We start from the raw sequence: 271,000 nt of genomic DNA, 5'->3' as shown, positions 1-271,000 counted from the left end.
GTTTTGTGGTAGATGAGTGTGTGGGTGTTCAGTTGCTCCGTCATGTCTGATTCTTTGTGACCCCATGGAATGTAGTCTGCCAGGCTCCTCTGTCTGTGGGATTTTCCAGGCAAGAATACTGGAGTGGGTTGCCATTTCCTTCTCAAAAGGTAATTTCATTTGGCATTTTAGAAAACGCTGATTATATAACCCATTCATGAAATGCATCATTAACTCTTGTGTAACAGGTGTTGAGTAAAACTTTTTCTGTGGCCACAGAATTAGAATTGGAGCCCTCAGCTAAAACTGTTAAGTTTTAAGTACTCCACATTCTAAAGAGAGGAACCCAGGAATTCCCTGGTGGTCCAATGGTTAAGACCCGGCGCTTCCAATGCAGGGTGCTCTGGCTGGGGAACTAAGGTCCTGAATGCTGCACAGTGAAGCCAAAAATAATAATAATAAAATAAAGATAGAAACCAACAAATGACTCAGTTACTCTCATCTGCATCCCCATCCCAAGGACTTTCTGAGAGTTTGTAGAATTGGCCCAGCCATAATCTATACTCCCATTTCCTCCTCCCCATGCTGCTGGGAAGCTGAACACAGGGAAGGAGGGAAAGAACCGGAGCTGGTGGGAGCATCTGGGCTGAGGGCTGCCCTTTTGCCAACAAATGCCAAGTGGCAACTTTCTGGAAGAACCATTTTTGGAGACTGGAGATGTCTTCGAGGGTGAGAGAATCTCCTTGTTGGCTGAAGGGAGCCGGGCTGCAGAACACAGAATCAGAGCAGGGGCTGTGACGGAGGCAGTGGCGGGCCCCGCCCAGTCCCCTCGTGGCCTGAGACAGTGAGAAAGAAGTCAGTTCCCACAAATCCTCATGGAGGAGGACAGTGGTCAGAGGGCGACTGAAGCTGGGGACCGCCACAGGACACACAAGAGGCAATGGTAGCCAGAGAAGGGCGTGGGGGTGCCGACCACTGCTGGGCTAAAGAAAGACCTGGCTGCTGCCTTCTGAGGGGTCTTCAATGCTGAAGAACACTAGGGAAGCAGGTCCCCAAGCCCCAAAGGACTGTACCTAGGATGGATCCAAATGTCACAGGGACCTTTAGCCTGTCCAGCTTTTTTTGTTTTCATTTGGGTGGTTTTTTTGGGGGGGAGTCATGCTTCATGACTTGCTGGATCTTGGTTCCCCGACCAAGGGTTGAACCCAGGCCCTCAGCACCACAGAGTCCAAACCACTGGACTGCTGGGGAATTCCCAAGTTTATCCAACTTTGAAAGTCCTCTTTAAGAAGAAGAATACAAAATTGGGTAGTGGGGCTTGGAAGGGACTTGTGAGATTGTGAGGTTTCAATTTGATTAGCTTTATAGTGAAATCACTTCTGCACAGGTAGACAGGATGGCACCCCCAGAGAGAGTCAGCTGCAGCCGAGCCAAAGCGAGACTGGGGCAATTTTCCTGGTCAGTCGGCAACCAGTTAAGTTTCTGTTGTATTCCTTCCTTGAAAAATGAGAGGGTGGGTGTGAGTGGGGGATCCCAGGATCAAATTATGTCCCTATGTCCCCACTATGGGCTTCCCAGGCGGCGCTAGTGGTAAAGAACCCACCTGTCAACGCAGAATATGTAACAGACTTGGGTTTGATCTCTGGGTTGGGAAAATCCCCTAGAGGAGGGCATAACAAACCCACTGCAGTACTCTTGCCTGGAGAATCCCATGGACAGAGGAGCCTGGCTGGCTACAGTCCATAGGATTGCACAAAGTCGGACACCACTGAAGTGACCTATCACACACACACTGCATGTCCCTCCTATCCTGATCAAGGATCCAGCATTGGGAGTGAGGGAAGAAGCAGGCATGCGCTCCTCCACCCCCCTCTCCTCCCCCTGTGCCGCCTCCCACCCCCAACCAGGACCCTAACAAGTGCGGTGAGGAACAGACCTTCAGAGCAGATAGGAGATGGGAGTTTTCAACTGGACTGGACTTTTGGAGGTACTGGTTGGAGAAATGTAAAATGTGTTCATGTTCCTATCCCAGTCCCACCAAATCAGAAGTCTGTAACAATCTGATTACACAGACATTGACTAGGAGTTTAGGACACGCTCTTGCAGAAAAGAATCAAGGGGTCATGAAGCAGGACCTGTGACAGAAAAACTCCAGGGCATCGGGAGAGGCACCCAGGGGCCCCGAGCCTGAACTCCTGAGTGTGCTTCCTAATCCCAGGACTTGCTGGACCTGCGATGATTAACAAGGTTTTTCTCTCCACTGGGAGCCTCAGTTTCTGTCTGTGTAAGATGAGCCGTGTGAGGATTAGAGGCTGAATATGGAGATGCTTTTTACTTATTTGTTAATTTTATTTATTTATTTTTGGCTACACTGGGTCTTGGTGGCAGTGCATGGGCTTTCTCGAGTTGTGTTGAGCAGGGGCTACTCTCTAGTTGTGGTGCTCAGGTTTCTCATTGCAGTGGTTTCTCTTGTTGCAGAACACGGGCTCTAGGAGCATGAGGGTTTCAGTAGCTGTGGCACATGGGCTTAGTTGCCCCTTGGCATGTGGGATCTTCCTGGATCACAAATCAAACCCAGGCCCCCTGCATTGGCAGGTGGGTTCTCAACCACTACCACCAGGGAAGTCCTGGTGACATGATTTTTAGACAATGAGATCTATGTTCCCTGTGACACATGGGTAAATGCCTGGATGGCATGCCCTTCTCTGGATCCAGAGACCCAGACTCAGGGGTAGGTGATAAAGTGCAATGTCCCCGGTGGAGGTGACAAAATGGCTTTAGTTTGAATGGCAAGTCTCTAGACTGTGACAAACAAGCTCCTCTCTGTGGGAACCTTGCAGCTGTTCTTCTCCCCATTTCTCTCTGTACTCCCTTCCCCCTCCAGAAGCAAGGGGAACCATCTGTCCCACTCTAACCTCCTTGTCAAGGTCTAGTCACTAACTCACAAGGATACTGACAGGCAAGACACGCTGAGCTTAGAGACTTCACCTCACTCTCCTTTGCATTGTCTCCTCTGGGAGGGCAGGACCTGAAAGAATCCCCCTCATTCTCAATGTTGAGTCAGCATGAGAGTTCTGACAAGGTTACCAGACTACATACTCTCTCACCCCATGTCCCAACCTCTCCCAGGTTAGGTTCCCATAAGTGGATTTTCAGGAATAGTCCTGCCACAGGGAAGGGACCGGGCTGACTCCCTACGGAGTCAGGGCTTGAAGAGAAATATCGTATCTGTCATCCGTCCCTCACTCCTTCCTCCTTCCTAAGCCAGTGCTTTTCCCCTTTGTGAAGGTGTTAGTTGCTCTTTTGGATAGAGGCTCCTCTGTCTGTGAAATTCTCCAGGCAAAAATACTGGAATGGATAGCCATTCCCTTCTCCAGGGGATCTTCCTGACCCAGGCTGAGTCTTCTGTATTGCAGGCAGATTCTTTACCATCTGAGCTGCCAAGAATGCCCCTTTTCCTTCTTGTTAAACCAGTCTAACCCCTACTGCTTTCCATAATCCTTTTGAGAAGTGTCCATCATCAGAAAACCCAATTCAATTTAGCTTAAGCAAGTAAAACAACTTGCTAGCTTATCATCCTCGAATAGCGGGATCTGGTTAGGCCCAGTGAGGAGTTTAAATAAGTGGCAGCGAGAAGGTCTGCCAGGTCCGATCCTATCGTTGTGGTGGCAAGACCACTCAGTGTCACATCCTCTTGCGACGCTGCCCTCAGCTTCTAGCAATGTCTCAATGCGAAGCCTTGTTTGCCCGGCCTGGATCACCCACTTGTTCTTGAAGCAATCCTGGTGGCCAGAGGAATGGAATGGTGTGGCAGGACTGGATGGGGAGGTCTGAGTCAGTTCCACAAGGACCGAGAATGGGGCAATGATGGATGCCCAGCACACAGATGCTAGGAAGGCAGAACACCTGATGGCCATTACGAGTCATCATGTCAGAAAAACAGCCTGGGGGCAGCAGGGATGTTGGGCTCAAAGAGAATGGATGACCAATGGACTGGTTGCACATGGGTGGCTTTGGGATGGTCTATCCTATTCTAATGCCCCAGACTCTGGGAGGATTGGAGGTAGTGTGTGGGTTGCTGGTGAGACCTTGTCCAGAGACCAGTGGACCTCAACTTTCCCATGTGGGGGCCCTGATCCTTTAGTTTTGGATTCTGGCTTCCATGGATCTCAGGTCTTGGCCATGGACAAGCTCTGTCCTTCTCTTCCTTCCTCTCTCCTGCCTCTGACCAAAGGATGAAGCCAGCTACCCATTTCCAAAGCCTCAGAGATCCTGGTCTTTTCTAGAAGCCTGAAAGTCCTGCGACTTCCCTGCTTTGTCCCCTCAGAGCAGACCCCCTGAGCAGAGGGGCTCCTGTGGGGTTAAAGTCCTGAGATCACCTTCCCCTGCCTGGGCCATCTCTAGGGTTCACCCCATATCTGAAATCCTCCCTGGCAATGCCAGGTTCAAACATTCCAGGGATGGGGGTGTTCAGACCACCTGGGCCAAAAGGACCACATACCAAGAAATGGAAGAAAGCACACCTTTATTCCAGCCCCCACCCTCCCAGGACCCAACACCATGGCATGTGGCCTGTGTCCACAGCACACAGTCCAGAAAATCCTGGTGAACATGGCCACACAACACAGTTCCAGAGCCCCCAGAGGGGGTCCCCGGGGTCCACTGCAGGTGGGGGTGGGGAGCAGAGCCCAGTCCCTGAGGAGCAGCACAGACAAAAGGTGCCAGGTGAGCCCCAGGACGTGATGTGTTGTCCCAGCTACAGGGTGGGGACAGCAGCAGCAGCAGCTGCGGGAGATCCCGGCTTCGGCCATCTTTGGTCCTGGCTACAGCGCCATCCTGAAGGCAAGGCCAGTGGCAGAGGTAGTGTAAACATGGCTAAAGGTGATGGGAGCCTATTGGCCAAGCCGGGTACTCTCTGAGCTGGGGTCCCAGGAACAACAAGGGTGACCAGGTGGACAGGACTTGGGTCAGAGGGCAGTAGCGCTCTCAGAGACTGCCTGGGCCCAGAAAAAAGGTTCCACGGAAATGGAGGAGAAAGACAGGGAGAAACTGCCAGGCAGAGAGAGGAGACTAGGAGCAGAGAGGAGACCATGGCTTGATCTTTTCCCTCCTCCACTCCCACCAGCCCTCTGAGCTCTAGGGTGGGTGGTCCCTGAGTTCTCCAGACTGGGGAGGACAGGCCTCTCCACTACCAGGCTCTCCCCCAGTCACTTGCACGGTCTCCTTTCAGACTGAGTTCCCAGGTGACTCAGTGGTAAAGAATCCGCCTGCCGATGCAGGAGACATGGGTTTGATCATTATGTCCAGGGATCCTCCACGTGTTTGATCCTCCATGGGAAGATCCCCTGGAGGAGGAAATGGCAACCTACTCCAGTATTCTTGCCTGGAAAATTCCATGGAGAGAGGAGGCTGGCGGGCTATAGTCCACGGGGTTGCAAAGAGTCAGACATGACTGAGCGACTAAGCATGCACCTGAGAACAAGGCTGAGTTGACAATGGGAAGGAACTGGCTCAGCCCTGTTTGCCCCACCTCTGCCCCAAACAAGGTTTGGCCCCAGCTCATCCTCCTTCCCCTCTGGGGGTGCTCCGCCTCAGCCTATTTGCATCAATCCTCCTCCGCTAACCCAAGGTCAACGTTTTCCTGAAGCTCCCCTGAATCACAGGCTAGTAACTATCCTAGGCCCCACACAGGCTGGGAGGAAAAAAGTGGGGTGGGGTGGGAAGGAGGGAAGAGGCAGGGGAGAGAAAGCTATGTCCACACGTCAGGTCCAGCACCAGCAATGCAGAGCTGGCCTTCAATCCCTGGAACCTAAGTACAGAGAAAATCTAAAGAAAGATGTTTCAGAATGTAAGTAATTTAAAAAATACTGTGTATGTGCGTGCATCAGGGTTTAAAAAAAAAGAAATCCTTAATTCATCGTCTCCAAACTTGGTTTAAAATGCTTTTTAAATTATACCATATTACTCACTATAGCAGCACCACCTTAAGTAACCAGAACCTGTAGCTGCTGAGTCTTAGGTTTCTTCTCCCTTCTTTCTCTGCCTTTACGAAGGAGGAAAAGACTGCTAAGTCTGTGGGTTTCACGGGTCAGGCAAAGCAACCCTTCAACCCCCAGGCTTGATCATAGTCCTAACATCAGCTACTCCAGGGTCCTGGGGTCTGATGTCTACAGGCACCTGACAGGTACATAAGAGGAGTTCAGAGAATCCTGGTGTCCTGGAGTCCATGGGGAGTGGTGGGCACTGTGAGAATGGAAGAGTGAAACCCTGGAGAGAGTGGTGGGGTGGGGAAATGGTTGCTCTTTAGCTCCAGCAGGAAGTTGCAGTTGCCCCTGTGTGGGGCTTTTGATTTCAGAAAAGAAGGAAATTGGGTAGACATTTTTACAAGGGGCCTGTGTTGATTTCTAAATGTTAGCTCAAGACAGAAATAAAATAATTCCAGTGGCCAGACAAGTCTGGCCTGGTTCTTATGAAATCTTAGAAATTCTGGCTTCCCAGGTGGTGCAAATGGTAAACTATCCTTCTGACAGTGCAGGAGATGCAAGAGAATTGGGTTCGACCTCGGGCCAGGAAGATCCCCTGGAGAAGGAAATGGCAACCCATGCCAGTATTTCTCAGCCATCCACTCTCAGCAATTCTGAGATTTTAGAGCTCCTAAGATCATTTAGTTCAATGATTCAGAAACTTTAAAGTATGTATACATACTCTCAAGGAACTCTGTTCAACTCTGTTAAAATGTAGATTCTGTTTCCATACAACGGGGCCTGAGATGCTGCATTGTTAAGAAGCTCCCAGTGATGTCACTGCTGCTGGCCCACCAACCACACTGTGTGGTGAGGACTGAGTCCAACCTTCCGCCTAGAGAGTCCATCTGATGGTACTATCCCTGCTCACAGCTATCTCCAGTTCTGCTCACATACCGCCAGGGACTGGAGGCTCACTACCTAGAGAGACAGCCTGAGTGGCTGCAGCTGCTGCTAACTTCTGCCAGGGTCTGAAGCCACTGTGAAGGCCACCCAGAGTCCAACATGCCAAAGCCCAGGCTCTGGGATATCAAAGTACCACAAAAGAAACTTCAGCTAGAGACCCACCAGGATGGGATGGCTTGATGCTTGTGGCAAAGATCTAACCAGGAAGGATTTTCCATCCAACTGCCTGCTCAGCAGCGCCCAGTTAAACAGAGAATACTACTATTCCTGGGTGTTCTGGTTAGTAAAGGTTTGGTGCAGTTTGTTTACATTCTTTTCCCCAAAGCCAGGAACCAAGCTTTTTTTCTCTGCACTTGGGCAAGGTGTGTGGTGATGCCACCAAAGGAGCCAGTTTCCAACTGGTGGAGGATGGAGAAGGGAAGGATCCTTGAGGCTAAATAGAAGCCCTGGAATCCTCAGGCCACGTGACAACCCCTGAGCTGGTGGAATAGGCGGGCTCCACCTCCTCTGGGCTTGGGACATCCAATCCCAGATCCTCCTTCCTGGGGCCTTCCTGATGGGCCCAGGATCACTGGGGCTGCAGGCCACGTGCCCCGTGCCCCATATCCCAAGGCCAACCACTCAGAAGCCCAGCTGTTGGAGCTGGGGTGTGCAGAAACCACCTAGGCCACTCTTCATTTCACCACCAAAAGGGAACCCAGGCCCAGAGAGTGCATGAGTTCTTCTCAAAGTCACACAACTGGTTTGCAACCAGCTCTTGTAAAGGCTCAGAATCCTTTGAGGCAGAGCTGGATAGAAGTCACTGGTATAAGCCAGATTTTTGGTCACCTACAGCAGCAATGTTCAGGAAAAGGACCTTCCGGAATAATCCTGAGGGAAAGAGGAGGGTCTCAGAGGGAAATCGTGGACAGGAGTTGTGAGGATTCTCCTCCGTAGGGGAGAATCATGGATCAGTTTCCTGGAGGGCAGAGGGCCGGGTATCTGCTGGAACAGAGCTCTGGAGGCAACAGTCAACTGGTCCTCTGGTGAATCCTAGGATCACTGAGTTCCAGAGGCCCACAGGAAGGGCTTGTTAATGCAGTAGGGGGAGAAGGGGTCAGAGTGAAAGTTCCAGAAGGTCATGTTTAAAGGTATTCCCAAGTCTGGATTCCTGGAGCACTCCAGAGCTCCAAAACCAGAATCCCTGTGGCTGGTGCTTCCCTCCCAGGGGAAATGTCTGGGTTTAGCAAGCAGCCTGGGCCCACCAAGTCAGAGGACTGCTGGCTTGAGTGGGAAGTTCTGCAGGCAGGCAGGGCTAGGTCTTCAGGAAGGGGAAGGGTTGTCTGTCCTCCTGGAAGCAGCATGTGTAGTCCCCGGGGTCTGAGGGGCCTAGGAGCCGGGGAAGGGGGGCGCAGTACCTTGTTCCAGACCCAGCCTCACTTCCCAGAAAACTGGCCTGGCCTCGCCTTCTCCAGCTTCTGGCGCCGATCAGGGGGGATCTCGTGCAGGCTGATGCCGTGGTTGCTGGCCCTGTGGGGAAGGAAGAATAGGCGGTAGGAGGGCAAAACCCACGCCACCCTGCTTTGCCGGTGCGGTGCTGAGCAGGAGTGGGGAGAGGGGACCGAGGGGGTAACTCGGTCTTCACCCACGGATGCTGGATCCTCACCCGGGTTGCAGGTCCGGTGGTTTGGGGATGGGTTTGTTGAAGCCGCGTCTGCCCACCAGCCAGTAAGTTTCCTCTGCGCCCTTGCCCTGGGGAGACACGGGGGAGGGGAGGGCTCAGGCCGGCTGGGGTGAGGGCCGGTGGCGGTCCGGGTCAAAGTGGAAGCGTGTCTTCCAGCCCGGCCTCACCTTCAGCTCCGTGCGGCCCCGCACCTCAGTCAGGAAGCCCTCGTTGAGGGCGGAGAGGATCTGCACGGTGCTCTTGTTCACGTGGATGCGGTAAGCTGGGAGAGCGGGGGACACCGTGAGCGCGGGGGACACCCCTCCCGCGCCCCCGCCCCACCCCGCCCCTTCCGCTCCTTCACACTCACGCAGCCCGGTGGACTCCATGCGCGAGGCGGTGTTGACCGTGTCCCCAAACAGGCAGTACCGGGGCATGGTGAGGCCCACCACACCCGCCACGCACGGGCCTGCGGAGAGGCGCACGGTTGGCGGGCCTGCGGGCCCCGGGCGGCACCTAGTAGGGCTAGGTGGTCTTTCGCACTCCCAGAATCTCCACTGGCTCCCCAAAGACACCTTCTCAAGCATGCCCTCCCAATTACCATGGAGCCCCTGGTGTGAAAAGGTGGCTTCAAAACAAGTTTCCCCCCTCCCCGCACCTCCTCCACGAGTTTGCCTCTTAGCTAGGAAAGCGGATCCCTGCCCGCACTAGGGAGAGGGGATGGAGTGCCCGGGGGCAGGGGGCCCCGGGTGCGGGGACAGAGTTACCCGAGTGCAGGCCAATGCGGATGCGCACGGGCACTTCCGGCATGTGGCGCATGCGGAAGGTGCCCACGGCGCTGAGGATGTCCAGAGCCATGTTGGCGATCTCTGCCGCGTGCCGGTGCCCGTTCCTCTGGGGCAGCCCGGAGGCCACCATGTAGGCGTCCCCAATTGTCTCCACCTGAGGCCAGAATTCAGTACTGAGCCTCCCCTGCCAATGCCACTGTCCCTGGTGAGGAGGCCTAAACTGGGGTGAGTGCAGAGATCCTGGGGGCCTTCCAGGTGGGGGACTGGAAGCAGAGAAAAGGAACAGGAGGGCTGGGAAAGAGGACTGTGCTGGTGGACTTGGATAGTGGGTCTAGGGCCTGAGCAGGAAGGGCTGGGGGCTGGGGAAACTGAAGGAGGGCTTGTCCCCTCCACACCCCACCTTGTAGACATCATGGGAACCGATGATGGCATCGAAGAGCGTGTAGAGGTCGTTGAGTAGGTCTACCACTTCGATGGGCTCACTCATGGCTGAGATGGTGGTGAAACCCACAATGTCACTGAAGTACAGTGTCACCTCTTCGAAATACTCGGGCTCCACAGGTGTCCCCATCTTCAGTGCCTCCGCCACAGACCTGGGGATGGCAGGTGGTGAGGTTGCCTGGAGGCCACCCCAGGCTGGCTGGACTCCAGCTGTCCTCCCCACTCATCTCTCCCCATCGACACCCACGGAGGCAGCATCTGTGTGAGCAGCCGGTCTGTCTTCTGCTTTTCCAGCTCCAGCTCCTCTGTGCGCTCCCGGATCAGGTCCTCCAGGTTACTGGAGTACTGTTCCAGCATCCGCAGCATCGAGTCAATGATGTTCATCTTCCGGCCCTTATTGATGCTCTTGAACTAGTAGTAGGAGGAAGCTGGTGGGGCCGCTGGGGACCTGGGCTGCCATGCCCCTCTTATGCAGCCATATTATGCCTGATCCTCTGGCCATACCCCCTTTCATCTCATCCTCATCAAGCCCACACCTCACCCCATGCTGGGCACTGTGTTTTCACACATTATTTGGAGGTCAGCTTTTCTGTTAGTAATTGACAAGGTGCTGAAACCAGCCCTGTCTTTGGACTCCCAAGCCAAGGGTCTTTTTCCCACACCAGGCCAAATACATACTCAATAAATGTTATTTTAATTGAATTAAATTTTTCTCCCATCCAGAGCTCCGTCTCCCACTCCAAAGGTCTCCACAGCCCCTATTCTAACTCTGTCCCCACCAAACCCTTAGTCTTCAGGCAATGCCCTAGAAAGTAGCCTGGAAGGTCAGAGATCCTGCCAGCCTGCCTTTCAGCAGCCCTCAGCCCCACCCCAGGTTTCTGGCAAGTGCCCAGCCCAGCCTTTGCCCAGCCCAGCCCCTGACCAGTTCAAAGGTGCGGTCCATGGAGGGCCGAAGTTCTGGCTGCTCTGCCCAGCACTGTTTCATCAGCTGGATGCACTCCATGGGCGCCTGGTCTATGGACACGGAGGGCCGACACAGTGGAGGGGGCCTCTGTACCCTCTTCACCACTTCTGGAAGCATGAAGGGACCAAGAGAGGAGATGGACCAGAAGAGAAGCCACCTCTGACTCTGGCCTGATTGTTGAAGCTTGAAACGAGGGGACTGGAAATGGTCAGGGGTTCCTTTAAATCAGAGCTTCAGTAGATGAGGATATGTAGCATGGGAGGTGACTCTGGGAGCTATAAGAGGGCTCTGAACCTTGGGTGGGAGGGGCAGGGGGCTGTAAGAGGTGTCAGGCAAAGAGGCTGCCTTATTTATTGCACATAAGAAAAGCAGAGGTTAGACTGATCAAGTAGTTCTGTTTCCTGTCGGGTGGGCTCCAGTCCATGGGGTCGCAAAGAATCAGACACGATTTAGTGATTAAACCACCAGCACCACCATAGATGATAATATGGACTTGAACTAGATCCAACTGCTCTCTTTCTCCACTTCCCCTATCCAGCTCTCTCCTTGGGGCCCCTAAGAACCAGACAGGAATGTGTTACTAGCCTTGGGGGAGCAGGAGGGGTCCAGGATTAGAACAGAGGAAATCATGGGGCGCTGAAAGGTCGCCCCTCCCATCCTGATGCTTGGCTCTCCACTGCCCTGATCCTTCAGGCGCACATAAGTAAGTGCCAGTACCCAGCGAGGCTGGGTCTCTAGTCGCAACGCCAGGCGAAGGGCGGCCGTACCCTCGGGAGTGAGCTCCAGCATGGCGTAGGGGGCGCTGCGGCACACGACCTCCTGCATGATGATGCCCAGACTGAAGACGTCGCCGGCCAGGGTTCCCCGGCGCTCCAGGACTGGGTCTCGAAGTAGCTCCGGGGCTGTCCATAGCTGGTCTGAGGTCGGGGAAGGGGGCGTGGGCACGCGGAGAGCCGCGGAGGCTCTGGGAACAGACCCCCCACCCTCACCAGAAAGCCCAAACTCGCCCCCTCGCTCAACCTCTCAGCCTGTGTCTGACCTTACTGCCCGCAGTTATCCCCAAGAGAAACTACCAGAAACCCAGAATAGGTTTCGGAAACAGCCCTGCCCTTTAGACAAATCGGTGCCCAGAGAAGATTTGATTCCTTGGAAACAAGCCCCACCATTTGAAAGCATGACCCGTTTGAAGCATGACCCCAAGCAGAGGCAGGAGCTCCGCCCTCGGGCACAAGTCCCACCCCCTTAATAAGTCCCCGCCTCCCTAACAAGTCCCGCCCCCAACAAGCCCCGCCTCCCCAGCCACAGCGTTCCCTCTCTTCGTCTCAGAGGTCTAGACCCTTTCGGTCTCAGGAGTCGCGTCCAGTGGATGTGAGATGGAGAGAGTTCGAGGGAAGGAGGAAAGAAGAGGCGCTTGAAATAATGGGGACGCGGGGGATGCTCGTCCGCGCAGGAGGCAGCCGGGGACGCCTACCCTCCGCGCTCGGTGACTCCGGCAACACCCTCTGCGCCTCCAGCAGTCGCCCATGACCGTGGTCGGTGACTTTAAGCACGAACCTCCCGTCCACCACGCAGTTCCGTGACTTCAGCCGCCCGTGCGCCACCCCTCGATGGTGCAGATACCTTATTCCCTGAAAAGGGTGGCATAAACGGCAGACTCAGCCCACGTGGGTCCCCTTCTGGCTCCTCCCCGCTGCATCCCACCCACTCTCCCCCACACGCACACCTTGATGAGGTCCAGGAGGAGGGAGGACTTGAACATCCAGTCCAGCTTTATGTCTCTCTGGGCGAGGAGGTCTTGTAGGGAGCCACGGGCACAGTGTTCCGAGACCACGGCCAGCACGCCTTCCCCGGGGGCCGCGGGGCCTCCAGCTCCTCCCGCCAGGAAGAGCCCCAGGTAGAGGGCCACATTTTCATGCCGGAGTTCCCGGATCTGTAGGGTTGGGGGTTGGGGGTTGGAGAGGGAGCAGTTTACAGGCATTTTCTGTCCCGGGAGCCAGGTGGGTGGAGCGGAAGATGTTATTCAGGTCTGGCTTTGATCGGAAGAGAAGATAGAATGGTGAGTGAAAAGGTCTAGAGGGCATCTAAGGGGCTTCCTTCTACAGTAACGTCTCTCTCCGGAAAAGACAACATAGTCAAAGGCCACCGTTCAGACACTGAACGTGATTTTGGTTTTGTTTTTTTGGCCCAACCGCGAGGCCTGCGGGGATCTTAGTTCTTCCGGGCCTTACCAGCGCCCCCTGCAGTGGGAGCGCGGAGTCTTAACCACTGGACCTCTAGGAAGTCCCTGAACATGGTTTAACTTAAAAATTATGAATGAAAAGACAACTTTGCTGTGGTAATCAGGACCCAGGCAGATTCTGATTTATTAACCATAAAACTCTGAACTTTCTGGGTCTCAAAGGAAAACACCTGATGAAAGAGAAGCTCCTGGTACCACCCCCACTTCTGATACAACAGCCCCTTGGGGGAGAATCAGGCAGACACTGTACCACTTTCAGAAGTCACCAAAATAGCTTGTCCTAGGGACTCAGCCCAGGGCCGCTCTGCTTGGTAACATGATTGCACTAGATATTTCTGAGACCTCCATCATGTTGTTCCCCAAGTTAGGGAAGGACTAAGCAGTCCAGCTGTGTCCAAGAGGAGCCATCAACAAGGTCACACCCACCCAGGAGGACAGAGGCCCTCACCATCTGGCTGAAAAAATGCAGGCTAGTGGGTGACCGGTGCCCTTGCTAGCTTTCCTTTGGCCTCACAAGGGGCTTCTTTTCATCTTAAATGCATGTTATTAAATGGTGACCTACTCTGTTGACTACTGGTAGTTCACTTAAGTCATTCTGCAGCTGTGACCCAGAGCTTCTGGGAGGCATCTGTGAAGGAGGCCAGGCCAGGGCTGTACAGTGTTAGGAGTAAGGGGGGCATTAAGGTTGGAAGTACCAGAATAAGTCAGTATATACCCTCCTTGCCAGTTTTCCACTTCCCTCAGTATGCATCAACTGGGCCATGCTGCACAAGCAGTCTGACAGAACTGGAGGGCCATTTATTTTCTGTCATTCACTCAACAAACATTCGCTGGGTGTCTCTATTGTTCCAGACTCTGTGCTGGGTGCTGGAAACACAACGGAGGGGATAGAGGAAAAGCTCTCACTCAGCTTACAGTTCAGGGAGGGAGAAAGATAAGAAATAAGCAAGCCCACACAGGTGAACAGATGATGACAAATTATGATAAAAACATCTCAAAGGAAAGAGCTAGTGTTGTAAGAGCATGATGGGAAACCTGCTTTAGAGAGTAGGGGACACTTCATTGAGAGCTCTTGGTCTTCCCCACAGTGGGGCCTACTTGGACTCAGCTGCAAAGAGAAGGCAAGGAGGGAAGAAATGATGGCCACCCCACACCCCATCATAGACCCACTCCCACCTTGGAGAAGGCCATCTTGGTTGCTGGGCGGATAGCTATGTGCCGATCTCCTGGGAATTTCTTCAGCCAAACCCAGTCTCCCTGGAGCAGAGATAGGAGTAATTTAGAATTTGGTTTCTTAAAACCCTATGGGGGCTTTCCTGGTGGCTCAGTGGTAAAGAATCTGCCTGCCAATGCAGGAGGCATGGGTTTGATCCCTGATCTTGGAAATCCCACATGCCATGGATCAGCTAAGCCCACGTGCCACAACTGCTGAGCCTGGGCTCTAGAGTCTGGGAACTGCAACTACTGAAGCCCAAGTGTCCTACAGCCCATACTCCACAACAAGAGAAGCCACAGCAATGAGAAGCCCGAGTACCACAACTAAAGGAGCATCAGGAGCAAGGAGCTTGATGTTTGCTCTAAATCTCCCTCCCTCTTGATTAGCCAAGTTCTCTTGGCTCTCCCTGAATCTGATCTCATTATCTCCCACCCATCCCACCACATTCAGATTTGCAGACGTCATAGTTAAGGTCCTAATGCCCTTTTGTGACTTTCTTTTTTCCCCTGTAAGTCTTGCTGTTCCAGAGACTGATCTGAATGGGATAGAAATGCTAGGTGGTGTCAAGATGTGGGTCTGGCTTGAGTCAGAGACAGCCTTTTTTTCTTAAGTCTTTATTGAATTTGTTACAATCTTGCTTCTTTTTTTTGGGGGGGGTGTTTTTGGAGGTTTTGTTGTTGTTTGTTTTTTGGGCTCTTAGCATTGGAAGGTGAATTCTTAACCACTGGACTGCCAGGGAAGTCCCAGGCCTCCAGTCTTTAGGCCACTGTGATAGGCCTTTGAAAAGCCGTCACTTGGATGATGGCTAAGGGGAAATCCCCCAGCAGGAAGGCTTCCCAGATGCTCCCCTTTGAGGAGGAATCCCCAAACCCTCTCAGGGTTCCCATCCTGGGCTCCTATCCCCACTTCCTCGGCTTGTCTCCAGGACTAGAGCTCAGCCTGCCTGGGGATCATGCTCACCTCATAGAGGCCAATGTTGGTGTAATCCGGGAGCTGGCTGTGGATGCTGCGAACATCTGATGTGCTGCGGGCAGCCAGACTGGTTCGACTCCCCTGGGCCACCTGGAGGATAGAGATCAAAGGACAGAATCAAAATACACTGTGGGGTCAGAGTCCTGGGTTGAGGTCAGGCTGAGTTCTGGGGATTATAGAAGGGAAGGAAAGAAACCTTAATTAGAGAAGGTGATAATGACATTACTTCCCATGTACAGAATGCTTCACAGCTTACAAAACAAGCATATTCATTTTCTTGTTGGAGCGTCACGCTGTTTCAGGAAAGTGGTCAGGACAGGGGCTGATACCCTCATTGCACACGTGAGGGGTCTTATCCCAGCGCTCAGACCTGGGACAGAGCGAGGGCAGAAAGCAGGCCTTCCCAGGTTGGGGCTGGGGTGGGGGCTGACCCAGGCAGGGGAGGACAGCTGGCTCCTGGCTTCCCACCTCCCCCACCTTTCGAGAGTTGCCCCCATGCGGGTGGAGGAAGGTGATGTCGTCCAGAGTCAGGATGATCTTATTGGGGCCGGAGACCATTTGGATATGAAGCAGCCGGTGCCTGGTAGAGAAAGGAAGTCATCTTCACCAAGGGGACCAAGGTCCGTGAGAGGAGGCCAATTGGGGGGTAATGCTGTCTCAGGGGAGGGCAGTCACCCCCAGATCACGCATCCCCTGGGACTCCGCCAGCCCTCCAGTCCTCCTTCCTTCTCCCCTTCTCCCTTCATCTACTCTTGAGTGGGCCCAGTCTGCTGCACAGTTGCCCATTTCTGGCAGGTGGAAAGCCAAACACATCTACTCAGCTCACTCCCCTACTCACCTACAATAATGGGCCAGGAAGGCCCCAGCCAGCCCCATCCCAACCACCAGGAGGAAGCCGATAAAGACGATGCTGGGCTCCACTCCTGGAGGGGCAGTGAGAGGAGAGAGGCTGGGGACCGTGGCAGGGGGCAGAGGGGAGCACCCTCTCTAGGGAGGTATGCGGTCCTGTCAAACCCTGCAGGCTCCAAGAAAGGGGGATGGGTGCTCATAACAGGATCCAGGGAAAAGTCATGCGTCTTGCAAAAGGTGGGAGGGTGGTTCTTGGGAATATTAAAAAGCTTCCAAAAGGGCTCCAGGGGCTCTACAATAGAGGAATCCTGCACAAGCTAGGGGTCTCTGAGGAGGACCTGGAAGGGCCTCCAACAGGAGTTACGGGATGAGAGTTCACTCTCACCATTTTCTGGAGGGTTCATGGCCACTGTCCCAGTGGGGGCTGGGATGCTCGCCCTCACCTCCGTTGCAGATGGTGTCTGGGTCGAACCAACATGAGGGGTCGGGCCCAGGCCCCCGTCCACCTTTAGGAAAATGCAGTGGGGTTCCAGCGGAGTGGAAGAAGCCCTGGGTAGGGTCCAGAACGTATGTGGCAAACAGCTGGTCCCCAGTGGCATCTGTGTCCAGTAGCACAAACGAGGGCTCTTCGGCTCCTCCCAGGGCCCCACAGAAACCAGGGACCCGGGCATCCTGGATATGGCGGGCCACCGCCGCTCCGGACACCCAGCCACCACCTGCGGCTGCCCGTGCTCGCACAACGCCCCCAGCCAACAAGAAGACTGAGTCATAGATGGTGCCGAAGAGAGGGGATACCTGGGGAAGAAGGGTAGAGGCCTCAGGTTTCAAGGTCAAGGCCCATAAAAAGACAGGGACTTACTGTCCCCGCTTATTCTTCTACTGGGCCCTTCAAGCCCTCTGTGAATTGACTGCACCTCCCAGTTAGTGGTTCCATATCCTTCCCATTGGTTCTCTTCCTCTCTCTCCATTGGTTCTCTCTTCCTCTCCCTAATTGGCTATCCCATCTCTTTTTGCCACTGCCTTTCCCTCTTTTCAGGATTTTTAAGGTCTTCTTATCATTCGTTACTTCCGATTCCATCACCTACATCTCCTCTCTTTCCTCTCCTTTTGGTTGCCCTGCATATATTTTTAAAATCATTACCTATTATTCACCAAAAGCTTTCTTTGCTGTCTTTTGATTGGCTTCTATTTTTCCTTCTTTTCTTTTCCCCGAGGCAATCACCTGATCTCATCGAGCTTCTCTATTATTCCCAGTTCCCATCTCGCACTAGGGATATACCAGGATCTAAGACAGAGTCCGTATCTCGAAGAATCTAGTCCCTATCTCAAGGAATCTTTCATCTGGAGGGATGTTAAGGAGTGAGGGTAGGGGTACCTGAGAGAGCTGAGGAGATAGGAAGGAGGGCCCCAGGCCAGGCTGGGGGAGGAGGAAGGGGTTTCCAAAAGTGAACGTCCCTCAGAGGATGAATCAGAAATACGTGGGGGAGTGTAGGGACAGGAGAGAGGGAACAGCACAGCCAGTAACACAGAAGCAAAAGAGAAGACCACATCTGGAGAACCCAAAGGAGATCAGTCTAACTGAAGTTCAAGAAAGAAGAAAGAGAGAGGAAGACAGACCTGATAAACCAAGTAGAGACCTGTATCTCTCCAGGGCAAGAGAAGCCACTGGGAGACTTTGAACTGGGGTGACACAGTCAGATCTGTGTCTGAAATTTGATTGGATTGTTGGGTGGAGAAAGGCCTGGGGTAGGTAAGTGTTGAAGTAGAGACCACTGGGAGATTTCATTTGGGAATTTGGACCAGAGGTGCTGTGGCCTGAACCAGGGGACTGACAGCGAGGATGGAGAAAGTAGATGGATTCAAATGGCTTTTGGGAAGCACAGGACTGGAGTGAAGTGACAGGACTGGATGTCTGGGCGTCCAAGGAAGCGTTAGAGGAATCAAGTGACTCCTAGGGGGTCTCATTTGGGCAGCTAAGTGGCTGTGCTACTTACTGAGAACCGAATAGGGTGTTCCCCACACTTTCCCTCGCCTCTCTTTCTTCATCTGCCCTCCATCCCATCTCATCACTATTCTCAGGGAATCCTGAGCATTAGCTGCTTGTTGGGAATAAGCTGTGAATCTAAATGTTCATAAAAGCCCTTGACTCCATCCAGGGACCTTTCTGCTTCTCACAGGATGTAAGCTCTCAAAAAGTTAAGACCTGAGATGAAGCCCCAGGGGAAACACCTCTGAACTGGGCATGGAGGCTGGATCTCTATTCCCCCTCCTTCCGGCTCTCTCTCTCTCTCTCTCTCTCTCTCTCTTTTTCCGGCTCTCTTTTAAGAACACCAGCTCTTTGTTAGAAGCTGTAGGTGATAGCCTGTTGGAAGTAGGTTTACTTTAAAGTAGGCTGCAAAAGATGTTGCACTATAGAGTTGGTTAAGAGTTTGCTCCTTGGGGCTGACCATGAGAGGTCTCAATACCTACTCTCTGGAAGCAATTCCAATACACTAAGACTCTCCAAGCAAGGTCAGAGCCTCTACATTATCCAAAACAGGGAGAGTTGCTGGTTCTTCTCTCCCTATACCTCCTCCCTCCCGTTGACTGCATGCTCCTCTCATTCCCATCCGGTCTGTCCACTTCTCTTCCCACTGCCTCCAGCCTCCATCTCCCCTTTTGGCTATTCTCTGCTCTCTTCCCCTCTTCCCACCTCCCTGGTCCCTCTACCTGCTGCAGATTGAGGTCCAGGGGCAGCTCCCGGTGCTCTTGGGCCCTGCGCAGGCTGTCCCGCACGCTGCCTCCCAGGGGACAGTGACGGGTGAGGGTGAGTACCGCATCGTGGGCCTTTCGAAGCTGTGAGCTGTTGGCGAGCACCGCCAGGGCGTCAGGGCCTGGAGACAAGGCGTAGTGGAGCGTGTCGAAGGGCAGGAAGACCAGGGAACCGTCGGCCAGGCCCAGTTCCTCTGCAGCCTCCAGCAGGCAGCGCTGCTCCTCGCCGCCCAGCAAGACCGAGTGCATTACCATGATCACTGCTGCGAACACAGAGACCCGGCTAGGGACTCTGTCCTCTGCTCCCTGGACGACCGATCCCCGCCCTCGCATCCTGCAGGGGAGCCTACCTCTGACTCTAGGCCCATCTTGGACCCTCCTCAAGGCCTCCCGGGCTCCAGACAGGTCGGAGGGCTCCATGGAGGTCACCAGGGCCACAGGCAGGCCCCTGGCCCTGAGCGCCGTGGAAAGTGCTTGTCCCGCCTCCACCCACAGGTCCTGGGGGGCGGTGACCAAGGCCACGTGCGCCCAGCGGAAAGCGCGCAGGAGGGCGTAGAGGGCATCGGCCGCGGGCGTCACCACTGGAGCCGTGGTGCCCGCCGCCCGCGTCCCGGGGCAGCCCCAGGGCACCAGAGCGACCCCCGCCTCCTGGGCTAGTAATTCCGCCGGCCGGCAAGCTGCAGGGTTCACCGGCCCCACGAGACCCGAGACGCGGGTGAGCGCCGAGGACACGGCCCCCAGCGAGCCCGGCGTCCGGCACGGCTCGGGCAGCAGCGCGACCTCGAAGCGGGGGCCGCCCTCCAGGGCAGCCGCGTGGTTCAGGCGGGAGGCGGCCAAGCGGGCGGCCAGGTCCGGGCGGGCACGCGCGAAGATGGGGTCGCAGGCCCAGGGGCCCAGCACCCCCACTGTGAACACGGCGGAGAGGACGGAGCGCGGCAGGAGCAGCAGCAGCAGCAGCAGCAGTGGCCTCACCCGAGGCCAGGGCCGGGGCGAGATCGGGGGAAGGCTGGGCGGAGACGGAGCCCACCGCGTGGGGGCGCAGAGTCCGGGGTCCCGAAGCCCACCCGCGAGGAGGGTGCAGGCGGTCATTGCCGGCTTCTGCGAGCACCAACCGAGCAGCATGAAGGAATGCGACCCCCAGAGCTCTCCTAGGGCTCTCCGCAACGCACCCCCCACCCGCCCCCCGCCACCACACTTTCTCAAAGCGCAATTAACCTGCGGGTTGTCTCTGCTTCCATACCTCGCCTCCCGCCCCTGCGTGGACTTCTATACAGGGTCAGGGGTATAGTCTAGAGGTACCCCCGACCCCCCACTACCCCTGCTTTCGCCCCCCCCTTGTCTGCCCCTCCCCCCTCATAGAGCCGTGGTGGGGTGGGGGGGGTCAGCAGGGACACTCTTATACCCTTCCATGGTCTCTCTCGGGCAGAAGGGCCCTGGAGTCCGCGTGGAGGGGGATTTGCCACTCACCGGAAAGTCCGGGGCTCGGGCCCAGGGCCAGGGTGAGGGGTCACAGGGCCGATCCTTCTGACGCCCTCCACAGGTCTCCTTTGCCAGGGCCCAGCGCGGGCGGGGGGTGTGGGAACAGCAGGCCAGAGCCCTTAATCTCCCCAAGCTGATTAGGGTCTCTTAATCAGGCAGGAAGGGGCTGGTGGAGGATGGGGCCTCCTGGGGTGGGCTCTGTCCTAGCTTCCAGCCAGCCAGCTTCTTCCCCCTCTTTGCCTCCCAAGCCCCTCACCATAACCCCCAACATAAAAGCAGCCGCAGGTCCCCCTCTCAGGCTGCTGCCACACTACCCTGCTCGGCCTGGGGAGCCACAGAATATGTCCACGAACACTGTGGGTGATCAGTCCTAGGGTCCTATTCCCTCCACTCTTGTTTCCAGTTCTGCCAGCCAAGTCCAAGCCCATCCCTTGGCTGGCAAAGTCTACACCCAGAGACCAAACCCAGACCAGCCTGATATCTGGCTTCTCTCACCTGCCCACACTGATTCTCTGGCCTCCATATCTCCATGCCTAGATAACCATCCTTTTGGCCTTGAGAAGGTAGAACTCCAGGAAGTAATGGAAAGAACTTGGACCTTGGACTACTGACTTGGGCTCGGAGTCATCCTTATCGGCTTTGTGAATTTGGGAAAGTTTCTTAAGCTCTCTGAAGGTTGTTGTGGAAATTACCTGTGATGATGACTATAATTGCCAGGATGACAAAAACAGATAAAGCAATTTTAAAGAAGGCTGTAATGGGATACTTGCCTTACTATATATCAAAATTTATTATAAAACCATAATAATTAAAACACTGTAGGGACTTCCCTGGTGGTCCAGTGACTAAGGCTACATGCTCCCATTGCAGAGGGCCTGGGTTTGATCCCTGGTCAGGGAACTAGATCCCACATGCCACAACTAAGAGTTTAATGGTGCAATTAAAGATCCTTCTGTGTGCTACAGCTAAGATCCGGTACAGGCAAATAAACAAATAAACATTTTTTTAAGTAATAAAAAAAGACTGTAGTATCGGTGCAGGGGTAAACAAATAAACCAACTGGACAGAATAGAGAGCACTGAAACAAACTTAGCAAAAATGGAAATTTGACGAATGAACAAGTAGACTAAGAAGGAGCTTTTCCACAAATGGAGCTGATTAGCTAGCCATAGGAGAGGGGGAGGGAGGAGACAGAATTTGATCCCTATCTCACACTACACAAAATCAATTCCAGGTTAAGACATACATTAAAAACAAAATTTTAAACTTGAAATAAATCATTTTTCAACCATCACGACAAAAACTGGCTCAGGCGAGAATCATCAGTAGATGCTAAAGCTAGGCAGAAATTTTGGTGAGGAGCAGGATATTTGCATGCCTTAAGGCATCTCCCCACAGATTGCTTATGAGTTTGGAAGGGAACAAAAAAATAAATAAAAAGCTATAACTAGACAGTAGAGAAATGGGACAACACTTTGACCAGTGTTGGTCAACCAGTAAGGGGCAGATAGACATTGTGTACCTTTAGACATGGTAACCTGAGAAGGACACAGTAATACTGCACAGATCCAATACTGCACGATATTCATCTATGCAGTGTTCCAGCCGAGAGTGTGTGCATTTGTGTTCAGTCAGGGTCCAACTCTGTGACCCTATGGAATTGTAACCCATCAGGGGACTGTAGCCTGCCAGGCTCCTCTGTCCATGGAATTTTCCAGGCCAGAATACTGAAGTGGGTTGTCATTTCCTTCTCCAGGGAATCTTCCTCAGCCAGGGACGGAACCTGAATTTCCTGCATTGACAGGTGGACCACTGGGATTCCCCAGTACCTTTCATTAATCTAATCCCAAGGAAATAGCAGATAAACACAAAATGAGGAACATTCTTCTCAAAAAAGGGATGGGCCTGTATTCTTCAAAAATGTCAACATCATAAAAGACAAATAAAGGTTGAGGAAATATTTCGGATTAAAGGAAGCTAAAACAACATGACAGTTAAATACAGTGCCTGCCTCTAGTTTGGAGCCTGTACAAAGGATTTTTTTCTTTCTTTCTTTTTTTATTTGGCTGCACTGGGTCTTAGTTGCACCATGCACGATCTTTAGTTACGGTACGTGAATTCTTAATTGTTGAACTTAGTTGCAGCATGTGGGATCTAGTTCCCTGACCAGGGATTGAACCCAGGCCCGCTGAATTGAGAGCATGGAATCTTAGCCAGTGGACTACCAGGAAAGTCCCCAAAGGGTTTTTAAAGCTGCATATGGGTATAGGGTTCATAGGGATATAAGGATGCTATAAAGTGTATTAACATCTGTCAATTGATGACACTGGTATATGATTGGGAAATGTGATCAAAGTATTTTATCAATGTAAATTTTGAACTGTACTATCCCTATTTGTAGGATATACACACTGAAATATTTAGCTGTAAAGCACCATAATGTATGTAACTTACCCTCAAACAGTTCAGAAAATATATGTGCATATATTTTGTCTTATATATTACATACTATGTGTTATATATATTTATCAAATGATAAACAAATATGATTAAATGTTAACACTGTGAGTAAAGGGTATATGAACGTTCTTCATATTATTTTTATTTTTGCAGCATTTTGTAAATTTGAAGTTATTTCCCAATAAGAGTTAATAAAAAACTGTTAAATAAAAAGAGAATGGAGACTTCCCCGATGGCCCAGTGGCTAAGACTCTGCACTCCCAATGCATGGGGCCCAGGTTTGATCCCTGGTCAGGGAACTAACCTTTTTTTAGCTGCAACTAAAAAAAGATCCTGCATGACATAACTAAGACCGAGCACAGCCAAATAAATAAAAGTAATTGTTTTTTAAAAAAGAATGTCTTTATCAATCAGAATAGAAAAGAATTTCTTAAACATGACAAAGTACAAACCATAATGGAAAATAGTCATAAATTTGAAAATATTAAACTTAAAATTTCTGGTCAAAAATATCATATCACAGAGAGAAAACATGAGCCACCAACAAGAAGAAGAAATTTTCAAAACATTAACAAAGAGTTAGTATCCAAAATATATATGGGTTATGATAAAAGATAACCCAGTAGAGTGTTCGCTCTGGCAGCATATATACTAAAACCCAGTAGTAAAATGGGCATAGGAAATGAATAGGCAAGTTATAAGAAAAGCCTAAGGAAAAATGCCCAGCTTCACTAATAAAGGAAATGCAAGATAAAACAATGAAATACCACTGACATCCATCAGACTGGCAAAAATAAGAAAGTGTGACAATATCAAATGTTGGTATGAATTTGAGTTGGTATTACATATGTGTAATACATATGTATTATGTATTACATGTGTAGTACCAGTACAAATTGGTATTACATATGTGTGATAAGAGTGTAAATTGGTGGGCTGTTTGGCAATTAGCACAGTTGAAGCAATTCCATTTGTAACAATTACCCTAGAGAAACGAACATTTATTTGTATATGAAGAGACATATAAGGAGACATTCAAAAACTTTTACTGAATTTCTGCTATGTCCTAGGCACTATTCTAGCCTCTGAGGATAGAGCAGTGAATGTACAGTTAAGATCACATGGTAATGGACTTAATCACTGTATTTAGGGATTTTCTGTATGTTTGAAATATCTGGTAATTAAAAAAAAAATTTTATTATTTGAAAAAAAAATGTTTGGACTTCCCTGACAATCCAGTGGTTAAGACTCCAAGCTTCCATTGCTGGGGGCATGGGGTATGATCCCTGGTAGGAGAAATAAGATCCCACATGCAGCATGGCATGGCAAAAAAAAAAAAGTAGTAATCTCGAAATCTAGTAGGTATCAATATTCATTTATATAGCCTTGGGCTCCGAATTTTCTTTACAGAAGTAAGGGTCATTTCCCCCAATCTCTCTTCTTCTGACGCAACATCTCTAGGAACCATGGATTCTCCATCCCACTCCTTCATTTCACAGATGATAAGACTAAGGCCCAGAGACTGATTTGGCTTATTCCAAAATCTCCTGATTTTCTCCTAGGGTCCATGAAGTGACAACAAATGTAGGTAGTGATGAGGAGCAGAATTTTTTTTCTTTACTTTTAAAAATTGTGGTAAATAGGGCTTCCCTTGTGGCTCAGCTGGAAAAGAATCTGCCTGCAATGTGGAAAACCTGGATTTGATCCCTAGGTTGTGGAGATTCCCTGGAGAAGGGAAAGGCCATCCCCTCCAGTATTCTGGCCTAGAGAATTCCATGGACCGTATAGTCCATGGGGTCACAAAGAGTCAGACATGACTGAGCAACTTAAAAAAAAAAATTGTGGTAAATATGCATGACATAAAATTTACCACTTGAGTCATTTTTAAGCATATCATTCAATAGCATTAGATATATTCACATTGCTGGACCACCATCACCACTATCCATCTCTGAAACTTTTTCAAACTGAAACTCCCTATCCAGTAAGCAATAATTCCCATTTCCCCTCCCTCTAACCCCCTGGTAACCACCCTTCTACTTTCTGACTCTATAAATTTGACGAGTCTAGGTGCCTCATATAAGTGGAAGCATATAGTATATGTCTTTTTGTTACTGGCTTCTTTCACTTAGCATAATGTACTCAAATTTTATGCATATTGTTGCATGTATCAAAATTCCCTTCATTAGTAAGGCTGAATAATCCATTATATGTAGAGACTGGGCTTCCCCAGTGGCTCAGCGGTAAAGAATCTGCCTGCAATGCGGGAGACACCGGTCCATCTATGGTCAGGAAGATCCCCAGGAGAAGGGCAGGGCAACACACTCCAGTATTTTTGCCTGGAGAATCCCATGGACAGAGAAGCTGGCGAGCTACATACAGTCCATGGAGCTACATACAGTCCATGGAGCTACATACAATCGCAAAGAGTCGGAGGCGAATGAGCACGCATATAGAGGCCACATTTTGTTTATCGATTCAACCCTCCCTGGACATTTGACTACTGTGAATAATACTGATGAACACGGGTATACAAATACCTGTTCTGGTCCTTGCCTTCAATTCTTTGGGGGATATATCTAGAACTGGAATTGCTAGATCAGATGATAATTTTTCTGTTGTTTGTTTGTTTGTTTTATGAATTGCCATACTGTTTTCCACAGAGGCTGCACCAATTTATATTGGGGGAAAAGGAGAGGCAGCAAAATATTTTAAATCCATCCTGGTCCTCATTCTCAGATTACACAGCCAGACTTCACCCTCCCTGCCAGAGACCCATACCAGAGCTTGTTTATGTTTCTCCTCCATTGCCCGCGAAATTTGTATTCAATCTGTAAAGTACCGAAGCAAAACTGCCCTCTTACACAAAGGGGCGGGGCCATCTTTTAAAGGAGCAGTTCTGATCTAGTTACCAGAGGGCAGAAAGACATTTAAATCCAACTCTATAAATAACTGCAGCTATACGTTGAGCGCCCCCCTCTGGCAGGTGCTGGTTCTTCTCTTTCATCGGCAAGCGTGCTCAGTCGAGTCCGACTGTGTGGCCCGGTGGACTGTAGCCTCCCAGGCTCCTCCTCTCTCCATGGGATTTTCCAGGCAAGAATACTGGAGTGGATTGCCATTTCCTCCTCCAGGGAATTCCCTACCCAGAGATGGAGCCCAAGTCTCCTGCATTGCAGGCAAATTCTTTACCATCTGAGTTACCAGGGGGCAAGGGAAAATGTCTTCTGGGATCTTTAGTCCCTCCCCGGCTCCCCACCCCACCTCCGCCGTCTCCCATAAAGCTATTAAATTTGGAGCTGATAGAAGGAATTAGAAGTTTGTGGAGTTATTGCAATAGTCACTGTAATAGTAGGCAAAACAAAAGAAACAAACAAAAGCTTCCTTAAATTTATATGAGGCAAAGGACTTTTGAAACCAATCTGGCCTGAATCTCAGGGCAGCAGTCAACTGGAGGAACTGACGTCTTAAAAAATAATTCTATTTGAGTTAGAAAAGAACATTGAGTCTAAAAAAATAGAAGGTGAAAACCAGGATTCCATTCATTTGCAGTTGTAACAGAGTGAGGAAGGAACATACAAATACATCATTTTCCCCTATTCAATTAGAAAATAAATTTAAGATCACCATTTTGCTCTTTATGATTACAGAAATAAACGTTTCTTGTAAAAATAAAAGTTTACAAAAATGTGTAAGTAAAAAATGAAAGTCTTGCTGTTAATAGCTTTTAAAATGTATATATGAGAAAATAAATCATTTTATGTACTGCTTTACAATCTGCTTCCCTCCTTTAAAATATTTTGTTTTATATTTTTAATAAATGATAATACATTTACATGTTTAAAAAATAAAATAAGGAATTCCCTAGCGGTCCAGTGGCGAGGACTCCATGCTTTCACTGCTGAGGGACGGGGTTCCATCCCTAGTCGGGGAAATAGGATGCTGCCAGCCACGCAGATCAAAAACATAATAATTAAACAGATTAATCAATTCAAATTAAAGAGAATATAATGAAAGTCTCCCTTTCACCCTTTTCTCCTGTCATCTCACTTCCCCCAAAAAGGCAGCCACTGTTAGACTCGTGTATCCTCTGGAGGTCTTTCTACATACACAAGCAAATAAAAGTATATTTCCCGCCTGAGGGTTTTTGTTTTGTCTAGGCTGCTCTGTGTGGCATGAGTGATCTTAGTTCGCAAGTCAGGGATTGAACCTGTGCCTCCTTCATTGAGGGTGCAGAGTCTTAACCACTGAACCACCAGGGAAGTCCCTAAATATATTTTCTCATAGTTGCCTTATTTACGAAAAAGGTGACACTGTTCTACACTCTGCTATTTTATTTTAACAGTGGATCATGGAGGACTTCCCATTTCTTGTTTCATATAGAGCTGATTAAAACTGCATAATATTCTATTGATCGAAGATGTGGTAACTTGGCTAACTAGTTATCTTGCTATTACTAGCATTGCTCCAATAAATAACCATGTCCAAACCTATGTGCAAGCACACTTATAGGGCAAATTGCAAAACCAAAGTCTATGCACTGTAAATTGGATAGATGTTGCCAAAATGTCCCCTACAGGGAGTATACCAATTTACCAGCAATAACTAGAACGTCTTTTTGCCCACAGCCTGGTTTTAAAATTTTTCAATCTGATATTTGATAAAAAGGCATAAAAATATCTCAGTGTAGTTTAAATTTGCATTTCCCTTATGAGTGAGACTGAATATATTTTCATGTTTGGAAGCCATTTGGATATCATTTTCTGTGAACTGATAGTTTATATCCTTTGCTCATTTTTCTTTTGGGTTATTGGTCTTTTTCTCATAAGTTTTTAGAGCTCTTTAAATGCTAGGACAATTACAGATCTATGATACAATTTGCAAAAAAATATTTTTCCTAGTTTATATGTCTAGTGGTTGCTTATAATGCAGGTATGTTTTTGCCAAACACAATTTTAAATGTATGTGTGTGTCTGTTTGGATATTAAGTCATTGTCTTAAAAGCCTTTGCTTTGCCAAGGTTATAAATGAATTATACAATGTTTTCTTCAAGGACTTACAGTTTCACCTTTGATGACCCATTTGGAAGTTATCCTGAGGTGAGGCATCAGAAATGGATCCAACTTTATTTTCTCCTGATTGGCTGTCATTGTCTTACTGTTATTCATTGAATTAATTCAGTTTTCCCCCATACTAATCATAAAGAACACTCCTGAATATATATGCATCTATTTCTGGGCTTTCTCTTCTCCCATTGGTCAGTCTGCCTAAAATGAACCAGCACCACACTGTTCTCATTATTAAAATATTATAAGATTTTTAAATAATGAAGAAAACTACTTCCACTCCTTGTCTCATTGCCCTTCTTCTCCAGAATTTTCCTGGCTATTCTTATGCACAGAGTTTTTTTATATAGCCTTTATAATAACTTTGTCTAAATTTTTTCCCAAAGAATTAGTACTTTCATTGTTATGATGTCAAATTTATAAGTTAATTTATGGAATATTCATATGCTATGATGCTGAAACTCTCGATGCAAGAATATGACATACATGTTGATTTCTTCAAGTGTACTGTTATATCCTGGAGTGTTTTAGATTTTTCTTTAATGTAGGTATGATATATTTTTTTAAGTTTATTAGAAAGTATTTTGTCTTTTTTTTTAAAGAAAATATTCATTTGGCTCTATTGGGTCTTAGTTGCAGCTCATGGGATCTTCGATCTAGTTCCCTAACCAGGGATCGAACCCAGGACCCCTGCACTAGGAGCGTGGAGTTTTGGTCCCTGGACTACCAGGGAAGCCCTGGCATTTTTATATTTTAATTACTCTTATAGGATCGCCTTTTTATATCTTCTAATTTGTTGCTGCTTGTTGATTTCTATTTTTACTTTATAACATACCTTGGGCATTTTCTCATGTTCTTAGATATAGATTTACCTCATTTCCCCGTGTTTTTGCATATAGACCTACCTCATTTCCTTAAATTGTGTTCTTCTGCTTGAATGTATATAAAAGTAAGGATCTAGTGATGGGGAGATTATTCTGGATTATCTGAGTGGGCCGGAAATGCCATCACAAATGTCCTCATAAGAGGAAGGCAGAGGACTTCTCCGGTGGTCAAGTGGATAAGAATCTCCTTGCCAGGTCCATTTCTCCATCAGCCTGGAAGGACATCGCGGGTGAGCCGTTGAGAAGAAAAACTACTGTGTCCACTGCTTTGGCAAAACCTCAGATGTGTGGTCTGCTGGCCAAACGTCTGCAATTTCATAGTGTTGAAGCATTCATGGGGTTTGCAACTTTCTATAAGTTTGCTGTGGCTGAACGAAAAAGAAGACATATGCAGATTTCTACAGAAATTATGATTCCATGAAAGATTTTGAGGAGATGAGGAAGGCTGGTATCTTTCAGAGTGCAAAGTGATTTGGAGTATAAAGAATTTCTTTGGGTTGAGTTCCATGGAAGTTTGTCACTTTCCTGTGTTCCTGAACTATGAAAGTATGACTATCTGGGGTGAGAAATAATCTCTCAATAAACAAACAATTAGCAACAACAAAACAAAAACAAAAACAAACAAACAAAAAACCTCCTTGCCAGTGCAGGGGACACGGGTTTGATCCCTGGTCCAGGAAGATTCCACAAGTTGTGGAGCAACTAAGCCTATGTGCCGCAACTACTGAGCCTGGGCTCCAGAGCTTGTGCTCTGCAACAAGAGAAGCCACGGAAATGAGAAGCCTGTGCACCACAACGGAGTAGACCTGGCTGACCACAACTCGAGAAAGCACAGCAAATAAGACCTCAGTTCAGTTTAGTTCAGTCGGTCAGTCGTATCTGATTCTTTGTGACCCCATGAACCACAGCACGCCAGGCCTCCCTGTCCATCATCAACTCCCAGAGTTTATTCAAACTCATGTCCATTGAGTCGGTGATGCCGTCCAACCATCTCATCCTCTGTCGTCCCCTTCTCCTCCTGCCCTCAATCTTTCCCAGCATCAGGGTCTTTTCAAATGAGTCAGCTCTTCACATCAGGTGGCCAAAGTATTGGAGTTTCAGCTTCAACATCAGTCCTGCCAATGAACACCCAGGACTGATCTTTAGGATGGACTTGTTGGATCTCCTTGCAGTTCAAGGGACTCTCAAGAGTCTTCTCCAACACCACACTTCAAAAGCATCAGTTCTTCACTGCTTAGCTTTCTTTATAGTCCAACTCTCACATCCATACATGACTACTGGAAAAACCATAACCTTGACTAGATGGACCTTTGTTGACAAAGTAATGTCTCTGTTTTTTAATATGCTGTCTAGGTTGGTTATAACTTTCCTTCCAAGGAGTAAGCATCTTTTAATTTCATGGCTGCAATCACCATCTGCAGTGATTTTAGAGCCCCCCAAAATAAAGTCAGCCACTGTTTCCACTGTTTCCCCATCTATTTGCCATGAAGTGATGGGACCAGATGCCATGATCTTAGTTTTCTGAATGTTGAGCTTTAAGCCAACTTTTTCACTTTCCTCTTTCACTTTCACCAAGAGGCTTTTTAGTTCTTCTTCACTTTCTGACATAAGGGTGGTGTCATATGCATATCTGAGGTTATTGATACTTCTCTCGGCAATCTTGATTCCAGCTTGTGCTTCTTCCAGCCAAGTGTTTCTCATGATATACTCTGCATATAAGTTAAATAAGCAGGATGACAATATACAGACTTGATGTACTCCTTTTCCTATTTGGAACCAGTCTGTTGTTCCATGTCCAGTTCTAACCGTTGCTTCCTGATTCTGCCTACAGGTTTCCCAAGAGGCAGATCAGGTGGTCTGGTATTCCCATCTCTTGAAGAATTTTCCACAGTTTATTGTGATCCACAGAGTCAAAGGCTTTGGTATAGTCAATAAAGCAGAAATAGATGTTTTTCTGGAACTCTCTTGCTTTTTTGATGATCCAGCGAATGTTGGCAGTTTGATCTCTGGTTCCTCTGCCTTTTCTAAAACCAGCTTGAATATCTGGAAGTTCACGGTTCACGTATTGCTGAAGCCTGGCTTGGAGAATTTTAAGCATCACTTTACTAGCGTGTGAGATGAGTGCAATTGTGCGGTAGTTTGAGCATTATTTGGTATTGCCTTTCTTAGGGATTGGAATGAAAACTGACCTTTTCCAGTCCTGTGGCCATTGCTGAGTTTTCCAAATTTGCTGGCATATTGAGTGCAGCACTTTTACAGCATCATCTTTTAGGATTTGAAATAGCTCAACTGTAATTTCATCACCTCCACTAGCTTTATTCATAGTGATGCTTCCTAAGGCCCACTTGACTTCATATTCCAGGATGTCTGGCTTTAGGTGAGTGATCACACCATCATGATTATCTGGGTCATGAAGATCTTTTTTGTACAATTCTTCTGTGTATTCTTGCCACCTCTTCTTAATTTCTGCTTCTGTTAGGTCCATACCATCTCTGTCCTTTATTGAGCCCATCTTTGCATGAAATGTTCCCTTGGTATCTCTAATTTTCCTGGAGAGATCTCTAGTCTTTCCCATTCCCTGTCTCCTGTACAGTGTCACAAACTTCTGTCCATAGTTCATCACAACCACAGAAAACTAGCCCATCTGATCACACGGACGACAGCCTTGTCTAACTCAATGAAACTAAGCCACACCGTGTGGGACCACCCAAGATGGATGGGTTGTGGTGGAGAGGTCTGACAGAATGTGGTCCACTGGAGAACGGAATGGCAAGCCACTTCAGTATTCTTGCCTTGAGAACCCCATGAACAGTATGAAAAGGCAAAAAGATAGGACACTGAAAGACGAACTCCCCAGGTCAATAGGTGCCCAATATGCTCCTAGAGATCAGTGGAGAGATAACTCCAGAAAGAATGAAGGGATGTAGCCAAGCAAAAACAACACCCAGTTGTGGATGTGACTGGTGATGGAAGCAAGGTCCAATGCTGTAAATAAGACCTAGCGCAGTCAAAAATAAATACATATAAAAAAAATTAAAAAGAGAGAGGCAGGTGGGATTTCCCTGGTGGTCCAGTAGCTAAGACCCTGCATTTCAAATGCTTGGGGGTGGGTGTATAGGTTGGATCTCTGATCAGGGAACTAAGATCCCACATGCTGCAAGGGATACCCCCCCAAAAATAGGGATGCAGAGGGAAATTGAGACAGAAGAAGAGAGTGGTGGACTGAAGCAAGACACTGTTGACTTTGAAGATGGATGAAGAGGCCATAAGCCAAGGAACACAGGGGAACAGTTCTAGAAGCTGGAAAAAGCCAGAGGAGAGGTATAATTTGCAAACAATAAATGCACCCATATTGAATATATAGTTTGATGGGGTTATGACAAACATGGATGTTCCTGTAACCACCACCCCAATCAAGATACAGAACATTTCATCACCTCAAAAGGTTCTTTTGTGGGGATGCGAGAGGGATGTGGTTGGGAGGCTGGGATTAGCAGATGCAAACTGGGATAAACAAAAAGTTCTGACTGTATAGCACAGGGAGCTATATTTAATATCCTCTGATAAACCATAGTGAAAAAGAATATATATGTGTATAACTGAGTCACTTTGCTGTACATCAGAAACTAACACAAAATTGTTAATCTATTGTACTTTAATTTTTTTTAAAAAGACTTTTAAAAAAGGTTCTCTTGTGGCCATTTCCAGTCAGTTCTCTCCCACCCCCAACCCTGTGCAGCCCCTTGTTCCTCTCACCATAGACTGGTTTGGCATTTGTTTCTTTTTTTTTAAAGATATAAATGACACATAAATTGTCTTAGTTTTAGGTGTACAATGTAATGATTTGCTATATGTACATATTAAAAAGTGATTACCACAGTGCTCGCTTCAGCAGCACATATACTAAAATTGGAATGATACAGAGAAGATTAGCATGGCCCCTGCACAAGGATGACACGCAAATTTGTGAAGCGTTCCATATTTTTCTGAGAGGATAGTATTAAACTGTGCTGAACAGGCCTGACTTGAGTTTATGAAACAAGACTCTTTTCAAAATGACAGTTACTGATTTCATAAACCTTCTTTCATATCTGAACAAAGTATCAAGTGCCATGACTTACCACTATTTATGTAGCAAATAAAAAGGTCATTTTGTTAAGAGTTAAAAAAAAAAGTGATTAGCACAATAAGTTTAGTTAACGTCCATTTCCACATGAAGTGTTTCTCTTGTGATGAGAATTTTTAGGATCTACTCTCTTAGAAACTTACAAATATACAATACAGCATTGTTAACTTTAGTCACTAGGTTGTACATTATACCCTCCAGGACTTATTCACCTTATAACTGGAAGTTTGTACCTTTGACCACCTTTACCTAATTGGTCCAACTCGTTGGAAAAGACTCTGATTCTGGGAAAGATTGAAGGCAAATGGAGAAGGGGGTGGCAGAGGATGAGATGGCTAGATAGCATCACTGACTCAACGGACATGAATTTGAGCAAACTCCAGCAGGTAGGAAAGGACAGGGAAGCATGCTGCAGTCCGTGGGGTTGCAAAGAGTCGGACATGCTTAGCAACTGAACACACACACATACCCATTTTGCCCATTCTCCACCTTCCCCTCTAGCAACCACCAATCTGTTCTCTGTATCTATAAATTCAGGTTTGTTTGTCTACCCCACCTCCTGCCCTAGTTAAGGTTTTTCTTTAAATTCCACATATGAGATCATACAAGTATTTGTCTTTCCTTATCTGATTTATTTCACTTATCATAATGCCCTAAAGATTCATCTATGTTGTTGCAAATGGCAGGATTTCTTTCTTTTTTATGTCTGAATAATATTCCATTGTATGGGCTTCCCAGATGGCGCTAGAGGTAAAGGACCTGCCTGCCAATGTAGGAGATGTAAGAGATGTGGTTTCGATCACTGGGTCAGGAAGATCCCCTGGAGGAAGACATGGCAACCCACCCCAGTATTCTTGCGTGGAGAATACCATGGACAGAGGAGTCTAGAGGCCTACAGTCCATACAGTCACAAAGAATCAGAACACTATTGAAACAACTTAGCACACACACACAATATTCCACTGTATGCATACACCACATCTTCTTTGTCCATTTATCTGTTGATGGACACTTAAGTTGCTTCCTTGTCTTGGTTATTGTGAATAACGCTGCTTTGAAGGTAGGGGTGCAGATATCCATTTGAGATAGTGATTTCATTCCTTTCAGCTAGATACCTGTAAATGAATTATTGTACCTTATGGTAATTCTATTTTTCTTTTTTTGAAGACCCTCCTTACTGTTTTCCGTGGTAGGTGCACCAATTTATATTCCAACCAATAGGGCACAAGGCTTCCCTTACCTCCACATCCTTACCAACACTTGTTGTTCTTTGTCTCTTCTTATAAAAGCCATCCTAACAGAGATGAGGTGATATTTTATTTTGGTTTTTCATTTGACTTGCTTTTGAAACTTCTCTTCTTCCTCTTCATTTGCCATCATCCCTTCCCCCTACCCCAAATCCAAGTTGAAAAGAATCTAGATGCTAGAATTTTAGTTTCAGATTTTAAAAAATACTGTCTTTTTTTAAAAAATGTCTTTTCTGTTTTTATGACTCTTTCTAATCAGTTGCTTTGAGTTTCTCAAAAAGTTGGAGCAGCAGTTAAGACTTAACCACATGTTTGCTCATTTCCTCTCTCACCATTGTTCTTTATTCATCGTGTTTTACCATTTACTGTGTTCTCATCCCTGATTCATGTTTGTGTAGCAGGGTTGTAAATTTGCACACACACTCAGATACACACACAATGCCAGCGTTTTGTGTCTGTGACTGCTCTTCCTTCCTTTCTCATGCCGGCAGCAGTTGAAAAGACGGGAACCTGAGAGCGGAATCTGTCTCCTCCAGATTAGATGCTGTCTTTGAAGTAAAGATCCAGTCATTTCCGAGTTCATCTTCTCAGCAGGGTTGTCCTTCCTCTTCTCTGCTTTTCCCAAGGTGGCATCCGGGCATGGTGGCAGATGGGGGCTACCCTTGTGCTGTCCCCAACTGGTTTCTCATCCAGGCTGAGCTGGGCCAGCCTCCGGGTGGTGTGTGCTGGGGACAACAGGTCCCATCTGGCCTCGGGCCTGTCACAGCAGCCACAGCTTTTGACCTTCTACGCCCATGGCCATCAGTGACTCCTCTCTTCCACCCAAGGCCTCAGCTGGCTCAGAAGCCTCTCAGCAGATTGGCATCCCCTCACTGTGTCGAGCTGGGAGTCCTGGACATCACACCGCATCTCAAGGCTCTTCTCTCTCTCCTCCTTGCACTGCATCTTCTGAACTTTTTCCTAAATACCTTTTGGGTGCAGCTACCTAAGAGGCTTCTCCTGCTTTGAGGTGTCTCCCAGTATATTCCATGAGCCCTGCCTGCCCCCCATCCACCTGGATGGTTCCACCGAGCCAGGCCTCCCCTTTTCCAAACCAAGAAGGAGAAACAAGAACATGTGGGACTTCCCTGACTGTCCAGTGGTTATGACCCTGCGCTCCCGATGCAGGGGGTGGGTACAGGTTCCATCCCTAGTCAGGGAAGATTTATGGTGCAGCCAAAAAAAAAAAAAAGCATGTGGGCCTGACTTTTTCTTCTTTCTTTTCCTCTTTCATATCCTCCAGGGCCTGTTGACTTTCTTAAGAGAAAAAGTTAAACACTCTCTCTTAGCTGGGGTGGGTCCTACACCCCTCCTTTCTCTTCCAAGGGGCCCTAAGTCTTGCCACTCAGTCTTGCCATGATGTACAAGGGCCGTTTTCTTTGCACTGTGGAGTGAACACTATGCTTTTGCATTGACAGGCCCGATTTTTCACATTGGAGCCACAGACTTGTTTGGAACCAGGACTTATTAAGGATGGAAATAATTATAAAGCCAGAGTCCTCAAAAATATTCTAAGAGAGTTCCTCAACTGGCCTTCTAAAATGACCAGGTTTTTAAAATCAGTGCCTGTTCCATTATTTTCTGCTTCTATTGAGTTTTTTTATTTTTGCCTTTAGATTCTACATTTCTAAGAACACTTTTTCTCTAATTGCTCCTTCTTCTGTAACAGGTTGGTTTGGGGAGGGTATTTTTTTATTGTAGTAAAATATACACAACCTAAAACTTACTTTGTAACCATTTTTAAGTGCATAGTTCAGTGGCATTAAGTACACTCACAATTTTGTATAACTCACCACTATATCAAAATTTTTTCATGATCGCCAACAAAAATTCTGTACCATTAAACAATAATCTTCCCTCTTCTTTCCCTCTATCCCCTGGTAACCACCATTCTACTTTCTGTGCCTGCATACTTGTCTAGTCTAGTACCTAATATGTGTAGAATCGTATGATATTTTTCCTTCTGTATCTGACTTATTTCACTTAGCATAATACTTTCAGCGTCCACCCATGATATAGCATATATCAAAATCTCATTCCTTATTATGGCTAATAATATCATTGCATGTATTTACCACATTTTGTGTACCAGGTTTTTTTTTATAAATACAATATTCTGTCATACATAATTTTGAGGACATTGATTTGAACATTTTAAGTACTTTTGTATTTCCTTCATTCCACTGGGGACAGTTTGCTTTGCTTTTTTTTTTTTTTTTTTTTTATCACGCTGGGGCATGTGGGATCTTAGTTCCCCAACCAGGGATTGAACCCACCACTCTTGCCTTGTACGCACCGCTGGACCTGACCCTTCTTGTCCAGATTGCCCTTCCTGATCTACCATTATCAGGATGCTGAGGGTTCTCACTCAGAGTGATTCTCCGTTGGCTGTTCACACTTGGACTCGGGTGGAAGTGGACGGAAGAGAGGCTCCCCGCGTGTTTGCACATAGCATCTTGTGCTTCCTCCTTGGGACCCTCTCCCCTCTGAGGACCACCTTACTTAGCACAGTCGCGGGCTGTCGGCTGGATGCTGTGTGAGCAGAGGGGAGGCATAGGGCACATCTCCCTGCGGGGCCAGGACCAGACACCCCGGCCCAAGAATAAGGGGCGGGGCTGCAAGGGCCGGAGCAGCGGACCCCCGGCCCTCGGGGGCTACTCTGCCCACCGCCCGGTGGAGCCAAGGCGGAGCACCGCCTCCCTCTCCCCAGCCTCTCCTGCTCTAGCCTCAGCAGTGGACCCCAAATCTCTCAAATATTCAGTTCGGTTCATGGCATTCTCTCCAGTTTTTTTGCTTGTTGGGACAGTTTTTTGTTTTGTTTTGTTGTATTTCTCTCTGGTCATTTTCATGGGAGGTGGAGGAAAAAAGAGGTGTGGGCAGTGTGAGACAGTTCTTGAAACCAAAAGCCAAGAAAATTATCTTTATCTGGATATTAAAATTCTATGAAACTATATTTTTTGGTCTTTCTTATTTTTCTCTTTTTTGATAGCTATAAAATATGATTTGTAATGGTCTATCAGGAGCTGGAGACGGGAGCTCAATCCTTGGGTTGCGAAGATCCTCTGGGATAAGAATTGGCAATCCACTTCAGTATTCTTGCCTGGAAAATTCCATAGACAGAGAAATCTGGTGAGCTACAGTCCATGGGGCCACAAAGAGTTGGATACGACTGAGGCACTAAACCCAGTGGTCTAGCACATTCTAAATTCACTTCACTGCATGATTTTGGGACGTGTTTCATTCAGGATTATAGTTCTGGACTAGAAAATATTATTGTACAGAGCTGTGATCAGGATTATAAATAGCAGAAATTACATATTTTGGACTAGGAAAGATGTTCTAAATTAATCTTGATATACCCAGACGTTTGGGAAACCTGGTGGCATGTTATCCAGAGGCTGAAAAGCAATGTTTTCCACTAGGGGGAGCTGTAGGCCATGTCTGAAGTTCCTTTTTTGTTTGTTTCTGTTTTTTGTTTTTTTAAGAGAAATGTTTCTTTGTGTCTGTCGTGTGTCCTCTTAAAATATGATTCTCCTTGATTCTGTGAGGGCCCCAGAGGACAAACAGGGTAAGGCAGACAGATTTAACGGGTTCTTGTAACTGAAAACTTGAAGAATAGGGTTTACTTCAGGCATAGCTGGATTCAGGTGTAAACATTCCAGCCTCAGACTTTGCTCTCCCGCCTCTATGACTGGCTGTATTGTCCAAAAAAGCCGTCCTCTTTTAGGGGCAAATTGGTTGGAGCAGTTCTCCTATCCCCCCAGGCTTATTCCAGCAAACAAAGAGCTCATTTACCTAACGTCTTCAACAAAAGTCTGAGAATTGAGTCCCTATTCAGGTTGGCTTGATCTGGTTAAGTGTCCAGTTAGTTCTGAGCCCATCTCAGTCATCTGGCCACAGGGGGGATTGGTGAGGCCTGGGTCACAAGGGGCTAAGGGGAGAGACAGCCTAACCCAGATGACATGGACAGAGGTTGAAAGTGGACATCACCCAAGATATTATAAGTATTTAAGGTTCAAGATTATTTTGTATCCTTTAGTCATAGGCATAGTTTCCACTAAGGTCCAATAGCAAGCTAGTAAATGGAAATTTTCTGATCCAAAATCCCAGTGGTCATTGTTGGGTGGTAATTTGCCATAGCCCAAGTTTGCACTGTACACGAGGGTATTGTACAGATGACCTGTCCACATCAGGACTATAGCTTCTAACAGAGCTTTAAAGTAGTCATCTCCTTCTGTCCACCAGGTAGTCCACACTGTTTAAATTAATAGCCTCTGTGGACTCAGGCAAAGTTGCATGCATGCTAGGTTGCTCCAGTCATGTCTGACTCTGTGCAACCAGGCTCCTCTGGTCCATGGGACTTTCCTGGCAAGAATACTGGAGAGGGTTGCCATGCCCTCCTCCAGGGAATCTTCTTGACCCAGGGATCAAACTAATGTCTCCTGCACTGGTGGGCAGGTTCTTTACTACTAGCGCTACCTGGGAAGCCCCAGGCAGTTATTGGTTTTCGTTTAGCATGGCCAATCATAATGGCAGAAGGGCAGGATTCAATGCCTTCTGTTTCAGGATACTAAGTAAGGGAAACCTTATCCCATCAGACACAACATCTATCCCCAAGTACATTTGCCCCAGGTAAAGGGGGCAAAGCCACCTCACATAAAACCTGTTCAAACCTTACAACTTTTATCTAAACCTTCACTTTAATTTCATCAGCTATTACATTCCCATATCCTCCCAATCTAACGATAGATCCTAAGGACTCATCAACAGGCTTTGGAGCCACAGTGTATGGGGCCTTCATGTCAGGGAGTCCCAGAAAAGTCTCCTGTTTATCTCCTGACCATTTTATCTACTCATGACTGTGAGTCCCCAGCCAGAGGTGGGGCCAAAGGACTCAAGCCTTTTCTTATTTTTTTCCCCTCCCTCTCCCAAGCCTTTTCAAATTTTTTTTTTCCTTTAAGGCTGTGCTTCATTACTTCTTATATATTTTTTTTAATATTTATTTTTATTTATTTATTTGGCTGCAGTGGGTCTTAGTTGCAGCACTCGAGATCTTTTTAGCTGTGGCACATGAACTTCCAGTTTCAGCATGCAGGATCTAGTTCCCTGACCAGAGAAGGAAACCAAGCCCCCTGCACTGGGAGTGTAGATTCTTAGCCAATGGACTACCAGGGAAGTCCTTTATTTTACATTTTTTTATTTTGAGGTAAGGATTGATGCACTTAGTTAAAATATAGTAGAGATTCAGCAGTAAAAAAAATAATACAGAGCCATCTTGTGTACCCTTTATCCAGCTTCCTTCAACGGTATTATCTTGCAAAACTTAGTGCAAAATATTTTTTTTTTTGTCACACAAAAAAGTCAAGTATTTTTGAGGTTTTGTTTTTTAAGGTGGTGGAACATATCAGTCTTTATAGCTTCTGGATTTTGACTCAACCCGAAGCGCCTCTTGCAATATGTGTATCACCACTAGAGGGAGGAGTTGTTTAGTCTCTAGGTATTGTTCAACTCTCCATGGACCATAGCCCACCAGGCTCCTCAGTCCATGGGATTTCTCAGGTGAGAATCCTGGGGTGGGTGGCCATTTCCTCCTCCAGCGGATCTTCCCGACCCAAGGATCAAACCTGCAGCTCCTGCATTGGCAGGTGGATTCCTTACCGCTGAGCAAAGATTTATGAATCTTTTACACCTCATTTTGCAGGGAAAGGGGATTTCTAGAGAGATGCTCTTTTCTCCAGAGTTGTTTCCTGTCCCACATCCCACCTTTTGCTCTCCCCACAGAGCCCAGTTCTTGCAGCCCCAGCCTCTAACGCTGACTTGGGTAGTACAGTTTCTGGCTGCCTGCAGCCGCAGTCAGCTGAAAGCGCTGTTGCTGGAGGCTCCCAACATGGTCTGATGACCCCCACCCCCCTGCCCAGCACCCACCTCACCACCACCACCGCCCCCACCCCGCCCCCTGCCACCATGAGTCTCTTGCCCTGAGAGTCTCCACAGTCAGGTCAACTCCTGGGTGGACAGGCATGCCTTGGCAGTGCCACATCCACTGTCTTGGCACCTCATCCACCAAACCTCTCAGTGGTTGCTTCGATTTGGAGAGCCTCTTCCCCTCTCCAACTCTCCTTCCTTTTCTTCCCACCAGAGATTCAGGGGCTTTGAAGTCAAATTCATCCCCAGGCTGCTATCGATCACCTGTCATTTCTGCTGCTTAAGCCACAATTACTGGGCTTCCTGCACTTGACCTGTAATTGAATTTCCTTGGGAACTCAATGACAAGATTGATTCAGCCTAATTGAGTCAAAGATCAACTCACCCTGCCATTCATCTAGTCCCCTTCTCTGCCTGGCGCTCTCTGAGATGAGGCTCTGAGACTTCCACAGTTCTTGTTTTAAAAGTTAAGAACCAACTGACACCTTTTAAGTACCATTTCTTCAAACTATCCTATGGAACCCTGCTTGTCTTTGCCTTTCCCACTTTGCTTCTCCAGCTGAGAACAGAGGAAACTTCTGTTTTTAAACTTGCTTGCGTTCTCATCACATGAATGCTAAAATGCAATTCTGAGGAAAAACGTCTGGTCTGGTTCAAAAGCAGGTTTGGAAATGAGTGAGAAGTCAGTTTCTGGGTGATTCAGGAAATTAGCAATTTGTTCTTTTTAAATTTTCATGATATGACTCAATAATAAAAAGACAAATAACAACCCAATTTCAAAATGAGTAAAAGATCTGAATAGATATTTCTCTAAAGAAGATGCACAAAAGACCCATAGCACGTGAAAAGATGTTCAACATTGTTGGCCACCAGAGAAATGCAAGTCAAAAATCACAATGAGATATCATATTACACCCACTAGGATTGCTATTATCAGAAAGGTAGGTAACAAATGTGGAGGGGGTTGTTGAGAAGTTGGAACTCTCATATTGCTGGTGGGAATGTAGAATGGTGCATCTGCTTTGAGAACACTGTGGCAATTCCTCAAAAGTTTAAACACCAACTTGCTATATGACCCAGCAGTTTCTATCTTAGGTATATACCCAAGAGAAATGAAAACATATCCACACAAAAACTTACACACAAATATTCATAGCACTACTGTTCATAAGAGTTCCAAAGTGGAAACAGCCCACGTGCTCATTGCTGATGAGCTGATAAAAAAATGTGGTAAAGTTGGCCCTATGTTCCTGCTGGTATCACATCTGTGGAGTCAACCAACAGCAGATGGAAAATATTTAGGGAAAAATTTCCAGAAAAGGACTTTCCTGGTGACCCAGTGGTTAAGACTCTGTGCTCCCGATGCAGGGGGCCCCAGTTCAATCCCTGGTCAGGGAACTATATTCCACATGCCACTAAAAAATAAAATCCTGCATGCTGCAACTAAGCCTGGGCACAGCCAAAAAAAAGATCCAGAAAGTTCCAAAATGCAAAACTTTACTGTAACTATTTACATAACATTTACATTGTATTTACAACTATTTACATGACATTTAAATATATTAGGTATCATAAATAATCTAGAGTTGATTTAAAATATATGAGAGATATACTTTATGCATATGTTACATATATAACCTTTATTATATGCAAATACTACACCATTTTATGTCAGGAACTTGAGTATCTGTGAATTTTAGTATTTGAAGGGAGTCCTGGAACCAATTCTCTGTGGATATCAAGGGGTGACAATGGAAGATTTTTCATCCATAAAAAGAAATGAAGTACCAATACATGCTACAACACGGATGAACCCTGAAAGCATTACGTTAAGTGAAAAAGTCAGTCAGTTCAGTCACTCAGTCGTGTCCGACTCTGCGACCCCATGGACTGCAGCACACCAGGCTTCCCTGTCCATTACCAACTCCCGGAACTTACTCAAACTCATGTCCATCGAGTTGGTGATGCCATCCAGCCATCTCATCCTCTGTCGTCCCCTTCTACCGCCTTCAATCTTTCCCAGCATCAGGGTCTTTTCCAATGAGTCAGTTCTTCTCATCAGGTGGCCAAAGTATTGGAGTTTCAGCTTCAACATCAGTCCTGCCAATGAACATTCAGGACTGACTTCCCTTGGAGTTGACTGGTTGCATCTCCTTGTGGTCCAAGGGACTCTCAAGAGTCTTCTCCAAAACCACAATTCAAAAGCATCAGCTCTTCGGTGCTCAACTTTCTTTATAGTCCAACTCTCACATCCATACATGACCACAGGAAAAACTATATCTTTGACTAGATGGACCTTTGTTGACAAAGTAATGTCTCTTCTTTTTACTATGCTGTCTAGGTTGATCATAGCTTTTCTTCCAAGGAGCAAGCGTCTTTTAATTTCGTGGCTATAGTCACCACCTGCTGTGATTTTGGAACCCAAGAAAATAGTTTTGCACTGTTTTCACTGTTTTCCCATCTATTTGCCATGAAATGATGGGACCAGATGCCATGATCTTAGTTTTCTGAATATTTTTAAGCCAACTTTTTCACTCTTCTCTTTCACTTTCATCAAGAGGCTCTTTAGTTCTTCCCTTTCTGCCATAAGGGTGGTGTCATCTGCATATCTGAGGTTATTGATATTTCTCCCAGCAATCTTCATTCCAGCTTGTTCTTCATCCAGCCTGGCATTTCACATGATGTACTCTGCATATAAGTTAAATAAGCAGGGTGACAATATGCAGCCTTGACGTACTCCTTTCCCGATTTGGAACCAGTCTGTTGTTCCATGTTCAGTTCTAACTGTAAGCTTCTTGACCTGCATACAGATTTCTCAGGAGGCAGGTCAAGTGGTCTGGTATTCCCATCTCTTGAAGAATTTTCCACAATTTGTCATCATCCACACAATCAAAGGCTTTAGCATAGTCAATAAAGCAGAAGTAGATGTTTTTCTGGAACTCTCTTGTTTTTTTGATGATGCAACAGATGTTGGCAATTTGATCTTTGGTTCCTCTGCCTTTTCTAAATCCTGCTTGAACATCTGGAAGTTCACGGTTCACATACTGTTGAAGCCTGACTTGGAGAATTTTGAGCATTACTTTACTAGTGTATGAGATGAGTGCATGTTACAACTAAAAAAATTCCACATTTCGCCACTAAAGATCCTGAAATGCCTCAAAAAGGATCGAAGATCATGAGTGCCACAACTAAGACCCGACCCAGCCAAATAAATAAATGTAAAGACTCCATCTGCCAATGCAGGAGGTGCAGGAAACTTGAGTTCAATCCTGGTTTGGGAAGATCCTCTGGAGGAAATGGCAAATACTCCAGTATTCTTGCCTGGAGAATCCCATGGACAGAGGAGTCTGGCAGGCTACAGTCCATGGGGTCTCAAAGAGTCAGACAAGACTAAACACAATGCAACAACAAAATCAGAAAAGCAGATCAAAGTTACAGTTTGTTGCATAACAATATATGACCAGAACACCATAGTACCCTTAGACTAGTTGGCTGACAACTGTGTGAAATCAGAGGTCACAGTCGGTAAAAATTCTGTTAGCAAATAATAATTTAAAGCTCCTTAAGGTGACTTCCAGGCATTTACCTGGTTCAAGATATCACTGAAGAAAATGAAGAGAGGATAAAAACAGTACAAAAAATGGGAGCATCGTAACAACATGAAAGCCAGCAAAAATAAACTGCAATACCTTCTTAAACAAGACTTTATCCCTAGATTCAGTGACACACCTGTATCATTAATGATTGGGAATGATGCTTGTAAATGATAGAAAAATAGAAGTGGGGACTTCCCTGATGGCTAGGGAAGTGGCTAGGACTCCTGGCTCCCAGTGAGATGGGGGATGGTTTGGTCCCTGGTCAAGGAATTAGATCTTACACGCCACAACTAAAAAAAAAAAGATTCTGCATGCCACTACTAAAACCTGGTGAAGTCAAATAAATAACTAAATATTAAAAAGAAAAAATATATGTGAAAGACAATTCCAGATAAATTCAAATATCATGCTATCATAGCACATATAATAAATGCCTTATTTTAAATATTTAAGAATAAGGAAGTAAATGCAATGACAAAAAGTTTCCATTCACAGTAGCAATAAAAGCTTTTAAATCCCTATGAAAATTTTAGTAAGAAATATGCTGGACCTGTAGGAATAAAATTATAAAGTTTTACTAAAGAATAAGCAAAGAAATGATAAATTTAAAGAAATGACAAACATTGAGAGATGCACTGTTGTAAAGATGAAAATTCTCCTAAATTAACTTGTGTTTTATCTAGTTTCTTTGATGCCTTCATTTATTATCACTAGTAATTTTGAGATGGTTTTCATCTCATTTAAGAAACATGATCGTTTTATTTCTTCTCTTTCCTTATGTATATCTTTCTTTCTTGTCTCAAAAAGCTTAGTCAGGATTTTTGGAGCTAAGTTAAATAGTGCTGATAATGTAGCCTTGTTGTGCACATTCCTGTTTCAAAGAGGAATAATTCCTGTTTCTCCATTAAGTGTAATTTTGATTTTTGGTTTTCAATAGAGCCTTTTTGTCATGTTAAAGAGGCGATCCTTTATTACTTTTAGGAAGAGTTCTAAAAAAGAATTCCCTTTTTGCATTTATGGAAATAATTATATGAATTTTTACAATTTTTCCAGTAATGATATTGGCTACGCTGACTTGAGCTTTAGTGGGAGAAAAATAGAAATGGTTAAAGTATATGTTCCTTTTAAAGTTATATTCTGCTTGCTAAAATGTTATCTAGAATTTTTGCACATCTATTAATTCATGAGATTACCCTGTCAACTTCTTTTTTGATGATACTCTTGTTAGATGTGATGATCAAAAATCTGTTTCATAAAAAGAAATGAAGCAATTTACACAAAAAGTAAAAGTAATAGCAAAAAAAAAAAAAACAACCCTCCACCCTCACTAGGAAAAAAGAAATGCTAAATAAAACCATAAATGAGACACCAAAATAACAAATTGACAGTTTAACAGTAATCCCAGTTCAGAAAATAAGAGAGTAATTTTCATTCATTGCCGGCGGGAATGTAAATCAGTACAACCTTAAAATTGTATTGTACACACTCCAAATCCAATAAAGCTGGTGGGGCAGGGGGTGGGGGAGAAGAGGATGATAAGATAGAAATGATTTTTAGTTACTTCTTTCTTGTACTTATGAAATTATATATATATATATATATATATATATATTACTTTACTAATAGAAATGTGCATATTCAGATTAAAACCACAATGAGATAGCACCACACAGCCACCAGAATGGCTACAATGAAAAAGACTGACAATACCAAATGTTGGTAAGGATAGCGAGTGGGAAACCATTGACTGTTGTCTAAACAAATCCATCAGCATTCCAAATTACAAATAAGTGTATTGTCCACCGAAGAAGTCCCAGAATGTTCGTTGTCCAGTCCCTAAGTCATATGATGTTCACTATAGCTTTATTTGTAACATATGCACTATAAAACTTAGAGTGGAGGAAAAGAGTTTCTCTAGTTGTGACAGTGAGCGGGAGCTACACTTCATTGTGGTGTGTGGCCTTCTTATTGAAGTGGCTTCTTCTCTTCTTTTGGAGCACAGGTTCTAGGCACACAGGCTTCACCAGTTGTGGTACATGGGATTTACTGCCCCCAGGCATGGGGGATCTTCCCAGACCAGGGATGAAACCTGGGTCCCCTGCATTGACAGGCAGATTCTTAACCACTGGACCACCAGGGGAGTCTGATTTTAGCATCTTCTTGTAAAGATTTAGGTAGGATTTAGGGACTCCAGCTCCTACAGAAGGATTCTAGCCTTAGGTAACCTACTGCAGTAGTATTATAATGGGGGCCAAGAAATTAAACTAACAAAAAATGTATTAGAAAAGACAAAGCTTATTCACATATGTAGGCAGGAGCTCACAAAGAAATAACTTGGCTTAGTAAATAGAGATAGGAGTTTGAGAAGGGGAGAACATGATGAGATGGTTCGATGGCATCACCAGACTCAATGGACATGAGTTTGAGCAAGCTCTGGGAGTTGGTGATGGACAGGGAAGACTGGCTTGCTGCAGTCCATGGGGTCGCAAAGAGTCAGACACGACTGAGCAACTGAAGTGAACTGAAAAAGCGAGAGGGAGTAGGGAGAAAAAGTTTTATGGGAAGAAAAAAAAGGGTTTCTTTAACAAAGACAAATGGGCTTTTATGGGAGATAAGATCATTTGTGATAATGTTTATTTATGTAAGTGATGTGGTTTTCTTCAAGGCCATGAAACTCCCCAGAGAGGGGATACATAGTAGTTTCAATCCCCGAAGTTTCTGTTTTTAGGCAGAAAAGGGAGGGTTCAGACAAAGTCTCTTTCTGCATATGTTGATTCTCAAATGTCTTCAACTCAAAATCACTTTTACGCCATTATGGTATAATTTGGATCCTTTCACTTACACAGAAATAATTTAGATTATAATTAATATAGATAAAATACATATAAAATAATTGCATAGAAATGATAATTTGAAAAACATATACACCTTTTCCCCATTTTTCCTAGTAAACCTTTCCTCATTCACTGCCTCAGGGAAAGGGTGGCGCTATTTGAACACACACAAAAAAAGTCTTTTGCTGAGGTTTTTTAAAATTATTATTATTTATTTGGGTGCACCAGGTCTTAGTTGTGGCGTGTGGGATCTAGTTCTCTGATTAGGGATCAAACCTGGGCCCCCTGCATTGAGACCATGGAGTCTTAGCTGCTGGACCACCAGGGAAGTCCCCTTTTGTTGGCTTTCAAACTTCCACAGTTTAGGGAGGCCCTGTGGGCAATGAGGGGCTTCCCAGGCGGCACTAGTGGTAAAGAACCCTCCTGCCAATGCAGGAGACATGAGTCGCAGGTTTGAACCCTTGGTGGCGAAGATCCCCTGGAGGAGGGCATGGCAAACCACTCCAGTATTCTTGCCTGGAGAATCCCCATGGACAGAAGAGTCTGGTGGGCTCCATAGGGTTGCAATGAGTTGGACACAACTGGAGCAACTTAGCACGAGCTCAGATGCAATGGGAAGGGTGGTGGCAAATGGAATGGAGCTGGACTCTTCACTCCTGAGACTAAGACTGAGGGGAGAAACGGATGGAGTTAAGTGTGGGCTAAAATGTACTCTCCACCTCCCACCCCCAACTCCAGGCTGAACCATGAGGGGCAGGGACAGGATCTGAAATCCCAGGTAAATTGAGGATGCTTGGGTGGATGCCAAGGTAGAGAAAGACCTCTGAGCAGAAATGGTGGGGTGGGTGCCCAGCTTTGGGCGTCCCAGGAGCAGCTGACTAGATTCCAGAGTCCCAGAGGACATGGAGGTTCTGTGGAGAACCAGTGACTTCCAAAGTGACATCTGGGACATGCTTTGAAAAGTGGATGAAAATGTGATTCTCTGGGTGATAGAATTTCAGGTGATTTCAATTTTCTTACTCAAAATTGTGTTTGTGTTTTAAACCTGCTGCCATGAGCAAGCTTTAGAAGAGAAAATCAAGTTTTAAAAACTCCAGTCAACAAACATCAATTGAGCAAATTTTCTATGCCAGGCCATGGGCTTGAATCCTGGACTTCAAAACAGCACAACGCAGGCCCTATTCCAAGCTGATTGAGATCTAGTGGAAACAACAGACATGAAAACAAGTAGTTGAATCCTGAGCATAAGTGATAAACACACAGGTTTTAGCTTAAGCCCGATGAAGCCCATTAAAGCTGAAAGGTTGGTTCCTTTGAATCCACCTAGTGTTTTTCATATATCTCAATTGTTTACTTGATAAAATTGGTCAGTGTTTTTTCTGTTACTTACTCTTTTAAAAAATAAATTTCATAGTTTGATACATTATTCAAATGTTCAGTTCAATTCAGTTCAGTCGTTCAGTCGTGTCCGACTCTTTGCTATCCCATGAATCGCAGCACGCCAGGCCTCCCTGTCCATCACCAACTCCCAGAGTTTACTCAAACTCATGTCCATCGAGTCGGTGATGCCATCCAGCTGTATACAATTTTATACCACTATGTGACTTGCTATCACATATCTTGATATGCTGGCCCATTTGCTGATGTACAAAGACCCAAATCCAGCCAAAAATGGCAGTTTGGGGGTATCAGTATATAAATTATCTATATAAAAGATATATTAAAAAGTTGAGGATTGAATCTGTCATGCTGCCACCCGCTGTGCTGATGGCTTATGGGAGATTCTCTATGGTCACCTGATCAAGAATGAAAAGCATCTTTTAGTCCAGAATTTATATGATGGTTAATTTTATGGACACAAACCCAGCTATTTGCTCAAACATTCTAGATGTTGCTGTGAAGGTGTTTTTAAGATGAGATTAACACTAAACTGATTTCTTTCCATAATGTGGTAAGCTCATCCAATAAGTTGAAGGCCTGAATAGAAATGCTGACCTCCCCAGGCAAGAAGGAATTCTACCAGTGGTTACTCTGCCGAATCTCCAGCCTGCAGGCCTACCCTACATACTTTGGACTAGCCCAGCCTCTGCAGTGAGCCAAGTCCCTAAAAAGAAGCCTCTCTCAGGTCTTCCCTGATAGTCCAGTGGCTAAGACTCCGTGCTCCCAACAAGGAGGCCTGGGCTCAATCCCTGGTCATGGAACTAGATCCCACATAGAGCTAAGAGCCACAAGGAAGATCAAATATGCAAAAACTAAGACCTGGCTCAGCCTCATAAATAAATATTTTTTTAAAAAAAGAAGAAGCCTCCTTCTCTTCTCTCTGTAAAAACACACACACACATCCTGTCCTCTTTCTCTGGAAAATTCTGATACAGCCTATAAATATTCATGTTCCATATTTACCCTCACCAACCCCACCCCCCTCACCCCCTCCCAGTGCCCTAGTATTATGCTGCCCACAAACACTCAGTTCATGGCCGTTGGTCATTCTTCCTCTGTCATCCCAAAACACAGGGGTGATGAATGGTTATCAGCATCGGTAGCACCACTTCCTGCTCTGATGTGGCACAACTACAAACACCAGTGCTGAAGCCAAACCATGCGGTTTGAAATCCTAGCCTTAGAGCCCAGAGCCAGCCCTCAGTCAATTCAGCACAGATACAAGACATTTGTTCACCAATTCTTGACCCTTAGATAAATTTGCTACCTTATCTTTTTCAAAGAAAAACCTATGTATGCGGGAAAAAGACTTTTCAGACAGTAGTGAGTGGTACCAATTAGATCTAGTGAGAGTTGCTCAGAAGACAGACTGGGGTGGTGCTGGGGCCACTTCTTTTTTTTTTTTTTGAGGCTCCAGATATTATAATGAAAAAAGAAATGCCAAAGAAAATTATGAAAATTGTGGCTCATTTCAAGTGTTTACATTTCATTGATTTATTCTTAAACATTTACATTTTAAATGTAATGTTGTCTCTGTGTGGACTGTGTTAGCTGTTCAGTCATGTCCGACTCGTTGCGACCCCACAGACTGTAGCCCGCCAGGCTTCTCTGTCCGTGGAATTCTCCAGGCAAGAATACTGGAGTGGCTTGCCATTCCCTCCTCCAGAGGAACTTCCCAACCCAGGGATTGAACCCTGGTCTCCTGCTTCGCAGGCAGATTATTTACCATTTGAGCTCCAGGGAAGTCTCCTGTTGTCTCTGTACCCAAATAAAAGAAGCATACACTTTAAGACATAACTAGTGAGAAAAAAAACAGAGACATTACTTTGTCAACAAAGGTCCATCTAGTCAAAGCTATGGTTTTCCCAGTAGTCATGTATGGATATGAGATTTAGACTATAAAGAAAGCTGAATACTGAAGAATTGATGCTTTTGAGTTGTGGGGTTGGAGAAGACTCTTGAGAGTCCCTTGGACTGCAAGGAGATCCAACCAGTCCACCCTAAAGGAGATCAGTCCTGGGTGTTCATTGGCAGGAGGACTAATGTTGAAGCTGAAACTCCAATACTTTGGCCACCTGATGCAGAGAACTGACTCATTAGAAAAGACCCTGATGCTGGGAATGATTAAAGGAGGGAGGAGAAGGGGACAACAGAGGCTGAGATGGTTGGATGGCATCACTGATTTGATGGACATGAGTTTGAGTAGGCTCTGGGAGTTTGGGATGGACAGGGAAGTCTGGCATGCTGCAGTCCATAGGGTTGCAAAGAATTGGACACGATTGAGTGACTGAACTGAACTGAGTGAGATCATGTGAGGTTTTATAGAGAATAAGAATTATTCTCTATAAAATTACACATGCTTTTCAACTGTCTTAATCTTTCTTCTTTTTAAAATATTTATCTTTTGGCTGCACTGGGTCTTAGTTGCAGCATTCGGGATCTTTAGTTATGGCATGTGTCATCTAGCTCCCTGACCAGGGATTGAACACAGGGCCCCAACATTGGAAGTGCAGGGTCTTAGCCCGTAGACCACCGGGGAAGTCCCTGTCTTAATCTTTCTTCATTCTGAAGCCTGCCCTCTCTTTCTTGAATGGTGAAGTTTCCCAGCCCCGGTCATCAGTGTATTTATAGTCCACAGCAGCAACTTTACACCAAGCTGGCATACTTTTTTCTTCCCATTTTCCCTTGTCAGCAACTTAATATTTTTATTTGACATGTGCTCAACATAAATTTGTAAGGCATTTTGCTTTTGTTAGTGGGTATTTTTCTAGTCCTTTCTCTCTATATTTTATAAACATAGATGTACACACATAGTTTTACTTATAGTTCTATACATATATGGTTTATTTTTCTACTATAAATGCAATAACATCATGTATTTTTTCCTATGAAATATTTTATATACAAGAAAAATACAACCACTGTGTGTGCATTAATTATAAAGCACAATAACAAACATCTTTATTTGAAAAAGTGGAATATCACTTACACCCTGATGCTGCTGTGTGGGTCCTCCCTGTGACATCACTTTCTCCCACACCCCCAGGGTTACCACCATCCTGAATTTGGTGTATACTGTTTCTTTGGGTTTTTTTTAGCCTTACCATATAATGTAGGTATTCCTAAATAGTACAAAGTTTATTTCTGCCTTGGTTAGTTTTTCCTTTATAGAAGTTTTTATTATCCTGCTAAATTTCTAAGTATATGATGCTACATAAATGGTATTTTTTAAATTGGTTGGGTTTTAAAAAAAATAATTTCAAACTTTACAGAAAAGTTTCAAGTACTATACAAATAAATTTTTCTCCTCAGTCATTTGAGAGCAAGTGGCCAACAGGAAGCCTCATCACTGTAAGTACTTTGGAGTCTTGATTCTGGCAAACAAGGAGATTCTCCTACAAAACCAAAAGACAAACATCAAAATCAGGAAACTGATATTGACCCATCATTACCATCTAATCCTCAGATTTTTCTTTTCAAGGTCCACCAGTTGTCCTAAAGAAGTTCTGGATAAAGAAATGGTCTAGTACAGAATCACGTGCCGTGTTCGGCTTTCATGTCTGTGGTGGTTGCTTTTCTTGACTTACATGACTTTGACAATTTTGAAAATGACAGGACGATGATTTTGAAGGGTGTCTCTTAGTGCTCATCTGCCATGTCTTCGTAATTAAATTCAGGCTGTGACCTTCGGCAGAAGTCTGGCCAGATGCTCTTTTCTCCTGGCATCTTCTCAGGCTGCACACGATTTAGATTTGACCCATACTGGTGAAGTTCACTTTGATCACTTGATGAAGGTGGCTCAGCCAGAGAAGTTACCCTTTGTAATTAGTACTTTGAGGGATGTACTTTGTGTGTGTGCATGTTCAGTTGTGTCTGAATCTGTGACCCCATGGACTGTAACCCGCCAGGTTCCCCTCTCCATGGGATTTTCCAGGCAAGAAATACTGGAGTGTGTTGCCATTTCCTCCTCCGGGGGTTCTTCCCGACCCAGGGATAGAACCTGCATCTCCTGCATTGGTAGACAGATTATTTACCACTACGTCACCTGGGAAGCCCCAGGATGTACTTTGCAACTGTGTAATCACCCTGTACCTTGTCAAACTTAAAAAAATTTTTAAATTTGGCTGTGTTGGCTCTTAGTCGTGGCACGCAGGACCATTGTTGTGGCATACAGCCTTCTCTGGTTTCAGGGCTTGGCTTAGTTGCCCTGTGGCATGTGGTTGAACCCAAGTTCCCTACATTGGAAGGTGGATTCCTAACCACTGTATCACCAGGGAGTCCCCAAACTTGTATTAGTTTACTTGTATCTGTGTGGACCCATGATTTCTTATTTTATTGAATGAATTATAATCCTTTACTATCAATATTTACTTGAGGCTTAAACTCTAGAAACAGAAGTCTCTCAAGCCAGCTTCTTAACCCAAATCTCTTGTTCTCTTCCTTATTTTTTTCTCTCAAAAAGAATCCTGGTTAGAATTTAAGTTCTCTTTTTCCTTCCTTGATTCTGTTTTGTAGGGGCTATTTAGACCAATTGTGCATCTTGGACTAATTTACATATGTCCAACGTGCTTTTTCATTATCTGCACAGTCAGTCAATACTGATGACCCTGGGCTGTCCCAGCAATTACTATCTCTGAGGTCCCACTCCCTAGGGCCATCTGCAAGTACCAAAATCCATTCTCTCCTTTTCCTTAGTGCTTACATGGTAATGGAGTAATCCATGTATACATGGTGGCCATCTAGGCTAATCTTTCCAAGTCTTGCTTGCAGTCAGACATAGCCATGTGACCAAGGTCTTATCAACGAAATATGAGCAAAATTGATGTGTGGCATTTCCAAGTATGGGGGGTTCTTAAGACATTGCCTGTGGCTCTTTCTCCTTCTTGCCAGCTGAGAGTCCTACATGGCAACAGGACACTTCACCATTTCTTGCTTCAACAGTACACACAATGACAGTGATCTGGGGACAGATGAGTGACAAGATGGAAAACATCTGAGACCCAGGTGGTCACATGGAGCAGGACCATCCCACTGCTATGGACCATTCAGTTCAGTTGCTCAGTCGTGTCCAACTCTGCGACCCCATGAATCGCAGCACGCCAGGCCTCCCTCTCCATCACCAACTCCCGGAGTTTACTCAAACTCCATCGAGTCGGTGATGCCATCCAGCCATCTCATCCTCTGTCATCCCCTTCTCCTCCTGCCCCCAATCCCTCCCAGCATCAGGGTCTTTTCCAATGAGTCAACTTTTCACATCAGATGGCCAAAGTACTGAAGTTTCAGCTTCAGCATCAGTCCTTCCAATGAACACCCAGGACTGATCTCCTTTAGGATAGACTGGTTGGATCTCCTTGCAGTCCAAGGGACTCTCAAGAGTCTTCTCCAACACCACAGTTCAAAAGCGTCAATTTTTCGGCTCTCAGCTTTCTTCTCAGTCCAACTCTCACATCCATACATGACCACTGGAAAAACCATAGCCTTGACCAGATGGACCTTTGTTGGTAAAGTAATGTCTCTGCTTTTTAATAAGCTATCTAGATTGGTCATAACTTTCCTTCCAAGGAGGAGCATTACCCAGGAAATAAACCTTGCCCAAAGCCACTGGACTTGTTTACAGCAGCTTAGCCTTCAGCCTTCACTCACATACTCCACCACCGGAACCACCCCTAGCCCCACCCCCAGCAGCTGCGGGAGTTCTCAGGAGACAAAATCCCACACCACACGCTGTCTGCACCAAGGGTGGCCAGAGTTTAAAGACTGTCCCCAACTTCTCTGTATGTGTGCTTTTATGGAGCTCCCCAAATCTTTCCTTTTGGTTTCTTTGCCTCTCAGAACATTCTCAAGATGATTACGGAGGAAGAAAGTGATTGGCTGGGTTCCTCCTCAGTCTCCTTGCTGTGTTTTGGTGAAGAAACAGACTTTTAAAGGGGGCACAATATATTTTTAAAAAATCAAAATTGCCTTACTATAATTAGCTCACAAAATAGTTAAGTCAGCACTGTACCCTTTTCTGATTTAGTTCTGGAGAGCTGGGAAATATTCTCCACACCGTCCTTCATGTCAAGAAAAATGTAGGGCATGTTGACTGAGGGTGGCAGGTTGGAATTCAAAAGATAATGAGATAAGACTGGGTGTTCATTTTGCCAGTTTTTAAAAATAGTATAAATCTATTTCTTCCCAATGCTGGTACTATGCCATCAATCACAGAGTTTGGTCAAATAATTCTAGGCACTTGTGAAAAAGAAAAGCACACATTTCCAAAGGTGAGTTGAGACTGGCCTTGAAAAGCTGGTGCAACTCTTGTTTCTTTGCCAGGATACTGGGCAGGACCAGAGACAAGCTGTCCCCTTGAGCCAGAGCAAGACAACCAGCACACCTGCTGCTCATGGGTTTCTCATCTTCTCCTCTTTCCTCCCCTGGGAACTAGAAAGTTACTTTAAGGTGGAAAAAAATACAGTGGTCCCTTGATATCCAAAGTAGGGCATAGGTTGCAAGACACCCTGCAGATACCAACATCCACAGATGCTCAAGTCCTACATAAAAAACAAAAAAAGGTTTGCATTATCATCTGTGCACATCCTCCTGGACACTTTATTATTTTTGAAAAGTGTTTATTTGGCTGTACCAGGTCTCAGTTGCAGCATGCAGGATCTTCAGTCTTCATTTCAGCATGTGGAATGCTTAATTGCAGAATGTGGTATCTAGCTCCCTGACTAGGGATTGAACTGGGGCCCCCAGCATTGGGAGTCTTAGCCACTGGACCACCAGGGAAGTCCCCACCCTCCCCATACACTTTAAATCATCTCTAGATTACTTATCTCATACTATATAAATAGCTATAAATAAAATGTAAATGCTATGTAAAAGTTAGTTGTTAGTGTCCAGCATATGCAAGTTTTGCATTTTGAAATTTCCGTAATTTTTTTCCCCAATATTTTTGATCCGAAGTTTGTTGAACCTGCAGATAGAGAACCCAAGGGTATGGAGGGCTGACTATTGTTACTATAAAACCGTGTGTGAGTCTATATTCTGTCAAGTCTATCCCGGAGCTAACCAAATAATTTAGGGGCACATAGAAGGACCCCACCCTCCTCACAGAACCTAGTAAGCTCTGTCCCTCAAACGCCCACCTAGGACTGGGCCATTTGGAATCATATTTACCACCATCCCCACTTGGCACTGCACCTGGAGCTAGAGGGTCCCAGGGTACCATCCTTCAGTTTCATCTAAACTGTTCTACAGGTTTTTCAGGGTTTGTACTATGAAGCTGGGGCCTTTCATAGTTTCACACTAATCTAATTTTCTTCTTTAATATTGTTTCTCTTTGTTCATTTTGGTATGAGGATGAACGTTTTCACAATCATGGCTTTTTTTTCTTTGCCAGCACTCTAGTCTTTTATACATGTTTCAAAGCCAGAAGAGTGAAGCCATAATATGTGGGCTGGTTGGAGCAGAATCTAACAGTCAGGATCCTACTAACATGATTGAAAGAATTATCTGCTCCTGAAAGAGAAAACTGTCTTCCCAATATCACATTTTTACTCAAACTCTTTATATAATAACTTTTTTTTATTAAAAGTGTTTTTCTGATTATTAAGTAACACATATGTGTTTCAGAACAGTTGGAAAATACAGAGATATATAAAAGAAAATAAGAGTCTCATAATTCCACAACCGACCAGAGCTAGTCACTCTGTAGGTTTTACTCTGGAAACACTGAGCCTTTGCTCACCTACACTTCAGAAATCTAGCCACAGACTGTTTTCTTTCAAAGCAGTCATGTCTTTTCCCACAGATTATGAAATAGAAACATAAAAAACATACTCAAAGAGAAGAATGAGGTTTCTTCACAAAGTGGTTTCCTAGAAATCCTCCCTTTTCTGAGTGCCTATGAGTCAGAGACTCTAATACAGACTACCAGATTTATTAAAATAATAATAAAAATAAGAAGAGACCAAGGAAAAAAAAGGTGAAGGGCTTATCTCCAGATTCCCCCCCGACTTCTCACACCACCAGGGGCGGGGTGCCCACTTTTCTTCCGAGCGGGAGGTTTGTCAGTCTTAGGGGCTACAGCAAGGCGACGAGGGAGAGCCTGGGAGGGAACCTAAGAGTTGAAGGGAGAGAGAAGAAAAACTCAGTGTCATGTCCTCCCAGTACCCAGCTCCTGAGGAAAGATGTTGTGTGTGGAGAAGGCTGGAGTTAAGACAACAAAGGGGAAGGGCCACACTACAAAAAATGGGATCCCGGTCAGCGGGGTCAGGGCGATCATGTGGAGGGCGAGGGACAAGTCAGTGAGAGCCCCCCACCCCTTCACCCAGCCCTACTTTCCTCACCTCTTTCCGGGGGATCTCACCCAAGCGGGAGTCTGTGTTCCTTCTGGGGGCATTTTCCCCTCGGCTGTCAGTCCTGCCGTACAGATCAGGGGATGAGGAGGGGCAGCTGCTCCCCTCTCTCCCCAACACTCGGGGAGAACTATTTCCCGGTGCTGTCTCTTAAGAATAAGAACAAACAAGATAGACCCGGGGATCCAACAAGAGGAAACATGAGTGGAGTCACATACTGAGTTATACTAGGTCATCACAGTCCTAGGACTCTCAGTTCTGAGCTGCAGGGTAAAGAGGAAAAAATTAAAGTAGAAAAAAATGCAGAAGAGATTTTTTAAGAAGTGAAAAACCAAAAAGAATAGAAGAGACAAAAGGAAGGTGGGGAAGAGTGAGAGATGGAGGAAGAGGAGGAGACTCCAATCTACCCTCACTTCTTCCCCAGAGAAGGACAGAAGACACTACTCAATAGACGACACACTCCACATTCTTCCCATTCACAGTCCAGATTCCTTCCATCTAGTCCCTCCTCCCTTCCCTCCCAGGGTGGTACCCGCCGCCGCTGTGTTCCAGCCTCTTCAGGTAAAGTAGCAGATCCTCGGCAGGCAGCGCCTCCCAGCCCCGAGCTTGGTAAAGTCTTAACAGCTGAGACACTTCCATCAGCTGCCTTGAGGATGAGGGCCCATCTCCACCTGAGAGACACATCATGAATGATCATCATCCTGGGCTGGCCCCAGCCCTTATCCCAGCTCCCAGAGTCCAGAAGGGCCTTCAGTTCCAGGTACCGGCTCCACACCTGAGACCTACCTGTAAACCAGGACCTGCTTACCTCTCTCTGGGGAGCCACCGCTGGGACCGCCACTCTGTGAAGGGGCCGAGGGAAGCTCATGGACCCGGAAAAGACTGGACGCCATGGTTAAAGGAACTTTAGTTTTATGGACGGGGGGCGGGAGGCGTGGCACCTGAGGGGTTTCCTCCCAAGATGGGGCAGTCAGAGGACCTAGCCAAAGGAATGAGATTCAGGATGAGTAAATGGGGCAAAAGCCAAGGAATCCCAACAGGCTTAGCCTTCATGGGGCTTTGTAACCTTTGCAGCTCCTGAAGACCCAGCCCTGGTAAGTGGATCTCCTGCCTCTTTTAGGCCCAGCCCCAAACTTCTTCAGAGTTGGCGCTCACCAGGCTTAGGGGGAAGCTGGTCGACGGATGGGTTCTCATGGCTCTGGGGTGCAGTCTCCAGCAGCTGGGGGGACAAGACAGTAGGGCTCCCTGAGGACCACTGAAGAAAGAGACCTCAGGGTCTGCAGGAAGCAGTGGGGAGGAGGTAGGAGCTGGTTTCCTAAGTTCCAGAAGGAACTGCTGCAGCAGAAAGAAGGGGGACTGGGAGAGGCAGAAACTAGGATGAAGTCTTAGTCCTAAAGAGTCCTCGCCTCTCAGAGTAGAAAGAGAAAATGAGGAAGGGAAGGAGAAAGCAAGAGGGACAGATGGGCCCTCTTACCTGGTGCAAAAAATGCTTGAGGCCCTGCAGCTGGGAAGGGGGTGGCAGGCCTTCCTTCAGGAAGCCATCCCCCTCAGACCCAGGGTCTTCCTCAGGGAATGGTCGCTCTGCCCGGTGATCCGGATGGAAGGTCCCAACTGCAGAGAAGGCCTCCACTGTACAGTGAAACAGGGGGCGTGTGCTGTAGGGGGAGGGGCTCCTCCACCAGGCAGCTCACTCAAGGCCTGGAAGGAGGGGGCCTGTCACACATAAGTGGGGCTTTGCGGCTAGAAGATGATCACAGTTGAAAACAGCTGGAGGGGGAAGGATTGAAGGCAACTGGGAGCTGGGCATGGCTGAATTCTAAGACAGAAAAGTAGACAGAAGGGGAAGGCTGTAGTCCCTGGATGCTGAATGAATAAATCCTGCCACAGCACAGAATGCTTTAAGATAAACAGACATGTTCTGGTTCTTTCACCAGAACATGCCCTCATGCTTACTTCAACCTGGGTTGTCTCATTTTCACCACACAGAGCACCCCATGCACCCAAGTCACAACTGACTGAATCAGATGTGGCCACAGCTCAAGATTGGCTGATCTGAGGGATGGTTACCAACCCACCAGACCGCCTCTCTTTAAACTTGGACCCAAGAAACAAAAGCAGGTTGTCTAGAGTTTTGCTAGAGTCGGTGTCACAGCTGCTCAAAAGCCATGTGCAAACCAAAGCAGCAAAAGCAAGAACCCAACGGGGAGAGAGAGCTGGTTGTTCAAGAGGAAGAAGCAGAGTCCAGAGCCCAGGTAGGCCCAGGGCAAGGAGGAACAGCTGCGCTGTTCCCGGCAGCCCCTGGTGCCAACTTTGGTTCTCAGTAAGCACAGATATGTCCAATTTCCTAGAGTCTAACTCCCTGTATTTGAACCGACTAGAGTGGATTTCTGCTACTGGTAAGGGACAGTCACTAAGACATCTGGGAAACAGAATGCTCACGCCCCCGGCAGGCAGGAAGTTAGGTTAAGAGACAGCCAGTCAGCGCGGGGAAGGGGAACCGGGTGACTTCTGTCCCCAGGCACCTGAAGATGACGTGAGGTCCGGCTTCGGCTCCAGCGGCTGGAAGGAATGCTGGCTCTGGAAAGTGGGGCCCAGCAGGAGGCTAAGATCTGGGGAGGGGCTGCAGAGAACAGGCGGTGGCACCCCAGGCAGCTCCTCCCGCGTTTCCAGGCTCTGCTGCAACACGGGCTTCAGGGCCACAGCCACGGGGGGCACCATCCAGATCCTCCTCTCCCCCTTCTCTGGTTCCTGTGGCCCAGGGCTGGAGGGGCTGGCGGGCGGAACCTGGGCACAAGAGAGGGTGCACTTAAAGAGATGAGACGTGCTACAGACACTTTAATAAGATTACAGATTAGTAGAACGTCCTTAGAAAGGGATTTGGGAACATCTATCAAATTTCTGACAAATTTTAAAATGCATATTTTTGACCCTACAATTCCATTTCTAGAAACTGTATAGAGATACTGAACCAAGACATATTAATGACAATTTCTGCAGCACTATTTGTAGAAGCAAAACATAGGAAACAACTTAATATCCACTAACAAGCACTTGGTTAAATAAGTCATACAACTGTGTATAAAACGCAACTTTTCTGTGAGGGGTCGGGGGTGGAGCTGGGGGTGGGATACACTCAAGACACCAGTAACAGCTGCTGCTTCTTGGGGGAGGAACCAGGAGACTGAAGTGCAGGCATAGTATGGAGATTACTTTTCACCGTATACCTTTTTGAACAGTTTGGTTGCTTTTTTATTTTATTTCATTATGTTTTAAAATTTTTGGCTGCACGCCATAGCATATGGAAACCTTAGCTCTCCAACCAGGGATTGAACATGTGCCCCTGCATTGGAAGGCTGAGCCTTAACCCCTGGACCACTGAGGATGTCCCTTTTGTTTTGTAAAATTACTATGTGCACATTATTATCTATCACCAAAAATATTTTAGCTAATATTAAAAAGTTAAGTGTTAAAAGAAGGAAGTAGGAGATGCCAACAGAGGAAGGGCGAGGGTTGAGACTCCTCTAGGGCAGGACTGAGCAACAATTTCTGACTCTTCCCATCACAATTACTTCAGCTGCCCTTTGGCAAAACTAGCATCATGTGTTACCCTCTCTTAGGCTGGGAGAAGAAGCTGATACCCAGTGCTGTGGGGCCAGTCTGGGCAAGTGGCGGCCACGGCAAAAAGACAGCTTTTGATGAGACAGTTACTCTTTGGGAAAGCTCACAGAATTTTCCTAAAGCTGAACTCCGGACTCTCCTTGGGAGGGAGCTAGATGCCTCAAGAAAGACATTTAGACATTCTGTCTAAACAGAACCCTGATGGCCTACCGGGGGGTGGGGCGGCAGGGTGGTGGTGCTGAGCAGCCGGGTGGCCTCCTCCCAGTGGGCCTGCAGCATGGCCTGCAGCCGCTCCACCAGCTCCACCCGCTGTTCCTCCAGCTGCTGGTTCCCACTCTGCAGTTCCCGCACTCGTGCCTGCTCCCGGGCCAGTCTGAGAGGAAAGATGCAAGAGATGATGTCAGGCCTTGGAGAAAGCAGAAACTCAGAGAACAGGAAGGGCCACAAGGAAAGGTGGAAATTGTGAGAGGAGCTGGGCCAGTGCAGAAGAGACCAAGGCTGCAGGGGAAGGGACCAAGGCCTGATGTGGAGACTCCAGGGTCCAGTACCTGAGCTCATAGTCCTGAGCCACCTGCTGCTGCCGCTCCTCCCGCTCTGCTATTTCCACCTTGAACTGAGCTAACTGAGTGGACAATTCCTGCTGGTGCTGTCCATTCAGCTCCTGCAGCTGCTTCCTGAGAGGACACAGGTGAGAAGGACTGAGGATGGAGAAGGAAGTCATCCAGTAAGAGAAAGCCAGCATGTGTGCACAGGACAGTGAGCCAGCAAGCCAGCCAGCTAGCCCTGCCCTGGCAGGGTCGGGGGGGTGGGGGGGGGCATTGTTCAGGAAGGAAGCAAGGATGGCTGAATGGGTTCCCTAGAAGCAGACACTTAAATGAGGACTTATCTGAAGGTGGTTCATTTAAGAAGCATTTCCAGAAAAAAAAAAGCTGGTAGGGGAGTAGGGGAAGGAAGGGAGAAGGCATGTCTGGATGTGCTGCAGGTCTCAGCTCAGCACTGTACACACCAGGGGCTAGAGAGCTAGAAATTGGTATTCCTGCAGCCATCAGCTATTGGCTAAGTGCTCCTTCCTATGGGGGGAAAGTGGAAAATCCCCAAGCAGGTCTGGCTCTCCTGTGAACCCGAGGCAGGTCTCCCACTGAGAGACAGACAGGGGCCGGTGTGTTGGAAGCTGGTAAAGGGATCTGAGAGGGTCTGGGTGCCCGCCCCCACCCCCACCTGCTGCTGCTGTGGAGAGGCAGCAGCCGGCGAGCTCCAAGCACCTGTGATGGTCCCTCAGGGAGGCTGCCTGCCGAAGGCTGCTCTCCTGCGCCTGGGCCAGCCGCTCGGTCACCCGCTGCTCCAGCTGCACCGCCAGCTCCGACTCCATCTGGATCCGCTGGCTTTCATACCGGGCCTGGGAGTAAAGCAAGTGGGTGGGTGGGGGAGGTCATCATCAGCTCCATTCTGTTTGGGCTTAGAAGCGGATGGAGGATGTAAGGTAGATTAAAGAAAAGATCCATGCACCAACATTCCCTCCTACATCTGACGGACAAAAGAAAGAGAATTTTGTCCCAAGGAGTGAAAGCGGTTTCCTTTCCTTACAAAACCATGACCTTGGACGATACAAATGGTTTTTTTGTGCTTTAAAAAAAAATATTTATTTAACTCCTTGCAATTACCTAAATTCTTTTTAATTTTTAAAAATTATGGTAGGAAACGCATATACAAAGCTTACCTTCTTAGGTAATAAAAAACTTACCATTTTTAAGTGCAGCATTAACTACATTCACATTGTTGTACAGATCTCTAGAAATTGTTTATCTTGTAACTGAAACTCTATACCCACTGAACAACAACTCCCCATTTTCCCTCCCCGGCTCCTAACAATCACCACCCTACTTTCTGTTTCCATGAATGATTTTATCTGCTCTAGGTATCTCATTACCTAATTTTTTTTTCTTAAGTTTCAGGTGTACAAAATAGTGACTTAGTGATTACACATTATAAAACAATCCCCACCCAAAATTTTTTAATGAAAAATCTTAATGATATATACTCTCCCTCTGAGCTGGCAATTTCACTTTAAGGAATCTATCCTACAAAAGGAATGCCAGAGTCATGGACAATGATGTTCACTGCAGCATTATTTATTTTTGGCCATGCTACAGCTTACAGAATCTTAGTTCCCCGACCAGTGACTGAATTTGTGCCCTCTGCAGTGGAAGTGTGGAGCCCTAACCTTTGGATGGCCAGGGAATTCCATGCAGCACTTTTGTTTTTTTTTAAGCTGTGCTGGGTCTCCATTGCAGTGTGCAGGCTTCTCTAGTTGCAGCTCATGGGCTTAGCTGCCCCATGGCATGTGGGATCTTAGTTCCCAGACCAGGGATTCAACCCTCATCCCCTGCATTGGAAGGCAGATTTTTAACCATTGGAGCACCAAGGAAGTCCCCAGTGTTATTTTTAATAGTGAAAAAAAATTTGGCATCAGGGTAAATTTCTCATCAAAAGGAAAATGCTTAAGTAAACTATGATTCATACATTTATTGCAATATAATTCTTTAAAAAAAAGATGTACATCTCTATGTGTTGACATGGAAAGATGTCTGATATATTACAAGGTAAAAACAAGTTGCAGTGAGTGTGTGTGTGTGTGTGTGTGTGTGTGTGTGTGTATTTAAAGCACCAGCCCATAAACGCATATGAAAAAGTTCTGAAAGGATACACACTGTGTACTTCTGTACACTTGAACTTGTATTACAGATCACTTTTATTCACATCTTAAAAATATTTTTTAGAGTTCTCTGGGAAGACTACCTTGACCCATCCATATAGAATTGATGGCTCCTTTCTGTCTTGGATATTTACCTCTGATAAATTAACTTTGAGATTTAAACAGAAATTGAGTTTAAGACTTTAAAATAAGCTGACCGAAAAAAAAAGTGAAATGAGAATAATGACTCTAAAAGATGACAAGAAAGGAAAGAAAAATAAACACCCAATAGGCAAGACAAAATAAGATATAAAGGGGACTTCCTTGGTGGTACAGTGGCTAAGACTCTGTGCTCCCACTGCAGGAGGACTGGGTTTGATCCCTGGTCACACAACTAGATCCCACATGCCACACCTAAGACACTGTATGGCCAAATATTTTTAAAAATAGTTATTCTTACTCTAAATTATTAGGGCTTCCCTGGTGACTCAGTGGTAAAGAATCTGCCTGCAATGCAGGAAGCCTGGGTTCAATCTCTGGGTAGGGAAGATTCCCCAAAGAAGGGAATGGCAACCCACTTCAGTATTCTTGCCTGGAGAATCCCATGGAGGGAGAAGCCTGGTGGGCTACAGTCCATAGGGTTGTAAAGAGTCGGACACGACTGAGAGATCAACACTTTTCTAAATTATTAATCATACTCCTTCAAAAATGTGTGTGCCAGACAAGCTCCCCATGTAACTGGTGAGCTCCCTATTGCTGGGACTGTGCTAGAATTATCCCAGCCCAGAGCTTACACACAGGAGTTGTTCAGTAGGTTTACTGAATGCACACATACATGCATGCAGCTGGCACCAGTTCAGGGGCTTATAAATTACTACTGAATTGTTTACTAATGTCTTTACCCTTGGCCCTCCATGATAAATTAGTTCCCATGTGGTCAGCCCTCCAATTCAATGGGCCAAGTGAAAAGTGTGTTCTCTCAAAACTGGCCTCTCTAACCTAGAAATCTGGTGTCTCCTTAAGTCAACTATTAATAAGGAAAGAAGTCTCTCAGAAACTCATTAATTTGCTCTTAACAATACATTTTACACATAAAGGCCAAAATTCTAGTTAGAAATGGGAGTGTCTGCCCTGACTCCTGAAGCCACTTTGCCTCAGACCTCCGTCTCCCCGGCAGGGACACTCCCCTAGAACCTCAGCCTCCTGACCTGCACCAGGCTCATCTCCAGCTGCAGGGCGTCTCTCTCTCTCCGAGCTGTATCCAGTTCTCCTTCCAACCGCCGCACCTCAGACTGCACCAAGGCCAGCTGCTGCTGGGCCTCCCGGGCGGCCTGGGCCTCCCTCTGGGTGTTCCCCTAGGAAAGGGCAATCAGACTTCAGTTTGTATCTCATTTCCTGACTCCTGGTTACCTCTATTCCCTGATTCACCCTCCCATATCCTAAGACCCAAGCTCCCTTCCTCTTCACCTGTGACCTCTTTCCTCATCTCTGTTGAATCTCACACTTCAGTTTTCTGTATATTTGATGCCCCCAGCCCTTCCTGCAAGCCCTACCCTCTCAGTCGTCTCTCCTTCACTCTCCATCCTGCTCCACTACACTGTGTGTTCTGACATCCGTCTCATTCAATTATTTTGTCCTTCATCTGTTCCTCAACTGCCCCTTCTACCTTCTCCCTTTCCAGCTGAGCCTGGCTCTCCTCCTGCAGCGCCTGGTAGCGCTCCTTCAGCTGGTGCTCCTGCTGGGCCCAGCTCCGCCTTTCTTCTTCCAGGGCCACCTGCAGTGTCTCCAACTGTCGACGCTCACTGAGTTGCCCCGCCCGGGCCTCATCCAGTTCTTCCTGCAGGACTTGGCAGCGCTGCTGTTCTAGCTCCAAGCTCAGGGTTAGAGCCTGCCTCTCCTCCTCCTACAGCCCCAGGATAAAACCAAGATCTTAGCATGCCCTCAGGAGACCAGCAATCTGACCACTCACCCCCATACAACGTGCCCGCTGAGAATTATATCCATGAAAATGCAATAGTTAACAAGCCCACAGGATGTCAATATGGTAAATAAGAGTTTCTGTACCAGAATTAGGGAGACCCGGGCTCAGATCTCAGTCTGAATCCCAGCTCTGCATTTACTTTGGGTTCTGAGGCACCACCCTTACTTGTAAAGTGGGCATATTACAGTCCACCTTGTGTGGATTAAAGTTAAAGCACAATGTCTGGCCTGTAGTAAGTACTCAATATATGATAGCTGTCACCACTGTCATCAAAAGAAATTCCACAAAGACTAGAAAATTCAGCCTTACAAACATGTACTAGCCAACCAGCAGCCGCCACCAGCACTCCTGGACTGTTAGGAATGTCAGTACCAGCATGCATGTAGCAAGCATGTGTCATGCAAGCAAGAAATTCTAAACCTGGCTACTAATTCATGTGGGTAATCATCTTATCATTTCAGCAATGAGAAACCTAAGTCTCACCCCCATACCTTTCTGAAAATATTTAGGTTCCCCAACCCCTCATATATCAAAACCTCAGGGAAAGGACCCAAGAAATCTATATTTAAAAATAATTCCCAAATGATTCTAATGAGGATACAATTTGCAGAGTCTCTCAAACTGGCTTGATGACAGAGCTCACTTTCTGTAGAGTACCTAGCAGAACTAGTGTTTTGAAGAACACACTTTGCTCTGGTGCAACTCAAATTATGAACTCCCACAATCCACCAAAAGCCCATATCCCCAGACTTCCCTGGCAGTCCAGTGGTTAAGGCTCCTTGCTCTCAACCTGGGGGGGCCTGGGTTCAATCCCTGGTCGAGGAACTAAGATCTTGCATGCCAAGGGTGCAAACAAAACAAAAACAATCCACATCCCTCTAGAAGTAATGACCAGCCTTTATTCGAATTAACCCAGGCGAGCATTCTCACCAGTGTCTCTTTCTCTCGTTGCTGCAGTCGGGCGCCTTCCTGCTCACGACTCAGGGCCTCCATAGCCTCAGAAAGGCTTTGTTCCAGGCGGGTTACTGTCTTTCAGGGAGAGAACACAGCATGGAGGAACTGAGGAGAATCCCTACATGCTACCCTTCGAAAATCATTACCAACATAAACTTTAAAAGCAAGGGTTAACTAAATGACTTGGAGGCCAGAGGGATGAGGAGAACTGAGCAGACATCAACCACGCAAGTCTGACAGCAGAAACACTGAAGGGAGAGGACACAGGAGAAGAATTATCAGGCTAGCTATGGCAAGCTGGAGGTCAACCTGTGAGGTACCCTGGTTCCTCCCCTGTCCAGCCATCGGTGACCCAGGTTCTAATGCCTCGTGATCCTGGTTGCCCACCTCCTGCTGCTTGCTTCTAGTGAGTTCAGCTGCCTGCCGTTCCTCCTGGAGTCCCCGAAGCACCTCTGTCCGCTCAGCTTCATGCCGGTTCCAGCCCTCCACCACACGGGCCAGGGTCTCAGGAAAGGAAGGAGGTCACATAGAATTTCAAATAATTTTTCTTCCCTCTTTGTGTCCATAGGAGCAGGGCCAACAGCCACCTTCTTCCAGTGGTCAGCAGACCCAGCACTTACCCGCCCCCAACTCCTAATGTGAACAAATAAATGTTGGTTGGCCTCCCCCTGTATTCTTTGGTGCCCCCCATGGAGAGACCACCCGCATTCCACGCCCCTGGCACCTTGTCCAGTTGTTCAATCATGATATCTTTCTTTCGGTCAGCAGTCACGGCCACGGCTAACTGTTGCTGAAGCTCAAGGACACGGGTCTGCAGGTTCTGAATATGGCGCTCACAATGCTGGGAAGAAGGGTGAGGAGGTCTGGGTGTTGCCACCCTTAGTTTGACCAAAGCTCCAAACTTTCCAGTTTCTCTATGGGGGAAGACAGGGAGCTTGGGTCCCAAGACCAGAACATGTTTGAAGAAGGAGAATCAGGAATTCCGGAGCCTGAGCTCTCCAATGCCTTCCTCTACCACCTCAGGAAGCAGGGGTTTGGTCTCCAGCCTCTTCCCTTTCCTAGATCTCCTGAGAAAAGTTTCCATGAACCTTTTGGCAGGGGTGCAGTAGTCCATGCTGCAAAGAGTGAGAAGTTACTCCTGCCTTAAGAAGCATACTGGACACAACGACTCAGCGTGGCAAGGGGAAAGGTGAAAGCCTTTCATTCACGCCCAGGCAGTTTAAAATAGAGGAAGAGAAGGTTCCAAAAATGACAACACAACCAATAATTCCGACTTTTCCTCTGCCTCATCCTGCTCTCTGCCCGCTTCAGATAGGCTGAGGCTCCAGAAACAAAGCTCATTATGTCATCAGTAGCTTTGCACAAGCCAACAATTTGTTGTTCATTCACCAAACATTTACAGAGTATTTGTTTGTGTTGGGTATGTTCTGGACTTTAGGAAGACACTACTGAAAAAGATAAGGTATGACCCATGTGGAGCTTAGGTTTTAAAGAGGGGAAACAAACAAGACATACCAGACTTTGATAAACTATATGAAGGAAATAACAGAATGATCTGAAGGAATACCTGGAGGGGAGGTGTGCCATCCTAACAGGATGGTCAAAGAAGGCCTTCCTCATAGGAGAGCCATTTGAGTAAAATCCTAGCTTGCAAGACCTTAATCTTTTAGCACTTGGCCCTATTTCTAATCTTTGCTTCTGTCAAAAGGAAGCCTTTGTATCTCACCTTGCGACGAGTATGCTCTGAATCCAGTGCATCTCTCAGTCCCTGAAAATCTGGGGGGTTGAGCGGGGGCCCTGGCCGAAGACTGGTGTAGCGAGGGAACAACTCCTCAAAGGCCTGGGCTGAGCTGGATGGAGACAAGTCTTGCAGCGGTCGGGTGCTGAGAAGATTAGGTAGAGAACAGTAGGGATGGGAAAGCTTTAGAGACCCAGAGTCCCATTTCCAGACATTTTACAAATAAGGAAACTACAACTCAGGGCAAGAGCCATGCCCAAAGTCACAAAGTTACGTAGATAAATGACAGAGCCCTAGAGAGCACACAGGCTTTGTGAGTCAGTCTATAGTACTCCTTCCTCTACTCCACACTCCCTGCAGCAGGAGTCACAGCAGAAAAGAGCTAATTCTTTCGGAGGAGGAAGGACCTAGAAAGCCAGGTACTAAGCAGTGGATGCCTAAGTTCCCAAAGGAGTAAGCAGGACAGAAGAAAGGCAAGGAAGGGTAAAAAGCATCTTAGGTCCTTAAGAGGTACAAAAGCAGCAAAGGGAGAACTAAGCAACAGAACACTTGACTTTCCAAGAAAGAGAGGAAGGCAGCTAGGAGAACCCCAGGGAGAACTCACTTAAGCAAGGTGGCTGTGCTGTCACTGTCAAAGGAGTCCTCTTCCCGTCTCTCAGAGTCGGCACCTGGAGTCGGGGGATCCCCTGCAGGCAGCCAGAGGGACCCACAGCCAGGGTCAGGTAAGGATGGGGACAGGGATCACTTGAAGGAGAAGAGAGGAGTGGTCCTTCCTTTCTACTTCACCCACTCCTCCTGCCTCTCTCCGTAAGAATGGGAGCCTTTTCTCCTGAAATTTCTTATCTCTGAGTCTAGGTCTCCAGCCCACACATATCCTGCTAGCTTTCTCCACTTTTTCCTACCCCTTAAATCTAGGTTCTCCTTTATAGAAAATCACTCACGATAAGCCGCATCACGTGAGGTCTGGAGCATGCTCTGGAGTTGACCCCGAACACTCTCCATCTCAAAGATATGCTTGGAACCATCCTAGAAAAAAAGCAATGCAGAAATCAGATGCAATAATCCATACTGCATCCAGGGTAGATGGCATCGAGTGGCCCCTAAGGCCCAAGAATTTTTACTCTCACACCTTGGAAAGCAAGAAAAATAGAACTGATTCAATGAGAAACTCAATTGTCTATGGAAGCCAGAGAGGTAATGCAAATGAATTAACTGGGCATCTTAAGGTAAGAGTGGTGAGGATTCCTTCCAACTAGAAAGCAAATATCCTGTATAAAGACTCTGCTGTCCACGGCTATCAGTTTTTCAAACTCTGGGAGGCCTAGACAGTCTGCAGATGGGTTATGATATGTGTTTTATCTGACACTATCTTCTTGGTAACATGTATAATTGATTAAACTGTTTTAATGATTTACATACCAAATTTTGAACTATACAATCAAAACAGTTTCAAGATGAAAGGATCTTAGAATATTTTCCTTAAATCCCTAGTTTCCTCTTGGGATGAAGAACCCTTATCCTCATTTCCAGCACCCACATCCCAGTTAAAGTACAGCAACCTACCCCATGGGTGTCTCTGAGGGGAAAAAAAAAGTAAGTCTCACAGTTTTCCAACTTATTATGAATGGCTCAGGACTCTCATCAACATTTGCTCACAGGAACAAGCATGGTAGTTAAACTGTGTAGTTAAAAGAAATTATGGAATCCAACAACAGGGGCTCAAATCTCAGTAAAGCTCTTTTTTTTTTTTTTACCACCCCCAATCCCAAGACCCTAGAGGTGTCCAAGGCAGACCTCCCTCACCTTCTTCTTCAAGTTGTTCTCCAATCCCACTGACAAGCTGTGACTTAGTCCTCGGGCCAAGCCATCCAACACCTCACGGGGAGGTGGGGAGGCGGCAGGTAAATACAGCTGGGCTCGTGCTGTGCTCTCTGCCTGACGACTGAGGTGCAAAGAAGTATACAGCTGGGAGGTCACCTCAGAGGACACTTGGTTCAGCCCAGGGGCTTCTGATGACTCACTCAGGAGGTCCTTGGCCCGTAGGGGTGAACTGGGGCTGGCATCTGATGTTGCCATGAGTACAGGGAAGAGACAACTGGAGACAGCAGAGGTGGGAACTCCTGGTTCTGCTTTAGGAGAGCCCAGGGGAGTAAGTACCGGGAGAAGGAAGATTTGGGAGAAAAGAGGAAGACTCCGAGCGAGGGATTCTTGTTGAGTGAGGGTATGGAGCCTTTCTGGTTAAAGGAAAGGTTTCCAACAGTTCCAGAGGCCATGGGAGAGGAGAAAAAGGATTTCTTTCCACAGCTCCTGGGAACAGTGGAAAAGGCGGGTGCAGCCAGGAGCGGGTGGGGATGGAAGACCTACTGCGAGGCAGGCGCACCACTGCAGTTCCGCAGTTCCTCTGGAGCGCTGAAAGCTGCAGTTCAACTTCTGGGCCAGGCTCTCATAGTCCACTGAGCTCTTAAGTTCTCACACCCAGCCAGAATGCACAAACTGAAACGGACCCAAATCCAATAGGGGCCTAATTTCTGTCCAGCTGTCTTATGGCCCCTCAACTGGCTCCGGTCTCAGCGAGGCAGGAAACTCACGCTCCCCACCTCTCCTCTTCACCCATGCACCCGTTCCATCCAGGATCAACTCTCTGGTATATCCCCTTCGATCCCTCCGGGCAAGAAAGCCGTAGCATGGCTCCCTAGAATCCCTCCCTCTCTGCTACCCCAAAAGCAAGTTTGTGAACACTCAAGTCACGCCCTCTAATGGCCCTAAAAAATACGCTCAGGCGCTCCAGCCTAGCCTGAGATCCCCTACCTCGATAACCCCGTTCCGATTACTCCCCACACCTCCAGTCCTCAGCCCCGCAGTTTGCCAAGGTGGGAACTAGGGAATGCCTCCTCCCCCTGAGACCTGGTAGGCGAAGATCCAAACAACCCCTCTTCTCGCGCCCTTCCCAACACTCAAAACCGTTGGCAGGCTCCCGCCCACCTTCCTCAGCTCCGCCTCGCTCGCTTCGATGACGTCACCAGCCCAGGATACAGTGCTTTCCGCCGCTTCCAGCTTATGGAGCGGAGAGCCTTAGACGCGCATGCCCAGACCCGGCGCCACGGATTGGCTGAAGCAGGTATGGGGCGGAGTTATTGCTGCGACGCCTTGCCCCGATGGGGCGGGGCTCCGCGAAAACCGGAAGTGTCGAGTGACGGGCACTCGGAGAAGTTCCGGTGAGTCCGGGGCAGGGGGGGGGGGGTGGGGTCCCTCCATCTGGTTGGAGGGATCCGGGACTGAGAACTGGAGCCGACGGGGTGTGGGCGGTCCCGGAGAGAGGCTCACATTCTCTGCCTTGCAGATGACTGTCCACAACCTGTACCTGTTTGACCGAAATGGAGTGTGTCTGCATTACAGCGAGTGGCACCGCAAGAAGCAAGCGGGGATCCCTAAGGAGGAGGTGACGAGAGGGCCCCGCGCCACTCGGGTGACCTCGCGTCTCCAAATGCATAGTCCCAGTCCAGCCCCTTTTCTCCAAACCCTGGCTCATTCCCACCCCTACCCCGTCTCCTTTACAACAGAGAGTTAATTCTGCCCCTCTCCCTCCAGGAGTACAAGCTGATGTACGGGATGCTCTTCTCTATCCGCTCGTTTGTCAGCAAGATGTCCCCGCTAGACATGTACGCGGAGTCGGAGGGGTTGCTGAGGGAAGGAGGGAACGGACGGGGAGGGGGTACTTTCTGGAGTGGAAGAGGCTTTGGTCCCCAGAGAGGGTAAGGACACAGAGAGAAAGACTGAGTCAGGAGCGAGAATGCAGGAGCTGGCAGAAGCGGCGGTGGGGAAGAGAAGGTTAGAGAGGTTGGGCACGGGGGCTACAGTGAAAGGTGAAGCTGCGAGGTATCTAAGAGGGAGTCTGTCTGGAGGGGATCAGAAGGATCTCTTTGGGAGAGATTCCACTCCCATTCCTTAACATTCCTCCCCATCCCTGCAGGAAGGACGGCTTCCTGGCCTTCCAAACTAGCCGTTACAAACTCCATTACTACGAGACGCCCACTGGGATCAAGGTTGTCATGAATACAGACTTGGGCGTGGGGCCCATCCGAGATGTGCTGCACCACATCTACAGTGCGGTCAGTGCCAGTACCTTGGGCCCTGCTCCCGAAGCCTCAACAGCCATGGTCACTTAGAGCCCCAAGACTCCATCCCTGCCCTAATCCTACTGTACTGTATACAGTACAGTAGAGACCCTGGGTTTTCTCAGGACCTTTATGTCTTTATACACTCCCACCACCACTTTCCCCTCAAAGGGTTTGCCTCCCAGCCCTTGATCCCTGTGCATTCACACACTTTTGACGTTATACTAGGTGTGAGGTTGAAAAGAAATGTTCAAAGCCTGGCTCTAACACCCTCCCTCTTCACAGCTGTATGTGGAGCTGGTGGTGAAGAATCCCCTGTGCCCGCTTGGCCAGACTGTGCAAAGTGAGCTCTTCCGCTCCCGACTGGACTCCTACGTCCGCTCTCTGCCCTTCTTCTCCGCCCGGGCTGGCTGAAGGAAGCACTCTACCTCACCCCTCAGAAGAATTGCTGTCTGCCTGGGGCCCAACCTAACCTTTATCACCCAAGGGCTCCTGCTGCAAGCCCTACCACCCCAGTCCCCCAGCCTCCTCAAGCCCCTCGGTAGCCATCCTAGGGGAACAACCTAAAGCCCTTCACAGGAAGGCAGCCTACTGGAGTCCCTACACCTCCAAACCAGCTCCTCTGTCCAGTTTGATCCCCTACCTGACTCTGTGAGAAGTACAGAATAAACTTTTTATCACCCTCTGGGACCTGAGCGTGTAAGTTTGAGTGGTTGATCGGGGCCTGCCCCTCTCATGGAGCCGTAAACCAGGGTGTCTGCATCCTCTAAGCCAAAAAAGAGGCTTTGTCCATGGGTTTGTTAACAGCAACACGACTGATATTTGGGGCTGGGTAATACCTTGATTGGGGGGAGGGTGGGAGGGCTGCCAGGTACTCTGTTGTGCCTGTGAAAGTGTTAGTCGCTCAGTCTTGTCTCTTCTCGACCCCGTGGACTGTAGCCCACCAAGCTCCTCTGTCCATGGGGTTTCCCAGGCAAGAATACCAGAGTGGATTGCCATTTCCTTTGCTGCCACTCACTAAATGCTGGTAGCACATCACACACACACACACACACACGTGCGTGCACGCCCGCGTCCCAGTCGTGACAGTCAGAAAATATCTCCAGACCTTGCCAAATGTCCCCTCAGGTAGTGACAGTAAAAAAATGTCTCCAGGGATTTCCCTGGTGGTCCAGTGGTTAAGACTATATGCTTACGTTGCAGGGGGTATGGGTTCAATCCCTGGTCAGGGAACTAAGATCCCACATGCATCAAGGCAAAAACCAAACCAAAAAAAATGTCTCCGGACCTTGCCAAATGTCCCCCAGAGGACAAAATATCTCCCGGATTGAAAACCACTGGGGTGGTGGAAGACCGATCGGCCTCGGGGTCCAGAGAGTAGAACCACCCTCCGGGTGCTGCTCCCAGGTTGCTAAGAGCCCATGAAACACTCAATCTGCAGCGCTCCGGAAGGTGAGGCTTATGCAGATAAGCGGCAGGTTCGGGCTGGGAGGCGGGCGGTTTTATGCAGATGAGGGGGCGGTGCATGCATGTTGATTAGCTGGGCTGGCTGCCGACGCGGCTGGGAGCCTAGCGGGTCCCGCTGCGCTTTGGGCAGAGGTGGCATCTTTCTTCCGCCCCCTCCTTGTCCCTAAGTTCCTACCCTCCGAGAATCGCCCACGACCTTCACCCTCGTCCATTTCTCCCTCTCCTCTCCGCGCCAGTGCCCCCGAATCCTAATCGCTCCACTCGTGGCGCCCCCCGCGTTTCTCCTCTTCGCCGCAAACCCCGCGACCTCCAGCAGCCCGCCCGCACGGGCCCGATCCTGCCTGGCAGCTCCCGCCGCAACCTCCTCAGCCTTCCCGCTCTCCCGGAGCTCGCGCCACTACACCCTCGGGGGTCTCCCCTCGAGCTTCCCGGTTCCCTCTTCTTCCCACCCCCTCGGAGCCCCCTCCCCGGCCTTGGCCGGCCGGCATGCAGGTGTCTATCGCATGTACTGAGCAGAACCTTCGCAGCCGGAGCAGTGAGGACCGTCTGTGTGGACCCCGGCCGGGCCCCGGGGGCGGTAACGGCGGGCCGGTCGGCGCGGGGCATGGGAACCCTCCAGGGGGAGGAGGGTCGGGCCCTAAGGCCCGGGCCGCCGTGGTCCCCCGACCCCCAGCGCCTGCTGGGGCCCTCCGAGAGAGCACCGGCCGAGGCACTGGCATGAAATACAGGTATGGGGGTGGCCTGGTCGCCCGCCACATCTGCTCCCTTTCCTGACCCCAGAGGCTTCCTAGGATGCTGCCAGGACCCCCCTCAAACTTCACTAAGAAGGTCTCGGCTCATTCCATCTCTACTTCCCATCGCTGACACTCCCTTACACGGTCCTTTTCTTTTCTTTTTTTTTGCTCTCTGTCCATTCCCCTGCCTAGTAGAAAATCAAGTTTACTGAGGTTGACCAGGCCTGTCAGACCCAAGGGATGCTCCTCCTTACTCACAGGAAGGCCAGGGAAACGCAGATCTCCAGGCTGCACATCACCCCACCCTGCTGGGATGGTGTCCTTGGGTCGTGTCCTGGGAAGAGGGGGGAAGGAAACAGCTTCTCACTCTGGCCTGCTCAGGGTGCCTGACCCAGATACCGCCCCCACATACCCCAAGGTTTCCTGCACTCTTTCTTGGTGGGAAGGGAAGTGGGGCCCTCCAAAGGATGCACTACATCTCTCAAGCCCATGCCGAGGTGGGGAAGGTGGAATGAAATGTAACCGACTTGATCTCCGAGAACCGAGAACCGCTTAGCTCTCAGGACTACCAGTAGGGGACAGGGGAGGGGCTCCTGCTCAGGAGTCAGCAGAGGTCCCTGATCTGAACTGGTTTTGTCACTTGAGGAATTTGATCCCTTCCATATGGCAGCCCTGATTGGGAAGCTGAGTGGAGTACCTGGATGGGGGTGGGGGCGGGGAGGAGGGGGCTCTCTGGTTTGAAGACAGACTTCACAAACCAACAGGAGCAGAGTGAGTAGAAAAAAGGGGGAGAACTGGTCTTTCCTCTCAAACTCCCCACCCAGGTGTCCTACTTGCCTTTGTTGGAGGCCCGTCTGCCTAGCCTATTCAAGGACCCTTGCCTGCCTGAACGCTGAACTTGACTTGGTTTACCCCCTTCCACCCCAGTGTCTGCCCTTTAGCATAGCACTCTGTTGAGGATCTATTTTCACAAACTCATCATAATTAGTCAGTCCCATTCCTCCCAGCCACCCTCTACCCCAACTCCACACATCCCAGAGATGACTCAAATGAACCCAGGACACACCAGAAGCAGCGTTAGGCAGGCAGCACATCTTCAGTGTGATAAGAGGGAACAGAGGCACTGGACCATGGCTCCAGAGGAACACTTACTATTTGTTCACTTATTCTATGGCCCTGGCACTGACCAACTTAGTGGGCCCACTGAGTCTAGTTTCTTTGGCCTGAGACACCCTGAGGGCATCTCAGTCTGCAATGAGAGAAGCTGGAGGCTGATAATCTATGTCCCTAATGGAGGCTCCACCCCTTCCTGCTGCTTCTGTGTCCTGCAGGAACCTAGGAAAGTCTGGTCTTCGGGTATCCTGCCTTGGCCTAGGTGAGTTAGAAAGAAGAGGAATTAAGGGAAGGGCAGGCATTCTTTCATGGCTGCCTCCCCTCCCCCCACTCTGGTCTCATTTGCCTGGCTTCTCTCTTGCAGGTACCTGGGTCACATTTGGTTCTCAGATCTCAGATGAGGTATTGATATAAGTGATGGGACCTAGAAGCAGGGGGAGGGGGTAATGAAGGAACCCAAACGGGAGGGAAATGGACTTGGCTAGGGGTTTGGACAACAAGCATGGAGAATGGTGGCTTGAGGCTGGAGGATGGGGAAAGGGAAGTGAATGTGGCAACCAAGGTGGAGGTGTGATGGGTTAGAGTGCAGTGAGGAAGGTAACTGAGAGGCTGGTGGTTGATCTTCAACTCTTTCTCTCACCATCCTAGACAGCAGAGGATGTGCTGACAGTAGCCTATGAGCACGGTGTAAACCTGTTTGATACCGCCGAAGTGTATGCAGCAGGAAAGTAAGGACTGGGGTGAAAGAGCTAAGTTATACTTGGAAGGCTGAGAGAACATCAGGGCTTTTTGGTTTCCCCCCGAAGAACTCTGGGAATTAAAGCATCACTAAGTTCCAGCCTTTCAGCCAATGGGCCCCCAAAGCATGTTGGGAACTATAGTCCCAACATCTGTCTCTCTCTAGCTTTGAGGGCAACAGGGCATACTGTGCATTCAAAATAAAACCAGATATTTCTTGGACACCAGTTATGTGCAACTATGTGAGGATGAGAAAGCTAAATTTTCAAACATACCATAACCACAGCACATATGGCTTCACACTGGGAATAATAAAAACTTTGGATGACCTACCCCTGTCTCTTCTTCTGGCAAGCTCTTCTGCTTATCATTAAGACTTGTCCCAGATGTCAGCTCTCCCAAGAAACCTTTGCCCAACTCCCCAAAGTTGGTCACTACCCCCCTCAGCTCCCAAAGCACTTTACCTTGCCCTCTGACACACAGTTCCATCAATTACTGGTTTACAAGGCCATATTTGCTGCTCAACGGGGAGGGTCCTCCCTGCATAGAACTTGTCTTCTTCTTTCCCATGTCACTTAAGTACCTACACGGGCTTCCCTGGTAGCTCAGCTGGTAAAGAATCTGGCTGCAATGCAAGAGATCCCCATTTGATTCCTGGGTTGGGAAGATCCCCTGGAGAAGGGATGGGCTACCCATTCCAGTATTCTTGGGCTTCCCTGGTGGCTCAGCTGGTGAAGGATCCGCCTGCAATGCAGGAGAAGACCTGAGTGGGACTTTTCGGAGACTAAAAGAAGGGGGAAGGCAACACAGATGGTTGGAAACAGATGAGACATCCTCCTCAGCATCACTGTAGTTGGTCCCTTGTCTCTCATCCTATTCTAGCCCTTCAGCATCCAGAACAGAGCTTGGTTCACTGTTGCACAACTGACATTTGTTGAATGAATGAATGAAAACGTACAACTATAACCCTACTTACAGGAGCCCTTTTTATTTAGTTTAGAATGGGACTGATGGCCCAATGGGCTTCTCATTCATGGTCCATTTTACAAGGGAGAAATTAGTTGAAGGGAAAGGTGGGAGGAGGGAAAGAAACTGATTCCATCTTGGAGGAGTCAGTGCTTCTGCCTTGTTTTCCTTCCAGGGCTGAAATAACCCTAGGAAACATCCTCAAGAGCAAAGGTTGGAGGTAAGACATGTTTGGGGGTGTGGGGAGTTGCTGGGGACATGATCATCCCCACATCCTTTTCTGGCTGGGTCTCCCATTTCTTTTTCTCCAGGAGATCAAGCTATGTCATCACTACCAAGATTTTTTGGGGAGGACAGTAAGTGGCTGCCTCACTATAGTTGGGGAGAAATCTGCAGACTGTGTGAAGGTGCATGGGATGGGGTGGGGAAAGCAGACCATGCACCTGCTCCCCCAGGTCTGCCTCCTGCCTGTGAGGACCCCTACCACCTTGGTTCCTCATGGCTCCAGGCCAGCCCTGGTCCCTTATCTTTGATGCACCTCATCTTTGACTTGTCTTTTCCTACAGGGGAGAAACCGAGCGAGGCTTGAGCCGCAAACACATCATTGAAGGTGAGAGGGGCTGGGAACCTGAGCTGGCTGAGGACGGAAGCTAGAGAAGTTGGGAATATTCTCTGAAGCTCCAAGTCTGAGGCTCTGAATAGGGAAGCTGGGATTTAGGTGGCCATGGCAGAGGGGTAAGGTCTGAATTTTTAGGCAGCTAAAGCTGGAGAGCTTACCTTCCTCTCCCTGTGCTTACCCCAGGCTTGCGAGGATCCCTGGAGCGCCTCCAGCTGGGATATGTGGACATCGTCTTTGCCAATCGTTTGGACCCCAACAGTCCCATGGAGGGTAAAGAAGCACCCCAACCCTGACAGCCCTTCAAAACTGAGCACTTCTTAAACCTTCAGCCGAAGCCAGGCCCTGCTCAGGAGGTCTCCCAAGTTCCACAGTGGAGGCTCAGACCCCAGGACTTGGACAGGGAGGGAAGCGAAGAGCAGATGCCAACCTCTCACAAGGATGAGTGGGGTTTTGGTGGGGCAGGTGGAGGTCTACAGATCTGGAACCCAGGATGCCAGGGATCTGAGAGTGAAGCTTTCCTTCTCCTATGTGCCTAGAGATTGTGCGAGCCATGACCTACGTCATCAACCAGGGCCTGGCCCTATACTGGGGGACATCCCGATGGGGGGCTGCAGAAATCATGGTGAGTGTGCCACCTACTGCCCCCATCTCACAACTCGTTACCACCTTTCACATGGCCACTCCCAATCCCACTCTGCTGGAGGAGGGCGAGTGGAAGACAATGGAAGGACTGCTCTGACCCCTGTCTCTTCTCCGCCCCAACCCAGGAGGCCTACTCCATGGCCAGACAGTTCAATCTGATCCCTCCAGTGTGTGAACAAGCTGAGCACCATCTGTTTCAGAGAGAGAAGGTGGAGATGCAGCTGCCAGAGCTCTACCACAAGATTGGTTCGCAGTCCCCTCATCCCTGCCTTTCCCTCGGCCTCACCATCACTGAGATCCCCTTCCCACATCTGGTCCTCTCCGTCTTAGGTGTTGGCTCAGTCACCTGGTCCCCTCTGGCCTGTGGCCTCATCACTAGCAAGTATGATGGGCGAGTCCCAGATACCTGCAGGGTCACCATCAAGGTGAGATCTGGGGGCTCGGGATGGCAGGAGTGGACTGAGTGAGAAGTAGTCTTTTGATGAATCTCCTTGGCCTCCAGGGCTACCAGTGGCACAAAGACAAAGTGCAAAGTGAGGATGGCAAGAAACAACAAGCCAAAGTCATGGACCTTCTCCCCATCGCTCACCAGCTGGGCTGCACTGTGGCGCAGCTTGCTATTGGTGAGACACTGCCAGCCCTGGACCTACAGGGTCCCTGTCTCCACCTAAGAGCTACCAAACCACAGACTGGTTTGTTTCTGGATCGGTCCTTCTTCCTCAGAGACCCCTCTGAAGTCTGGGTGTTCACTGTTTCCCACCAGTTCTCTCTCTTTTTCCTTCTCGGCCCCAGCGTGGTGTCTCCGCAGTGAGGGGGTCAGCTCGGTCTTGCTGGGGGTGTCCAGTGTGGAGCAGCTGGTGGAGCACCTGGGCGCCCTGCAGGTGAGCGAGAGACTCAGAGCCAGAGCTCATCTCTGTCCCCTTCCCCAGCAGTCAAGACCTTGATGTCCAACCCAGAATGGGCCTGAGGTGAGTCACCCACTACAAGGTCTCAATTTGCAAATGAGTGGTCCCAGGGCGAGAAGGTAAAGCAGAAGCACAGCTGTGACTAGGCCTTGCTGTGAGGCTCCCCGGGTCCTCGAACCTCCTGCCCTCTTTCAAGGACCCTGCATGTACCCCCATTCACCCCATTCAATTCCAGGTGCTGAGTCAGCTGACCCCGCAGACGGTGATGGAGATAGACGGACTCCTAGGCAACAAGCCACATCCCAAGAAGTAGTCCACCAGGGACGCAGGAACCCAATCCCTGAGCCGCTGCATCCCCCAGAAACGCGTCCCCGCCTCTGCCTCCCTCCCGCTCCGGATCCCTCCACGCAGCGGCCGAGACAGGGCGGCCCCGCCCACTAGCGAGTTCCAGCTTCGAGTAGCGATAGCATGAACAAAGCCATATCCTCCCGCAGTGGGGCTTGAGAGGGAAAGTAGTCCGCCGCCCCCTGCTACGTCCACCTAGGCCTTTCTGCTAATCCTGGGCATGAGCTACTGGGCCGTCACCTCTCTGCGACTTGGTCTCGCTCCTTCTCTCTTCCCCTAATCGCCGAGGTCCAGGGAAAAACAAAAAGGCATATACAAGACCCATTGCAGAGTACCTCGAAAGCGGCCCTTGAAATGTCATCAAGGAGTTGTGAGTTCTAATAAGAAGCGAGTTGTGGTGTCACCTGGAAAAAAGGAAATGGGACTCTTAAATTCTTTACAAAGGAAGCCAGGCTGGTCCTGGCAGGAAGTAAATGATGACTTTTGGGAAACCGGGACCCTGCCTCAGCCAGGAGGTGGAGAAGGGCGTAAAACTAGAATTCGTATTGATGCTTTGTTCTTGGGGAGAAGGGTAGAGTGGGGAGTGCAGTAGCAAAGCACCGGTGAGGGAAATTTGATGGCCAGTGTATACAGTATCCTGGCGGAAGTGGCCAGGGAAGACCTTGGAAAGCACACTGGGCCTCACTTCGCAGAAAACAGTGACAGCCTTTAGGTCACGTCAGGGAAATGGGGCCAACATAAAAGGTCTGGGGATAAACCTTTGAGCCTTGAGCAGGACTTCCTACCTGGCAGGGGAAGACTGTGTCTTCCTCCTGGCAATAATCTTAAAGCAATAATGATGGCCCCTCTTGTGCAAGACTTCCCAGGGAACTGTAAATAAAATCTCAGCTTGATCATCACTTACTGTGTCTGAAGTTGCTGGGGGCTGAGTGTTAGGCTCGCAGCCTCACCTGTTTGACTCCCTAGCCCCTCCAGGACTCTTCCTCTCCACTGCTCATGGACCTTAGTGACCCGGGCACCTTGCTCCTAGCCACTGCTGTCATCAAAGACCGGTTTTCTTCTTTCAGTCACCACATGCCTTGGAACCTAGAGGTCTGCTTTCATAGCTGTGTTGCTCCTCCCTCTGACACTCTTATTCTTGTTTTGTTTTGAAAAGTTATATTAGCCAAGGGTCTTATTTCCCTCTTTCCTGATACCCAGTGCATGCCAAGTTGCTTCAGCCATGGCTGACTCTTTGGAACCCTAGGGACCATAGCCTGCCAGGCTCTTCTGTCCATGGGGTTCTCCAGGCAAAATAATGAAGTGGATTGCCATTTTCTCCTCCAGGGATTCTTCCTGACCCAGAGATCAAACCTGTGTTTCTTAGGCAAAATACTGAAGTGGATTGCCATTTCCTCCTCCAGGGGTTCTTCCTGACCCAGGGATTGAACCTGTGTTTCTTACATCTCCTACATTGGCAGGCAGGTTCTTTACCACTGGTGCCACCTGAGAAGCCTAATACCCACACTATCCAAAAAACTGTGGGTGGTTTTCTTGTGACTGCGTGGGAGGCACTGTTCTGAGATGGAGGATTTGGGGAAGGAGAGGTAAAATGAAAACTGGTCTATGGTTGAAATGATGCAGAGAGAGAGAGAAGAGAGCTGTTATAAAAAGAAAACAAGTGAAAGATCAGGTGTGAGAGTGGCAGTAAAGCAGGATCAAATGGGATTATGTCAGATACTTACCCTTACTCTTCCCTAAAGAACTCTGATTTCCCTGGGACAGAAAGTGGGTGGAAAGTTACAACCCTTTAATGATCACAAGGCAGGGGAGGATGAGCTCTTCCTTCCTTAAAATATAACCTTACCATCTCCCTTCTTCCCATCCTCACCCTTCCTTGATCCTGAAGCTGGGAGAGCAAAGTAAAACCAATTTCCAAAAGAGAGAAGTCAGCAGCATGCCATTTACTGGATTAGCAACCAACCGGATCAACTAATGAACACTTACATCCACTCCTATCATCTCCCACTCATTTGGGAAGACTGTGGAGGAAACAAAAAGGTAAAATGTATGACTAAACTAAGCTTAGTTATTCTGTAACAAACATAGGACAATTTATAAATTCAAAATGGTGCTCTCCTTAAATAGTTACCTTGGAGGGTCATGAACCTCCTTCATTTAATGCCTCCTTCATTGCTCAACACATTTTTTAAAAGTCCTCTTAAAATTACTTTCAGAGGCCGTTAGAAACCCCTTGTAAGAAACCTTCCTTTATTGTCACACCTTGTTAACTAAATATATATATATATATGCCATGCTGCTCCTCTTGTGGGATTTTAGTTCCCTGACCCAAGGCTTCCCTGGGCAGTGAAAGCACCAAGTCCTAACCACTGGACCACTAGCTAATTCCCTCACATACCATATTTATCATTCACCTCATTCATTAGTAGAACTTATCTATTGGGTCCTACTATGGTACAGCACCGGGACACAGTGGTGAACAAAACCTGGCTCAGCAACCTTTGTGGAGTTTACAGATGGGGAAGGCAAAGTAACCCCAAACACACACTCAAACTTAGGTTGTCCGAAGTCCAGAGGAAAGCACTGGTGTTACCAGAGTGAACAGTGAGTATCTGACATGGTGAGGCTGCAAAGAGAGCTGAAGGATGAGTAGGTGTTGCTACGGTGAAAGCAAGAAGGTTAGGGGAAGCACACGGGAAAACCTTGTGGGGGAAACAAACAGACAAGTCAGAGGTCTCCAAAGGCTGAATGTCTAAAGAAGAAAGGCAAGCAGAATGTGAGACTTGGTGGTTTCAGAGCATGTTTGGCCTTGTAGGGCACTTCAGCATATTATATTTATCCTAAGGACAGTAGGAAACCCTCAAAATCAGTTATCTTGATACACAACAGATCACCCCCAAATTTAGTGGCTTAAAGGAATATTTAAAAATTATTTTTACTCCACGATTCTGTGGATTGGCTGGGAGCGTCTTCTGGTGTTTTCACCTGGGCTCGTTCACGTGGCTGCATGCCCACAGAGCAGCTAAACAGGAAAATCCAATGACCTTACTGGTACACCTGGCCATTAGTGCTGGCTGTTGACTGGGGCTCCTCCCTTCTCCAAGTGGCTTCATTCGCCAGCAAACTTCCTTACATGGTGGTCTCAGGGCAGTGTTCCAAAGGGACAAAGGCAGAAGCCATAAGGTCTCTGAAGGAATGATGCTCCAGAACTCACACATCATCATTCTTGCCACATTTTATTAGTCAACGCAAGTCATGAGGTGAGCCCAGGTTCAAGGGAGAAGGAACAGATCCCAATTCTTGATGGGAGAAGCAGCAAAGTCATATATCTTAGGAATTTGGGGGTATTAAACCACGACTGCATTAAAAGTTTGTTGTTTAAAAAATGTTTATATATTTATTTGGCTGCGCCAGGTCTTAGTTGAGGCATGCATGAGCTTTAGTTGCACAAAGATCTTTCTTTAGTTATGGCATGTGGGATCTAATTCCCTGACCAGGGATCGAACCCAGGCCCTCTGCACTGGGAGCTCAGAGTCTTAGCCACTGGACCACCTGCTGTAGAAGTTTTTGTTTTTAACAGGAATGGAAGGGATATGTGGTGGTGGTGGTTTAGTCGCTAAGTCATGTCTGACTCTTACGACCCCATGAACTGTAGCCTGCCAGGCTCTTTTGTCCATGGGATTCTCCCATGGGAGGCAAGAATACTGGAGGGGGGTTGCCATTTCCTTCTCCAGGGATCTTCCCAACCCAGGAATCAAACCTGGGTCTTCTGCATTGCAGGCAGATTTTAACAGGAATGGAAGGGATATATGGTAGGACATAATTAGGCTTGAGTTTTGGAAAGATTACTGTAAGCAGTGTGAAGAGAAGTCTGCAGAAGGCCAGAACAACTGTGGACAAACTGGTGAAGAGGCTTCTGATGGCAGAAGAGATGATGGCAGCTTGAACCAGGGTGGTATACTGGAAGTAGAGAAAAGCAGATGAATTAATTTTAGGAAGCAAAATGTACCAGGCCTAGTGATAAGGGAGGTAAAGGAACATGAATTCAAGGAAGGGATCTAGGTTTGACACCTAGGTTTCTGGTGTTGGGTAAAAAGATAAGAAACTTGGAAGGGATGTTGTTTTAGATGGGGAGATCATCATTTTGGATTCTTGATAAACAAGAAAGGAAGCTGAGCAGGTGACTGGATATTCCAGGCCTAGAGCTAGAAGGGCTTTGGCTGTCTACCACTTTAGGAGCATTTATACAGTCAAATTTACCTTAAAAGACTTAATCACCAACTGAAGATATTAAAAGATGTGAGATCTCTAAGCACCATTATAAAAAGAAGTTCCCCCAAATTTGAGTTATGACAGCATCACTGGAATGAATAGCTTCCTCCAAGTAACCACAAGACAATAAAACTTAGTTCTGAAAAGATATAAAATAATTAAAAATAATGATATATCTTCTCACAAAAGATTGCCCTCTAAGGTTTTAAAGAATCTAGTTTTTAAAAACCAGCTTTACATTGCCTGTTACAGCCAGTAAATGCCATGAGTGTGGAGAATCCCATCTTGTGTTTACCAAAAGAAATAGGGGTTGAGAATGTTGTGCCTGGACCATCAGTGGTTAAGCCCTGCACTTCCACTGAATGGGGTGAGGATTCGATCCCTGGTTGGGGACCGTAAGATCCTGAATGCCCCGCGGTTGTGGCAGGAAAAAAAAAAAAAAGGAAAAGAAAAGAATATGTTGGGTGCCAAGAAGTTAAAGTGAACACAATATAGGAGAGGGCATAAAATAATAATAGCAGCTAATATGTGTTTACTGTGTGCCAGGCATCATTCTAAGCACCTTACATATGTAAGCTGATTCAATCCTACTATCATCCATATTTTATAGATGAGAAAGCCAAGGCCCAGCGGAGTTAGGTAACTTGCTCAAAGCATCACAACTGGTAAACTGGGTCTAGGCTCTGTCCTATGAACCTCCACAACAGTGCCTAGACTGTGGGTCCAGGCGGGTGAGGAAGGAGCTGGGGGTGGGTGCCGCACCAAGAGGGAACGTGGGCTGTGAATACTATGTTATGTCCTGTTTACCCGTGGCGGAAGTCAGACCCGAGTCAGAGTTTAGGCGGCGCTGCTTTGCTGGAGCCATCATGGTGCGTGGGCGTCCAGGCCTGGCTACTCAGGAAGGAGAAGATTCCCAGCATTCCTGGGCCTGGATCTTGGTATCTAGGGCCCTTCTTAGGTTGAGACGTCGGCTGGGAGTTCAACAGTTTGAGGAGAATAAAATTTGGGAAGCCAGCCTTACAAGAACACAGGGAGGTTGAATATGGTAAGGGCAATGGAGCTCAGCGTCTGCTCAAACGCCCGGGGCCTTCTAAAAATTGGGCAGAAAGGGCAGTGTCACTGGCTTAGGAAGTATGTTGTGAAAGAGCCTGAGAAACCCGTGCCAGTGATTGAGGGCTCAGGCTCAGTAGCTGGGGCTTTGCACAGAGTACAATTAAGGAGAGCTGGCGCTGCGTGGGGGCATTAAGGAAGGCGTGCCTGGAGCTGGAGGTGCCGCACCTCCCCGTCCCCAGTCCAGGCACCACCTGGGCCACCTCCCCGCCCCCAGCTTCGCCGAGGCTGGCATTCCGGACCTCGCACCTCCACCACCCACGCGCGTGCCACCGCGGGGAGGGGCCTGACTGCGACGTGACGTCGCGAAGGGGCGGGGTCTCACTATTTAAAAGGAGCGAGCGGCCGCGGGGCGGGCCCCAGGACGGGCCCGCTAGATCTATCACGGAGCTGGTTTCGTGAGTGACGCTCTCAGGTCCGCGGCGGGCAAGATGCAGCTCTTGGTGAGGGTGCCGTCTCTTCCAGAGCGCGGCGAGCTGGACTGCAATATCTGCTACCGGCCTTTCAACCTCGGGGACCGCGCGCCCCGCCGCCTGCCCGGGACGGCGCGCGCCCGCTGCGGCCACACGCTCTGCACCGCATGCCTGCGCGAGCTGGCGGCGCGCGGCGACGGTGGCGGGGTGGCGGCGCGCGTGGTGCGCCTGCGCCGCCTCGTCACGTGCCCCTTTTGTCGCGCGCCCACCCCACTCCCGCGCGGCGGGGTCGCGGAGATATCTGTCGACCCGGACTTATGGTCGCGCTTGGAGGCAAAACTCAGGCGCGAATCTGATGAGGCGGGTGGCGACGCGAACCGAGAGGCCGATGACGAGGAAAAGGAGAGCGAGAAAGGGGCGGGGCCTAGGAGCGCAGGGTGGCGCGTGCTTCGGCGGCTCTGGGCCCAGGTGCTGGTGCCCGCGCTCGGGTGGCGGCGCCCACTGCCTAGCAACGGTGAGGGGCCACCGGAGAGGCCGTGGAGGGGGAGCACCAGGGAACGCCGGGTTCAGCTGCGTCTTTCCACTGACCTTAACCGTCCTCCTTTCCCCCAGTGCTGTACTGTCCGGAGGTCAAGGACTTGGCCCACATGACCCGCTGCACGCCGTAACCGGGGAACTCTAAAGCAACGGCAGAAGAAAGGTGGGAGCTGCGTTCTCGTGGCGCGCTGTAGTACAGGGGTCTGATGCCAAGACTACCTACCCCCCGTCACATCCTGGATTGGCATGGATGAGGGAGGTGAGCCAAGGGCAGGAAGGAACGCCCTGGGAGGTGTTAATACTGCGCTGCAGAGGCTCCTAGGCGAATCGCCCCCGTCTGACTGTCTGTGCCAGCCTTGCGTATTCAGGATGGAGTGGCTTAGGGATGATGGAAACAGTCTCCGTTCTCGTGGGAAGTAGACAGACTGTTTCCCTAGCTGTGACTTTGGCTTTTGTCCAGGGCAGCTCTGGTGTGTGGGAGCAACAGGTCCCATTTTAGCAATTCTGTGTCAATGATTTTAAAGATGGAACGGGAGAGAAGAGGCCGATTTTCAAGTCGTGTTAATCTCACTTCTCTAGCACCTAAGAGAAGTGAGAAAAATACATTGTACCCTCCCTACCCTCCTCCATTGGTATGCCTACTGTTTCCTCATCCCCAGTACTGTTTCTAAAATTATCAAGATGCATCCCTACCTATGAGGTTAAGAGCCTTGCTTCATTTCAGAATCTCCCTTTAACCAGTTAGGGCAGGCATGAGAAGGTCCAAAGGGCATTTATCTGAGTCAGTTCATTAGTGCTTATCAAGGAGAGGAGCTAGTGCCATTTGGCAAAGGCATTGAATTGTAAGCCTTTGATACTATGTGTTATCTTTACAGTCCCAAAGAAACAGTCACTACTGAAAAAAGATGCTCATAATACAGTTTTAAACTTGTGTCCCATAATTGGACTTAACCAAATTTTAGGGTGTGAGTTTTAGTTAAAAATCCTGTTAATCTCTCATGATAGTACAGTTACGAGTCAAGGACCAACAGCATCAGCATCATTGGGAGCTTGTTGGAAGTACAGAATCTCAGGAATTCAGTTTAGACTGACTGATTCAGACTCTGCATTTTACAAGGAATCCCAGGTGATCCGTTTAAATAAAAATGTAAGCAGCACTAGTCCAGGTTCTAGACTATCTAGGATATCACCATCTGTGGTTGGAATATTTAAAACACAACTGATATAAATGATATAGTTTTATTCAAGGTTCCTAAAGTGGCACTATTAACTGAAGAAATGTAAACTTCGTGTGCGTAGTTTACTGTGTTGAATTTTCCTCTGAGTTTTAAAAATGTGAACTTACTAATAAACCTCAATTTTTCTAATACCGTTTTTGCCTTTTTCCTGTCCTTAAGTCTGATGTCTCAGTTTACATTTTCCCTCTTTGGGGAGCCCTTTCTCAGCCTTCAACCTGCTGTTTTCTGATTGCTTGTTAGAATTACAGTTTTTAATAGCCTCAAAAATTTAAGTGTCTGGTCTCAGCCTCTAAGAAGCTCTGGTAGTGAACAATACATGTCAAGGTGCAGTGTCTAGCAATTCAAATCTTTGGCCGCCCCTCCCCCCCAATTCCTTTAAAATAAAATAAATAGAAGTGTGCTTCTGCAAACTGGGAACTGAACCTGTGAAGCTGTAGTGACCTCTACTGACTCTTGGCAGAACTAAACAACCTGAAGGTGGAAAGGCTGCTCAAAAGGATGACTGAAGGCAGTTGTGAACCTTGTCAGGCACCCCTCCCATTCCACTTCTGTCGAGTGAACCCTGCCTCGCTGGTCCCACCCTGAGGCCTGTGAGGTATCCTGCTGTCACCCTCCACACTGAGCTCATCACCTCCGGGTTAGGGCTGGAAAAGGGTCCTTGGAATTTTAGTTGATGATCCAAGAAATAAAAACAAGAAAAGGGAAAGTCAACAAGATTTTTTAAAGAGAGAAATGAACAGAAAATGGCAGAAATCAACACCCTTTCTTTTCCTATCCCTCCCCCTCCCCGCAACCAAAAAACTCCCCCACTCAAAAATAACAGAGCACACAGAAAGGAAAGTATAATTTATATGTACAACCAATAAACCTGATACAGAAGAGGGGACTGGGACAGGCCCGGAGTGGGTGTGAAGAGACTGGGAGAGGGGCAGCCAGACAGTGAAGGGGAGCAAAGAGGAAGTGGGGGGTTCGCCATGCAAACTGCCACTCTCCCCAGCCCCTCCTGGGGAGGAGGGTGTGCCCGTGTCTCCCCAGCCTGCCCTCCGCTATTCTGCTCTGGTCTTGAAGGCAAGGTGGTCCCCTGACTAGGCCCCCTGCCTGACCCACTCTAGTCCACATCGAGGTCTTCAGGAGGGAAGGTAGAAATCCTCCAAGAACCTGAGCCCCAAAACTGGGGGCTCCCCCCATGTCTGGCCCATTGTGTTCTCTGCCACCCTTTCTAGGTTACTTGGGTCCCTAGAACAGATTGGGGAGCTCCTCTTTGGCTTAAGGGAGTATCACCCAAATGTTACTCTTTGCAGGGGTGGTCATTGGTCCCTAGGGAGGGGGGAAGCTTGCCAACACAAGATGCCGGTACGCAGGAGGTAACTGAGCCAGTGAACGGCGCCTTTATTCTGAGGCTGAACAGCAATGGACCCCCTCCCTGGTAATTGCTCCACCCTCCATCTGGGGGGAGGGAGGGGAAGGAAACATGCAGCTGCCCCTCTTCTCTTCCACCTTCCCAGGGCTCATTGTCACCCCTCTCTAAAGTCACCTGCCTCTCTTCAAAGCTCTTCCCCACCAAGTTCCTAGAGGCCAGGCAAAGCTAACCCCCGACTTCTGCAAGAGATGGAGTTGATGTTGCAGGAGTAAAACCTGGGGAGGCTCCACCTCTCTCCTCCCCACAATCATTTATTGGGAAGCTGTGTGTGTTTGGCAGTGGGGGATAAAGGTACTCAGAAGACCCTGCTCACCACCTTCCACCCAGACCCCTTCTCACCAGCACAGTCTTCAAAGCGCGGTGGGAAAGGTGCATGGGGTGGAGAATAACAAGGGCCCTTCTTGAAGAGAACTGTAGAGAGGGGCAGAGGGGCTCCTAGCCCAGTGGTGGCCCAAGGGGTGGGGAAGGTGGAGGATTGGCAGCAGGCCCCGGAGCCTGAGCTGGGGGTCGACCTCGGGGCCGGGACCTGGGTGAAGGGCAGGCCTGGGATCCGGTCAGTCGTCTATACAGATCACCTCCCCGGTTCGGGGCTCCTTCCGATCCAGCCCGTCTGCCACCAGTGCCCCCACCATTTCCTTCTCCTTCTTCACCAGCACTGGAGGGCCGTTGGTGGCGGCTGTTTGGGAAGGGGGTAAGGAAGGGTCAATCCCTACTTCTCTACCCGTCGTCCACTGCTTCCTGACCAGAGTTATGTTCTTACTTCTAGGTCACCTCACGCCAGGTCCAATTTTCTAGGGTGTGCAGGGAAGAGCAGGGCGGATCCCTATCCTGAGACGCCCCACCGTGTGTGTGATGGGACTCGCGCTCCAGTTTTCACTATAACCCCCTTCTGATTTCACACTCTCTCTGAAGTAACCCAGGAGGTGGCGGCTCAGGTACTAGTCCACAGAACCAGTAAAGCCCTGATGAGGTTTCTGATGACAAGGATGGAAGAGAAGCTAGGGATGGGAAAAATAAAGTCTAGAAGCACTCCATTCCATGAAACCCTGGGCACATCCAAGGAAGTGAGATGGGCTGGACAAGTAAAGGGCAGCTGAGCAGGGGTGAAAGCTTGGGAAAGGAAGAGGGCAACAAGGAGGAGGGGGGAAGTTAGCAGCTGACCTGTGATGAAGGACCCTGCTGGCATCTGGCTGTAATTGGCGCCTGCGGCGGCCAGGGCCCCGACGGGTGCGGCGCTGAAGGCCGCCCCGTACCCCGGAGGTGTAGCGTATGGACCCGGGGGGAAGGCCTGGAAGAAAGAGTGAGCCCAAGTTAGAGGGGCCACAGCCTGAGAGGGAGAAGCTGTAGGGGAGAAATCCAGAGCTGCTGAGGGGTATGGTAGAGGCAGGGGGACTCCACACTGAGGAGTGTGCGGGCGTTTTCCACACTGTATAGGATTCTGAAGGAAGCGTCTATGTGCAGGAGTATCAACAGGGAAAGTGGAGTCGGGGGAAGGGTTACCGGTGTGGGGTGAGGCTCCGTGCCCTTGCTGGCCAGCCGGCTGAGGATGCTGCGCTCTGACATCTGAAGGCGGGCTGCGATGGGGGGTATTCGGGACAGCGTGGCTGGCAGGCGGGTCACGTCCGCCTTCATGTCGCTCAGCAACTCCTCCAGCTGGTTCAGAACTGGGGCCCGGGCCACGGAGAAAGAAGGGCGAGAGAAAGACAGGGAAAGAGAGAGATGGAGCCAGGAAAGGAGATGTGGAGTCAGGCGGACAGATACAGCCAGAGAGAGAGAGAGGACACAGATGCCGAAGAATCAGAGACCAAGAAAATGACAAAAGTAGACAGAAAAAGAGAGCAGCTCGGGGAAAAAAAGTGTCAGGTAAAGAGGCAGAGAGACCAGATCACCACAAAGGACAGATGGAGAGAGAGAAGGAAGGAAAAGGGAATATGGAGAAAAGGGAGACAGGGAGGACATTGGAAAACACGGGGCGGGGAGTTGTCAGAACATCCCATACTGGAAGAGGGAGGTTTGGGGGTTGGGGATGATGGGGAGGAAATAGTCAGGAGGCGTGGGAGGTGGTAAATGGTGTCAAAGACTTAAGGAATCAAAGTTTTACTATGTTGGGGGGAGGGGGAAGGTTAGAGGGTCAGCATTACAGGTTCAAGGAATTAGAACAGGAGTCTTAAGGGGCCAGGAGTCAGTCACTACATCAGACAGGGTTAGATGGTTAGAGGGCTTCAGAACTTAATCTATTATCAAGGCATGAGGATTTGGGAGGAAGGGTTGAAGATCAAAGGGAAATTTCATGGGGTAGGGTCAGAGGGTGGGATGGTAGTGGTTTCTGCCTCATGGGGTGAACGAGATGTGAGCAATGTGATTTGTGGGACCCAGGATAAGAACTTTTATGGACTATATACAGGCCAAGGCCCCAGACAGGGTGCTATGAGAAGTATGGCAGGTGTGTGGGTCAGTGAAGAAGTTCCGTCCCATGGAGGGTCCATGGCACAGTCTCATGGAGATGGGAGAGGTCAAGGGGTTGGGGGATCCCACTCTTGGGCACTGACGTGAGTGCTATTAGGCATGGAAAAGGGCTGGCCGCACAATTTCTAGAGGCTAAAAACTGAGGGGGTACCAGGCGGGTCAGGGTGGGGTTAGAGGTCAGAGGGGGGTGGTTCAGAGGGTAAAGGGGTCAGAGGGGTGGGGAGATTTTGAGGGGTGCGGGGTGAAGACTTACGCAGCGTTGTGGGCCCTCCCCCGCGCGGGGCCGCCGCGGCCCTTACCCTTGTGCAGGACGGCGTTGGCCGGCTTGTTCCCCGCCAGCGACTCCTTGGAGAGGTGCTGGTGGCTCTCGGCCAGGCACTCGGCCTCGGCGAAGCGGGCGTGGAGGGCCATGGCGGGGTGCGCCGGCTCCTGTGACAGGTTCAGGTAGGCCGCCCGCCGCAGCTGCTCCTCAATCACCAGCGCCTGCTCCAGGAGCTGAGGCCCGGGTAGGGGCTGAGTCCTGGGGGAGTAGACCCACAACCCCCCCCACACACACACACACACCATGTCCCCCGGCCTTGGCTCTCAAGGTGTCAACCTTGCCTACATTCCAACCAGATCTGGTCCTACCTCTGATTCAAACCCCTCTTCAACACTATTCCTTTCCGCCCTCATCCTCACCTTGAATCTCCGGGCCAGGAACTTATTTTTCATCTCCAGAAAGTTCCCCTTATTGGCTTCAGTTTTAAATGGCTCATTGATAATGGCAAACTGAGCATCATTCTGGATGTCCTGCCACCGTGCGTAGCCATGGCTGCCGATGAAGGAAGGGGACCATCAAGGAACTTAACAAGGCTAGTGGGGGCTATGCACACACCTTCCTTTTGGCCTGACTGCCCCAAAGTGTGGCATGAGGCCTCCCTCCCTAGAGATGGACTCCTCTTCTCTGTGGTTCTCCTCGCTCCAGGTGGAGAAAACATCTCTTTCCTCGTATTTGTATCAAAGGATACAGGACAATCCCAGCCAGGAGCCAATAGTCGTGTCTTCGGTGCCATATCTCGTTGAGTTTCCCCGAGGAAATAGCCGCCCGCTCCTCATTCTGCCACAGCGTGTGAAGCTCTGCAGAGAGGAGAGAGGATAGACATGGCATCAGGGGTTTGAGAAACATGCCCAGCCCCACAGATAGGTACAGAGGAGGGAAGTGAATAGGGGACAGGACCACAGGCTCTTCAAGAGGAAGGTTAAGAGAGGGGTCAGGAACAAAACTAATTACGAACAAGGTTCAAGTTAGGATTGGGAGTCAATGAGAGCCCCCCACCTGTGAAGCCACCATCTGCAATGTTGAACATGAACCGCGGTTTCTCTGCCTTCTCCTCACGTCGCCCATTGGACCGTGGCTCATCTCGAGGAGGCCCAGGCCGAAGCTCCCGGTCCCCTTTCACATCTTCTGCTGTGGCAGACAGGGCAGAGCTCACGTCTCGGGGGACAGTCTCCACCCGGGTCCCAGGACTCTCTGTACTGTACAGGCCCTTGAAGAGCTACCCACCCAGGACCCAGGCGTTTGGTTCCCCAGATTCCACCTCCCCTGATCCCTCAAGGACCCAGGGGTCCCATTCTTCCACCCATTACCTCTCTTGCCCAAATCCCCTGTTTCCCCCTCCGGCCTCTCCCTGTGTTCCTGTCCATCCATCGGCTTCTCCTCCCCCCTCTCTCCTGGCGTCGACTCTGTGGCTGTGGGAGGGGGCAGGGGACAGGAAGGGAGGATGTCACCCTCATCCCCTTACCCCAGAAGAGGGAGCCCCCACATTCTAAGCCCCATCACACTCAAGGCCATGCACCCACCTGACTTCTCTCTGTCCCCCCGGTACCCAGGTTCAGGCTCCATCTCTCCAGTTACCCCTGGCACCTCATCCTCTAGAGGCATCTTCCTTGGCTCCAGCCGCTCTCCCAGTGATGGGGCTGGGCTGGGGGTATCAGCCTGGAAGAGGACAGCAGAGTCAGGATGACCTGGAGGGCTCTAGGCTCCCGCCTCCAAGACCCTGCCACTGCCTCCAAGGAAGCCAGGCAGCCACACACCTCTGTCTCCATCTTCTCCCCAATCCTGCTATTCTTTTCTGGCTTCTCCTCCTGGTTTTCTGCTTCATCCTTCTCCAGAGGTGTCCTTATGCCATCTCCTTTCTCACTGGGAGCTGGAGTAGCTGCAGGGGTAAGGCAGAGTGAAGAAGGCAGAAACTCCCCACCCCAGTTCCACACCCTCTGCATCTGATGGACACTGGCCCTGTCGGTCTCTCCTGCCATCCTGAGCTGATTACCAGGTTTCGAGGTGCAAGGACTGTTTGCAGCCGAGGCTTCCGGAGTGGTGGGAGACGTTTTGGTAGGAGAGGAGGCTCTGGAGGAGCGCTTGGAGTCAGCACTGGGGTCAGGCATCAGCTCCGGCATAGACCAGCGCCCATTGATGTGCTCGAACTCCTGTACCTGCAGGGTATGGGGTGGTTGCGGGACAGGGATCAGTTCCAGTCTGGCTCCTGGAGCCAGGGATAGAAGGCTGAGGATGCATGGAGCCTAGGCAGCCGACCTGACTCTTTGGGTGAGGGGAAGACCAATACCTTTTTCTTGACAAGAGACATGACTCCAATGCGGGTCAACACTTGCTGGCGACTCAGCCCCTCCCGAGGGACTCCGTCAGCAAAGGTTTCAGAGCCGTCTGCCCCCGGCTCACAGAGATGGCGCATGAACAAAGACACATAAGCCCTAAGAAGCATGTGGGGGAGGTGGGTTAGGAGAACCTTAGGAGGGGAAAGGGCAGTGAAGGGGGTACAGGGATGACTGAACCCTGAACCTGAGCTCCCGAGTACCTCCAGGGCTCCTCCCTGGGTCTTTCAATCTCACCATCATGAGCTCCCCCAAATCCTAGCTCCCCCGTCTGCCCCCCACCACATTCCCATGGCCCCCCTGGCCTTGGTACTTCACTGTCAGGCCCCATCAGTCTGATCTTCATCCTTCCCACCAGCTCCCCTGCCAGGTTATTGTAGCCAAAGAATGTGAGGCAAGGACAGCCCAGGCGAGGCTCCTGTCTTACCTGCCTCTCCCACAGTAGGGAGAGCCTGGCCTCTCTGCTCTAGGCTCAGCTGAGGGGAGGTGGCAGAGGCTGAGCCCACCCCCTAGGAAACCGAGCCAGGAAATGTCTGGCAGGGAGCATGGTGATCAGTTGAGTAAGGTCACATCATATGGTGGCCAAAAGGAAGAAAATAACACCCAAAGCTCCTGCCCTTCCCCCCAGCTCAGCCCCAGGTCACCCACACTTACTTGAACTCTTTCTCAGTTTTGCCCCTGAGGTCCCGCACCAGCCACTGGGTGGTGAAGGCGTCCTGCGGGGGCATGCCCCAGCGCATCACCGCATTGAGGAAGGCCTTACGCTGACGGGTGTTGAATCCCAGCACCTGAGGATGGGGGCAAGGAGGGAATGGACGATGAATGGCCAGGGCCTCATTTCTTGGTCTGTTCTGCCCTCAGTAACAGCCTCAACTCCCCTCATTCTCTCTGCAGGGGCCTAGGCCGGCTCTCACCTCAATGTTGCCCCCAACTCGAGCCAGCAGTGGAGGCAGTGGCTTATCCTTTTCATTCCGAAGCTGCCTCTTTGACTGTCGACGCCCTGGTGGGGAGATGGTGACCCTCGTTAGTAGACCACCATGTCCTCCACCCCTCAGTCTTTCCTAGCTTTCCATGTCCACAAGACACACAGGGAACGCCTGTTATGTCTGAGGCGCTTCTAATTTTCTTCCCAGAACTACCAACCCAGGAGATCCAAAAGAATCAAGTCATTCTAAACAAACAGTAGCAACTATTTGATGCAAGCAAGATTACTGCTGGGAGTGTAAAATGATGTAACCTTTCCTGATCTCTCATCTAGGTGTCAAAGCCTACAAGGTAATATATTCCAAATTTTAGCAGTAACGAAATTGTAGACATTTTCTCCTCTCTGCTTATTTGAAATCTTTACTTTTCCTACAAGTGAGCACTCTGTATAAAAATAGTGGGCTTAAAAGACAATGGGAGGTGAAATGGGAAGAGGTGTGGGAGAAAGACAGGAAAACAGATGCCACCTTCAGGACGCTCATCAAAGTCTTCATCCTCCTCCTCTGATCCCACTGAGTATTCTGACTGGTTATCTGTGAGGAGAAGGGCTCAGTGGTCAGTGATGGCTTCCTGGATAAGCCCACGTGGGGCCCTTTCTGCCTGGACACCTCCCCTCAGAGACTTTTGCACCTTCACTCTGGCCTTGGCCCTCCTGGAGATGCTGGAGGGCTGCCCACAATCTGGGCCACACAGCAGGTCCACTCACCCCGACTGCCTGACTCCTGCATAACCCACTCTAAACAAAGGCCCCTGGGTGTCCATCGGTGCCCTGCGAGAGAACTCAGGTCACCTGCAAATCCACCTGGCCTCTGGGGAGCCCCTGGTGACCCTTCTTAGGGTCCTAATCCCTTTCCCCTGAGAAGGGAAGGCCCTGACTGCTCAGCCACTCGTTTCCTCTCAATGCCCCCAGCCTCCAAGACCCTTCTCAGCATGCTCCCCTCCTCCCCTGTTGAGCACAGTCCTCACCTTGGTCCTCCTGAGCAGCGTCATTGTAGTTGACCTGCTTGCGGACCCTCTTGCCCTTGCCGAGGTTCCGTGCCAGGTCTTCCTGCTGTTGCTCATAGTGGTGCCGCAGCAGCTTCTCCCAGTAGTCGGGGTCGACGTTCTCTTCCTGCTTGATGATCTCTCGTTCAATTTCCTCAATCTGAAGGGCAGCAGGACCCACACTGAAGACCTTGCCCCTTTACCCAGCCCTGCCACCACCACAAACCCCTGCTCTCCTGCTGCAGCCCAGCCCCAGACCTCGTCACTCTAGACACACAAATCCTCCAGACGTGGCACGCTGTGCTCACCTCTTACCTGCAACTTGCTTATCCTCCCCATTACTTCTCTTTTCTAAGCCTCTCCTCCAGTTCCCTATGCCTCCCTCCTACTCTACTCAGAAGGCAGCCTTCCAAATTGATCACTACATTCTGTGCCTATGTTTTCTCCAGTGTCCAGTCTCATCCTTCAGACCAAGTTGTCTGAGGTCCCACAACTGACCACTCTTTGCTGGACACTGGGGTGAGAGATCAGATAAAAAAACAAGAGCGAAGGGGGATCCTCCTACTTGGACACTGGCCACCACCCTTCAGAGATGGCCCTGGGTGGCCAGTGTCTGGCCCCAAGCCACTCACCTTGTCTTCTTCCCGCACCACATACTGGGCCACCTTGAAGGAGCTGAGATACTCATTCATGTTCTGTACATCAGTGTCCTCAGTTGCATCCTGGTTCCGGTCCAAGAGCCGAGCAATGGCCTCATTGTCGTAGTGAATCACACTGCTGTCCTCCTCCTTGTTCTCACCTGGTGGAGTTAGGGAACGAGAGTGGACTCTGAGCTCCAACCAGAACCTCAGGCGGAACTTTACAAAGCTGAGGGAAAGCCATTCCCTCTGCCTCCTTTCCATGGAGCTCTGGAGGAGGTCCCTTCCCTGGGCGTCTACAGAGATGTGTGTTATGTCAACCTTGCAGGTAAGGAAAGGAGCCAGCCGTCCTCCAAGGATGCAGAGGAGAGGTTTTGTTTCGGAGGTTTCAGCCGTGCTCACAGACAGCAGAGACCTGCTTTCAGGGAGCTGCAGAAAAGGCTCTCACCCTCATTTTCATCCTTAAATAGCTCCTCGGTACCAAATTTGAGGATGTCGTCCAGCTCCTGCTTGGACATGGAGCCCGCCTTGGAGCCCAGCCCGGGCCGCACCACCAGATGTGTCAGCATCATCTTTCTCTTGGCCACCTGTGTGATTCGCTCTTCCACGGAGGCACGAGTCACAAACCGGTAAATCATCACTTTGTTGGCCTGGCCGATCCGATGAGCGCGGCTGAAGGCCTACAGGGGCCGGAAAGTAGGGATGGGCCAGGGGAGGGGTGGGGGAGAGCCCCCCAAATGCTGTGGAAAAGAGGCTGACAAGGAAGGGCCTTCTCCCCCGGAAGAGGTTTATTTCTGACCCCAGCACAGACACCCATGTCTCCTTGCTCCAAGGGGCCCCAGGAGGGGAGTTCTCACCTGGATATCATTATGGGGGTTCCAGTCTGAATCGAAGATGATGACAGTGTCAGCAGTGGCCAGATTAATGCCCAGGCCCCCAGCCCGGGTGGACAGGAGGAAACAGAATTGTTGGGCCCCAGGAGCTGGGAGGCAAGAATTAGGAGATCAGGCCTTTCTTGTATCCTGCAGTTCCGGCTACCTGTTCCCAGATGTTCCTTGACTACAAACAACAGTGCCTTCAACTCACAAGCCCAGGTGAGGGCTTCCCTGGTGGCTCAGTGGTTGAAAAATTTGCCTGCCAATGCTGGAGACACAGGTTTAACCCCTGGTCTGGGAAGATCCCATAACTACTGAGCCTATGCTCTAGAGCCCTGGAGTCGCAACTACTGAGCCCCCATGCCGCAGCTACCGAAGCCTGAGTGCCCAGAGCCTGCGCTCCGCAACAAAAGAAGCCACTGCAATGTGAAGCCGGAGCACTGCAACCAGAGAGTAGCCCACGCGCATCACAGCTAGGGAAAAAGCCAGCAGAGCAATGAAGACTCAAAACAGCCATAAATAGATATTTTTAAAAAAGAAAAAGCCCAGGTAACTGACATCCTCCCAGGCCCACACCCTTCCAGGGACCCAGGCACAGGTCTCTCAGGCTGTGCACACCCAGCAGGACCAAGGCCCCCTCACCATTGAAGCGGTCAATGGCCTCCTGCCTCAGGGCACCAGTGATGCCGCCATCGATGCGCTCATACTTGTAGCCTTCGTAGTCTAAGAAGTCCTCCAGTAAGTCTAACATTTTGGTCATCTAGAGAAAGAGAAAAGGCAGGCATCTAGAACCACGAGGCAGTGGGGTGCACTCTGTCTGTCCTGTCTCTTTACTCTCCCTCAACCCCAGTCCTTACACCTGTACCCCTACCCTGTCATATGTACCCCCAGCTCCTCCTGGGATATCCTGTCATTTTCTCTCGATTTAAGACCATTTCTCCTATGGCAGAGGTTCTCCTCTGACACCCATGACAAGGTTGCAGGGAAATCGAACCCCCTGAAAATCTGTACAAGATTGTCTCATCGTGTGTGCAGTTTTCTGGAGAGCAGACCCACACCTTTCATCAGATTTCCAAAACGTCTGCACTCTGTTCCTTCCCTAGGAAGATTAAGAAACAGTCCCAGCCCCAGAGAGTCCTTTAGGAGGCAGAAGGCTCACCCTCTCCCTTCTCCCCTTTTGGCTTTAAAGAAACTGGACTACAGCTTCCAATGGCTTGAATTAAGAACAGGGATCAAAGGCCAAGATGAACAGAGCTGTTCTAGAAACCCTTAAGGGTGTGACTGCCTAACCTCTCATCCCGGGGCAACCACAGGAACAGGGAAGGGATTATCTGATGGTGAGGAAGAACTACCGGCATGGGTCACCTGCGAGAAGATGAGCACTCTGTGTCCTTGCTCCTTCAGCTTTCGCAGCATCTTCTGCAGCAGCATGAGCTTCCCAGATGCCTTAATAAGTGCCCCACCCTCATAAGCCCCACTGGGAAGTTTGGGGGACTCCTGAAAAAAAGGCAGGGAAAAAGGAGGAGGAGAGGATCAGTAAACACACCCCCATATTCTGATGACGCCTAGAAAGCTGGAAGCCCGAATCCAGGCTCCACACCTTTTCAATTACTACTCTTCTCAGAAACCTAGTCCCTGGCCTCCCAGCTTAGCTCCAGCCCTGCACTCTTGGCTGCTCCTGTTTCCAGACAGCCAGGCATTTCACCGTCCCAGCTCCCATATCTACCATAGCAGCCACAGGAAAGAGGTACGGATGGTTGCAGCACTTCTTAAGATCCATCATGATGTTCAGCAGCGACACCTGGTTCCCACCACCTCGTGAATTCAAGGCCTCAAAATTTCGGGTCAGGATATACTTGTAGTATTTCCTAGAGCCCAGGGTAGGTGCACAGAGAGACACAATAATGGAAGCAATTGTGAGGTTACATTTCACCGACCCTTGGAAAGTTGTTACCACATCCTCAACCCTGGTCCAGGGAACCCGTTCAGCATCTCACTTCTGCATGGGGCTCAGCTCCACTCGAACGATGAGCTCTGTCTTGGCTGGCATGTTCTTAAAGACATCTGCCTTGAGCCTCCGCAGCATGTGTGGCCCCAGCAAGTCATGAAGTTTCTTAATCTGGTCTTCTTTGGATATGTCAGCAAACTCCTCCAGGAAGCCCTCCAGGTTGCTAGTAGCCAGAAGGAAATTAAAACATGAATGGGCATTAGGTTCTTTGCCCCTGACCTCAGGCTCTAGTCTTCACTTTAGATGACTCCTCTGCCCTCTCATCTTCTCAGCCCCTCCACCTCTCCTCTCTGCAGATGACCCTCCTGAGCCACCACTTACTTAAACCTCTCTGGGGTAAGGAAGTTCAGCAGATGGAAGAGCTCCTCCAGATTATTCTGCAATGGAGTCCCTGTCAGCAGCAACTTATGATCTATCTTGTAGCCATTGAGGACCCTGAAAAACTAGAAAATGGGGCAAGGAAAGGCAGGAGAAAGGGCCCATCAGTGCCAAGCATTTGGCCCTCGGCTCTCCCTGCCTCCAGCTCCTATTTCCTTTAGGATCAGAGGCCCTCAGACCCCTAGTCCTGCCCCATTTCCAAGCTGGACTGCTTCCTGCACTGCCTCCTGGGCTGCTGAAAGTCCCCCCAAGCTTTGTATTTTAGGACGGGGGCAAGTAGGAGTCCAGAGCCTCAAGTTTCTGAGGCCTGAGTACCTCACTCACCTTGGACTGGTTGTTCTTGAGCCGATGGGCCTCGTCCACCACGAGACAGGCCCAGCGGATGGAGCCGAGAGCTGCCTGATCAATGGTGATCAACTCATATGATGTCAGGAGAACATGGAACTTCACCTGTGCCTCCCTCTGTTGACACAACCATGGTTCATGTGGCTGCCAGCCTGCACCTGAGCATCTAGACCCCCACCCACATTCTCTACCCAGATATCCTGTCCTGAGACTCCCAAAGGGAGCTAGTAGTCCAGGCCTCCAACCTTGACTCCACGAAGGGACTACAGGATGTGGCCCCCAAGTTCCCCCCACCTGTCCAGTTCGAAGAGATCCATGAATGCCCCCAGGAATAACCTGCTACATCTCCAGGACTGGAGAGCAGAAGCATGAGGGAAGGTGGGGGAAGGATGGAGAAAGCTGAATGGGGAATATAAGAATCAAAGTTCTAGTTGGGGCAATGAAATGACAGATCTGAGGACTTTAAAAGACATGAGGTGGGGAGGCTGACCTTCATCTTAAAAGCTTTCTTGCCACCTTTGATGGCGTTGTCCTCAAAGGAAAACTCATTCTCACGAATGATGGCTCGACTGTCCTTGTCACCCGTGTATGTCACCACATAGAACTTGGGTGCCCACATCTGGAACTCCCGCTCCCAGTTGATGATGGTGGAGAGCGGGGCACTCACCAGGAAGGGACCCTTTGTGTGGCCCTAGGAGTGGAAGGTGGGGAGAGGGAGGCCCATTAGTTGAGGCATGCAGGTGTATACCCCACTCCACTGCCTGCCACGCCTCTCCCCTAGTCCTCTGCCTCCCCCTCCACTCCCACCTTCCCCAGTCCAGGCTAGGGCCCTCGGAGCCAGCACCTCCTTATAGAGTGAGTAGAGGAAGACGATGGTCTGTATGGTCTTGCCCAGCCCCATTTCGTCAGCCAGAATGGTATCAGTGCCCTGGGCCCACGAGAAGCGGAGCCAGTTCAGTCCTTCCAGCTGATACATGTGTAGTGTGCCTCCTGTGGCTGTGATGAAGCGTGGCTGAGTCTCATATTTCACTGTAGGCTGTAGAATCAAGTCAGAAAGCTCAGGGGAACCAGCAGCCACTCATCTGGTCCTGGTCTCCTCCTCCCCGTCCCTGGCATTGCTATCAGGTGGGATTGCGAGTCCCTCTCCTCTGGCCTGAGCTTATGAAAGTTCTAGTCTGCAGTGCCTCCCCCCCATTCCTTGAAACAAGACCTGGAAGTACTGCAGGGAAGGAAACGGCAAAAGAGGTCTGTGTACGGCTGTCTCTGGAGACTCTCATTCCTGTGCACAAATCCCCAGTAAACCTAGGGCAAAGCTGACTGAAGGAAGAGCTCAAAGAAGCTGTGGAACCTCTGGGATGTTCTGTCAGAAGCCCCCAGGAAATCTTCGATCCCTGAGGCTCCAGAAATGAGAGACAGGCCAAGTGGAGGACTTACATCGTTAGTAGGAGAACTGGGAGGCCCATCACCCTGCAGCTCCTTCTTCTTCTTCTTATACTTGCGGGGCTGGGCAGGGTCCTCCCCCATAATTAGTTCTCTGGGAAAAGAGTGGGTCTGAGTGAGACTGGGGCCTTGGGACCCCTGTCTTCTGAACAAATTCCAGACCTACTTCCCACTTTCCATAATCTGGATTTTCATACATTTCCTTTCTGCCAGGTTCTTTAGACTCACCCCCTGGATTTCAGCTCTAGAGACCACCCTCCCCACTCCTCAGCATCCTCTTCCCCATAAATCAGGCTAGATCTTATCTCTGTTCTTCACACTGCCTCTTTATGGACTCCACTGCAAACAACCGAGCCCCAGCTCCCATTACCCTAAATTCTAGACTGAGTCTGTCCCTACTGTACCTCATTTAATGCCCCCACCCTCAGACGCCCTCTAACCCACGATCTAGTTCACTCACCGGTGTCTCCAGTAGCTCTGCTTGTGGTCTTCATATTCAGGGATGTTCATTTCATCTTCCTCCCATGTGGACTGGTCATAGGGCAAGTCCCTCCATTTCACTAGATAGTGGTAATTTCCCTTTTTATCCACACTGTGAAGAGGGAAGCCAGAAGAAGAGGCAGGAGGAGAAAAATAATGTGTGTCACAAGTAGAAAAGAGTCATAATAAACACGATTATCAGTTAACACACAGAATTTGTCACCTAATCTTCAATGGTGGGCCTCTGAAAGGGAGTTTAGAAAGGCTGAAGGACTACCCTAACTTTTTCCAGATGACTTCCTAAAAATCAACTATCACGAAACATCCCCAGCTTCAACGTCATTTGTTCATCCAATCAGTATTTACTAAGCATCTACGACATGCCAGGCACTGTTCCAGGCACAGGTGATTCAGCAGAACCAAGCACACACATGACTGAGTTCCATGGAGCTCACGTGCTACTGGAGAAGGCAGTGATGAAACAGAAAAACGAAAAGACAGTAAAACGCTGGTAGTGATAAGTACTATGAAGACAGAAGTACTAGAAACACTGGTCTGTATAAATCATGTTTTGCTTTTATCACACCCAAATCCCCAGACTCTTGTGTCATTCCTTAAGCTGTTTGAGATTAGAGGAAGCAAGGACAAAGTGTCAGTGCTGGGCTGGACTTTTCTCCTGGCTTCTCCCACCTCCATAGAGGAAACAAAGCCAGAGAGGCTGGGGCTGCGGTGGGAATCACCCAGTTAGATCAATTATCTAACATGGGGCCAAAATGCAATAAGAACAGTGCAAAACCCACGTCGGCCTTCCCATGGACCAAGGACTCACCTGTGGTTGATGATCCGGTGGACGGTCATCCACTCTGGCTTGATGCCAAAACGATAGTACTTCTCCTCCATCTCGGCATAGTGCGGGTCCTTCACCTTGCGCTTGTCACTCTTGCCATCGTCCTCACCAGAGCCATAGTCCAGGGGTGGGGGCTCATCCATGTCATTCTTCCGTTGGTAGTTTCGGTACATCACCAAGTGGAAGATTTCCAGCTGGTGGGGCACAGAGGAGGGAAGAGATAGTCCCGACATCCTAAGGGGACACAAGGAGCCAGGGCAGCGGCCGGCAGTGAGGATGGTATGGGAAAATGAGCCATGGGAGAGGTGGGATGAGGGACACAGGAAGTTAAAGTCAAAGCAAGAGAATGAGTAACACGCAAGAGAATGGAGTCCGAGACAGGACCTGAGCGGGGAGGTAATAAGTAAAATGAGGAAGGAACAGGTTATTAAGACTGGAGATGTCGGTGAAACGTGGTTAAGATAAGGGGAAGAGATGGGAATTAAGGCAGGCTAAGGGAGGATCCATTATACCTCAGAGGAGGAATCTAATAGAGACTGAGGGAGACAATTGGAGACCAAGAGACCCGAGTATGGAAACTAAGAGAGCCGGTAGGGTCTGGGGGCCAGAGACCTAATATGAGGGAAAGCAAAGGGGACAGAAGATGGGAGAAGAGGTGGGTGAGAGAGGGACAGCAGCAGTGAACGGGGCCACAGGAGATGGGGGCAGAGACACCCTTGTACCTGCAGCTCCTTGGCCCAGGAGCAGTGCCAGTAGGACAGGCCCACCCACTTGACAAAGAACTCTCGCTCGGATCTGCCTTGAAGAGGTCGTGGTGGTGGGGCATCCGGATTCCCATCTGCCTGCTGGGGGGCTGGCACGGCCACGGGTGGCTCCCCCCACCGCCAGTGCAGGATCTTCTGCACACGGCCTTTCAGCACAGGACACTTCGGGGTGGATACAAACAGGAAAGAAAGAGGCAGAAAGAGCCCCACGTTAGAGTAGGAGGGTGGGGGAGTTCCACAAGGGAATCAAAGGTCTGGTGTCAGGGAGAGGAGAAAGAAAGAGCTGGACGTTTGGGCCCCAGAGATGGAGAAGGAGTTGGGGCTGAGAAGAAACCCTGAGAGACAGGTCCACTCACAGTGCATCGGGGACAGAGCCATTCGCCATTGGGGATGTCGGGCAGCGGGGGGTTCAAACAGTGGATGTGGTAGGAGGAGATGCAGGCGTCACAGCACAGCAGCTCCCCGCCGTCCTTGCACACGCGGCAATACTCCATGTGGTCGTCCTCTTCCTCCTTCTCCCCTTCCTCCTCCCCCTCCTCTTCATAGTCTTCCTCCTCCTCCTTGGCCTCCCACTGGACTCCCTCCTTCTCCTGGGAAGCCAAGGACAGACATGGACACAAGAAAGAAGATAAGGAGTGAGAATGGAAGACAGAGACCAACCAGGAAGCCTAGATCCTAGAAGTGCAGAGAAGACTGGTGGGAACGAACAGACAGGACACCTCAGTTTCCAAAAACGCGGATCTGGCAGGGCCAAGGGGATGAGGGAGAGGAACACACGAGGATCCCGGGCCCTTAAACGTCTGTTGCTGAGAGGCCCAGGCAGCTGGGGGTAGGAAGACAACAAGTGATATCACAGAGTCAAGAGATGGAGGAGGTGGTCGCTGAGGGACGAAGAGGAGGCTCCAGTACTCACACAGTGAGGGCAGCTCCACTTGCCCTCAGGAGCCCGGTCAAGCTCAGGATCAAGGCAGACGAGGTGGTAGGCACGAGGGCAGGTGTCACACAGAATGATCTCCCCACCCTGCTGGCACACCTCACAGTAATCCTGGTGATCTGTCTCGTAGCCGTCAATCTCCTCCTCCCCAGCCACGGCGGGACAGCCCAGAACTGTCATACACCCGAGTGGAGGCCAAGGGAGCCAAGAGAAATGAATGGGGGAGGGGAGAGAAAGAGAAAAGGGTTGAATAAAGAAGACACAACTGAAAATAAGAAGGACAGCAAAGAAATGAGAGGAAGGCTGACTGTCAGGGCCACACACAGCTGATGCCCCTCACCCTTCTTCTTCTTCCTTCCGGGCCGGCCTCGTTTTAGTTTCTTGGTGCGGATGGGGCCATCGGGGCGGCCGGAGGCACTGTGGACACTACCGCTGTCCAGGTCTGACTCCTCGGCCTCCGGTTCTGGGCCCTCGTCACTCTGCAAAACATACTGCCCATAGCCCCGTGGCTGTCAGGGGCGCCGGCTGAATTCCACTCCCCTCCCCAGGCCTTGGGGTCCCACTCTAGCTGTCCTCACGGACCCGTGTGTCTGGACCCTGGGTCCCTGACCACCCCCAGGAGTTTAACAGATGGGGGGGGCCGCTCACCGAGCCGCCCTTCTTTCTCTTGCCACCCAACAGCCCTAGCTTGATTTTGAGTGGTGCCATCTTCTTTCCCCGAAGCTTCTTGCGTCCATCAGGCACTCGGGGGCTCTTACTCCGCCGCTTGTGGCCTGGACCTGTGTGAGGAACACAGGTGAGGGAGAAAAGCTGGAGGTCAGGATATCCTGGAATAAGGCAGGCCACAAAGGTCTCTGGGCCTCTTAGTGGACTATGGTCTTACTGAGATCCTTCCTGGGAAGCACTTTGCCAACCATCAGGGCCAAGGAGATAAGCATTCTGGACAACAATTTGAAAACATGCAGTCTGGAGGGTGGGGTGACAGCTGTCCAGCCTAGAAGGTTTCTTACCTTTGCCCTCTTTGGTTTTGGCTCTTCGGATGGGTGGGGGCTGGATATCAGCAGCAGGGGGTGATGGAAGGGCGGGGGGTCCGGAAGTTGCTATGGGGGTGGCTGAGGAGACAGCGGCTGACACCTGCTCAGCTACAGCTGCCGCTGCTGCTGCTGCTGCTGCCGCCACAGCAGCTGCCGACCCCTTGAAGGGGTTGTTGGCGCTGAACTCTCTCCACTTGGCCCCGAGAATGGTCATCATCTTAGACATTGGGATCTTAGGATTCTTCTTAGCAATCAGGGGCCTGTAAATACAGAGGCAGGAGACTAGGACCCTTCACAGATGGTTAGGGACTACTGCCATTTCCCTCAGTAATTAAGTAAATGTACAAGCTAGGGTTCCTGGGTAGTGTAAACATGTTCTCTCATGAGTAACATCAATTTTAAAGTAAACAAATAAGTTTTTAAAAGTTTAACAAAACAAGAAAAACATATGAAAGAACAAAAAAGGAATAGGCAAAATAAAATTTAAATGCAGATTAAATAGGATAAAACCAAAAGATATGAGATTACCAAAAATGCTCTACTTCTAACAACTACTTTACAGTTCCTAAAACACTTACACACAATATCTTATTCCATCCTCACAACACTACTAGGAGCTGTTATGGTTCTCTGTGTTTTTCTCATGAGTTCCATAGGCCCTGGTAGAACGTTATGAAGGGTCCCATTAGGTGGAATCTGATGGGCTACACTGGTTCTGCTCTGAGGTGGGTATTAAGCTCTTGTGAGGACACAGGTGACCCTGGTGCTGACAGAAGCACTGTCTTTAGCAGAGAAGCAGTGAGACACCAGGACTAATAACCACTACCAGGGACTGAACTCTGCTTGGCCCCAGAATATGGAATGGGCTGAGCTTTCCATCCACCACCCCATCAAAACCCAACCAAAGTACATACTTAGTCACTTCAGTCATGTCTGACTCTTTGTGACCCCTTGGACTATAGCCCCGCAGGCTCCTCTGTCCATGGGATTCTCCAGGCAAGAATACTGGAGTGGGTTGCCAGTCCCTCTTCAAGGTACATACTATTTGCCTATTTTACAGATGCAGAAACTAAAGATCAAAGAAGTGAGTTGCCCAAGAAGCCACCAGGACCTGAATTTTAGCATGCTGTCTCCAGAGCGCTGAAAGGCTCTGCTAAAGTGCCTGCTTCCTCAAAGGCATCTCTACTGTTCTCTCCTCTACTTTAGAAGCTATTGACTTGCAGGTCCCACTCTCAGCCTGCATCCTCCATTACTACTGCTGTCTAAGGGAAGGGCAGAAGACTTGATAACTGAGCAAAGGAAACTGGAAAACACTGATGCCACCTCTCCAATCCAGTCTGAAGAAAAGTCAGGCAGGGTAAACTGGAACTGTTAAGAGCAGGGATAGCCATCGGTCACCAGAGTTTTCTACCCTAGCAGTGGAACTCTAATCCCCAGTGAAGAGTTCCTGACTAGAGTGCTTGGATCCTGGGAGTCCAGGAATTCTCTGAAATTACATGTGGAATTTTGTGTGTCTGTGCTGTGAATTTCTCTGGAGAGCCATTTCTTAGCTTTCATTAGATCCCAGAGGGGTCCAGGGCCTCTCCTAAGTTAAAAGTGTCGGCTCGTGAGGGCTCCCCAGCCCTACTGTGCCTCATGAAATGCCCTACTGTACCTCATGAATTGGCTGAAGGCTTTGTAGTTGGTGAGTGTGTGGTAATCTTCCTCGGAGAACACATGTTCCACATCCTCCAGGCCCCAGGTCAGAAGCAGGGTTGCTGATGACTTCTGTTCCACTTGCTAGGATACCAGGCTTCTGTTAGGCAGGTGATCTCCCAGCTCCAGTCCTGGGCTCCCCCACCCCCTGACATGCCTCTCTGCCCACCCACCAGCTTCCCTGGGCTTCCTGCTTTCTGCTCCATTCCCAGCCCAATCCCACTCCTCATAAACCACAGCCTCTCCATTTGTCACCCTGCTCGCCCAGGGCTCTCCCTCCCCTACCAGTCAGGCTTATCACTGATACAGATTTTTCCCCTCACTCCCCATATCTACTCACCTTTTGCCCCCCCTCTCCCTCCCCTTTTTTCCTCCGCTTTGTCTTCTTCTCCTTTTTTTCTCGGTGCTTCCGTCTCCGTTTCCGACCTGGTCCGGTTCCATATTCACTGCCTCCACTCTCTGACTTCTCCCGGTACTCATCTCGCTCAGAGCCAAATTCCTCCTCGCTGTCCTAAGGGAGAGAAATAAAAACACTATTTCTTGAGCCCTAGCATGTGCCAGGAACTCCTCTTAGCACAAAATATCATCGTCTCTTTTAAACTTCACAACAATCCTATGAGACAGCAACTAATCTACTTTTATCCACTTTTTTTTTGTAGAGGAAACTGAGGCACGGAGAGCTAAATAAGCTGCCCAAGAAGACAGAGGACTGCTGGGCTGTGAATTCATGCAGTCTACCTCCAATGCTTCCAACAGCTTCTCTGTGCTGCAGGACAAGTAAAGTCGATAACTGGGCTCTTCACTAGGATGTAGTGAGTAAGGTTAGGGTCCCAGACCTGGGAGATACAGCCTAGCAGGGGTAGGGGTGGGGGCAGGTAGAGGGAGTCAGGTCTCCCTGACTTCAGGGTCCCCATGGCAATCAGGCCCAGAGAAACCATAGGTCTCTGGGATGGGTCTCCAAGCCTCACTGTAGAGACAGGCGTGCGTAACACTTACGAGCTTCTTGCGTTTCCGGGGCTTTCCTGGCTTGTTCTCCTTCTGTTTCTTGGGTCCTCGCTTTCTCTTCTTCACACCCAATGCTGAAGGCAGCAGTCGAATGTCATCCTTATCTTTGGAGCAGACAGCACCAGAAAACCTAAGCCTCTAGGCTCCCAGTCTCTGCAGCCCTTTCCCTCCCTCACCTCCTTGGTTCCTGCTCTCTAGGAAATCCGGCATTAACTCTTCCAAACCTTGCCTCCCTTTGCTGGACGCAAACAGAGAGTGTTTCGAGTACTCTGGGATGCCTGGGTTCTGAATGGGAGGTCAGGGGTCAGAAGGGGAGAGCAGCCAAACCACTCCTGTCTCTCCCCTCCTACTAACAAGGGACCAGGCTCTAGGCCATGGGCTCTGACTGTGGCAGGTCCTTTTAGTCGCCGCCAGGGCTCCTCCTGCCTTCCCCCTCACTTAGCCAGCTGGCATCCTGCCCAGGAACTGGGGAAGCCATGCCCAGCTGCTGGCCTGGCCTGACCCCAGCACTTGGAGTGGGGAGACACAAGCTGGCAGCTCCCTAAGCCAGATGCTGAGAAGGCAGAGCCAAAGGTGGACACCTGGGCTCTCACACTAACACCCTGGGGCCCTGACATCCTTTCTGTGAGGAGTGAAGCCTCTATTTACACTTTCTCAGATAATCACCCAGACTCCTGTCACCCCAGCACAGCCCTGGAGGAAAAGAAATCCTCAGTCAGCCATGTTCACTTCTGGCCCACAGGATCTTGGTGTCTGGCTCCTTCGTCACCCCCTAGCCCCACAGGAGAAGGTCTCCACAATTACCTAAACATTCCTCCTCCTCCCAAGCATCCTCGATTGTGCCTTCAAATCTACATCCACATCCCTGTTCCCTTTCAGAACTCAGACGCCCTATCCGTTGTCCCCGAGTCTCACCCCTTGCCTCCAAATGTAGTCTCAAGCATTCTAACCCATTCATATCTAAGCAGTATGGGAGACCCACACAAAGACACTGGACAGGCATAGACCCACCCCTCAAATGCATTCTCAAATGCACAAGCATCACATACTCATGAGCATAAACCCAGAGGACAGTCTATACGTGCTTTTAGCAGGGCTAGGTCCCTGGTTCTCTCCAGATGTCCCTGTCAGAGAGGCTGGGGCTGGTTCTTCTCAGATGTCCCCTCTCCCCATTCTCCATGACCCCTGCCACACTGTGGAGGCTGAGGGTTCAGAGAGTAACTACTTCATGAGGAAGACACAGCGGATGCCACACAGAAGTGAGGCCCTGGTGTGAGGCCTCCCTCCCCCAGCAAGCACTAGACTAACCAGCCAGACCTGTCCTGCTCAGGCAGAGGCAGCAGCGCTGGAGGGGAAAGCCTGGGCCGGGCCCAGCCCCTTGCTCTAGGACACACAATCCTTCTCCCCATAACAGCCAAGGGAAAATTAGCCGCAATTTACACCGGAGGCCTCGGTTTCCAGCGCCTCAGAATCGCAGCGCCTCCTTCCTTCAATGCTACTTCTCCTCACAGCTCCGGCATCCTGTGCCCTCTCGCGCGGGACGGCACTCTAAAACTGGGGGGCTGTGGCGGGGGGGTGGTGCCTGCAGGCAGCCCGGGGGTGTGAAAACAGAGTGGGGACCGTAATAGGAAGTCAGTAAGACGCCGTGCCCCGCAGCCAGCGCTCCCTCACCCCAGGGACTCCCGCTAATATGAACATGGAAACGGAGGCTGCCGGGGCAGTGGCAAGGGCAGGCCAACTGGCTGAGGATCAGGGAAATGGCCTCGGTCTCCGCCAGCTGGGGGGGGGGGGGGGGGGGTGCGGGGAGGGGGGACACCAGCCCCGGGACCTCGCAGCCAGTTAACTCCACTCCCCACCCAGCAGGAGGTTCCCCAACTTGGGAAGACGGCGGTGGTGCGGGGACGCGAAGGAGACGGCGAGGAAAGGAGAGGGAGGGCAGGAAAGCAAATCTAAGTCCCAACCTCTGCCTCACCAGCCACTCAATGCTGGCCGGGTGCCCAGACTCTCCCACATCCCGGCTCAGATCTCGGAAGACGGCGAGGGAGGAGCGCGGCGAGGGGGCCGGGCGGGGCCTGGCGAGCCGGAGAGAAGGAGGAGCCTCGCCGAGAGCCTCGCCTCCCGCCCCTCTCTCTTCTAATCTCACCATCAATCTCTCACACATATATTTATTTTTTCTCAAATTCCCCTCCCTCCCCCACAACGAACCACCATAATAGGTCTGCTGCACATGCGTATTGCATGCAGGGGGTGGGTTTGTATTTTCAGACCTTTTGCAAAGAAACTACCAGAATTTTCCGCACCACCCACAATCATTCCCCACCCCCACCCCCAAGGAATCACATCTATATATTATGTTATATTATTTCTCTAGACTTGCCAGAAGAGGGAGGGCGAAGAAATGAGTTTTGGGCTTCCTGCTCCCTTCCCCCATCAGCACGAGTGCTATTATTTTAAACCTTTAACAATATAAGGAGACTGGAGAGGAGGGAAGGGAAAAAATTGGTCTTGGGTAAGAATGTAAAACAAAATGGTGAGAATCAAAGACGTCAGAATGAAAAACAATAGGAACCTCTAAAGCCTATCAGTTATCTTACAGCGAAAGACGGGGTAGGGGGGGCAGCCCAAACAAATTGCCTCAGAGGAGGATTATTTTGCCCACACTTACGTAGACAGAAATAATGGGCAGACTAAAAATATTTCGCCAAAGTTTTACCTCAGAAAGTCATCTGAGGGGGTGTATCTGGGTCACTCGTTTGACTTGGAGGGCTAAAAGGGAGATAAAACTGCCCTGCCAGAGAGAGGAGATGGGTTTTCATTTCAGATATACAATTTTTAAAACATTTGACGGTGCTTAGAAAGCAGAGGGAAAAGGGGAGGGAGTACTGACACAAAGACCCATCTCGACCTCAGATTCTTTCATGCACTCCCCTTTACAGACCCAAATCCGGGATCAAAAGCCCCCAAATACCACATTCTAAGTTCGGAATACACACAAGGGAGAACTGCTCATGCCCTAACTTAACCTGACATCCTTGTTTTCTCTTTAGCACCTCTGCTGTCTTCCAGGTAACCCCCTCCCCACAGTTCTTTATTCCTTTTCCCTTCTGCAAAATCAGTGGGCTCTCTCGGGATAACTTTAAAAAAACTTTTCCCGTTTTCGGACAAGCCCGGGAGGGGGAAAGTGGACTTTATTCTGTTTCCAATAGATACCACCCCCCCCCCCCCTCCCGCTTCACTCCCTCAAAGGCTGTCTCCACTAGACAGGAACATTTCCCACAGATCAATATGACAGTTTTACAAAGAGTATGATGTTAGACGTTTTGAAGTTTGGTGCATTTGTGTTGCAAGGCATCCAGAGGCCTGGGGGTGTGACCACCCGAAAGATGCTCTATCCTGAAAAACACTAGCAGAATACTCTAGAGGGTGGCCAGAGGGGGGCCACTATTGGGCCCCCGACCCGAGGCAGCGGTTAGGCTCCTCCACCGCGGGGCATAACTGCCTAGACAGTGCGGATGACTTGTCATCCCCGGGGAGGGGTGCTGAGTGACGGTCAAGCTGCAGAGCAGCTGGGTGGGCAGTTCACGCCCCCCAACTTGGTCAGGGTGTGGGTGGTTTCAGCGGGAGAGTGAGTGACAGTGAATGGCAGCCACGTGAGAGTCGCAGCTGGGCAGCTCGGCCACCCCAGACTGACGGGGTCATGGGGGGGGGGGGGGAACGCACTTGACACAAAAGAGCCGAGAGCAGAGGAGAGATAAAGGGGGTGGGGTTGGGGGCATCTGGTGTCCCAGACACTCTCCTCTCGCTCCCCAATCTCTAGGGGCCGCGATCCCTAGAACGAGCAACGGAGAGGGGGCCCGGGCCAGTCTCATTCCAGGAAGTGGTCTGCATGGAGTGTGGCCACCACCTGCCCCTAGTCGTCAGCCGCCCGCAAACATTCACACGACCCCTCCCCCACGTGCCACCGCACGCTCCAGAGTTGGCGGGCACCGAAGTCCCCGCAGGTGGGGGGGTCCGATGGACACCCGCCACCCCCCTAGCCTTCCCAACTCCTGATGGGGGGTGGTGAGGGCCGCGGTCCGTTCTTCGCAGGCAAACCCCACTTCCCCACGGTCCAACCCCACCGGGGCCGGAGCCCCAGGGGCGCCCGCGCGGCCGCCCCTCCCCCACGCGCCCCTCCCCCACGCCGCCGTCCGGCCGCCAGGGTCTCCGCGGTCCCTCGCGCGGCCAGGGAGGGGGCCCTGGCTTCGCCTCGGCCGTTTCCTGCCTACCCCCTCCCCGCCGAGGGTAAAAAAAAAAAAATCTCCTCCTCCTCCTCCCCCGAAAGCCGCGACCGAGTGGCCCGGTCCGCGCGCGCAGCTCGCGCCCAGCGCTCTTCAGCCCGGGCGGCGGCAGCAGCGGCGGCAGCGGCGGCGGCGGCGGGGGAGGGGTGCGGCGGGGGAGGGGAGGAGGCCTGGCCGGGCGGCCGCCGCCGCCCGCCCGGACCGCTCGGACCGCCCGGACCGCCGCGGGGCGAAGGGCCCGAGACGGCGCCCCGCGCCCCGGATTCGCCTCGGCTCGGCCGCGCGGTGGGTGCCTCGCCCCCGCCCGGGCCTCGCGCGCCCGCGGCTCCGGCTTGGGCTGGGGGAGGGAGTCGGCGGCCGCTTACCTGGCGGCGGGGGCGGCGGCGGCGGGGGCAGTGGCGGCGGCGGCGGCGGCGGCGGGAAGAGGTGGCAGCCGGGGGGGCTGTGGCGGTCGCGGCCCCGGTCGTGGCCCGGCCCGCGCCCGAGTACTCCCTCGTCGTCGTCCTCCTCGTAGTCCTCGTCGGCCGCCTCCACCTCCTCCTCCTCCTCGTCGCCCTCTTCTTCCTCCTCGTCTTCCTCCTCCGACACCACCATCTCCTCCTCCTCCTCCTCCTCGTCCCTCAGAGGGGAAGCCATCCTGTGGCTCTGGCCCCCCCACCACCCCCCCACCCACCGCCCGCCCGCCTCCCCCACCGCTACCACCTCCTCCTCCTCCTCCTCCTCCTCCTCCTCCTCGGCGGCGGCGTCCTCGTCCTCCTCCTCACCGCCTCCCCCAGCCCCCCAAACCCCCGGGCCACCCCCCTCCGAAACCCCCCCTCGGGGCCGCCGTCTGACGAGGGGGGCCAAACCACCCTAAAAATTTTTCTTGGAAAAAAATTGAGGACTTTTTTTTTCCTTCTCTCCTTCCTCCCGAGAGAACAAGAGAGCGGGATTAAAAAAAATATATATATATAAAAGTTTTCGACTTCTCTCTACCCCCCTCTTCGTGGCTTTAAATATATTTAAATTCTGAGGGGGGCGCTCAGAAATATTTCTCAGAGCTGAGGCACTAAGATGGCCGCCTGGAAATTATTTTTAAAACAACCCCCCCTCCAGCACCGCCACCCCCTCCATGAAGAAAGGGAGAGGGGGGAAAAATCCCCTTTTAAAACAAAATGGCTGGCTTAATATTTCATTTTTCACCCCCCCCCATTCTCCTCCCTGTTATACCCCCATCTCCAAGCCTCTACCCAGAAACCCACAAATTTCTCTCTTTTTTCATAACTGATTAGTGCACAGATTAATAGAGATATTTTCCTTGTGTACTGAGTGTGTGTGTGTGTGAGTGAGTGAGTGTGTGTGCGTGTTGGGGGGGGCATGAAGGATTTCTGCATAAAACAAAAATGGCTGCTGTGACTAACTCCCCCCTTATAAAAAAATATTTGAGGGGGGGGCATTAATCAGTACTCATGCTCAGTCTGACATCAGCATAAATTGTTAAAGGTTAACTAGTTAGATACTAGTCCAACTAGATTTAATTTTTTTCTTTTCTTTACTAGTCTCTTCCTCCCCACCTCCCTTCTCTTAAAGAAAAGCTTTTTTTTTTTTCTGAATACTTCAGAAGGGAGTGGTTTGATGTGAAGGTTTTTTTTTCCCCTTCAGGCATTGAAAAGGAAAAAGATGAAATATATGTTTATATATAACTCTGTTTCTACATACCTCATTAAAGTCAAAACGCATTTAATTGTGTAGGTATCTTTTAAGTGAGAAGCGGTACTGGATTTTTTTTTTTTTCTTTAAAAAAGTGATAGAAATCCTAGTGACTTTTGGGGGAGAGATATGAATAGATACGATGATTGAGTTTTTTTCAAAGGAGTCCATATTTGATTCTCCCCTTTGCCCAGCCTTTTCAGTGATTTATAATTGTAAATTTTATCCTCACTCTTTTCTCCTTTACCTCGTCCTACCCTCCCCCAATTACCTGAATATAAAATTCATCGGACTTGGGAAATTAATTTAGGAGTAAATAGAACATTTTTGTTCTATTGTGAAATTATTTTCTCTTTTCTCCCATTTCAGTATATTTCCCTTCCTCCATGATCTCCAACACTGATAAAGTGGAAGAAACTGAGGTACCAAGAAACAGAAAAGTAACTGGGACTGAAAAAAAGAAAGAGGTAGGGGATTACATTCACATTTTTCATTTGACTTTCTGACCTACGGTTTTCCACTATACACCAATGTTATCTTTAAAGTGATACCAGGAATCAAATGGAAGGTTGAAAAGGAGTCCAAAAGTAGCTTTCTCATCCAGAGATTTGGTCATAGTAGTCATGAAATAAACGTTGCCAGTTGAGCGGTGCTTGCAAAGGGAGGAGGGCAGATAGCTCAGTTCAATGCTGTTTCGTTCTTGTCATCCTTTTTTAATACTCCAGTTTCCTCCCATATTTTTGATCTCACTTTGACCTTTCCCTTGCTTCCCAACACATGCCTGTGGAATCATTTCTCTCCTGGGTTGTTTCTCTATCTCTTGAGTATAGCTGCCAGCCACTCAGCAGCCCCTGCAGGGTTTGGGAACACCTTTTAAGAGGAAGGGGTGGGTAGGCAGCAACCAGAAAATAATAGTGACAGGCATATTTTTACTTACAAGGCTTAAGTATTCTTTATTGATGTGCCACTCTTCAGCCCCAGCTAATGCACTTTATTGAGCATTGATTTCCATCTTCTTTTTAACCTGAACTTTGGAGTTCTCTTGCCTCAACTCCCATATCCTTCCTGTACTGAGTGTAACTCTATTTCTCTTCCATTTGATTTCGTAAAGTCTCCTTTCTCAGACCCTCTGTACTAGTCCATCTGGGTATCCCCTCCTTTCTGTATATAGGCATCTGTGTATGTGTGTCTTTTTCACCGAGACTTTCTCATCCCTTGACGCTCAGGCCCTGTCACCTCTAAGTGACTTTCCATCTCTGTCTTCTTTGTGTTTACGTCTGTCTTCCTGGCTCTTGACTGCGTATGCCTCTTCCTCATGTGTGCCTGACTCCCCCTCTTTCTGGCCCCTCCGCATGTGTCTGGGAAGAGTGTCCCCACGTGCATGTGGGCAGCCCTGCACATCATGGTGCGCCGCAGTCTCTCCGCCTGGGCGGCCTCTCCCCCTGTGCTGAGCGCCTCTGCCTGCCTGCCACGCGAACCATGAGCTGCAGGTGTGGGTGGCTAAAGGTGGCCATGTGCATCCCTGTACACACATTCATCATTCTCTCGAGTGTGCTTTGCATATGGATCTGTTCATTTGCCTGATTCTTCCTCTTGTCCAACTCCTCCTCTGCCTGCCTGCATCTCCTGTTCTCTTTTCTCTCCCTACCGACCTCTTGATTTTTCTTCTTCTCTCCTTGTTTCCCCCTGCCTCCCTACCTGCTTGCTCCTATTATGGTGTCTGCCTGCCTGCCTGTCTGCTCCTCCCTGACTGGCTGGCAGCCTCTTTCTCTCTCTGGTTGTCTGTCTGCTTCTCTGGCTGTTTGCCCACCACTCTCTCTCTGGCCATCTGTCTCCCCGCCTGCCTGTCTCTATCACTTTTTTAGTCTCCGTCTCTTGGTTTGTCTACCTTCCAGGCCCTACCATGGTTCCTTGTCTTGATTTGCCTCTTATCTTGCCCTTCTACTTGTTCTTCTCCTTTATGCCTGTTTAGTTCACGCCATCTCCTTGCCTCCCTTCATGTCTGTCTTCTTGCTTGTCTACCCCACTTGTTTGCTGCTCTCCCACCATTTAATGCTTTTATCTTTTCAGTGTGTATGTTTATCAGCTTTTTCTCCCTAGGCTTCCCCTATCCCAACATCCCATCAGTGTTTATGGTCTCACTGCCACAGACCTGTCAGTGACCCCCTTGCCCCAAAACCTGCCTTCTTGCCATATCCCTTACCTGCCTTCTTTCACTGCTTGCCTCTGTTTCAGTTCTTTCTTTTTCCTTTTATATCTCTGGTTCCTCACATAGTCTGCCTGCCTCAATCTTTTTGCCATTTTCCCAGTCTCTCCTTGTCTTTTTGTTTTTCTGTTTTCTAGCTACTTAGCTGGCTCTCGCTGTCCACATCTCTGCTTGCTTTTTTTCCTTCTTTTTTTTCTATCAACTTTTAAATAGATAGTGCATACAATAGGGCGTCCCAAGTGAAGCAGTGGTAAAGAATCCCGCAGTGGTAAAGAATCAGCCTGCCAATGCAGGAGGCACAGGAGACACATACACACACAGTACAAATTTCTTATAGAACTATAAGTATTGTGTAAGAGTAAGCATAAGCCTCCCTCCTATCCCTTCTTCCTCTCCTCAGAGATAGTGTGCATTCCTTGGATCTTGAGAGAGGCATCTATATATATATATGTCTTCGTGCTTTTTTGCTGTACTCCTTCCTTACTCTCTCCCAGTTTTGCTGGTTGCTTCTTCCTGTCAGTGTGTCAGTACTCCCTCCTACCTCACTGGGCTTGTCATTCCTTGCTTCTTGTCTTTTTGATTCTGTTTTATGGCACCTGTCTTTTTGATTGACTGCTTGCTAGTTACATGCTTTTACTACCAGAACCTGAGGTGTGCTTAGGAAAGGCCTGTTGTCTCCTAATATCCTATTCTGCTCTGCGTTGTGAGTTATCCCAGTGACTGCACAGCGTTGCTGGTGAAACCATTAGTGTACTAAAAAATATCTTAAATATAGGAACAGTTAATAAATACAGATGGTTTGTAAGCTGAGCTCACATACACATGGAGCAGACAGGGTCCCATTCTCCTTTGCCCAAGTCTATATGAATTCTTTAAAGGAATATGAATCTAGATCCTTTTAGGCTCAGCAGCACCCTTAGGCTGTTGATCTAGACCTGTTCAAGAAGTTTGCCTTCCTCCTAGTCTAAAAGATTTTGCTTCTTGTTAAAACTTTCTCCCTTTTTCATCCTTCCTTCTGATTCCTCTCACGTGTCACCTTAGAGATGTTATAACTCCTTGGGGTAAGCAGAGACAACAACTTGTATCCAGGTCTCTTCAGAAAAATGATGCTAAATGATGCTAAAACACAGTGCACTGTTCTTTCATTTCTGCTTTTTCACTGCCTGTATTCCTGAATTTAACTGTTTCAACCTCTGTTTCTCTCTTTTTCCCTCTTTCTCTCTTATTTCTCTTTTCTTGGTTCTCTTTAGTCTTAACTGTCTTGGGCTCCATTCTAGCCTCTTTCTGATTGGCCACCTCCCTCTCTTCTGTCTGATTGGCTTGTATCCCTCCATCACCCCATCTGTCTGCTGGATTCTCCCTGTCTGCTTGCAGTAATGTATGTCATAGCACTTTATAAATTATAAAGCAATGTGTGATATAAAACGCTATTATCACTTTATCTCTTTTTTATATTTACTGTTTTTCTTTCTCAGACTGCTTTCCTTCTTTCTCCCCCTTTCTGTTTGTCTGCCTGCATCCCTCTTGGTGATTTTGCCTACCTGTGTCAGTAATCCTTTCTCTCCTTGCCAGCCTATCTGTTTTTTTTGCCATCCTTCTTCTCTGTTTGGCTGTTGTATCTCTTCTGTGTTTCCAGGTTCCTCTTTATTGTCTTTTAGCTGTCCATTCTGTCTGTCCTTAGCCCTTTTGTTTGTGCCTGTGTGTCTTGCTTTCTCTAGCTGCTTGTCTCCCTGCCTGTCAGTTCCAGAGTGGGCACCACTTTCTGCCTTTTTCTATCTTTCTTAAAAAAATAAAAAGAAAATAAAAAATAAAAATACCATATGACTAATTGGTAGGAGAGTTTTTTGTTTTTTGTTTTTTTTAATGAAAAGACCGTTACAGTGAGAACAAGGAACTCAGGAGTGCAGTTGTCAAATATAAACCAGAAATTACATGCCCACCACTGGTGCAAAAAAAAAAAAACAAGAAAAAAATTGTAAGGGGCTCTGAAGCCAGTAATAAGATTAAAGCAAAAGCTAGAAACATCAAGAGCTATAGTTGCTAACCTTTTTTGTATCATAGAAAGTTATAAACCCTTTCCCCAGAAAAACAGTATCTACACAATACCACATATATGATCCTGAAACCTATGGAGCCCAGGTTACAACTCTGATGTAGGAAACCAATGAGAATGATTGATAGAGCAGAGGCATGAACTCACTCAGCAAGCAGATCAAAGGACTGAAAAAGCACTTTGCAGCCTTATGATTTTTCTACCAAATGAGATGTTAAAGTGATTCCTAGTTGTCTTTTGAAATTTAAAGGTTAGTGGTAATAATGAAAGGCATGTAAATGCTGAGGATTTTCTAGGCTTAACCATAGAATTTTAAAGATAGAAGGTCATCCAAACCAGTGTTTCCCAAATGGCTAAGTAAGATTGCCACTGGTCCTTTCCTGGGAAGCCCTGTCCTTTGTTCTGCGATTATATATTTATTATATTTATATAAAATAGGTAATATGCTATATTTATATGTAACAAATCTGTAATATATGTGTATATATCTATACATGCTAGTATTTTTAACAGTATATTTATTTAAAATGTCTTTTCTAAAAATGAGGTAGAAAAAAAATTTTTTTTAATTTAAAAATAAAAATGAGGTAGATCTGTGTGGAAGGATGTCCATGATAGATTTTACAGAGAGAGAAGAAGAGAAAGGAAATGAATTTTTATACTTCTGTACAACTTGAAAAATTTTCAACATACAGGTACTGCTTTTATAGTTACAAAATGTTTTAATATCTTTCTATGAGATAATGGTGATGGATATATATGGATGGATAATGGTTTGGGTTTTGTTGCTCTTAATGTCATTATTTAGCATAATAAAAAACAATTCCATGTTGATCACTAACTTTTTTTTTTAAAGTTTTACTGGTCACTGTCATCTAAAAGTCTAGGATCTACTGCTTTAACCTAACTTCTTGATTTTGTGAAGAAAGAAATCTCAGTCCTTCATACATCATAGTCATGACTTGCCATGTTTACATGCTACCTATATGCATACTGTATTTCTTTAAGTCAATTCACTTTTCTTTAACTTAAATGGTCTTTAAAAAGTAAATTTTATATTAATAAATAATCCCATAAATCCTTCATTTGATGGCTTATTACAATTTTCTCAATTTATTTTAAAATACAAATAATCATTAAAAAGTCCATAAAAATAAAAGCAACCTGCATGCTACCAGTGGTATAAGTACTGTGTTTTAGGAAACATCACTTGAATTTTGTAGGTACAGAAATGGGCCCAGATGGTGAAAGGATTGCCCAAGATCAAATTACTTGTTAGGGACAGAAGCAGAACTTGAACCTGTATCTTAAAATTTCTAGTCTGCTGTTCTTTTTTCTGTCTACTAAATGACTTGTAAGTCAATGGATATTTTAGGGTTTTTTTAAAGGAAGTAATATGTAGAATTAATGGTCACAATTACTACCTTATTATCTGTTTAACAGCTCTGCTACAGAACTGGCAATGGTCAGTTTAATTGTAAGTATATTACTAAGCTTACATGTTTTCTGATAGAGTTCCACCTCTTATCTACCCTAGAGAAACAACCATTATTACACTTGTGCATGAGGTGAAATGTACAAAGATGTTCATTACAACACTGTTTGTAATAGCAAACAATTAGAAAGACTCTAAATCTCCAACATTAATGAATAACTATACAGCAATCAAGAAAAATGAGTTACATCTACATAGTAAGATTCCTTACTGTATTGTTGAATGGAAAAAAGCATGCTGTAAAATAATATAAACATTATGATATCATTTATGTTCAAAGAAACTAAAACCAATACTATATGTTTCAACAGATACATTTACATGTATATAAATTCCTTTAAAAAATTCTGGACATGTATATACCAAATTGGTCTCAGTGGTTACTTCCCCCCACCCCCCCAGTGGTTACTTTTAGGAAATAATAGTCAAGATACTTAGCTTTATTGATAATTTTGAATTTTTACAATGAGAATGTATCATTTGTTACTTGTGTAAACAAATTTATAAAGCCTAATGGCAACACAATGGATAGAGGAGCTTGGCAGGCTACAGTCCATGGGATTGCAGAATCCTACAGGACTAAGAGACTAACACTTTCACTTTCAATGATTACATTAACAAATGAAGCCAAATGGGACAGAAAGTAGTGTGATTTCTCTAAAGAAATCATTTCCCCTCATCTCTTTAAAGAGAAAAGTATGGAAACAAACTATAATCAGTGTGTATAACGTAGTTAGACTTTTGAGAACAACAGTGAGGTTCTAGTTTAAAAACTAACTAAAATATTAAGGGTAGAAAAGAAAGTTATAGAAGGGCATATATAATATGGTACCACTGATGAAAGGGAAAAAAATGTGGATTTTCATAGAATATTCCTAGAGGAATACACAAGAAACTGTAGTCATTACCCCTGGGAAGGGAAACATTTGTTTCATTGTGCATCTTTTAAAGCAACTTGAAAAATTTTAGTGACCAAGGGATTAGTTAGGAGGATGGAAGAGAAACGTTTGAGGTCAGACATAAACACAAAAAAGTTAATTAAGGATATGTGGTAGTAAAAATAAAGTTCAGAGAAAAGAGCTCTTAGGGAGGGAAGGATTTTCAGATGTGGTTGTACTTGAAGTAGGCCCCAAAAGATAACCAAGATTTATACGGCAGAGAGAAGGAAGAGCAGGTTTAAGTGGAGTAGGAAAGTATTTAGCAAGTAGTATGTGGACCTCATCTACCTAGAGTAGTAAGTTCATGATAGGAGGTTTTTAATTTTTAAAATATATGTATAATTGAGAACTATTTCACAGGTTCAAAAGAGTATGTATCATATATATCAGCCACAGAGAACGGTAAAATGAACACATGTATCCAGTGTTAGTTTAATAAATATAGCATTAGTAATGTCTTTATTTTTAAAATATTTGAAAAATATTTGTGTATTTATTTATTTGGCTATGTCAGGTCTTAGTTGCAGCATGTGGGATCTTTCACTGGGGAACGTGCTCAGTAGTTGAGGCTCATAGGCTTAGTTGCCCCACAGCATGTGGGGATCTAAGTTCCCTGACCAAACCCAGGTCTCCTGCATTGGAAGATGGATTTTTAACAACCAAACCACCAGGGAAGTCCACGTTAGTAATATCTTCAAAGCCTCACAGTGGTCTTCCTTTCCCTACCCTACCCTACCTGGATCCTGAATTTTGTGTTATCATTCACTTGCTTTTTCTCTATGATTAGTTCTATTCCCACCTGTAACTTTTTGCTTTTTAATTTAAGTATAGTTGATTTATAGTATTTCAGGTATACAATAAGAACTTTGCTGGTAGTCCAGTAGTTAAGACTCCAAGTTTCCAATGTTGGGGGCACCAGTTTGATCCTTGGATGGGGAACTAAGATCCCACAAAATATATAAACAAAAAGTCTACACTCAGGTGTACGGCAAAGTGATTCAGTTATAAATATATTTATATATCTTTTTCAGATTATTTTCCATTATAGGTTATTATTATAAGATACTGAATATAGTTCCCTGTGCTATATACAGTAGGTCCTTGTTGTAATCTGTTTTATATGTAGTACTGTGTATCTGTTAATCCCAAATTCCTAATTTATGCCTCCTCCCATCTGTAACTTTTTAATTTTGAAAACTTCAAACCAACAGAAAAGTTGGAGTACAATGAATACCCATTTACTTTTAGATTTACTAATTTTTGACCTTTTGCCACAATGACAGGATTACATGAGCAAATGCTTATGATCTAATAATGTTAATTGCATAAAACAATATAAAGTCATGTATGTAGTATAGTCATGACTATGTAGGAAAATATTAGAAGGAAGTGGTTAAGATGTTAATACTCGTTTCTGCTGAGTGATAGAAATAAGTGATTTTTGTTTTATATCTTTATGTTCTTCTACCTGGAATTTTCTGTAAACAACACATATTATATATGTGTTATAGAAAAAAATTTTTAATTTGTTTTAAAAATTAATTTTAAAAATATATGGAAAGAGAATAGGAGATAGTATCAAACGTTCATTCATGAAGTTTGGTAGTCCCAAAAAGTTAGTTTAAAACACAGTAATATGGAAAATAAACCTGGGTTCAGACATTGTACATCACTGACTCAATGGACATGAGTTTGAGCAAACTCTAGGAGATAGTGAAGGACAGGGAAGCCTGGCGTGCTGCAATCCATGGGGTCACAGAGAGTTGGACGTGACTTAGTGACTGAACAGCAACAGAGACCTTTTATCTGAAGGAATCTAATTCTTTTTCTCCAAGGTGGTTTCCAGATTCACCCATCTTCTGTGAAAAGCTCCTATTTCTTTAAGGCTCCAGTAGTCTGACTGTTAGACCCCTCCACTTCTCTCCCTGGCTGTCATCTGCTTTCCTCCTTTATTGAAGACTGACCTCTGGCTCCATCCTGCCCTTGATATCCTATCTAGAGATCTTTCTCGCCATTCCACTCTTCTCTCCCACCTCTAGGAACTAGTATATTCTTACCTCTTCTGAAAAAAAATAGTACTTCTTCTGAAATATTAACTTCAAGCCTCTTACTTTGGCTGCAGCTTTCTATCCTTCCAGCTCTCTTATTCACTATTCTTGGACCCATGAGACCCTGTAATACCTTAATTCTTCCATTTTGTCCTAATCAGCTCCACCATGTCCTCATATACTTCTGGGAGACAGATCATCAGATGAGAACTCCCTTGAAATACACTAAAACTACATATTTAACTGTATTCATATTCATCCTTTCCTCCGTCCTGTTCTGTCCAAAGCTAATACCTACACTTGGGCTCCCAGCCTTGCCACCTTCCCAGCTGTAATGATTAACAGTGATCCCCTAACTCTCCTTTGTCTCCCATTCTACTTGCTCCTTGCCAACCATATTTATTTTCTTTCTCTTAACAATATAGGCTTTTAAAATATTTCTTTATTTATTTGGCTGCGCCAGGTCTCAGTTGTGGCGTGTGCCATCTAGTTATCTGACCAGAGATTAAACCCAGCCTCCGGCATTGGGCATACGGGCCACCACAGAAGTTCCCCCCAACCACGTTTAAATGTATTCAAATCTCAACTAACTTTAAAAGAGACACTCTGGACCTTTTAGCTGCCACCCTACCTCACTGCTGTGTCCACTCATAGCCACACTTCCTGAAAGAATTCTCTACACTCAAACGGTCTACCTTACTTGCCCGCTCATTTTCCAACCCTCTGCCCAGCCTCTCGTTGAAAACTGCTTTCATAAGATAACCAACAACCTAAAAAAAAAAAAAGATAACCAACAACCTGGTTACTAAATTAAGAGAAAATTTCTGAGTTCTTAACTTGAACACCCGCTTCTTGAAAGAGCTTTTGTGATCTGTGTCAGTCTGGGATCCCACATCTGCTCATCCTTCTATTGCTGCCTTTTACCTAAATCCTTTTCTTTGCTCTTCATTGAGCAAAAGGGATACCTTGAAAGAAAAGGAAGGGACTTTCCTGGCAGTCCAGTGGTTGGGACTCTGCACTCCCGGCAGGAAAAAAAAAAAGGAAGATTTATCTCCAAACTTTTGTCTTCTTTTCCCAGTTTCTGACCTTGCTGTACCACTTGCAGGATCTTAGTCCCTCATCAAGGGATCAAACCTGCTCCCTCCGCAGTGAAGAGTGCAGAGTTCCAACCACTGGACTGCCAGGGAATTCCCTTCCATTTTCTTTAAGACCTGCTTTGATTGATCACTATGATGGAACCTGAATATAACAATTCTATACAAAATAGCAAAAACTGAACATCTTTTCCCCTTTCACAATGCCTTTTTAACAATTTCTTAATAGTTTCTTCTTGACTGGCCAGCCAGGATGCCTCACTTTCCATCCGTTGTTAAGCCCTGGCTGTTTGAGCAGAACTGCCGTGGCACCTTTCCTGCAGAGCCCCAAGCTGTCCTCCTGCTCCTTTGCCTGCTCATGGGCCCTTTCACCACCTAGCTCTCTGGATAGGAAGAGTAATTTTAATTTCAGAGTAAACTGGATGTGATTAATAAATTAAAATTTTTTTTAAAATGCCATGTTCCAAAACTGTATAACTCCTAATAGATGTTCCATAGCCAAGTAAGGAAGAGTTTGAGCTCTGGGTTCAGGTAGCATCTGAAATTAAGTTCTGCCACTTACTAACAGTGACCCTGGGGAAGCAGCTTATCCCACGAGTCTCAGCTCCCTTATCTGTCAAGCAGGGATATAAGTGCTTGCTTCACTGGGCTGCAGTGAAGATCAGTGAGCTAACTTACATAAGGCACTGGCTGTAAGGCACTTGGTAGTAAGTAGCTAGTGTTCTAAACAATCACGTGTACTATTAGCCATTTTTCACTTCAGAGAGATCCACTTAAGATGCTTGCAAGGTGTGAGGCTTTATGACCTCGGTTATGAGCAGCACCTTAAACTGAAGGAGCAAAGGGCTGACTTTAATTATTCCTGTTCCCAACAGTTGGCTCCATTTCCTCACTTTCCTCTGCTTTATTTTAAATCGGCTCAGTTCTGGTGTCATGTGAAACAAACCACATTTTACTATGCTCAGTTCTCCTAATGGAGGCACAAACACTGTTGTTAGGTTGGAAACCAGTTAGTCACAGACACGGTCTACTAATTTTCCAATCATGACACACGTTACCTGGATGCTAAATAATGTCGAATCTCAGGAAATCCCAAGGAGAGCATTCATTAGTAAATAAGGAATGGATCGCGTAAGGAAAGGGAAAGAAAGCGAAAGATCTTGAGTCTCTGTCCCAAGGACCTTTTATACTGCTAGGCATTTCCCCATATCTTATCATATTTAATCTTCTCAACAACAGTATAAGGTAACTTCTTTTTAAGTGACTATGACCTGGTATATGACTGTTGTCCTTAGTGCATCTCTACTACTTTTGTTCATGTTTTGTGATTGAAGAAATGGAACCTAAATGAAGGATATTCTGTGGGTAGTTACGAAGCCAGAAAGCGCCTTCCTCTGTAGCTGGAATTCTGTGAAGACCTCATTCATGCCTCATCCATCCACCGTCTTCTCTAAGGCACCACTATTTTGCTGTTGCTAAATCTGTGGACACTCAAGTCCTCACCTTACTCGACTGTGTGACGTTTCACACTGTTGACTATTCTCTCCTCGCAAATACTCTCTCTTTGGCTTCACCAGCACCATTTTCCAGGGTCTCTCTCACCACTTTGGCTCATCCTTCTGAGTTTCCTTCTCCTCCTCTCTCTTAGATACTGTTCCTCCCAGGCCTTCCATGTAGATCACACTTTATTCTTGAAGTGATCTCATCTTTGATTTTGGTAATAGTTATTGCTGATAATTTAACTCTATTCAGGATCTCATACCACATACTTGGTAAGATCTGGACATCTGTTATTTCCATGCTCCAGAGTTACTTCAGAGATCTAACTAAAAACACATCATCTTCCTTCCCCATGAAACTCTCCTTCTAATCATTTCCCTCCTCTGTCAGTGGATGCATCATCCTCTTGGTCACCCAGACCCAAAACTTAGGTGTCATCCTTGACTCCTCGCCCTGCCTCAGACCCTTCCCAATAGAATACCGGGTTGTGCAGTTCTCTCTTGAGTTCATCTTCTCTGACCTCCACTGCCACGAACTTCATGCCAGCCACCTTTCCACTCTTCCCTGAATTGCTGTAATGGCACCGTCTCCCTGTCTCCACTTTGTTCTTTTTCTCCCCTTGCATCCATTCTCTCTTGACATTGTAGTCAAGTCACCTTTTCAAAAATGCAATTCTGGAGAAGGAAATGGCAACCCACTCCAGTGTTCTTGCCTGGAGAATCCCAGGGACGGCGGAGCCTGGTGGGCTGCCGTCTGTGGGGTCGCACAGAGTCAGACACAACTGAAGCGACTTAGCAGCAGCAGCAGCAGCGACTATATAACATCCAGTTGAAGACTAGCAGGGGGGTACTCTTTCTGCCCCCTTCTGATGCCTATGTCAGAAGCTTTCTCTATCTCTTTTATGCTTTAATAAAACTTTATTCCGCACACACACACAAAAACAAAAATGCAATTCTGATCTCTCCTTATAAAACCCTTAACTCCAACTTGTATGCTTGAAAGGGTGAATTTTATAGTATGTGAACCATATCTCAATTAAAAACAAAAACAAAAAACCTGGTTTACAAAGTCTCACAGGACCTGTTCTGGCCTCAATGCCTCTTATTGCCCACCCTCTTCAGGCCTCCCATCTCTTGTTGGTCTCCTCTTGGTTTACCATTCTGCACTTCCTTCTGCCTCTGAGCTCTCCACACAACCTCACCTCTAAACTATGCACTCTGTGCTGTCTATTCTTCCTCCCACCCTCTCACCTCTTCATTTGGCTACCTCCTCCTTGTCCTTCCAGTCTCAGCTGGAGACAATACTTCTCCAAAAAGCCTTCCAAGTGATCTCCCCAGACTGGGATTAGATACTTCTAAAGCATTTCATACTCAGCCCTTTTGTAGTATTTGTAACATTATATGTGTTCACTTTATGAATGTTGAGTAACTGATCTGGGTTGAGCATGGGGCTGGGTGCTGGATATTGATCATGTTCCCCCCAGAGCTTATACTCTAAAGAGGAATATGGACATTAAAGAACAAATTACACTAGATATTTTTATTGTAATTATGATGTTTCATGGCAACCTGAGAGGGTGTGATGAAAGAGTTGACATAATTGAAGGGACCAGGGAAGACTTCTCTGAAAAAGTGACATTTAAGCAAACACTTTTAAGGGCAGCTGTTGGCCAAGTGATGAGTGGAGGGTGGTGTTCATGCAGAGAAACAGCATGTTAGAAGGCCCTGGCAGAAAGGAGCTTGGGAGGAGGGTCAGAAACTGATAAAGAGGAGCCTAGGGGAGGTGGCGTAGGGGAGGGATGGATTGGGTGTTTCAAATTAGCAGATGCAAACTATTACATACGGGATGGACAAAGAACAAGGTCCTACTGTATAGTGCAGGGACCTATGTTCAGTATCCTGTAATAAACCATAATGGAAAAAATGAAAAAGAATATATACACACACATATATGTATATGGGGCTTCCCAAGTGGCACTAGTGGTAAAGAACCTGCTTGCCAATGCAGGAGACATAATAAGAGACGTGGGTTCAATCCCTCAGGAAAATCTCCTGGAGGAGAGTACGGCAACCCACTCCAGTATTCTTGCCTGGAGAATCTCATGGACAGAGGAACCTGGTGGGCTATAGTCCATAGGATCTCTCTGTATACAACTGAATCACTTGCTGTGTAGTACAAATTAACACAATGTTGTAAATCAACTGTACTTCAGTAAGATAGATGTAAAATTGAAAAAAGAAGAGTCTGGAAGAGCCAGATCATGCAGGGCCTTGAGGACAGTAGTAAGGGTGTCTGTCCTATGTTTAAAGCCTTTGAAGACTTAGGGGAACTTTAAAAGCTTCCTCCTAAGGACCTACTGTGTAGCACAAGGAATTCTACTCAATATTCTGTAATGACCTATATGGGAAAAGAATGTAAAGAGTGGATATATGTACATGTGTAACTGATGCACTTGGCTGTACACCTGAAACTGACACACATTTTATTCAGTTCAGTTCAGTCGCTCAGTCGTGTCCGATTCTTTGTGACCCCATAGACTGCAGCACGCAAGGCCTCCCTGTCCATCACCAACTCCCGGAGTTTATTCAAACTCATGCCCATCCAACCATCTCATCCTCTGTCCCCTTCTCCTCCCGCCTTCAATCTTTCCCAGCATCAGGGTCTTTTCAAATGAGTCAGCTCTTCGTGTGAGATGGCCAAAGTATTGGCATTTCAGCTTCAACATCAGTCCTTCCAATGAATATTTAGGACTGATTTCCTTTAGGATGGACTGGTTGGATCTCCTTGCAGTCCAAGGGATTCTCAAGAGTCTTCTCCAACTCCACAGTTCAAAAGCATCAATTATATGCCAGTAAAAAACAAACACAAAATACTTCCGTTGGCTTTGTACAAGTGGAAGCAAGATGACTGGTTAGGAGCTTCACAAACTTGTATGAATCTCCCACTATCCTGTAAGCTCTTTGAGGGCAGAAGTTGTGTCTTACTATTTAGTGTATAGTCACAGAGTCCAGTATTGTGCCTGATACATTAGTAGATGCTCAGTATTGGGTTAATGAATTGAAGAAGTGGATGTTGGGGCCAGGATTCCAACTTTGGTTTTCAGAAAGACTCAAAACCCCACTGCTACCTAAGACTGACTGAATGTCCCTCCTTTTGCCTCCAGGGCATCTGTGGTCAATTGTATTTTCCAAAAATGGCCACAATAATAACTCACATCCAACATGTTTTTATTACAGTGTGACTTTGACACTTCCCACTGAGAAGTGAGGCCTAGTTCCTTCCCCTTGAATTTGAGATGAGGTTATAATAAGTGCTTGAGCTTCCTCCTGGTTCTCTTGGGAGACTTGCTCTTGGAACTGAGCTACCATGCCTTGAGGAAGCCCACCCAAGCTGAGAAGGGACTCTCATGGAGAAGAGCCCATAGATGGCATCAACTTTCCAGCTGTTTGCAAGTGAGCCATTTTGAAAGTGAATTCTCCAGCTTCCAGTAATCTACCCAGTTGATACCTTATGGAGTGAAAATGAGCTGTCCCCAGTGAACCCTGCCCAAGTTACAGACTCAGCAAAATAAGTGATGGTGGTGGTTTGAAGCCACTTAAGTTTGGGGATGGTTTTAAGCAACACTAGGTGACTGGAACAGCAGCCTATGTTTGTCATGCAGGGAGGTGATGCCACTCAGTGTGGCCTATTACTATCTTGTTTCACAGATAATCAGGTTGAAGTAGACCGTTGAGGCAGGTGACAGGAATCCTGGGACCACACTGTATTGTCACCTTTGATACTTTACTTTTGGGGTCTTTATGATTGTGCTTATGTGTGTACTATTTTAGGGTCAGGGGCTGGGCCATTTTGAGACTAAGATGGAAATTACAGCACTTTTCTCCAAAATCATACACATCTCCATCTCTGCAGATGCAGACAAAAACACATACACATAATATTTAGAAATCATTTCTGCAGGCCCAGGCTAATTGTGATTTGCCATAATTTTGTCCTTTACCATTCATTTACCTTTTCATGTATGCATGTTGTAGCCCATTGAGTGAGCAAGCTTCCTGCAAAGGATATGTGCATCTAGTGACTGAGGCTTGTGGGAAATATTCACCAGGTGAATTCTTTGAAGCTGCAGTGATCTACTTAGGATAGGAAACTGTTCTTTCAATATACCCCCACCCCACCTCCCTCCAAAATGAGAGACCACCACAGAAGGACCTGAAGCCTACACTCATGTTCTATTTAGAATCTAGGTTTTAGGAACAGGCATTATTCACATACTCTTCATGCAAATATCCAGTCTTGGATATCTAGAGAATCAAGGTAGTGCCCAGTAGAAAGCTTTATACAAGCAAAACAAGCCCACTAAGAATAAATGAACATACTCTATTATCTGAAAAATTTTTGATTTTTATCCCTTCCATAGTTCTGTGCCTCACCCTGTACACACCCACTCCTGTAATCAGACCCCCTTCATGGCCTATCCCATGAGTTTTATTTGTCAAACTACACTCCTTTTCTGGCATGTGCTTATGAAAAAAAACCAGGAATAAACCTAATGCTAACAGAATAGTGGCCATGTTGTTTTCTCTTTTTTTCTAATCCTTTCCTCCCACCTATGTATTTCCATGGGCTACCTTTAATCCTAACCTGTTTAGAAGTTGAAAGTGTTTTTCCTTGTCTAGGCCCCTCTCCCTTCACTCTATAGGTGACTACAGCCACCTGGTGGCCATATAGAGAAAAGACAGGTCAATTGCCCCAAAAAATCGGGGAAGACCTTCTGTGGAGTCACTTTTGGTCTTGGATCTATGGCAAGCAAGGAAAGAAACCCGTGGACAGAGATTACAGTTTGGGACCCAGACATCCTATTTCTTGGTCCCATCTTGCCCCCCAGGACACAGCATCCATCCACTAGTTATTACAGGCAGAGGAATTCACTTAACATTTGAGTTCATCAAAATTTATTGCGCAGCAACTGTGTGCCCAACACTGGGAATAGAGCAGTGAACAAGATGGACATGCTATCTGCCCTTGTGAGTTTACAATCTAGCAGCCAGCCAGCCAATTACATCCATAATGTTAACATTACTATTGTAATAAGCGCTCTGAAATAGGCCTGGTGCTAAGAGAAGATTTAACAGAAAGTCTTGACCTACATCAAGAAATCAGACAAGGTCTCCGTGAGGAAGAAACACTTTTATCGAGGTGGGAAATGAGAGAGTGCTGCAAGCAGGGAGGACAGCCTGTGTGTCAGCTCTGAGGCAGAAAGGCATTTAGTGAACAGAAACCCAGCCAGTGTGACTGGGAGGTAGGGAATGAAGATGGGATGATGCCAGGTAGAGGCTGATTTATGCAAGGTCTTTGGATTTAGGATTTTATTCCAGAAGCAACTGGAAGCCCCTGGGATATCTGCAGGAGGAAAGTTAGATGTTTAGGTTTGTTTTTCAGAGCTCACTCTGCTCTGTGTGGAGGCTGTTGTTTAGTCACTAAGTCGTGTCCGACTCTTTGCGACCACATGGAGTGCAGCCTGTCCGGCTCCTCTGTCCATGGGATTCTCCAGGCAAGAATACTGGAGTGGGATGCTATTTTCTTCTTCAGAGGATCTTCCCAATCCAGGAATCGATGTGCATCTCCTGCATTGGCAGGTGGATCCTTTACCAGTGAGCCACCAGGGAGGACAGAAGTGGATATGGGAGGACTGGTTAGGAAGCACTCCAGACCAGAAGTAGTGACAGCTTTGAGAAAAGCAGATGGATCCCAGGGATATTTAGGTGATAGAATCTGCTTGGAGAGTGACTGTGTGTGAGGACAGGGATGTATGTCTGGCAAGAGGTACTGAAGTAGGAAATGTGGAAAGAGGGGCAAGTTTGGGCAGATCCCATAGGCACAGGCACTAAGGCCAAGGCTAGAGCAACAGCATAGTTTTGGTTCTCAAATAGTTCCCGGGTTTAACTGAGCAAACAAGATACACATGAAACAGCTGCAGAGTTGATGAAAGGTCAAAATGATTGAGATAATTCATGGATTCTGTCATTACATGGGACTGAATGGAAGCTGTCTCACAGTGAATTCAGACACTGCTGAAGCCAAAGGGGGACACAGACGTCCCTACCTCTGTCCATGCCATTCCTAATCAGCCCCTCAGCACTCCTGTGCAGCCCACCCACTGTCTCCTAGGGGGCCACCTTCCAGGAAGATACACTAACAATCTCCCTGCTTATTTTTTTTGCCTGAAACTGTCAAGAAATTCACCTGTTATGCTCATTTCCCCTTCCCTGCTTAGGTCATAGGGGACTAAATCTGGCTACTGCCCTCCATGGTTGTTCTCTTTTGAGAACTTAGTTAGCTTAGTTGACTTAGTTAGCTTCTCCCTTTGCATCACCCCTGTCAAGTCCCTTCTTGCAGAGTCACCATCTGGCAAGGCCAACTCCATCTTCTTCACCTTCCCATCAGAGGCACAGGCCCATCATGAATATACATGCCAATGCTTCCTTTTTGTACCCCATGTGAATACACTTTTGTACCCAAAGTGGCCTACCCAGTGGCCCTTACCCACTCTCGTTTTCCTGGAGTCAGTATATACCCACCTCTGTGCCTCAGAAGAGTCAGAGGAAAGGTTTGCTGTGGGTTTAACCATGAAGTAGCCTCAACAGCTGTTATTTAGCTGACACTTAGCCTTCCCTGTGTCCTCTCTGCCACAGGAGAACTCTGCTAACTCCCTTCCAGAGACAATAACTCCAACAAACAAAAAAACCACACCATGGCTGACTACACAATAGGCCTATAGGTTCCCATTATGCAGTAAGCTGGGACACTGACATATTCTCTTCATATTGAAAAGAACACAGACTTTGGAATTGGAAAGACCTGCATTTACATTCTGGTTGCGAACTAGTGTACTTCTGTGCAATTAAGCTTCTTGCTAAGCTTGAGAAGATTTATCTGTAGAACAGTGGAAATGGTATCTGTCTTATGGGTAGTTATATTAAATTAGCATATATAGCATAATATTTGGCCTGAATTACCTGGTGACCATTCACTCCCCCTCTTCCTCTTCGGTTTCAGCTGCCAAATACTATTCAGAAGAAAGACTAACCAGTTTTGTGTGGCCAGTGGCAGATATCTCCTCTTCCTGTCTTTGTAAATCCCATCTTCCTGCAGCTATGCTATTTCCATCATTGCCAGAAAAGTTCTTCCATCCCTCATCCCTGTGTAGAACTTCTCTTTCTCTTACTATGGATAAGTTCTGCCTGAGCTCTATTTGACTATCCTCTTCTACATCTCCCTGATCTAAGATACCTTATTTTTCTTGTATCATTCCTAAAAATGAATCCATTTCTAGCATTCTTCCTAGCTTTCTCAGAGTAAATGCTAATGAACCTGAGGAATAGGATCTTTACACTTCAGTAGGGCATGGGAACCTCATGCCAGCTCCCAGAGTGGAAAGGTCTAGGTCCAGGCATCGCCCCTCCCCATCCCCACCTCTTTTCCTCCAGGGCACAGAAACAGCTAAACTCCAAATCTGTCTTGAGTCTACAGGAGCATACGCCTCCCGTCCTATAGTTCTGTGAGGTCATCATTGAAGTACAGCAGTACTGCAGGTGTGTAAAGTGTACTGTCCATATTGAGGTAATCAAATTCTTCCTGCTGATCCTGGATCCCATTCTCCTCCAGAGTATAATCCATGTTCAGGTTCTTGCCGTCATATTTCCACGTGTAGCTGGCAGCATGTGCATTATAGGGGAGATAGCGGTGTAGGATTTCCCACATCGATTCCAGGGCCCCCACCTGGAGAACATGAAAGCACCCCACCCCAGAATTCTGGGTGGAACACACACACACACAGCAAAGGCCAGAAGCCCAGAAGGAGACAGAGCTGGGGTTAGGGTGCTTCCCTTGGCAGATAACAGCAGATTAAGGCACTCCACGGTCCCATAAATAAAGTTGAAGCTCCAGCATGCAATGAATGGCCCCCGAGTCCTACCTGCCTTTGTGGCAGCCACTTCTAATAAACAGATGGCCCAAACGTCACTGCCCTGACCTCATCCCCACAATAAAGTAGACTAGTAAGAGTACACTTGGAACTGATGTACAAAAACAGCACGAAAGAGCTACTGAGGACCACCATCACTAAGATGTACAAACTGTCGCCCTGGGCTCGAATTCCCAACCCCCAGAACCCAGGTAACCTTTCCTCCGTTACCCCTAAAAGGGAAGAAAACACAGCTTCCATTGGCTGTGGAGAGCTGCTGTCCTGAGCTGTTTGGAGTTTTGCTGGGGTTCTTAGTTCCCTCTATCCTGCCCCCAGGCACCAGTTCTCACCTCCAGTGTGTGCTCCTGCGACGTGAGCGTGTTAATGATGCGGATATTCCGGGTCTTGGCGGACAGCCGCCCCACCTCATAACGCGACCCTTGCCACCAAGGCTTCCCGAAATCATTGGCCCAGTCCGAACGGGGTAGCTGAGGCGGCACGTGCAGAAAGCGGCCCCGGGGGGTGCGGTATCTCAGGGAACCGGTCAGCAGATCTATGTGCTTGCGGATCTTTAAAGCAGGGGAGGAGGGCGGGAGCAGTCACTATCTCGGGCTCTGGTTGGCCTCTATTTTTCCTCTTCACCCTCCAGCACCTCCTCCCCTCAACCCCAGTTTCCAGAAGAACTCACGTCTCTGGTTTTCGGATCAAACCAGTGGCTGATATCTTGGCCTGCCACTTCCACGATGGGTTTCAGCAGCAAGTCTCCTGGGAAGGAGCAGCCGCCGTCAGTGCTAGCCATCTAAGAATCACACACCCCCGACGCTGGCCCAAATTGTGGCCCTTACCCTTGTACTCCTGTGCCAACGGGGTTAGGTTGTACACGTTTCCCAGGTAAGACACCCAGAGGTCTTCCGGCTGGTTATGTTGGGCCACCTCGGCAGGCGTGAAATAGCGACGTTGAAAATACTCAAAGTTTGGCCCGGCCACTAGGCCCCGGCTTGGCATAGCTCTTGCTCTACTGCTCACTGACTAGTTGCTTCCTCGCTCTTCAGCACGCACTCACTACTGCATCCTCCCTCGTCCGGTAGCTAAGGCGAGCGCGTTTATCCGCTGATATGGAAACCATTGTTCCTTTCCGGCCACCGTCTACTGAGATTGAACGCTGTACAGGCATAGAGGGGCGTGGGCTGCGGGTGCTCATGGGAAACGTAGTCCGATTCCGGCGTTCAAGTAATTGTGTCCTCAAGAGGTCCGAAGGAAAGAGAACACACTCCGTTTTAATTCGTTCAGTGGTCAGGGTTACAGGGACTCTTTAGGACAGACTATCTCGCGAGGCAGGGAAAAAAAAAACGAACCGGAGGAGTGTAATTATGAAATTGTCGCTAAATTCCAGTGAGACCGGTAAGAATCTAGAGAGTTGAAAAATTCTCGCGATATCGTAATACGTCCGGCGTAATTGGCCGCCTTGAGCCGCAGCACTAGTGTAGGAGAAGCTCGCGAGATCTCTGCAGTTGCCGAAGAGACGAAGAACTGGAGAGGTGATCTCGCGAAAGAAAATAGGTCGGGAGCGCTCGCGAGATCTCAGACCACCGGACTCAAAAGATTCTTAGGAAGTTGAAGGGCTTGTAGGAGGCCCGGGAACAAATGGCCGGAGCTGGACCAACGATGCTGCTACGAGAGGAAAATGGCTGTTGCAGCCGGCGTCAAAGCAGCTCCAGCGCCGGGGTTAGCTCGGGTTCTGGGAGTGAGGGGCTTTCGGGGAGCAAGATGGGGGAACGGAAGGGGAACTGCAGGTCCCGGCAGCCTCTGGGCTTCGAGTGAGCGCCCCGCAGGCTGTCGGGAGCTGTGGTTCCGCGGGCGGGCTGCAGCCGGGCGGCGCGGTCTGAGCGCCTGTCCCGCCCCGCACAGGATTCAGACGGGGAGCGCGAGGAGGACTCGCCGGCTGCGCGCGCTAGGCAGCAGCTGGAGGCGCTGCTTAACAAGACTATGCGCATTCGCATGACAGATGGACGGACCCTGGTCGGTTGCTTCCTCTGCACCGACCGTGACTGCAACGTTATCCTGGGCTCGGCGCAGGAGTTCCTCAAGCCGTCGGGTTAGTGCTCAGGGACTGCACACCCACCGGGGAATGCGGCGGAGCCTCACGCAAGGCATTTCCCCTAAAGTGCCTGGCCGCACACCTTATTTTCTGGGGCTAGAAGTCGTGGCTCAGAGGGGGCGTGGCCGACCCTGTCCTCCCTCCCTAATGCTCTCTGACTCTTCTTTCCAGATTCCTTCTCTGCCGGGGAACCCCGTGTCTTGGGTCTGGCCATGGTACCTGGACACCACATCGTTTCTATTGAGGTGCAAAGAGAGAGCCTGGCGGGGCCTCCCTATCTCTGAGCCCTGTCGCACATGCCTTTCAGTCCTCATTAAACCTGTAACTGACTGTAACCTGTGTCTGTGTGTAGCTGGGATGCTGGGGCAGGGATTGCACATCTCATCCCTAGAGCAAGCTTATCTGAGGTCGGGAGCACTCAGCCCTCCTTCCGCAACCTGGATCTCCAGGACTGCAAAAGGTTCTCTCACATTCGAGGTCAGGATGGGGGACAGGCTGAACCTCAGATCCACAGGCCCTAGGATGGGCCCCTCCGTCTTCCCTCCCACGCAGCTGCTCCAGAATTGTGGCAGGAGGGGGGTGTCATCCTGCTCCGGAAGGCCCATTGTTTCCCTCTCCGGCCTGGCAACACCGAGTTCCTCTTAAGCTGGGGTCAGAGAACAGACTTGGGTCCCCAAGGGGAGCAGGGCAGGCGACAGAGGCCGGGCCCCCTTCACTCTATTGGTGAGAAGGTGCCTTTGGGGTCAGGGACAGAGCTCTGGGGTCTGGCCAGGAAGAGCGGGCTAATGCGATAAGGAAAGGCCAGGAGACTTAAGGATGCTCCAGGCCTACGAACTAGCGCTACCCCCACCCCCCACCCCTTAGCTGTTTCCTGCTCCTGGGCCGTCTCAGGAATGATAGTGTTTGTGCCGTCCCTCTGTTCACAGGATCCCAGGACTGCGTTCAGTTCATTAATTCTTTATTGATGTGTGATGACTCCTTCCCCTCCAACCTCGCCACCGCCCCCCCCCCCCCCCCCCCCAGTCCGTAAATACTAGGAGCAGCACCGAAAAAGGAGAGCACCAGTGAGGTCTATTCACAGGGGGCTGGGGGGATAAAGGGTCCGGCCCAAATGTTCAGGATTCAGATATGGGTAGTGAGACGAAAGTGGGATTTCAGGGTGTGGCAAATTTTCACCAGAATTGGGCCAACAGATGTTCAGTTCCCTAAGGGGATGCTGGACCGGGTTTAGGCACGAGTGAGGGCTTCAAGTCCTTGGGCCGACCGGGAGGGAGGGCAGTCATCAGGGTAGTTCTTGACTCGAGGGTCCTCAGACCCAGACCTTTCCTGAGGTTGGAGCAACCTGGGGCCCTGGCGAGGACCGGGCTGGCCGCGGCTGCGGGTTGCGCCGGCGCCGGTAGAGGGCTCGGCTGTAAGGCACGAGGCAATCGGCCAGGCGGAGGCGCAGGCAGAGGCGGCGGTAGCTGGCCAGGGCAAGCACGAGCAGCGGCACGAGGAGCAGGAATCCAGTGACCAGCAGGGCTGTGAAGCCCGGGTCCCGCAGGTGCGCGGTGCAAGGGGGTGCCTGAGAGCGAAGGAACTGTGGGAGGAGAAGCGGCGTGAGGCCCAAGCCAAACAGCCCGGCCCGGCGAGGCTGTGGCCCACAGACCCCGCCGCCACCCTTCCCCGACAACGCGGGCGCATGCTCACCTGGGAGTGGCATAGGAAGCCAAAGCCTAGCATGGTGACAGCGGGCAGCAGGATGGTCCCCAACACCAGCGCCAGCAGGAGAAGGTTGAAGGCGGCCACCAGGAGATTCTGGGCCGTGACCAGCACAGCGCAGGCCCAGCAATCCAGGGGGTCCCGGGGCTCTGGGCCACCGCCGGGAACCGGTCGCTGCGCCCCGGGGACATCCGCCATGGCCCGCCTGGCTCCCTCCCGCCTGGGCCGTGGCCCTTATAGTCCTCTTTCCTGCCCCTCCCCCGGCCCAGCCTCTCCCCACCCCCCCCCCCCTTATCCTGGAATGCGACTCCAGGATTAGGCACCCCCCCATACCAAGGAGAGACCGGAGCTCTGGACATTCCACAGGCGCCTCCGGGGAGGGGCTCCCCTAGCTGGGGTCTGCGCAGTCCTTCCCCATCAATCACGGTCTGCCCTCCTCCCAGGGTTCTCCCTGCTACCACTAGCACGTTACCGAAACAGGATTTTTTTTTTCTGATTTTATTTTTAATATTAATATTCTCACACAAAAATCACCGAAAATAAGGGTAGGGTTGGGAAGACCCCTCTGCCCCTGGGGCAGAAAGACAGTGCAGTGCGAGGGGGCGGGACTGTAAATCCCCCACCCCTCCGCAGCCCCAGCGTGGAGGAGAAAAAAAAACAAAAAACCGACAAAACGAAAATAGAGCCCCAGAAACTCATCCCGGGGTGTCCCTGCCCCAGTGAGGCCCTGGCCTGGGCTGTTTCACGCTTAAAAAGAAAAAAGGGGAGAGTGGGGTGATGAGGGGAAGGTCCGTGATTTTAAAATTGGCCGGGGCTGGGAAGGACGGGGTTCCTTTTCCTCATAGTTCTCTTTAAAACTTTAAAATTTTTTCATTTTTTTTCTTTTTCTTTTTTTTTACAAAATACCATTTCAGTTCCCACTTCTTCCCCTACAGTACAGGAGTCGCTCACCCTCAGGCGTGGTTGGGGTCGGGTCGGGAGTGGGGGACTGGTCCGAGAAAGTGCAGGACGTAGGGGGAGGGGAGCGGGTTTGAGCACCATGAGAACCCGGCTGGAGCCGCGGGCGGGCGGGTGGACGGGCGGAGACGGTCGGGCCGGGCCCGGACACACACTAGGGCGCAAGGAAAGCCCGGCAGCGGGCGGTCCCTGGAGGGGCGGGCGGGATGGCTTGGGGTGCGGGAGGTCGGGTTTTCCCAAAAATGAATAAATAGAGGTGAGTGGGACTGTTATAAATTAAAAACCAAAAAAAACAAAACAAAAAAAAAAAACCCAGAAAATACAAATCATAACCAAGTGAATAAACAAGAGACATGTACAGGGGTCACAGCTAGCACTGGAAGTAAAAAAGGTTCGGGGGAGGGGTAAAGCCCATAGAAAGAATCTCATTAAAAACCTCGGCTGCCGTAACGTCTATGTACATACGCGAGCCGCGTGCGTCTGCGCCGGGCGGGCGGGCGGGCGGCTGGCAGGCGTGAGGGAACCCGTATGTGACCCCCGCCGCCGCCGGAGCCTGGTCCTTGTGTCTGTTGCTAGAAAGGCCAAAGTCGGTGAGGGGAGGCGCTGGTGGGCGAGGGGCTGCCAGCCCCCTCCCCCGTCTCCCATTTTTTTTTCCTTTTTTTCCTCATATTTGTTTAAAAAAAATTATTTTTTCTTAATAAATTAAGTGAGGGGAGCTGCCAATGGGGTGGAAGGGCTGGGCCCGACCCCCTTCCCGGCCAGAGGCGGGACCTAGGTCCAGCCCAGGCGTGTGCTGGTGGCCCCGCGGCGCCCGCAGGGCGGGCGGGCGGGCGGGGCGTCCGGCCTCATCGCGACGTGCTGGCGGGGGCCTGCGGGAGAGAGCGGGCGGGGCTCAGGGGCGCGGTCGCCCACCCCCGGGCACGCCCCGGCGCCCCCGTCTGTCCCCGCCTGCCCGTCCGCCCGCCGCGTGGGGCCCTCACCAGCGTGAAGGCGTCATAGGCCTGCGCCAGCTCTTCGGTGCGGTACTGCTCCAGCACCACTACGCCCTGCAGGCCCGCGCTGCGGCGCCGCGCGCATGCCTCGCAGTGCACCAGGTACGTGTTGCGGCTGCCGTTCTCGCTCGTCACGAACAGGATGTTGAACACCTCCACCTGCGGCGGGGAGGGGGCGGCGGTCACAGAGAGGGAAGCCCAAGGACAGTGCCGGCCCCCAGGGAAGCGGGGACGGGGGCACTCACGTCGCACTCGTTGCAGTAGTAGGCGGGCTCGTCCTTGACCCGGCCCTGGTAGGCAATTTTCTTCCCGGCCCGCACCAGGCTCTCCCGCTGCACCTGGCAGTGCTTCATGGACTGCAGGAGGCAGAACCTGCGGGCAGGGCGAGGGGATGATGGGGCGGGCCGGGCCTCCCGGTCACCTCCCGACACATGCGTCACAGGAGAAATTTCATGTACTCAGACTCCGAGAGAACAAAGCTTCCAGGGCAGGGGGCCTTGTCAGACGACCCAGCACAGCAGCCCCGCAGGACTGACCCGGCGGAGAGGTGGCTGGAGGAAGGGGTGGAACCAGGAATTGTTCTGCGGGCCAGGTCGGATGGGGATGGGCTCCCTCCCAAACAGGGCCCTCCCTCACTTGATCATCTTGAACAAGTCGGGGTCGCTGATTTTGACCGTGCGAGCCACGTTCCAGGACACGTGAATCATGGGCACAATGGATTTGACATTCTTCACCTCATTCCACTCATATCGTTCCAGGGCCAGCTGGTACTGATAGGCTGCAGGCCAGAGAGGATCACAAGTGACCAACAGCTCCAGCCACTTGGGCCGCAGCCCTGGCGCCCTCCAAGCGACCCCTCTACAGGGCTCACTCCCCAGGGACCCAGCCCCTCACCGCTGAGTGGCTCACCCCACCACCTGGCACCACTCTCTCACCGGTGAGGGGCCCCACGTTCCAGGCGATGTTGTTGCACCAGCCAGTGGCCTGCACCCAGTGCACGGTGCCCGCGTTAATCCACACCAGGTCTCCGGGGCGCTGCACGAAGCGGTACACAGGGATGTTGGAAGCATAGAGATCATCCAGGATTGGCCACCAGGAACCCGTCAGGTAGTCCACGCCGTGCCTGGAGGAGAACCACAGAGTCAGATGGAAATCTGGGGATCCAAGGACAGGACGTGGGGGCTTATCTAGTTGGGGAGGAAGGTGGCGCGCACCGGTCGCAGAAGGCGCTGATAGTCTCCCAGTAGTGCTCGTGCACCGCGAACCACTCGCAGTCACCTGGGCCAATGTTGATGTTGACCGAGCAGAAGTTGTTGTTCTCTTGATGGCCTGCAGGGGGCGATAGAGAACTGCACGGTCAGTGGGAGCTGAGCCTGCGTAGCGCGATGAGCCCGCCCTTGGGCGCTCATTGGTTTAGAGAGGAGCGCCAGCGGCAGCACTGCTAGGAGCGCACCTGGCGTTCGGCTGCCGGGCACCTTCATGTACAGCTGCACCGTGTTCATGCCCAGGATGGTGTGGCCCACGTGGCTCAGCATGTTGCCCGTGGAAGTGACCCGCATGAAGGCGGGCAGCTTCAGCAGCTCCTGCAGCTGGGGCTTCCACCTGCGGGGGCGAGGGGGCAGCCAGGTGAGCGACTACCTGGACTTTGCCGACCGGTTGGCATTCCCGCCCCAGCTGGCTCGCCTCAGCCCCACTGACCGCTTAGCATCGGACAGGTCGATGTTGGTGCCAAACTTGATGATGTGATGGTTCTTCGGGTCTGGTGTGTTGCTGCAGGAGTGAAGTGCACAGGTTGGTGGGGAAGTGCAGGGAAGGGAAGGAGTCATGAACGGCAGGGGCAAAGCATCCTACCTAGGAGGGGTTCCTGTGGTGCTGTCCGGCTCCTCTGACTCCTCGTCCTCACTCTCCTTCTCCTCCTGCTCGGCCACAGGGGTAGGCAGGCCTGGGTCAGCCACCTTCCTGGAGTCTGCCCACCACAACCAGGGCTCCAAGTCCCCTGATCCCACACCCCCTGCCTCTGCCTGCATGGGCAGCTCTCACCTGCAGGGATTCCTGGAAGGATGAAGCCTGATACTGCGCGTACTTGGCGATGGTGGTGTGGGAACGGGAGCTCTCACAGGGCCAGATCTGTCGTGTACCCGTCAGGTCCCAGTTCTCATCCGAGGGCTGCTGCACCTGGGTGCGCACCTCCACCGTGTGCTCCCCACTTGCCTCCACCAGTGTCTTGGTGGAAAAGAGGCCCAAGTCTGCAAGGGAGGGCGGAGCAGGGAGTGAGGCCCCAACTCACCCTGTCCCTTCTTGCTCCTCACACCTCTGACAGGGTGGACACAGGCTTCTCAGAGCTCGATCCAGAAAGCACAGATGAGAACCCTAGCCGCTCATGAAGCTGGGAGGGTTGGCCCTCCCTGACCTGGCCTTTACCTGGATCAGAGCCAACCCCCTTTCTCCCCCTGCTGCTCGGTCCCAGCCCCTCCCCCAGAGTCCTCATGTATGCATGAGGCCACACACGCAGAACACTTGACACAGTATATGCTCAATGAAGAACAATTTCTTTACATTATCACAGGATCCAATGAAAGTTTTCTGTCAAGTGAAAGCTTAGAATTTGCTTCAAGTAAAAGTGAAGGAAGGGGAGGATATGTGGGTAATGGAGAGCTACAAGTATAGAAAAAACAAGACTGATTTTACAATTCTGTATGGTTTCCCTTTACTTTTGTATCTGTTTGAAATTGTGCACTATAAAAAGTTGAAAAAGACGAAAGCCCTAAACCACGAGGCTTCTCAGGTTTTGCACAATCTGTATTCTTCAGATCCTTCATCACCAAGAAAACCAGAAATGACTCTTAACCAGATCCTGAGATCCCTCCCCCTTTCCACTTGCCTACCGCTGGGTTCAAACAGATGGAAGGGAAGCCTGAAGTCAGCTGACCCCTCACTCAGAGCACTCGTCAAATACGGCTTACATGTGACTGAGGAGAGCTCACTATAGCTGTGGTCCGGTCTTCCAGAGGAGGGACCCTCAGAGGTCCCTGAAGTCCCAGATCCTTGCAGCCCTCCCCACACCTTTCTACCCACACACTCACTGAGCCGCAGGGAGCCTGCCAGGCCCCGGATCACGGTGATGGGATTTCGAGGGTCTGTACAGAACTGCAACAGCACCGGCGAGAAGGCATCCCGTTTGCTTTCCAGCTAAGGGACAACCAAGGAGACAGGGCTGGGGTCAGAGCCCTGTCCTAGGCTCAGGGCACCCCAACAGCCCAACCCTGTCCTAAAATTCACAGGCAGGGGCGGTTTTGAGCATACAGGGCACACGTACATAGATGCTAGGTGTGGGTGGGTTGAGTTTTTCCCGGGGCAGCTTTTCCTCAGTGTTGATCTTCGGTTTCACAGACTGGGCAGGGGACAGGTAGGACTCTCGAAACTTCCCTTTCACCTTGGCGTTCCTGTGGAAGGACAGCGAAATTATTAAAACACAAATATTAGCAGGCTGGGTAAGGGGCCCTCCTGCCGGGCCAGGCCAGGCCAACACCCTCCTAGGTGACAGCCCCCAACTCACTTGCTGGCACGCACAACGTCAGCAGCGCAGTGGCTGATGGTGAGGTCTGCCATCCGCAGCCTCCGCTCTTCCACCTCGGAGGCGATGAAGGTCTCCTTGTCACCGCTCTCTACCTTGATAAGCCGGATCTTCAGCTCCTTGGGGGGCCCTTCACTGAGCGAGCGCAGCTTCAGCATGTCAGCCCGGCTGACCCCTGGTGGCCCTGGAGCTTCCTCTCGAGCCTTCTTCCCAGGGGCAGGGGCTGCTGGGGGTGTGGGCTGGGCAGAAGGGGCAGGGGCCGGTGGAGGGCCCGGAGCTGTGGGTGGTTTGGCCTTGGAGGCCCCACCAAGATCCGGCCGGGCTTTCTCCCGACCCTGGATCTCTTCGCTCTGCAGATCCAGGTTCCCCAGCACCCTGCGGCTCTTTTCTTTGGGGGCCTTGGCCTTGGCCTTGGCCCTGCCCTCACGGGGCCGCCGCCCCACACTGTCCTTGCAGGCCCGCCTATGCCGCCGGTGCTCTTTCTGGTGTTCCTTCTGCCGCCGCTTGCTGCTCCCAGGTCCTGCAGCGGCTGCCACCCCAACACTCTCCTCCTTGGCCGGAGGTGGAGGCAGCAATCGCTCAGCTCCACTGTCCACTGCGTCTGCTGTGTCCACCAGGTCTGCTGGGTCTGTGGCGCTCCGGCCTACCCGCTCCACAAGGGTCTCACAAGCCCGACTGATCTCTTCTAGCACCTCAGACTCAGAGCGAGCAGGGGGCAGAGGCAGGGGTGGGGGCGGCGGGGCAGGGGCCATGGGGCCTGGGGCTGGCTCTTCGCTGGCCCTGCGCTCCCGGGTCCACGGCCCGCCTGAGGTAGAGAACTGAGATGACGAGGAAGCGGGGGGCTGCGGGGAGCCCTGGGCGCTCGGGGCCGCTGAGGTGGGCGGCGGGGCGGTAGCACCTGATGAGGGACCAGGGGAATACTGAGTGGCGGGCAAGGGCCCAGGCCGGGTGGGAACAGCAGCTCCAGTCCCTCGGTAACAGTACTTTTGTCCCTCCAGCACGGAGGCCAAGGACTTGAGCAGGCTGGCCGGGCTGGCTGGTGGGGGAAGCGGGGGTGGCGGCGGCTGTGGCTGGGGTGGTGGGGGGAACTTGGCTAGAGGCGGCGGTGGTGGCAGGGCTGGTGGCTTCTTCTCCTCTTCCTGGGTGGCCGTGGTGGTGGTGGTGGTGGTGGCAGCGGCGGTGGCAGCAGTGGTGGCTGGGGCTGTGTCGGTGGGGAACGGAGGCTGCAGAGATGCAAAGGGCTCCTTCAGAGGAGGCGGGGGGACAGGGACTGCGCCTGCCTCCTGTTGTTGCTGCTCCTCCTCCTTGCGAATAGATTCATCCAGCATCTTCATGATATTAGCCAGCCCATCAGGTAGGATCTTGAATTCAGCTGGCTCCTCAAACTGGTCCTCCAGAGGGGTAGGGGGGAAATCAAAAAGTCGAGGGCCTCGGGCAGGCAGCTCCCCCACCCTGGGCGGCACAGGCTGGGGGGTTTTATTCAGGGGGCCTGGGGATGGCCCCGGCCCCACCTCGGGGGTCTTTGGGAAGGAGACCCTGGGCCGAGGGCTCTCCGGGCGCCTGAAGCTTCCTGAGGTATTTTGGTGGCAAGAGGAGGGAGGGGCTGAAGGCAGGGCAAGAGTCATGGGTGCAAGGGGTGGGTCCTGGGGGCTCAGCGTGGGGCTGGGGGGCCGGGGAAGGGGGTCCATACTTCTGGCCAGATAAGGAGGTGGGGGGAAGGACACAGGCCCAGTAGGGCTGCTGCTGTGGCTGCCATTGTTGCTGCTGCTGCTGCTGGTGGTTGGGGGAGTGGGAGGGGTGTGCGAATCCTGAGTGCCCACAGAAAAGCGGGGGGCCGGATGCCCCAAGAAGCCCTCGCGGTGGGGAAGTGGGGGAGGGGGAGGGCGGGGGCGTCCCTCAGCCCCAAAGAAGAGCTCCTCTAAGATCTCTCCATCTTCACGAGCTGCCCGGCAGGCTGGGCCCTTCAGCCAGGCAGGGGGGGGTGGGGGGCGTAAGAGGCGGGGACAAGAGGGTGGAGGAGGCGAGGCGGGGCCAGGTGGCAGGGACAGGTGGGGAGTGGCAGCAGGAGCCGCCAGGAAGGGTTTCCGACTACTGTGTGCCGAGGGCCCCAGGCGGCCTTGGTGAGAGGAGACCTCCAGCGCGGGCGTTTGGTAATGGTCAGCGCCGGGCTGCAAGAGGAGCAGGGCCGAGGTCAGAGGGCTGCTCCAGGCACAACACCCCACCCCCCGCCACCTGTGGCTGTCACTCACAATGCCTGGGCTCGGCTCCACGCCACGGGGACCAGTGTTGTTGCTGCTGCTGCTGCTGCTGGTGGTGCCGGGGAGGCCAGGGGGCCGGGAAGGGGCGTAAGGCACGCAGGCGGTGGTTGCTGCTGGTGAAACGCTGGAGTCCATCCGCGACCTCTGAACTCTGCTCTCTCTAAGGTCACTTCCGGGGGGACGGGTGGCAGGCGGGCAGCCATGGCTCTCTGCTCCTGGGGGGCGGGGGCCTGGGCCTGGGGGAGCAGCCGGGACCAGCCGGTGGCCAGGGGGATGAGCAGGGTAAGCCGGAGCCGGGTATGGATATGGGTGAGGCAGCGAGTGCCGCTGCTCCTGTCAGTGAGAAATGAGGATGCCGCATGAGAAATGGAGAACACGGGGACCAACCTGTAGCTGAGAGGCAAGTGGCCACAGAGGGGAGCTCACCTGGCGCTCTGGGGGTGCTAAACCCTTGCGCTCGGGGCCCCAGGCGTCTCCATGAAGGGTACTCCACAGCCCTGGCTTGGTCAGCTGAAATGGAGGGCTGGTGGCTAGGCCAGGCAGAGGTGGGGGAGGGGGAGGGGGTGGGGGTGGTGGCAACGGTGGTGGAGGCAGCGGCAGCCCTGGGGGAAGGCCCGTCTGGAAGAAAAGAGAATGTGAGAGGCCCACTCCTCACCCCAGCCCTGCCCGCCCACTGCTGACCACCCAGGTGCCAGCGTACCTGCTCAGAGCTGCAGCCTCTCCTGCGCTTGCCGCCAGGGCTGAGCCCCTCCTCCCCCGAGGGGCCTGAGAGTGCTGCGGGAGGCACAGGCTGCACCACTGGGGGTTCAGCGGCTCGTTTCACTGGGGGACCCCCCCGCTTGGCCCCGTAGTTCCGTTTGTGCTAAGGACAAAAATGAGAGAAAGAATGGCACAGGCGCAGACCAGGCTGGCCCTCGTCCCTAGCACACCCAGCCCCAGCCTCACCTCAAGGTGCAGCAAGTTCCACACTTGCTCCAGTGGGGGCAGGACCTTGGGTCGGTGCTGGCAGGACCCAGCGTGAAAGTTCCAGAGCTGGGCCTGAGAAGGTGGGGGGAGAGTGCAGAAGACAGGGCAGAAGCAGATGTAAAATGAGGGCCCTGAGTCAGAACTCACAACCCCAGCTCCGTGTCCCGCCTCATCCCACCTGCTGGAGTCGGCCGACCCGGGGGCCCAGCTCAGCCAAGCTTCCTCCGTATCGAAGGGCGCTGTGGTAGCAGCGGAGAGCCTCCTCACTGTCGTGCTCGGACTCGTACAGCTGCCCAAGCTGCTCCCACAGCCCTGGCTGGGCTGGCTCCCGGAGCAATGCCTGCACACAGCCGTGCAGGGACTCCAGCTTCCCATGGAGGGGTCTTGGGGCGGGTGTCCTACAGAGCAGAAGGGGAGGGGAGGTGGTGAGGCTTGAGGAACAAGGCCCAGCCTTACCTCCCACCCCCAGCACCTTGCAATCCTCACCCACCCTGGAGCATAATACGGTTTGTTCGGGTGCCCAGAGCTACTGCCGTGTGAAGGGGGTAGGGGAGCAGACAGTGGAGGCTGCCCGAGGCTGGCAGAGCACCTGGAGAGAGAAGAGCTCTGTTAATCTACAGCAAGGTGGAACAATCCTGTCTCTGTCTACCGAGGGAAGAGGAAAACTGTGAGAAAAAAAGAGAAAGCAGCTGAGGGCCACACTGAGGCCCACCAGACGGACAGCAGAAAAGAGGGATGGCACCAGATGGATGACAGAGGCTGAGGAGCAGAGATGGGAAAAGAAAAGGAGCGCCTGGAGGCAGAGACTAAACAAGTTCTCACCTGCCTCCAGGCAGCCATGCGCTCCGAGGAGGGGGATGGGGCGGGCAGGAGCTCCAGGCCCCAGCACAGCTCAAGCCCCCAAGGGCAAAGGCTTCCCGTGCAGTGCGGGCCCCTGGAGGGTCCACTGCCCGATGCATCCAGCCTAAATCAAGGAGAAGAAATGATGATCCTACGGGGGACAAAGACTGAGTAGTCGGTACACACAGCCGACTCGGGCCCAGTCTTCCCTTACCAGGTCAGCAGTGGCCCCAGGAGCCCTGGAGATAGGGCACGGCCCCCTGCCCCAGCTCCCTGGGGCGATGGTCCCGCTCCAGCCGCTCTGACAGGAGTGCCCACTGCTCCCAGAGAGTCGCCCAGGGCTTTTCACAGCCAATTCTATGGAGAGGAGAGGAAAAGGAGGTGAGCTGGCCAGCACACAGTCGGGGCCGCCGGCTGTGGCCCTTATAGGTCTCTGATCTCCGCAGAGATGATTATCCCCAAGGAGCGGTCCACCTGGCCTATGGAACCCTCGGAGGCCCAGAAGAGTGGAGCACACGGGAGGGCAAGCCGGGGTGAAGGGGTGGCTGCGCAGCCAGGTTTCCAGGCGGGAGCCCCGGGGGCCGAGCTGCAGCGCAGCGGCCGCTTACCCGGCCTCCGTGGGAGCGTCCTCTCCCGGCGTCGGCGAGCTCCGGAGACCTGACCAATCACAGGATTTCCTCTCTCCCCAGAAAGCCAATCATCACCCGTGTCTCCGCCTCAGTAACAGCCTGGCTGGGACCAATAGGAGCAAGGTTAGCCCCGCCGCTGCCGGGGGAGGAGGGGCGGCGGAGCCGGTCAGACGGGCTCTGCCCGGGGTGACCCCGACGTGACCCCGCGGCTCCCACCTAGGGTCTCCATCTCCAAGCTGACACTCGACCGGGCAAGGCAGGCGGAGTCTGCGACCCATGCGGGTGAAGGCGGCGGGTCACACACTCGGGCCAGCCTGGAGCATGGAGCTACCCGCAAGTCCCACGCGCCGACAGAGTCGCCAGTAGTCCGCGCTGGACCGCCCGAAACGCCCCCTGCCCCGCCGCCTAAGACGAAAAGCTGGCACACGGATGCACAAGGCCGACATAGGCGTCACTCCCCCTCCTCACTTCATCTCGCCCAGCCTCTGACCTCCCCACCCTCTAGGAACTGCTTAGGGCTGGCCACTCAGGGCAACTTCTATGGCACACAAACCCGCCCGCGCCGCGATCTGCGCGCTCCACCCCCCACCCCTGACCCCCATCCCAAAACATGGTCAAGTCCCCAGCTTCATACCCAGTTCCTCCAGCTCCACTTCCCCCGGCTCTGTAGGTCTTCAATACCAACCGACCCCCAAAACCAAAACCCCCCTCTAATCCCCCAACTTCTGAGAAGTCGCGCACTGCGGTCCCGAGTGGCCCCTCTCGCGTGGCTCCCGTATCCTCTATGCCCTTACCCGCCAGGGCCACGCGGTTCCCCACGGCCCACGTGGCCCCCGCCCCCCAAGGGAGGGGGGATTTCGGGGGTTGCCCGTGACGTGGCTACTTGCGCAGCGGAAGCGGCGTGTGTAAGAGTACGGGGGGGTGTCCTTCGGGAGGGAGGAGGGCGGGGCCCGCCAGGCGGTGACATCACCCTTGTCCCACTCTCACCGCCCACTCCCTTAAAGAACCCAGAACCCGTTTCACTTCCTCCTTCACCCCGCCCCCCAACCCTTTCCCGTCGGTGTTGGCTAGACCCACGAAGGGAGCAGCGCTCCCATTCCTGGGCACCTTCCCTTTAGCCCCAGTTCTTCCTTCTCGCCTCTCCGAGCCCAGGATCACGGTTCCCTCGCCTCCTCCTCGCCTACCCGGCGTCCCGGCAGGTAGGAAGCCGGCTCCGCTCCAGGATCGGTCCATTGAGAGTCTAGAGTACAAAGAGCTGCGAGAGGCGAGTGTAGAGTACAAAGCGGCGGGGGCGGGGCCAGCGCTCCAGCTGGAGCTAGCGCCGGGCAGGAAGCCGGGGGAGAACGCGCGACTAGGGGCTGGGGGCGGCTGGAAAGTTCGCCTTCGCCGAGAGAAGTCTGCCCTGTGGGGAAATTTCCAGCCAGCCCACAAGGGCAGGCAGGTTTCTGGTGAAAACAGTCCACCCTCCGCAGGGCAAGGTCATCTATTTGCACGCAAGCGCTTGGACCCCACAGGTCCCCGGCGAGTCCTGGCAGGCGCTGGGTTCTGCGGACCCTTTCAGCGATTTACGCGGAGTTTCGGTCAGAACTCTCTTCTCACCAAACAGCCTGTATGTCAGTTACCAAGCCCCGGATCAAATACAGCGGTTAACTGCGGTCAAGCATAGCCCTGGCCAGTTGCCCTGACCCAAGTCCTGGGACTCATGGACCAGACAAGGGAAAACGGGGAACCGAGGGTCCGGACATCGGAGGAACAGACCCCCGACTGGGAAGTGGTGCCGAGGGCGCTGCCAGTTACCAGGAAATGCAACTTCCCCTTCTGCGATGATGACACTTCCCCTCTACCACTTCCCCTTTCCCACGGGGAACTGACTCAGCTTTCCCTAAAACAGCCAGTGCCGTCCTCCAGCTCCTTTCCACCTCTGTCCACAAACCCCTACGCCGGTACTCGGAATACAACAGCCCTCTCTCGAGAACAAAAACTTCCTGTACACTAAACACTCACTCACTCTCGCCGACCACCTCGGGTCCTTGTCCCCACCCGGGACCCAGGCGCCTGACTTCCCACCCGCCTCCAATACAAAGCCCTCCCTCGCGGTCTGATTCAGGCTTGGTGTGGGGGAGCGTGAGTCACCCAGAAAACCTTCCCCTTATTCCCACTGACTCAGCCCCCGCCTCCCTGAACACACACAGACACACACACAGTCAGAGGCAGACACAACTCAGCCCACACACCGCTCCCCACCGGTCCCGCGGAATTTCCCCTCTCGTCTTCCCTCACGACGGCCCCTCCCCGCGCCGGGCAGCCCCGGCGCCGCGCTCACACCTGTTCCCCAGCGGCCGGCAGCCGGCCCGCGGTCCACTCTCACCTCCACTCTCGCTTTGGGGTAGGAATAGCCCGCCCCGGCGCCCGCTGTCCGTACTAACCCAGGGGACGGGACAATCACTAGCAGGCACAGACACCCACAGGCTCTTCAAACACAGATGAGCGGCAGACGCACGCGGCCAAAGCCAGGCTGGAAGGACGGTACACTTCTGGGCAGGCATTCCAGCCTCTCCCGTCGGACCCACAGTCCTGGGAGTCAGCCGCTCCGAAAGGGTTAACTCTTCTCCTGCCGAGGCCACGCCCTCTCCATCCGGGCACTCCCGGCTAAGCCCAGCCCCGCCCCCTCCATCCGGGCTCTGGACTCGGGGACTTTAACCGGCCCCCCCCTCCCCCTAGAGCCCTGAGAGAGACCACTCTATCAATCACACCCACTTAACTCTCTGGGCGCGAGGCTGGAGGAGCCGCACACCGCTCCAGCCGTGCGGGATGAGGGGCCAGCCGTGAGCACGCAGATTCACGTGCCGGCCAAAGACAAGACCCCGCAGATAGGGTATTACCGAGCAGGCCGTCAGCAGGCACGCGGCACGCGCGAGGAGGTGGAGCCGGCTCGGGAACCCTGCCGCGTCCCGCTCGCTGTCAGGCCCCGTTCTGCCTGGCGGCAGCGAGGGGTTACAGCTCGCTTCTTACCTGGGGGAGGGGGAGGCGAGGGGAGGGCCGCCGGCTGGGGCTCCGCTGTGACTCAGCCACCCCGGGCAGGCCGCCCGCTCGGGATTCCCTTCCCCAGCCTTCCCCCGCTGCTGGCCCCTCCCCGCCCCTCACCGAGAAGTGACAGTGCCGGCCCCGGCCCGCTGTGTGTCACTGCGAGCCTTGTGTCTGCCTCTGACTGGACCGCTGTGTTCACCAGTCTGTCTGACAAGGTCGGCAGTGTGTGGGCCCCGGTGTCTGTCTTCGTGCGCACCTGCATATCTGCTCATCTTGTCTCCTTCAGTCCTTGTCTGACGCGTTCCTGTCATTACGCCTGTCTACATGGTCTGTGTGTCTGCCTGGCTCCTGTCTCGGTCTTTTGTCTGGGACTGCCTCTGCATCACTTGCGTGATCACGTGTGTCTCTCTGCACATGCCCTTCTGTGTTTGCCTTCATGTTCCTGAACAGAGTCAGGGAGACACTGGAGCAGGCTGACCCTGCTGACTCCTCGCCCCACTCCCCCGCATCGTGACGTCTTGCTGGATCAGTGAGCCTTCTGTTTTGAGTCAAGTATTTAGAGGTTTGCCTGCCTTCATTTGTGGAGCTTCCTAGGTGGTTCAGTGGTAAAGAATCCGCCCGCCAGTGCAGGAGATGTGGGTTCGATCCCTGGGTGGGGAAGACCCCTTGGAGGATGGCAACCCACTCCATAGGCTACAGTCCATGGGGTTGCAAAGAGTCAGACACGACTGCGGGCACAGGCACTGCCCTCATTTAAGTTACGTCCTATTCTTCAACAACTGTGCTTATCCTCCCAGCTTCCTGTGGCTCCCATTGTGATGGTTAATTGCTAGCATTTAGTGAATACTTAGTACATACCAGATACAGTGTTAAGCACCTTATAGACATTTTTAAAAACTCCTCTCTAGAATCTGACGTCGTACTACCCCATTTTACAGATGAGGAAACAGGCTCAGCGAGGTTATATAACTTGGTCAAGTCCTTTAGTAAGAGCTAGGCTTCTTTCCAGAGCCGCCTTCTTACTGTTCTATAATGCCCCTGTACTATTCCCTGTTGGTTTTATCCTCACAGGACGTTTCCGGGGTCGCCTGTCCCTCAGCTTTCCCCGGTGTTACCATCCCAAATGTCTCATGTCCTCTAGAGAAGATGTAGGTAGGAGGCTGTGCAGCATTTCTCAGAAGCCGTCAGTTTCTTGGCCATGAAGCTCACTCAGTTAACCCATTCAACGCAATTCCTCTAAGGCACCCCAATGTGCCAACCATCTTGCCAAACAATGAGAGATACACAGAAGGAAACTCTCTTAAGTCCCATTCAAAACAGTATTGCAGAGTAGTGGAGATGAACAACACGCACTTAAGAGAACTGAAGTCTCGAGCTTAGGTATAATTTCTTCTGCAGAGTGGGGGAGGGGGCGGAGCAGGGCCTTGGGCAGAGAACTGGCAGGAGGAGACAGGTAAGCAGAAGAGACAGGTTTTTGTGACAATGGCCTCCAGTATCTAATTCAGTTTCCAATCACCCTCCAGAAGCCAAGATGTTCAACAACTCTTACCCGGGCAAAGCCCTCCTCATTCCAAAGAGAAGAAAAAAAAAAAAAAAAATCCCTCCAGCTATCTTATCTCTACTTTCTGGCCTGCAAACCCCAGGTTAATTCAATAAGTAACCGAGTTGAGGCACTTGGGGAGGGGGTAGATTTTTTGGTGGTAGTTAAGAGGCTGGTGAAGTACAGGGATGAACCATTCACAGGCAACAGAGGGGAGCACCATAAATGAGGAAGACTGAACCACTCAATCACCACATGGTGGGGGGATGCTCAGAGTTGGACTGGACCATTCTGAGGAGTGGGCATAATCTAGATCATACCAATCTTTCTTGCATGGGGTGCAGAGTTGGGACTGTTGAGGGGAGGTACTGCATTGCTCAGGGCAGGACTTACCAGGTGGAGTTTGGTGTGCCCTGTCTCATTGGAACCAGTGTCCCAGCAGTAGGGTGCAGCAGACCACAGTGGGTGAGGTGGGTGGTACTACGGGGCTGGCATGGTGCCTGGGGGAACCTAAAAGAAAGAAGTCAGTTAGAGGTGGGACCTCCCAGGCTGGAGAATTTTCCTGTGCCCCCATCCCCTTATTGAGGAGAAACCTGGCTCTGGTGGTCAGATGGGATGAGAGAATCTGTTTCCATGGCAACCAGAAAAAGCCAATCCAAGAGCCTTCCCCTTTAGGAAACAGCCTGGACCAGGGAGTGAGGGCACATGCTCCAGCATTGGTGTTAAGTTCACAGTGGACACCCAGCCCATGATCCCTCTTCTGACTGGACCTTCCTGCTGAGAGTTCCTGGCCCCAAAGTAGTCCCAACCACCTCTGACATCTCACCCAAGTCAGCTTCAGTCCTGGCCTCAGGCTTGCAAATACTCTTCCTTCAGCGCTGCCTCCTCCCTAACCTTATCAAGACACCAGTCAACCCCACCCTCTGGACTCTGCCCCCTTGCCTTCCCCCAGGCAGGTGCAGGCAGGTCGCGTTGAGCAGTACAGGTGGCCAGACTAGATGAACGGGCCCAGCAGGGAGAAGCCTTCCTCCTCATCAAGGACTGGGACTCTAGGCCTGGGTCTGGAAGTGGCCTCTGCTGCAACCCTCCCTTCCATCCACCCATCAAGACCATATCCTGTTTCCCCATCACGTCCTTCCTCGCTGTGGCCCAAGAAGGCGATAGGGGCCCACTCCCTCCCCTCCTAACTCTCAGAGACAAGAAGGTAGGTGTCTAGGTCCAGGGCCAAGAATCAGGTATCCCTCCAGGGGTCACACCTGTCTGCCCTCACCTCAAACTCACTCCTCAGGGACCTGTTTTCTGCCCTCTTAGCCACAGTTCTCTGCCCTTAAGGACCCAGACACTTGGGCTCAGCATTTAGCCTCTCCACTCTATGGCTTTCCAGCCCCCATCCTTCCCCCTGCCCCAGAGACTCAGGCCACCAGCCCCCAGCCCCCAGCCTCCATGATGCAATGTGCTGCAAGCTGCTTCAGCTGCTGATGACACTGCCCCCAGGGAGTGCTATTTCTGACCCATGCAAGGCCCCTCACCTGGCCAGGGTAGTGGTCAGCTGCAGGCTAGGGAGGCCAGGCAGGCAAGGTCCTTCTGCTGGGGAAGGGAGCTTGAGGCTGGAACCCTCCAGGACAAGGACTCCCAGAATGTGAGACCAGAGAGTAAGTGTGTGTATGTGTGTGTGTGCAGTCTGTAGCATTTGTATATATGGTTATGTTGTGGGAGAAGGGAATGCTGGGGAGAGTCCAGCCTAGAAAATGGGGAGCGGCAGGGCTTAGGACAGACCAAGAGGAGAAATGAGGGGCGTCCAAGGGGGTCAGCAGGGTGTGTATGGGGTGTCTTGGACACCAGAGTGGGGGAGGGGCCAACAGCCATTTAAAGGGCCAGCCCCAGAGCTTTAATCCCTCACCAGTCCTGGCCCCAAGCCGGAGGCTGTAATTCATCTGTCCAACAGCTGGGGTGGGTGTGTGTGTAGTGGGGGGGCGGGGGCATGTGGACGGGAAGGGGGAGCTGGGGGAGGGGCTGGGGCTTTCTTGTGCACAGAGCCAAACAACAAAAGGGGGAGCTGAAGGGCCAGCTCCAGTGTGCCTGGCCGGCTGCTCACCTGCAGACCTGCCAGTGGCCCCCACCTGGTGGCTGACGGACTCGGTAGTTTAGACTCCAGGATTCTGGCCAAGGAGTCCCTGAGCCCAAAGGTGGGGCCCTGGAGAAGGCCCAGGCTGAGTGCCCTCCAGGCAAGCTGTCACCCTCCGTGCAGGTCCCAGCCGAAGCACTGTCCCAGACCTGGCAGGCCCTGAGACAGATTCTGCCTCAAATGCCCTACTCGCCAGCCAAGCCTCCCCAGACAAGGCCTGCCGGCTCCCTCTCCAGCTGGCCAAGGGTGGCAGCGGCCACACCAAGGCTGTCCCTTTAAATCATTACCACCCCTGATTGTGTGGACGAACAGAGGGCCCTGCCCCCCAGGCAGGCGGCTGGCCACCTCCCCCCTACAAGTCCCCAGAAATGTGAGGGCCATTTAAAGGGACAACAGACAGGCAGCCGGGTCTCTAACCGCCCCCGCCCCCACCCCAACACAGTCACAGCCCCTTTCGCCCGCAGACAAACAGCCCCTTGCCCCTCCAGAGGGCCCCCCAAATTCCGGTTCTCTCCCACCCCCTAGAGACTGCTAGAAGGAGAAAGGGGGCCAGAGTTGGGGGGCGGGGAACTAGGGGAGCGAGAAAAGGACAGGGACTCCCTCCTTCCTCAGAGCCCCAGGGGATAGATAGGTCGGAAGAAAAGCAAAGCCTAGAGAAGCGGCCAGACAGAGCCCCGAAAGGTGCCGCGGGCAGACCTGGGGTGCACAAGCTGTCGGCCGAGGGGAAGGGAGTCAGGCTGCACGAGACAGCGGCGCGGCCAGTGGGCGACTACCCCAAGTGGGGAGATGGAACACCGAGGGCCACGGGGAAAGAGGCAAGCCCGGGGGAAACGGGGAGACGGAACCGGGGAAAGGGGTCACAGGGAGGGTGTGGAGGAAAACCCGAGGGGAGGGCGAGCCAGGCCGGGGTTACCTGCTGGGTGTCTGTCCCCCGGCGGTGCCCCCGGAGTCCGGGTAGGGAGGGGGGGAGCAGCAGGGGGGGGAGTGGGGGCTGGGGGGGCGGGGGAGACGGTCCCTCCTCTGCCTCCTGGGCCTGCCCCGGCGCTTGCAGCCTCGGCCTCCCTCCCTCCTCCTCCCCGTCCCTGAGTCCCGGAGTCAAACAAAGAACTGTAGCAGGCTCTCCCCAACCCCCTCCCTCCTCCTCCTCCTCCTCCTCCTCCTCCACCTCCTCCTCCCCTCCCTCCCTCCCCACCAGCAGGCTCCCTCCTCCTCCCTTCCGGTCTCTTCCTTTAACTACTCGCCCCCCCAGCCCCCTGCACTAGTCTCTCTGCCCACCCACCCGAACCTTTTACACACCCCTCAGCCAGCCCTGTCCCCGCAAAGGAAACTGTAGAGTCAGTCCCTTGGCAAAATTGAAAGGCTCCAGAGAACATGGGAGGGGACTGGGGTCTTGCTCAAAAATCAAGAACCACAATACAATTATTTTATTTTCACAGCCAGAGGAATAGTCTTAGCTGTTTCTTCTCCAAGAAGGGGGAAAAAAAATAATCCCAAAGAAAGCAATACAAATCTGAGGAAAGCCCTCATCAAATAAAGTGCACAATGCAGGGGAAGCTAATCCCCAGCCCCCTTCCCCCCCACCGACCACATTAGCACACACTCCACTCCTCCCTGACCCACTCCTAAGGTCTTGGCCAGTTTGAAGCAGGCCTACCATCCAGAATAATAAAAATAACTGACAGCATTTAAAAATAATAAGCATTTCATGACAAGCATTCAGTGTACATTCTGTGCCAGGCACTGTGCTAAGTGCTTTGCATAAATTATCTCATTTTTTTCCCTATCAACTGCCTAGAAGGTAAGTATTGATATTTAAATTTTCCAGACTAAGAACAGGAGGCTCAGAGAGGTTGTGACCTTTCCAATTTCCTGTAGCCACTAAGTGGCAGAGCTGAGAATGGAATCCAGGTCTGATCTGACAACCCAAGCCCTAAAGGTACATGAAAAGAGAAACCAATTTTTTCCAATACCATAAGCAACCCCAGGACTTAACTCCATAGAGAAGGACTGCCGTAGCTATCAATTGAGTCCCCTTCCTTCAAGAGAGAGATCCACACACCTACACAGAATAAAGACCCTGACTTTTCAGTCTCATATAGTTTCTTGACCCGTTTCCTCACTGGTGGGGGTGGGGTGCCACTGATTAAGGTCAGGGTTGAGCTGGCGTCCAGATGTATACCCACAGCTCTTCTCCAGGGGACTGGCAACCACTCCCACTTCAACTCAATACAGGGGTGGGGACCATGAGCCTCTTGGCAATGCAGCAGGTGGGAAAGGAAAAAGACTGCTGGGAGGCTCTTTCCAGGGGGTACAGGGGGCTTGGAGGGAAAGCTCTTCTGTGCCAATCTAGGGAAAAGTAACCCAAGGTTCGCTTAGCCCAGCAAACGGGCAAAGTCCACCACACCACACCCGTGCCCCTCCCCCTCAAAAACTCCAGGCCAGGGTTTCCCACCTGCAGGACGCTAAGGCCAAAGGAAGGGAGGAGGGAGAAAGATGGCACGGGGCTGCAGCTGGACTGGGGGCGGAGGTTGTGGTGGGGGGAGGGGGCTGGAATGGAAAGGGGTGGAGGCCTCATCGCCTGGCAACTATCCCAGGGCACGTGCACGGGTGACATCATCCCAGGCCACCTTTAACACAGACCTTTGACCTCGAGGGGCGGAGAGGAGCCGCGGGCTAAGCTTCCTGGGAAATAGCCTCAGGAATTCTGGGAACCCAAAAAGGAGAGGAAGGAAGGAACCCAGGCGTCCCGCCCTTATCTTTTGCCCCCAACGCGGCTCCAATCCCAGGGACTCGGGCCTCTCGGCTCCTCCTCTCCGCCTCCAGCCCTGACCTCCCAACCCACATTTCTGACGGAGTCCCGACACGCCTCTGAGATACTGTGCCTTCTCTCTCCTGGGGGAGATCTCGCGTGGGGGGGCGGGAAGTGGGGGGCGGGGGCATCAGGTCCCGCGGGGCTCCGTCTCCCATCAGCGGGATCCCCTGTGCCCAGCCGGCCGCCAGCCGGAATCTGTCTGGGTCCCAACTCTCCTGCCCCTCCCCGCGCTGTTCCAGGGCGGAGTCTGTGGAGTTGAAATCAGGACACGGCGAGAGGAAGAGTTATATAACTGGGAGAAGCCGAGAAGGATGAGTGAGGACCGGGAGAGACAGCCTGAAAGGAGCCGAGGGGGGTGCAAAGAGCACCAGGGCGCGTGGGGAAGAAACGTTAGGGATGGGAAAAGATTTCGGTGCACATCGAAGGGGAGGAATTCACGCGAAGACGGGTTGTGACGGTCCGGGAAGAGTCACCTGGGACGTCCGGGGCTTCCCCGCAGTGCCCTTCCCTGCTGCCAACAGCAGCCGGGCCCGAGCGCGTGAAGCCTCGGGAAGGGGAGCTGATACTCGTTCGGTTCTTCTTGGGGAGACAACTTTAGTCAGAGCCCGGGACGGCAGCGGCGGAGCATATGGGGCCGGAAACCACAGCTCCGCCCAGCCCACCTGGGAGAGTGGGGCGCCAGCTGGGGTGGGGAACAGGTAGCTGGCTCCTCCCACGCCAGGCTGGGCATTAACTGCTTGAGACCCCTAGGAAGAAGGCTAGCGGACCCAGACGTCTGGGTCCCCAGAGGCTGAGAAGCGCAGCCCGGTACTCGTTTGCTAACCGAGTCTCTAGAAAGGAGAAAGGGGGGCGCGCGGCGACTCGCCGCGCAAGCGCAGGGTGGGGTACTCGGGCGCGTGCGGCGGAGGGAGGGGGGTGGGCGCGAGCGTGTGGGAGTGCACGTGCGGGTCCCGGGCAGCTCCCCGCTCCCCGCCTCCACCCCTCACCTCCCCTCTCCCTCTTCCTTTCGCTCTACGATGCCTCCTCCACATTGGCTGCCAAGGCCCTGATGTCAGGGGCAGCCGCTGGAGCGGATTGGGCGGACGCGCGAGTTCGGGAATCCGGCCCCTGAGTCTAGCTCTCCAGTTACTCTGGCAACAGGGCAAGCAACCCCCAAGAGGGATAGGGAGCGGAGCCCGTCGCCGCTCCTGGGTCCCGCCTCCCTCCGGACTCACGCCGAGTCCGTTTCTGTGGCAGCGCAGCTCGCGGCTCCCCGGCTTCCTTCTAGGGCTCTCTGTCTCGAGAACCTGGCGACCTGCCCTCGACCTTCGCCGCGGTCTCCCAGCCCCCCACCCTGCCAACTCCCATCCTAAGTCAGCCACAAGCCGCAGCCGACAGGAAGCGAATTTCCGTTGCTTAGTAACCTGCCCGCGTGCCCCCTCCCCACTATTTACCCCAGATCGGGGAGGCGGAGATTGAGCCCCGAGCCCCTCTCCCCCCCCTGCCCTTCGCCCTCCCGCCCACAGTTTCCTGTGAGGGGGCTGAGATGACAGGAAGTCAAACATGCACCTCAGCCCACCTTTCCCTTTGGCCCGGGCAGGGGGCTTCGGCTGTTTTCAAGGCCACATCCCCCACCCCAGAACCCTGAGTCGTGCTGTACGCGTCTCGCTCTCGCCATCTCGCGGCTACGTAGAGAAGGTTCAGTGGAGAAGGACCCGAGCTCGGAACCGGAGGTGGCAGAGCGGGGGCAGGACCGGGGATGGGGAGACTAGCGCGGTGAGGCCGAGTGCAGCGGGGTGAGGTGCCACGGAAGGGATGGGGCGAAGGCTACCGCTGGGAGGCCGTCGGGGATGCCGGTGTGAGAGTCACAGCTGAGGCTACACACCTCATCCGTGGGAAGAACCAAAGGGAGGCTTAACGCGGCCCCGGGACCTGAGACACATCCCTTTCTGACCACACCCGCCCTCAAAAAGAGTCCAACTGCAAACCCTGACCTTTAGTCCTGCCCTTCAAAGAGGGACCGCAGCGCCGCGCCCCCGCCCTAGTGTCGGGAAGGGGAATCCCAGCCCAAGAGGGACAGGGAGTCCTTTTAGGCCCCCCTCAACATCCGGAACCCAAGACATCTGCCGCCCAGTTCTTCCCTCACGCCGCCCTACCCTTTTCTAGAGGATCCAGAAGTCCTGCACCCAGTCATCTTCCCAGGGCCTCTCCAGAGACCCGAACGTCCATCCTCATCTCTACCCCTCCTGCGCCTCAGGCGTCCCGCCCACCCTGCGCCGAGACTGTTTCTCTCTTTCCAGACGCCCTTGCGGCTCCCCGTTACCTGGCTCTGGGGTGTCCCAGGTGTTCAGGTTCCCCAAGGTCGCCCAGGGGGTCGAGCGGCCCCCCCTTCTCCCAGGCCGGGGCTGGGGGGGCCGCTCCGCCCCGTGGCGCAGTTGGATTTTCCAACACAAACACCGCCCCCCCACCCCCCGCGCCCCAGCCCCGCCCCCTTCTCATGGTCCCGCCCCTTCTCGCCCCGGAGTCCCTTTCCCGGGCTCCGCCCCGCTTTCTGCCGGCCCCGCTCGCCTCTGCACAGGTGCCGAACGGGATGCCGAATGCGGGGTGCAGGGTTCAAGGTGCAAGGTACGGGGTCCAGCACGGATCCCTGACTGACAAACCCCTATTCCATTTGGATCACGCGCCCTTCCAAAGTAAGCCCCGCCCCACCCGATTGAGTCCTGCCCAGAGATTTAGCCACACCTTCTTTAGGCCCCACTACCCTGCCCATTCGCTGAGGCCACGCCTCCTCTCCCTCCCAAGACCTCCCACTTCCCTTGCTGCTTTCCCTATCCGGCAGCAGCCCACTGGAGCTCTCATCCTCCGTAAGGCCTGGGCTTCGTCCCAACCCCCCCCCCCCCCCGCCCCCCCAAGCCCCAACCATCCCATTGAGAGACTTGGGGCTTGTGGTTGGGGTGTTTTACTGAGCTGAGCTCCGATACAATTCTTCACGATTAACACGACTAGGTATTACCAGGGCCTCATCACGCGACAAATTCAGGCGAGGTCAAGGACTGAGTGAAGCCTAGCCTCTGTCCGAGGGACATTATCAGCCTTGGCTCCTGGAGTCCTCGACCCCCACCCCCCAAACGGAAAGAAGAGGAGGCCCTCTCAGTTATCCAGGCTCATGAGTAGAGCAGTGCCCCTCTTGATCCAATGATCAGAGGTCATGGTCCCAGAGCGGAGATCAATGCCAATGACGAAGGATGCGCGGTCTGAGCTGCCTGCCCGGTTGGGATAGTAATAGCAGGGACAGGAATACATGCCTGCAGGAAAGGAGAGCCGAATGAATCAGGCCCTGGAGCCGCTGGAAGAGCAGGGCAGGAGCAGGTGTGGGGGAAGGGTGGGGTGGAGGCTGGGTTAGGATGGAAACTACGGAGGGGGCAGGCAAACTAGGGAGGGGGCAAACTGTCCCACCTTTGGCACTCTTCTTGCGGCTCTCAGTAGGCCGGAAGTGGATGGTGGGCATGAGGCAGACAAGCTGCATGGGCTCTGCTTCCACCAAGCAGGAGTTCTTCCGGTCCCAGCCAGCACCCTCCAGGTATAGACCCCGAACCCAGACACCATCCTGGGAAGACATGGGGACAGGTTGGGGGTAAATCCAGACCCTCAGTTGCCAATGCCCCCACCCCTGTCCTTCCACCTCTCTCCTCCCCCTCCCTCTCAACCAGTCGTTTCCCACCTTTGCCCCCAGCCCCTCCTCCTCCACCAGACTCCCCTCTGCTCAGAACCCTAAGCACATGTGGCACCCACCTTGGGTGGATACACTAGGTTGCTGTCATCCACAGTGGAAACGATAAACTCCCAAGAGAGGCTGTCCACTGAAATCTGGAGATTGAAGGTGAGAATAAGGGAGGATCCTCCCACACACAGAGAGAAGAGCAAATACTTATCATCAGTATCCGTTCCCATCACATTTTCCATGTGGCTCACATTGTTTTGGCGAGCTGAAGACTGCAGCACGGCAGTGAGGAAACCAGTGGGAAAGGTGAAGCCAGAGAGCCAGAAGATCACAGGAGGCCGTGCGCGGCTGGCCCACATCTCAAACTGCTCCACACGCATGGCCAAGTCCCGGGTCCATGAAGCCAATGGCTTCTGTGAGGGGTAGGCCTGGAGCAGGAGGTAGTGTGTATTTATTCACTCACTTACTCATTCATTCAAATTTTTACTGTGAACACTTGAAGCAGATAGAAGAACATATGGTGTCAGCCCCTGTTTCCCCAAACCATAGTTCGGCAAAGCTCTCCAAAAGCCCATTTCCAGGAAAGAAGCATAAAATGACAACTATTAACAACAGCACCAGCAATACTAACCAGTTACCATTAATGAAGCACCTTTTAAGGTGCACAGTACCAGGAATCCTTGAGACATCCTTGGAGAAGCTTAGGAACTTGCCCTGGGTAAGTTTCTATGTTAATAACTTTGCAAAGTCAGTCAGTGATGGGCAGAGTCAGATTTCAGCTTGAACCTGTCTGACTCCAAAGCCTAGGCTCACTGCTTTCTGCTATAGGCTTCCCTAGGACCAGGAGGCTGTGGGTCCAGGGGTGAAAGGAGAGTTCATTGTTGGAGAAGGATCAACAGTGAAATAATCTTACCTTTCCCCAGAGCGGAGGGACATGGGCATCAAAAATGCAATTGAAAATCTCTTCCAGGCTGGTAGACATGACGATGAGGCCCTGGATGCCTTTCTCTAGGTCTGTCAGTGAGAAGCTGGATGGGGAAAGGTGGAGGGTTATGGACGGGATGGGTCTGGGAAAGCCATCCTAGGCAGGGCGTGAAGGCCTTTCCTCTTGCCCCCTCCCTGCGTTCCACAGAGCCCCACTTCCCCCCATCTCACAGGATGGTCTCCATCAGCTTGTTGTATCTCTGAATCTCCTGCAAAAGGACCACATTGAGTGGGGAGGGGTCCATAGCCAGTAGTTTTCGGGTCCCCTCATAGTCGATCATTTCCGGGATCTTCTGTTTCACATCAGCAGCCAACTCAAGGACCTGCCGAGGCGGAAGTGCTGAGTGCAGACCTCCCTTCCTCCTTGCTTTCCCTCCCCCAGGTGTCTGTCTGTCCTTACCTTCTCCTCCCGACTCTGGCCTCCGGCCCTGGTGGGTGTAATCTGGGGTTGCAGGGAAAGCAGAGTCTCAAAGAGAGTGCGTGCCTCCGTGATCTGGGAGGCCACGTCGGCATTGGGGTGCTGGCCAAAAGCCTCTGGCGGATCCATGCCAGGCAACATGCTTATGTACTCTTTGTACGAGGCCAGGCTCCCATCCTTGGGGATAAAATAGGTCTCCAACACTGACAACCTGGAGAGTCAGTGAAGAATTATCACCGCGCCTGGGGACTTGGGGCTCCCATGCCAAGCCAAGGCCCTATCCATCCAACTCTCTGCTCTTACTTTGTCCCCCCCAGTCAATCTCCCATTTACTCCTCAAATACCGCCCCTACCCCCAATCCTGCCACCTGGTACCCCATTCAGTGCCCCCCTCACCGGTAGGAGGGAGTCGAGAGAGCCTGGTCACAGAAATAGTCGTTGATGTAGGTGGTGAGCAGGCGCCGGTCCCAGTCATCCGTGACATGTCCACCATAGTTGACCCCGGAGATGAGGTACTTGAGTGCATCCCAGGGCGTCTCCTCATACTCGTCCAGGTAGAGGCTCAGCAAGTTCTCGGACACCTGTGCATGGCCCCAGCCCAAGCCCCCAGCCCCACACACAGTTATGGCAGGAATTCTTCCAGGGGCTTCTGGTCAGTGACGATTCCTGCAGGGCAGCCTCGGGGCAGAAGTGTAAGGAGGGAGGGCGGGTGAGGGACCCTGGTCAGCACAAACCTCAAAGTCAGAGTCATTGAAGCCATAGATGATGTTCCAGCCAAGTTGCAGGAACTTCTTGCGTTCAAGTAACACAGAGTGGAAGAAGCACAGTGCAAACAGCAGCTTCTTATACTTGGTGGGTTTGGAGCAGCGGGAAAACTGTGGTTCTGTCATCAGTTGGTAAAGACGGGTCATGTTAGCCTTTAGGCCCTGGGGACAAGGAAATACAGAGATGGGATGACATGCGTCTTGCTTGGCCCTAACACTAGCACCATCGTGTTCAGTTGTGGAGGTTGCTCACTGCATAAGGGCACTGGCTGAAGAAATGAGTGAAGGTTGAAATCCAGCCCTTGAGCTGCAGGCCAAGACATGCACTCATCACAGGGCTTGCTGTCTTTCCCTTCACACACGGGCACTGTAGGGACTTGTGGCAGCCCTGCCTTGTCTCCACCCCCATGCCTTGATCCCCTCAACCGTGATGTTCTCAGTGGTGGGTAGACCAACTCAATTTGTGATTGCCAGAAAATATTAACAAAAACGTAAACATAGGAACTTCCTTCGTGGTCCATTGGTTGAGAATCTGCCTTGCAATGCAGGGGATGTGGGTGTGATCCTAGTGAGTGAACTAAGATCCCACATGCCACCAAGCAACTAAGCCCTTGCACCACAACTACTGAATCCACATGCCACAATGTAAGATCCTGTGTGACACAACTAAGACCCGACATGGCCAAATTAATAAGAAATGTACACAATTTTGTGCAGAGGGTCAGTATATAGTGACATATCATCAAAGAGGAATGAGCTAAATGATTGGATTTATCAGGCTTCATGAGCAGGTTGGAGTTTGGCTAAGTCTTACAAATAGGAAGAATGTAATGAGGCTGAGAGGAGGGCCTTGGCTGTCCAGAGATGGGAAGAACTGAAGGAATAAAGGCACGAAGGGGAGATAAAGTGAGAAGAGGATCTAACTGAAATCAAGTCCAAGCGCTCAGATAGAGTAAGAAGGACCGTGAGCAGATGGCGATACAGTAAGAAGGGCAGTCTGAGCCGACTGGACCAGATTCACCAGGAACCCTGGAGCCACTTCAGGCTCCAGTGATACATTGAATAGGACAGTGATACACTGAAACAGTGTTCTAAGGAGATTCATCATGATGGACAGAAGGGAGCAGGGAGAAAACCGAAGTAAGAACATCAGATAGACCAGGAACAGAAAGAAAATCTGATTTTAAAAACTATCATTTACAACATCATCAAGTCATGTAAAGCACCAAAAAATAAATCTAATATAAATATATATATCTTTAGAAATTTTACAAAATTTTATTAAAAGAAAGAATAAATGGAGAGACCTACTGTACTCATGGATTGAGAAGCTCAATATCCTAAAGATGTTGATTTCCCCCAAATTGATCAATAGGATATTTTTGGTGAAACTTGACAAGCTAATTCCAAAATTTATGTTAGAGAATAAAAGATCAGGAATAGCCTAGAGAAGAATAAGGTAGGAGGATTTGCCTTCCCCAGCCATCAAGAATTATTATAGAGCTAGAGAGTAATTAACACAGTGTATACTGACCCCAGGATAAACAATTTGATCAATGAACAGCATAAAGGGCCTAGAAACCCATCTGTATATGTATGTGAGGACTGCAACACTTAACAAAATTGGAACACATAATACATTTAGATTAAAATAGTGTATCAATTTATTGAAGTCAGCAACTGTGTTGCAGTTATATAAGAGAACACCCTGATTCTTAGGAGTGAGTCCTTTCCACTGAAATACACTACAGTATGTGGCAGCAAAGGGCCAGGATATACAATTTACTCTCAAATGTTTCAGAAGAAGTGTGAGTGGAGAGAGAGAAAAACAGACATCAAATGATAAGGCAAGTGGGACAAAATGTTAACTACAGATGGATCTGGGTAACGTATAGGGGGTTCTCTGTACTATTATTCTTACAACTTTTCTGTAAAGTTATTTTCAAAATTTTTTTTAAAATATTGGCCTCTTTGTCAGCTTCTAAAAGGAATTCAGTTGCACCAAGCACGCCTGAATGTCCTTTCTCAGAAGGTTTGGTGGATTGCAGGAAGGTTCTGCATCACCAGCAGGCGGCCTTTCATGGACAGCTCTCCTGGGCTGACCTCTGACAGGACTCCCTCCCCTGGTGACCCATCCACTGCAGAGCCATCCTGTCTGGTTCCTCTTTCTTCCTGGGATTTACTCCCATTCATCATTGCTTCCATGCTTACTGCTTATTAAACTGACCTAAACAGCACCTACCTCAGGGCCAACACACCTCTACCCATCATAGAGGGTGGGTTCAGCCAACAGAGGGCCCTCTGGCTACAAGGCACATGTCTCTCTTAGAAGGCAATAAGAAAGGCTCTTAAAAAAGAAGGGTTGCATCTCTTTGACAACACATATCTGAACTGTTTGACTTTTTTTTAACAGGAAGACAGAATACTTCTGTTGACAGAAGAAAATAAAGGTAAATAAAAATCAACTTTAAACATAGACTTTTAAAAATCAATGGTGCCATTAACAACATGGAACAACAGACTGGTTCCAAATCGGGAAAGGAGTACATCAAGGCTGTATATTGTCACCCTGCTTATTTAACTTATATGCAGAATACATCACGTGAAATGCCAGGCTGGATGAAGCACAAGCTGGAATCAAGATTGCCAGGAGAAATATCAATAACCTCAGATACGCAGATGACACCACCCTTATGGCAAAAAGCGAAGAAGAACTAACGAGCCTCTTGATGAAAGTGAAAGAGGAGAGTGAAAAAGTTGGCTTAAAACTCAACATTCCGAAAACTAAGATCATGACATCTTGTCCCATCACTTCATGGCAAATAGATGGGGAAACAATGGAAACAGTGAGAGACTTTATTTTGGGGGACTCCAAAATCACTGCAGATGGTAACTGCATAGCCATGAAATTAAAAGACGCTTGCTCCTTGGAAGAAAAGCTATGACAAACCTAGACAGCATATTAAAAAGCAGAGGCATTACTTTGCCAACAAAGATCCGTCTAGTCAAAGCTATGGTTTTTCCAGTAGTCATGTATGGATGTGAGAGTTGGACTATAAAGAAAGCTGAGCACTGAAGAATTGATGCTTTTGAACTGTGGTGTTGGAGAAGACTCTTGAGAGTCCCTTGGACTGCAAGGAAATCCAACCAGTCAATCGAGAGGAAATCAGTCCAAATATTCATTGGAAGGACTGATGTTGAAGCTGAAACTCCAATACTTTGGCCACCTGATGCGAAGAACCAACTCATTGGAAAAGACTGATGCTGGGAAAGATTGAGGGCGGGAGGAAAAGGGGACGACAGAGGATGACATGGTTGGATGGCATCACCGATGCGATGGACATGAGTTTGAGTAGGCTCTAAGAGTTGGTGATGGACAGGGAAGCCTGGCATGCTGCAGTCCATGGGGTCACAAAGAGTCAGACACGACTGAGCAACTGAACTGACTGATTAACAAAAATGGGCCGAGGAGACAATCTGCGTGCAGAAGCTGAAGACTTGTTTTGAGAGCTCCTAATTTATGGTGCTGGAGTGCCAAAAAGAAGTACTTTGTAACCAGATGGAATTCACACCTGGCACTGAGTTCAGTAATGGAGCCAGAGATGGGGATTGGGGTTGAAATCAGGAAGAGGACAGTTTCTCCATCAACTTGTGAAGGGAGGAAATGTAGAATGAGGAGAGGACAGGAGGAGAAACAAACACAGAAGTAATCGATGATGTCGCAAGAAACAGAAGGGGGACCAGGAGTGTGTCAGGGAAACTAGGGGGACAGTCAACTGTGCCAGCCTCCCCAAGGTGGCCAAAGAAGGATTTAATGATGAAAGACATCCGCATGCCTGTGCATCTGATTAGTCCTCATTTATTGAGCACCTACTACCAACAGGTCCCTGTATTCGTCACAGGATGAGCAAAATGGTGAGGGAGAAGAAAAAGACATGGTCTGCCCTCTTGAGCTTACAGTCTAGAGAAGAAGTCAGGTATTGACCAGAACCACACTAATAGGTGTAAAGTGCTTATAGCGAAAGGTCGGAGGGAACAGTGAAGAGGATTCCTGAGAAAGTGCTGGTGGGACTGAGACATGAAGGGGCAAAGAAGGGGGTGGGGAGGAAAATAGGGAGGACAGTGCATGAAAAAGCACCAGGCTGGAGAACACAGAGTCTGTTGAGGAAGGACAGTGGAACAATTTAAAAAGTTGATAGTGTAGGTGAAGAAAGCGAAGGGGAAAGTTGCGACAGACAAAGCAGCAGAGGTGCTCACGGGACACACAGGCCATGTGAATGGGGTTTTGAACTTGATTAAAAGCAATGAGAAGCTACTAAAACAGTTTAAGCAGAGGTAAATGGGCAGAATGTAGTGATATGATCAGATTTTAAAAGATTGGTATGATTGCATTCCAAGGTGACCTCGTAGTACTGGAGATGAAAATTTCAGTAGAGCTGGAGGGAAGGAGAAAGGCCAGCAAGTGACAGTAGGGAGAGAATGTAAGAAGTGTCCGGAGGAGGAAGGGGCTGACAGGTCCACACGCTAGTTATATACTCTTCCTTTGCCTCAGTTTCCTACCTGTAAAATGGGGCTGATAGTACTTACCTGATAAGTGTGTGTGTGTGTGTGTGTGTGTGTGTGTGTGTGTGTGTGTGAAATGAATTAATAAACATAAGCATCTAGAACAATGCCTGGCATGTAATAACACTCAAAAAAAGTTAGCTATTACTACTATGTTCTCAAAGTTTGGCACACAGAGGTGGAATTTTTTAGAGGAAAGTAGAATCAAAAAAGCAGCCTTCTTGTTAAAGTTAAACCGTCTCTCTGAGGCCAGGAGGAGGACAGGTAGGCCCGCTGGCATGGTCACTGCTGGCTGTCTACAGTTGCCAATACCTTTGGTGGCTCTGTGGTCATCTTGATGCTGGCCTGCAAGATGGAGATGGGGAAGTCTGGGTGGGGGCTGGAGCTGAGCCAGAGGCGGAAGGAAGGGTGAGGATCTTCCACCTGCAGCTGCTCCACCAGTTTATCCAGGTTCGGCATCCAGGACAGCGACAGGTGGCAGTTGGCGAGGAACACCCAGTGTCCTGAAAGGAGGTGCTGATGTGGTGGGAACCACTCCCTATGCCCTGTCTGTCCCCCCACTGTTCCTCTGGTTGGGGGGGTAGTTTAGGGGGAGGGTCCAACTGCTCAGGTGCCAGCTCCCAAGGCCTTCTGGAGGAGTAGGAGCTGCAGTGACAGCAGGGTGGCAGGTGGGAGCTGGTGGACAGTCAAGCCAGGGCCATGGTTGGGGGCAGAAGAACTGGGTAGACACTGACCCTGAACCACACCCTCTCGGAGGAGCCGAGCCGCGATGGGGGCCTGGCCCTGGCCCAGAGACAGGGCATGGAAGCGCTGGGCCATGCCTGTATGCTCAGCCAGCTGGAGCAAGGCACTGGTGGGGTCCACGCCAGGGGACAGGATGAACACCAGTGGGGTCCGTGGGGCCGAGTCCTCCATCACCTGCCAGGAGCACAGGGCGTGACCTTAGGCAGAAGGCCAAGGTGAGGTCTCAGGAGAGACTGAGGAAGTGCGGGTGGCAGACTGGGACAGGGAGAAGCAGGTGGAAAGGCAAAAGAGCCACTGACCAACTTCATGTTTAGCACAGGAGGCTCAATGAAGCGGGAGCCAAGGTTGGACACGATGAAAGAAGTTACACAGAAGGCCACGCGGTCCTGACGCAGGGAGCGAACAATCAGCATTCGTTGCATTTCATTGCAGGCGTTTTCCCACTCACCTGGGGACAAGATTAAGGTTAGCGTTAGTGAGCCTGGAGGAGCAGGGAATCTGAACGAAGAGGCGCCTGCGGGGATGCTGTGCCAGGGGGCAGATGCGCTGAGGGAACTTGGGAGAGACACGGGAGGAATTAGAGGAAAGAGCAGGTGTGTGGCTGAAGGAGAGAAGAGAAAGGAGAGGGAGGCCTGGCGCCAGGCACCTGGCAGCATGGCCCTCTCGGGGGTGGCGTTGGTGTACCACAGGTGCCAGTCCCGAGGATACTGCTCAAAGGAGTTCATGAGCCCATGGAAGTTGGTCAGTTTGTCCAGTTCTGTGATGTTATCCCAGTAGGCGTCTGCAAGCCAGGTGGTACATGGGTTATCCATTTGGCCCTCGCGATCTAAGACCTGGGGCAGGGGGTACGAGAGAGGAGAAAAGCATTGACTCAGACTATCCCAATAGATAGGTTTTGTTTTTTTTTTCAAGGTGAAAAAACCAAGATGAGTATTTCATGAAACAAAATGAAGAAATGAATGCAGGAATCTGAGATGGACTGGAATCCACCTTTATTGGGGAAATAAATGGAAGGAAAGGGGGAGCCTGTTTCTCTGAGCCACCATGTGGGTGACAGCACAGTCCAAAGTTAGGAAGCGGGCGCCCTCTGGTGGTTTCCTGGCAATACTGCCTTCTACCTGAATGATGGCAATTGCAGCTGCACCCTTAAGAGAACCACAACTTGTTCACTGTCACTTATTAATTTAACAAATATTTATTGCTCACCAACTATGTTTTAAGCACTCAAGACACACCACTGAACAGAACAGACAAATACCTCTGCCCTTGAGGAGCTTATTTTCCCACATGGGATGGCAGATAATGAACCAAAAACACAACAAATAATTATCTAGTAGGTTACAGATGGCAGTGCCATGGAAAAAGAGAATAAGTTGAGGAAGATTAAGTGGACGTGCTTAAGGGAAGTGCTTAAGTACTGGAAGTGCTTAAGGGTAGCTGGAAATAATAAGACAGTCAAGGAAATCTCAGTGAGGTGAGATTGGAGTCAAGCCTTAAAGGAGAAGGTGGGCACAGTGTACACCTGGGGGAACACTTTTCTGGCAGAAGGAACAGCTTGTGTGAAGACCCTGGGGTGGGACATGCCTGTGACAGTGAGTAGCCTGTGCAGCTGGAGTGGGGAGGAGACAAAGGGGCTGAGGGTGTTTGGAAGGGAGAGAGTGTAACAGTGACCATGGAATTCAGGATGGGGAAGGAGTGGCCTGAGAGACAGTGAAAGAGTGGCCAGGTCACACCAATCAGTGGGTCACAGGGAAGGGGCTCAAAGCCCCACCTGTAATGCGGGCAAGCCACTCCCCACGGCCCCCAAGAGCTTGTCGTACACCTCTCCTGCCAGCTTTCCTTCACTCACTTGCTGGATCCTGGGCTTACCCTCTGGATCTGGGGTCCACTCCCGACTTTGTTCACCCCACACTCAGATATACTCTCTACCCAACTCACCACGCCCCCGCGTAGAAAGAAATTGTATTCATCCATGTTGAGTTTCCCAGAAGTCTCCAGGATTTTGGCACACATCTGAAAACTGAATAGCAGCTTGTGGCGCTCAAAAAGCGTGCGGCAGGTGTACCTGGGAGGGGAGAGGGGTGGGGGGTGTGGGAGGCAGGATACTCAGCATCGAGGCTTCCTGGGTGAAGGCCCAACAATCACAGAGCCCTGCCTATAGGGAGGACCTTCATCAACCTCTAACCCAAACCTCCTGTAAACAGCCTAGCCTTCAGGGCTCTAGAGAGAGGATGTGATTCTCCCAGAATTTCCTCAACACTGACTAGACCCCGGCTATGTGCCAGGTACTCTGCCAAGTCCTGAAGACACAAAGGTGAACAAATACAGTCTCTGTCCTGCTGTCCTGGAGGAAGTCAGGCAGAGTGGGGAGGACAAGCGAGAGACCATATGAGAGGACACAAGAGGTTACCATGTGACAAGATGAATCCTATACAAGAGTGGCAGCACTCCCCCTGCCTGGAGCGGAGCCGGAGGTGCAGCAGAGTTACCGTGATATGGCAGAGAGGAGAGGAGAGGACGCCAGGGAGAGCTCAGATACAGGCCAAGGAGGCAGTGGTGGTGAGAAAACCATGGTGTGCAGGGCATCAGCGATGCTCAGGGTCCAGTGTAAGGAGGGGGAAGGTGAGGCTGGGGGGCAGGTGGCAGCCAAGGTATGGAGGACTTTATGGCTATTGGACACAAAACAACCACCACAGAATGGAAGCCGGGGCTGGGGTGGCATGGCCAGATTCATGTGTTTGAAAGGCTCATGTTGCTGACCACAGGACAGATTGGAGAGGCACAGAGCTGAAGGCAGAAGGATCTGTTGGGAACCCATGGGGGAATTCAGAAAGAAAGATCACAGCAGCCTCAACTGAAGTGAGTCATGGCAGTGGAGAGACCTGGGTGGGATGGGGGAACAGTGTGCAGGAAGAATCATGAGCAAAACCTGTGGACTGATCTGAGAGGTGAGGGACAGTGAAGAGCCAGGAATCTCTCACAGTTCAGGTGCTTGGGAGGTGGCTGTTGGTGCCACTCAGGGGTGCAGCCCCTGAAGAAAGAGGGGAGACAACGAGTTGGACGTGAAACAGGTTGACCTTGAGGGGTCTGTGGGATGTCCAGGCGGGGGTCAGGAACCTCACTATGCAAAGTGGGAGCCACAGACCAGAAGCAGCAGCTTCACCCGGGAGCTTGTTAGAAATGCAGGCTCCCAGGTCCCAGCCCAGACCTACTGAGTCGGAGTCTACATTAGCCTGCGTCGTGGACACATTAACCTTTTGAGAAGTGCTGGCACAGGGGAAGGTTCTCCACACAAGGCTAACGGAAGGGAGACACGGACTGGGACTGGTCAGCCCGTGAGTGATGGTCAGCCAGAGGGTGGACACTGTCCAGGGGAGGTGTATGGTGAGAAGAGCAGGGGACCAGGGGCGGTGGCAGGGCCAGCTCCAAAGCACAAGTAACCAGAGGGGCGGGCGTGCACAGAGCCTCTGGGCCTCACAGCGGCGCGGCGAGGCGCCCAGACCTGTAGACAGCGTAGGTGTGGTACTCGTTCAGGTAGTCGATGCGGTCCTCCAGCTTGTTGCTGCGATGGCTCTTGTCGATGCTGAGGATAAAGAGGCTGATGTAGGCGTCCAGGGAGAACTGGTACATCGGGTCGATGCGGCCCATGTCGTTGAGCACGAAGAACAGCACAGAGGCCCGCTGGGCGCACGGGCGGTAAGCCTGTGGAGGGGGCGGAGTCAGGGTCGGAGGGGCGGGGGCTCGGAAAGAGGGCGGGGCCGGAGGTCGATGTAGCTCACCTCTCGGGCCAGGTCGATGTTGATCTCCGTGGTTTCACTGGTCTCCAGCTGTTCGGTCACCTCGGTGGCGGTTATCTTGGAGGTCCGCAGGGTGTTCACCAGCTGCACGTCATCTAGCAGGGAGCCCGTGGCCTCATTCAGCAGCCTGGAGAAAAGTCAAGAGGCGCGTGGATAAAGGGGCTTCAGCGGGTGCTGCGCCCGGCCGGGAGCAGGGGAGGGGCGACCCCTCATCAGCACCCCCGGGACTGTAGTCAAGCCTGCAAGCAGACCCGCGGGCTGTGGGCTGAGGGAGGCAGGGACTCACCGAAGGATCTCATCCTCCAGCTCCTTGAGCTTCCTTTTGCCAGCAGCGATATTGATGACCAGCGAGTCCTTCTGCTCCTCCAGCTCCGGCCGCTCCTTCCGGACCACAATGCCCAGCAGTTGGGCCTCCAGGCCCTGAGATGGCCAGGACCCGTGGTAAGAATCCCACTCCGGTGACCTTTACCCTTTACATCCCTTTACACTTCTCAAGCCCGACATCCCCAGCTGCCCGACACAATCTCAGCCTTTTCTCAGTCCTGGCTGACTCTACAGCCCTCTGGATTCACTCTGGTTCAGTCTAGGCATCCTCCCCCACCCACCTGTTCTTTGACAGCGAAGTTGACAATGGTGGTCTTGGCTGAGGTCTCTGGGCTGTAGTGGGGGTTGGAGAGCTTGGTGGTGATGTAGAAACGGAAGTTAGGATTGTATTCCACCTCCTTATCTCCAATCCGCATCAGCAACCGACCACCTGCACTGACAGGAGGGTCAAGGGCAGGGACTCCACATGACCAAGTGTGGGCTGACCCATTGTTCCCCAGCTGGAATCCAGTAGCAGGGACTCAGCCTGCCTACGGCCCCAACCCAGGTCTGTGTGAATACAGGGACAGGGTAGTAGGAGACACAGCCAGAGACCCAGTGCTTTCCTAACATGGATCCAACCTGGCTTGTCTCAGCCCAACCCCCCATAAGCCTGGGCCCTGACCAATGCGAGCTACAGATTTGTTGAGCACAGGGTTGAGTGTGGGATCCAGATATTCCTGCACGTTCTGGAGCAGAACTGGATATCCAAACTGGATGGCGTTTTCTAGGATTCGGAGGTAATCGTTCATCTGCAGGTCGATGATCTGTAGGCCCTGGAAAGCAAGGAAAACTATGGAAGAAATGCTGAGGGATACACGATCGGTAATAGCCAAAGGGTAGAACCTCAGAAAGAATCAGGCTTAGGAAGAGAATCTAAGGGTATGAATCAGCCCTCCCCTATCCCCAGCCCCGTACCTGATTTCCTTCCATGTTCTTGATCCATTTCAGGGCCTGGGCCTGCGGATCAATCATCAGTGCCCACCTGAAGGAGGAAGTGTGAGTCAGAAGATAGACTCAGCCTTTGCTCGGCCTTGTGCTCCCAGCAGCATCCTCACCTGTTGCCACGGGTGACAATGATGCCGTTCTCAGTAGAGAAGGCATCCGAGGGCAGCCCTTGAATGTTCCAGTCCCGAACTTTGGTAGGATTGGACAGGAAGTTATCGAACGTGAAGCGGGGTGAGCAAGGAACCTGCAGCTCTGAAATCTGTGTGGAAGGAGCCCCAAGCTTCAGCCTGGATATCAGAGCCCAGCACACCTGCCCCTTCCCAACACCTCTGTTATTCCCAGAGTCTGTGATCTCAGAGCCCAGGAGCTCATGCATCACACCCAAGCCCTGCCTCACCTTCCTGATCCAGATTTGGTTGACAATCTCATCCCGGTAGTTGGTCAGGAAGGGCCCCATATAGGACAGGAAGGCAGCTGCCAGGAGACAGTCTCCCACCAGGTAGCCCAGATCCTCCTCCAGGCCCTGGAGGACAGCAGGGCAGGTAGGTGTAAGTCTTCCTGGGCCCCAGTACTGGAGGCACATGGACAACTCCAAAGGCACTCTCCCCTCTGGACACTGTCCAGATTAGAGGGAGTCTTTCCCTCTCCTAAATCCTTGTGCCCCAAGAACTCTACCCTACTCTCATGACTTTTGAGTTCCCCATCTTTTTTTGTTGTTGTTTTCATATTTTGGCCGTGCCCTGTGACTTGCAGGATCTTAGTTCCCTGACCAGGGATCAAACCCAGGTCGTGGCAGTGACAGCGCCGAACCCTAACCACTAGACCACGAGGGGACTCCCTTGAGTTCCCCAACTTTAACAGCAATGTTTATTTCTTCTCTCTTTCCTTTTTTGGTCGTGCCACATGGCTTGTGGGATCTTAGCTCCCAGGCCCTCGGCAGTGAGAGCATGGAGTCTTAATCACTGGACCACCAGGGAATTCAGCAGTGTTAGCTTCTTGTGATAAGGCATAACCCTCTTGTGAAGCCAGGAGCTCACTGAGATCAGAGATGAGATGCCCCAGGTTGGCTTCAGTCAGGCCAGTGGGCTCTATCAGGGTCCTCGTGAGCGTTTTCCAGCTCCACCTATACAAGGAGGCAGATTCCTCCTGGCACAAAAACCTCTCCTCCCACTATTCTCACCAAATGGGAAGGAAGAACACCCACCCCGCATTCTTGGGTGTCCCTACACCCAAGCATCACCATCATTTCCCCTCCTGTCCCTCCACCTGAATGGGCCGGGAGCTGGTGGCAGTGGTGGGCAACAGCGAGGAGAGCCAGGGGGCGCAGCTGGCCTCACCTTCACTGTCTCCTCCCATCGGGCCTTCTCGCCAGCTAGCCCGGACACCAGCATCCCAGCACGCTCCAGCTTCATCTCCATCTCCTCGGACCTCTTGCGGAGCTCCTCCTTCTGTGCCAGCTTCTCATCATACTGTTTCTTCAGCATCTCCAGTTTCTCAGCCACCTGGGAGGGAGCAGAGTATGGGGATCTAACACAGGCTGGAGGCCAGATGATTCTGGCTTCTGATTACCCTTCTGCCATGTTGTGGCTCTATGACCTCAGGGAAAAATGATCTCTTGGAGCCTCAGTTTCCTCAGGTACAGAAAATTAACACCTACCCTGCAGGGTTGTTGAGAAGGAAAAAACAAGATCAAATATATGTGATCAGGTGAGTTGTCTTTCCTGAGCCTCCACCACTCCTTCCTTGAGCCTGGAAACTGCTTGGTCATGAACTCAAGGCTGAGGAAGAGACGGGCCTCTCGTAGCACAGGGATAAACCACACAGGATGTTTTGACAAGAGAGGACCAGATAGCACAAAAATAACCGCCATTCCATGTTGTTGAGAGAGAGGCTCCTGAGTTCTCATCACAAGGAAATTTTCGTTTTTTCCCCAGCTATTGAGGTTGACTTCCAAGAATTTGGGAATGAGATAAGTAGCTCTCCAAGGAATTATTATTATTATTATTTTTGCCTGTGCCAGGAGGCATGTGGGGTCTTAGTTCCCCAACCGGGAATTGAACCCATGCCCCTGCAGTGGAAGCGTGGAGCCCTAATCATTGGACCACCAGAGAATTCCCTCCAGGGAACATTTTTTAAAGCAAAGTGGAGATTCAAAATGTCACCCTTGAGTGACTTGAGCGTCTAAAGAAAGAAGGTGTCACTCAGGGATCAGATGGGCCGCTCAGAGGCTGGGGCCCGCAGGGGAAGGGTGCTCTGGCTCTCACACAGAGAGCTGGGTTGTCTGGCAGGCTCTGCTGCGTGACACTTGTCATCAGGTTAACGCAACCACCTCCATGCACTGAGCCCACACTCATCAGCAACACTCTGATTATAATTTGGCTTCCCGTGGAGACTGGGCTCTGGGGAGGCAGCCAACCTACGTGATACATCTATATTTCATCATTTATTTTGTATGTTTTCATTGTTTTGATTTTCTACACAAGAAATAAATACACAGGTTAAAAACCTAAATAATAAAATAAAAGAGGTTATAAGGAAAAGCAACAGTCCTCTAGCCCACTTTTGTACTTAGTTCCATTCTTCAGTAGCAAATTATTTTTTAACCATTTCTCTTTTCTTCAAGTAATTACCTATCTCTGACTATTATGCTTATGCAGCTACTGTATGTATGTGCGTATATATATATATACATACACACACACACACGCATATATATATAGCTTTAAATTTTTGCAGTTTTCATCTTTTTAATTAAAAATAATTATGAAAAATTTCAAACCTAAGAAAAAAGACTAATATAAGCAATACCTACACACCCATCACCCAGATTTAACACTTGTTAACATTTTGCTATATTTACTCCATCTACTCGTTTTTCGCCAAAGTATTTTAAAGAATGTTACAAACTCATGACATTTCAACTTTAAATACCTCATAATACATCTGTTTTTAGAAAAGGACATAGTCATAACACGATTATCACACCTAACATCTTTAACTTTTTTTGAAAATAATTTGTCCCATTTGTATTTTTTTTTTGAATGGTGAATATGTTTCACACAAATCAACATTCCAAAGGAAGAAAAGTGTGCCCAGGTTTGTCTTCCTCCCACTCCTGACCCCAGCTCCCAGCCCCAACCTGAGAGGGAACCACTGTCATCAGTTTCTAGTGTAACTTTCCAGACCGAGTCCATCAATAGTAAAGAAAATGTAAGCACCGTGAGGGGAGAGCCACATTCACCACTGAATCCTTAGACTCAGGTAGTGCCCAGCACTCAATAAATATTTCTTGAATGGATGATTTTTTTCAAAAAGATAAGTAGTAACATTCAATATCACTGTTTTATACTCTACTATTTTTCACCTGTCTTCAAATCCATTCTTGTCAAGCTGTCTCATTCTTTTTAGCAGCTGCAAATTTTATGTATGATGGAACCACAATTTATATGACAAGTTTCCTACTGATGGACATTTGTGTCTTCCCAACATTTTCTATAATTAAGGAAGCTGTAATGAGTGTCCTTGTACTTGCATAAGCACATCTTGACGCTGCTAGTTTCTATTTTAATTGTGTTTACTTTGTGAATAGGTAACTTAAAAATTCAAGAGGCATGAAAGCATGAAAATCTTCCTCCCAACCCTCTTCTCCATCTACCCAGCTTCCTTCTTGAGGTAGCCAGTGTGATCTGTTTCTAGTTCATCCTCTACAGATACTACAAGTATATTTTATACAGTGGTTTCCTGTTTTATCAACATTAGACTATTTCTGTGAACTTAATGCAAGGATAGATGAAGATCTGATTCCCTTATATCAACACACCTCATCCCTTTATGTCTACATCTAGCAGTTTTTTTCTCTTTTTCCCCCAAGTATCACAGTGTTTATTGATAGATACAAGTTATAAAAATCAGAACATGAACATGACTTGATAAATTAAGTGGACTTCATTTCAATACTATAATAAGAGGGACCAATTAAAATTCTCACCATTTGTTTCACACCCAAAAAGACCCCTTCAAGGGCATTTAGAATCTCTCAAGGGCTTCCCAGGTGGCACTAGTGGTAAAGAACCCACCCACCAGTGCAGGAGACATAAAGAGGCAGGTTCGATCCCTGTGTTGGGAAGATTCCCTGGAGAAGGCCATGGCAACTCACTCCAATATTTTTGCATGGAGAATCCCATGGACAGAGGAGCCTGGCCGGCTACAGTTCATAGGGTCACAAAGAGTTGGACATGACTGAAGCTACTTAGCAAGCACACACAATCTCTCAAAATTTCCTAATAGTTTTATCTCTCCTACTGGCTACCTTTATGTAATGTCAAATAACATCTAGTGTTATAAGTAATGAATTTATATTTTGTTTGTTTGTTTATTGCCACTGTGCAAGGCATGTGGGATCTCAGTTTGCCAACCAGGGATCAGGGATTAAACCTGTGCCCCCTGCAGTGGAAGTGCAGAATCTTAACAACTGGAAAGTCCCAACATGTTAAAACTGTGTTCCCTTTTATCTGCTGCAAAAGCTCTGACTGTCTTTCCCAGCTGTGTCCACTTCCCCAATTTTTAGGCGGTACTTTTATTTTTACATCGTTGAGGTTGACATTCAGAGGCCACACTGGGTCTTCTGTGCTGTCTCTAGACTGATTATAAAGGTCAAATGCTAACAAACAGCGTCAATATCATCATGATCCGGGTTGGTGCCCAGTGTGAACCAGGCTGGGCTGCTCATGGTGAGACACACTCAGACAGGTTACTGTGTGGACTGAACCGGTTATTAAATACTTTTTCTATTATCCCTGATGATGTGTTTTTTCTTTCAGAAATTCTTAGGGGTTGGCTCTGTCTCCTCTCTCTCTTCTGTTTTCTGTCTCTGGTTTTGATTTTTGTATTATGTTCTGAGATGCTGTCCTCCCACCCTTCTACCGAATGTCACACTTTGATCATTTTTAAATTTCCCAGAATTCTTTTCATTTGGCCTTTTATCATCTTATTTTTGTTCTGTGGATGTCATTTCTTTCTTAATCACTCTCTCTGATGATACTAATTAGATGAGGTCTGCTTTTTTCAACTTTTCTCCATAACCTGAATTTTCTCTGGGTTTTTTTCCTTTGGGGTCACGGCTTGTTACAATTTTTTGTCTTGGTCGTTCCCTTGTGTGTTGGAAGACTTCCTCCAGGACTTTTTCTTACCCTTCTCCGGGGGAGGTGGTGACTGATCTGACTGGTAAAATTGGAAAGAGTAAACGGAAAGCTCAACTGAGCTCAGACCCTTTCTTTTTAAGGGTGAGCACAAGTCCCACTCTGCCCCCCACCCCGACAATGCCCAAGACTAGGTAAGTCTGTCTGAAGATGGGGGTCCCTACTAGGAGGGCCACTTGCTCACAGACATCTTCCACATCCTCCAGCCTAGCCTTTATAGGTGATATTTTGGCCAAATGCCTTTTATTTCTCAATTTGCTTAGAACTGGGGCATAGAATAAGACTACTAGTACTCAGATCCTTTCAGGAGTATACCTTTTGGACTTTCCCAGCAGTCCAGTGGTTAAGACACCATTCTTCTAGTGCAGGGTGTGTGGGTTTGATCCCTGGTTGGGTAACTATGATCCCACAACCCACATGGCATGACCAAAAATGGAAAAAAAGAGAAAATGAAAAAAACAACGGCACAGGTTTAAAAAAAGAGAGAGTATACATTTATGCAGACCCGAAAACCCCCCAAGACATTTTTGACAGTGCTGGGGGTTTCCTGATCAGACTGCAGCATATGGACAGGTGTTCTGAGTAAGGTGAGTAAGGTGAGTAAGGCTCATGTTAGGCCCAGTGGGTTTTTACACTTGTGTGGTTGACTTTTAACTTCTATGACTTCAGTGAAAGTCTTTAGGCCAACCTTGTGTTATTTTGACCTTGGCAGGTGGCTGTAGCTTTGTCCATGAATGAGTGGCTTTCTCTATAGAAACAGGATGTTTGAAGTAGGGCAATTTCTAGGAAATGGGGCTTGGGCAGGGGAGAGATGTAGTCTGCAAGGGTGGCCTTAATTAAGAGTTCTGTGGTGGGTGAAGAGTCTGTTCTGGGACTTCCCTGGTGGTCCAGAGGTTAAGAATGTACCTTCCAATGCCCAAGATTTAGTGGGATTAAGTGACTTGCTGGTTACTGCCGGCAATGGGGATAGAACCCTGCCTCCTGATTCCAATTCCCCACCACCTCGGTTCATCATTACCTCTCAACCTCTCTTGAAATCTTCACTCTTTTACTCTCTTTTTTTCAAGCCTAAACACTCACTGGTATGGCCATCCATTAGGAAAGGTTTCTCACCTCTGGATGAATCATATCCTGGGCCAAATTACGGGTTGTCCCCTTCACATGTGGAAAAAAAATGGGCCTGTAGGGTCAGCTGCCAACAGAGTCATTCTTGGGAGAAGCACTTGTAGGGCACCTCATATTACGTCTCTAGTGGGGGACCTCACACCACTTCTTGAGGACCTCTAGTTGGTAAGAGTAAGCAAACAGGGAACTGAAATTTCTCCTTTGTTACTGAAAGTGTAAGATGCAAATACAGCTTTCAATAGAAGTTCAGAATCAGGCATGCTGAGCCACCTGCTTGCAGCTAGCACTGTGCTGACCCTGGGCTCCTACCAGGCCAACTAAGTAAGAATCTCTGGGGAAGCCTGGAAATCAGCTGTTTGAAGCCTTCTTTCCCGTCAGAGTAACCCAGAGGTGAGAAACACTGAACACAGGACTAGAGGTCTGGGAAGAGGCCCAGAGTCCAGCTATATTACATTTCAATCCAAATCTTGAGTAAATAATTTTAACCATTACTCATTTGCTTGGATCTCTGAAAATATATATTTTCCCTAGGTCCGATTCTGACACACAGCAAAGGTTAGGGACCCCTGGTTTGGAAACTGCCCTAGAAACCTCAGAAATAGGTCAGAATGGGATCTTCTTTGTGTGTATGTGTGTGTGCACGCTGGATCTTGGTTGCAGCACATGGGCTTAGTTACCCTGAAGCATGTGGGATCTTAGTTCCCTGATCCAGGATCAAACCCGTGTCCCGTGCATTGGAAGGCAGAAGTTACTTTCAAGGGAGGGGAGCTAGTGATTAGAGAACAGAAGGTGAAAGGGAGAATTCTTACTGCTTTTGTCTTTTTGAATTTCAAACCATGTGGATATATTTATACTACCTATTAAATCAATGATAGAAAATTAAATGATAGACTAGAAGAATTTTGAACTCTTGATAATAGCACTTATATTCTGCCTGATAGGAGAGTTACTTGTGCATGTATCTGGTAGGAGAGTACCTTCTGGATTATCTAGCCCTCTCACAGGAAATAACCCTCTCTACCTCCAGATGACAACCCCAGGCTCCAACACCCTCATATTCCTCCAGGTCCAAGCAGCAATGTGACATCCTAGCCCCATCCCCTGAGCAAAGACCCATTTGCTACACAGATTTCATCAGTTACTGTCTCAAGGTCCTTCTCCAAAGGGCCCCAACAAAGGATGGCGAACACTGCCAGCTCCAGGTCAGTTGTGGGAAGGGCTCCCTGGAGACAGCGCCCCTGTGCCTTTGTAACCCTCTCAACTGGCTTAGCTTTCGAGCCAGAGGCAGCCATCTAAACAAGGCACGGAGTGGGAGGCAGACAGGACTGTAAGGAGGAGGGGGTAAAATTAGTGAGAAATAAACAGAAAGAAAGCATCATATTTGCTCAACATCACTCATTATCAGAGAAATGCAAATCAAAACCACAATGAGGTACCATTATACGCCAGTCAGGATGGCTGCTATCCAAAAGTCTACAAGCAATAAATGCTGGAGAGGGTGTGGAGAAAAGGGAACCCTCTTACACTGTTGGTGGGAATGCAAATTAGTACAGCCACTATGGAAAACAGTGTGGAGATTTCTTAAAAAGCTGGAAATAGAACTGCCATATGACCCAGCAATCCCACTTCTGGGCATACACACCAAGGAAACCAGATCTGAAAGAGACACGTGCACCCCAATGTTCATTGCAGCACTGTTTATAATTGCCGGGACATGGAAGCAACCCAGATGCCCATCAGCAGACGAATGGATAAGGAAGCTGTGGTACATATACACCATGGAATATTACTCAGCCATTAAAAAGAATTCATTTGAATCAGTTCTAATGAGATGGATGAAACTGGAGCCCATTATACAGAGTGAAGTAAGCCAGAAAGATAAAGACCATTACAGTATACTAACACATATATATGGACTTTAGAAATATGGTAACGATAACCCTATATGCAAAACAGAAAAAGAGACTCAGATGTATAGAACAGACTTGTGGACTCTGGGAGAAGGCGAGGGTGGGATGTTTCAAGAGAACAGCATTGAAACATGTATATTATCTAGGGTGAAACAGATAACCAGCCCAGGTTGGGTACATGAGACAAGTGCTCGGGCCTGGTGCACTGGGAAGACCCAGAGGGATCGGGTGGAGAGGGAGGTGGGAGGGGGGACTGGGATGGGGAATACATGTAAATCCATGGCTAATTCATTTCAATGTATAACAAAAACCACTGTAATGATGTAAAGTAATTAGCCTCCAACTAATAAAAATAAATGGAAAAAAAAAAAGAAAAAAAAAAGAAAGCATCATATAAATCGAAATCTGGGAGAGCTACCACCTCAGAAAACGGAAAACATAGGTACGAGGCTCACCTCGCGCAGCTTCTCCTGAGCCTCGGCCAGGGCTGCTTGCTTCTCCTGAAGCTGGGCCAACGCGGCATTCATGCGAATCCGCTTGGGCTCTACCACCCGGTACAGCCGCCCGTAGAGCTGCGGGGAGACAGCAGGCACCCTCTCACTCGCCACCCACTCACCTGCCATGAGCCTTCCATCCCCCTCCTCCCACCTGGCCTCGCTGCTCCCACCCCGCCTGTCACCGCCTACCTCCATGGCCCGAACCCACATGCAGAGAGACTTGGCGGCCAGTGACACGCGGCCGATGATGTCAGGCTGGAAGTCGGGCTGGGCACAGTAGGCTCCGATCTTCTTCAGGACCTTGTCTGAGATATTGTCTTTATCGAAGTGGATCAGTGACTTGATGAAGTTCTGTTCCCCTGGGGGATGAAGACTGGGGGCCTTACCTCCACCGCTCAGGCACAGCCACGTGCTCCCCGGGCTCAGTTCCCAAGGCCTGACCTCATCCCACAGTCCCTCCACTGGCCGTGCTCCCTCATCTAGACCCTTGAGGCTCCCAGAGCCTCCACAACCTCCCCAGCCTCTCCTCCCATCACATACCTTCCACCCTCTCAGCCTGACCACCCATCCCACACACCATTCTGTCTATATACTTTGCACCTTCTTCTAGGGCAGGGGTCACCAAACTATAGCTTACAGGCTACATTCCACCAACAGAACTCAGAGCAGGAAAAATATCACAAGAGTAAAAGAGACCCTTGTTTTCCCTTTTCTGATTCTTGTCCTTTTGCGGGGGGCGGGGGGGGGGGTAGCAAAGGCACTCCTGTCCTTAGATTCTGCAATACATTCCAATATCCTTACGACAACATCTCCCTTTGGGTGTGTGTGTGTGTGTGTGGCTGAGTCATGGTGCATGTGGGATCTTCTGACGAAGGACTGAACATACTCCCCTTCACTGGAAGCACAGTCTTAACCACTGGACCACCAGGGAAGTCCCTCTTTCTTTTTTCTTTCGTTTGCTTAAATGAAGATGAGTTACCTACAACCGAAGACCTTACCTGATGGTTATGCCTCCTCTTCCCCACCAGGCTCTGTGCTTTGAGAATGGGCACAGTGCATCCTTCATCTCTGTCTCTCTGAGCACCTGACACCCAGGAGATGATCAGAGGAATGCTGGGTGGACTGGCATAAATTACCTTCTGGTTTCCTGGCTCACCTAGCTGCCTCTTGGCCTCTGCCCAGGTGGGATCATTGCCTCGAAGGATCATGACTGCCTGCAACACCATCTCCACCTGGGCTGGGGGCCGTCCGTAAGACTTGATCTCTCCTATGTCCTTCTTGTTCAGAGACTCCAGGGCCTGAGAAAAGGGATGAACTTGAGAACCAGAGTCAACTCAGGTGGCAAGACGGATCCTTTATGGAGACAGGACTTAGCTGAAGTTCCCCTCTTCTCCTCCCTTCCAAGGGGACTTTGAGAACAAGGAAGGCCAGCCCAGTCTCCTTCCTGCGCCTTCCCATCCTGATACCCGCATGGCCTCTTCCAGGGCTGGTAATGCCTCTTCCAGATCCTTCTGGGCATTGTCAGCCAGTGCCTGGCACTTGACTTCCTCAATCGCGATCTTTTCGCTATTGGCTGTGACGGCCTAGGGATAAGAGAAGGGTTTTGTCTTCACCTTGAGCAGAAGTGGGGGTGATGGTGCTAGTGGTAATGATGCAAGAGAAAGCTAAAGAAGACTTGAGGACTGGAACTGGCACCTGCTGACCTATAACTGATGGAGGCTTGGAAGCCCCTCTACCCGGTGGGCACAGGGAATAGGGGATGTGAGGGACAGGGGCCATCTGGGAGGGGTGGGGGCACCTTCTGCTGCTCATCCGCTTCCCGCTTCTGCTGCACGATGATGACCAGGTACTCCTCACACTGCTTCTGGAACTCAGCCACCTTTTTCTTGGCATCCTCCAGCTCCAAGGACATCACTTCCACCTTTTCCCTAGTTTCATCGATCTTAAACAGCCCTGTCCTCAGCTTATTGGCCTGGTCCAGCAGCTCCTGCCGCTTCTCCGCCAGCAACCTAGGGGACAGAGTAGGATCAGGAACCCCAGGAGGCTGGGCCCCCAGAAAGGAGAGGCCCGTGTAGCCTCCCTTCCCAGCATGGCTCTGGTCTCTGACTTTCTGCTTGTTGCCACCACCACCACCCTAGTCAGATCTCTATCATTTCCTTGCCTGGATCATTGCCAACAGCCCCTCAACTGGTCTTCCTGTTTCCGGACTCTCATCCCTCTCATTTATTTTACACACCGTTGTCAGAGTTGGCGTGCTGGCTACCGTTTTCATTGTACCACTTCCCTATCTGAGGCCTTTCTATTGTGCAGCAATTCCCCACTGTGCAGCAGGCAGCGGGGCTGCAGGGAACCAACTTCTCTCAAGGAGGTGGCCACCCCTGGGCTTCAGTTCAGTTCAGTTCAGTCATGTCCGACTCTGTGACCCCATGAACCGCAGCATGCCAGGCCTCCCTGTCCATCACCAACTCCCGGAGTCTACCCAAACCCAAGTCCATTGAGTCAGTGATGCCATCCAACCATCTCATCTTCTGTCATCTCCTTCTCCTCCTGCCCTCAATCTTTCCTAGCATCAGGGTCTTTTCAAATCAGTCAGCTCTTCACATCAGGTGGCCAAAGTATTGGAGTTTCAGCTTCAACATCAGTCCTGCCAATGAACACCCAGGACTGATCTCCTTTAGGACGGACTGGTTGGATCTCCTTGCAGTCCAAGGGACTCTCAAGAGTCTTCTCCAACACCACAGTTCAAAAACATCAAGTCTTCAGTGCTCAGTTTTCTTTATAGTCCAACTCTCACAACCATACATGACTACTGGAAAAACCATAGCCTTGACTAGACAGACCTTTGTGGACAAAGCCCTGGGCTTCAGCCTGGTTTTTTCCATTTGAGAGTGAGTGTGGAATTGTACTGCCACAATTTCTGATGTTTCAAGACAGACTGGAAATCTGGAGGTTTCCAAGGCTTCAGGTTTTAAATGTTGGCAACTCATTCACAAAGTTTTAATATTGTGCAGTCCACCCAAAAATGTCTAAGAAAGATTGTTTTCTGAATTAAATACTAAATATGGGCTTCCCAGGTGGTGCAGTGGTAAAGAATCTGCCTGCCAGTGCAGGACACACAAGAGATGAGGGTTTGATCCCTGGGTTGGGAAGATTTGCTTGAGTAGGAAATGGTAATCCACTCCGTATTTTTGCCTGGAAAATTCCAAGAACAAAGGAGCCTTGGCAGGCTACAGTCCATGGGGTCGGAGTCAGACATGACTGAGTGACTGAGCACGTAGGCACGTGCATGTAAATTGCTTAACACAGTGACGGGGAAATCATAAACAGGATGGAAACCTATGGGTCCAGGGAAAGCAAGGATTTGATTTTGTTAACTGGCATATATATTACAAGTATCTAAAATAGTGCCTGGCACAGAGTACATGCTAAAAATACTTGTTAAATGAATGAATGAATGTTGGCTATCATTATTACTACAAATGGCTTTTTCTTCACCTTGATTGAAATACTAAATCCAATAAACAAGAGGCTTTTTTTTTACCTTTTTCTTATATCCTTCAAAGCAAATTATTGTGTTGTGCACATAAAAAGATAGTCAAATACAACTTAATGAATGAATATATAACTTGGGAATGGTGGAAAGTCTAGAAGATATTAAAGGCAGAAAGAAGAGGATATATATTGCCAAATATACCCATAATACAATGTCATAGTTGCAATGTGGTTGGGATCAGGGACATCATTATTCCAGGAGATAAGGACACAGAGGTATATAAAGGGGTCACAGCCAGAGGGCCCCTGAGATGGCCACGTCCCCTGGAACCCCTCTCTTGGTTTAATTTCCTGGACAGAAACAAGCCCCCTGCCTCTCTGCCCTCAGATCCCAGTCCTCGAGTCGGTCCCCTTGACCAGCTCCTGGACATCTTCCAAGACATCATTTCACCAATAGCCCTCAAAAGACACCAAGCTCCTGGGAATTCCCCAGTAGTTCAGTGGTTAGGACTCTGTGCTTTCACTGCAGAGAGCACGGGTTCCATCCCCAGTCAGAGAACTAAGATCCCACATGCCACAAGGTGCAACCAAAACAAAACGAAAAAATCCACCAAGTTCCCAGGCCCTCTGTGCCCCCTACTCTTCCACCATACTTTTTATATCCAGACACAAGTTCCAGGTAGTTAGTGGGTGTGACGTAGTTGTGTCTCCGAAGTTCCAACAGCATCTTCTGGGAATATGTGGCCACTGACCAGTGCATGGTGACGAAGATCTGGGCCACTTTCTTGTGGATCTGAGGTCAATGCATAGAGGTTATGAGACAGGGCAGGAGTAGAGGCAAACAGAGATTGGAAATAGGTGGGGGTGCAGGGGGGTGAAGAGAGATGGGGAGGAGGGCCTCACGTTCTCCTGGGTCCCCAGATCAGCTCCCATCAGGTACTTCTCAGCCACCTCCAGCAGGGCCTCGCGTGGCCACTCTGAGAACCAGTTAATGGTTGTGCAGTTCACCAAGGCTGGGTATTGGCGGATCCAGTTCCTGGCGGGGGTTGTGAGAGGCAGTTAAGTCCATTTGCAGACTTGGCCTTCAGCGACAGTCTTTGCCACAGGTTCACTCATTCCCTAGGAACCCCAAAGTCCCATCTTTGTGCTCCTGTGTCGCCTTGTCTAGATTCTGCTCCCCTCAAAGCTGATTTGGTGCAGGATTTAGAAACAGCTTCGGGGGTCAGAAAGAGCCAGTTTCACACCAACCAAATATGGATCTTGGACAAGTGGCATAACCTTCTGAACATCAGTTTCCTCACCTCGAATAACGAATAACAAAGCATACTAACTAGAGGATTAGTTAGGGGATTCAATGGGTGACACATGAAGGATGCTTAGCCCAGAGCTTGGTACATGGTGAACACACCACAAGCCAAAAATATTCAAAGATAAACAAACTGGTGACCCCAACTGCCTCTCTGCATAAGTTCTCTGTCCTTCCCCTCCTTTCTGATGCCCTTGAAAATACGGAGAATGTATCCCATGTGGTGCAGACACACAGGGAATATTATTCAACCTTAAAGGGGAAGGGGATTCTGATGCTGGCTACATGGATATACTTTGAAGATATTATGCTAAGTGAAATAAGCCAGTCACAAAATGACAAATACTGCATAATTACACTTCTATAAGGTATCTAGGGGTGGTCACTCACAGAAACCAAAAGTAGAAGGGTGGCTACCAAGGCCTGGGGGTGGTGGGAGAAGTGGGCAGTTCCCACTGGGTATCCAGTTACAGTCCTACACAAGACTTTGGGGATCTGCTGCATAGCAGTGTGAATGTACTTAAACATAGTTTTGGAAGTGTTGGCCACAGCAATCAGGGCAGAAAAAGAAGTAAAAGGAATCCAGATAGGAAAAGAAGAAGTGAAACTCTCTCTGTTTGCAGATGACATGATCCTCTACATAGAAAACCCTAAAGACTCTACCAGAAAATTACTAGAGCTAATCAACAAATATAGTAAAGTTGCAGGATATAAAATTAACACACAGAAATCTCTTGCATTCCTATACACTAACAATGAGAAAACAGAAAGAGAAATTAAGGAAACAATTCCATTCACCATTGCAATAAAAAGAGTAAAATACTTAGGAGTATATCTACCTAAAGAAACCAAAGACTTATACATAGAAAACTATAAATCACTGATGAAAGAAATCAAAGAGGACACAAACAGATGGAGAAATATACCGTGTTCATGGATTGGAAGAATCAATATTGTCAAAATGGCTATACTACCCAAAGCAATCTATAGATTCAATGCAATCCCTATCAAGCTACCAACGGTATTTTTCACAGAACTAGAACAAATAATTTCAAAATTTGTATGGAAATACAAAAAACCTCGAATAGCCAAAGTAATCTTGAGAAAGAAGAATGGAACTGGAGGAATCAACCTGCCTGACTTCAGACTATACTACAAAGCCACAGTCATCGAGACAGTATGGTACTGGCACAAAGACAGAAATATAGATCAATGGAACAGAATAGAAAGCCCAGAGATAAATCCACAAACCTATGGTCACCTTATCTTTGACAAAGGAGGCAAGGATATACAATGGAAAAAAGACAACCTCTTTAACAAGTGGTGCTGGGAAAACTGGTCAACCACCTGTAAAAGAATGAAACTAGAACACTTTCTAACACCATACACAAAAATAAACTCAAAATGGATTAAAGATCTAAACGTAAGACTGGAAACTATAAAACTCCTAGAGGAGAACATAGGAAAACACTCTCTGACATAAATCACAGCAGGATCCTCTATGACCCACATCCCAGAATATTAGAAACAAAAGCAAAAATAAACAAATGGGACCTAATGAAACTTAAAAGCTTTTGCACAGCAAAGGAAACTATAAGCAAGGTGAAAAGACAGCCCTCAGATTGGGAGAAAATAATAGCAAACAAAGCAACAGACAAAGGATTAATCTCAAAAATATACAAGCAACTCCTCCAGCTCAACTCCAGAAAAATAAATGACCCAATCAAAAAATGGGCCAAAGAACTAAACAGACATTTCTCCAAGGAAGACATACAGATGGCTAACAAACACATGAAAAGATGCTCAACATCACTCATTATCAGAGAAATGCAAATCAAAACCACAATGAGGTACCATCTCACGCCAGTCAGGATGGCTGCTATCCGAAAGTCTACAAGCAATAAATGCTGGAGAGGGTGTGGAGAAAAGGGAACCCTCTTACACTGTTGGTGGGAATGCAAACTAGTACAGCTGCTATGGAGAACAGTGTGGAGATTTCTTAAAAAGCTGGAAATAGAACTGCCATATGACCCAGCAATTCCACTTATAGGCATACACACCAAGGAAACCAGATCTGAAAGAGACACGTGCACCCCAATGTTCATCACAGCACTGTTTATAATAGCCAGGACATGGAAGCAACCTAGATGCCCATCAGCAGATGAATGGATAAGGAAGCTGTGGTACATATACACCATGGAATATTACTCAGCCATTAAAAAGAATTCATTTGAATCAGTTCTAATGAGATGGATGAAACTGGAGCCCATTATACAGAGTGAAGTAAGCCAGAAAGATAAAGACCATTACAGTATACTAACACATATATACGGAATTTAGAAAGATGGTAACGATAACCCTATATGCAAAACAGAAAAAGAGACACAGATGTATAGAACAGACTTTTGGACTCTGTGGGAGAAGGCGACGGTGGGATGTTTCAAGAGAACAGCATCGAAACATGTATATTATCAAGAGTGAAACAGATCACCAGCCCAGGCTGGATGCATGAGACAAGTGCTCGGGCCTGGTGCACTGGGAAGACCCAGAGGGATCGGGTGGAGAGGGAGGTGGGAGGGGGGATCAGGATGGGGAATACATGTAAATCCATTGCTGATTCATGTCAATGTATGACAAAACCCACTACAATATTGTAAAGTAATTAGCCTCCAACTAATAAAAATAAATGAAAAAAAACCTTAAAAAAAACAGTTAAAATGGGAAAATTTAAGTTTTTTTTAAACCACAATTAAAAACTTGAAAACGAAAGAAAAAGAAGAAACAGTCTTCACCTTCCAGAAAAATAAACAAAACTGATCTACCAAAAAGGAGAGGGTGAGTCCCATGCAAGTAACAGGAACTCGCTGAAAGCAGGCACAGGCTGGGACTTCCCTGGTGGTGCAGTGGCTAAGACTATGCGCCTCCAACGCAGGGGGCCCAGGTTTTATCCCTGCTGAGGGGACTGGATCCCACACGGCACAACTAAAGATCCCGCAGGCCGAAGCACGCCCTGGCGCAGGCTGCGACAAGGAGAAGCGGAGACGCGTGTGTCGCGGCGGGACAAGCTGGTGCTACCCCAGAGTCTTGAACGCAGAAGGCAGGGAGACCAGGAGCGGGGAAGAGTGCCTCCCCACCCCCCACCCCCCCCACCCCCAACTCCCGAGGGAGAAGAAGGCCGACACGCGAGTCACCTGAAGGGGTCGCCCACGGGGCTGAGGCAGAGAACGCTGTGCAGGTTGTTCCGCACGCGCTCGATGAGGTAGGTGAAGAGGCTGTCCGAGGACTCCAGCACCTGCTCAGCGCGCGCCTGGTCTATGATGAGCGTCTGGATCTGGTGAGCGCCAGCGCCAGTCAGAGGGCGGAGGTTTCCAGGACAGCACCCAGGGCAGGAGGGACGAGGAAACAGCGCGGGACACGGGGTGTGGGTTTTAAGGCCGCTCTGCCCACCAAGGTCCGGGGAGGGAAGAAGGCCCAAGAGGAACAGTTCTTCCACCTAATCGGGGAGCTGGAGAAGGGGCGCAACAGCGGCATCCTCTGGACTTAGGAAAGCCGGAATCAACTGGTAGTGGGTGTAGAAGCATCGCACCTCTTCAAATTCATCCGCCTTATAGAGATTGGGGACCTCGCCCGAGCTAAGGATGTTGTTGATGTCCTCTAGGAATGATTCGTCAGCAATCTGGGTGTCCACGAAAAGGAAGGACGTGGCCTTGAGCTCCACCCCAGCCTGACGATACAGACGCTTGATATCTGGGCCAGAGGAGACAGAGACCTTTCAGATTCACCCTTTTGTCTGTCTTTCCTCTTCTATTGATTAGAAAGCCCTCCCCCAGCCAGGGACACATACAGGACACCATCCTCCCTATCTGGCTTCCCTCCCTCCTGCTATTTCTGCTCTCAGCCCCAAACCCACTTCCGTCTCAGAAACCCAGCCTTACCATCTCGGAATTCCTGCCTCCGGTAATGTTTGGTGACCTCAATCTGGAAGGTGATGTACTCGCAGATGGATGAGGCCAGGCGGGCCAGACTCTGCCGCCCACTGCCCCCAATGCCCACCAAGAGCATGTTGCCCCGAGGCTGTCCAATGACCCGCACGATCCGTGTGACTGGAGGGAAAGAGGGAGGATAATGAGTTGGCTGAGCAAGCTCAGGGGACCTCCAGGCCCTAGGCTGGGGGCTGGGACGCCTGACGCTGCAGTAGAGGGACCCACCAGTGTGGGAAGAGGTCAGTGCCTGAAGCTCCGGTAGCAATTCAACATTCAACCTTCACCATGTCTGTTAAATACCATCATCAAAGAAAATGTCTGCCACGGACACAAGCGCATCTGGGGTCAGGGATGAGGGCAACTTCTGGGGCTCAATTTGGGAAAGATCTGGGAAGAGATCCCCATTTCCTTGGAGTACCCTGTCACTGGGATGCTGGAGAAGGGCCGGGAACAGGAAGTGCTCACTGTGCTCGATGGCCTCTCGGAAGAGCACCAGCTGCATTGGCACGACAGCAGGTGACAGGTTGTATTCGTTGAGTGCCGTCTCCATGGCTGTCTTCAGGACCGTCAGATCCGTCAGGTCCTCGTACACCTTGGGCTCTCGCAGGAAGTCCCCTGGGCCATGGGAAGAGGGGGCAGATTCCAAATGCCTGATCCTCCCCAGGCTTCCCCAGAGGGCCCTTTCCTCCCTGCCCCCCCACCCCCCAGTGCCCTGCCTCTTCTTCTAACCCGTCTCCTAAGAATCTGCAGCCTACAGGGGCCACCTCTTCTGGCTCACCAAAGATGGGAGAACGTTTGTTGGGACACAGGTTATGAAACGTCAGGTCAAAGAAGGAGCCGAGTCTGTCACTTAGGATGCTCACGAAGGCTTCCATGTCTGCGGCATCAACCAGTCGGTCAGAAAAGACTCTGTTGGGAGGGAGCTGGGGTGAGATCTGGGATTGAAGAGAGTGTGGCCCTGGGGAGGGGAGCAGGAGGTGGGGATGGGAGAGTAGAGGCTTGGGCTTGGGGAGGCCTGGATCTGGCGGGGCACAGCACTCTCACCGGAAGCATTCATGGATCCAAAGTCGGGTGATGCTGGACTTGGTATCGTGGAAGTCCTTGTTGGCCCTCAGCATGCCCTGGAACACCTAGGAGAGGGGCGTGGCCAGTGGGATGGAGGTAGGGAAGAGGGTTCCTCCAGAAGTTATAGAGGAAGTGGCATTCCAGGATGGGGTGACTTGGGGTGTGTGGGATGCTCCCGCACTCCAGGGCTTACTTTGAGGAGGGGAGAATACCTCCAAGGAGGCTGTGCTTGACCCAGGGGCAGGGTCAGATGGAGTTTCACCTTGGAGATGTCTCGAAGGTTGAAGAGGTAGTGGATCTTGGCGGGTGTGGGCAGGAAGCGCTGCACCACAGTATTGTACACGTCCAAGGTGGCCTCGGTCACCACGTTCCCAATGGGTTTCACCTCTTCCTCAAAGTCCTGGAGCTTCTGGTTGATCATGGTGCCAAATATCCGGATGATCTGGGACTCCTAGAAACAGGCCCTCAGACTCAATGTCACAGCTCCTGGCCTTTCAGCCAAGGCGGGGACTCGGGTCAGTGGAGTAAAGCACTTGGGAGCAGAGTGGGGGGGGGGCGCAAAAAACCCCTCAGAAATCAAGAGAAGTCATGCTTTAGTGTAATATTTAAAAATCAGAATTAATGCAAACTGTCCACGATGAACAGATGCGAACATTTTAAATAAAGATGGGATCCATACTGTTGGTTTTTCCTTTTGCCTTGGGCTCTCATGTAGCTCAGCATGGAACTATACTGATCTTGTATTTGTTTAAAACGTTGGTGTTTTGTTCATCCTGAATTTTGGTATTGATTTTTTTAAATATTGCATTAAAATATTATTTATCTTGATTTCTGAGGTTTGGGGACACCCCTGGGTTCCCCCCTTGCTTCCCCTAGCTGCTCTAGTCTCCTCTTTGGAGGGCGTGCCTTCCTTAATCTGCTCAGGCCCCACTCTGTGCCCACTGGGACTGTCAGGTTTCACATGCCAGAGCCAGCTCAGCAGAGGCAAAGGCGCCTGCAGAGAGCAGAGAGTCTCCCTTCCAAGTATCAGAGCTCCCTGGATGCAGCTTGTGATCTGCGCCCTTGTTCTCCAGGACATGGGTTGTTTTGCCTTCTATAGCCCCTCCCCCAGCCCCCAGGATGCCCTCACCGTGGGGAAGGTCATGTTGATGATGTTAAATCGACTCTGCAGCCTTGGGGAGATGACCGTCCGTCCACCCCCAGGAGGGCCCATGGCAGCCATCAGGAACATGTCCTAGACAGCAAAGACCAGACGGGGTGGGTGGGGTAGGGGGAGACAGGCAGGAGGAGGGGAAGAGGAGGGGCAAAGAAATAGGTAGGATGTGAAAGGAGCCAGGAGGAAGAGAGGGGATGGAGGGACAAACGGGAAGAGGGAAGAACAGGAAGAAACATGGAATAATGGGGGCAGGGAAAGGTGAGGGAAAGGGGTTTGGGATGTTTTTAATGTCCATAGAGTTACTAAGGCAACTAATTTGTTCTTATTTCTTTCTCTTTTTTTGGCCGTCCCATTCAGCATGTGAGATCTTAGTTCCTTGACCAGGGATTGAACCTAGGTCCTTGGCAGTGGGAGTGCTGAGTCCTAACCACTGGACTGCCAGGGAATTCCCTATTTATTCTTATTTCATCATTATAATTCATGTTCCCAACTTGGAAAATGGAGGTAAGTTAAAAAAAAAAAACACACACAAACATTTGATAACATCTTCTGGACATTTTCTTCTATTTTAATATATATATTAATATATACTTGCATCTGTATATGTATGTTCTTTCTCTGAAACATATGAATCTATTATTAGTTGAGTTTTGGACCCTGAGTGTCAGATAGATGAGCGCCCCAGAAATCAGGCTGAAATGACTGCCCACTGATTCAGGAAAAAAGAAACGAGATGCTCAGGATCCCGTGGGAGAACAGCCAGGACTGACAGGAGATTCCTGGATCCTGGGTGGGGAGCGGAGAACTGGTACCAGGGAGGTGGTTCCTGAAACAATGGGAGGCGGAGAGGCCTGGAGAGGGGTGTTGTGGGCGGCTCTGGTTGGCATCAGCGTTGCCATGGAAGTGAAGTGTAAGAGGCCTGGGAAAGGAGTGGAAGTTGGAGGACAGGCTCCCTTGGTCACAAAGCACAGGGCAGTCAATGAAGAGAGTTATCGACAGGAATTGATAACCGAGGAGCCAGATGTCTGGGTCCTAAGAACGGCAGGACCCTCCTCTGTGGGGAGGAACACAGGCTTACAGGATTTTATCCTGGGGTCCCAGTGGAGCAGGGACAGAACCCATCATGGGAAGGAACAGAGACTCGAAGAACAGATTCTCCGGATGCTTACTCGAATGTACTTGATGGTCTGCTTCGTTCGATCATACCAGAAGCCATAGTCAATCCAGAGGCGAATCAGCTCCAGCGGGGGCTGGGACCCAAACGTGTCCTTGGCTGGCATATTGAGGTCATCCATGAAGGTGATCATGCTTTTGCCTCCGAAAGGCACATAGACACCCTTGGTTCGCTTCTCCACCCTGCTCTCAATGATGCTCTGCACATTATTGGATGTGGTCTGGTGGGAAAGGTACAGAATGAATGCTTGGGTCCTGAGAGAGAAATCCAAGGTTAGAGAGGCATGTCCAGCGGGCGCTTGGCTCCCAAAGGGGAGCAGAGACAGGGAGAGAGCAGGAGCTGGCAACCTGGCCCCGGGTCCTGCCACACACCTGCGCAGACATGTTGACTGTGAGCACTGACCACTGGCTGGAGGGCAAGGACTGCAGGACACTCTGGGCGATGGAGGTCTTTCCAGTTCCCACAGGACCCACCAGCAGCACGGGGTTCTGGCTGGCCACCATGGTGCTCACCAGGTAGTTGTAGCGGACAGTGTCGACAGTGGGCACCATGATCTTATAGAAGGGGGAGCTGGGGGTGGGGAAAGGGACTGTGTCTCAAGATCATGGCCCACTCTTTTCTAACTCCCGCTTCCTTCTGCTCCCCACTCTTCCTCCGGCATCACTGCTCTCTGATCACCCACCCTGCCTCCTGTGGGGCCTGTGGATCAGGCATTCTCCTCAGGGACCCTGTCCCATTTCCTCTATCTTCTGCTTCCTGTCCTGGAAAGTCATCTCAACTCTCTCGCCACATCTCCCCCCAACGCAATCCCAAGCCTGACCCGCCCCCCAGGCCTGGCTCTGACTTTGGAGGGTAGCGCCAACTCTTAGGGAGCTTATCCTCAAACGATGTCCAGCTCCGCATCTTTGGGTCCACAAAATACTCGTACACTGTGTCCTGAGGAGGGAATGTGTGTCAGATTACCAAAGCCTGCCTTTGGTTTTCCCTGCCCAGAAAAAGCACTCATAGATCACTGGGAGTAAGAAAGAGAGCTGGGTGGCAGGCTGAGGCTCAAGATGCCTGAGGATCAAGGATATAGAAAAACAAGTCAGCTGGGTTGGAGGGCCCTGACCTTATTGGGAAAAGTGCCCTCGATCTCTCGGAGGTAACTGTCAATCTTCTTGCGGCCCTCCTCATCCACGGAGGCACACACCGACCAGATCATGCTGAACACAAATGTCAGCTCTACCATGGAGGCAAAGTTGTCACTGTCAGCTGGGTTCACCTGCATGGAAAAGGAGAAGAGGAAATACCCTAAATCTATTAATATAAGAGACGGAGACCATAATTTGAAGAGATACATGCACCCCAATGTTCACTGCAGCACTGTTCACAATAGCGAGGATGTGGAAACAACCTAGATGTCCATCAACAGAGGACTAGATAAAGAAGACCTGACACAGATATACACTGGAGTATTACTCAGCCTTTAAAAAGAATGAAATGATCCCATTTGCAGCAACATGGTTGGACCTGGAGATTATCATACTAAGTGAAGTAAGTCTGACAAAGAAAAACAAATATCACTTATGTGAAGAATCTAAAAAATAATGATACAAAGTAACTTATTTATAAAACGCAAACAGACTCGTAGAACTAACAAACATATGGTTACCGAAGGGAAAAGGTTGGGGAGAGGGAAAAATTGGGAAGTTGGAATTAACATATACACATGACTATATATAAAATAGCTAAGCAACAAGGCTCTACTCTGTAGCACAGGATCTCTCTACTCAATACTCTGTAATGGCCTATATGGGGAAAGAATCAAGAAAGAGTGGAAGTATGTATTTGTATAGCAGATTCATTTTGCCATACACCTGAAACTAATGCAACATTGTAAATCAATTATACCTCAATTAAAAAAAGTTTTTAAAGCTACATAAAGGTAAATAGAAAAGAGGGAGAGAGAGGGACTTCCCTGGTGGTCCAGTGGTTAGGAATCTCCTTTGCAATTCAGGGGACTTGGGTTCGATCCCTGGTTGTGAAACTAAGATCCCATATGCTGTGGGGCAACTAAGCCTGAGTGCCACAACTAGAGAGCCCATGCAACTCAACACAGCCAAATAAATACATATTTTTAAAAAAGAGAGAGAGAGAGATGGAGGGATCTATTTTGGCAACTCATCACAAAGACTTAAAATTTCCCTCCCTTCCTGGTTCTGTTTGGAAAACCATGTAGTTGTAGAGAAACCTAAATCAAAACATTTACATAAACCGACTAAGCTATAAAAGCACCACGGGAAGTTGTGCTGAGACTCTGGTGTCTGCTGTATTGATTCCAGAGTCCTTATTCTTTCCTTCCAGCTCACACCTGTACACATCTCAAGATCCCCTTCTCAGGGTCTCTGCTACAGTTAAGAGGTACCGCACGCCAACACCACCCATCAGCCCACCCTGCCCAGCGGGGGACTGGAACTCCTGTCTGTGTTTCTGCAAAAGTCATTCTGTTTGCGTAGACTGCCCTTCTCTCTTTGTTCTGTTCATCAGCCTTCTTTCCCCAGCAGTCCTCCTCAGCATTTGAGTGCCATTGATACTACATTACTATCATTTTCCCACACGTCACCTTGTAAGTTCACCTACATAGGTTTAATTTATATTAATCATACCGGGAATGACACATACTATTATAGATCTTAATTGTTATATAACTGTATATTAATAGTTGAATGAGCTGGCAATGCCCTTGAAAACAATATGAATCATTTCTAGGCAGTGATTTAATCTCAGCAGAAAAATATCCAATTTTGGTCTTTATGCCATAATTCTAAACAAAAATGTTCTTCAATATCAGTTAATCTGGTAAAGCCCCTCATCAGACTAATTGGGGAGCTCCTCCCAGCAAAAACACTACCCCAAGGGCTCACAGATTCCAAGATTTAATACTTAATTTCAGAAAGAAAGGAGAAATGAGGAACCAAATGAACTATCCTCAGCTCTTAAATACAGGCAGGCAATTATAGTGAGGCCCATTGTGCTCTATATCTGATTTGGATATAAATATATAGTTTGGACTCACAGCACATGTGCCCACATGGACATGCGTGCGCATGCACACACACACCCTCACACACACCCTTGCCCCCTCCACAATTGGTGAGGCCTCCTCTTGGAGTCTCTGCTCCACTCAAGCCTCATATTCCAATTGCGTCTCAGACACATAGTTTCCCGGACATTTTCCCAGGAGGTTGAGAGCCCTTCCTGCCTTGGCCCCCTCTCACCCCATTCTCCGGAGTGGCCAGGGCGGAGTACAGCTTGCAGAGGGAGATGATGCCGCTGTATTCTGGGAGGGGCACCAGCTCATTGCAGTTGTCCTTCTTGAAGGTCAGCATCTTGTTGATGAACTTTTCGAACATGTGCTGAAGGGGCTCGGCCTCCACCTGGTATTGAATGAGCAGGGGCTCTGAATTATTCTGTGCACCCGTTCCCACCCCCGCGGCCCCACTGGTTACTTTCCGCTCCTCCATCTCCTTCATACCTTTGGCCTCTTTTCCAGCCATGACTGAACATAGGGCTTCCAGCCTAGGTCTGTGTAGTCGGTATACACCATCCCACATCGAGACACGGTGGCCGGGGAGGCCACTGCCAAGTTCTCCACTTCGAACAGGAGAGACACCTATAGATATACTTGGTCAGAACCTTGTCTTTCCCTCAGTAGTAAAAACACCCAGAATTCTGATGCTGCAAGGTGTCTCTACTGAGTACCACGTGTGGCAGGATGAATAAGGACCTAAGCTTTACAAATGATTTGCTTATTTTAAAAAATTAGGGCTTATTCAAGGTCATCCTTATGAGAAGTCTCTCTCCCCCTCACATTGTTTGATTGGGTAGGAAAGGGTGGGCTCTTTACAAAAGCTCATAAATTATAGCCCAGGTGCACAAGGGCGGGTCATTCCCCTATATGTCAGTGGCAATGAGGTTTCCTTAGTTTCTGCCACAGCGCATCCTGGTACACAGTTCTCTATATGATTGTCCTCAGCGTCCGTGGCAGACAGGCATCTCTTCTTCAGTCTCAGGTTGCCCTGCGTCCTGGTGTCCTCCTCCTCTTCCTTGTTCCTATAGAACTTCCTCTTTTCTCTTGCCCCTGCTCTTCCCCTCAGCCCTGCCCCGGGGCCCTCCAGTTTCCACCCCCCCCCCAACCTGCTCAGGCATCGCGATGCGCTCTCCGTTGATGAGGGTCAGCACTTTGTTATCATCCATGACAGAGTTCATGCTCTCAATCCACAGAGTGTCCACAGGGCCATCGAAAAGGATCCACTTCTCATCTGGTTTCTCGTCTTGGTAGGAGGTGGAGGAGAAGGAAACCACAGCTTTGTTACCTCGCCCTCCCTCCATGATCATCTCCCTGGAGATGCAAGCAGTTGCTTCCTGGGATCTCTGCATCTCCCAAGCATTCCCCCCCCCCCCCCAAATTGAGTTTTCTATCCCCACACTGCCCACCCCCTCAGGAAATTCAGGCATCTGCTCTCCCCACCCCACGACCCCTTGGGTACCTGCACATGCCGTCCTCATGACACTGGACAGGACGCCATCCGTCCATTCATTTGTGTTGAGGTCATATTCCCCATACAGCTCCCCTAGGGACAGTGCCTTAGGGTTCAAAGGGAACTCCTAAAATAGACAAAGGAAGGGAGTTTTGAGCTGCAGGCAGACACAAATCCCAGGCTGTCCCTTTATTTCCAGACTCCCTTTATTTCCAGGTATTTGAATTCGGCTTCAGTCTCTCTCACCCCTCCCAGGCCTCCCTCCTGGTCTGTACTGCCCTCCCTACATCCTGGTGCCCCCGCCTGCTACTCAAGTCTTAGACAGCAGCCCCACTGCCCCAGCTCCGCACCCTGACAATGTTGAAGTTGGGCTCCCCCGCGCGGCACAGGGAGGACAAGGAGGACTGGAGAATCCGCCATGAGGCAGTCTTGCCACTGCCGGTGCAGCCCACGATCATGGTGGAGTGGCGGGAATTCTTGGTTTCATACAACTGGATGACCTTGGTGAGGGTGAACGGGGTGGGCTGCAGGCCCATGTCCCGAATCTCCTGCTCAATGGTCTCCCGCAGCTGAGAGAAGGGGAAATACAGGAAATGGAAAAAAAGGGTGAGGCATATAGAGGGTTTTCAAAAGCTCCCAATGTCTGGGAGGATAATATTTAAATGGTTTTAAAAAAAAATGGCACCAGGGCCCTTTGCACCCTGGAAGCTGTTCTTCCCTTGGGAAGTTGGCCAATTGCAGAGCTAAGAGATTGGGCTCTGGATTCAGCCAGCCTGGATCCCCCAGGTTTCAGCCATGTGAACCTGTGTGAGTGAACTTCTTTGAGACTCAGTTTCCTAATCTGTTAACTGGGAGTCATGATACTACTTCACCCTCAGGACTGTTGTATTCAATAAGGTAGTCAACGTGAAACACAATGTCTGGTACAAAGTTCTACAAATATCTTCTAATATCATTCAACAAACATTTATTAAACCTCTAAAGTAGGTGCCAAGCAGTGTGCTTGGTCCTGAGAACAAATTAGTGTTCATCCTGTTTCAGGGTCCACTGTCTAGTGGGGGAGCCAGACATTAAACAACTCACCAATTAAGTTAAAAAGGAATGCTTACAAAAGACAAAAATTCTGATTCGAGAAAATACATGCACCCCAGTGTTCACAGCAGTGCTATTTACAATAACCAAGACATAGAAGTAACCTAAATGCTCATCAACATGAATGGATAAAGAAGATGTGGTAGAAAAGAATGAAATAACGCCATCTGCAGCAACATGGATGAACCTAGATATTATCATATTAAGTAAGTCACACAGAGGATTAAGTAACTCGACAGAGGATGAGATGGTTGGGTGGCATCACCGACTTAATGGACATGAGTTTGAGTAAACTCTGAGAGTTGGTGATGAACAGGGAGGCCTGGCGTGCTGCAGTCCATGGGGTTGCAAAGAGTCAGACACGACTGAGCGACTGAACTGAACTGAAGTCACAGAGAGAAAGACAAATATCATATGATATTACTTACATGGAATCTTGAAAAATTACACAAATGAACTTATTTACAAAGCAGAAATAGAACCACAGACCCAGAAGAAAAACTCATGGTTACCAGAAGGGGAAAGGGCAGGGATAAATTAAGAGTTTGAGATTAGCAGATACAGCTGCTATATATAAAATAAACAACAAGCACCTACTTTACAGCAAAATCACTGCAGATGGTGACTGCAGCCATGAAATTAAAAGATGCTTTGCTTCTTGGAAGAAAAACTATGACAAACTTAGATAGCATTTTATTTATTTATTTATTTATTTATTTTAAAAATATGGAACGCTTCACAAATTTGCATGTCATCCTTGCACAGGGGCCATGCTAATCTTCTCTGTATTGTTCCAATTTTAGTATATGTGCTGCCGAAGCGAGCACTTAGATAGCATTTTAAAAAGCAGAGACATTACTTTGTCAACAAAGGTCCGTATAGTCAGACCTTTGTTTTTCCAGTAGTTTTTCATTTTTCCAGCAGTCATGTGTGGATGTGAGAGTTGGACCATAAAGAAGGCTGAGAGCCAAAGAATTGATGCTTTTGAACTGTGGTGTTGGAGAAGACTCTTGAGAGTCCCTTTGGACTGCAAGGAGATCCAACCAGTCAATCCTAAAGGAAATCAGTCTTGAATATTCATTGGAAGGACTGATGCTGAGTCTGAAGCGCCAATACTTTGGCCACCTGATGCAAATTGCTGACTCATTGGAAAAGACCCTGATGCTGGGACAGATTGAAGGCAGGAGGAGAAGGGGACGACAGAGGACAAGATGGACATGAGTTTGGGCAAGCTCCAGGAGATGGTGAAGGACAGGGAAGCCTGGCGTGCTGTAGTCCATGGGGTCGCAAAGAGCTGGACACGACTGAACAACTGAACAACTTTACAGCACAATGAACCATATAAAATATCTTGTCATAACCTATAATGGAAAAGAGTCTGAAAAAGAATATACATATAAATATATATGTTCAGTTCAGTCGCTCAGTCGTGTCTGACTCTTTGTGACACCATGAACCACAGCATGCCAGGCCTCCCTGTCCATCACCAAACTCCTGGAGTCTACCCAAATCCATGTCCATCGAGTTGATGATGCCATCCAACCATCTCATCTGTCGTCCCCTTCTCCTCCTGCCCTCAATCTTTCCTAGCATCAGGGTCTTTTCAAATCAGTCAGCTCTTCACATCAGGTGGCCAAAGTATTGGAGTTTCAGCTTCAACATCAGTCCTTCCAATGAACACCCAGGACTGATCTCCTTTAGGATGGACTGGTTGGATCTCCTTGCAGTCCAAGGGACTCTCAAGAATCTTCTCCAACACCACAGTTCAAAAGCATCAATTCTTCAGTGCTTAGCTTTCTTTATAGTCCAACTCTCACATCCATACATAACAACTGGAAAAACCATAGCCTTGATTAGACGGACCTTTGTTGGCAAAGTAATGTCTCTGCTTTTTAATATGCTGTCTAGGTTGGTCATAACTTTCCTTCCAAGGAGTAAGCATTTTTTAATTTCATGGCTACAGTCACCATCTGCAGTGATTTTGGAGCCCAGAAAAATAAAGTCTGTCACTTTTTCCACTGTTTCCCCATCTATTTGCCATGAAGTGATGGAACCAGATGCCATGATCTTAGTTTTCTGAATGTTGAGCTTTAAGCCAACTTTTTCACTCTCCTCTTTCACTTTCACCAAGAGGCTTTTTAGTTCTTCTTCACTTTCTGACATAAGGGTGGTGTCATCTGCATATCTGAGGTTATTGGTATTTCTCCCGGCAATCTTGATTCCAGCTTGTGCTTCCTGCAGCCCAGCATTTCTCATGATATACTCTGCATATAAGTTAAATAAGCAGGATGACAATATACAGCCTTGATGTACTCCTTTTCCTATTTGGAACCAGTCTGTTGTTCCATGTCCAGTTCTAACTGTTGCTTCCTGACCTGCATGCAGGTTTCTCAAGAGGCAGGTTATGTGGTCTGGTATTCCCATCTCTTTCAGAATTTTCCACAGTTTATTGTGATCCACACAGTCAAGGCTTTGGCATAGTCAATAAAGCAGAAATAGATGTTTTTCTGGAACTCTCTTGCTTTTTCAATGATCCATCAGATGTTGGCAATTTGATCTCTGGTTCCTCTGCCTTTTCTAAAACCAGCTTGAATATCTGGAAGTTCACGGTTCACGTATTGCTGAAACCTGGCTTGGAGAATTTTAAGCATTACTTTACTAGCATGTGAGATGAGTGCAATTGTGTGGTTATATATTATATAAAAGATGTATATCGTTATAAATTATTATAATTGTATATACACATATATACATGGATTTACATATATATAAAACTGAATCACTTTGCTGTACACCTGAAACTAACACAACACTGTAAATCAATTAGGCTTCAATAAAAATTTTGTGTGTGTGTGTTTTATTTTATTATTTTTTTTAATTTATTTATTTTAATTGGAGGCTAATTACTTTACAATATTATAGTGGGTTTTGCCATACATTGACATGAATCAGCCATGAGTGTACATGTGTTCCCCATCCTGAACCCCCCTCCTAACTCCCTCCCCATCCCATCCCTCTGGGTCATCCCAGTGCACCAGCCCTGAGCACCCTGTCTCATGCATCGAACCTGGACTGGCGATCTGTTTCACATATGATAATATACATGTTTCAATGCTATTCTCTCAGATCATCCCTCCCTCGCCTTCTCCCACAGAGTCCAAAAGACTGTTCTATACATCTGTGTCTCTTTTGCTGTCTTGCCTATAGGGTTATCGTTACCATCTTTCTAAATTCCATATATATACGTGTTTTTGTTTCTGACTTACTTCACTCTGTATAATTGGCTTCAGTTTCATCCACCTCATTAGAACTGATTCAAATGTATTCTTTTTAATGGCTGAGTAGTATTCCATTGTGTATATGTATCACAGCTTTCTTATCCATTCATCTGCTGATGGACATCTAGGTTCCTTCCATGTCCTGGCTATTATAAACAGTGCTGCGATGAACATTAGGGTACACATGTCTCTTTCAATTCTGGTTTCCTCAGTGTGCATGCCCAGCAGTGGGATTGCTGGGTCATATGGCAGTTCTATTTCCAGATTTTTAAGAAATCTCCACACTGTTCTCCATAGTGGCTGTACTAGTTTGCATTCCCACCAGCAGTGTAAGAGGGTTCCCTTTTCTCCACACCCTCTCTAGCATTTATTGTTTGTAGACTTTTGGATAGCAGCCATCCTGACTGGCGTGAGATGGTACCTCATTGTGGTTTTGACTTGCATTTCTCTGTAATGAGTGATGTTGAGCATCTTTTCATGTGTTTGTTAGCCATCTGTATGTCTTCCTTGGAGAAATGTCTGTTTAGTTCTTTGGCCCATTTTTTGATTGGGTCATTTATTTTTCTGGAGTTGAGCTGGAGGAGTTGCTTGTATATTTTTGAGATTAATCCTTTGTCTGTTGCTTTGTTTGCTATTATTTTCTCCCAATCTGAGGGCTGTCTTTTCACCTTGCTTATAGTTTCCTTTGTTGTGCAAAAGCTTTTAAGTTTCATTAGGTCCCATTTGTTTATTTTTGCTTTTGTTTCTAATATTCTGGGATGTGGGTCATAGAGGATCCTGCTGTGATTTATGTCGGAGAGTGTTTTCCTATGTTCTCCTCTAGGAGTTTTATAGTTTCCAGTCTTACGTTTAGATCTTTAATCCATTTTGAGTTTATTTTTGTGTATGGTGTTAGAAAGTGTTCTAGTTTCATTCTTTTACAGGTGGTTGACCAGTTTTCCCAGCACCACTTGTTAAAGAGGTTGTCTTTTTTCCATTGTATATCCTTGCCTCCTTTGTCAAAGATAAGGTGACCATAGGTTTGTGGATTTATCTCTGGGCTTTCTATTCTGTTCCATTGATCTATATTTCTGTCTTTGTGCCAGTACCATACTGTCTCGATGACTGTGGCTTTGTAGTATAGTCTGAAGTCAGGCAGGTTGATTCCTCCAGTTCCATTCTTCTTTCTCAAGATTACTTTGGCTATTCGAGGTTTTTTGTATTTCCATACAAATTTTGAAATTATTTGTTCTAGTTCTGTGAAAAATACCGTTGGTAGCTTGATAGGGATTGCATTGAATCTATAGATTGCTTTGGATAGTATACTCATTTTCACTTAATTGATTCTTCCAATCCATGAACATGGTATATTCTCCATCTATTTGTATCCTCTTTGATTTCTTTTATTAGTGTTTTATAGTTTTTCTATATATAGGTCTTTGGTTTCTTTAGGTAGATATATTCCTAAGTATTTTATTCTTTTCATTGCAATGGTGAATGGAATTGTTTCCTTAATTTCTCTTTCTGTTTTCTCATTGTTAGTGTATAGGAATGCAAGAGATTTCTGTGTGTTAATTTTATATCCTGCAACTTTACTATATTCATTGATTAGCTCTAGTAATTTTTTGGTATATTCTTTAGGGTTTTCTATGTAGATGATCATGTCATCTGCAAACAGTGAGAGTTTTACTTCTTCTTTTCCAATCTGGATTCCTTTTATTTCTTTTTCTGCTCTGATTGCTGTGGCCAAAACTTCCAAACCTATGTTGAATAGTACTGGTGACAGTGGGCACCCTTGTCTTGTTCCTGACTTTAGGGGAAATACTTTCAATTTTTCACCATTGAGGATAATGTTTGCGGTGGGTTTGTCATATATAGCTTTCATTATGTTGAGGTATGTTTCTTCTATTCCTACTTTCTGGAGGGTTTTTATCATAAATGGATGTTGAATTTTGTCAAAGGCTTTCTCTGCATCTATTGAGATATATGGCTTTTATCTTTCAATTTGTTAATGTGGTGTCTTACATTGATTGATTTGTGGATATTAAAGAATCTTTTTCATATTTAATATTAAATATCTTTTTAATATGTTGTTGGATTCTGTTTGCTAGAATTTTGTTAAGGATTTTTGCATCTATGTTCATCAGTGATATTGGCCTGTAGTTTTCTTTTTTGTGACATCTTTGGTTTTGGTATTAGGGTGATGGTGGCCTCATGGAATGAGTTTGGAAGTTTACCTTCCTCTACAATTTTCTGAAAGAGTTTGAGTGAGATAGATGTTAGCTCTTCTCTAAAGTTTTGGTAGAATCCAGCTGTGAAGCCGTCTGGTTCTGAGCTTATATGTATATATATATATATATATATATATATATATATATAATTATTATATATATATAAATGTATATATAAATTATTATAATTATACATATACATATATATGTAGATTTACATATATATAAAACTGAATCACTGTACACCCGAAACTAACACAACACTGTAAATCAACTAGGCTTCAATAAAAATTTTTTAAAAATAAAAAATAAACAAATGCTTATAGAACCATGACACATGTGGGTCCTGGAAGAGTGTGACCTTTTAAAATATACAGCCAATGCAACCAAATAATTTCAAACATATGCAGGATTTTACTTGTATCTCTCAAATACACTAACAGGCCTCACTTCTACTACTTCCTTCCACTGTCTGAGAATTAGTTGTATTATCATGTCATGTTTGTGTGTATTTAGGTGTGTGTATGTGTATTGAGCATCATGTCCCAAGTTTTTTTTTAAATTAAAAAAATATTTATTTACGTGGCTGTGCCAGGTCTTGTTGTGGCACACTGGCTTGTTAGTTGTGGCATGTGGGATCTAGCTCCCTGACCAGGGATTGAACCCCAACCTCCTGCATTGAGAGTGCAGAGTCTTAGCCACTGGATTACCAGGGAAGTTTCTTAATCTCCATTTTTAACAGGGTTTTCTCCTTTCCTCAACTATATTTTGTGTCCCCCAGACTAGAGACCTACTATTTTTACCCTCTAGTCTTCTGCCAAAGTGGGAAAGGGACGGCCATCCAGGAACGGCCATTCAGAACATCCTTCCTGGTATAGATGCCTTTAAAAAAAAAAAAATCCCTTTAGAGTAGTTGCAGCAGGTTTTCAAAAGGAAACAAAATTGTTTTTAATCCACTTTTTTACCTAGAAGTCCTCTCTGAATATAATGAGGTTGTTGGGTTTTTTATATTTCAATTATAATATATTTTTTCATTTGTAGCAATTCTATTGGTTCTTTTCACGTCTACTCTGTTTAGACGTCTCTTATTCCTGGATCACAGTTTCAAACTTCTCTCTTATTTCTTTAAATATACTAAATGTAGGTACTTTTAGAATTCTGTGCTGATTATTGTCCATATCTGAAGTCTCTGTGGTTCTGATTGCACTGTTTTATTGTTCTCTGGCTTCCCTTCATGATATCTTGTTTCCTTGTTTGTTTTATGATTTTTGACCAGAAGCTGCTCATTTTCTTAGGCTTTCACGAGAATTCTTTGGGCTTTTAAGTTGAAGTTTCATTCTTCTAGAAATAATTTGCATTTGTTTCTGCCAGTCACTTGGGGAAGACACTAACAACCTGGAAATACTTCAAATTAAATTCTAAATTTGAGATTTGGGGGGAGTACACAGTAAAATAAACGATGACCAGAAACCACGCGAGGGCTAACTCAAGGTTAGGAAGTCTCAAAGGAGATTCTGCCCCTTCCTCTCACCACCAATGGTCGTGACAAGCAAGTTTCTTTACTGTACAGACCCTCCTTACTGGTGGGTTTCTCACTTTCCCACTTACTGAAGGTGTTTTCCCTGTGGGCCAAAGTCTATGCACGACTGGGTTTTCTGTTATACCTCAAAACCTGAGCTACTTTATCTCCTTTCCTTAGTGCCTTACATTCAGCAAAACCTTTCAGGGAGAAAGCCAGCTTTGTCATTCACTTGCCTCCCTGCTTTTATTTCCCCTCCTCATCCCAGAATTTCTTATTTCTTGCCAGTTTAGCAGTACATTTTAAAAGGTGTGTTTTAATATTTTTATCCAGCATTTTAGTGGTTTCAATGGAAAGGATCACTCAGGATATCTAAACTGCCATATTGCCAGAGAAGAAAATTCCTACACATTCTAGAATTCTCCTCCCTTGGCCCTTTCCATCCCACCCTTCTCCCTTATCAAACAGCTCCTGGCAGTCTCTCCTCAAAATTCCCTGAATGAGGAGAGAGGCAGAGACAGGAGAGGGCTGACGGGTATAAAGTAGAAAGGCCAGTGGACCAGAGATCTCCATGAAGTCAAGGAACTGATGAGTAGAAGTCCTTGAGCAGGTGAGTCGGGATCTGGGGAGTTGAGGGGAGAATGTAGAATGTTGGAATAAGTTTGTATCATTCCCTAACCACCCTAAAGTGGGAGTCCCACTTTATAGATAAAGTAGTCCAAAGAAAGGGTAACCGTCTTGCTCAAAGTCATAGCCAGTTGAATGGATAGCCAGTGAAGGGCAGAATAAGGCCTGAAAGCCAGGTGTCTTGTTCCCAGGACACCACAGGATCCACATTCACACAAGAGGTCAGGGAGAGTCTTGGGGATCAAATACCTTGCCGTAGTCAATGACCGGCAGCTCGATGCTGGGGAACAGATCTTGCACGATGGCATTGAAGAGGGGCACGTCGACGGAAGTCAGCTTGGCAATATTCATATCTCTCATTGAGAGCAGCAGAACCTGCAGGGGAAAGAGAGAGACTCAGGCTGGAGGAGCCAGGGCCCAGCTCTTCATTAGGCCTTTCCTTTCTAGAGGGGTGAGAGGCAGGAGCTAAGAACAAGGGAGGACTTCCCTGGTGGTACAGTGAACCAGAGTCTGCCTGCCATTGCAGAGGACATGCATTTGTTCCCTAGTCTGGAAAGATACCACATGCCGTGGAGCAACTAAGCCTATGGACCACAACTACTGGAGCCCCCACTCAAGAGGCTAGGAGTGAACTACTGAACCCGAGTGCTGCAACTACTGAAGCCCAAGCATGTAAAGACCATGCTCCATAACAAGAGAAGCCACCACAATCAGAAATCCACACACGGCAACAAAGAGTAGCCCCCAGTCATCACAACTAGGGAAAGATCGTATGCAGCAATGAAGACCCAGCACAGCCAAAAATAAATATATAAATAAGAAAGAAAAAAGAACAATGGATACACCCAAGCTAGTCTTGAGCAACAGGACAGGTGGAACTTGGGCAACACCAAGGAGGGCTGGAAGAGTGGGAAAACTGATTGAGGGAAAGTAAGGATGTGAAAAACTCCAGTGAAGGTGCAGAGGACCAGTGATGGTGGTGGTTAAGGGTCAAGATGGTGTCCTCAGTCTACCTCTTCATCAGACAGGTCGGGCTGCAGGCGGCGCTTTTTGCCAGCATAGCGCAGGAGGGAGGTGAGGGCACGCAGGCCGAAGTCATAGTGGTCCTGTTTGGAGAGCTGCTGCACAGCCAGCGAGTAAAGTGTGTACACCTTCTTGGCCAGAACCTGGAGGCCAAAACAGAGGAAGGAACCATCCATTTCCCATAAATCCCTCTGCTTCATGTAGTTACAAAAAGCTGGGTGCCCAGGCATGAAGCAGCTGGAGGACAAAGGATGAGAAGATCCTGTGAATTGTGTCATCAAGGACCAGCAGCATGATAGAGGGGAGAACTCTCTCCTCTGGATTCTCCTGCCCCCATATCCTACTGAGAGTCAGGTACATTTCTTGTAGGATAAACATTGTGAGGACTTTGCAGGGGGGTGGTTCTTGGGCCCAGAGGGTAATCATGGATGAGAGACAAGAGATGATCAGAATACCTTGCAGTTGCCAAAGCCTTCCCCAAAAAGAATGATTTCTGCAATAAGTGTAGAGTCGGGCACCACCATGGCAATTGGCCGGAACATGGATTTAAGATTGTCAGGAAGCTCTGTGCGGCCAGCATAGCCTGGAAAACAGCACCATGTATTCAGAATCCATGAAAGAGTAAGCAAAAGTGTTAATCGCTCAGTCATGTCCAACTCTTTGAAACCCTATGAACTCTTTGAAACCCTGTCAGGCTCCTCTGTCCGTGGGATTCTCAGGCAACAATACTGGAATGGGTAGCCATTCCCTTCTTCAGGGGACACTGCTTCACAAAGACCTACTTCCCCATCAGTCCCATTCTCCCCATTCTCTGCTTCATTCTGAGCCCTCTCCCCAGCTCCAACTCTTGCTCTCTTGTCTCAGCCCTGGCTTTCCCCACACCACTCTGCTCTTCTTTCCTACCCCCAGCCCTTTCCTTATTTGCTGCAGGGCCCTGCTTCAGACTCAAATTACAGAGCTGTCTTGTTCCCATCTCTCCAAGTTTCATGGATTGGGTGGGCCAAAAAGTTTGTTCAGGTTTATTCGTTAAGATGTTATGGAAAAACCTGAATGAACTTTGTGGCTGACCCAATATAACTCACTCAGTGCTAATAGAAATCGCAGCTGTTTCTCTGATTCTTTTAGTGCGGAAGCCCTTTCCTGTTTTCTCCTTGATCCTACCCACAGAGCTGTTCCTAGGCAACAGTGATGAGAGACCCTAGGCCCTGCACTTCAGGGAGGTTCTCTCATCCGGTAAAAGGGATGGCAGATAGACCAGAACTCTAGGAGCTAGTTCAACAGAAGAATAAGGCTAAGTACCTTGAAAGACTAGGATGACATCTATGCACCCGAGCCAACACTAATCCCTTTAGGAAAGACAGTAAGGTTGCTTCCCCTTCTCCTAGAAATGCATATGTTCATCCTCTCACACTTTGTTGCCTTTAGCAGCATTGCACTTGGCTAAATACACTGGCCTGGGGTGGGGGAGGGGGAAGATGCATGGACATTTGCCCTCAGGAGCCCCATCTACTCTACTCCCAGGCCCTTACCAGGGTTCATGGTGATGAAGATCCCACAGGACCACACCAGATTGATTTCAAAGCCCTCGAAATAGAAGCGGGTGAGGCCGGCAGCCAGGGCAGAGAGGATGGACAGGATCTGCTGGGCCACCACCGACAGCACCTCCACATTGATGCGGTTAAACTCATCAAAGCAGCCCCAGGCACCCGTCTGTAGTGGGGGGCGGGGGGCAGAGTTGCTGGGAGGAAGACAAGTGACCCCAGACTGGGAAAAACTAGAAACTGTGACTAACCTATCCTCCCCCCGAAATGTTTGGCTAGGAAGAGCGGCCTCTAAAATGAAAGTGTGCAAGTGTGCATGTGTGTGTGTGTGTGTGTGTGTGTGTGTCAGAAGGGGCTGTTGTAGTTTTGTAGTTTCTGGCCAGAACTTTCCATCAGACAGGAAGGATCTAGGAGAATGCCTGAGAGTCGTGGGTAGGAAAGAGAGCAGGGTAGGGAACTTGTGGGTGTTGAACGCCCCCAGCATGCACGACTTCATACAAGTTCTCTTACTGAATCCTTACATAACCTTCTGATTTTGCAAATAAGCAAAGTGAAGCTCAGGGAAGCGCAGGGACTTCCCCAGTTGTAAGACCTAACTGAGGCGATGCAGTGTCATCAGTTACAGGGCACTGAACCAGATCTGGGTTTCAGCTGATTTTCTGAAACTAAAAGATATACAGGGGGCCTCCTCGCCAGGCTGGCAGCATGCTGACCTGAGCCAGGCCTGAGTACATCCGGCCCATGGACTTATAGTCCAGGCCCTCGGAGCAGTTGACCACGATGACGTATATGCCGAGGGCCTTGCCCAGGTCCTTGACCGTCTCAGTCTTCCCTGTGCCCGCGGGACCTTTGGGGGATCCGCCTCGATGCAGGTGCAGGGCTGTGGTCAGTGTCATGTAACACCTGTGAGTGGAGGACAGGATTCAGGCCAAACTCCTAGAAGCCTTGACTCAGCATTCACTGCCCCCACCCCAAGCACCCTGTTCATTCCCCACGCCGACCTGTCGGTTAGGGGGGTGATGACGAGCCGACCAGAATTACCCAGGTACTCATAACCATACTGGAACTGTGTGTTGGTCTGACGGATCATACAGTCATCGAGATCCTGGGAAACAGGGCAGAGTAAGAGAGAGGTGGGCATGGAGGGAGAGTCAGGACTGTGGCTGAGAGGGGGGCTGGAAGCATCAGGGAGAAGACTGGGGGCTCCGTTTAGAGTTGGAAGGAGGGACGGGTTTACAGCTCAGATGGAAACTGGCAATTGAGCTGCACGTGTCCAGTCCAGTCCGTGGCAGCAGCTGCTGATCAAAGGGACACCTAGAGTGGGCACTCCCTGAAAACATGCCTCTTACCATTCCTGACGTGGCAGATCCAAGAGAGAGTTACCAGCTGGATTAGGGTGATGGGAGAGGGCTGAGGGCTGGGCTAAGATATTACTGTTTTTAGAGAACATGAATGTCATTAAAGCGTCAGTATAGGGCTTAGGGTTCAAGAATGGGATGCTGGCCCTTTCGCACCTTCTCCCAGTAGAAGCGCAGTTGGCTGAGCCAGTCGAAGGAGCTGACATCCATGAGGCCACTCTTATAAAGCTTCTCCAGCACATCCCGGGCATGGACTTCTATCGTCACCAGGGCCACAATTTTGAGGCGCATGATCTTGGTCAGGTTCCCCCTGATGGCCTCAGAGTACTTATTCAGTATTGACACCTGTGGAATGAGGCGGTGGAGAAGGTGGGCTGAGCCACCAAACCCTAATCGCCTTTGTCCCAGCCTCGTTCTTCTTCCAGCTTTGAGGATGACCTCACCCCCACTGCAGTTCCTGACCCTCTACATCAGCCCATACTTCTGACTCACCTGACCTCTCCTCGCTGGACACCTCCCATAGCGCACCCCATTCTGAGCCCTTCCCACCAGCTCATTGCTAATTCTCACTCCAATGGATCAGCCCCTCCTTCCAGCTCTGGTGCCAGGGCCCGGTCATTCTGGTGGTGTTTCCCCACCTGCTTTTTCTTCATGACCTTGAGGATCTTCTTGTCTGCCCGCTCCTTAGCTGTCAGCAGGCACTTGGTGACATCGGCCGTCCACTGGATCTGACTGGCGGTAATCACCACCTGGGGCATGTGTGGAGGCTCCATTCCAAAGGCCCATCCCTGGCCACCCACACAGCCCAGCTCCCATATCCTGGCTCATTCGGGACCAGGTGCTTCTGCTCTCAATACGCTTGACCTGTTCTGGAGGGTGGGCACAGGCCTAAGTCAGGAGCTAAGAGTCCAGCATGCAAGCTTCTGGGTCACAGCCCAGAACAGAGGGCAGGACACCTGCCTTTTGGGCGACTCCAGACTCTATCTTTACACTGGCTGCTCCCTTGTGGCTCCGTCCTCCTTGTTCCCTCATTTCTACTGACCCCAGCTCACCTGGCCAGCCCACTCCTTCACCCACTTGTCCCTCTTGTTGAGAAACTTCTTGAGGGCCAGGCGGCAGTTCCGGAGAAGGTCCCGGAGGGTCACTCTCATGGTCCGCTCCACATCTCCAAGCCAGGACTGGGGGGAGGTGAGAACAGGACGGCTCGGCCTCAGGGCCAGGGTAAAGAGTGCCCAGAGCGAAGGTGATTGGGAAGGAGGACCCCAGGGCTCTGGGGCCCAAGAGAAAAGCAGGAGCTGGGCAGCAGCTGCCTGAAGTCCCTGAGGGGCTTGGAGATGGGTCAGACGGACTTTAAGGAGAGCACGGTGGGGGTTAGAGTTTTAGTCATGGCAGGTGGGAGGCACAAAGGCCCCTTCACAGAGATGTTCTCTCCTTATAGAGCCAGCAAATTTAGAAGAATGAGCCTGCTTCTTAGACCCTGGCAACAGCTCACCTCCACAGGCCCTTCCAGAAGCACTGGGTGGAGGAAATCGATGTATTCACCGTCACCTGAGAACATTCCCAACGCTTCCCATTTGCTGCTGGGTCCCCCAACCTACAGAAGAAGCAGGAAGCTGTTGAGCCCTTTGGGGGTCATTTCTGCTCCTCTCACCTCCCCCTCTATATTACCAGTTCTAGGAAGTTCTGTCCCAGAAGTATCTGTCCCAGATACCCAGAATCATTACTATCCCCCTCCTCTTGGAGGGGCATGGTCTCCTCAGAGGCCGTGAACTCACTGACTTCACCATCCCTCCCCCACCCTCCTGCCCGTCGTGGCCACCTCCACCGACCTTCTGCATTCTCAGCAGTTTGATGTTGTCAAAGCATTTTTTGAGATGTGGCTGCACAGCCTCCGGGTTGCGGGACTGGCCCAGAATCTCCAGGAGGTCATCATTGGACAAGAAATAGAAGCGGGGGAAAATATGGCGCTTGGTCTCCAAATACATATCTAGGGACTTCTGGATGTCTTCAAGGATTGTGTTCATTTCTATCAATGTGTCCAGGAGGCCTGGGGAGGAGAACAGTGAGTGACATTCGTCGTGGTCCTTTTATCATTGCCCTGAGTGGATCTGGAGCCTCCACCTATACCCACTCTGCCAGCTCATGAATGCTGGGGCGCGGACTGCCATATGGTTTTTGGAAGCAGAGAAGTGTCCCCCAATCACTCTTTTCCCATCCTCCTCATGAACTCATTATTAAGTGTTCATTATACACTATGGTACATATTATACATTATATTAATTATGCATATATGATTCCATTAATATAACTACATATCCCATCAGTCTTTCCACCAAAGAAGTGGGGGCTCTGCCAATCATCCCAAGAGCTTCTGAACGTGAGAGACTGCTCTGCCCATAAACAATTCAGCAAGTTAAAACATTAGATTTAAATACATATCACATGTGCACAATGAAAAAGGTCTGCCATCACTGGGACTGCCAGTGTTCCTCGTGACAGAGTGAGAACAGTACTAGAGGACTTCCCTGGCAGTGCCTGGTTAATACACTGCACTTCCACTGCAGGGGGCACGGGTTTAACCCCTGGTCATGGAAGTGAGATCTGCAAGCTACATGATACCAAAAAAATGCCCCTCACTGGGAGGCAGATGTGGCTCTTTCATTTATCAGCATGTCATTTAACCTCAGGGAGATTTTACCTCTTTGTAAAATAGTAATAAGATCCACCTCAAAGAATAATTCGAGATATAAAATAAACTGTGTTCACACCTATAGGTTCTCAGTAATGTTAGTTTCCTCCCAGAGTTAGATTTTGATTGGCTTGTCCCCTGGTATTCCCAGTTTCTAGCTTATTGAAGAAACTATGGATGCCCTAGAGTCTGAACTCCAAGGTGACCCTCAGGCCTTCAAGGACAGAGTCTACAAACCATTAGAGCCTTTGAATGACCACATGAGTAGCCCCTGGAGACCACAGGGAGACCTGGTAGCCGTAGACAACGTGGATTTGTTCTGTGTGTTCAACCAAGAGAGAGTGTTGTTTTTACAGCTCTGCTTATTGTTCTAAAATGTAATTATATCAATTATCTCAAATATTATTAATAAAAATTCAAGTTCTCACTCTATTTTGCACATCCTAATACTTATCAGAGTAATTGAAATAAAGTGGGGTTTTTTTTTTTTTAATGTGTAGAGTTAAGGTTCTCGGGAAAATTTTTCAATTGTTAGATTGGCCCAGGCAAATAAACAGATTCTCTGTATCTCCTGCCAAAACTCTTCTCAGGCTACCTACCCACCCATCCATTGCCCAATCTGACTTTCTGGTTCTTTACCCCTATTGACCACAAATAACCAGACCTTACCACATATGCGTACATCTCCCCCATCTCTTTACCCAATCCCCATGTCTACCAAAGGGTCTACATTAAAGATTAGCTAGTCTATTAATAATAAACCAATTAAAGTCAAGGTAATAACAATAGCTCCTAGTAACCAAAGATTTTGTCTGTGCCATTTAACGGGATAAGTGCTTTATCTGCATTATCTCATTTACCTACATCATCTCATTGAATGAACCACATGGAGAAGAAGAGTGATTCCTTAATCAGAGTTTTTTGAGACACAGTGCTAATAACAGCACTACCTTTATGCTAGACACTGCACTGAATGCTTTACACTCCTTTATCATCCTCACAAAGACCCCAAGAAATAGCTATTATTAACCCCTCACTGTGGGAATTCCCTGGCAGCCCAGTAGTTAAGACTCCATGCTCCCAATGCTGGGGCCACAGGTTTGATCCCTGGTTGGGGAACTAAGATCCTACATCTGCCTCTGGCAGGGCCAAAATAAAAAAAGATCAAATAAAATACACTCCCCGCCCCCGACATACATACACATATACTACAGGCAAGGAAGCTGCAGTATGGAGGAAACGGCTGCCTAAAGGCATGCAATCAGGAAGGCAGGATTTTGAACTCAAGTCGGTCTGATTCCATATTCCATCCTCTTCACTGCTCTACTGTACTCTGCTCGAATATGTGTTGAGTTTAATCTACAGAACTACTATGTAATGCTTAGAAGAGTTTAATCTACAGAACTACTATGTAATGCTTAGAAGAGTTTAATCTACAGAACTACTATGTAATGCTTTAGGACAGTCGGGTACGATGGTCAATCTTTCAGTAAATGAAGCATGTGGGGCCTTCCCTGGTGGCTCAATGGTAAAGAATCCACCTGCCAATGCAGGAGACATGGGTTCGATCCCTGATCCAGTAAGATCCCAAATGCCAAGGGGAAACTAAGCCCCTTCACCACAACTACTGAGCCTGTGCGCTAGAGCCAGGGAGCCACAACTACTAAACCCTCGTGCCTAAAGTCTATGCTATACAACAAGAAAGTAGCCCCTGCTCCCCACAACTAGAGAAAAGCCATGCAGCAACGAAGACCTAGCATAGCCAAAAATAAATAAAATTCTTAAACTTTAAAAAAACATGAAGCCTGTGGCCATGACCTCACACACACACAGCATCTGCCGAGGCTGTGTCAGGGCTCAGACCTGGATAGTGGGTGCTCCGGAGAGCATTGGGGTCCTTGTTCACCCGGTCCATAATGGCCTTCCAGTTGCCATTGACTTGGTCGAATAAGCCTGATTCATTGGGCAGCTGCTTCCGGATGTCCTCTCCCAGGAAGATGTTCTGAAGGGCCAATAAGGGGTGTGAGAGGCTGTTTCCCACACCCTCTCCACTCTCTGCTCCCTGTGCTTAGACCAGGAGAGACAATGAAAGAGAAGAAGCATCAGAACCAAAGGGTGAGGGGCTCCCTGGTGGCTCAGTGATAAAGAATCCACCTGCCAACACAGCAGACACGAGTTCGGTCCCTGGTCTGGGAAGATCCCACATGCCACCGAGTGACTGAGCCCGGGAGCTGTGACTATTGAGCCTAAGTGCCCTAGAGCCTGTGCTCTGCAATGAGAGAAGCTGCTGCAATGAGAAGCCTGAGCACCGCAACAAGAGAGTAGCCCATGCAGCAGTGACAACCCAGCACAGCCAAAAATAAATAAATATGGAAAATGGAAAAAAAAAAAAAAAGAAAGAAAGAACCAAAGGGATGTCTAGGTTCTAGAACCAAACTTGGGATTAGGAGGCCAGGTATATGGGTTCAAGAAGAAAAATGGAAGGAGAACAAAGGCTTTTCAAGGAGGAAGCTGAAGATGAGAGGTAAGAACTCAGAGTCAGATGCTTAGGTCCTAGATGAAAAGTGGCTTTAGAGGTGGGACAATGGGGCTGATAATAGGGCAACTATCTAGATGCTCTGCAGAGAAAGGAGCCAAAACAGGATGTAGGGAGAGCTCAGGCGGTGATCCTAACCTCGAGGTACATCCACTGACGCTGCACTGTGAGCACCATCTCAATCACTTCCAAGATGAGGGAGAGGCAGCGCTCCCAGTGGTCCACATCTTTCTCAAAGGCCTTGACAAAGCGAGATGCCTTCATGGTAGACAGAGCCACCTGGTTATCTTCCAGGGCCTGGAATACTTCTTCTGTCCCTCTGGGGTGCAACGTATGAGAATCATAGTCCATCCCCACCTGCCAAACCGGGTCCCCACTCTGCAGCCCAGGTCCCGCAGCCCTGTCCACCTGAGTCGGTGATGGCCCTTATCCTTGTAGGGCACTATGTCAAGCTGAATCACATCCCAGGTCTTGGCAATGTTCTGTAATGCCTGTGGGGGACAGATCAATCAGGTATTTAGTCCCCAAGGGTAACAGGAGCTGGGAGGGACCCTCAGATCATGAAAAGCTGGAAGCTTTTGCTCCAGAATGCTGAGGAAACAGGGGAGTATGGGAGAGGACTCTATCATACCAGTTCTATAGCCAGCTCTTTGGTGGCTGAGGCAGAGATCTCCCCAATTTTCTCTACATGCTGATCCATCCCAAGCTCCACGATCTGCTCCAAGGTGAAGCTTTCTGATTCCTGATCAAACTCACGTTGGACCTCATCCCTGACCTGATCCCAATGCCTGTAGCCAGGGACAAAAAGTCAGATCAGCTGGGGACAAAAGGTCAGCAGGGCCTACTGGGAAGTGTGAGCATCACTCCCTAGCTTTCTTCTATTGGGATATGATGATTCCATGCCTTTATTAATCTGAAATTCAACAGGTATTTCCTAAATAGGCTCTAAGATCCTATTTTAGGCACCATGGGGAATACAGAGATTGAGCTGCTGACACTAGAAAAGGAGTTCAGATAGATAATCGCAGGTTTACTAGAGATGAGGTGCTGGGCCAAGTGCTCTACATGAGGCATTTCATTTTCATGATCACTCTATAAATGTTATTCCATTTGTAGGTGAAGAAATTGAGGCTTAGCGAGGTTAAATAACTTAAGCAAATAAAGTGGTTAGATTATACTTAATCATATAATAGATATTAGTGAAGCACTGCCAAAAGCATCATGCTAGAGGCAATATAAAAGAAGTAAAACTATTTACTCCTAAATGGATATACAATTATTAAAACACCACATATGAAATAGTCTATGCTAGCCTCAACAGTTTCAAAGTCCTCCTCTATAACATAAGTTCCAGATGCATTAAAAGAACTAAACTTGAGAAGCAAAATTATAAAGTATGCGAAGAGAGTACGGAGATGCTGTATTGACAGCTCTGGGATCAGCAAGGGCCTCTTAAGGCACAAAAGTGAAAAAACCCTAAAGGACAAATGTTAGACTTTGGACTACAAAATTCAGGCTTTTGTGGGACAGAAGACATAAAGTTGAGCTATGATAGACAACATAAATTGAGAGGAGACAGAAGGGAAAGAGCCAAGAAGGTCAGAGAACCCAGAAGAGTGTGACAGACAGGGAAAGGCAATGGGCTCTTGGGAAGCCTCCTTTCAAGGTGTGTGTTGGTGGACAGAGGGGCAGAGCAAGGTGGGAATGCCATGGAGGGAACAACCAGGAGAACCAGGTGACCACCAGGCCACACCAAGGTGTGAGGAGCAGCCTCACCGCTCTCGAAGCGCGGGGTTTCGCAGGTCTGAGATGAGCGGCATGGTCCTCTTGAACTGCTCTATTTTGGAGCGAGTGGTTTCAATAATTTCCCAGTTTCGGTCCTGAGCAAAAGCAAGAGACGTCAGGAGACCTGCCCCCTTTCCAGCGCAGCCCGCCTTCCTCAGTCGCCTGCCCGCGGCCCTCCACCCTCGCCTCACACACCTTGTACTCTTTGGCCAGTCTAGTGAGGCGGCGAAACAGCCCATGGGCCATGGTCTCCATGGCCTCTGTCTGCAGGGTCAGGAACCGGCCTGCCTTCCACTGGTTCCAGTTTTCCTCCCAGTCTCGGGTGATCTCCCAGACTTGCTGCAGCGCGTCCAGCTCCTTTGGGGACCAGACCAGACGGGTGACAGAGGCAGACGACTCCTACCCTCCTTCTCCCTGACAAACACTTCCTCTCATCCTCAGGAGATTTTCCCTCCCGGCAACGCAGAGCTGCCTCCCCCTCAGTTCACACTTTTTCCTCCACTCTTTTGCTTTAAGAGCGCCTCAAGGAACAAGCACTTGAAAAGATCCTCAATGCCAATAGTCAGTAGGGACATGCAAATCAAAACCACAGGGAGATATTTCACACCCACCAGAATGACTATGGCCAAAAATAAAGGGAGAAGTGTTGACAAGGATGTGGAGAAATAGGAACCCTCGTACGCTGCTGGGGGAGCGTAAAATGGTGCATTTGCTGTGGAAAACAGCTTGGAGGTTCCTCAAAAAGTTAAACACAGAGTTACCTTGTGATCAGCAATTCCACTCCTACGTCCATACCCACAGGAATTGGCAATGGGAACTCAAACATATGCAAGTACAGGCATAGTCAGAGCAGCACTCCTTACAGTAGCTAAAAAGTGGAAACAACCTAAATGCCCATTGACAGGTTAATGGATAAACAAATGTGGTATATCCATACAATGGAATATTATTCACCCATAAAAAGGAACGAGGTACTGACACATGCTGCTGCATGGGTGATCCTTGAAAATATTAGACAAATGTAAGAAGCCATACACAAAAGGTCACATATTGCATGCTTCCATTTATACGGAATGTCCAGAATAGGAAACATCCACGTTCAGTAGACCATTAAAAACCATGAGGGTGAGGGATACCAACCCTCTATGCAGTGGAAAATCTGTGTATAACTTATAGTCTGCCCTCCATATCTGCAGTATATCTATATCCACAGTTTCCCATCTGTGGATTCAACCACAGATTGTATAGTATTATAGTATTTACTATTGTAAGACATCCATGTAAGCGGACCTTATCAGTTCAAACCCAGTGTTGTTTAAGGGTCAACTATACATAGAAAATAGATTAGTGGTCGAGAGAGGCTAGGGGAGAGGGAACAGGGTAGGGTATGATTGCTAAAGCATTTCTTTGGGGGGTGATGAAAATATTGTAGAATTATAAGTGATAGTTGTACAACATCGTGAATGTACTGAATACCACTGAACTGTTCATTTGTAAAATGGTTCTTTTGCTCTCCGAGTTTTACCTCCATTTTTTAAAAAAGCTCCTCATGCACCCATCTTCCTGGTCCCAGGTGTTTTTTGAGGCCCATGGGACCTCTTCTCCTGCTTCCTACCCACCCCCCCTCCCCGGGTCACCATGAGGGCCTTGCTGGGCACACCACCTTCTCCAGGTTCTGCAGGTCCTTGGAGGCTGGCTGCTCGATCTTGAAGATGCCCAGGTTGGCACGGAGGATGTTTTCTTCCTCCCGCATGGCATTCAGCATGGCCCGCACATGGGCAATCTGCTCCAGGGCTGCCTGGTGCCCCACACTGCTGGTGAAGGGGCCTGTGGGGAATCCAAGGTGAGGTTCAGATTCTCACTCAAAGCCAAGGTCCTCTGAAAGGCCATTGTGGCTCGCCTACCTCTTTGTGTATAAATCTCACTTCTCTCCTCCCACAAGAGAAGGAAAACAAGAGGGGATGCATTGAAAAAAATGCATTGAAACTACTAACTGTGGCTGGAGAGTCAGTAATGAGTGAGATGAAAAGCTGGTGTAAGAAAACTGGAGTCGTGAGCAGGGCTGCTGCCTTCCAGCCAAAACTCAGTGACAACAGGTATATCACTGACAGCAGTGCCTGGCTCTTTCCCTTGTTTGGCACTTTCCTGGGACCCACACTTTGAAAGACTGGGTCAAGACAAGGGAAAAGCAGAAGGAAAGGTCGCGAGAAGGGTACCTTTGCCTTCAAATTCTTCCAGAAGATTGTGTGCTTTCTTCTTGAAGTCATCAGCTGAGTGAATGAGGCCTGTCTTGAACTTCTCCTTGTGTTTCTTCAGCATCTGTTCACTGTCCAGCAGTGTTTGCTGGAAGGCAACCCACTCCCCACCGAGACTGTCCAGCATTTCCAGCACCTGGGGACATCACAAAGGGGAGGGTGGCCCACGGAGCTCTTTCTGTCCCACCAACTCCCTGAAGAACTCTTTTCCAATCCTCTAGACCAGAGTCTGTGGCCAAGTTCCAAGCTCTTGGGCAACAAGGCCCAAAGAGATCAAGCAGTTGCTGGGCCTGAAAGAAATCCTCCAGCTGACCCAAAAGAGCACACAAGTTAACTTTGGCTCTCAGAGGCTCTGGGGCCTTGCACCTTCTCCCCTACTCACTTCTCTGCTCTCCCTCCTGACAGCCAAGCACCTAGGGCTGGGATGGGCCGCTGGAACTCACATTGTCCTGGACTGGCACTTCGTACTTCTCGAGGATGGCAAATTGCTCGTGAATGGGAGGGATCTGGGTTTCCATGGTGGGCAGTTCGTGCTGCAGGGTCTCCATGAGTTGCAAACTGACCCCTAGTTCCTCCAGGGTCTGGGGAGGGCGGCTGATTCTGCAGGCAGGGGAAGGGAGCGAGGGTGGGTGGGAAGGCCAGGCCTACTCTCCCCAACTGGTAGCCCTAGCCAGTGTGCCCCCGCCCATCGAAGTCCTGCCCGCATACTTCTCCGAGTTCTCCTGCAGGTAGGTGTGCAGCTCCAGGAGCCGCCTGGCCGCCATCTCCTTGAGCAGGGTCGTGAACTTGTTCTGCCACTCGTTGCAGTGCTGCACCAGCGAGAACTTGAGGTGCGAGCAGTCCAGGAGCACAAACTGGATGTTGAGGACCGTCTCCTCCTTCTGCACATTATTAGCCACCTCTGTGTAGCTGAAAGGGCCCACACATCCCCACTAGGATGGCTTTTCCTTGGCAGACGTGCCGGACACCCTGACTCGGTGGTATTTTCCACCCATCCAGCATCCTTCTGCCCCCAGGTGTTCCCCACTTCCACCTGCCCGGGGCAAACTGTTGTGATCGTGTCATTTTCCCTTCACTGCTTTCAGACACCTTGGTCTGATTTCAAGGCACAGAGATCCAGGCTGAGTTCACACAGGCCTGCTCACCAGCTCTGTGCCCTCAGGTGGGTTACTTAATGGCTCTGAGCCTCAGTCTCCTCATCTGGAATGTGGCAATGAGAACAGAACCCACCCCGTGAGGCTGTGGAGAGGATGACGGTGGCCACTGTACATAAAGCCCTCTGCTGACTTCCTGGATGCTCACTGTTTGGTGAACACGCTCTCCCTACCCATCTCTGCATACTGGCATCCTACCCATTCCAAAAAGGCCAGCCCAAAAGTCACTCCCTTCATCCACGTCCTTCCTCCTCTAACATCCCCAGGTTGGACATTCTCTCTCCTTCCAATGAACTGCCCAGCACTTTGCATGCCTCACCCACAGCGCTGATCACAGGGAAGCTGATATAAGAGCAATGAGCATGTTAGCCCATGCAGGCTTCAGAGTTCACACAGTGCTTCCACGTGTACTTAATAACCTCACAACGTTATGTGGTTGATAGTATAACACTGATTTCACAGAAAACTGAGGCCCAGAGAATGAGAGGAACCGACCTAAGATTATACGGCTGTAAATGGTGGAGATGGGATTTCAACATTCCTCAAGGCTCCACAGCCACTGCTCTGTCAGCAATATTTGTATCTTCCCCACTGCACTAGAGCCCTTGGGAGGAGAAAACTTGCTTTTTTTTTTATTCTTCACGACCCATAAGACAATGGTGGTTTTCGAACAAATGAATGAATGACTAGAGGACAAAGAGATGAGGGTTCAGATCAGAATTTAAGAATCTTCTTCAGAAAAAAAAAAAAAAGAATCTTCTTCAGGGACTTCCCTGGTGGTCTAGTAGTTAAGAATCTGCCTTCCAATGCGGGGTTGTGGGTTCAATCCCTGGTCAGGGAACTAAGATCACATGAGCTGTGGAGCAACTAAGCCCATGTGCCAAAACAAGAGAAAGCCCATGTGCAGAACGAAAGTGAAGCCCAAAATAAGTAAATTAAATAAATAAATTTTTAAAAATAGACTCTTCTTCAATTTAACTCCCGTCTGCACTTTTAAAATGAAACTGTTCACGTCTCTTACCTTCCAGATCCTTAGCATCTCTCCTCTTCCAGCGGGATCCTATGGTACTCCCCACAAGAGCAACTTTTCCCTTATATCTTTTTTATTTTTTGGTAAAAAGTCTTTTATTTTTGACAACTCTTTAGGGTTTTTTAAATTAATTTACTTATAATTGGAGGATAATTGCTTTATAGGGTTTTTAAGTTACTAACCACATGCATATTTTATTTTCTAAAAGCCATAAACTCTAATGATGTTTTCAAACATAATAAGTGAGAAATGGATTCCATATTAACTTAATTTTTTAAGACTCTAATTATATGAATGACAATGTGTGAATTTGTACAGGTGTAGAGAGAGTTCTGAAATGACACATAGAAAGATTTTTAAGTATTTTTTTTTTTAAAAAAACAAGTTTACTGTGAAGAGTCTCTTGATGAAAGTGAAAGAGGAGAGTGAAAAAGTTGGCTTAGAACTCAACATTCAGAAAACTAAGATCATGGCATCTGGTCCCATCACTTCATGGCAAATAGATGGGAAACAGTGGAAATAGTGACAGACTTATTTTGTGTGGCTCCAAAATCACTGCAGATGGTGACTATACCCATGAAATTAAAAGATGCTTACTCCTTGGAAGGAAAGTTATGACCAACCTAGACAGCATATTAAAAAGCAGAGACATTAATTACTTTGCCAACAAAGGTCCATCTAGTCAAGGCTATGGTTTTTCCAGTGTGTGGATGTGAAAGTTGGACTATAAAGAAAGCTGAGCGCAGAAGAATTGATGCTTTTGAACTGTGGTGTTGGAGAAGACTCTTGAGAGTCCCTTGGACTGCAAGGAAATCCAACCAGTCCATCCTAAAGGAGATCAGTCCTGGGTGTTCATTGGCAGGACTGATGTTGAAGCTGAAACTCCAATACTTTGGCCACCTGATGTGAAGAGCTAACTGATTTGAAAAGACCCTGATGCTGGGAAAGATTGAGGGCAGGAGGAGAAGGGGATGTCAGAGGGTGAGATGGTTGGATGGCCACCGACTCGATGGACATGAGTTTGAGTGGACTCCAGGAGTTGGTGATGGACAGGGAGGCCTGGTGTCCATGGGGTCACAAAGAGTTAGACACGACTGAGCAACTGAACTGAACTGAACTGACTGTGACAGAACGTTCTAGACTCATTTATAAATTTTAAGCAGGTGAGGAAATCATTATTAATATGCTCTTTTGAGAAGACTGATGGAAACTCTAAATTGCTGATGTGGTGCTTCAGCAGAGAGATTAGTGGGAAAAAAATCTAATTGACGTTTCTTTTTTTCCCAGCTCTCATTGGATCCCTACCTCCTTGAGAAACAAAGGTCCAGTGCCTTTCTTCTCATTTCCTGCCCACCCCTCAGTCTCCAGGCCAGACCCCCTCCTATGATCCTCACAGCTCCTTACCGGGCAATGTCAGCATCAAAGGAAGAGACAGGCGGGTTGAGACGCTGATATCGGCGGATGAAGGAGTCCTTGTTGATCTCCCAGATCTCGCGGTACATGTCCCAGGTCTTGAGGTAGTTCTGCAGCAGGCTTGCATTGTTGGTCATGCCGCTGCTGATCTGGGCCTGGATCTTCTTGATGTCCTCATCCCGCTCTTCAAGACCCAGCAAGATACTTCTTACTAACCTCCACCCCGACCCAAGCTCCAGCCCAGCCCCTGGCTACTGCCCCAGAGTCTACCCTCCAACATCACCTCCCCAAAGAAACACACTCAAATGTGAGTAGTAGGAAACGAAGGAGGAAGCAGAACATAAAAGAATGACTCTGTTCTGGGAGATTCAGATGTCTCACCTGTTGGTATCCAGGCCTCTTACATCCCAGCCCTGTTACCCAAACAGTTCCTTCCAGGTCTCTTCACACCAAACTCCAAACTCCTTGAGCATCAGTCACCTAATTTTGACCCTTCCTTGTCTGTGTCCTGTTTCCCTTCCCCAATCCAGCCCCTTGACCTGGGTTTTCCACCATCCATGGAGACGACTGGCCAGGTATGTCCGGAAACAGCCCTGGTCTCTCCTCCTAGCTCCACATGGTCCTAGGCTTTTTTTTTTTTCTCTCAATTAATTTTTTGTTGTTGTTGTTCACACCACGTGGCATGTGGGATCCTAGTTCCGCAACTAGGGACCAAACCCACTCTTCCTGCACTGGAAGTGCATGTGGAGTCTTAACCACTGGACTGCCAGGGAATGCCCTCATCTGGTCCTAGGCTTTTGATACTCCTGCACTGGATGCCTACTCACCCACGATGGTGTGGATGGGCTCACGCTGAAACTTGCGCTTGATGAGAATTTCAGGGAGGTGGCGGAAGACAGAGATGGTGGAGAAGAGGTGGTTGCCAATGTCATTGACCACACTTGCCAAGGTCTGCAGAGTGGGTGAGAACTCCACCTGTGGGAGCATCATGGAGAGGGCTCAGCAGAGGCCGTAGAGGAGGTGAGTTCAGGACCAGGCAGGCTAGACACCTCAGAACCAGGCCTGGAGGCTGTAGGACAAAACCATGCCTAGGGCCAAGTCTAAGGATTAATGGAAACTGACAAAGTGCGATGGTTTCAGGATGTTCGGGGCAAAGTGGTTCCGACCCACCTGGGCCACACCTCCCTGAAGATCATTCTTCAAAATGACAAGCACTCGGAAGAGTGGGTTGGGGGTGGTCTTGCCATCCCCATTGATGGCCTTGGACAGTTCCAACAGAGACCACTTCACGTTCAGCCTCAAGGCATCCTCCATCATGTGGTCCAACCGAATCGTGTACAGCATCCACTGCTGCTGAATCTGTGGGAAGAGTGGGAAAGAGAATCCCTCAGGGAAAACAGGGCAGGTCCTGGGAAATGAGAACCAGCCAACAAGGAGGGAAATGAGTTGTTTTAATAGAAAGGCAGACGCCAAGTCCTGAAGGAAGAGGCTGGAAAGCTGAAGGCTGGGTGAATCCAAGGCTAGAGTGGGATGTCTGAGAGGCACACACAGAATCGGGGTGGGGAGGGAGGGGGATGACCAAGAGAAGGTTCTTATGGGGCTGGGGGGGCTGGGGATCTGCTCACCCACAAAGCCCTGGCCACAGGATCCTTACCTCAGGGCCGTCATTCTTGAAGACTTCATAGGAGTTGGTCATGATGGCCACCACATCCTGATGCAGGCTCATCAATTTCTGTTGAATGGCTGCCCTATGCTCTCTTTGGTCCTCCTCAAATTCCATGTCCCTGTATACCCGTTTGCCGCTGATGTGCACCAGCAGTGTCTCTGATATCTCTTGGGCTCGCCAGCCGATGGTCAGAGTGGATGCCTTGAACTCATTCACGATCGTCTGTACCTGGAGTCAGACCCCACCCGTGGGGGAGTCTGGGAACAGATCCTCTAGGCCTAATTCCATTCTCCCATCTATTCTCTAGCTAGAATTACTGACAAAAAAAAGAAAAGTCCTTCACTAAACACACTTCATTTCTTTCACACAATTCCCCTGGTCTCTCCACCACTACCCGAGACTTGGGTATTAAGTACCCACATGTAAGCTTTTCAGTCAGCCTTGCAGACCTTTAGGGTCGAATGACCATGACCTACCTTGCTGGCATGTATGCGGCACTCTGTGATGAAAAAAGCACTGGCCCCCTTCAAGGCCCAGTGCAGCTTCTTGAGCCCAGGGTGGATCTTCTTATCCAGGAACCGGATACGTTCTTTGAACAGGGCCTGCTCGTCTGGGGACAGCATGGCAATGATCCTGCGAGTAAGAGAAGGTCAGTACCTAATGGGGACGAGCTCAGACAGACCTTACCTCCACACCAGGACACTTGGTGGAGAAATATGAAAGTTCATGATTCTAGGCAAGGACTTTCCAATACAACTTCCTGCGGTGATGGAAATGTTCTGCCATTTGTGCTGCCCAGTATGGTAGCCACTAGCCTCATGTGGCTGTGGGGCACCTGAAATGTGGCCTGTGCAAATGAGTAACTGAATTTTAAACTTTTATTTAATTTTGATTAACTTAAATAGAAAAATCCACATGCATTTAGTGGCTACTGTACTGGACAACACAGTTCTAGACACCCAAACAAGACTGCTGGTCCCACCCCTTTGGACTTGAAATGGCCTGATAAAGGTACCCAATTTTGAGCAAAGCCTCACTTCAGAGATGAGTGCCAGTGGCATTAAGAGGAGGGCCAGCATGACCTTGCTTGGTTCAACCAACCTTATGTTGTTATGGGCCCATAAACCTAATGCCATCAACTTCCTTCCCAGAGAAGTGACTCAGGCCAACAATATACATGGTCCAAGTGCCTGATGGGGTGGGAGGGGACCTGCTGTTTTGCTCTGTACTCTAAAGATAGAAGACAACACTGCAAGGGACAGGAATAATCGTAGGGCCACATGAGAGAGAACAGGAAACTTTTTTTTTCTTGAGATGGACAAAATATGAAGGATGTGTACTGTAGGAAATGGACAATATCATGGGGCAGATAAAAAACAAAGAGAAGGCAGGAAGTGGCATGCAGGAGGGCTTCAGTGAGGAGTGGGCCCCACCTGTTGTAGTCCCGAGCGACAAGCAGCAGGTTTTCTTGAAGAACGCGCAGGTCCTCGGCACGTTCAGCCACATTCACCACGTAATGGGGCGTCTCGAACAGCAACCGCTCCCAGTAGTCGATCTCCACAAAGAGGATCAACAGGGTCCTTGGGGAGAAAGACAGGCAGAGCCTCTGAGGGGACTGTGCAAGGGTGCAAGCCAGAACCAACACCAGTTCAAGAGGTATGGGGTTAGGGCACACGGAGACATTTAAAAGTAAGAAGTGAAGCAGCGGGGCTTCCCTGGTGGTCCAGTGGCTAAGACTCTGCACTTCCCATGCAGGGGGCCTGGGTTCAATCCCTAGTCAGGGAACTGGATTCCACATGCTGCAACTACGGCCCAGTGCAGCGAAATAAATAGATAAAACAAAATAAATGAAGCAGAACCTCTGGGTAAAGAAGGCAACTGGACCCGCTGACTTTTGCTCCTCTTCCCAAACCACTAAAACAACAGTAAAGAATGTTTCATTTGTTTAAGGCATAAGTCCACAAATACAACGAGATAATAACTGAAAACATTTGAAAAGTGGAAGAGCAGATGGGTAAGGAGCAGAAGAAAAGTCTTCAGCTGGCGGTGGAGATGGCTAAAAACCCCCTCCAAAGGCTCGGGGGGCTGGTAGCTCCAAGGATCTCAGAAAATGGGTGATGGTGGGACTAAAACAAGCAGAATAGCTGAAAGTTTAGGAAGTGGCCCTACTCGTGTCCCCTCTCCTACTTCGCAGAGTTAAGCAAGTTGCCCCTCCTTGCCCCAGTGTAAGACTGCAGGCTTCTTGTCTGGGGAAGCAATGCAGAGACAAACAGAGGGTTCTCTGGACTGGGGACCCCAGGCCCAGTTGCAGGAGAGAAAGCAGGGGCGGTGGGCTACCACGTACACATGAATGTTAAGACCCCCACTTCCCCTTCCCACCCAGACACCAGCACTCTGGCACCGGGACCTATATCCTCCGGAACAGAGTTTGAGAGATGGTTTTCTGTGACCTCAGACCAGCCTAAACGGAAACCTGCCGAGGGTGATGACCTCTGGAGTCGCCAGGAAACAGTCCATTCAGACAGGCCTGCAGTTGAGAAGCCCCCCTTCCTGCTCAGCAGAGCTGCCAATCAGCTTTCCAGCCCCCGTCCCTGAAATACAATCAGACAACCAAAGGTCGCAGAACACTGGTCTCTGCCTCTCCTTGCACAAAAGGTGGGAGTCAGTTCAGTTCAGTCACTCAGTCGTGTCCGGCTGTTTGCAACCCCATGGACCGAAGCACGCCAGGTCTCCCTGTCCATCACCAACTCCTGGAGTTTACTCAAACTCATGCCCATTGAGTCGGTGATGCCATTCAACCATCTCACCCTCTGATGTCCCCTTCTCCTCCTGCCCTCAATCTTTCCGAGCATCAGGGTCTTTTCCAATGAGCCAGTTCTTCACATCAGGTGGCCGAAGTATTGGAGTTTCAGCTTCAACATCAGTCCTGCCAATGAAAATTCAGGGCTGATCTCCTTTAGGATGGACTGGTTGGTTCTCCTTGCAGTCCAAGGTACTCTCAAGAGTCTTCTCTAACACCACAGTTCAAAAGCATCAGTTCTTCTGCGTTCAGCTTTCTTTATAGTCCAACCCTCACATCCATACATGACTACTGGAAAAACATAGCCTTGACTAGATGGACCTTTGCTGGCAAAGTAATGCCTCTGCTTTTTAAGAAGCTGTCTAGGTTGGTCATAACTTTCCTTCCTAGGAGTAAGCGTCTTTTAATTTCATGGCTACAGTCACCATTTTGGGGGCTCACCATTTTGGAGCCCCCAAAAATAAAGTCTGTCACTGTTTCCATTGTTTCCCCATCTATTTGTCATGAAATGATGGGACCAGATGCCATGATCTTAGTTTTCTGAATGTTGAGTTTAAACCCAACTTTTTCACTCTCCTCTTTCACTTTCATCAAGAGGCTCTTTAGTTCTCTCTTCGCTTTCTGCCATAAGGGTGGTGTCATCTGCATATTTGAAGTTATTGGTATTTCTCCCAGCAATTTTGATTCCAGCTTGTGCTTCATCCAACCTAGCGCTTCTCATGATGTACTCTGCATATAAGCTAAATAAGCAAAGTGAAAATATATAGACTTGACGTACTCCTTTTCCTATTTGGAACCAGTCTGTTGTTCCATGTACAGTTCTAACTGCTGCCTCCTGACCTGCATACAGGTTTCTCAAGAGGCAGGTCAGGTGGTATTCCCAACTCTTTAAGAATTTTCCGCAGTTTGTTGTGATCCACACAGTCAAAGGCTTTGGCATAGTCAATAAAGCAGAAATAGATGTTTTTCTGGAACTCTCTTGCTTTTTCGATGATCCAGTGGATGTTGGCAATTTGATCTCTGGTTCCTTTGCCTTTTCTAAATCTAGCTTGAATATCTGGAAGTTCACGGTTCATGTACTGTTGAAGCCTGGCTTGGAGAATTTTGAGCATTATTTTACTAGCGTGTGAGATGAGTGCAACGGTGCAGTAGTTTGAGCATTCTTTGGCATTGCCTTTCTTTGGGATTGGAATGAAAACTGACCTTTTCCAGTCCTGTGGCCATTGCTGAGTTTTCCAAATTTGCTGGAATATTGAGTGCAGCACTTTCACAGCGTCATCTTTTAGGATTTGAAATAGCTCAGCTGGAATTCTATCACCTCCATTAGTTTTGTTCGTAATGATGCTTCCTAAGGCCCACTTGACTTCACCTTCCAGGATTCTGGCTCTAGGTGAGTGATCAAACCATCATGGTTATATGGGTCATGAAGATCCTTCTGTTTATTCTTGCCACCTCTTTTAAATATCTTCTGCTTCTGGTAGGTCCACACCATTTCTGTCCTTTATTGTGCCCATCTTTGCATGGAATGTTCCCTTGGTATTTCTAATTTTCTTGAAGATATCTCTAGTCTTTCCTATTCTATTATTTTTCTCTATTTCTTTGCACTGATCACTGAGGAAGGCTTTCTTATCTCTCCCTGCTATTCTTTGAAACTCTGAATTCAAATGGGTCTATCTTTCCTTAAACAGAAAAAAGCAACCGGGAGGGAAGGAGAAGGGACAGAGATGCAGAAAGGTGGCCCACCCTCGAAAGAAAAAACAAGCAGAATCACAACGAGCATCCTCAGAGAGAGAGATAAGAAACAAAGAGCATCCGTGAGACAGAAACAAGATGCTATAAAAGGGACACAAAGAGAGCTCTTGGAAGTTAAAAATAAAGCAGAAAAATTTTAAGTCAAAAGAAAGATACAAGATAAATTTGACAGAGATCCCTCAGAACATAGAGAAAGAGACATAAAGATGAAAGGCAAAGAGAATGTTGCATGAAAAAGAGAATAGAAAACTCTCTGTGAACAATTCTTTACATTGATTACATATTGGCAAGGTAATATCTGGGGAATACTGAGTTGAAAATTAAAATTCATTTAACTTGTTTCTTTCTCCTTTATTAAAAGTTATGCCAAAAATTTTTAAATTGTGTCTGTGGCCCTTGTCCTAAGTGTCCTTTGCCACCTCACACCCAGTGACCTTCTCCTCCCCACTCAGTGGCCCTGCCCTGGAACTCAGTCCCGCCACCTTTAAGGTCAGTCTCTGAGATGGTCCCTCCCCAGCTCAGCTTCTTTGCCCATCCCAGTACCTGTGCTCAAGTCCTCCTAGTCAACCTTTGATCCCATGGGGACATTCAGGTCACTGACCCCTGGCCTTTCTTCTTGCCTGTTTGTCCCCTTCCACCTCCATTCCCTCCTCCAAGGACCCTGCCTGCTTCCGCTGCTCTCTCACCAGTTCTCAGTCTTTCGCCTCCTTCTTTAGTCTAAGCCACCTGACCAAACCCCATCCCTGGCTCTGTCCACTCTCTTCTCTGTTGAGCCCATGTGAAGGTGGCCAAGCAAAGCTGGAGAAGATCACACGACCACACAGATTAGCAGGCTGCACGTTTAAGGCCTCTGGTCCCAGCTGGCCTCTCAGGTTGTACCCCTGGGGTTTCCCGAATCTGCTGTCCCTCCTGTTCTCACAGGGACTGTTTGCAAATCCTCTGCTTTCTCAAACCTGGTCTGCTCCTCTCGCTGTCCACAGAAAGCCCCACCTCCTCCCTCAAAGAAATATGAAAGCCACCAGGGGAGAACTCCACATGCTCCCTGCTCTAAAACTTATAAACGTAACTGCCCCATACCTACAGTTTCTTCCGTTTACTACAGAAGAGGCCCTCCTTGCATCCAAGGCCAAGTCCTTCCAATCCAGCTTCCCTCTGCATCCTCAGACACCATCTTTTCCAGCTCGCCTACACTCCCACCCTATTCGTTCCTTCCCATCAACATTTAAATAAGCCAAGTTTCTACAATCTTAAAACAAAATCAAAATACACTGCCTCGACTCCACATCCTGGCACCATGCTGCTTGCCCCCTTCACAGCCTGCCTCCTGTGAAAAATCGGCCTCCTGAATCCCCTTCCTTTCCTTTCGTCTCATTCCTCAGTCCTCTGAGAGCTGCCTCCAACCTTCCTCTCTAAGTCTGAATTTTTAAAAGATTTTTAAAATTATTTATTTATTTGGCTGCATCAGGTCTTAGTTGTGGCACACAGGACCTTCAGTTGCCGCATGCAAACTCTTCATTGCAGCATGTGGCATCTAGTTCCCTGACCAGGGATTGAACCTGGGTCCACTGCATTGGGAGCATGGATGGAGTCTTAGCCACTGGACCATCAGGGAAGTCCCTAAATCTGCTTCCATCTAGCTTGCCCAGGATTCCTCATAGGACTTCCTGTAGCTACACTCTGAGAACCTCTTCGGCCTCACCCTCCTCTGTAAGTCTCCACATCTGGTGGCCTCCTCTCCACCTTCCTCCCTGGCTTCTGAACCTTGGTGCTTCTCTTGTCAGCTCCACCCGGCAGGACAAGCAGCCTTTTCTCTCCAGGGTCCCTTGAAAGTCTCATTCAGCTGACTCTGGAGACTCAGCAAAGCATCCACCTCCCCCACGGCTCCCTGGCTTGCCAGCCCCTCGAGGTCATGCACACCCAGCACACTAGCCCTGGGTGACCTGATGCACTGTGAGGCTTCAGCTCCTTCTCTCAGCCAAGGACACCTGCATCTATGCAGAAATGGCCCCACCCCACTGTCTGGACCAGAACTACATGTCCTCCCTCACCTCGACTTTCCAGTATCCAACCAAGCACCAGCTCCTTTGGATTTAATCATCAAAAGCAAAGTTCAAGAATTCCACTTACTCCAAGGCAAGCACAGCTCTAATGCAATGATAAATTGCAACTGAGTTTTGGCCTAAAGTTGGGCGAAAGAGCGAGTGGTCCATCTACAAGAGTCACGGTTCCAGGCATCTGCTGCCAAATGGGATGTGGGCTCAGTGTGATTTCAAGAGAGGCCAGAAAGTGAATTTTTATATAAAGTCTCCTGAATTGTAAGTGTTAACAGATAGTTCAACAGAAAAATAGAAGAAGGAGGGCTTCTGGGCTGCTGGCCACATTCTTTCCTTGACCTAGGTGACAGTAGCAAAAGTGTTTATTTTATACCTATAGGTTAAATTGAACATGTAGGTTTCAACTAATTTTCTATATGTATGATATGATCTTTCATAATTAAAAAATGTTTTTAAAGGGAAAAACTGGACTTCCCTGGTAGCACAGTGGATAGGAATCTGATTGCCAATGCAGGAGACATGGATTTGATCCCCAGCCTGAGAAGAAAAGTCCATATAACACAACAAAGAGTAGCCCCCACTTGCTTCAATTAGAGAAAGCAATGAAAGACCTAATGCAGCCAAAAATAAAATTAATAAGCAAATTTTTAAAAATGAAAAAAACTATTTTAAACAAGGGAATTAGTTGTAAAAGGGACTGGGTATAAAATTAACTTATTAAAATCAAAGTTTTCCAATATAAAAACTATGACCAGTTCAATATTATCGTGGAGAAAAAGAGACCAGTGATAATTAAAACAACAAAAATAAAATACCAAAAATTAAGAGATCATCAAAAGATGTTAATATATATTATCACATTTCTTGTTAGTTGGTTAATATGTATGAAAAATATCTTTTGAACAAAAGAACAGGACTTAAATAAATTGAAAGAAAGAAATGCTATTCTTGGATAGAAAAGACTCAAATCTTAAAGATGTTCATTCTTCTTAAGTTAACCCAATCTTGTTCCCCCCCAAAATATAGGAATAGGACTATTTTGGGAACTAAACAAAGAGATTCTAATGTACTTATGAGAAATAAATATTTAAAATATCCAAGAAAAAAAATCTAAAAAGGAGAGTAATGAGGACAATAATTAAAACAATTTGGTCTCTACATATGAATAAATAGACCTATCAGAACAGGATAGTGAATCCCAAAATAGACACAGACATACTTGGGAATTTTATGCTATAAAGATAGCAATTCAATAAATGAGATTGGGTCAACTGACTAGCCATCTGGGGATAGATTGAAAAAACATAAAACCAACTCAAGTTGCATCTGCACTTCTCTCCCTAAATCAAAATAAACTGAAAATGGATCCAAGAACCAAATGTAAAGACTAAAATCACAAAATGCCAGAAGAAAACATGTAATATTTTAAACATTTTTACATCTTGAGTACGAGTCATTTGACTTTGTAAATCTATGTGTTTTCTTCTTTTTTTGAAAAAAAAAAAAAGAAATTACATCTTTTAATCACAGAGGATAAAAAGCCCCATAATCTCAAGATTATGATGAAGCTTTATATCTGGAATATCACCAAGATGTTATCTTAAAAGAACACTGAGGTGAAAATTTCAGAATATTTTGCGTCTATTCTACTAAGCAAGCACTAAAGTAGTAATATAGGACATGACATCACAGTGCAAGTTTTCCATCTTTATTGTAGAGGACTATACCAAGGAAGGAAATTATTATCAAGCGTTCATTTGTGATATGTGCTTTAAGAGACTATGGACAAAAAAATGCTGTTTTTCACACCTTGACAATCTTCACTGAAGTATGTTATTTTTGAAACTGTGTCAAAATTCTTCAAAGTGAAGAAAGCTCTCTCAAATAGGAATGAACAGCAGATTACAGGACAGTTAAGGAAAGGCTCCAACGTAAAAGAGAGCAGCCAAAATGAAGGAAAACTGCTTTCCATCTAGAATCCCACATCCAGCCAAGTGACTAACAGATGTCAGGCAGAAAACAGTTGTTGTCAATCATGCAAGAATTAAAAAAGTTTACCTCCCATGTACCATGGAAAGCTACTAAAGAATGTACTCCACCAAAATAAGAGCATAAACCAAGAAAGAGGAAGACAAAGGAAAAGGGGAATCAAACAACAAAAGAGGTTCAGGGAAGTCCCAGAGTGACACCTCGCCTCAAAACCAACCAGTTGGACTGAAGAGGACAAGGGAATCCCAGGAGAGATAGCACTAAGAACACAAAAGTGATAACATACGTGACAAGTCAGATAGCAAAGGAAAACATTACCCGAAGGAATTTCATTGGTTGGTCTGGAAGAATTAATGATAGTGAATAGTGTGCTAGCAAAAACAGTGAGGTCATTGTTAATTCCAAAAAGAGCAAGTGTCATACAAGCAAGGAGAGAACTGGAACAACAGAACATGATTTGGCTCCACAATAAACAATACTAACAGAGTCATATTAAGAAAAACACTGAATATCAGTTTAACCACAAATTCTATCATAGCTATACCAGGAGAGGTGTAAATACATACAGGAACACTTCTAGTAACAGAATCATATTCTCTTATGTTCTTCAAGCTGGAGGCCTTGAATTTGACTCTGTCAACATCTTGGTAAGCCCACTTGGATATATATTCTATCCAACAGTGCACTAAATTGTTTCTTCATTTCCTCATCTTGACAAAATTTTTCAAAATAACTTTAAGCCAAATTATCAAATTTTAACTTGTCAGTCAATACGATGAATTTGAAAAACACCTTCTCGATGCTGAGCTGAAAACCCTATGAGGACCTTTTTTCACAATGATGTTCAGGCTTAGCCAGAAATTTGTCAAGAAGTTTCTGGAATGCAAATTTATTTTCCTGATACATAAAATTTCTTAAAAAAAAAATAACAACCAGTCTGGGACATCCCTGGTGGTCCAGTGGTCAAGACACTGCACTTCCAATGCAGGGGGCATGGGTTGGATCCCTGGTTGGGGAACTAAGATCCCACATGCCTCATCATGGCATAGTCAAAAAATTTTAATTTTAAAAAATCAGTCTGGGGAATTATTTTTGTAAAATATTTTCTGTTTCCTTGAACAATTGCTCAGGCAATGGAGCCAGGGCAGGTAGGCTGACTGGGTTTGGTGCTGACAGCCCAAAATGAACTGACATGATGGAGAAAGTGCTGTCAGACCAGAGAGAAAAGGAGGAAGAGGAAGTCCCAGTCACAAAACACCATCAGACGCCAGTGTCCCTTGTCCTGCCCTGGAGAAGTTCTGTTACACAGAGGAGTTGGCTACTTAAACAGCGATGACACAGCTCTTTTCAGCCAGGATACAGACGCCATCTGGAATATGTTTGTGTTAAGTGCAATCTGTAAGGCTGGTCTGGCTGTAAAATGTGGTAAAAGCCAATTTGGACTTCAGAGTTCAAATATTTGGTATAGAAGGTGGGACAACAAAACCCTTTGTAAGATAAGATCGGTGCTATTAGGGACTGGAAGTCTCCCAGAATGGAGGGAGAGTCAGGTAATTCTGAGGACAATCAGGGCATTTGAAGAGCATGCTTATTTCAAAACCTTATCTAGATCATGAGCACAAAAAAGTGGACGTGATAAAGTTATCTGCCCCTCGTTGGAGGCGTCCTACGGTTTAGAAAAGCTGAAACTGTCTTGGATGTCTTTACTGGTTTAATGAGCCCAGACTTTTCAAAATCCTTCTCTGTGATCATGGTTTTTTTTGTTTTTTCCCCTATACATTATTTACTGGATTGAGGTAGTTTTATCTTAAAGCCACAAAAATGTAAAGCAGCTTATAACAGATCCCTCTAGACGACAACTGCCAAAGGATCGGGGCAACTCTTCTCTCTGGAAGAAGTGTTTTAGCCATTATTTGGGTCTCTGCTAAACCCAGGCCATAAATATTTGGCCCAAAATTGTCTTGTTAAGCTCTGCTATAAAGATTATGCAAACTGTGTTTGAGATAAATATCCAATGTGTCTCTCAACAAGAGATCATCACAGCAGACAGAAAGCTGTCTCCTAAGCTTATCAGGGCTACGTGGCCAGGTGCCAAGCTCAAATGTCAGGTGGACACACCGCAGTGGGGAGAAGGGAACAAGACTCAGGGAGTCCAGGCGAGCGCCCCCAGCACAGAATGCTCAGGACCCTCACGGAAACCACACAACTTCCAGGTCCACCAGCGGTGGGCTGACGGGTTAAACTGTGGTGCAGTCAGAGCATGGGGACCTGTAAGCCATGAAAAGCAATTATGCAGTTCTGTACACACAGAATGGAAAATCTCCCACACATGTTGTTAACCTTAAAAAAAAGCAAGTTAAAAAATGCTGTTTATAATGGGATCCTGTTTTATGTGTGCAGTGTGTATTTTTGATTACATGGTAATCACGGTTACCTCTAGGGAGTGGAGCTGTGTGCCGGATTTTCACTTTTTCCTTTATATTCTTCTATACATCAATCTCTCTTTTTTTTTTTCTTTTACAGTGAGCATGCACTACTTCTGTTACTTAAATTCTTTAATTTAAAAAGTAAAAAAAAGAGGGACTTCCTTGGTGGCCCAGTGCCTAAGACTCCTCTCTTCCAATACAGGGGGCCTGGGTTCCACCCATGGTCGGAGAACTAGATCCCACATGCTGCAACTAAAGACCCAGGTTCCACAGCTAAGACCCTAAGACCGAGCACAGCCAAATAAATACATTTTTAAGTTTAAAAGATCCTAAAAATTAAAGAAAAATAACCATATGAAACATATGAAGTGGGGGGAACACGGAGTGATAAATATGCATACATATATATATATATATATATATATATATATATATACACACGCGCACACACACACACACCAAATCTTTAAGAGTGGTTATCTTTGGAGGAATCTTGTTCATCCTTCTACTTTTCCGCATTCTGCAAATTTTCTAAAAGGATCAAGAATTTTATAATAGAAAAAAATCAAATAAATCATTTTGAGAACACTTCAGATGTATAGAATAGTGTGAACAGTATGCTACTATTCATACTAAAAAGTATTTAAGAGATTTCCCTGGCAATCCAGTAATTGAAACTTCACGCTCCCAATGCACGAGGCTTGGGTTCAATCCCTGGTCAGGGAATTAAATCCCACAATTAAAGATCCCTACATGCTGCATACCACAACTAAGACCCAGTGCAACCAAATAAATAAATACTTAAAATAAATCTTATTGTTGATTTATGAGGCCATTTTATAGGATCCTGCTTGGCCATACCTCAAAAAACCATGAGCCCTATCAAAGCAGATCTCGACATCCTTCCCTGGTCAAAGGCTTATCTCAAACCTCTTACCCTCTAGTCTTCACACCCTGCTTGTCATGTGCTTCCTGATCCATGTGGCTTCTCATCTCTGTCCTTATCACTATTGCCTCTCCTTCACCCCTCTGACCTGACGCTCAGCACTGTCTCCCCCTCTTGGTTCTTTTGCTTCAAACATCATGTGTCATCTCCTCCCAGTTAGTTTCCTTTTGGCTACCAGGACAGACACACTCAGTCTCTCTATCCATCTCCACACAGGCCCTCTCTGGCAAAGCCCCTTCCACATTTTCCCCAATAAATAAGGACATTCCATGAGTTAAAGCCAGTTCTAGAAGCCTGGGAAGCCACCCTTACTATAGGGGCTTGCTGATGACAAGGAGCCCAAACCAATCAAGTAGAAAGTGACTTCCTTCCCATTAAGAAAACATCATCAGAAGGGTCGTCATCTCTGTAGACAGCCACCTTACCCAGTTCCTTCTTTATTTCTCTCTTCTGCATCTTATTTGGGAAGGAGGCAGGACTCCAGGGTAAAACAGTTCACTTACAGAGCATCAAGGGACAAGGATATCGTCACTGAACACACCCCCTGTGCCCATGTTGGTTCTTAGCACATGGAAGGCACTCACTGTGTATTTTTTAATAACTAATGAATAGACTGGTTAAACTGAAAATCCTGGTGATATGAGAATGTCATAATTCTGCAACTATAGGAGAGGGTGTGACCTGAGAGCCCCACGGACTCTCAGGAAAGCCCCCTTGGTGGCTCATGGTTGGGACGATTTCGCTGAGCCACCATGGCCACCTAGTGGCAGGACACCTACATCACTAGTGTAGTAGGTGACAGCGGATTTTCTATTTTTAATCAGTTTTGTTTTGTTTTGTTTTAAGACTAAGAAGTGGGAGGAAACATTATGGGGTAAGAGAGAATCAGAGGAATGGAGAGGAGGAACCAGGAGACGGGAGTTAAAACTCTCAGGAGGATTGGGGAAGGGAAAGGGGTCATAGAAAGGACGAGCAGAGCAGGAGAGGGGCGGGGAGGGTCTCCTACTTGTCAAAGTTCACGTCCAGCATGCCTGCCTTCTCCTGACTGATTCGTAGCAATGGCGTGTCCAGCCGCCGAATGCAGTCTTTGTCCAGCGTGGCTGTCCAATCTTGGAAGGTTTTTCGCACCAATTCATCAATGGCCTGAACCATCTGCTGGTAGGTGTGCACACTCTCCTCTCCGGTCCCGATGTGGGGCAGGAAATGAGCATTGGAAAGACACTGTGGAGGAGAACCAGGGACGCTGGGATCCACGTTCCTCCGTGTTATCATCGCCCTGAGAGCCCTAGTCCCCTCCCCAACACACACACCCGGATTATATGTGTAAGACAGGGCATGGAGATCGACTTTGACTACTCGGGGGGAAGGGGGAGCCAGAAGGAAAGGTGAGAGGAAGAGACCAGGCACAGTGAGAGAGGTAGTCAAAATGAAGACAGGGAAGGGGAAGGTTCGAAGAATCTGCAGAGTAGCATTGCCATATACGGGCTTCCCAGGTGGCTCAGGGGTAAGGAATTCACCTGCCAATGCAGGAGACCAGGAGACATGGATTCGATTCCTGGATGGGGAAGATCCCCTGGAGAAGGAAATGACAACGCACTCAAGTATTCGTGCCTGAAAAATCCCATGGACAGAGGAGCCTGGGGACTACAGTCCACAGGGTCACAAAGAGTCAGACACAACTAAGCGACTAAGCACACATGCACACATTGTCATACACACACTACCGTGTGTAAAACAGATAGCTGGTGGGAATCTGCTGTGTAACACAGGGAGCTCAGCTCACTGTGCTATGATGACCTAGAGGGGTAGAATGGGGGCCGGGTGTGGAAGGGAGGTCTACACGGGAGGGGACATATGGATACACGTAGCTGATTTACTTTGCTGTACAGTAGAAGCTAACACAACACTGTGAAACAATCATACTCTGATAATAAAATAAAATAAGAAAGAGAAGCACAGACATTCAGCTTGAGGAAAAAAGTTGGGAAAAGAAAGTCAATTACAAGAGGTGAAGGATTAAAGAGACACAAGGTCAAAAACAAGCATGAGCCCTTCCTCAGGACAGGCCAGTTCCTCTGACATGCCCCTTGCACCTACTTAGTCTCAGGTCAGGAAACCTCTCCAGGGAGATGCTCTGGACTGGCCCCCAGGGCTCCCACCCACCAGCCTGGGGCTCAGCCTGCAAACTCTGTCGTGACACTGAGAACAAGTTCCAGGAAAGGCCAGGCTTACGTTCATGACTCTGTCGATGCGACGCCGTAGGATGCGCACCCAGTGGGCCTGCCCTGAGTACTGGGCCATGTAGGGCTCCAGGTAGGGCCACTTCTTGTTCAGCTCACGGTTTACGAGTGCCAGCTCACTATTGAACAGCATGTAGAGGTCCACAGCTTTCTTGTCATATGTTCGCTTGATGGCCTGACAAAGAAGAGGAAGTAAATGACATGACCAGGGATATGGGGTCCCTGCAGCTCCCCATCCTGGAAGAAAGCTAAATCCCTGCCATGGGAGTCCTGCCCCCAAGCCCTCCGGGCACCAGGAGGAGGGGGTGGGCAGGGACAGAGGAAGAAAAGACACGCTGGCAGTTTAGGACGTGGGCTAGAGCACAAATGGAGGTTGGACAGCATCTAGAAGGACCAGGAGGATGTGAAGGAAAGCTCAAGCGAACCAGGGGTGGAGGAAGGACGCTGGTGGGCAGTCCCACCTCTCGGGCTGAGAGCCGGTGGAAGGTGTCCAGCAGTAGCACCCCGTGCTCCACATCACGGACTAACTCGAAGGCCGAGGTGATCAAGTTCTGAGTCATCACCTCCAGGTCCTTGACTCCAGCCCGGAACCTGCACCGTTAGAGGTATGTCGAAGGGTGGGCGACATGACCTGGCCCCAAGAAAATGTCCCCTGAGTTTGACTCTGATGTTTTATGTACGGAGGGCATCCTCAGTGTCAGCACTGAGCACTTCACACACAGGAATCCATTTAGTCCTCAAAACAACTCAGTGGGGTAGGCTGTATTGCTAACCAGATTTTATAGATGAGGAAACTGAGGCCCAGGCTGGTAGAGCAATCTGCCCAGAGTCATGTTAACTAGTCTGTGGCAGAACTGGGATCCAAGGCCAGAAAGGCTGGCTGTGACACCCTGCATCTGAGCAGCCACCATGCGCTTCCCCAGCTCGCCCCCCATTTCTGACCTGCTTCCCCCACACTTTGCTCTGGTCTCCCCTGCCCCACTTTCCTGTCTATGGCCGGGGGGGGTGGTCTGTGACGCTCTCACCTATTGTAGTCTTCATGCCAAGAAGTGTTCTTGACGTCCAGGATGCCCCCGCGGACAGCTCGCAGCACGTGCAGGTTTTTGTGAAAGATGTCTTCAATCTCCAGCAAGTTCCGTGTTATCTGGGGCCCCTGGGCACCGAAGAAGCAGGGGAGGGGCCCTTGCTTTCCATCTTCCCAGCGGGCAAAATGGTACTGACAGTCACATACCTGCAAAGAAGTCAGCATGAGGCTTCCTGCCCTCCTGTCTGAGTCTTCCTGTCCCAAGTTCTTTGGTTTAGCTTGTGTTGTGGTTGTTCAGTTGCTAAGTCATATCCCACTCTTTACGACTCCATGGACTGCAGCACGCCAGGCTTCCCAGTCCCTCACTACCGGTTTAGCTTAAAATGACTAAAAAACTAAGGAGGACCCACCATATACAAGGGGCTTCTGGGGTGAATTTTAGTTGCACAATGAAATATGAAAAAATTTGGCCTTGGAGTACAAAATGAAGCAGGGCAAAAGCTAATAAGAGTTTTGCCAACAGAACGCACTGGTCATAGCAAACACTCTCTTCCAACAACACAAGAGATGACTCTACACATGGACATCACCAGATGGTCAATACCGAAATCAGATTGATTGTATTCTTTGCAGCTGAAGTTGGAGAAGCTCTATACTGTCAGCAAAAACAAGACTGGGAGTGAACTGTGGCTCAGATCATGAACTCCTTATTGCCAAATTCAGACTTAAATTGAAGAAAGCAGGAAAAACCACTAGACCATTCAGGTATGACCTAAATTAAATCCCTTATTATTATGCAGTGGAAGCGACAAATAAATTCAAGGGATTAGATCTGATAGACAGAGTGCCTGATGAACTATGGACGGAGGTCCGTGACATTGTACAAGAGGCAGTGATCAAGACCATCCCCAAGAAAAAGAAATGCAAAAAGGCAAAATGTTTGTCTGAGGAGGATTACAAATAGTTGAGAAAAGAAGAGGAGCTAAGGACAAAGGAGAAAAGGAAAAATGTACCCCTCTGAATGCAGAGTTCCACAGAATAGCAAGGAGAGATAAGAAAGCCTTCCTCAGTGATCAATGCAAAGAAATGGAGGAAAACAATAGAATGGGGGAGACTAGAGATCTCTTCAAGAAAAATTAGAGATGCCAAGGGAATATTTCATGCAAAGATGGGCACAATAAAGGACAGAAATGGTATGGACCTACCAGAAGCAGAAGATATTAAGAAGAGGTGGCAAGAATACACAGAAGAACTATACAAGAAGGATTTTCATGACCCAGATAACCACGATGGTTTGATCACTCACCTAGAGCCAGAATCCTGGAATGTGAAGTCAAGTGGGCCTTAGGAAGCATCACTACGAACAAAACTAGTAGAGGTGATGGAATTCCAGCTGAGTTATTTCGAATCCTAAAAGATGACGCTGTGAAAGTGCTGCACTCAATATTCCAGCAAAATTGGAAAACTCAGCAATGGCCACAGGACTGGAAAAGGTCAGTTTTCATTCTAATCCCAAAGAAAGGCAATGCCAAAGAATGCTCAAACTATCGCACCATTGCACTCATCTCACTAGCAAAGTAATGGTAGCAAAGTAATGCTCAAAATTCTCCAAGTCAGGCTCCAAAAGTACATGAACTGAGAACTTCCAGATGCTCAAGCTGGATTTAGAAAAGGCAGAGGAACCAGAGATCAAATTGCCAACATTCACTGGATCATCAAAAAAGCAAGAGAGTTCCAGAAAAACATCTACTTCTGCTTTATTAACTATGCCAAAACAACAAACTGTGGAAAATTCTTAAAGAGATGGGAATACCAGATCACCTTACCTGCCTCCTGAGAAATCTGTATGCAGGTCAAGAAGCAACAGTTAGAACTGTACAGGGAAAAATATACTGGTTCCAAATAGGGAAAGGAGTATGTCAAGGCTGTATATTGTCACCCTGCTTATTTAACTTACATGCAGAGTACATCATGTGAAATGCTGGGCTGGATGAGCACAAGCTGGAAACAAGATTGCCAGGAGAAAGATCAATAACCTCAGATACACAGATGACACCACCCTTATGCAGAAAGCAAAGAACTAAAGAGCCTCTTGATGAAAGTGAAAGAGGAGAGTGAAAAAGCTGGCTTAAAACTCAATGTTCAAAAAACGAAGATCATAGCATCCGGTCCCGTCACTTCATGGCAAATAGATGGGGAAACAATGGAAACAGTGACAGACTTTATTTTCTTAGGCTCCAAAATCACTGCATATGGTGAATGCAGCCATGAAATTAAAAGACATTTGCTCCTTGGAATAAAAGCTATGACAAACCTAGACAGCATATTAAAAAGCAGAGACATTACTTTGCTAACAAAGGTCCATCTAGTCAAAGCTGTGGTTTTTCCAGTAGTTGTGTACAGATGTGAGAGTTGGACCATAAAGAAAGCTGAGCACCAAAGAATTGAAGCTTTTGAACTGTGGTGCTGGAGAAGACTCTTGAGAGTCCCTTGGACTGCAAGGAGAACCAACCAGTCCATCCTAAAGAAATCAGTCCTGAATATTCATTGGAAGGACTGATGCTGAAGCTGAAACTCTGATACTTTAGCCACTTGATGCGAAGAGCTGCCTTACTGGAAAAGACCCTGATGCTGGGGAAGATTAAAGGCAAGAGGAGAGGGGACGACAGAGGACGAGATGGTTGGATGGCATCACCGACTCGACGGATGTGAGTTTGAGCAAGCCCCAGGAGTTGGTGATGGACAGGGAAGCCTGGCATGCTGCAGTCCATGGGGTTGCAAAGAGGCAGACACGACTGAGTGAATGAATTGAACTGAACTGAACTGAGGCAGTGATAACAGGCAAGAGTCTCTGAGCACAGGATGGTGGCCAGATGCACAGCCACATGAGAAGAACCAAAGAGGCAAGTTTTGTGTGTAGCCTCACCCCCAGCCCCAGCTCCCCTAGCTCCTGGGCCAGGATTCTGGAGCATCTGCTGTGGGCTCTCAGTCTCCCTGACAGTCTTCCTACCTCGATGAGGTCCTTGCAGCGTTGTACAAAGGCATCAACCTGGGCAAATATGCTGGTCTGGTCTAGGATCCAGCCCCGGGTGGAGAACCTGTCATGAGAAAGACTGACCAGTTGGGAGCAGGAACACGAGGCATTTACCTCCCCAGGCCAGGCTAGAACCAGGAGTTCTGGTTCAAAGGGAGCCTGAGAAAATGAGACCCCAAGAAACAGTTTTTCTGAATGCCAAGTAAAGAAACACAAGGAGAGGAGAGCCAGAGAGAAAAAGAAAACATCTTGGTTCTAAGAAAAAGTTTGGTGGTGGTGGTGGCGGTGTAGTCTCTAAGTTGTGTCTGGTTCTTGCATCACATGGACTGTAGCCCTCTAGGCTCCTGTGTCCATGGGATTTCCCAGGCAAGAATACTGGAGTGGGTTTCCATTTCCTCCTCCAGAAGAGAAAGTTTACACACAATGAAAGACCAGGAGGGATTCCTGGATTGAGGGAGGGAAAGTTACTTAGAGTTCAGAGCACCCAGGACTAGAAGCTAGAATATCTGCATCCAGAGAGAAAACTTGGACCATGTAAAAACTCTAGAAAAAAAATACAATCCACAGGCTTAAAGTACAAGCAGAAGGGCTCAAAACCTCCCCGCTCCAGGAGTGACAAGCGGTAACACACAGGATGTCCAGGTATGTCATACTGGGTATGTGTCTGCACAGCCCGGAGGTAGTGGTCCTTCCAAGCATGACAGCAAGAGATGCAGCCTTGTAGGTCCTCCTTGCTAGAGATGACGTAGCCCTCAAAGATGCGGTCCAGGGAGATGGCATGGCAGCACAGGCGAATGATCTCATTGCTCATCTGCGGGAGGAGTTCCGGCAACCCCAGTTTGCAGCCTTAGTTGCACCGACCCTCTCCTGGAGCCCCCAAGACCACGCCTCAGGTCTCGGGCTCCTACTTCTTGATACCCATGGCTCCTCTCATCCCTGGTCCTCCACTGCTGGCGCAGCAGCACCTCTAGGTTCCACCTCATTTGCCCGCCTCATTGCCAGCCAGTGCTCAGCTCAGAGCCCTTTCCCCACTCTTTGCCCCTCCCCCAATGAAATGTGCCGGGTTCTGCTCCTCAAAAGCCAGTGTTCCTTCCTGTATCTGCCTCTCGCTCATGGCAAGGTCCGTCTTTGGCAATGAGAAAGGGCAGGTCTCCCCTCCTGCACGACTCAGCCTGGGGGTCAGTCCTCCATGGCCCCTCCCTGTGCTCCATCAACACCTCTTCACAAAGTCCCCCTCTTTCCACCCGGGCTTCATCCATCGGGAAGCAATGTGTCCAGTCCAGGTCCCAACTCTGAGCCTCACTAAAGCAGATGATGCAGGTAAAGGGCCTGCGGTCTCTGTCCGACCCAAACGGCATTGCTCACTACCTTTTCACCATAGATCTGCCCAGTGAATTCCACCTTCTCCAGAAATCTGCGTGCTACCAACATGGCCACCCCCTCACCACCCTCTGTCCCACCCTCTGCAGACACACACCTTCCGGAAGAGGGAAGTCAGTCTCTCCCGAGTATTGTAGTGGGGAGAGTTGACCCAGATGATACGGATGAGGCTGATCAGCCTCGGGAGTTTACTAGAGATGTCCTTTGGCCGCATGAATGCCAGTTCCTGGTAAGGCTCCTTCAGGATCGACAAGAAAGTCAGGTTTGACTGTGCTTGACGAGAGCCATCCTGGCAGTAAAGAGAAATCAAGAGAAGACTTAGCCCCTAGAAACACAGGTTCAAAGTGAGTGCTTCTGGTCCTCCACAAATTCCAACCAACCTGCCTTTCCCGGGAAGTGTTCCCAGTTAATGCTACCTAGACCCCATCACCCCAGGTCTCTGCAACCCTTTGGGACCAGAGTGTGTGCATGTCTACTTTTCCTCACTGACTAGTTTCTAACTCAAGTCTCATGTCTATTCCTCTAGCTTTTCCCCTTGAACTCAGAACTCTGCACCAAGGAGACAGTCAAGAGCTGTTGATCAACTGACCGGACATCATTTGCATTCAGCCCACCTTGTGGCTTCCACCATAGCGGCCCCCTTCACTACCTTGTTCTCAACGAGAATTTTAGACTTCTCCATCTAACTGCGGCTCAATTCCCCTTAACATGTGTGGGTGCATGCATAATCATGTCCAATTCCATGCAACTCCATGGGCTGTAACCCACCAGGCTCCTCTATCCATGGAATTTTTCAGGCAAGAATACTGGAGTGGGTTGCCATTTCCTACCCCAGGGGATGGTCCCAACCCAGGAATCAAACCCGTATCTCTGGCATCTTCTGCATTGGCTGGCGAATTCTTTACCACTAGCGCCACCTGGGAAGCCCCAAACTCCCTTTGGTTCAGTTCAGTTCAGTCCCTCAGTCATGTCCAACTCCTTGCAACCCCATGGACTGCAGCACACCAGGCCTCCATGAATACCAGTTTCAAATTCCTGCTAGGAAGAGATGACTTCTCTCTCTGTATTCTACAGATATCTCTGAATCTCTGTGTGTCGCAACACTAATATAATCAGCTTGTCATATTATATAAAATTTTTTTTAAATTTGATTTTTGACTATGCTGGATCTTGGTTGCTGCACGGGCTTTTCTCTAGATTAGGCAAGCAGGGGCTACCCTCTAGTTGTGGCACACTGGGTCTCATTGCAGTGACTTTTCTTGTTGCGGAGGACAGGCTCTAGGGTGCGGAGGCTTCAGTAGTTGTGGCTCCCAGGCTCTAGAGCACAGGCTCAACAGTTGTGATACACGAACTCAGTTGCTCCATGGCATGTGGGATCTTACTGGATCAGGAATCGAACCCACATCTCTTGTATTGGCAAATGGATTCTTTATCACTGAGCCACCAAGTGAAGTGAAAGTCACTCAGTCGTGTTCAACTCTTTGCAACCCCATGGACTATACAGTTCATGGAATTCTCCAGGCCAGAACACTGGAGTGGGTAGCCTTTCCCTTCTACAAGGGATCTGCCCAACCCAGGGATCGAACCCAGTTCTCCCGCATTGCAGGCAGATTCTTTACCAGCTGAGGCACAAGGGAAGCCCCTGAGCCACCAAGGAAGACCTCAAATATACATTTCTAAAGTGTTTCTTTTGCAGCTTTCTTTGCTGAACTGAATGGGTTCGCCTTTGACCCCAGGCCACACAGTCATCTCTTTTGTGTTAGCCTTCCTTCTCAGCTGGATTGTAGGGGTTGGGCTCCTAGAGGGCACTCAACATAGTACATTTGGTAAGTAACTAGATGTCTCCCTAGTTAAACTATAAGCTCCTTGAGGCCTTGTGTTCTGCTACTTTTATACCCTCCCACCAGTCCAAGTCCAAGCACTGGGTGCGTCTATCTCTGCGTTTGATGAGTATGTTGACTCTCTCTTCTTAGTGCCTTACATTGTCCCCATCACTGGGCACTTTCTGCCAAGTCTGCATCCTTCGATCCACTCACAAACCTGAATCTGCTGGGCCAGCTTCATGAAGGGCGCCAGATAGGATGACTTGGCGAGACGCAGGATGGACTCGATGTGCTTCACTCCTGGCTTCACCAGCTGTTTGCTGATGCCAGACAGGTCCATGCATCGGTTGCGCCAAAACTCAATCTCTTCCAAAGGACCTAAGTTTTCTCCTGTCTCCACCGACTCCTGGGCACTGAGCACCTCCTTTATCTGCCGTGTCCAGTGGATCATGGAGGCTGCCGGGGAGAGGACAAAACCTCTTGCATTTTCTTGCAGCACTCCCCACTTTCATCCTTCCCTCCACCCCTGACAGAGCCCTCCTAACCCACCTCCTTTCCCAGCCTCTGGGTTGTCCCTCCCTACTCCTCCCCCTCAGGAGCCCGACACAGGAGCAACACCAGCCACTCACTCTCTAGTCGCTGCACCAGCTCTTTGTCTTTAACCACCACCTCAGGCTTCATGTTCATGGCCTCTGTGGGGATGTAGAGGACAGTGTGCCCCTCCAGCTTGTACCGAGTGTCTGAGGAAACGAAAGAACCAGGAGAGTTCACAGAGGGTGATGGGTTTATGCCACCCTAGTTCCTATCATGGCTGATGACCCGGGGCCCAGTAGCTATGTACATCTCAGGAAAGCAGGCAGGAGAACCTAGGACTCATGCTTTTTTGACATCAGGAAAATGAGAAAAGGCAAGAGAGAAAACCTCATTGAGATGTCATAAGAGACTGTCATAAAATGAGGTCTGAGCAATACAATGCCCTCGACACTCTCTTCCCGGACACAAGCACTACCCTGCTGCCCCCACACTACCTCCAGCATCCCTAACCCCACAGTACTGTTGGAAATTTCCAACTCTGAGCAAGTCTGGCCAACTGTTGGACCACAGAAAACTGTATCTGGATTAGAAGGCACGCTGTGGACCCTGTTTCACTCATTCAGCAAATGCATTCCAAGCACCTACTCTGTGCCAAGCAACTCAGGTACTCAGGATCAATCTCCCACCTGCCTCACTCATTCTACTCTTTGTGGGGACTGGGGAGAAAGCACACCCCTTGGCCATTCCGCTCACCTGTCAGGCAGGCCAAGAACCGGTGCAGGTGAGAAGCAAAATGATTTCGAATGCTCTCGGGCCAGGTTGTGTTTTTAAAGATCTGAGGGGCAAAGACGCCATTGAGCAGCCGAAGCAGGGCTGGGATGTAGGCACCCCGCACTGTCCCAAACTGTACCGTCTCCTCAAAGTTCTCTGGAGTGATGGGGACTGGGGCTTGGCGAATGAAGTAGACAATCTGGTTCTGGGTCTGCATTGAAGACAGTAGAGCAGAGTTCAGTGTCCAGGCCCAGCCATGCTACCCAAGGGAATCTGAGGCTCCAGTCATAAACCCTGGCCACATATCCTGATCCTTTTCCAAATATAAGAAACATGAGATGTTTCCTGTTCTTGTCAGGGACACAACAGTTTCTGTATCCAGAGGGTTGGGGAGGAAATGCAAAGAGCACTCCTTGAGGGTAAAGACTGTGTATTCTCTCCAGAACCTAGCAGTGACTGGGACATAGTAGATGCTCCATAAATGACAGATGGATGGATAAATGGAATGAAAAGGATACAGGAAAAGCAGAAAGGAGATGAACCAAAAGTAAGAGACAGTTGTCTAAGGTTTTTCATTTCATTTGCATAACTTTTCTCCTAATTTTTTTCTTGACCATGATGCATGTGGGTTCTTAGTTCACTGACAAGGGATCAAACCTGTGCCTTCTGTATTGGAAGTTTGGAGTCTTCGTTCACTGACAAGGGATCAAACCTGCGCCTTCTGGATTGGAAGGTTGGAGTCTTAACCACTGGACTTCCAGGGAAATCCCCCCGCTAATTTTTCATTTATCCTGCAGTTTTGTTTATGCTGAGTTTTTATTGTTGTTTACATGCAAAAATGTACAACTTTCATGTTGTTAAAACTTCTTAGTTTCAGACTTCTACATGGTTAGAAAAGTCATTCCTACTCTAAGAACAGTTTCACTGTTTTTTTCTTTAATGCTTTTGTAACTACTCTTTATAATTTATTTAACTTTAAAAACTGAAAATAAAGTGCAAAGAAGATATTCATAATCATTCATCTTCCCATTACCCAGAATTAAATTTTGGCATTTTGTATTTATTTTTTAAAAATATTAACAACTAAAAAAAAAGTTTAACAACTATTATTTTTTGTTAAAATTATGTTAATTATAAATATCTGAAACAATGCAGGAAAGTACATAGATAAAAATTTAACTGTCATTAAAATTCCACCATGTAAACATTAATCATTATCATTAGAGAAAATATTATTCTAGACATCGCTTGTAGATATACATACAGAAAAATAAAAATAAAAATTATTTCAAAATAGGATCATGCTATTGCTTTAGGATCATGCTATTTTTAATTAAAAGTATTGAATTTAATGGAATAAAAAGACATTGATGAATTGTTGAGCTCCAAATAAATGTTTCTCTAGCTGTGAGAGAGATTTCTTCCTAAAAGACCCCTTTCTAAGGTTATAAGAAAGATTATGAAAAATATTAAGAGGTTAGTTTTCTCCGGGATTCCCTGGTGGTCCAGTGGTTAGAACTTAGCCTTGCCATTGCTATTGGCCCAGGTTCAACCCCTGGTCGGGCAACTAAGATCCTGCAAGCCAAGTAGCTGAAAAATAAAAGTTAGTTTTCTCATTATCTTTCAATTTTAACTTCAACTGACTCACTGCTTTGAAAGGTAGGAACACGGGCATGTATCCTCACACTTTCTCTCATTTTCTTACCACTTCCCAATTTTTGTTATACTATTATTTTGACATGCCCTTCATCTAGATCCACTAATTGTTAACATTTTGCACATGTGTGCATGATTGCACTTTCTTCTCTCTCCATCTCTGTCTCTCATCCTCTATCTCTCTGCTGAGCCCTTTCAGAGCTAGTAGCAGACATTATAAAACTACACCCTTACATACTTCAGCATATGGCTCCTAAAAGCAAGGATATTCGCCAACACTCCCCAAACTGTAATTATCACACTCAGAAAATTGAACTTCATTTAATACCTTACATAATACACAGTTCATATTCAAATTTTCCCAGTGATCCAAATAATGTCATTTACAGCTGCTTTCTTCCCACCCAGGACCCAATTCAGATCACACAAGGTTTCTTTCTTTCATGACAGTGATATTTCTAATACTCCGGGCCAGTAGCTTTTCAAAACATCCCTTAATTTTGATTTATCAGATTATTTCCTCATTATTAGATGCAAGTTAAATATTCTTGGCAGGAATATCACATAGGTGATGTTTCCAAAGAATTAATTTTCCTGAATGTAAGCAGCTTAACTAAGATATGTGTTGACATTAAACATTGTGTAACAAATTTTTGTGGAATAAAGTATGTCCTTTCAGTTCCCCCATTCAGTTCCTTCAGCAGTTCAGGGAAATTCTCTGTACTCTATTTTAAAATTTATATTTTGTTTCATTAGCTGGCTCCCTATGTTAGATTACCTATATCTGTCTTTCACATCTATCAACTTCTAATTGTATTGTCATTGGCTTTTTTCTTTTCGCTACACTGTAATTAGCTCAAGCCTCTCTTCTATGTCCATTCATATTTTCAGCAACAGTTATTCAGTCCCTTGCTGTTTCTAACCTACTAGCTTTAACATGTAAACATGCTGCTTTATTTATTTCAAAAATCTGCAATCGCTCTTTTATTTCATTCTCACATTTTATTGTTTCGTCGCTCAGGTTTTTAAAAAATTAAATTCTTATTAAGTCATATTAAAACATGATGCTGGTGTGAAAAACCGCCTTCTGTTCAGTAACATTTTCCTCATGTGCATGCTTTGTTCTGCTCTTTCTCCCTTGATGTAGTATGCTTGCAGTTGCCCTGCAATTTCTTTTCACTTCCCTCATGCTTGCTCTGCTCTCTGAATTCATTCCTTCTGCTTTCAAGTACTGTGGGTGACTTCCTGATGTCCCACTGTGAAAGCCCAGTTTGATTTCCCCATTGAAGTTAAAGTGAAATGATTGGGTATTTAACGTTCCGTTCACTTTTCTCTAGACTAAGATAATAGCGTGAGGGGATGGGCAGGTAGTTAAGACAAATTTAAAACAGTGTAAAATCTTTGTTAAAATGCCTAGGCTCTTTCTCTCTTTTAAAGATTTTGTTAAATACTCTGAGGTTCACTCCATTTCACTGCTGGTGGTGGTGAGGAGGGGTGTCCACCATTCCCGCAGGGAGAACGGTTTCCTTAAATCAGTGTATAGACCTTTCATTGGTGCCCACTTTCAAAGTTTATTAGAGCAGATTTTGCTTCTTTCCTAGTTTGTTTACTCTTAGGTGTTTTTTTGTTTGTTTGTTTTTCTGGCTTTACTTTTTGCTATTGTTCCAAGAATTCAAAAGAAATAATTTCTTAAGGAAGTTTTTCAACTGTCCATCTTGGCCTAGGAGAATACAATTAAATCCGTGATCTATTTAGAATTTATTTATTTTGGGCTGTGCTGGGTCTTCATTGCTGCGAGGGTTTTTCTCTACTTGTGGCGAGCAGGGGCTACTCTCTAGCTGTGGTGCGTTGGCGTCTCATTGCGCTGACTTATCTTATTGTGGAGCCCTGGCTGTACATATAGCACAGGCTCAGTAGTTGCGGCACCCTGGCTTACTTGCTCCTTGGCATGTGGGATCTTCCTGGACCAGGGATCAAACCGTGTCTCCTGCGTTGGCAGGCAGATTCTTTACCACTGAGCCACTGAGGAAGCCCTAGAATATATTTTGGCATGCTAAAAAGACTTTTTTCAGCTTTGCCAAACCATAATTGACAAATTGTGTTTATGGTGTACACCTTGCTGTTTTGTGGCTTCCTGGCAGCTCAGTTGGTAAAGAATCTGCTTGCAATGTGGGAGACTTGGGTTCGATCCCTGGGTTGGGAAGATCCCCTGGAGGAGGGCATGGCAACCCACTCCAGTATTCTTGCCTGGAGAATCCCCATAGACAGAGGATAGTCCATGGGGGCTATAGTCCATGGGGTTGCAAAGAGTCAGACATGACTGAGCCACTTTCACTTTCCTTGCTGTTTTGATATAAATGTGCACTGTGAAATGATCACTACAATCAAGCTAATTAACATATCTATTATTCCATATGGTTACCATTCTCCTTTCTTTTTGTAATGAGAACACTTAAGATCTACCCTTTAGCAAATTATACAGTAATATTAACTACAGTTACCACACTGTATATTAGATCTCCAGAACTTATTAACCTTGCATAAATGAAATTTAGTATCATTTTCCCCCCAGTCTTACTGAAATATAATTGACCTATAACATTGTATTAGTTTAAGGTATACAATGTAATGCTTTGATATGTATATCTATTGCAAAAATGATTACCACAGTAAGTCCAGCTAATATTTATCAGCTTACATAGTTACAATTATTTTCTTATCAGAACTTTTAAAATCTACTCCCTTCAGTTCAGTTCAGTTCAGTTGCTCAGTCGTGTCCGACTCTTTGCGACCCCATGAATTGTAGCACGCCAGGCCTCCCTGTCCATCACCAACTCCTGAGCTTACTCAAACTCACGCCCATCGACTCAGTGATGCCATCCAACCATCTAATCCTCTGTTGTCCCCTTCTCCTCCTGCCCCCAATCCCTCCCGGCATATGGGTCTTTTCCAGTGAGTCAACTCTTCACATGAGGTGGCCAAAGTATTGGAGTTTCAGCTTAAGCATCAGTCCTTCCAATGAACACCCAGGACTGATCTCCTTTAGGATGGACTGGTTGGATCTCCTTGCAGTCCAAGGGACTCTCAAGAGTCTTCTCCAACACCATAGTTTAAAAGCATCAGTTTTTCAGTGCTCAGCTTTCTACTCCCTTAGCAACTTTCAAAGATATAATTCACTGTTGTTAATTAGAACCACCATGCTGTATTGTACATCACATCCCCAGAACTTATAACTGGAAGTTTGTACCTTCTGGCCAACTTCACCTATTTTCTGTACTCCCTCACCCCCAACTCTGGCAACTACCAATCAGTTCTCTTTTTCCCTCCTCTGGTTCTCAATCTGTCCCGTTCTCTGTTCCTATGTGTTTGTTTTTTTCTTCCAGATTTCACATATAAGTGAGATCATGCAGTATTTGTCTTTCTCTGTATTATTGCACTAAGCATAATACTCTCCCAGGCCACCTATGTTGTTGCAAATGGCAAGATATTTTTTCTTTCTCATTGCTGAATAATATTCCATTGTGTGAATATGTATGGCATGTGTGTGTATATATATATACACACACACACACACCCACATTTTCTTTATCCACTCATCCAATGATGGACACCTAAGCTGATTCCATATCTTAGCTATTATAAATAGTACTATAATGTACATGGGGGTGCCGATATTTCTTCAAGAGTGATTTCATTTCCTCTGGATACATACCCAAAAGTGGAATTGCTAGATCATATGATAGTTCTATTTTTTTTTTTAGGAACCTGCATACTGTTTTCCACAATGACTGTGCCAATTTACATTCCCAGTGCCCAAGGGTTCCCTTTTCTCCACACCTTCATCAATATTTGTTATCTCTTGTCTTTTTGATGACAGCCATTCTAACAGGCATGAGGTGATACCTCACTGTGGTTTTGATTTGACTTTCTCTGATTAATGACACTGAGGTACCTGTTGGCCATTTGTATATCTTCTTTGGAAAGATGTCTTTTCAATTCTTCTGCACATTTTAAAATCAGATTGTTTCTCGCTATTAAATTGTATGAGTTCTTTATGTGTATTTTGGACATGTATTCATATCTTATCAGATATAGGATTTGCAAATATTTCCTCCCATTCATAGACTGACTTTTCATTTTGCTGATGATTTTCCTTTGCTGTGCAAGAAGCTTCTTAGTTGGATATGGTCCGACTTGTTTACTTTTGCTTTCATTGCCTTTGTTGTAGTGACAGAAATTTGTACCCTTTGATCAACAGCTCCCTATTTCCCTCTTGCCCCAGCTAACTACATTTTTTAAATGGAAAACCTTTGTTTTCCATGTTTCCCAATTCTATTCATGGAATAATCCATCTTTCCCCACAGATTTTAAATGCTATTTTTGTAGAAAATGCTTGCCTATATATTTCATTTCTTTCTGCTTCTTTGCTGTTGCTTATATAATACATATTCCTGCCCCAGTCTATTTTCAGTTGAGCTCAGTCGCTCAGCCGTGTCCAACTCTTTGCAACCCCATGAACCGCAGCACACCAGGCCTCCCTATCTATCACCAACTGCCAGTCTACCCAAACTCATGTCCATTGAGTCGGTGATGCCATCCAACCATCTCATCCTCTGTCGTCCCCTTCTGCTCATGACCCCAATCCTTCCCAGCATCAGGGTCTTTTCCAATGAGTCAGCTCTTCGCATCAGGTGGCCAAAGTGTTGGAGTTTCAGCTTCAACATCAGTCCTTCCAATGAACCGCAGGACTGATCTTTAGGATGAACTGGTTGGATCTTCTTGCTGCCCAAGGGACTCTCAAGAGTCTTCTCCAACACCACACTTCAAAAGCATCAATTCTTCAGCTCTCAGATTTCTTTATAGTCCAACTCTCACATCCATACATGACTACTGGAAAAACCATAGCCTTGACTAGATGGGCTTTTGTTTCAATTACTCATTTATTTTTGGCTGTGCTAGGTCTTCATTGCTACACCCAGGCTTTCTCTAGTTGCAGTGAGTGGAGGCTACTCTCCAGTTGCTCAGTGTTCGGGCTTCTTATTGCAGTGGCTTCTCTCATTGCAGATCGTGGGCTCTAGGATGCTCACACTTCAGTAGTTGTGGCACATGGGCTCAGCAGTTACAGCTCGTGAGCTCAGAATTTGCAGTTCCTGGGCTCTAGAACACAGGCTCCGTAGTTGTAGCACACGGGCTTAGTTGCCCCAGGTATCTAGAATCTTCCCAGACCAAGGACTGAATCCATGTACCCTGCATTGGGAGGCAGATTCTTAACCACTGGGCAATCAGGCCAGTCCTAATTACTTTAATAAAAGATTTTTATTCACAGGTCTTCTTCATCCCTTTCCTTCTTCATCTTTTTTTTTTTTTGCTTTTTTCCAGATATACTTTAAAAAATCCTTTACACTAGCAATCTACAGACTGGTACTTTGATTGGAGTTGTAATAAAATGGTACATTTATTTGGATGGAATGATCTTCATAATATTAAGATTCTCACTCAGAAACAGGACAGGGCTCATCATTTATTTTAATCTTTTGTGGCCTGCAACAAAGTTGTTTTCCTTCATATACATTCTAAATTTTTGGCATATTTTTGTTACTTTTCTGAATGAAATTTTTTTGTGTGATGCTTTATAGTGAATTATTGTCAATATACAGGAAAAAGAGATAGCCTGTTTTGGGCTTTGCTTAATATGGAAGCTTTACAAATTGTGTCATTGTGCAGGACCATGCTACTCTTCACTATCGTTTCAATTTTTGTATGTGGACCAATAAAAGCCAAGCAATAGCCTTTTTATTTTCCAAAATTTTATTTCCCCAAATTTCAAACATACAAAAACACTAAAAGAATTTTACAATAATAACCTGTACACCCATCACCCATATTCTACCACTAACTTTACTCTACATCTGTCTTTTAACTGTTTTCCTACCTGTGGGTTGCCTTTCACTAATGTATCCTCCCCACTGTTGAAATAGTTACCTATCTAACCCATGAAAGCCTTTAATAGTTCCCTCTGGAATAAAGCCAAATTCTTTAGCATAACACTCAAGGCCCTTCATAGGCAGACACCAACCCACCTTTTTAGTATCATTTCCCCCAACTCCTCGTTTCTTTGCACATAAAGTGTTCTTTACCTGGATGCTCTTACTCAGCCTCGATGAAATCCTACTTACCCTTCATCCCCAACTCAAATATCTCCTCTATCACCAGGCCTTGCCAGCATTCCAGGGGCTACATTAGTTGCTCCCATAAGACTCTTATAAAACTTCATCCAGGCATCATAATATATATTGTAAATTTTTTTATATGTCTGTCTTCCCCACTAGACCATGAGATCATCAAAAGCAAAACCCTGCCTCATTTCTCTCTGTATTCTGCTGCCAAGCAGGGTGTCCAACACACCATGAGACTCAACAGACCTTGGGCATGGGAGATTAGATACAGATAACTAGGGTCTGCGGAACCCTCAGCACCCTGGGGAGAACACTGCGGGGTCTGGATGGTGGAGTACGCACCTGCACAGGCATTCCCAGGTCTAGCTTCAGCCCCATATAAGGGTCGATGAAGATGGTGAGGATGGGCTCTGAAGGGTCCTGGGCAAAGTGTTCCAGAACAGCGCTGTGCTCCTCTGTCCATGTGGCGTCCGCCAGTCCCGTCAGCACAGCTCGGGACAGGAAGAGGGGCTTCTGCGGCATGAGAGCAGAGGGCCAGATCAGGCACAGCTGTCAGCGGAGGTCACTTACCCTTCCACTGCCACGTGTGGGAGACACGGGGAGTGAGAGGAGGCAGGTAGGTTCGGAAGAAAAAGCTGAGGACCAACTGACTGATAGGTTCCAAGCTTTCGAAGAAACAAGACAATAAGATCCTCTTCCCTCTATGAGTAATAATAGAATGGATCATAGAGGAAGACTAAGGGATAGCATCTTTCTGAGATATTTCATTTACGCCTGTGGTTGTAAAAATGTCTTATCAAGCAACCTTCAACCTCACAGTAAAACTAAATTAAGGGAACATGTAGGATATTAGCCTCAGTCAAGCAATTAGGGGCAAGAGGATGAGAAGCTGGAAAAAGAATAAAGGCAGAAGAGCAATTTTTCCATGATGTGGCCTCCACCGAGTACTGGAATAAGTTTGCCACGCTGGGCAAAAGTTGACTGGCCCAGCAGTGAGGAAAAAAAGAAAAAGGGAGGGGAAAAGGCAAAACTGGAAAACAACAAAGGACAAATCAATTGGATGGAAAATAAGTCATAAGTGGTGGCTAGAAAAAGCACAGCATTATTTAGAACAGTACTAAATAAATTAAGAAAACTAGAGGATATGAAGACCTAGCTCAGTGAACTGGAGAAGTCAGCCTGTCTTCCCAGTACTCCTATAAGATGAGAAGCAATCCCTTTTGCTTACAGTTTCCAGGTCAAGAAAATTTAACCACTGATCCAAAATCTTTCATATATAAAGACATGCATAAAAGAACTTTTTGGGTGGTCCAGTGACTAAGACTCTGTGATCTCAATGCAGGGGGCCAGGGTTCAATCCCTAGTCAGGGAACTAGATCCCACATGGCGCAACTAAAGATCCCAAGTGCCACAACTAAGATCCGGCACAGCCAAGTAAATACATAAATATATATATATTTTAAATTTACAATAGCTAGGACATGGAAGAAAGCTAGATGTCCATTGGTAGACGAATGGATAAGAAAGCTGTGGTACATATACACAATGGAATATTACTCAGCTATTAAAAAGAATGTATTTGAATCAGTTCTAATGATGTGGATGAAACTGGAGCCTATTATCCAGAGTGAAGTAAGTCAGAAAAAAAACACCAATACAGTATATTAACACATATATATGGAATTTAGAAAGATGGTAACAATGACCCTTATGCAAGACAACAAAAAAGACGCAGATATAAAGAAAAGACTTTTGGATTCTGGGGGAGAAGGCAAAGGTGGGATGATTTAAGAGAATAGCATTGAAACATGTATATTACCATACATGAAATAGATCACCAGTCAGTTTGATGCATGAAACAGGGCACTCAAAGCTGATGCACTGGTACAACCCTGAGGGATGGGATGGGGAGGGTGGGGGGAGGGGGGTTCAGGATGGGGGGCACATGTACACCCATGGCTGATTCATGTCAATGTATGGAAAAACCACCACAATATTATAAAGTAATTACCCTCAAACTAAAGTTATTTAATGAATTTTTAAAAAGGCATGTATGAAGATTCAGTGAAAGGAACACTAAGGATATGAATAAACATATCACGCTATTAAAAAAAAGAAAAAAAAGAAAAAAGAAAATTTAAAAAAAGATTAAAAAAAGAGAGAGAAAATGAAAATGTGGAAAAATATTCAATTTCACTTAAAATTAAAGAAATACAAATAAACACAGCAAAAGTATATCATGTATTGCCTATAATTACAAAAAAAAAAAAAACCTGCTAAACTGCTAACACCGAGTCTTGGAAAGGGTTTGTTGCTAGTATAAGGGCAAAAAATGCAGTTTGTTTGAAAAATAGTTTGGCATTATGTATTAAAGGTGTTACAAATGTTCTTTACTCTTTGATTCAGGAACTCCATAACCAGGAATCTAATTTTAGGAAATACTAAGTATTTCAAAATGTGTTAGTTTTATTTATAATATTCCTCACAGTACTATGAAAGCAAAAAAAAAATCATAAATGGAAAAATGTCCAAGAGTAAGGATTTTACTATGGTACATATACCTTTTCAAGCACTGTGTGAACATTTAAAATGGTGCTTACAGAGAATTCCCTGGCAATACAATGGTTAGGGGGCTTCCCGGGTGGCGTTAGTGGTAAAGAACCCACCTGCCAATGTGGGCTTGATCTTTGGGTGGGGAAGATCCTCTGGAGGAGGATATGGTAACCCACTCCAGTATTCTTGCCTGGAGAATCCCATGGACAAAGGAGCCTGGCAGGTTACAGTCCATAGGGTCACAAAGAGTTGGACAGGACTGAAGTGACATAGCATGCATGCCAGTGGTTAGGACTCAGCATCTTCACTTCCCCAAGAACAGGTCCAATCTCTGGTTGAGAACTAAGATCACACAAACCTTGAGGCACAGCCCCCAAAAAGAGGTATCTTGTGATTTATGTATTTGTGATAAAAAATAACAGCATCCCAATTTTTTTAAGGTCCTTTTTTTTTGCATTTATTTTTATTAGTTGGAGGCTAATTACTTTACAATATTGTAGTGGGTTTTGTCATACATTGACATGAATTAGCCATGGATTTACATGTGTTCCCCATCCCGATCCCCCCTCCCACCTCCCTCTCCACCCGATCCCTCTGGGTCTTCCCAGTGCACCAGGCCCGAGCACTTGTCTCATGCATCCAGCCTGGGCTGGTGATCTGTTTCACCCTAGATAATATACATGTTTCGATGCTGTTCTCTTGAAACATCCCACCCTCGCCTTCTCCCACAGAGTCCAAAAGTCTGTTCCATACATCTGAGTCTCTTTTTCTGTTTTGCATATAGGGTTATCGTTACCATCTTTCTAAATTCCATATATATGTGTTAGTATACTGTAATGGTCTTTATCTTTCTGGCTTACTTCACTCTGTATAATGGGCTCCAGTTTCATCCATCTCATTAGAACTGATTCAAATGAATTCTTTTTAATGGCTGAGTAATATTCCATTGTGTATATGTACCACAGCTTCCTATCCATTCGTCTGCTGATGGGCATCTAGGTTGCTTCCATGTCCTGGCTATTATAAACAGTGCTGCGATGAACATCGGGGTGCACATGTCTCTTTCATTTAAGGTCCTTTTTTAAGGAGCTTAGTTCCCCTTACGTTGGGAGCACAGAGTCTTAACCACTGTAATTCCAGGGAAATCCTCTGTAATCTTTTTTTAAGAATGTAATAACATGAAGAATGATAAAATGTTCTGTGAAAAAGCCTAATTTAAAAAGTATAATGTGTAGTATAGTTAAGACTGTTAGAAAACAAAATAACTCTCAAATCTACCGAAATAAAGGACATATACCCAATTATTAACTTTGAATGTGTTTAGTCATAACTTTCATTTTCCCTTTCTTTGTTTTACTTTTCTATCCCTTCCAGTTTTTTTCTTTAATGAGTAGTTGTTACTTTGATCTCCCTTTCTAGAAAGTTCAAGGTCACTATTCTTCTAATCCAGGTTAGGTGTCCCCAGTCTCTGATGCAGCTTGAAAATAAAGGTGTGGGGGTCATGGAGTGTCAATTTCTGAAAGCATTTCAAGTGGCTTCTGTAAACTTTTTAGCCAAAGGAGAGCACTGAAGGACAGGAAGAAAGAGGATGTCTTAGAAATTAGGACAGTGGCCGCCCAGCTTGTTCAACTTGTCCAGATGTTCACCCATTCGACAGATAAAGCTTGTCACATTTTGACCCAAGATGGAGAGACAAGGAAGGGCCTGCTAAGAGTCCTGTCCCCTCCTGAAAGCTCTCTTCTTCTGGAGGAGTAGGGAGCACAGATAACTCTGTCCTTTACTCAGTGTACTGGGTTTGCAGTGAGCAGGCTACCAGTTTCTGCTGGTAGAAAGAAAACATATCAAGTGACAGAATGAAGAGAATTCCTCAAACACCATTCTGCAACTGATCCTTTGATTCACCAACTGCTGGTGAGAAATACTTGTTTCAACAACAACCCAAACTTACCACATCCACCTCACGCTCTTCTAATTCTTCTTTCTGTATTTCAGGTTCCACCAATATTGGCTCTGGGAAGAAAATTCAAAAATGAAAGCATTCCTTTAAAAATTAAATATAGAGTCACCATATGATCCAGTAATTCTAGGCATATACCCAACAGAACTGGAAGCAGGGACTCAAACAGATATTTGTATGCCCATGTTCACAGCACTGCTATTCACAAGAGCCAAAAAGCAGAAACAACCCAAGCGTCCACCAACAATGCATGGATAAACACATTGCAGTGGAATATTAATCAGCCATGAAAACGAACGAGGGTCTGCTACAATATGACAACGTGGATGAAAATGTAACAATAAGTGAAAGAAGCCAGTCACAAAAGACAGTATTTCATATGATTCCACTTATATAAAATGTCCACAGCAGGCAAATTCAAAGACACAGAAAGTAACAATGTAAGGGAGGAAAGGGGAATGCGGAGTGACTGCTAAGAGGCTAAGCTCTCATGCAACACAGAAGTAAAGATATAGTGGCCATCGGAGTGCCAATTTCTTAAGGTACATGAAGTGGCTTTTGGTGAAGGGGTTAAAATGCTCTAAAATTAAGGACTTCCCTGGTGGTCCAGTGGTTAAGACTCCCAATGCAGGGGGCCCCCGTTGGATCCCTGGTTGGGGAAATAGATACCACATGCTATAACTAGAGTTCACACACAGTAACTAAAGATCTCCAATCCTGAAACTAAGACTCGATGCAGACAAACAAATAATTTCTTTAATGTTCTAAAATTAGATAGTGGAGATGGTTGCATAGGCCGGTGAATACAGCAAAAATCACTGAATTATATACTTTTAAGAGTATCAGTTTTTTAAAAATATTTATTTATTGATTTATACATTTATTTAGTCTGTATCAGGTTTTAGTTGTGGCACTTGCCTGGCAGCATATGGGATCTTAGCTTTCTGACCAGGGATCAAAGCCTTGTCCCCTGCATTGGAAGGTGGTATCTTAACTACTGGACCACCAGGGAAGTCCCAAAAGCATGAACTTTATAGTAAGTGGATTATATCTTAATTTTCTTTTAAAAAGCTTGCAGGAGTGCAAAAGGAGGCAGGGGAACGAAGGCAGTCGGTATTAAGGTTATTCTAGCCACTCAGCTTCTGGCCTGCCATCCCTCCCCTAGCCTCTTCCCACTTTGAGAAGTTGAGACCCTCAGAAATTGGCCCCTCTCCAAGCACCCCTACCCCCATTCTGGATGCCATAAAAGTCAAGGGGGTGTTCCTATCCCTCATGATGTGTTGTTCACACAGAAGACTGGGGCAAAACAGATGGGTTTCCCATCGCCTGCTGAAAGGAGGAAGGAACAGATGAGATGGAACCAAAAGACCTTGGGGAACAGGACACTCAGACAACGGGACACTCAGATTTCCAGAAAGAAAACCTAAGAGGGGAGTAAGGCACAGAGGTTGGGGAAGGAAATCATGAGAAAGATGGAACAGCTGACTCTAGGAGCTCAGGAGTGAGAGGGATGTGTGACTGAGACAGCCAAGGCCCTTCGAGAAAGCCAAGGGCATCCAAGGTTGCAGACAGGAACAAGGCAGACAGAACAAGACTTAGACCATCTCAAGAGTAAACAGGTTTCGTCTTCTATAGTACAATTTATATAAAGTCTAAACCACGCAATATGATACTAATATACGATGGTCATGGATACATGCAGTAAAAATTTAAAAAACAAGCTTGAGAATGACAAACATCACTCAGGAGAGCGGCGACCTTTGGAGAAGGCGAGACAGGCTTGGGGGGCAGCGGACAGAGGGATTCACTTGTTGCTACCAGGATTAATTTACACATTGGGCAATGGGTACATGGGTGTTCATTATCTTGTTCTCTACGCTTTTTCTTATTTGCCTGAAATACAGGTCTACAATCCCTTGTCTCAAACTCTTAGGATCACATATATCTCAGCATTTAGACTTGTAATATAGCATGGTATGTGAGACCCCCACCCACCTCCCAGGGGCTCTAGAGCAGCACCCCACTTTTCACGTTAGTATTCCCGCAGTATAACAGAGGAAAATTTATACTAAGTGGCTTAAATAGACTATAAATACCTCAAGTCAGTTTAGGTTATATTTTACCACCAAATAAATTTGGATGCCAAACTCGGGGGGGGGGGGGGGGACTTTTAGTTCTCAGGGCTTTTTAAAATTACCGATATGAGATTATGAACCTGTACTTCTCCTTTTTTCTTAGTGGAAATGGCTATCAATTAGAACTTCAAAAGGGTGTCTGCCATTTAACCTGCCATCCTTCTCCCAGAAGTGTTTTAGGCCTGGTCATAGTCTGTTCAGGCTACTATTACAAAATATCACAGTCTGTTGTTGTCGCTGTTCAGTCACTAAGTCACGTCCAACTCTTTGGGACCCCAGGGACTGTAGCCCAAGAGGTACCTCTGTCCTCCTCTATCTCTGGGAATTTGCTCAAATTCATGTCCACTGAGTTGGTGATGCTATCTAGCCATCTCATCCTCTGTCACCCCCTTCTCCTTTTGCCTTCAATCTTTCCCAACATCAGGGTCTCTTCCAGTGAGTCAGCTCTTTGCATCAGGTATCCAAAGTACTGGAGCTTCAGCTTCAGCATCAATCCTTCCAATGAATATTCAGGGTTGATTTCCTTTTAGGACTGTCTGGTTTACAATCTCCTTACAGTCCAAGGGACTCTCAAGAGCCTTTTCCAGCACAATTCAAAATCATCAATTCTTCCACACTCAGCCTTTTTTATGGCCCAACTCTCACATCCATACATAACTACTGGAAAAACCATAGCTTTGACTATATGGACCTTTGTCAAAGTGATGTCTTCACTTTTTAATACACTGTCTAGGTTTGTCACAGCCTTTCTTCCAAGGAGCATCTTTTAATTTCATGGCTGCAGTCACTGTCTGCAGTGATTTTGGAGCACAAGAAAACAAAGTTTGTCACTGCTTCCCCTTTCCCCCCTTCCTTCTAAGCAGCAGACATTTATTTCTCAAAGTTCTGGAGGCTGAGGTCCAAGTTCAGGGTGCCAGCAAGGCTGTGTGAGAGCCCTCTTCTGAGTTGCAGACCTCTCTATGTATCCTCACATGGTAGACTTGAACACAGACTCTCTCCGGGTCACTTCTTATAAGGCATGAATCCCACTCATAATAGTTCCCTCATTATTTAAGCACCACCCAAAGGCCCCACCTAGTAACACCATCATATTGGGCATTAAAATTATAATATATGAATTCGGGCAGGGAGACACACAAACATTCAGACCATAGTAGGTCCCCTCTGCCTCCAGTAGGACAAGCTTCAATTCCTCCTAACTCCAAAGACTACAGGGATTAATATTCATTTCAGGGCTGCCTTGGAAACCCAAGTCTTCTCTGAACCTCTATCAGGTGTCAGCTACAAAGTGCCACATCAAACAATTAAAAGGCTTGGAGCTAAAGAGACTTAGAGATCCTCAGTGTTTGGGTTTAATGTTTTCATTTAGAAGTTCCTTCCATTCCCACCCCAGAGGATTCTCCAAATTGAACCTCACTGCCTTCCTTCTTCCCTCCCGCTGCTTCTGGTACCCAGCTTCTAGAAGCCACTTTAAACAGCTTTTAAGAGCTCAAAAGAAACAAAAAATTGTAGGCTTCTAATGTCTAGATCCCAGGGCAAGGCTCTTCGTACCCTGGACCTTTCTCCCACGCCCACGCTTAATCTCTCACCTTTTACTATTAAAAGGAGATTCTATTTCTCTCCATCTTGACAGGCTTCTAGGAGTATAGGAAACCCCAGGTAGAAGGGCTGGGCTATCTGTAGCTCAATCATAGCTACACTGGCCAGCGCTCTAAGGGACAGCCCAGCGACAGCACCTTTCAACCCTAATGGACTCAGCTCACCCACCATGGAGGAATCCCCCCAAATCAAAGCCACAAGAGGCAGATTCTTTAAACTCTTTTCTTCCTCAGTCGAGACATCAGGCTTCTTTTCCTGTGGCCTTGAACCGGAATACCCTTAGTCTACCAAGACCCTGCCAAACTGAGGGCGGAGACACAACAACCTTAAACAGATGGGAGAAAGATTCAGTCGGGCTTAGGATTCAAAGGATGGCAAAGCAGGCTGAGTCTCCATGGTGATGGGCTTAATGAGAGGAAAACACTATTTGTTTTGCCACCCAGGGTGAAAAAGGAAGAGATCAAACCCTCTCACTGGCGTAGGAGCAACCAGGAACACTTAAAATAAGAAGGAAGAGGCTAGGATAGATTTGTTGGTGAGCTCTGGGTGCACTGGGGAGAAATTTTAAGACTGAAAGAACAAGTATTAGGCTGGCCAGGAGGGAAAACCCCAAACAACGGAACTAGCAGCGGCCTGAAATTCAACTAAATCCCTTTCTTCTTACCCAGAAGAAACAGAACCTGCTCCCTGGCCCTAAAACTCTCTTCAAATACAAACGTTCTGCCTCCACGTCTCTCTCCAGCAGGTACCCACCAGGCTCCTCCTTGACGATCTCAGGCTCCGCCTGGACCTCGCTGCTGGCCGGCAAGGTGATCTCCTCAACCTGTGCATCCAGAGCAGACTGGGCAGCTCGCCGGCGGGCGCTTCCCCGGCTAGTCACTTTCCGCTTCTTGTCAGCCTTGCTGGACATTGTGTAGGCAAAACCTGCAGATACACGGAAGCTGGGGGTCCACAGCCAGCTCTACCGCCAAACTTCAGTCCTTTCCCTGGGATATCCCCACTTTCTTCAGGGCCTTGGGTTAAAAATCAAAATCAGTCCCTCAAGACACTAGGAATAAATGGAAGCTCAAGATGAAGGCACAGAGAATTCCCTGGAATCCCAGTGGTTAGGACTCTGTACGTCCACTGCAGGGGGCATGGGTTCCATCCCTAGTTGGGGAACTAAGACCCCGCCTGCCCCGAGGCATGGCCAAGAAATCAAAATAATCAAAATGATGGTATGGCAGACACCCACTAATGAGGATGTAGGAACCCCTATCTCTGCCAAGGTGTGAGAACATAGATCATTAAGAAAAGATCTACCAAGCTGAGGTGAGGCTTCACACACCCTCAATCACTCAGGGCCATGGTGAGTGAGCAAGGGCCCAGGAAAGGGAAGACTGTCCTCAGGTTCCTTTTTTCCACACTGTCACTGTGTCAAGTCACTAAGCAACCAAGATGATTTTCCTATATATCTCCTTTCCTCCCAAGTTCCCTGCTGGAAGGAGGGGGCGGAAAATGTCCCTCCTACCCACACTAAAGTTTGTGACCTCCTTAAACAAGGAAAAATCAGTAATTGCAATGTGTCTCTTTAGCTTTCCATTCCTGAGTAGTAGGAACCCTGTTCTGAGTGTACTGAAAGGTCTCTTAGCCTAGCTGGCTGAGTTACTCTGTGCTGACCAATTAATGAAGACTGCTGCTACTGCTGCTAAGTCGCATCAGTCATGTCTGGCTCTGTGTGACCCCATAGATGGCAGCCCACCAGGCTCTGCCTTCCCTGGGATTCTCCAGGCAAGAACACTGGAGTGGGTTGCCATTTCCTTCTCCAATGCATGAAAGTGAAAAGTGAAAGTGAAGTTGCTCGGTCATGTCGGACTCAGCGACCCCATGGACTGCAGCCTACCAGGCTCCTCCATCCATGGGATTTTCCAGGCAAGAGTACTGGAGTGGGTTGCCAGTGCCTTCTCCATAATGAAGACTAAGATCATTCAATTTCAGATGCCCTGAACAGACTGGAAAAATGAAGGACAAAAGTCATCCAATGCTGAACTTGGAATTGTGCCTGGGGGAGGAAGAAACGGGGCGATGAGGAAGGCCCCAGGAATGTCTCTCAGAAAAGTGGGATGGTGGGAAGCAGGGCATCTCTGGCGAGCACCCAGGACAATGTCTGACGGCAGGGCAGTCCCTCTTCACTCAGCTCCAGTCTAACAGCCACCTGTAGCTTTTCTTCCTCATCCCCACAGGCTGCCACAGGCATTGATCGTTATGAGTCTCAGACTTGAAGGATTTGTACTTTGCTCCAAGGAAAATCGTTCTATTAGGCCAACACATCAACAGAGCCAACTACAGCGTGCGGCTTCTGCCACCGGTCTCCAGAGAAGCGTCAGGCTGTGCTTCCCTGCCAGCGGCGGGAGCTTCAGGAACATTCCGCCGGCCAGGCTGGGAGCCCCCTCCCCTAGGGGCTCACCCCCGGATCCCACACCGTGGCCCAAGGAGGCGCTTTCTACTAGACTCGCTCTATTTCTCAGTAAATAAGGCAGCGGGCCGGCCCCCTCCTCCAACCACCAGTGGCTACCAGTGGGCAAACCTCCCCTCAAAGGTGCTTCCTCCCACAACTGTCACAATTGTCCCCGCTTCCTCATTTCAACTCCGGTTGGCCCTTCTTCTCCTCCGCCAACTGCCCCTTCCTCTCCCCTCCCCCACAACTGCCCCTTCTTCCCCGTCTCTTCCCAACTCTCCCTCGCACCCCCTCCCCACTGCCCCCTCTCCCCATAGGCTTCGCACTCTTCCTCTCCCCGCTTCCCGCTGCCCCCAACACACACCTCACGATGCCGACCCTCTCCTCCCTAGACCGACCGAACGGTCACTCTAGCTAAGAAGTTGCCCCGCGTGACTTTCTCGGGCCAGCGCCTGCACGCGTCGCCTCGGCAACCCTGGGCGTCGGCGGGGGGGGTGGGGGTGGGGACTGGACGGGGTGAGTGGCGGGAGCGCGAGCCTGCGGAACCAGCTTCCTCTGCGCAGGCGCAGAGAAACCACGGTCCCCAGCTCCCGGCTTCGTCCGCGTCACCCAGGCGGGGACCCGGGGCAAGAAGGCTGGGGGGCAAGGGAAGGCAGCTAAATCTGGCAAGCTGGAGGGGCGCAGGGGGCTTGGTCTGGGAACGGGCTGGACGGACTGGAGCTGGAAACAACCCTTGGAAACAACTGAAAAGACTGGGGGAACCCCAAGCGCCCGACCCCGCGCCCGGGTCTGCGGGCTCCATCCCGGGCGAGTCCAGCAGATGGCGCCCGAGGTCCCGCCTACTAAATTCACACGCGCTCTAGAAGGAGCTCCAGGATTTCGAGGCAGCCGTGACTGCAGCTGAGTCCGGGGGAAAAACCGGGGCTGGAGCACCCCTGCCCTCCCGCTCAATCCCCCTTCTTAGTTCGGACTGGGGTCTAGGCTTGCCGGGCAGCGCGGGGCGGGGGAGGGAAGGAAGAACGGAACTGGAATTTTTGGAATCTGAGGATTGACTTTAGAAATCGTCGCTCGTTTTGGGGGAGACAGGAGGCGGGGACTCTCTGGGGAAGGTGACCGGGCCGGGGAGGGGCTCGGCTCTCTATAAGAACAAAGGCTGAGTCCTGGGGAAGCGGGAGGAGAAGGGTGTGAGAGGAGGGGCAGACTGCGGCGGATGCTAGGGGGCGCTGCAGGCTTGAATTGCCGGAAGAGGCGCCTGGAAGACTGAACTGTACCTGGGGCGGTAGAAGCTTTAGGGAGGGCTGGGAGATCTAGGGAGGAAGCGAGTCTGGGGGATGGGAGGACACCCTCCCTGCTTCCATCAATAGTGCCTAATTAAGACAAAGCCAGCAGCGAGCCCACTGATTACATTTCCATGAGGAGCTAAATTGATGACAATTTCTTTGCTGGATGAGGAGCGAAGCTGGCACCTCAGTTCCCCCTTTTCCTGGTTGATGTTCACACCTGACAGGTCTCATTATGCCAGTATTCTGGCAGGCGAGGAGTGGCAGTCCCCGGTACTCCTGAAGGGCCTGTGGATTAATCCACACCTGGACCCAGCTCTGACCTCACCATCCTACCTACCCCATTTTTATTTACAGAATTGACAACCCCTACCCTTGGCATCCCCCACCCCCATTATCTTCAAAGTGGGTGTCTGGGCTCCTGCTCAGCCCACACTCGAGTTGCTGAGGGCAAGGACTGAAGGAGAGGGGGGTCCTGCCACACCCCACAACCAGCTGCACAGCAAGCGGGGCTACCCTGCTAACCAGTTAGGCAGTGGGTGGCAGGTAGGTGACGTGATTGGTCAGATCCCCCAGAGAGAAGTCCCAAAGGAGTGATGATTTGAGGGGAGCCAGAAGATGGGGAGACTTATAAGCAGGGCTCATGACTCCCTCAGGGAAAGGAATGTTGTGTAGACCCCATTTCTTTTCTGACCCCCCCCCCACAACCTTGGCTGTGCCTAGGGATCCCAGCCCCCTACATTATGCTAAACAGGTAATCAAACATCTCGCTTTGCTAATTACTGCTCAATCCGATTAAACGCTCCTGAAGCTCATCAACAGAGGTGGAGGTAGGGGGAAGGGCTGAAGGGGGGGGGCAACCACATCTGTGATGGGGGTCTTGTCCCCAGGGGCTCTAGGAGACAGCTGAGAAATAGCCAGGGTAGCAAGACTCAGTACCTGGCAGTGGAAATGGGCAGAAGAGTTGTACCACATTGCTTCAGGGTTTCCCTCCTCCCAGAGCCCTTGTTACCCTCAGAACCCAGGCATCCGGCCATTCCCACAGCTCCATACACACACACCCCTGTCCCAGCTTTAATAAGTTCTGTTCTCTCACTGTCAATATTTGATTTCTCAGAGCCATCTCCACGGAGAGAGGGGGCTCTTCCCCTACAGCCCCCCTACCTTGGCCCTTTTTTGCCCACCCCAGGCTCTTTGTGCCCCCAACCTTCTCTGAACTAGCTGATTTAATGAAATGATATTAAAGTCTTAAGCAACTCCAAAAGAATGGTTGTTATGGTGAAGGGAGTGGGCAGGACGCCTGGGTCCCTGAGGGGAGCAAGGGCTGAGGAGGAGGGAGAGGGAGCCAGAGGCTAAGGTCTGGAGGCCCCAGTCCCCAAAGGGGAGCAGCAGATTTCGGGTAAGCTGGGGGCTGGTCCTCTGGATGGTGGTAGGAAGCAGAGGATAAGGGCTGGGGCTAGGACAAGGTGGGTAGTGGGAGGGCATTTCCGGGGTCCAGGTCTCAGCCTGCTGTCCCTGGCATCATCAGGGATGGAGAGGCCAGCTGGGGTCACAAAGCCTCTGTGCCAGCAGCCTTCCTGCTGACTACCCTGGGCAAGTCCCGTGAGAACCAGAACAAGATTCCTCTTCAGCCCTGACTCATCCCTCCTCTCCTCCCGCATCGCGCCCCTCCACAGACCCCCACAGGTGATTTGTAGCTGATGCCCTCACGGTGGTGGTCGGTGGTCACAGCCAGGAGGGAGTCTGTTCCATGACAGGAGGAGCTGAGAGTTTCCAGGAGAAGAGAGAACAGAGGCCAAGAGATGGGGAGCCAAGCACCACCCCCATCTCCCCCCACCCATCCCATCTCACTCCCCTGGGGTCCCTGGCCCAGCCCCAGTCCCCTTGGGGTGGTGGGAATGCAAGGACATTTGGCTGAGCTGATTGATGAGGGAGGAGGCAGCCCCTGGGCACTGAGGCTGCTGTTTGCTGAGCACACAGCTTCCTCCCCACTCACCAGCTGCCGCCCCCCAGGCTGCTCAATCTACCCCCTCCCCCGCCCGCCGCCACCACCACCAGCCACTGGGATCGGAGGGAACCCATGCCTGAGTTTTTGATGGCAACTGAAGGAAGTGGGAGAGCCAGGCCACAAAGGGATTCGATCCTTCTGGGACCCAGGGACCTGGTCCCCTCAAAACTCCCTTCAGGATTTCACCTTCCCTGCTACCTTTTAAACATCTCTCCCATGCTAAGTTTTCCTTCCCATTTAGTCTGCATCCTTTTCCCTACCCCCACCCAACTCCTTCAACCCATCTCAGCCAACCCCCGGCCTCCAAACCAGCCTGCCACATTTCTCCCAGCCTGCCTACAGATCTTGAAACGACTCTCTCTGGGGAAGGGGATGCCCCATGTTCATGATTCCCTTTAGAAAGCTCCGTTTTTCATTCTAACTAAATTTCCAATTGTGGTGTCAATCATCCTCCATCAGAAATTCCCACTGCAACCCTTTGCTCTATTCTCCTTTTCTTAAAACCCTCAACGCTGACCACATACACAAACATAAACACTTCAACTTAATTTACATCCTGCTTCTGTTTGGAAGGATAGAAAAGTCTGAGCTTCCATCTGCAGCAGAGCCCCCAGGGCAGCCTCCATCCTATGCTGGGTGAGGGCTTTACCTTCTGTGGTCCGCAGCTCTCTCAGATCCTTTACTTCCACTCTGCCTGCCTGCTCTGAACTCTGTCCCAGCAGCTCAAAATCTCAGGGCATCATCCCTGCCCTCCCAGAGTATAAAATTTAGTTGAGGAAAACACAACTCACATCTGCACAAGAAACAAAGAGGACAACATAGAAGACCAAGCTTCCTAAATGTGGATTCTTCCTTAGTCATTTGCTACCCTGCAGGCTGAGGCTGGGGAAGGACAGGACACATCTAGAACACGTGTGTGGCTGTGATGTATTTCTCGCTATTCCCAAGCCCACCTAGATTTCCCCTCTGTGCTTCGAACTTTCTGTTCCCTCTTTCTGCTCTGTCCTTCCCATAGTGTCTGCCTTCCTTGTGTTCGTGCTAAGTTGCTTCAGTTGTGTCAGACTCTTTGAGACACTATGGACTGTAAGCCCACCAGGCTCCTCTGTCCATGGGATTCTCCAGGCATGAATACTGGACTGGGTTGCCATGCCCTCTTCCAGGGGATCTTCCTGACCCAGGGATCAAACCCACATCTCCTGGATCTCCTGCATTAGCAGGCAGGTTCTTTGCCATTAGCACCTCCTGGGAAGCCTGCCTGTCTTCCTTACTCCTCATTATTCAAGGTCTTGAGCAAATGTCCCTCTTCAGAGAGACCCTCCTAACCTGAAGCATCTCCCTGATACCCTCCACCCTCTGCATCCCCTTGCTGTTTTGTTTAGATCACTTATCACTACCAGAAAT

General features: G+C 48.7%; 11 protein-coding genes, 1 long non-coding RNA gene and 4 other non-coding genes across 47 annotated transcripts; 6 read left to right on the top strand and 10 right to left on the bottom strand.

The window, feature by feature from the left end:
• Positions 1-6,659: 6,659 nt before the first annotated feature.
• GUCY2D (guanylate cyclase 2D, retinal) lies at positions 6,660-19,859 on the bottom strand. 2 transcript variants are annotated; one of them, XM_020869079.2, is made up of 19 exons: positions 19,121-19,859; positions 18,729-19,033; positions 16,463-16,814; positions 16,009-16,093; positions 15,648-15,750; positions 15,159-15,260; positions 14,159-14,239; positions 12,467-12,673; positions 12,215-12,371; positions 11,511-11,660; positions 10,702-10,850; positions 10,027-10,190; positions 9,739-9,931; positions 9,318-9,492; positions 8,921-9,019; positions 8,739-8,833; positions 8,554-8,639; positions 8,306-8,417; positions 6,660-7,778 (listed from the first exon to the last, which is right to left on the bottom strand). In XM_020869079.2, exons 1-18 carry the CDS (start codon positions 19,857-19,859, stop codon positions 8,324-8,326), a joined length of 3,336 nt encoding a protein of 1,111 aa, XP_020724738.2. In that variant the 3' UTR covers positions 6,660-7,778; positions 8,306-8,323. The 2 variants fall into 2 exon arrangements, with proteins under 2 accessions (XP_020724738.2, XP_070335148.1); XM_070479047.1 differs by having other exon boundaries at positions 6,660-8,417.
• Positions 19,860-32,535: 12,676 nt separating this feature from the next.
• LOC139039363 (U6 spliceosomal RNA) lies at positions 32,536-32,642 on the top strand. The gene has a single exon (XR_011492669.1). It is a non-coding gene; the product is annotated as a U6 spliceosomal RNA (small nuclear RNA).
• Positions 32,643-55,771: 23,129 nt separating this feature from the next.
• On the bottom strand, positions 55,772-70,279 carry CNTROB (centrobin, centriole duplication and spindle assembly protein). 8 transcript variants are annotated; one of them, XM_070479040.1, is made up of 20 exons: positions 69,997-70,279; positions 68,992-69,681; positions 68,130-68,214; positions 67,793-67,874; positions 67,177-67,333; positions 66,175-66,291; positions 65,838-65,954; positions 65,427-65,525; positions 64,182-64,418; positions 63,724-63,870; positions 61,086-61,219; positions 60,372-60,497; positions 60,034-60,196; positions 58,728-58,989; positions 57,680-57,834; positions 57,361-57,424; positions 57,014-57,184; positions 56,738-56,876; positions 56,197-56,269; positions 55,772-55,967 (listed from the first exon to the last, which is right to left on the bottom strand). In XM_070479040.1, the coding sequence occupies exons 2-20, from the start codon at positions 69,262-69,264 to the stop codon at positions 55,842-55,844; spliced, it is 2,727 nt and encodes a 908-aa protein (XP_070335141.1). In that variant the 5' UTR covers positions 69,265-69,681; positions 69,997-70,279; the 3' UTR covers positions 55,772-55,841. The 8 variants fall into 8 exon arrangements, with proteins under 8 accessions (XP_070335141.1, XP_070335142.1, XP_020724759.2 ...); XM_070479041.1 differs by having other exon boundaries at positions 70,171-70,274; XM_020869100.2 differs by having other exon boundaries at positions 68,992-70,279.
• A 38-nt stretch (positions 70,280-70,317) lies between these two features.
• TRAPPC1 (trafficking protein particle complex subunit 1) lies at positions 70,318-71,993 on the top strand. Its single transcript, XM_020869099.2, has 5 exons — positions 70,318-70,403; positions 70,529-70,627; positions 70,777-70,847; positions 71,159-71,297; positions 71,589-71,993. The coding sequence occupies exons 2-5, from the start codon at positions 70,529-70,531 to the stop codon at positions 71,715-71,717; spliced, it is 438 nt and encodes a 145-aa protein (XP_020724758.1). The 5' UTR covers positions 70,318-70,403; the 3' UTR covers positions 71,718-71,993.
• Positions 71,994-72,854: 861 nt separating this feature from the next.
• On the top strand, positions 72,855-79,731 carry KCNAB3 (potassium voltage-gated channel subfamily A regulatory beta subunit 3). The gene is made up of 14 exons (XM_020869080.2): positions 72,855-73,498; positions 74,836-74,879; positions 74,982-75,019; positions 75,266-75,345; positions 76,497-76,541; positions 76,633-76,677; positions 76,888-76,931; positions 77,124-77,210; positions 77,477-77,562; positions 77,708-77,828; positions 77,913-78,007; positions 78,085-78,205; positions 78,375-78,463; positions 78,723-79,731. Exons 1-14 carry the CDS (start codon positions 73,257-73,259, stop codon positions 78,798-78,800), a joined length of 1,215 nt encoding a protein of 404 aa, XP_020724739.2. The 5' UTR covers positions 72,855-73,256; the 3' UTR covers positions 78,801-79,731.
• Positions 79,732-82,052: 2,321 nt separating this feature from the next.
• Positions 82,053-84,627, bottom strand: LOC139039071 (uncharacterized). Its single transcript, XR_011492225.1, has 3 exons — positions 84,540-84,627; positions 83,912-84,120; positions 82,053-82,792 (listed from the first exon to the last, which is right to left on the bottom strand). It is a non-coding gene; the product is annotated as an uncharacterized lncRNA (long non-coding RNA).
• Positions 84,557-86,533, top strand: RNF227 (ring finger protein 227). The gene is made up of 2 exons (XM_070479036.1): positions 84,557-85,141; positions 85,240-86,533. The coding sequence occupies exons 1-2, from the start codon at positions 84,646-84,648 to the stop codon at positions 85,293-85,295; spliced, it is 552 nt and encodes a 183-aa protein (XP_070335137.1). The 5' UTR covers positions 84,557-84,645; the 3' UTR covers positions 85,296-86,533.
• A 700-nt stretch (positions 86,534-87,233) lies between these two features.
• CHD3 (chromodomain helicase DNA binding protein 3) lies at positions 87,234-112,282 on the bottom strand. Of its 8 annotated transcripts, none has more exons than XM_070479028.1 (40): positions 111,997-112,282; positions 107,343-107,455; positions 106,687-106,857; positions 106,306-106,430; positions 104,628-104,911; positions 104,266-104,396; positions 103,958-104,108; positions 103,597-103,790; positions 103,040-103,273; positions 102,642-102,845; positions 101,902-102,113; positions 101,053-101,184; positions 100,587-100,686; positions 99,997-100,188; positions 99,643-99,843; positions 99,132-99,269; positions 98,751-98,872; positions 98,419-98,592; positions 98,148-98,289; positions 97,787-97,918; positions 97,064-97,181; positions 96,404-96,528; positions 95,995-96,226; positions 95,541-95,707; positions 94,891-95,068; positions 94,392-94,457; positions 93,855-93,940; positions 93,595-93,728; positions 92,895-93,039; positions 92,601-92,763; positions 92,365-92,486; positions 92,131-92,266; positions 91,918-92,019; positions 91,607-91,738; positions 91,299-91,407; positions 90,970-91,102; positions 90,542-90,783; positions 89,323-89,486; positions 88,984-89,110; positions 87,234-88,498 (listed from the first exon to the last, which is right to left on the bottom strand). In XM_070479028.1, exons 1-40 carry the CDS (start codon positions 112,265-112,267, stop codon positions 88,258-88,260), a joined length of 6,345 nt encoding a protein of 2,114 aa, XP_070335129.1. In that variant the 5' UTR covers positions 112,268-112,282; the 3' UTR covers positions 87,234-88,257. The 8 variants fall into 8 exon arrangements, with proteins under 8 accessions (XP_070335129.1, XP_070335130.1, XP_070335131.1 ...); XM_070479029.1 differs by having other exon boundaries at positions 91,607-91,735; XM_070479030.1 differs by having other exon boundaries at positions 103,958-104,096.
• Positions 93,326-93,465, bottom strand: LOC139039318 (small Cajal body-specific RNA 21). Its single transcript, XR_011492635.1, has one exon. It is a non-coding gene; the product is annotated as a small Cajal body-specific RNA 21 (non-coding RNA).
• On the top strand, positions 111,493-135,053 carry NAA38 (N-alpha-acetyltransferase 38, NatC auxiliary subunit). 4 transcript variants are annotated; one of them, XM_070479038.1, is made up of 4 exons: positions 111,493-111,635; positions 113,690-113,787; positions 134,529-134,715; positions 134,890-135,053. In XM_070479038.1, exons 2-4 carry the CDS (start codon positions 113,707-113,709, stop codon positions 135,000-135,002), a joined length of 381 nt encoding a protein of 126 aa, XP_070335139.1. In that variant the 5' UTR covers positions 111,493-111,635; positions 113,690-113,706; the 3' UTR covers positions 135,003-135,053. The 4 variants fall into 4 exon arrangements, with proteins under 4 accessions (XP_070335139.1, XP_070335138.1, XP_070335140.1 ...); XM_070479037.1 differs by lacking the exon at positions 111,493-111,635 and adding an exon at positions 111,644-111,916; XM_070479039.1 differs by lacking the exons at positions 111,493-111,635; positions 113,690-113,787 and adding an exon at positions 119,027-119,056.
• CYB5D1 (cytochrome b5 domain containing 1) lies at positions 129,593-133,631 on the bottom strand. The gene is made up of 4 exons (XM_020869022.2): positions 133,466-133,631; positions 133,309-133,385; positions 132,971-133,189; positions 129,593-132,436 (listed from the first exon to the last, which is right to left on the bottom strand). Exons 1-4 carry the CDS (start codon positions 133,623-133,625, stop codon positions 132,206-132,208), a joined length of 687 nt encoding a protein of 228 aa, XP_020724681.1. The 5' UTR covers positions 133,626-133,631; the 3' UTR covers positions 129,593-132,205.
• A 716-nt stretch (positions 135,054-135,769) lies between the features above and the next one.
• TMEM88 (transmembrane protein 88) lies at positions 135,770-136,666 on the bottom strand. The gene is made up of 2 exons (XM_020869101.2): positions 136,408-136,666; positions 135,770-136,297 (listed from the first exon to the last, which is right to left on the bottom strand). The coding sequence occupies exons 1-2, from the start codon at positions 136,615-136,617 to the stop codon at positions 136,028-136,030; spliced, it is 480 nt and encodes a 159-aa protein (XP_020724760.1). The 5' UTR covers positions 136,618-136,666; the 3' UTR covers positions 135,770-136,027.
• A 235-nt stretch (positions 136,667-136,901) lies between these two features.
• On the bottom strand, positions 136,902-158,567 carry KDM6B (lysine demethylase 6B). Of its 11 annotated transcripts, none has more exons than XM_070479017.1 (24): positions 158,442-158,567; positions 151,596-151,712; positions 146,615-146,738; positions 146,221-146,363; positions 145,989-146,130; positions 145,657-145,755; positions 145,345-145,564; positions 145,146-145,238; positions 144,901-145,062; positions 144,627-144,818; positions 144,192-144,533; positions 141,925-144,110; positions 141,685-141,811; positions 141,452-141,557; positions 140,409-140,614; positions 140,220-140,284; positions 140,067-140,138; positions 139,822-139,970; positions 139,583-139,697; positions 139,304-139,491; positions 139,005-139,146; positions 138,614-138,740; positions 138,357-138,527; positions 136,902-138,245 (listed from the first exon to the last, which is right to left on the bottom strand). In XM_070479017.1, exons 5-24 carry the CDS (start codon positions 146,123-146,125, stop codon positions 138,222-138,224), a joined length of 4,923 nt encoding a protein of 1,640 aa, XP_070335118.1. In that variant the 5' UTR covers positions 146,126-146,130; positions 146,221-146,363; positions 146,615-146,738; positions 151,596-151,712; positions 158,442-158,567; the 3' UTR covers positions 136,902-138,221. The 11 variants fall into 11 exon arrangements, with proteins under 11 accessions (XP_070335118.1, XP_070335123.1, XP_070335121.1 ...); XM_070479022.1 differs by having other exon boundaries at positions 146,615-146,734; XM_070479020.1 differs by lacking the exon at positions 158,442-158,567 and adding an exon at positions 158,275-158,362.
• A 494-nt stretch (positions 158,568-159,061) lies between these two features.
• Positions 159,062-266,792, bottom strand: DNAH2 (dynein axonemal heavy chain 2). 4 transcript variants are annotated; one of them, XM_020869045.2, is made up of 88 exons: positions 266,676-266,792; positions 264,628-264,798; positions 260,132-260,193; positions 255,973-256,143; positions 247,781-248,009; positions 247,123-247,233; positions 246,711-246,949; positions 244,768-244,959; positions 243,944-244,101; positions 243,267-243,354; positions 240,258-240,463; positions 239,694-239,823; positions 239,225-239,407; positions 237,999-238,213; positions 226,459-226,605; positions 225,502-225,658; positions 225,014-225,253; positions 224,530-224,718; positions 224,187-224,334; positions 223,351-223,543; positions 220,471-220,671; positions 220,206-220,362; positions 219,724-219,898; positions 219,171-219,334; positions 217,703-217,864; positions 217,499-217,602; positions 216,354-216,510; positions 216,131-216,213; positions 215,861-216,041; positions 215,050-215,188; positions 212,327-212,544; positions 211,990-212,091; positions 211,550-211,675; positions 211,136-211,246; positions 210,654-210,842; positions 210,141-210,244; positions 209,853-210,042; positions 209,128-209,308; positions 208,054-208,181; positions 207,589-207,741; positions 206,825-206,950; positions 198,200-198,418; positions 197,859-197,976; positions 197,506-197,642; positions 196,844-196,981; positions 196,587-196,745; positions 194,438-194,590; positions 194,171-194,262; positions 193,698-193,896; positions 193,322-193,546; positions 192,126-192,230; positions 191,259-191,447; positions 190,976-191,061; positions 190,710-190,840; positions 190,397-190,546; positions 189,884-190,051; positions 189,535-189,695; positions 189,140-189,279; positions 185,546-185,678; positions 185,296-185,435; positions 182,949-183,159; positions 182,617-182,733; positions 182,307-182,448; positions 181,340-181,509; positions 181,109-181,225; positions 173,758-173,922; positions 172,818-172,943; positions 172,531-172,679; positions 172,391-172,457; positions 172,098-172,248; positions 171,715-171,863; positions 171,396-171,529; positions 171,092-171,236; positions 170,815-171,014; positions 169,251-169,377; positions 167,959-168,145; positions 167,612-167,760; positions 167,303-167,486; positions 166,881-167,071; positions 161,976-162,167; positions 161,638-161,822; positions 161,224-161,452; positions 160,995-161,146; positions 160,753-160,867; positions 160,091-160,267; positions 159,911-159,985; positions 159,575-159,725; positions 159,062-159,423 (listed from the first exon to the last, which is right to left on the bottom strand). In XM_020869045.2, exons 2-88 carry the CDS (start codon positions 264,782-264,784, stop codon positions 159,269-159,271), a joined length of 13,521 nt encoding a protein of 4,506 aa, XP_020724704.2. In that variant the 5' UTR covers positions 264,785-264,798; positions 266,676-266,792; the 3' UTR covers positions 159,062-159,268. The 4 variants fall into 4 exon arrangements, with proteins under 4 accessions (XP_020724704.2, XP_020724706.2, XP_020724707.2 ...); XM_020869047.2 differs by lacking the exon at positions 172,818-172,943; XM_020869048.2 differs by lacking the exon at positions 255,973-256,143.
• On the bottom strand, positions 199,662-199,768 carry LOC139039227 (U6 spliceosomal RNA). Its single transcript, XR_011492550.1, has one exon. It is a non-coding gene; the product is annotated as a U6 spliceosomal RNA (small nuclear RNA).
• Positions 226,738-226,810, top strand: TRNAG-UCC (transfer RNA glycine (anticodon UCC)). The gene has a single exon. It is a non-coding gene; the product is annotated as a tRNA-Gly (tRNA).
• Positions 266,793-271,000: the final 4,208 nt, after the last annotated feature.

The sequence above is a fragment of the Odocoileus virginianus genome, chromosome 17 (genome assembly GCF_023699985.2).
Source record: "Odocoileus virginianus isolate 20LAN1187 ecotype Illinois chromosome 17, Ovbor_1.2, whole genome shotgun sequence".
NCBI lineage: Eukaryota > Metazoa > Chordata > Mammalia > Artiodactyla > Cervidae > Odocoileus > Odocoileus virginianus.
This window is presented reverse-complemented; position numbering and strand designations above follow the sequence as displayed.

What these genes read in the sequence shown, in the direction of transcription:
- GUCY2D (XM_070479047.1), bottom strand. Translation starts at nt 19,859, where the DNA reads ATGACCGCCTGCACCCTCCTCGCGGGTGGGCTTCGGGACCCCGGACTC. An exon ending in CTCACACAGATGCTGCCTCC is followed by an intron (nt 9,932 to 10,026) that starts GTGGGTGTCGAT and finishes TGCCATCCCCAG; the next exon opens with GTCTGTGGCGGAGGCACTGA. An exon ending in GGGGCCGCACGGAGCTGAAG is followed by an intron (nt 8,640 to 8,738) that starts GTGAGGCCGGGC and finishes GTGTCTCCCCAG; the next exon opens with GGCAAGGGCGCAGAGGAAAC.
- CNTROB (XM_020869100.2), bottom strand. Translation starts at nt 69,264, where the DNA reads ATGGCAACATCAGATGCCAGCCCCAGTTCACCCCTACGGGCCAAGGAC. An exon ending in AACGAGAGAAAGAGACACTG is followed by an intron (nt 64,419 to 65,426) that starts GTGAGAATGCTC and finishes CTGGGGCTGTAG; the next exon opens with GAGGAGGAGAGGCAGGCTCT. An exon ending in CTCAGCTGGAAAGGGAGAAG is followed by an intron (nt 63,871 to 64,181) that starts GTAGAAGGGGCA and finishes GCCCTTTCCTAG; the next exon opens with GGGAACACCCAGAGGGAGGC.
- TRAPPC1 (XM_020869099.2), top strand. Translation starts at nt 70,529, where the DNA reads ATGACTGTCCACAACCTGTACCTGTTTGACCGAAATGGAGTGTGTCTG. An exon ending in CGGGGATCCCTAAGGAGGAG is followed by an intron (nt 70,628 to 70,776) that starts GTGACGAGAGGG and finishes CTCTCCCTCCAG; the next exon opens with GAGTACAAGCTGATGTACGG. An exon ending in AAGATGTCCCCGCTAGACAT is followed by an intron (nt 70,848 to 71,158) that starts GTACGCGGAGTC and finishes CCATCCCTGCAG; the next exon opens with GAAGGACGGCTTCCTGGCCT.
- KCNAB3 (XM_020869080.2), top strand. Translation starts at nt 73,257, where the DNA reads ATGCAGGTGTCTATCGCATGTACTGAGCAGAACCTTCGCAGCCGGAGC. An exon ending in TGTGGCGCAGCTTGCTATTG is followed by an intron (nt 78,206 to 78,374) that starts GTGAGACACTGC and finishes TCTCGGCCCCAG; the next exon opens with CGTGGTGTCTCCGCAGTGAG. An exon ending in AGCACCTGGGCGCCCTGCAG is followed by an intron (nt 78,464 to 78,722) that starts GTGAGCGAGAGA and finishes ATTCAATTCCAG; the next exon opens with GTGCTGAGTCAGCTGACCCC.
- RNF227 (XM_070479036.1), top strand. Translation starts at nt 84,646, where the DNA reads ATGCAGCTCTTGGTGAGGGTGCCGTCTCTTCCAGAGCGCGGCGAGCTG. An exon ending in GCGCCCACTGCCTAGCAACG is followed by an intron (nt 85,142 to 85,239) that starts GTGAGGGGCCAC and finishes CCTTTCCCCCAG; the next exon opens with TGCTGTACTGTCCGGAGGTC.
- CHD3 (XM_070479028.1), bottom strand. Translation starts at nt 112,267, where the DNA reads ATGGCTTCCCCTCTGAGGGACGAGGAGGAGGAGGAGGAGGAGATGGTG. An exon ending in GGCTCTGTCCCCGATGCACT is followed by an intron (nt 102,846 to 103,039) that starts GTGAGTGGACCT and finishes TCCACCCCGAAG; the next exon opens with TGTCCTGTGCTGAAAGGCCG. An exon ending in CGCTGCTCAGGAGGACCAAG is followed by an intron (nt 94,458 to 94,890) that starts GTGAGGACTGTG and finishes TTCTCCTCACAG; the next exon opens with ATAACCAGTCAGAATACTCA.
- NAA38 (XM_070479038.1), top strand. Translation starts at nt 113,707, where the DNA reads ATGATCTCCAACACTGATAAAGTGGAAGAAACTGAGGTACCAAGAAAC. An exon ending in GGACTGAAAAAAAGAAAGAG is followed by an intron (nt 113,788 to 134,528) that starts GTAGGGGATTAC and finishes CGCCCCGCACAG; the next exon opens with GATTCAGACGGGGAGCGCGA. An exon ending in GGAGTTCCTCAAGCCGTCGG is followed by an intron (nt 134,716 to 134,889) that starts GTTAGTGCTCAG and finishes TCTTCTTTCCAG; the next exon opens with ATTCCTTCTCTGCCGGGGAA.
- CYB5D1 (XM_020869022.2), bottom strand. Translation starts at nt 133,625, where the DNA reads ATGCCAAGCCGGGGCCTAGTGGCCGGGCCAAACTTTGAGTATTTTCAA. An exon ending in TTGATCCGAAAACCAGAGAC is followed by an intron (nt 133,190 to 133,308) that starts GTGAGTTCTTCT and finishes CCTGCTTTAAAG; the next exon opens with ATCCGCAAGCACATAGATCT. An exon ending in CGCAGGAGCACACACTGGAG is followed by an intron (nt 132,437 to 132,970) that starts GTGAGAACTGGT and finishes CATGTTCTCCAG; the next exon opens with GTGGGGGCCCTGGAATCGAT.
- TMEM88 (XM_020869101.2), bottom strand. Translation starts at nt 136,617, where the DNA reads ATGGCGGATGTCCCCGGGGCGCAGCGACCGGTTCCCGGCGGTGGCCCA. An exon ending in GCTTCCTATGCCACTCCCAG is followed by an intron (nt 136,298 to 136,407) that starts GTGAGCATGCGC and finishes CTCCTCCCACAG; the next exon opens with TTCCTTCGCTCTCAGGCACC.
- KDM6B (XM_070479017.1), bottom strand. Translation starts at nt 146,125, where the DNA reads ATGCATCGGGCAGTGGACCCTCCAGGGGCCCGCACTGCACGGGAAGCC. An exon ending in GGGTCGGCCGACTCCAGCAG is followed by an intron (nt 145,239 to 145,344) that starts GTGGGATGAGGC and finishes CCACCTTCTCAG; the next exon opens with GCCCAGCTCTGGAACTTTCA. An exon ending in CCTTCCAGGAATCCCTGCAG is followed by an intron (nt 140,285 to 140,408) that starts GTGAGAGCTGCC and finishes GTGGCCGAGCAG; the next exon opens with GAGGAGAAGGAGAGTGAGGA.
- DNAH2 (XM_020869045.2), bottom strand. Translation starts at nt 264,784, where the DNA reads ATGTCCAGCAAGGCTGACAAGAAGCGGAAAGTGACTAGCCGGGGAAGC. An exon ending in AACCCCGCGCTTCGAGAGCG is followed by an intron (nt 216,511 to 217,498) that starts GTGAGGCTGCTC and finishes CCCTGGCTACAG; the next exon opens with GCATTGGGATCAGGTCAGGG. An exon ending in TTCTGGAAGGGCCTGTGGAG is followed by an intron (nt 211,676 to 211,989) that starts GTGAGCTGTTGC and finishes ACCTCCCCCCAG; the next exon opens with TCCTGGCTTGGAGATGTGGA.